Source organism: Tinamus guttatus, unplaced genomic scaffold, assembly GCF_059628265.1.
Source record: "Tinamus guttatus ecotype Peru unplaced genomic scaffold, ASM5962826v1 Tinamus_guttatus_pri_ptg000052l, whole genome shotgun sequence".
NCBI lineage: Eukaryota > Metazoa > Chordata > Aves > Tinamiformes > Tinamidae > Tinamus > Tinamus guttatus.
This window is the reverse complement of record NW_028288586.1, coordinates 7,881,897-8,139,142: the sequence shown is the minus strand read 5'-3', so window position 1 is coordinate 8,139,142 and position 257,246 is coordinate 7,881,897. Positions and strand designations below refer to the sequence as shown.

Genomic DNA, 257,246 nt, shown 5'->3' with positions numbered 1-257,246 from the left:
GAGCAGCGAGGCCACCCACAATGCTGGCAATCAAAGATATACTTTCTCTAAAAAGAGAAGTACTGGCAGCTCTGGACCAGGATAACAAGAGGCACCAGCCCTGGAGCAGAACCGTCTATGTGTGACCTTGCCCACTTTCTTAGTGGTGACAGCTGGGAGAATTCAGAGCTAATTGAACTCAGCCTCTCTCATCATATCCCCCACCACACACACAGTTCTGCAGGCACAGAGCTGTGCACAGGGCCTCTTCTCCTCACATCTGATTGGGACCTGCAGCAGACTGCAGGTGTGCTGGGGCAGACAGGCCACACGGATCCATCCCAGGGGAGCATCTCTGCTGCAGGCAGCCCGGAGCTGCATGCATGGCCTCCAGCCACAGAGCAGCCCTGGGGTGCTGAGAGCTGAGCGAGGCTGCGATGGCCCAGGCTGCAAAGTCACCCTTGAGCTACTAGTGTCCTCCCTGCCCTGGGAACATTTCTTAATTTTGTGTGTCTCAAGATAGGAGCCTCCTGCCTGCAGTCACGCATGGGAAAAGCTGCCTGCTTGGCAGGAAGAACAGTGGGAGCGCACTGGGAGACATTCAGTGTTTTATTTCCCTTGTTGCAAGGGGAGGCAGTGCAAGTGGAATTCATGTTCCACCCCCAGGTGGAAACCAGCTAGTGAGAGGACCAAGGGAGCTGGGGGTCAGTCTGCCAGAGGGCAGAGGCCGGGCAGGGACAGCCACCATCTAGCCCTGAGGGCAGGATGGTTTCTCCTCCTGGTCAACTCCAGCTGTGTGTTTAGATGGGCAACCTGCAGTGTCAGCTGGCTCTGCTGCAACAGTTGTGTGTACCCCTCCGTATGACTGATTAATACACACACACATAACTGAGGTGCTGGGCATATGTACCTTGCTTCCAGCTAAAAGGTGATTATTAGTAACCTTCTCCTACTATTTTGTTTGCATTATGCTTTGGAAAATGCAAGTGCACGTACACGTGTTTTTCTGTCAATAGGATTGCCAAGAAATACCTGCCTCAAGACTCACTTCAGATGCTCAATACCACAACTCACTGTGCGCTTGAATCAAAATGAGTGTAGGTAATGCTACTGACTGTACAAAGTTATGTGAAAACTTCAAAAGGAGAAGCAAAGCTCAAGTCAGAGAGACACAGTGAAAACCACATTTTTTCATTGCTGAATACTCGTAACAGGAGGGCAGACCTCATCTTTTAAATGTGAAACTTGTCCTGCATAAGAAACTTGAGGAGTGGTAAGTAGCTTTCCCATAATAAAAGGAAATATTTAGGAATTTTATTTAGGAATAAAAGGGGAAAAAAAAAAAAAGCTACCTTAAAGTAAGGCAGACAATCTGATTTGGGTGTCTGGTTTCTAACCATTTCTGTTCCTCTTTAGGAAGTTGATAGACCAGTTTTAAAATCTGTTTACAAGTTGGTGAGTTGTGCCTAGGTTTTGCTGCATAGATTAGTAGTTTCTTAACTTAATCATTAAGTAGCAGTTTTTCTTTTCCTTAATAAGTACCTGCTAACTGTTCAAATTGCTTTAACCAGAAAGTTGTGATCACAGCCTCTATCCTCATAGGCACCTTATTAGCAAACACAACTCTTACACATGAATTAAGAACACAGTTAAAATGTTGAAATTTACTTTGCCTTTTTCAGTGGAAACAGAAAAGCCAGAAGTCAAGACTGGCACGTACTGGAAAGGGGCACATTTCTTTGTGTCGAAGGCTTAAGTTCTCCAAAAGCCCAGTAATATACAGAACCACAGTTCTCACACCCCTAATTCTTATTATCTTACATATATAAACAAAAAATCATCTCTATAATTAATAATAGCTATTTTACACACGTCAGACTAATTTGCGCTAGGAAAGAAAAGTGCGTCTAATGCACATGGATGACTTTTCCCCCCTTTTGGGCTTGGGCAAAACACAAGTAATAAACTCCTCGCATCCTTGCCTACCACAGGAGGCTGCTAGTCACTACAGAGTGGGCTCTTAAAATATCTGGAATTTCTATATGTGATTTTTTTTTTCCTATGCTTACAGAATGATGTACCAGTTCAGAGAACAGGCAGTACATTTTCATGCTACTTGGTGTGAAGAAAAAAATCATATAATTAATATTTACTTTATTTGCGCATCTTCTAAATTCTAAATCTGACTTTAGAGAAGTACAGCTGTACCTAATTTAGATGTGTCAATAGCTATATAATATCCTCCTCCTCAGTTAATTAATACTAATTCAAAAGAGAATTATCAGCATTGAGAAAGGGCACCTATCTTTGGAACTGTTTAAAATTCGGCATGTCTTCAAAACTGAGTAAGAAAATAACAAATGTAGAATTAATTGAGTAGCTAACAACAGCTTCCACATCCTGTCTCTCTTTCCAGTCCAGAAGATGGACTGTTTTGTAATATAAAATTGTAGGATACATCAGTAGGACAAAGTTATGTGCAGTGTTTGCCTGCAAGATTTAAGATAAGTCTAAGCAGCCTCTGCAAAAACAACTTGCCTGGGACTGCAATTGCTTGTGAAGTATTAATGATTTTGTGATTGATAGGAGTTAGAAAGGGAAGATTAGCCAAAGGTTTCAGTATTCTGAGCAAGACAGACAAGAAAATGGAGTGCTGGTCATCATATTGATGCTAATGAGTCAATGTGTCATCTTTTTCCCAACTAGAAAGAAAAAAAAAAGCACCAAAAGGGCTGGACATTAAAAGACTACATTTAAAGATTCTGAAGTCAAATTCACCTCTTTTCTTCTCAGATGCACACAAGGGCTGGAAATACCAAACATGGAGGGATAATGAGCTCATACATGCTGGTTTAAGAGCTTTCCATCTCCACTGAGAAGAAACATCCATCAAACTAAACTGTTCCCTCTCTCCCTGGGCTCTCCCACAGTTCCTAGCAAAACTGGAGATCTTGACCTATTTTTTCAAAAGCAACACAATTATTCATTTTAAGTTTTTCTTTACTACTATTGTTACTAACATCCCCCTTTTTTTTCCCTCAGAAAAGGAGGATCTAAAAATCTAAAATCTAAATGTAAAATCTAGAATTTAAAAATTTCAAAGTTCTCTTTATTAAACCTCAAAAAGAAACGTGTGCTGTGGATGGGAAACTGAGGTACCTGAATTAAGCCTTTTGTCTCATCCTACAGATAAACTATCTCTAAAGAAATAAATAGAACCAAACCTCTCCCTTTTTGCAACACTTTCTACTCAGACTTCCTTCAGTTTTCCCTTTCTGGAGATATGCGGCAACTTCCTCAAAATTCCTCACAATATGCCAGTAAATTGACATCCTTATGTAAAGAGTAAATGCTAAAAAGAGAACAATTTTTAACATCAGCTTTCTTTTTTTTCTCTGCTTTCTTCTGACAAACACATTAATAGAAGATAAACACATAACTGAGTACAAACAAAAATTAAAAAAAACCCAAAACTTCTGTATTTTCATTTCAGAGCCAGAAAGTGTTTATAAAGAGCATATGAATATTCTAAAAAAGGAGGATAAAACTAAGTTTGGCTTCCTGTTTGCAGTCACAAGGAGATCAGGTAAGCCAATTTATTCAAAGGTACCCTGCTGCCTTATAGTATCTCAGGTTGAAAGAAGAGATGGTTTAAAGTTTTCAACAAAACTATAAGCATCCTGCAGGCATCCTATTCTAAAGATAGATTTCCTGCAGGATTCAAGCACAACTCTGCAGTTTTGGAAGGTGAAGGTTTCTGGTCTACAGTTCAGGAACATCCAGAGCACCCGGGCTCCAGGAAGGGCATTTCCTGGTGCCTTCAGGTTCTTCCAAAATGCAGTCCCAAGTCAAGTTTGAGGGGTTCCCAATAGCTGCAGTGCAGTCAGGTGCCTCATTCTTCCAAAAGTTTCCCCTATCAAATGTGTTTTCATTCATATTTTTTTAAATTAAAGACTGATATGCAAAGACAAAAAGGATATAATGCACCACCAAAAGAACAGAGTTCATCAAAATAGTTGAGTATATCCAAAGTCCTGAACCCTTCTGACCACTAGGTAAAAAAAAGGTAGAAAGTCACACAAAAAGCAAGAGTAAAGAGTATCTCTAGCTCTCACAGCTACCAGAACTTGGCTTGATATACTCTAATTTTACTGCTACCTGGAAATAACATGAAGTTCAACTTCAGGTATCTCAAATGAGAAGGTTTAAAACATGAAAAATACAGTTCAGAAAAGAAAGCAACAAAATTGCTCACAATATCAAAGCACAATGAACAAATGCTGTATTCTATTTTAATTCAAGTTCATATTTTAATTCATTTGCAGAATACAAATCATTAAACATATTCTATTTCAGTTCCCACTGTAGATTTTTTTATGCACTATTTTCAGTTACTTTGGCTTGTCTGTTACTGGCACCATCACAATACCAGCCTTACAATATGGTGTTTGTCGTTCACACAAAAGCATGGCTAATAACTTAGCGTTATATGTGCAGCTATCATAACCAATTAGAACAAATAACATATTTTGAAAGGAATATTTTAATCAAAATGGAAACTAGAGAGCTCTTTTTGCAACTTTGCTGGGGTGTGAAATGGTGTTTCCTTTCAAAAAACAAAACAAAAATCACTATTATCTCACTAAATAGTGAAACAATGAATTCTGTACACAGATATTACTCATCACCAGGTACTGACAACATTACTATCACCTTTATCTAGAAAACACCAAATAAATATGAGGGATACAAGAGCTAATGCAGCCTATGAGATATCTGTTGTAAATCAGACCTGAAAATATGTATAGGCATGTGTGAATATTTAAAGTGCTTTTAACATCAAGCAAGTGAAGGAATCTAGTGTTGCACCACAGGCAAATAAAAAGTCCATTTCAGACAAGAGTGTCCATGCAAGTAATCAGCAGCAATCCTCTGCGTTCACTTACAGTAATATTGAACTAGTATACATCACTTCAGTCATTAGGTGTGTAAAGGCAGGATACAGTATGCACACTTACAGAACTCAACCAGTACTCCACATAAGCACGTATTTTGAGCATTGCTACAGCAGGACTTTTTTTTTTTTTTTCCTTTTCCCCTTTTAGAAGCCAAACCTTTGGTAGTGTAAATGCAGTGTACATTGAAGATGCTGCTGAACCAACATCAGAGCTCATTAGGCAGCTGACAGGAATGGGAAGAAGAAAAAATCAAAAGCAAATTTAATGGCTTTATGCACTGTGCTCCTCCAGTCATGCTCTATTTTCACATGCCTCCCTGCAGGTAAGAGTTTAGACATGCAATTCAAGCAAGTGATTGCTTTCAGTTCAAAGACAGGCCATTTACTGCCAAGACGGCCCTCCAGAATTGTGCTGAATTCAATTACACTTCCTTGCCTCAAGTTCAGCAACACTTTCTTAAACTCATTGCTTGCCTTCAGCACAATATCTTTGGTTATATCATCCTCCTCTACAGACTTAGTTCCATTTTTGCTGCTGAAAGGCATGCCCACGGTTATTTCAAATTTGTACCGATCAAACATTTTCATGTGGCACTTATGCTTCGTCAGATACTTGAGACGACACAATTCCTCCTCCTCCGCAGTAACATTTTTGGGGTCGCAAAGAGGGTAGGTCTCGCCATACAAGCATCTCATCCAGTCCCCGATGAAGAGGGGCAGCATATTTATTGCAGATTCTGCACTGTTGTCGATTTCCGTAACGCGCACGTATTTGAACCGCCCCGTCCAAGTCACTCGGTGTCCTTCCAGGTGGCTGCACAGAATCTGAGTACGCGCCATGTTGGTCTCCTTCCACGACCGGGGCCCGCAGAGGAACGCGTACTGATTCCACGTCAAGGTGGAGTTGTAAACCTTCATCCCCTCTGATCGGTAGACATAGAACCAACAGAACAACACTACGGCTGTAATCCACACCAAAATGAGTTTCACAATTGAGCTCCGAGTGAGGGATTTAACCATTTCAACTACAGAGAAGTTAGCCTTGGTCCACCATCGGAAGAGCAGAGGAACAGCACACAAAGCCAGAGTGACCACAATTTTCATGAGTTCCAGGGACACAAACCACTTAAAGAAATGGAAGAGACACATGAGGGCGATGCCTATGCCTAGCACGGGCAGCGCAAAGAGAAACAGGAAGTACCCAATGGAGGCGCGGATGAGCCCGATGCCGGAGGACTCCCGCAGAATGACCACAGAGAGCTCGCACCACATGAAGCACACCAGGTATGGGACCAGGTAGCAGTAAGTGCCTTTAAAATTCCGTAATTGGGCCATTCTGAAGAAAAGATAGAACAAGTACAGAAACAAAAGGCACGGGATGCTTACATTTATCACAAAGAAATGGCCTACGGGAAGGGTAAAGAAGGTTTTTCCTAAGAATTTCAAGTAGCTCAAATTCACAGGTAATACCTGCAATAGGGATAAGAAACCAGCTGCTATCTCAGTTATTAGTGCTCTTCGTGTGTAGGGTTCTGCACATGTGCTTAAACTCATGTAACTTGTCACTGTGAAGAAAACAGAGATGGTAGCTAGCTCTGAGCATGGTATGCAGTCTCTGCTTGCTATGGGAAAGGAAAAAATGACAAAGAACACTGAGAGCAAAAAATAAATGTATGGCTCCAGGTGATTCCATCCAAAGTTCACCTCAGCTTGCTCAACATCTAGGTTTGGCTCAAAACGAAGCAGTAAGTCAGTCAAAGTGCGGAAATTTTCCCAGGCCTTACTATCCTGAAAAACCTTCAGTGTGCAAATTACCATAGAAATGAAGGACAGATAGAATATGACTAATGGAATAATGAAGGCAAAAAAATCAATTGTCAGATTACTGATAATGAAGAAAAAGATGAGAGCATTGATATGGTGGGTTGGAACAATGGTAGACAGCCAGTGCATTCCTGCCTTCGATGCAATATCTATAAGGTACTCTTTAATTTCCATAATGGCATGAAGTGGATATTTTACAACCTGGAAAAGAGAAAGAGACATTTTATTTATGAGCAATCTTGTACCTGGTAAATCACAGATATTCTTAGTTGAAACAGTAGCAGTAAGTTGTCTAACCTCAGTTGACAGGAAAAGATTTTCATTTCAGAAGAATGTTGCCAATAAAATGAGATTACTTTGTCTGAGATTATTAGCTCTGTTTTGATTAATTCAGTCAGATGAAGCTCAGAGGCTATTCTGATTTTGGCAAAGAAGAGATTTCATTACCTTTGACACATATAATTAAATGGCTTCCTAGTCAAATATTCTGCTCTGCTAGCTTTGTACCGAAGATGAACTGCATGGCAGCAGTCCTGTACTATCTGAAGTCATTACTTGAGCTGTGAGTGCTATAGCTTAAAGCACTTAATTCTGCCACGGTTCTGCAAGGATTATGTTATACATTCTGCATCATTATATGCACTTACAGCAAGTCTTTACAGCTGTGGTTTACTTAAATAAAATCCTTCCCAAGTCCCTATGGAGGCAGCTGTCAAAAATCCCTGTATTTTCTGAATAGCAGAAGTACCTTTCCCTGAATATGTAGTAATTTAATTATAGTTATTATTTTAACCCTGTAACAGTACAGGACCTTAAAATTCTTGTGTTATTTGCCTATATAGGAACATGACAACAGTGGAACTGCTGGATCAAATCCTCCACCAGCCACGCTGCGCAGGATAAAGATAATAAATAATGACAATAAGAATACTAATAAAAGACATTCTAGGAGATAGGACTTTTTCAGACAGATAAATATTCAAATACTATCATCCATAAACTAGACACTGTGAATAACACTTCTTTCCTCAGAAAAAGACAGTTTTTACATTTCCCTAGAACTTATGCATTTGTATATTAAATACTCCAAGGGAGAGGTCCAGACTGCTCTATAGGGAAGATCTGTGCACAGTGAGGAACGGGGGAGGGATCCCTGTTCATCCTTCAAAACGCGTTGCTTTCAGAACAATTAGCTTTTCAAAATGCTAGCCAAAGATACTGTTCTTTTCCCCATCATATGACAATGCAGATCAATGACAATAAAATCTCTGATGGCAGCAGGCAGAAATTCCCTACTTTGCTTGAAATTTACACCAGCATTGAACATATGCATCTTAAATCTTCCCTTCTCCTTTCACTGCCCAAAGAAATGTCTCTATATGAAAACCATTGACAGCAAGTTCCACCCTTCTTAAATTCCTTCATAATAAAACCTTTTTACACCTCAAGACATGGATAACTTTCCCCACTTCTTATTTAATCCCCACTTACTCTTCTAATTTAGATAGGAATGGGCAAGAAGTATATAATAGCATCTGCAATAATGATTTGGCAGTTATTATAGAAACACTGAAACCTCACTGATATGTAACCAAGATAGGCTGCCCCTTTCCGAGGAAGGACATTATCCTTTTCTCTCAAATATATCCCTCCTACATGCAAAAAAAGTGAATTGCAACGCAGAGCTCCCAGCTGGAGCTTGTCACTGAGCTGGCAAACCCCACATCTGACTCTTTCACTCCACTCAGATTTAAAGAAAGGTATAACTCTCCTCACGTGATTCTTATGAGAAAGTGAAGAGCTCTCAAAAACATTTTGCCCTCTTTCTCTCACTCTCAGACTTATATCTTTACTCAGTCATCTTTACTCTAAGTTTCTTTAAAGGGTAATTATATCATGTTTCAGATTGTGGGAGATCCTTTTACCTATGGAAACATACATAAATTAATATATAGATATTTTATATACAATATATATAAATGAGGCCCAAAATAAATTATATCATTTTTTTTCTAGTGACATACAGAAGCTAAATATCAGCTGTGCAAGTCAAGTGCAAGTCACCCGTTTTATCCTAAATGCATGAGTTAAGATCCCTTCAACACAACATGTTAAATATTGGCTTTTTACCTTCAGTCGCAAAGGTAGCTCCTCAGGAGCCTTCCCTGCCAATTCATCGTCTTCCTCCTCCTGCATAATCAGGTTAGATGGGATGATTCCCTTTGCATACTTCTTGGTAATTTCAACAAAGTCATCCAAAGCAATGTATTTTTTAGCTAAAAGGAAATGCAGACTCTGAGTAAATAGTCTGAATCAGTACCACACTGTATGGATGAGTTGGAATATTAATTATTTTTTCTTGGAGTTAAACAAGTTTTACTCTGAGCTTCAGAAACTGAACTTCTGGTCATGCAGGTCTACCCTGCACCTTTCCCAGACACTGGTGCTGAAAACAAGCTGCTTGTGCTGGCAACACAGCTACTCAAAATCTTGTTAGATTAGTAGGAAACTGTATCACATTCACAAGCAGGAAAACAAAACAAGTAAATGTAGTTTATCTGTAAATATTCCTGGGAAAAGAGACTACTAGATTAGCTTACACAGTTTTCAGTAACAAACTATTACACTTCAGTAACAAACTATTACACTTAAAGACGCCTCTAAAAAAAATTACCCAGTAGCAGATCTTGAAAAGAAAGAACTGTGCAGGAAAAGTAATGAATTATCTACAGTGAGAAATTGACTTCTGACTTAACAAGCCGAACAGTCATTTTTGTAAGTTCATAAGCAGCAGATGAATTATAATTACAGGAAATGCCCAATTATTCATGCCTACAAGACTAAATATAATTATCACTCATGTATTAATTTTATGTGCTATATGGCTATACAATAAGTTTCTTCTGAATACAAGAACTACGATTTAAAGTAGTCAGCCTCAAAATACACTTTGCTCGGTTGTACACAGCAACAAAATTTATCATTCTGTCTATTTGAAAAGCCTCCAAATAGGAAGCACACAACTCAGTTACTGGTATAAAATACCTCTGCCATTGATATTTTGTCACCAACTTGATAATACATATGAAGTACAACTTATGTATGAAGTATGGCAAATGACACAGAAGATAATGGAGAAGAAAAGTTTTGGCAAAGGGCCCACAGACAAATCCCTCTGACTTCAGAAGCTTCAGACCAGAGTTGTTTAAAACCAAATGAGGTGCTGTCCTCAGAAGCCCGAGGGGATTTCAGATAGGAATCTCAATCAGAACTGTCAGTTTCAACCACTGATTTTTAACATCGTGCCTTTGCCACTCCCTGAATCTACCTGGGAAGTCCAAGGAGCAGGGCACTCCACCAGGTGATAACCCGGAATGCCAGGACATGGGCAGATGGCCAATGGCCCTGGAAGATCCCAACCTGCTTTTATGAAGAGGGAGGCACTGCCTCCAAAGCCTCCTGTTGCGAGACAGGAGACGATCCATCTGCTGCTTCCAGCTTTCTTCCACAGCCACCTCCTTGCATTAGCACGGATACTTAGTTTCTATGTTGGATAAGTTTGATGCCGTTTGTAAAGGAGGATAATTAACCGCAATTTTTTCCATACACTAAAGCAACTGACATTGCTGCAGATATGAAAGACTTTTGAATGACAAAAATCTGTAACACACCTCCTACACAGTAAGGTTTGCCAGTCAGCTGACACAAGGAGATGAAAGCCGGCTTGCCTAATACTAGTTTAAGCTTTTAAAGAGACAGAAAAATTGTACTGTTTAATTAAGTTTAAAGTCACTGGATTACTGGGTTTGAGCCTATAATTTTAAGCTTATAAAAACACTACATCTATATAAGCTACATATAAGTATATTAGAAATTTTGCCTTATTATTAAAAACTCCATAGAAACAGTAAGTAGTAAAGTACACATGTCAGGATACCTACTAGAGGAAAAGGCATGTTGAAGGGGTTAAACTGAAAGAGGAGTGTACAAAATATATTTTACTTAACTCTTAAGACTTGGATATTGACTTCTGCTTGAATCTTTAAATTTATATTTCCTTTTCCATTGCATTGCATGTACCCGTATGTCACACAAAACGCCATCTGGCATTTCTCCCAAGTGACAAGAAATGATTTAACCTTTTGGTAACTATTCTTATCATTCACAGACTGTGAGGCCACACTGTAAGGCACTCAGAAACCAGAGAATCCTTCGCTGTGTTTGGTGGGGGTTCAGATCAGGCCTAATACTGAATGTGCCATCTAAATCAACTGCCCTACTTGCACAAAAACACAGCAGCAAGATAGTTTTTTGCTATGGAATCAGCAAAGAGATAGGATTTCAACATGACAGCAATACTTTTATGGGACCATGGGATGTTTTGAGAAGGAAAGAGTTAACAGCTTAGTATGTGCAGATGGCCTGTCGGAGGCGATGACATCCACACTCTCAAGCAACTGCCCATTGACAATGTCACCTCTAATACTATTTGTGCCTCCATTAAATATACCCCAGATCAGACATTTGAAAATAAGTACCTAGCTTATAAATTACCTTCCAAGTATCGGTAATGTTTTTAAGCTGTGGAATCTCTCCCACTGACAAGATAAATGGAAAAACTCATTGGATCAAAGTAGTAAATGCTGGATAGTAACAGCTAGTCTGTTCCTCCACGAGCAGACAAAAGCTCCCTAGAGAAGAGGGAACAGCTTAACTCCTACTTTAAGTGTTTGATGCAAACTTTTCGTTTTTAAATGTTATTAGTATTTTGTCACCCAAGTGTCTCTTAAATTGATATAAAAAAGTATATATTGTGGATTTTACTTTATTATTCATAGATTTTTTTTCTTCAATTTGGTTATGACAAATTCCCCTGCCTCCCCCATCCACCGTAGAAAATATGCACATCAATTTCTGCCTACGCTTACATGTAGGTTCTTTTACTCTCCTGTTATTTCATCTGCCATTTAAGCCTCAAAGAAAAAAAAAAATATTAGCTCCTTTACTGACACTCTGAATTACTGAAGACTCCAGAACAAAATGTCTTGCTTTGCACTCTTGTTCCATCAGCATGTGCCAATTCAGCTAAGGGATGGAAAGAACTCCAGCGTCATCCACTAAGTGCCAAAGCAACTTAGCCCCAGTGAACTCAGTCACCTCTGCGTTAGGAGAGTGCTAAGACAAAAACACAACAATCTGATCTTACCCTTGCGGGACCGCTTCTAGCTTTCCAGAAGTGGCAAGTGAGTGACAAAAACAACTGATCTACAACCACAGAAATTCCAGCAGGAGTAGGAGCTTCATCTCCAAAACACACTTCTCCTTTTGCCCACACATGCATGCCTTTTCTATGGCTAGGAAAGTTAAGATAAAGCTGCACAACTTCATTCAGAAGTTACCTGTCTAACAAATATGATCCTTGAAGCAAACTGATCTGATGAAATGTAAGTCTAATGTTTCAAGCAGTTTAGAACTGTTTACAGGTTTAAATTTAGGTTAGAAAACCAGGTATGACAATTTAGCTATCTGCACTCTAAACTGCAGATGTAATGTGCTTCAGGACACTTAAAAATGCTTTTCAAGAACTGGGCTGGATTTCAGCTGAATTACCGCATTTTAAGAAAATAAGATTTTTATCATAAGTGATAAATTGAACCTTATGTTAGATAATGTTCTTGAAAAAGTACATACGCTGCATCTTTTGTAATTCACTCTCTTCAAGCGTCTGTGTTTTCCAATTTTCATTTTTTCATTTATAAAAGGAGTCAACACTTGCAGTCTGAGCATCTTGGTATGCTATTAGTACAGAATTTCATAGTAAGACAGAGCAAAACTCTAGTCCTGTTTGACATTACTGCTCTAGAAGATGACATTTAACAGTAGTTATATGGCTTCTGGATGAAATCCTTAAAAACAAAACTGAACTCCTTTATAAGTGTGCTTGGCTTTTCATTTCCAGTGAGCACGATTTTTATTACCCACTTGAAACATTAATGATTCAGGCCTCGATAGTCTGATGAGAAGATGAATACTTGCTTAATACTTTGGGCAAAATAGAGATAAGACAGTCGTTCCTATTTTTCAAATCAAAATGGAATTTTCACCTCGTTCATATTCATATGCGCTTCTTGGGTTTGACACTGTCTGCTAAACAAGACAATAATCCTCAATTTAAGAACCAGTTGTGGGCCCAGCCACTCCCCCCAATCTTTTAGACTATTCATGGTTGCGATCACAGCTTCAAGCTTGTTCATTTTGTTTTCTGTGCTGCTATCACAAAGAGCAGGATTCTCATCTGCATTCTCACTCACAGGCGATACCACTCACATCTACAGGATCCTTCCCCTTTCCCCAAATGCAAAGGAGGCTGCACAAATCAAATGCAGAAACAATTATAATGATGTGGCCCAGCTGCATGGCAGCCTCTTAGACATGCAGCGCTGCAGAGAACTTTGTTCCAACTCCAGCAAAACTGTGTCTCATTAAACTCCCTACTGATGTGAGTCTAGGAATCTAAGCCTGTGTATGCTGAGTGGGTTAGTTCTTCTCCCTACAAGAACTGAGCTGTCCCTGCATCCCACCTCTGTCCAAGTGATGGAAAGGGAATCTCAGTATATCTTTCCTGTGTTAGTTCTTGGGCAAATATGAAAAGACAAATATTAACTGCAAACAGAATTGATAATTGCAAACAGAAGCAAGGCAAACTGAATGAGGGGCCTGTTTATTTTAAAAGGTTGCTGAAGTGATTACCTTCCTGGAATCAGAAAGCTTACTAAAATTACTTACTAAAACTTACTGCAAGTGCAAAATAAGTTTTGCTTTGTGAGTTTGGGTAAAGGAAGAAAATAAGTATGGCCAATGACATGCAAGCTCGTCTTTGCATACTAATCACTGACATGTTGAATGTGATGTTTACGTACTCTACAGCTTAATATGTAGGTCAGCTATTTACCTTGTTCATATAAATTGACACAACCCATTTTTGGCCCATAAACTTGCTCTACATCTTTACTCTGGCAGCACAGACTTGCTCAGCAGAACAAAACAGAAAAGCCAAAGCAGTATCAGGGATTGAGAGCAGCAGCACACACTTACATTCACAGCTCACCAGTCGCTCCAGCATTCTTCTCTGCTTCTGAACTGACTTTGGGACTGGGCCAGGCTGCTTCTCACCATCTGGTTCATAACAGACATTTATGGAGAGTTAAAGTAGTCAATTAAAGTAATCAAATAATAATTGGAATGCTAGTTAAGCTGCAATATCTTGAGAATGGTATTTCCTCAAACTTAGGAAGAGACAAACATATGCATAAGCAGGTTAGAAGTAGACAGATTTTTTTAGAGTTTTCTTGCTATACTAGAGAATAGCATTTATATAGCTCACATATATTGCTCTAATGGCAGAACAAGCCAGGTGTCTTGAAGACTGAGTTTCCAAACTGAAATATCTAGAAAAGTTATTAGGATAATAATTAAGGGGAGAAAAGGTCAAAGATACAAAATGACCTTTTATGGCTTTGCAAGGATATCAAATGTTGAATGAAGATACTTTTTATATTCGGTTACTTGTGTTAGTGCTTAACTGAATCACAACCTACAGCAAGAATCGGAAGGCCTTAAGAAGTACGCTGTGTTAGAGAACATAATATTTTGAATGGAGTTAAAGTCATTAAGAGTCACTTTTTCTTAATTAGATCATACATTTACTTTCATCACATGCTAGCTTATTTATAAAGAACTTCAGGACTCTAACTGCATTCTACCTCAAGCTATGTGTAACCGATACCATTAGACTGGAATACAAACCTTCATTGTCAACTTGCCCAACATTTTCCAGTAGTTCAGAAACTGCTAATTGCTTCTTCTTCTTTGGGTTTAATTTCCAATACATGACTAAGGCAGCTTTTCTCACAGCTCTCTCCAAGTCAGTCTCGGATGATAACTTTTTCACTTCCTGCTCATTCTCAGAAGTGATGCCTCAAGAAAAGAAAATATATTAGACACTATTAACCCACACCCAGGAACAAATGAAAGACTTGCCCATAATTTATTCTTCTCACTTTAACCTGAACCTTTAAGTTTCATTCAAGGACCTAAGCAAATTACTGAAATGCTCTTCCGTCAACAGCTTATCAAAATGAAGTTATGTTGATTAAATCGTAATTCCAACACTGTGCAAGATATGCAGATCCTTATGTCTTTTTCACCCTTTGAAGCACAACAGTTCACACAAAAGGCAGCACAGACATGTATGAGTGATATATAAAAAGTAGAAAGCATTTTCTGAAGGATTTTTTGGTATTATTTTTTGAGAAGAGTTCAGATACTTGGCAGACAGGAGGAGAATATTCCAAGCGTGGGAAGCAACGCGATGGAAAGTGTGAATCTTGAAGTGGGAAAAGACAGTGCAGAAGACCAATTAGGGAGAGGCTGGAGAGGGACAAAAGAATGAAAAAACAGCAGATACGTAGGTGGTGTGTGGTAATGTTTGATGTTAATGGTCAAAACATGGAAATTACAATGAAAGGTGGAAAAGACAGGGATGAACATTAATTCCAAGAAGAAACTGAAGTGATTAATGTTTTTTTCTGAGCAGTACCACTAGAATAATCCTTTTTAAAGGATCCTTTTAAAATTACTCATGTAATTTTGCCACGAACATTCCTACTGAATTTTAACCTCTCTTTTCGATGTTAGAATGGATAGTGTTTTCAAATTAAGCAGAAGCAAAATGTCTCACAGATCCCATACCTCTTCTGTCTGCCAAGCATCTCCGCAACAGTTTGACAGCCTCTCTTCGACCTTGCTTAGCAGCAAGGATGAGCCAATCGACTGCGCTACAATTGTTAAATTCTTCATCCTCCTCTTCTGCTAATCTTAAGAAGTGTTTTCCAACCTAGAATAAGCGGCAAACAGAATTCCTTCAATTACTGAAATGGATTCTAGCTGCCTTAGTCTCTCTCCCTCCCACTCCCTCCGTCTGCTAGAATAAATTCCCTCGGACAAAAGGTCAAAATATTTGTTCCCAGCACCAAGGAAAATGAGCTGCAAGCTGATCCTCTTGCCACCATTCTGCAGACAAGGATCAGCTTCCAGAACCGAAGACAAGACGGAATTGCAGCATATTTAACCAGATCAGTTAGACTAGTGAATTAGTTGTGTTTTAATGCATTAATAGTGTGTTAAATGCATTTTTAAAAGTAAACCTAGTCATACTGTCTGACTAGTGTTATGGGAGGAAAAGAATCCAAGGTAAGCTATTCTTTGTAGTGTTTTTAACACCTTGCCTTATCCTGATAGGTAAGGTATCCTTACCCAAAAGCATGTGCCCCAAAACTGCGTGCAATAACCTGGTGCCAGCGACGTTCAGAAATTCAGATGGAACATGCGATTGGTAAAGGACCCTGACATGGACGAAAGCTTCAGGCAGCTACATGATTTACTCATAACACTTTGCTTTGACCTACATTAGCTAAACTCATGATTAATTAGCGAATTGAACAAAACTGATACTACTTAAGCAATCTAAGTGGCGCAGATTGTAAGAATCCTTCTATTTAAGGTTATAGATATTATGGTGCAATTAGCTATAGCACTGTTTCATTAAAAAAAGTTATCTTTATTCTTCCTCCAATGAAATTGAAATATATGGTAAATATACTAATGCAATAGCATGAAGCACATCTGCTTGAAGTACTCCTGAACACGAAATATCAAATGGCAGAGAGCAGGCAAAACTACTGGATAGATGAATTTGTCTCTCTGGAGAATCTGGGCAGTGCTTTGGCTTTCCAGGTGCTTTCCCCCTCTCTGTCCTGTTGCTTCACTTACGTTTGAGGGGTGACTAACGCAACCCCTTAGAGCTTCACAACTCCACTGTGTGCTCCAAAAGCCCTAGCTGCCAGCGTCTCTAAAACTTTGCTTATGATACCACCAATAAAGGTGGCTAAAGCAATACTTCTGGAAGATCAACAATTGACAGTTCTTACCTGCAAACCAAATATTCTGATCTCAAAAGGATCTTTTACTTCCAGCAAAAGTTACATCTGCAGCCTTTCAAATGAATCCATACACCTAACATAGATGATTCAACAACTTCTGCATACATAGTTACTGGGTAGACATCAACAGGCATGTGTACTTAGAACATGTACTTACATGTACTTAGAACAACGTACTTAGAACATGTAGTAAAACTATTCAAAACATACAGAAATAAAAATAAAATTCAAACTATGTAAACCACAAGACAGAAATATACAACCACAGAATCGTTGCAGGCTTCAATAACGTTGAATCACACACTGATATAGTGGCAGATAACAAAGAGAGTAGATAAGAGGAAAAAAAAATCAGCCTTGATACTTCAGTTTCTCAGTGTTTGTTAGTCAACTGCAACCTTAAGATACTTATTTAAGCAAGGACTTGCTTGAAGCAGTTAAACAGCAAATAACATCCTCTGACAAGTACAGCAGCTTCTTCAGCATGTTTATATTTATAGCCATTGAAAATTTGAGCAAAGCTTAAAGTAGTAATATTGAATGATGCAGCTCTTCCAAGTTTACAAAAATAGTGTGACCTCTTGGTCACATTCATACTGCAATATAAACCAGCAGATTCTGGAATTGGCCCTATTGCAGAAGGCTACTAGATAAGGAAAAAACTCTCCAAACATGTCAGCTTTTCATGAAACACTGCTGAGAAGTCTATGAGCTCTGAACGAGCACCGTGCAACAGCAACCTGCACTGTCAGAGCAAGTCTCCTACAAGGATCAGCCAAACCAGAGATGGCTGCAGAGCTCCAGCACACAGTGACCAAGTGGGGATCTATCTGTGACAGAATGAAGACTATTATTCTCAGATATCCTTAAGGATAAATGAGAGACTTCTTTTTGGACTCCAGTGAGTTCATTTCCAAGTTTTAACTCGTACGTGATGCTGACTTTAGATCTGCACATTGTGCTTGGCAAAAGTTGTTCCCTCCCGCTCACCTTGGGCTCTGCTAAGTGAGGCAGTTCTCTCAAGCCCTTGCAGAGATGCTCTGGTTAACGACACGGAGCTGCCTTTTCTCCATTATAGATTTCCAGCTGTGGGTGTCTCATTTACATAATTGCTGTGCAGATATTTCTCAATAAAGAAACTATACAAAGCTACCGTAATACAGGTTGACAGCCACTCAGAGAGCATTTACTTCCATAGTCATTGCAAGGTTATTTCTGAATAACCTCCTAGTAATAACTGCAAGCCACTGAACTGAATGATTTCTTGTGTTTGATTTTATAATTTTTAACAAACTATGCAACAAGGCCATCCCAACTTCTCATTCTTACTCTCACAGAGGGTAAGAAATCAAACTATATGTTTTCTGACTGGATTCTAAAGGGAAGGATCCAACAATAGAAAAAGATTTTTAAAGCTTTTTTTTTTTTTAAAAAAAAAACTAAAGACAATTTTGGCCATTAAAAATTCGATTTCCTAAAACCAAATTGTATTGAGTTCCTTGTTCCTTTTCATGCGGTCTTTGTCCTGAATGAATGCTGAAGCAAAATTGTACGTTGGATCTTGTGGGAACAAGAATCCTGTCATTGTGTGGGAATGGAAAGTGTACACTGTAAAAGACCAAACAGGAAGTAAGGGGGGAATTAATTGAGGATAAAGATAAAAAATAATCATTTTTATACATGCGGACACATAAGTAATAGGCTTAGGTTACATGAAGTATTTCTTACAGGACTGGAACATTTACCCTGAAAGGATTTTTGTGGTTTTTGCTGTGTTTTGTGGAGGTAAAGGGCAAAAATGTGGATCTTCTGGTAGCAGTTCCCTCAAGGCCAAAGCTTCATTCTCCCCAAAGCTGCTGGCTGTTTCAGATGTGAGGAATTTACTACTGCCCCTCAAGCAGTATGAGGCACAATACACGGTGAACCTGGCACTGCTGTATTTTTACCAGCTTTAAAAGGGTTTCTCCCCCCCACACACTATTAATGTTTGTCTGAAAGTGGTGGTCTCTGGACATAAAAAAACCCCAACTAACAAAAAAAGCAGGAGACAACAACCACTTCTTTCTACTGGCAAAGCTGGAACAGGATGTTTAAGTGATTCACTAACCAAAGAAAAAGGGAATTAAAACTCCTTTAAACAATTTTAAGGTCTTAGTACAGATTTTGTTAGACCCACATACCAGCCTAGCGAGCTGGATGAGGAAAGAGTTACAATTTTTCCAAAATAGAAGGGAAACCTAAACACGCACAGGACTGGAACGGTCATTGCCACTTCAAACACATGTGCCCAGACACAGCCAACTAGCAGTAAGTTTCAATGAAGCAGAAGCAGCTTCATGTGCAAAACATGTTAATTTAACACAAACAGTATAACAGTAAAACATCAATCCTCTCCATCTTCATTATCTCTGCTAACGCACTTCATAATTGTATTTTTTCTTCCAGAGAGGCAAACTTAAGAACCTCGATACCTTTGTAAGCAGTGGAGCACTGAACCAAGCACTGGTTCATCTTTCATTTAGATCAGCAGTTAATTTTGTTCCAAAGGGAAAATTAAACCTGAGCAGTGTTCAGTGGTCACTGTACACACCTTCCCAAATGCAATGGTCTTTGATGCATCATTAGGAAAGCAAAGCACCCTGCCTTCTCCATGCTCTCACCTCAATCACTTTATTTATTTTTACCTAAGTTATGATCAAAAACATATGGTTCAAATAAGCACCTTTGAAAGAGATAACAATCCTACTGGAAGCAGGAAAGACTTTTTTTTTTTTTTAATTAGGAGTAAAATAAAACCAACACAGACCTCAGTTTGTGCTTTTGGTTCCCCAGCTTTGGCCCTCTCAAGCAGTTCCTCAAAGAGCACTTCAGGTTCTTCCTTCATGGCTTCTAAAAAGTAATTTTGATAGAGAAAATTGTTTACTCGCAACACTTAAAATTATTTTATAAATTGGTGAAATTTACAGATTTTGGCTGAAAAAATAAAGGACATATAAAAAGGCTGTATATAAAACATACAACATGAGTGTTTTTATTAGAACTGCTACGCATTAATTAATTGTAATATTTAGACTCAACCTTAATTTCCTATTTCAGTGTATTTCCTGCTACTTTTTACTTAGCACTTGCCATAGGACGTTATACACAGTTAGCATTTTCTCATTTATTTCCACAGGAAATAAAAACAGTAGAAAAAAAATCATTACAGTAAATATGAACACCCAGAGAACATGTGGGATCGTTCAATTGTGGTACTATTATTATTCTTATTCCTGGTAGGACCTCAAAAAGAGCACCTAATCCTTCCAGCAAGGAGCCTGTTTATTCACTGATGGAGCCTTTGAATAGAGAGTTTTGAATAACGAAAAAATCATTAAAACACTGACAGATAAGGCTCTCTAATTTCTGAAGTACACAGAAGTTAAATATGATTATACCTTTATAAAGCTCATATCCTGTATCCAGCTCAATGCTTCATTTTCTGCCCTTTTTATCTGCTCTTATACACACATAGATCTAAGCAATTTTATACCTCATAAGCATCATATTGCTCTCCTGGCCAGTCATAAAGAAAGGGTTTCAGACCTTTATTTGATAACCAGTGTTTGTAGATAAATTCATGCCGTGTACCGTTTACGAATGAGGAGCAAGGCTGATGGAATAGCTGATGGATGCCATAGCTGATACTTGTTATAAGAAGACTCTCAACACTTCAAAATGATTTGTGAATAACTTTAAAGAGTAAAACAATAAAAGCTATGCACTCTAAGTTGGCTAAAGTGCAAGAAAAAGATGATTTACCTCTGATTCATATCATCACTCCTAACCAGCCTAGAATTATGGCTAGAAGAGATGATCCAAACCCAAAGCACGCTCCAAAGCCCTTGTCACTTGGGAACGCAAGCAGAATGGGAGTTAGGAAGCGGAGTTTCCAGACATAAGAAAACAACCGAGAGAAGCATGCTGGCATCTGCTCAAAGTTACAGATTTTGCTCTCTACCTAATACAGGCAGCAATAATGCAAGAAACTTGGTGAGTAGCCAAGCTAGATGAGCTGCCATTTAATAGCAGTTACTTTTCAAAAGGTGGCAGGATGGAAAAGTGAGCCTGGTGCTAAGTAATCTCCCAAAGAGCAGCACTAGGTACATTCTTTAGTATCCCTGGGACCGTTTCCAACGAGAGCAGGCTACAGGCCAACGCTTTCATTAAAATGGGTGCATTTTAACGAGAGCAAAACACGAAGCCAATTTTTTCTTTTACCATGCCACAGTTTAGCCTGCCAAGCTGTGTTCGGGAAAGGACTAACACCAGACTGTAACATGTTGTCTGGCTAAACAGGGAACATAATGAAAAACGATTTCATTTAGGACTCCCTCGTTTCAGAAAGATGTAAAAACATTACTGCAAAACAGGATAAAGTGTTTTATAGTTAAACAGAATTGCATATTAAAAAAATGGAGAAAGTAGCTTGCTAAATCAATCCAGATTTAGCAAGGAGGAGCCCAGGTCTACGTTTCACCATAACCCTCATGGCAACAACCACCTGCAATGGTCGGCGAGGGGGCTGGCACAGGCGCTTCAGCACAGATCCACCCTCTCCTCAGCTACGGCACAGGCTGGTCCCACTTGTCCAGGGTGCTCCGGCCACAACACGTGTTGGTGAAGCTCCTTCCTCCCTCCTTCTCCGGTTCCATTTGCTGCCCACCGGAGCAGGGCATCGATCTGGCCCCTTCCACCTCTTGCTCATAAGTTCATTAGATCAGAACGTTTATTACAACAGAAAGCTCTACTTCATTCCCATTTTGTTTCTTCAACACTGCGATACAGCCACTTTACAGCAATTACGTCGCAGATCAACACAAAAGAATTTGCTTAGAGAAGATATTGGTTTTCTTTTTTAAGACAAAATTAGAAACCCTTCTGATGACCCTTCTGATCCAAGCATCACAAGCCCAGGAGGGTGCAGGCAGCCTTGTTAAAACGTTTGCTCTAGCGGAGCCGAGCGCCAGGGGAAAGACTTGCTTCCTGCTGTTACTTGCAGCCATTACCCACTCGTTCCCCCTCGTTTGTTACTTTTGACTGTCAATGTGCCTGCACGTGACCTCTAAATGTAAATGAAAGAGAGCTAATTAAAATTATGGCTGTGGGTTGGATCTGCAGTTGTAGGGAAAGGGTGAAAGAGCTGATCGTTGCATGTTTTGAAGATCAAATTTAGAACAGCTTCACTTCTTAGCGTTCCCGTCTTCTGCAGTACTTTCCTTTCACTTGCTTTGTAGACCTGCCTGAAACACTGGGCAAAAGGATAATGCCAAACCATGTGGCTAAGACATCAACTTAATTCTTCAAAATATTTAGAGGAACCTTAGAAGTCAAAAGCAGATTTTGGAACAAGGATGGACAACACAGACCCCTTCCGTCAATCCAAGTGAATACTAGGAGGAGAAGCACTTTGCAAGCATAAACAGGCTAAGGGGTGGTCTATAACTGATGACCCTTGTTCATGTATTTAGTTAGAATATCTCTTGATGTGTATTCCTCCCACATGAAACTACTGCAATTGGAAACGCTGTCAGCAGAAGCTTTTATTTTCTGTCTCTGCTAAAAAATGATGCTTTTTCATGTCAAGTGTTATTCTGTCTTGAATACAAAAAATTCCAGGGGAGAGTAACATTCATTTTACAATACTTCATGCGTCTTTTATGACAACTAAAATAGGCTTCAATAGCTGCTGTGTACAAGGGGCATACATATAAGCCAGGGACGTTTATTAGTCAAAGTTCACAAGCATGACAGTCATTCAAATCCAGGTGTGCAAGTGAAAGCACATGAAGTCTGCATGGTCCTTAGCATTCATATTAAAAACAAATTAAGACAGGATGGTGACGTACAAGGATAGCTAGGAAATAGGATTTGCTCTGCTACCAAGACCCTGCATAAGCCTCGTTAGGCATCAACCATATGATACAGTGCCTAGTTTACAAAACAAGCTAGATCTTCTCAGAGACAGGTCACCCAAAATAACAAACCATTCAAAGGTATTGAGGCAATGATATTGAGAAAACTCAAGAACTTAAGATATGAGCCAATGTGGTGCCCTTTAATTTCCTAAGTTCAACTCCAAAAATTTAAATATAAAAGTGACAGACACCAAGCTGGATCACTGCCAGTTTTTCTGCACATTACCCCCCACAAAAACTTGTTTTTCTGCAAGGCACATTGTCAACTGCAATGAGAAATTAATCGCATAAGCCCGTATAATGCTAGTTATCTACAGTATCCACCTCCACATATTTTGTGAATAAACTCCTTCTACACCTGCAAAAACTGCCTAACTCTTGCTCAATAACGTGTCTCTTCTCTAAAAACACAAGTTTTGCTTAAAACTTGAGTCCCTATCCACCTGTGCCTACCAGCACACGGTATCTTCCCTTACCTACCTGTGCATGTGCACAATTAGGGACATAAAAAAGTGGAAACAAATATATAAATGATTTCTCACCTACGAAGAAAACAGCAGACGCGTATTTTTCTGTCTGCTACTTTTAGGTCCTCATACTACAGAAAAGTATTTAGGTCTCTGAAGTGCTGCAGAAGCATCCAGAGTAGGTAGTTAGGCACTTCATTTAAATGTTAAAGCTATTACTTAAAATATATGTTATTAAAACATTACTATTTAAAAAGATTCAATGCAATGAAACCCATGAAAAACTATAAGCATTTCAGTCATATACAGTATTAAAAAAACCAGTAAGCTAAAGCTGCCTATTGTTAGGTGACAGATTTTTATAGGTGGTTTCAAAATATATTACTAGTGTAATTTTTATTTACTAGTGAAATGTATACTTTCCAATTCCAGAAAAGACTTAAGATATAGAAGTAAATCTGAACACAGCTCTTTAAATCATCAGGATATAGATAAGCTTATGAATACGAAAGACTACTATTCAGCTTTCAGCTTTTGAAACTCTACACATTAGTTTGATGCTGACTATACAAAGTAGGAGTCCAGTTTAGAGAAGAGCCTTGTGACCATAGGCTTGAACAGAAATTTCCTACATTTCAGCAGAGGCTGGCACTTTTTTGGTTTCTATTAGGCTTTTACAGGAAAGAGGAAATGCTGCAAAGGAAAGTATTTCAGTTTTGAAGAGAATGCTAAACAATATTGTCTTAGGATACAACTCTTCCCCATTAACTCTGAAATTTAACAATTAAATTGACAAAAAGGCAATTAATCCTTAATAGAAAATTAGTCCAGGAGAGAATTTTAAGCATAGATCTTACTTTGTTTGCACAGTTATATGGGCCAGCCACAGAAGACATGTATGTTCCAATGCACAACACACAATTTTTTACACATACATAGGCCAGACACTTCCAAGTCCTTGAGCAGTGGGAACTAATGAAGAACAGGATAAAAGAGAACTGCAAGCAGTTTCTCAGACAGAAAGCAATAATGAAGACAAAGTATTCATTTGAAATATATAAGTTTAAAAGAAATTACAGGTTTTACAAGTGAGTATTAAAGCTGCATGGAATTGCTACTGAACAAAAGATTACTGCATTAAGCAACACCCACACTAAGTGTACGAAGGAAGCATGTGTGGCAAACACACTGTACGTGATCACGACTACAGGCATTTGTCTGGGCTCAGAACACAAAGTGACAAGGACCTGCAGGAGGAGGAAGACAAAACCCATGTGTTTGCAGGAATAAAGGATTGCAGATGACAAGATACGAAACAAAGTTTCTGGATTCTCCTTCCCATTTCATTCTTAGAGTTCTGAAGTGACTGAAAATAGTCAGTAAGAATTGGGTTTATGCAAAATACATATGCTACATTCAGTCCTAACCAGGGCTAATGCTCTTCCACACTTACTGAATACACACCTAGAAAAGCATGCACATTTTTATCGCTTCACGTGGAAAAATGACAGTTGTCCAAGTTGGAAATTGCTACCGAGGTAACCTAGTAAAGTGGTCCAAGCAAGAGAAAGTAATGGGTCTCCTAAGATCTGATATCTGATTTTACAAGTTTTAGCTTTTTTTAATGTAAGATTTTTAAAGGCAGTTTCCTAAATCTTTTGTTTGAATAAATATGGCAAAGACAAGCTGTGAAATTCTGAGCAACAAGGCCAGAAAACAACAACAATGACCTCCACTAGCTCATGGACACAGGATGAGTGTCACAGTGAGGACTGATGTCAATATCAAATTTCCAGACAAAGTTAATAAATGTTTCATAATGCACCCAGTCAGGAAAGACAAAAAACACTCCCTAGTCCATGAAGGGGAAAAAAAAAAAAAATGGAGAAAGTCAACAAAACTTTCACATAAGTAGCCCTGGCCTTAGTTGTCTCCAAAGGAGTCAAAAGGTTTGAGGACAGGCAGATGAAGATATAAATACATCTCCAGCAGTACTGAGTAAGGATTCGCACAAAGGTCCTCTAAAGAAATTAGAGAAGGGTGTTACATGCATAAAGAGTAAAAATACACAGGTCACATTCTCCCTGGAAAAAGATTAGCAGTTTAGGGATATGCAATAAAGCTGTATTATTCAACATAAGTGATGTGGAAAAAGGGGTGAAGACTGACATGACAATCTGCTGAGGACTGCATGTTATTCAGAGGGAAGAAAAAAAAAAAAGCAAAGAGTGCAAAAAATCGCAGAAGGATTTCATGACTGATTAAATGATAAAAGGGCAGGTGAAATTCAGCGTTAGCAAACACAAACATCAAACAAAAGCCATCTATCACTGTGTTACACCCTGATAAGCTCTGAACTGACTACGACCACACAAGGAGTGAGGCCTTGGAGTCGTAACTGTGTTTTATGGGAAGAGCAGCTCAGAGCTAGTACGTGGCACTGCTGCTCAGGGCTTCTCAACCTGCAGAAGAAAGTTAGGGGCATTATGCCTATTAAACACACACACCTCACCTTGGGGCCAGTACATCCCTAAAGTTACAAAGGGTAGAAGAGGAACATTCTGATAAGAAAACAGCTATCTCATGCATCTTTCACATCTCAGTGAAACATGAATGTAATGAAACAAGGAGATAGACACTCTATTAAAGCAAAGCTCCCCTGCTCTAAGTCATGCTGTAAACAGTAGGGTAATGTATTCTCACAGGAAAGAGAACATTTGTGAGCATTTAGGGATTGTTCAGATTCCCCTACAGAAATAACACCAAGCACTGATATCAGCTCCTGCAATCCTTCACGTAGATTTTACAGGCAGTAACCAGAATATTATTTATTTGAGGTATGGGGCAGGAGAAAAACAAAACAGCACCTAGAGGAAGGATTAACTACACTTTTTTTTAATTTTTTTTATTTTTAACAGATTTATCCAATAATGCCTCTGCTTGCATAAGTGGGTTTCGTACTGATAAGAAATCACAGGATGGCTAGCCTTTCCCTCAGTCCCATGCTTTTAGCTGACACGAGTAATTAACATGCTTTATAAAGAGTAGTATGGAAGAAGCTTTCATCTGCAGATTTTTTCCAGCAGCTAAATCACTAAGAGGAGCAGGGAGTCTTCCTCGACATTAGATCTGCTCCCACATGTGAACAAGTCCTCCACGTACCATCAAGTGTACTGAGATCCAAACTGATCTATGGTACATATTGTGCCATTACTGTGCACGTTCTTGAAGCTTAAAGCTTGTGCCACTGACAGCTTTGGAAATCACTACCAAAAATGCCTTGTTTTAATAGAAAATGAAAGGAAACAAAGACTGGAATGTTACTGTACTTTGATGAGATATCCATATGAATAACCTATGCTCACTGCTAAGCTTCACCCCCCCCCCGACAATCATCCTTCATAAAAGGAAACTGCACAAGTAAATATGTATGGAGAAAGATATAGTGTTGAGAAGATATACTGAAGACTAGTTACTCTGTTTGAAAGAGCCTCTTCCATGACTTTCTCTCTGGCAAGCTTAAACCCGGATGTTTATTCCATATTTTGCATTTGGAGTGTTCTGTAATAATGCAGCTCAGAACTCCAACAGGTAAACCTATTCCTTACTTAAGATAATAAAGGCACCTCAATAATACTTAAAGACAGAGCCATATTGCTCTCCTATTACAGTAAGTCCTGTAGCTCAGAATAATAAACACACTTGTGACAGAAATTTCAACAGGGAATTTAGTTTTGTATAAATTGTAGCCTTCTCGCTCACCATTGGGTAAGCTTGAAAAAGAAACAGCCAGGAACAGCCCCCAAACACGTGGTAGGTTTGGTCTGACAGCAGCCAGGCGAGGTGCAGAAACACTGAGTGTCACCTTGATAATTTTCAGACATCCACATAGAGATAACCAGCCTCCTGGAAGCCAGTCTTCTTCCAACATTCATTTTTCTCGGAGAAGTTGTACTTATGGGCCCCTGGATATATCCTATCCTCTCAATTTAAGGGCTTCCAGCAGAATAAAGCTAACTGAACTGGCAACGTACTGTTTGACTTCTTAAATTCAGCACCCAGGAGCTAGAACGACCCACCCGCAAAAATGATGTATTTGCTCAATGCTCCTCTGGGCATTAACCAAAGTCACAGAAATTCTCAGGCCAGTGTTCACAGTAAATTCCATCTCCTGCCCCCCGCCAGGTCTCAGGCTTTTTCTCTGCTCCTCTGATTTTTGTCTTCACTTAAGCTACAGCCAAGAGAGAAGCTATTATGTTGACTTAAAAACAAACAAATAGCAACAGACACAATAGAGATTTTGCTCCCGAGCTCAAAATGATGATCTGTAGATAATGATCTAGTCTTTTGAGGCTATTAAAAACAAGGCATGACTCAAGGATGAAAAGTAACAGCATGACACTAAATTCAATCAATTTGTAATGGAAGACTGGATTGATTTGCTACAAGTTCACAGATTAAATCTATTAGTTATAGAATAAAGTTTTCTTGCAAACTCCCAGCAACAGTTCATTAACTATTTAAAAAGAAAATTTTACTATTTTGAAATCTGAAGATTTTACAGCATTAAATAGGCAGGAAGACTGCATACCCATACACAGTAAAATTGGCATTGTAATTGTTCAAGTAATAAAAATACTCAAGGAAAACCTAAGAAACTGAATGCCTATCAGGCACGGCCACACAGGAATACTGATCAAAACAGGTACTAAAGAAACTGGAAGTTATTTCTTTTGGAGTCACGTGCTCTTAATATACTTCCAAAGAAGGTGCAGAGATGGTAGTTATTTTAGAACAGCATCAAACAGATGTAGCATTTAGAAAAGCATTCATTCTATAAGCACAATTCTGATAGCTTTATTGCTTTAACAACAAATCCAAAAACTTCAGAGAACAGTAATCAGTTCTTTTAATAAAGTTTTATTTTAGGTACAAAACAAGTATTCTAGAATCTGGGTGACTTAAGAGGAAAGACATACATATTAATAACAAAAAAAAAATCCTTGTATTTGCTAGAAGATGCTATGTGAACACATCTTCAAAGGGGAGGGTGTTTTATATATTTTTCTTTGGCAATAGGATATTTAAAACTGTTCATCTGTGTGTAGATGTCTGTTATTAATGTGCTTTTAGAAGAAGCTGAGGCTGATCTGTACAATTTGTAACAAAAATTAATGTTCTAATAGCTTTTATGTGTCACTAAATTGGCTCTTCTCAACACTGAAAGCTCAACAGTGCAATCTGAGTCTCTAGAGAAATCCTCCTACTCGTTTTCCATAAGCTCCAGAAGTTCACTGGCATTGTGTGCAACATCTGTGTAGGAGTAAAGTTTCTAAAAGACTCATGTTCCACTTAAAAGCTTGCACCAGGCATCATGTCATGAACGTGATTTGTTCATATAGAGTACAAGGACACAAACGGAAGAGCTGACTGGAGAAGCAGGAATACTTTATAGGACAAATATCACCGTATTGTTAGGTATTCTTCCTAACTTCAGACCATTATTTACTCTTCTGGGAGGGTTAAATCCTCTCCTCCATCTAGAAACTTGCTAACTTATCTTACTACAAAATACATTACATGTTGTTCTCCTATAGCCCTCAACTTCTACATTATGAAGTTATGATGGTCCTGCTTGCCTCAAGAACAGTTAAAACCAAGTAATTTACAATAGCATATGTTGTCAGGAATTCTATTTTTAAAGGTGATAACAGAGAAGGAAAAGAAGGGAGTGACATTTGTTTAAAGTAGTGCTGAAGTCTAGGACTCAGCTCTGCTTTCTCCAAGAGCAAAAATGCTTTTGTAGATATGATAATAGTCTTAGTCACACCAGAATCACAAATCAAATAGCATTAAATTGAAAAGGGAGGAAATTCTGCACCCCCACAAAATGAAAGCAAATTATCAGAAGAGCAGTAGAAAAGCAGGTAGGTGGAAGACTAAGAGTGATATTATAGACACTATAAATTTTAAAAGTGGAAGGAAAACTATTCTTAAAAGCTATTTATTTCTAACAGAGCTATTATTGTAAAATGATTGTTTAAACTTATTTAAAATAATTCCACACGCACAACTAATGAGGCAGCCTTCTGCTTTTGCTGCACAGGATTCTTTATGGCAGGAGCTTCATCAATAAGCACCAAGATAGTTCCTTAATGGGCTTCAAATCCAGAAAGTTAAATAAGCTTCTTGTCATACTCAGTTGAATTCCATCATCATTAACCCTCCCTGCAAAACAAAAACTTCCCCAAACAAACAAAAAAATCTTAAAGAAAAACAATGCAAGTCAAAATCCTGTCAAACCTATCTATTTTCTTAAGTGAAGAACGAAAGTTATCGCAACATCCATACAATGTTCTGGGGAATTTCAATGCAATGAGGCTCTTTGACACACATACAGTTTATCAGTTCATAACTTACTGCATTAAAAAAGAAGTAAAAAGAAAAAAGTCCACAGTTCCTTATTATACTGCTTGGTGAACACTTTGATAGTTAACTGCCTTGGCAGAGAATTGGCATAATTTCCCCCTTTGCTTTTCCAGTCTCATCTTCTCCCTTCTGCAGTGAAGCAGGCCACCTGCTTTCACCAGGGGCCCTCTAACAGCATCAAGTTTCATATCTTTCCTGTGTACTGACTACTGTGGCATAATGGGGATTTGCTGCATAAATATACAGATACTAGGTGCTTCTAAATGTTCTTCTAAAAAAGCCACCGCAAAAATGTCTACAGATGCTAGTCAGCCTCCAGAAGTTTTAGCTGCTGAAGAATTCAGGTGTGTTACATTAGAAACTGGCTCCACATGAGAATCATGCTTTGAGCTTCTCCATTGTTCCCATTTATTGGGTTTGGTTTGCACAATAGCAGTGCACGAGTACTGGATTCCTTTTAAAAGGCAGTAAATTGAAAAATGGCATTCCAACCGCTAAGTTAAATTTAGAGCTGATTAAATTTAATATAAAGTAGACTTTACAGGATGTGTACAGTACAAAGTGTGGGTCGTTAGCACCAAGTACCCGATAGCTGTGCTCCTATTTCACTGCACTACCTAACACAGTGTTGTCCTGCTCCTACCCTTTTGCTGCTTATTTCTGCCCCCCTAGCATTTGGTACAGGGGTAGCACAAATATTTTGTGACCATGGACCAAGAAATATACCCACCTGAAAAGCAACAACGGTGGGAGAAGATTCAACTAGAGCACTTGCCTTACTTTGGTTCATCGTGAGACAGCAAAAGATTTTCTGCTGTCCCAGGCCATTGGGTAGGAATGAAGGTGAGGACAACTTCAACTAGCTACAGAGAAACAATTTTCATCCCTAAGAAACATATAGGCATGTGTCCGACACCAGAAGGTGCCCTCTGCAGCTTCAAACGTGCAAGACATTTCTGATAAAGGAAACACATTGTGCAAATCTTAGCTCTCAGCTAAAGGCGAAAAAAAAAAAGAAAAAAAAGAAAAAAAAAAAAAAAAAGCTTTGATTGGTGAAAAAGGTCATAACGGAGAAATATCTCCTCTCATAAGTGGGTGTCCAATTCCACGGGAGGTAAAAACACCAGCGTACTATTGGCCCAAATAGCAGCAGACCTGAACATGCTAATTCCCATGGCTCTAGAGTACGCCCCGAAACGTTACTCGAGAACACACAGCCATTGACTTTTGTTTGGATAGAATCTTTTTTTCCACGCTAATGAAATTTGCTTGAAAAAGCAAATAAGCTTTCAAAGAGCCTTCGTAATTACAGGCAGAGTTTGAAGGGACATTAATAAACTGACAGATAAATTGTTAAGCAATTAATACTTCAAGGCACATTCCTCCTCTTTTAACAATCAAAGATTTCTCTGTATTTTCCTCAAGCTCTGCCCAGCATTTCACTTTTCCTCAAGAATTAGTCTGCACAAGCAAGCTGTCAGAACCTGAAGACCAGCCTTAAAACGGAGCTGTGAAGCAAAGGGTCCTTGTAAACCTAACTGCAAGAGGCTAAGACTGAAAATATTTATAAGTTGGAGAATTCCCTATTCTTTAGCCTTCATTGAGCAATGTGCTGGAAACATGCAAGTTGTTTAGGAAATTTTTATACTATTTATAAATTCCAAGTCATACAATTTACAAAATAATTCTCTTCTGAAATTAAAAAAAAAACTCCCTAAATACAAAGCAAAACTCTGCACATCTATAAACAAAACGGAAGAAATTGACTCCTATGTACAAAACTCGCAGTAAAAATACCTTCCCCATAGGTTCTAGATTCCAGAGCAAGAGGTTTTTTGTGCACTATTTTCTCACAGCAAGTATGCAGGAAAGGTAAAAATAGTCCTCTGACAGGAAAACAAACTAACAAACAAAAAAATGCATCTTAAAGCACCACAACTTCCCAAACTCTCACTTTTGATTTCCTACCCAATTCGGCTTATCCAACCTTATTAGTCAACAAGTGCACAGGAAAGATAGGGTAAACCACCAAACCAACTTCTAAACTAGATGAATATTTCGATGATGGTGTCTTCTTTTCTAACTGTGCTTTATGCACACACAGGAAATGATTCCACCTGCAAGAATGAGGTTTTTAAGGCTATTTGGTGAATTCAGTGCTGTGGCCTCCGGGGGTCTCCTCTTAGCCATTTCTTTGTGCATTAGCTCTGTATGTCTGAGGGAAGAAACATGCACACCAGAGCTGATGAAATACAGATACCAAAAGGATGCAAATTTGGACAGGGCAGGTAGAAGATGCATGCAAGTTTTGAGGGACTTGTGCACTCTGGAGGCAGAAAAAGGTCTTTTTTTTTTTAAAAGGAGACTTGGATCTTAGTTTGCTTCAGTCTTCACCAGACTTCATCACTAGGCAGGCACTGGTCTTTGCTCTAGATAATGTTCCTGTTGCCCCAGACAACTAATGGCAAAACTTTTTTGTTTAAGCAACCGGCAATTCTCCTGTGATTTCCTTACATGAATGCCAATGACTCACTGGCTTTAAATTTCAGAAGTTGTAATTAGTAGGACTCTTTCATTAATAAACTTGCTGTCCATATCCACAAACATATCCACAAAAGAGTAATGAATCTGATTGATTGAAGTCAACAAATTGTTATTCATAACATTCCTAATACATACACAAAACCCCGTAACTTCCATAGGCAGAAGGTTTCTAGAAAAACATAGCAGTTTGGGTAGGAGTAAGAATAAACCCCTGCTTTAAAAATAAAATACACACACACACACACACACAACAGTACGATCTACAAATTATCCTAAGCTTAGCAGCTAAATATTGGTGCTTTCATCAATCTATATTTGATTTACATATGAAATTCTGAAAGTATTGTTCCTTTCCACTGTGAAAGGAGTTATATAAGGAATAACAATAACAACAGAAAAAAATTACCTCATGATAAATTAGTAGAAAGCGAACTCAAAAAGCGCTAATAAAAAAAATCTTTAGGATTGGCAGCTGACCCAAATAAAGTACATATCCAGCTATTAAGTGCTTAAGTACTTCACTGAATGAGAGCCAGAGCATTCATTCCTTTCCTGAATTATGCTGAAAGATATGGATGATGCTGTAGGACTAAGACATGGCTGCTTCCAGTAAGCAAATTATTAATGTTCATATGGATGCTATAGCTTTAAGCCCAGTAAATACGAGGAGAAACTGGGGGGACAAACTGGGGGGACAAAGGCACAGACCAGAAAGAAAAGAGCTAGGTAGACCTTGAGGTAAAACGATGTCACAACAGTGTTTTGTATCACAACATGAACACAATACATCTTATCCTCAAGAAATCATAGTTATTTACTTAAAAAATAAATTATTTCTAACAAATTTAATTTTTTGGATGTTGTACAAAACACAAGTCATCATAATAGAAGGCATTCTACATCCTTAATATCTATTGTAATATCTTTTGTTTTTCCCAGTCCCTTTCTGCCTCATTCCTTGTGCACTCCTCAGAGGACAGTAGTGACACATATTGCCTGCTCACAGTAGCCAATTCCTTAATTGTCTGAGGAAGGAGTCAGAACTAAGCCTTTCCCAGGGATTTTGTTGTACACAGTATATTTGTTCTTTCATAAAACCAGAAGCACGCACCATGGCTAAGAGATCAGATGCTGCATTCCTCCTGCCACTACCAGCAATTTAAACTTTATCTATGGATAAGGTTTCCAGTGATTCTTCTTTATCAGACTGAATATTTTGAAAATTGCCAAATTTTCAATCGTGAATTCTCCGATTGAGGGAATACTCTTTTATTATTTATACCTCTAGTGCTTCTTCTGGAGCATTACTAAAATCCTTAAGTTTTAATGTGCGAGGCTGTAGAGGATGGAAGAATTCTCTGCTGCCTTCTTTCAAATAAGATTTCAGTTCTAGAAACTGTTAGTATTATGGAAAATGACATAATTAAGAAAGTAACAATAGAGGAAAATATTGGATGAATAAACACTTTCTCATTATCATATTTGCTATCTAAATATACTAAAATCTTGGCTGTAAGACTCCAGCACAAAACAACAGCAACAGCAGATCACCGCAGCATTAAATACTTAAATATATTAAGAAAGGAATAAAAAGGGTGATTACAACAACATCAAACAGTGAAAAGATTCTAACAAAAAGAGATTTAAAGTAATCAGAAATGAGTGATGACTGAAATACAGAAATAGACCAGTGCTTAATATTCCTGTTTTATAAAAAGTAAAGGTAGCAACACAGGAATGCTCAATCATTCACAGGCCTGTAAAGAGACAGAATTTAGACAAAATCATGTTTTACAAAGTCAGATATTTATAAAGAATAAAGAAATGCCCAAATTAGCTGGAGAAGAATACTTGACAAGCTCTATTGATAATGTCACTAGATTGGTAGTTTGCATTCATTTCCATAATCTTGCTGGAATGTAGGTACTAACACAAGAAGTGTAGGCCTTCCTCTTTTAAATGATACTGTAACAAAACCCAAGACATTGCCCTGCTGTATTCCTAACATTGTTGCTATTTTCTTTTTGTTAAAGCGGACAGAGAAACTGGAGAATGAAAAAAGATAGAACACGTACCTGCTAGTTCTGATCATAAATTAAGATTTATATAATTAACAGCACAAGTGCCAATTCTTCAAAAGCTTTTAATTATTTTACTGGTGGGCGAGATGAGAAAGTTGGTAATGAAACTGTGTGGCATGTCAGAAATGCAGATATGCAGAAGATTTTCTTGGTTTGGAATGTGCCCTTTGGTGCCAAGAATCCATAAGGTCTGAAAATCAACTTTAAGCTAGATGCAAATAATTGATGTGATAACACAGTCACTCTGACCCATGCACAGAGCTCACCTGCATCTGATAACACCCCAGGTAGACATTTCTTGGATTTACGCATTTAATATTTTTAAACTCCTGGATAATCTTATTACCTTCAATAAAGCAACTTATATTTACAAATGCAAGAGCTTGCACAGATACTGCTTCAGAATAAAAAAAAAAAAAAAAAAAAAAAACACTCTTTTAAGTTTTAAAGCTTTAAAAGAAAACTTTAAGAGCAGCAATATTGTTAGACTTTGAATACAAGAGTTCTTGCACAAATTTTAGACTACAACTGATTTTAAAACTGTAACTCAGACAGGACATTTTTTCTACTTTGCTTTCTACCTAGCATGAGGCATTTCTCTTATCCCAACTCAAAAGCTTTCTGTCTGCCCCTCTGTCAGCCTATTGAATTTCAAAGTACCATTCCGACTTTGAAATTGTATCATGATTCTTAATCCAACTTCTCATTTGCCTGCTAATCTTAACCTTATTTCTGTTGCTCTGGTTTCACATATCAGTTTATTATTCTTTTATCCTACATGACAGTAGGATCTATTCATCTACATTAGAATTCATATTAAGGCTATAGTTAGCTTGTGGTCTAGCCAATTGAAGAAACTAAGTTGAAAACTTAATAGTCTGTACTAAATTACATTTGAGTTTTCCTGCCTGTTTTACAAACAAATCGCATCCCAGTTGCTCTGTGCACTCAGAAAAACAACAATGGTGGAAAAAGTGGAAAGCAGACACAAAAATGAAAAATCAGCATAAGCACAGCCTGTCTTCTACAATAACAGGTTAAGAAACATTAGAGAAATTTATTTTCTGCTTGACACTTTCTCTTTAGATGAGGGGTAAAACACCCTATATACAGATGTATACGTGAGTATACATTCTTGCACAGATACACACATATGTGCGTATCTGTCAATCCCCTAATGTTTAGCACGCATCTTGCATAAAAATTGCTTTCATGCTTACCATTTTTTTCAGCCCTCTCTCTACTATGGGAGTAGCCAGGAACTGCAGAAGAAGTTGCAGCATCTCCTGCAGCTGATCTGGGCGTCTGACTACTCTCACTGGGGTCCACAGCAGCAGCATTCAGTTGGGATCTTCCAAGATGCAGCTGTGAGTGAGAGGGACTTGAGGGGGGATCAGGATTGGAATTCATTTTAGCTGCAAAGGAAGAAAAGAATAACTATTAATGATTCCTTTGTAAGACCAGAGTAAAAAATTTAATGCCTGAATGTGTGTGTGTGTGTGTGTAGATATATATGTGTATATCTAATCAGCTGAACAAAAAGTCCAGAAAAGGATAAGAATGCTGGCAGCTTCTTCAAAATGCATTTATAGATTCCTGTAGAATTCCAAGCATGAACAGCTATCACAAAACAAGACTTATCATATGTAGAATTATTTAAGAATAGTGCCTTTTCTCACAGCTAAGCCAAGCTTTTCAAGCAGAAAGAAACCCTAAATCTCATGGATGAAACCTGTGGATAGTGCATAGTTCCTTTGAATCTAACTTTCTGCTTACGTGCAGAAGAGCAAAAGATGAGCACTTATTTTTTTAACAGAACAGCATCGACACGTCAATATTGACAGCAAGACTAACTCAGCATCAAGGGCCTGCTTTACAGCCACCACCTCACTTAAATGATGGGGAAAAAATGCACACAAGGAGGATGAGAAGGCAAAGGAGACGATGGGTTAATTCCATCACTGGAAACAAGTGAAAGAAAGATGGGACCCTGTGGGGGCAGCACCAGGTCTGCTATTGTGTAGATGTTTGCAATAGAAAGACAGCACACACCTAAAACAAGTTCTGTGACTTTATTCGGCATTCAAATATTGTCTGATTTAATGGAATACAATTTGCACAAAACCCACTAAGTGAGGGAGGGAGGGAAAGCTCAGGAGCTCTCCCTTTCAGAGGCAAAGTTCTAAAAGTTTCCTTACTGATTTAAGGAAAAAGTACAGATTGAAAGTTCCGCTTTCACACGCCAGGAAGCGCACACAAGGCAGGGAGGCAGGCACATCACACATGACACAGACCAACTCCAGCTGCTTAGCAGCAATTACCTTGAATTTACGCAGTTCCCCAGGAACACGATAGAAGACACCTGCCTAAAGACTTTGCTTTTTAATTCTGTACGTTCAGAACAGCACCCTAGAGATGTTCTCATTAAAAAAAAAAAATCAAAGTTAGACAAGAGTAAAACAGCCAAATACCCAATTCAGCTGAAACTTGAAGTCTGCTAAAAGAGAGCGCACTACAAATGATGACAGGGTGCTAAAAGCACCACGAGTGACACACAGACTTTGCAATCCACACAGGTCACTTGCTTGACTACAAAACAAAACAGAAGAAAAAAAGAACACAGATAACTTTGCCGGGAGAAGCAAACGCATTTCTGCATTGACATCCTATAAGAAGTTATAAATAAATTCACAGAGCTCAAATATGCAGCCTTGCAACAGGCCTAGGAAAAATGCAGCGATTAAAATACTTTCCCAGTAAAGCAGCAGGGTATTTTTAACCATTAGGCATCACAAAGCAAAACAAAAAAGTTGCTTTCCGGTGCTTTGAGACTCGACCTTGGTGCTCCCAGGGACGGGACGGGACCGCGGGGCTCCGGGAGGGCGCTAAATCCTCCGGGGCATTTTGTCCGTGGTTTAACAGAAGAGAGAGGAGGGAAAAAAAAAAAAAAAAAAAAAAAAGAAGAAGAAGAAGAAAAGAAACGAAGAGGAAGGGCAGGGACGCGGGGCTTTCCGCGCCTGACGCCCGCGGCCACGAGGCACTCACCGCTGCCCGGGCCGGCGCGGGGCTGCTCCGCGGGTGCGGGCCGGGGCTGCCGCGGCGACGGGCGGTGCTGCGGCCGCCCCTCCGCAGGCGGCGGCTCCCGACACTGCTGGAGGCGGCCGGGCGCGGAGTGCGGGCCCCGCCGCGCCGCTCGCCGCCCTTAGAGAGGCGGCCCCGGCCCGGCCCCCGCCGCCGCCTCCCGCCCCGCGGCGCCCGCGACGGGGCGGCGCGGCTGCCATGGCGCGGGGCGGGCGGCGCCAAGATGGCGGCGCCGGGCAGCGTCTGTGGCGAGGGGCTCCCTGCGCGCTCGCGCTTGGTCCCCGAGGCTGCCCCGTTTGGGCGCAGGAGGGGGGGTTTTGGGGCAGCTCTGAGCAGGGCAAATCCCCGGTGCCCCTAGTAGCCCGAGGGGGGCAAGCTGCTGCTTCCCACCGGGAGGCCTCAAGCAGGCTGGTAAACAGCTGCGTTGGGATGTAGAGAGGGGGCAAAAGGATGGGAAAGAAGCTAAACACTGATAAATACTGATAAATAAATACTGCTGCCAGTGCCGGGCCTCTGCGACGTGCAGGGGAAGTGCCTGGATGCGTGTGGGAGCCAAAGAGTTGCTACTGTTCCTGCGGCAATCTCCTTTCTCTCCAGAAATAATATAATGTTTTTCAGCCAGTTACAAAACAACCAAACAATATTTCAGTCTCTGCGTGGGTCCATGAATAGCTCCTAATTAAATAAAACTGCAAGCTCCAAAGAGGAGATTAAATTTGAACTTGGAGGTCACTCAGATGAGTGATTTAATCACTTGCTTTGGCTGATTTTTTCAGAAGTTCCAAGTCTGCAGCACATCAGGGGAGGCTGTAATACATGATTTTTACACTCTCAGATCTGACTTAACTGACTTCACTGTGTGTTTTTTGTAAGCTCTAAATAAAAACGTGATCCTCAGCATCCAGGCTTTCCTTAATGTTTCCTTTCCTTGGAATTCATAACATAAATAATACTTTAAATGAAATTAAAACATGGAATAAAACAATGTTGAAGAAGTTTTTGCAGTTTAAATCTAACAGTGTTTTACCAGGGACCTCAAAGACCTGTCTCATGTTAGTGTTTAGCTGTTTCTTTGGCCTGGCAGCATGATTTAGCTCAGATAGAACAATTTTTCCTGCAGCAGCCTGCTCACGGGTGTGCTTAGTAACGTGATTTGCACAGAGAACAAGTGGGAGCTGGAGAAGCGACCCACCATGATGGGTGATAAAGCTCCCTGTGCTGCTTCTGCCCGTCTATGTGCAGTCACCCATGGCATGGGCGCTTCCAAAGGAGCTCTGTTCAAGGTGAAAACTGCCTCCACTGAATACTGGTCTAAGTCATTATGAAAAACAGTGTGAAATATATTCTCTGGTTGCTTATGAGCAGTCTTATGCTGGACTAATGCTGTTGCTGAACTTAATCAGATCCTTGCTTTAGGAAAAGCCAGCAAAAGCACTACATTTAAGGGACTGCAACATTTTATGGATACCTATTCACATACAAATACATGCCATGTTACTGGCAATGGATCACTGATTTCACTTTGGCTCACCTTTCCCACAAACCATTAGTTTGCATTGGGCATTATCACAATCTTTTTATTTATTTTAGTTATGTACTATGACTTAAGGAAATCTAATAAGAACACGATAAAATAAGCCTGCAGTTCAGCCTGTTTTGTCTTTATTAAATAGTCAATAACAACTTTACAAACATTTTATAAGGTTACAGAATGGTGTTAGTTGACTTTAGCTGATTTCTGTAAACATTGTTTACTCAAGATATGATAAAATGTAGTATGAATGCTAGCCTGAATTTCTCATGGGCAGTACACAGATGTAAGATGAAATGAATTATTCTGTCATATACTCATCAGTGAATTCTAGAAATATAAGTGAGCAGCGATAGCTAATGAGCCACTAACTCACATAAAGCTTCTGTAATGCTGCAGTGACTGGCATGTGCTACACGGTCTGAAGTTTTCACTGAAGTTCCGTTGCAAAATATGTAGAAGACTTACAGCATTTACATACGCATGTAGTATGGAAATGCTCTGTCTGGAAAAGTATGGAAAAGGTCTGTCTCTTAGAAAATTAAATAACAGTAAGACAGGATCATGCTGAGCCACATCTTATTAAATCAATCAATGCAAACTGATTTCCCTGTCATATTGCTGAGATGAAATCACATTTGTAGCACTGCTTGCACACAAGCAGCTTCTCCGTGGACCAGAGAAGGAACTATGCAAAGAGCTCCTAAATGGAAGAGATAAAGCAGTGATAATCCAAGAGAACTGATCCGAGTGAATCACTCCAGTGATTAGCCTTGAACTCTGTATGCTTGTCACGATGCCTTTGAATAGGAATCCATTTCTTTATTTTACAGTCAGAAACAGGTCTGAGGTAATTAGCCTGGATGTTTCTGGAATATGATAATCCTAATAAAAAAGCGCCAGTACTACCCATAGAAGTGTCATGTGAATCTTCAGTAATTAGATATTATGAAAGGATGGCATAATTCCTTGGCAAAAGGAAGACAAAAGACAAAAAGGGAAGTAACTCTATATTTTGAAAACAGAAATAACTAAGTGATGTTAAATAACCTGTACTAAGAGTTGTCTTAAAACCATCTTTTTTGCCCCACCTTTCCAATTAAGAAAACAGCTGTCATTTCAAAATAATAGCCTTAGTTGTTTACTCTCTTACACTCATTTTAGCAGTATAATTTAATTGACTGAGGAATTACATCAGCATAAAATTAGTGCAGTAAAAGGCCTAGCATGCCTTATGAGCAGCTGGGAGGCTAAGGATCAGCTCAGTCCAGCTTTTTTTTTTTTTTTTTTTTTTCCCCTTTTTGTTCTCTCCAGACAGCAGGTAAGCCTCAAGCACTAAGCATTTCTGTTAGAAAAGCAGATAGGTTCAAGGAGGTTTGTGAAGATTGGGGATGAAGAATCTTCTTTGCAGGTCTACATGTTAAAGACCACTAGCACCCCAGGGTTGGGATAGGCTGTTCTTCCCTGCACAGGCCAAAGCACATAGGGTGATGTGAGTATCTTCCCTGCTTTCTTAACATCTCTGTTTCTTCCATTGCCCTTGCGGCAGACAGGTTTTGGATGGCAGCAGGCAGGCAATATTCACCATCGTGGTGTAGGTGTCCCTGCTTGAGCAGGGGCCTTGGAGCAGATCATCTCTAGAGGCCCCTTCCCACCTCAGCCATTCTGGGAGTCTGATTCTGCGATCTTTGCTTTATATAAAACAGCAACAGTGCTCACTTTTCTCTCTCCCTCTCCAGCTGTCTTTTCTAACCACAGGCATACACTGTGAAAACAGAAGGGTTTTAAAAGCAGGCACAGATATCAGCAAAAGCCACACAGGCTATAAATACCTGAGGCAGTGGACTTCTAGCACAGCAGCTGTTCAGAGATTACTCCTCAGGTGTATGCCAAAGGGAGCCAATTCCTTTCACTTCCTTGACTGTTCTGTGCTGTTCTTTTCACAGCTTTCCTATGAGACAGCTACTGATTTCACTGGTAAACCACAGTCTAAATGGGAGGTAGGCTCTATAGAGCCTAAAACTGTGCCTGAATCAAACTGCATTTACTCTGTTATGTTACAATCTAGAGAAATGAGGCTGCTTTTATCTAGAAGGAAGTAATATTAGCTCAGATGTTTATATGTTAAAAACCAGCAACATTGTACAAAGTCTGTAACTATACCTCGAATTAATTTGATGTTACCAGAGATGAAGTTTTGTCTAAAATTAAACTGGCTGTTTTTAAACACTGAGAATTTCTTAGTGTAGGTAATTTCTCATGTTAGGATTTGTAAACGATTTGTAAATAAATGAGGTTGCAGTAAGTATCGTGGCCAAACAGTATGTTTAGCACAAATGAGTTCACAGCAATCTTTCAATTGCAAAGTATGCCATGAATTTTGTCCTGTATGTTAGTATATTAGTGTTCTTTTCCTTCAAAAGTTGAGCATAATCTTTTGCATACAGTGACCTCTAGTGTAAATGAAGGAAATAATCTGGATACTGAGAGCTGAATTAATTTTATTAGAAGCAGACTTCCAGATCCAGTCCAATGTTATGATATAGGAACATATGATAACCAAGTCTCCTTGTTTGGAGATGCTCAAAACTTATCTGAGCACAATTGTGAGCAACTGCTCTAGGTGACCCTGCTTGTGCAGGGGGGGTTGGACTAGATGGTCTCCGAAGGTCCCTTCGAACCATCGTTATTCTGTGATTCTGTGTTGTACATATGGAACATTATAGGCAGGTAATAGTATCAATGCATAAGAGACATGCATGTACCACCCGCTTGACTATATCCCAAGTCATTTTATAGGTTAAACAAGAAAAGCTTGAATAAGAAACAAAACATTCCCTCATCTACACAAAATTAGTATATCCAAAGAACTTAAAAATCTAAGCAAAATTACATGGGAATCAGGGAAGATTTTTATGTAGCACTTGGAAAGAAAAAATAAATAAAAAAAACCACACACAAGTGTGGTTCAGGTATTTTCCAGTATTCCTGGGGTGTAGGAGATGGCTTTTACGTTCTGTACAACTCTGTATTAGATTTTGTTTCTGAGATACAAATTTTCCAATTTGGCAATGAGGCAACAATTTCTATAAGGACTACTATAAAATGTACAGATTCTCCAGACCATGGCCCCAGTATGCTTATAAGTTAACTCCAATACAATACAAATATATACATACTTTTTAACCCTGTATGTCCTGGTAACTGCCTTTGCCCTCGCCTCATTTTCTGTACAATTTGAATGGATTAAAAGTTTTAGCTTTAGAGTGCTTTTTGGTTGGTTTGTTTTTGTCAAATTCCTTCTAAATTACAAGATAAAAGAAGGTGAAGATCATTACAGAAAGTTAGCTGTCAATGAAAATTCCTGATAGTTGGCAGTTTAAAATCTGATTAAAGGGAATTTAGCTCTGGAATTAGGATAAATATTGAATTCTTGAATATTAAGAATTAGTATTATAGGCATCTCTACATTTTTCAGGAAGAAATAGTCTCTGGCTTGCTTTGGATAAACAGAAATTACCATCTCTTTGTTGAACAGACCAGTTCACATTACTTGAATTAAAAAGCATTAACAGTTTGCAAAGCATGCTACAAAAATTCTTCTGTAAACCATCTTCCCACCTTTGCATCTGGTGCACAGCTGCATAGACATGTTTTTTAGTATTTGAAAAGTTGAGTCACTATTTTTCAGTATCAGGTACTTTTACTATAAAGGATTCTGTAATAGAGATTTTTAATTACATTTTAAGTACAAAGCAAATTTCTGACAAAAATGCATGTTCTTAGTGACATATATGCTAGGTCATATTTATTATATTGTGGCTTTCCATGTTTTTAGTCCAGAAACCCTCTTAGTGCTATGTTAGTTGCAGCATTTCAAATCATTGATGTCTCCAAACCCTACTGCTTCCTCCCTAAGAGCTGGCCACCCATTTGTAAGTTCAGAATACAAGCACAATTACATATGTTTGAAAGTGTTAACGAGTTGCTAAAGAAGATCCAAATTGTTAACATCTATAAAAGTTCACGTTATTCATTGTCAGTGTCGTGGTAAAATAACCACGACAAAGATAATTTGAAATTCAAAGACTCAAAGGTTTGTTCTTTTTTCAGTCATCTCATATCTTCACAAAATCTTTTGGAAGCAACTTCTTTACTATATATTTATCACTATGCCTCTTCAGATTTCATTTACACCAGATTACAGGTTTAATCTACTCCAATCCTGTTCACTGCTTTTCAAGTTGGTTGAGTTTAGTGACTTTAGCGATAACTTTACCTGACTCTAAGAGAGGTGCAGGGGCAGGATTGAGCTCTTCAATAATGCTACTTTGCCATAGCAAAGGCAAGTGTCTGGTAATTCCCCTGGTGTCAGCTGTAGCCCATATTCCTTCAGGATGGTGTTGGCCTATTTGAGCTTTTTCAACACCTTTAAAATCCCATTGGTAATTATTCAGTTGATACGCACCAGTCTCCCACCAGGTGGCAATAGCACTCTTCATTCTTTACAGTTTTTGCTTTGTTTTAGATAGTAAAAACTTACATTGTGTACTAATTAGAGGAAATAAAGAGATTTATATTAAAATGATAGAAAATATGATTTTACTGAACTCACAGGTATTTATGAAAGTGGGAACAGGGTGCCATGTGCCAGGCAATATCCAGTATCAGGTTCTTAGAAGCTATTTCAATATAAACACAAGCAATATTCCACTTGGTTCCTGTGAAATTGAGATTAGATTTGCCTTTTGAGGAAATCACACAGAACAGACAGTGTGAAATGCTAATTTACTAATAGGACCTTAAATTACATGCAGGTCTCACAATTTTAGCCCCAGTTTAGACAAATTAAATGCTTGGACTTGCAGCACCCACTTCCCATATGCCAGGTCTCCAGGTGTACTGCAACCCAATTAGCTACTGGTCTGGCAGCATGCAAAAATCCTCAGCCAGTGAGAAAGATCTTCAGATTTCTTTTAGAAATTTTTCCAGGAAGAAAAAGAAGAAATATCTGAGAACAAAAGATACAAATAAAATAAAATAAAAGCCAAGGGAAAAAAAAAAGGAAAAAAAAAAAGGATACTTAGCAGTTACAGCACCTCAAAGTGACTTTCACAAGTTATCTAACTCTTGGCTTTCTTGTCATGTAGGAGACTGAGCTGCTTAGTTATTTGGTGATATGTGTGCTAACATTGATGACTTTTGTTGCCTCTGGGTTTGGTGCTCTTCAGAGCTCGCTGCTGGCCTCAGCAGCACCACTGTTGCGAGAGGGAAAACTCTCCTGCTCCTGGGGTTGTTCAGTAGGATTGACTTGACCTCAAGCAATTGAGGGGCCAAAGTAGCTGCGACGCTTGGCAGCTCGTGCTGGGCTCCTGTTCGTTTTCCCGAAATAACACAATCCGTGACTCCGCAAGGGAGAGCAGGCAGCACATTCTGGGGCCTCGCTGTCCTGGTCTGTCCCCCCATCCCCAATACTGGGCAAGGCGATGGGATGTGTCACTCGTCAAGCGAGGAAGCGACCCACGGCTCAGGGTCAGCCTGGGCACGGGACGCAGGGTCAGACACAGCACCCCGCGGGGCTTTTAAATGGCCTTAAAATTCTTTCCTTTCTGTGCTAAAAAGCAAAGTGTTAATTGATAGAAAGGCTCTCGGAAGATTTAAAAGGTCTCAAAACCTTTTATAAACCTAAATCTGTTTTGTAACTATACCTTTATTAATAATTAAAAAGAATTTTGCACAGAAAAATGACTTAGCATCATTCAGCACAGATGAAACTGAAACAGCTAGAATCAATTAGAATCATTTTTAAATTTTCAGACTTTTAAGAATAATTTCCAAATGCCTTCAGAACTGCAAAATCCGTTTCCAACTCAAAGCGTTTGTTCTAAAATATCATAAAAGCTGCTTTTCTTGAGAGTAGATGACATTTAGCAGTACAAGAAAATTAAAACCTTCATTTCATTTTCTGGACCTGGAAAACAACTTGTCCAGCTAATGCAAAAAAAAAATATTAAAAGTGTTATGTTGGTACCTGATACTTTTTTCAAACCGACTTCTCAATAATGCTAGCAGAAGATGGAGGAAAAGGAACTTCAAATTTTCAGCTTTTGAAAATCGCTTCAGTCATTACTGAAGTGTTTAAGCATTGAATCAACATGAAAAGTGAGACTGGCAATAGCAAAAATAAAAGGTTAAGAACAGCAAAGACTGAGATTTACAGAAATGATTTTGGTCCTGCTTTTGTAGACTGAAGCAGGAGAGCACAGGAGACACGTGGTTGTTTATAGCCCTGTCCTGCAGCGCTGAACACAATGAAGCGTGGGCTGCTGCCAGAATCAAAGGCAGTAGCTCTTTATAGCTCAGCAGCTCTGCTGCCCTGTTCTGGAGAGAATCAGGCCAGGAAGGTGGGAAAATCTTCCCTTTGATTCCTCAAGGCAGCAACAGTCTGCTCTCTAAACCTGTAGGGTTATAGGTCCTGGAGGTTCTGGATCACAATTGTCCTCTGTAGAGGAGGAACCAGGCTCATAGCATCAAAACACATGGAGATGAAAGGACAGAAGAAGAGACCTATTGCAAGTGAGCAACTATTGCTGTTTTAGTGGTTAATCTGACTGATCTCAAGTGAGTTGGAATAAGCCAGTTTTAAATCTAATGCTCGTCAAAGTCAAGCAAGTGTTGTACTTGGCCTAGGACTGTAAAACCTTGTTGCAGGTCCAGGTTTTTGCAAGGTGAAGAACTGACTGGCTATTCAACTGCTTCCAAAACTGTCTTTTAAGTTTTTGGCTCTACAGACAACAGAGAATGTATTGCTGAGGGACAAAAGTGATAAGGAAACATGGGATGTCCTTCACTAAAAGAACATGAAGACCTATCATTAATGTCAAATGCTATGCTGCTTTACTCTAAGCTGAACATTTGGCACAAGATACCTTTCCTTTTTCTTGCGGGGGGTGGCGGTGGTCGTACAGGGAACAGGGGTGGAAATCCAGAGAAAAGACCTGGGAAAATGCATAATGCATAAAGCCTGATGAAAAGCAGTGCAATAAATAAAACTCAATAAAACTGAGCATGCAGCAGGGAAAACACAAGTTAAGTATGCAGGGTAGAGAGGCAAAGAAAGAAACATCTGTATTCTTCCGTAGTTACTGGAAGATGAACTGTAGAGGGTGATGGATATTACTCAAGAACTTTTATTCAATATTATGTAAGTTATCCTTGTCCATTTACCCAGATGCTATTTTTATAACTCTTCATAAAAAAAAGAAAAAAGAAAAAAAAAGAAAAATCTTTTTATTCTTCATACTTGTATTCTTTAAAGGAATAAAATGTATATACCATATAATTATGGAATTTCTAGCTTTTAAAATATCCAGTTGCTTTTCTTTTTAATTCACTTTCTTATCCTAAATATGCCTTTTACAAGTTTTTTTTTTTTCAATTCAAAGTTCAAACTCCTTACCTGAAAAACTAAATCCAAAGTGTGTTGAACACTTTCTTTCATGTGTCCAAAAGAAAACCCTATGGACATCAGAACAAAAAGCACATTACTGAATTTAACTATAATTACCTATAGCTGAGGTTGACAGAATGGGAGGATGTTATTCAACATGAAAAGGGAACTGCACAACCACAGTACACTGGATACCTATCGTTAAAATAGATGTCAACATATTTACAGCTTAATTTTGTGTAGCAGTTTTCTATGAGGATCCAGGAAGAAATATTCCTGCATTTGCATGTGAAACAGCATCAGCAAGATAATTCTGCAGCCACAGGATATTCTTTAGATCTACTCCTGTGGGACAGAGGAAGCATTTTACTCTGAATCCTGACAAATTAATGAGTTTAGGTCTTCTTGAAACATGCGTTCATCTGAATAGTATTTTCCTGTTTTTTCATCCTCAAAGCTCTTTTTAAATAACTTCCATAAAGACTAAGTATGAAAGTAAGGCGCTTTTTTGTGTGTGTATGTGTACGTTTTTAAATTTTCCAGGATATAGATCCTTGTATGAGTGTTCCTGTTCTGACACAGATTTTCAAGATTTCAAATTGCCAGTGAAAACTCACAAAAAAGCTACTGCCCATGCTTCTAATCACCCTGTTCCCAGACAGATTCAGAACAGAGAGTTCATACAATAGCTCTAGTCGCCCATACTCCAAAGTTGTAGGAAGAAAAGTACTTAAAATCACACTCCAGAATGAACACTTAGGAAGCCTGGAAGGTAGGCTTTCATTCTCTTCAGTTTTATTAAAAAAAAATCCTTGCTTTAATCATTTCATTGTTTCTTTTCTACTCATAAAGCTACAATTTTCTGTAATTGAAGAGATAAGACCAACACTATTTTTTTTTTTTTTTATGTAGTCAGAAGAATCAAGGTTGTAGCTTATCAATTTGGGTGTTACAAAAGAGGACTGGCTGCCTGGCTGAGGTTTTCATAGAGGGAAATTTCCAGATTCCGCTTCTATTAAAAAAAAAAAAAAAGATCTGACAAATTTCCATTTCTAATTATACTACCAGTCATGCACAGGCACAAATATCTTCACCCTACACAAAATGTTCAACAAGAAACATATATTAAGCAGCCTGAGTTGGAGTTACTCAAATGCAGTGTGTGCACCAGGCTTTGTCATCTTTGTTGAATTTTCAAGAAATATTAGCATTAGTAAGGAATTAAGATAGTTACCTCTGCAGTGCAATATTGTTATTGTTTATCTGTACAAATAAGTATTAAGCACTAATAAATGTTACAAAATAAATATTCCCCTTTATCAGGGACAAAACGAAACATACATTTCTAACTAGGTATGCCAATATGGAATTTAGTCGGGATAATCCAATCAAGTCTTAGTTTTGGAGTTGTCCAGAAGTTTCTGCAACTGTACTCCCCATATAATTAGTGTTCTACAATTAGTCAGTGCTTTTGATAGAGGTATAAAGTTATGCCCTTGAGTGTCTGTAGCATCCAAATATTTAATTATTAAATATTTTTAAACCAAATGTTGTTAAACATATGATTAAAAGCAGCATACAGAAAACAAATGCAGAGAAAAGTCAATACTGTTTTTTTACATGGCATGCATCCAGTAGAAAGCTTTTTTTTTAAAAAAAGGTCTTTCAGTAAAAAGTTGATGCATCAAGACAGGAATGTGATTGAATGGCATCATGGATTTTATTCAAAATAAAATTTTAAGTTACCATAATGTTTATTCAAAAATGACTAATTTCATTTAAAATTTTTGGACAGCATGTGTTCCCATGAAATACTGTCTACTAGCAGAGCAAAAAAAAAGTCAGCATCCCAAAATGACAGCTCTGGTCATCAGAAACATTTCATTACTGATACATTTTACCTCTGACAGTAAACATCTAAAAATGCAATTGCATTAAAAAAAAAACCCAAAACTAAAGTACAGATGAAAATGTGGCTTTCTCTACAGATTCTGACATCAAATGTACCCTGTAATTTACATTTTTATTAATGCTGGGGAAGAAAAATAAAAAAGCAAGATCAGGCTTCCAAATTTAAGTGCTGAATCAACAGCCTTGCTAAAAACATCAAGCCACTTCCAGGCATAAACTTAAAGTCGTCTCTGCAAGTGCTTTAATGAACTTCTTCCATGGCATCACTAAAATTGTGGAACTGGGGACTACAGCGCCACAATACCAAAGCATCTGAGCATGTCCCCTTGCTCTCCCACTCACTTGTTGCCTTGTGTCAGGGATCACATTTATCATTTTCTACCGCTCTGCTTCTCTGCTGCAAGAGCTACTTAACTACATTTCTGAAGTACCCTATGAATCACTAAGCACAGCAATGTGTTGGGGAGAGATAATGGCTTTTGTCAGGCCGAGTGATGCAGCTGGAAAAAAGGCTGTGCGAGCTTGTGGACACACCAGCACTCATGGTATCATGAAACATTATTACATTTGTGAGAATTTCAACACAAACAAAAGCCCATCTCAAAATCGACCTATCAGTTTTCAGTAAACATTACCAGCACTTACATTTATCACCATTTAAATCCTCCATACTAAGAATACAGAAATTAACATTAAATGCTATAGCAGTAAGGTTTTTTTCCAATCCTCTCCGCCTCAAACCCAAACAACTATGCAGAGCATTGATGCCTTCAAAAAGACCCGAGTCAGAGAAAAGCCCCCCAAACAAGAGAAATCAAGTTGCAAATAAAAGCAAACAAACGAACAAACAAACAACAGGAACAAAATCTGCTTTTACCCAACAGGCGGAAGCAGCTGCAAAGTCAGGTATAAGTGTGGTCCCTTCTAACCATGGACCACTTGCCTTTATACTTTCCTTTAGGTCAGGTCCTTTAAGCAAATGCTGACAAGAATTGTCGACAAGAAAATACCAAAGTAAGAGCTGTTCTTTGGCCTTTAATGTATTATCTATTCCTCTCCAGTGCTAAAATGCAGTATTAATATACTTGCATGAATTACAGATAGAACGAATACTTCATTCTGAGATACACTTCCTAAAAATACTGTTCCCGATAAACAAATCATGTCATCCTGCCTTTGTAAAAAGCAGTATAGAAGCAGTAGCACATTTTCAACATGTGAGAGAATCTGCAGTTCTCTGTTTTCCTTTGTATATTAATCAGAACATACTCATTATATTTGCTATTGAATCCAAAATTCAGATGTACTTTTCATAGAGGAAAATTACCTACTTCCCTCAGTGGAACTGGAACTTATCCACATGGTTTAAAGACAAAAACAAAATACAGCAGCTGGCGGAGCTCGCTACTGGGGAACTGTCCGCAGTCGCTCTCCTGCTTGTTAACTGCAAAGAAAACAATAAGAAAAAACATTATATGAAAACACAGGCCTGGAAGGGATTCAAAACCCTCTGCTTCTTTGCTCCTTATCCTAATGCATGATCTGTTTCTCTGTTGGAATTCATCCAGGAAAGATTTAACAAAATGACTCTTCACTTTCAAAGACAATCTGCCACAGTTCTTACCGTTACAATGATTCAAAATAGACTGTAAAAAAAAAAGAAAGAAAGAAAAAAAAGAACAGGATGAAATTTAATGGGAGCACATACAGGATGCTGTATTTTTTGCCCAGCTGGTCTCTGCTTTAAGAGAGATCCGTAACAGGATGAATCAAAAAACCAACATAAGATAAAGGATGACTGGTGAGGCCGCAGTACATTAGGGATTACTTCGGATTACAAACTGATAAATGGAGAAGGTCACCGTGCTGCAGATAGAGGCAGGCCCCGTGGTGGTGCGTAAAGCGCAGGGAGGCAGCCCTGCCCCTGCGCACGCCGGCCCAGCTGGTGCTGCAACAGCCACGTTCCTGCTCGGAGAAAGGGGAGCATCGTGGGGACAGCCCAGAGAGCAGCGAGGGGTCAAAAACATAGGCAGGATTTAGGGACAATGATTGAAAACTTAGTCCCTGGGCCTCATCAAAGAAGACATTTCAAAATAAGTAAAACCTTCTGTGAAGAGAATGCTTTTAGTGTCCAAAGTAGACAGTAGAAGTATTAATAGATTAAATTGCAGGAAAGGACATTTAGATAAGACATTAGTTAAAACTTTACAATAAGATAAACATTGATCACATCACCTGCAAAACTTTTTTTTTGGGGGGGGGGGGTGGGGGGAAGAGGTGATGCAAGTATCTATAAGGATTCTCTAGGTATGAGGGAGGATACCTTGGAGAACAAGATAGTCCAGATAGCAAAATCAATCTAGCAAAATTTCATCCAGCTCTGATTTAAGAACATCCTTTCATTCTTCACATGTAAGCTTTGGTAAGCTCAGAAACAACTTTGTGAGCTCCCCTCCTTTAAAGAGCGTGCAATAAGCTTCAGAACTGTGATACGTATTCAATTCCATTTGGTTTCTAATAATATATCTCTTTATTTTTTTTTTAAAAAAGACATGATACTTCGAGTACTCCCTTTATGTTTGCTGCCTCTGTTAATCCCACAAAGCTATGCTAAAAAGGCATACTTTCATTTTTTCTGCTCAGCACAACTGAAACCACTGATGAGCCAGCATCTTGTATATTTTAATGAAAGCCAGCTCTATATGTCTGATAATCATAATGGTTTCTCACTCAAATTACTAAATACCTAATACAACAGTTGACAACGTATTCACAATTAACAACTTAAAATACAGTAATACATTTGCCTTTTATTTATTCATTGTGCTTTTATTTCACATACATATGTGAATCATTGCATTAATTGATCTTTATGAAGTAAGAGATTTGTTGTTTACACATGTTCAGAGTGACATACTGTTTTTCAAACTAAAATTTCTAGCAGAGTGGGGACAGGATCAAAGAACTAACTTAGCAGGGATCACCTTTAGTCATGGCAATCCTGCCTTGAACTTCTTTTGGAGTACTGATGGGGGCAAGGAAAAAGCACACGGAATCTGTTTTTTTCTTTTCTCTCTTTTCAAGCTAGTTGTCAAGACTTATAAAATGGTTTCATTAAAATGCACTTTAAGGATTTCCAAATTTTCTAGGCTATAAATTTTTAACTCACCTAGTCTTTCCTCTAGGCCATTCTCAAAGCCTTTAGAACATGGTAAGATTTCTTATAGCTAGGGCCACAGGCCCCTTGTTTCATTTAGCCCTCTGTGAGCAAGTTACCAAAATAATTCAGTACTGTCATCCCCCAGTAGCATAAGAGAAACTGAACATTCCTTTGGCGGCTTCATTTTCATTTTCCTTCAGGCCATCTACCATTCATTCCCTGAAGCTGTGAAATACTTTGCATCACACTGTCTCTCATGTGACACTGCAAAGCATTTTATACCCACGGTGCTGGAGTTGCTCCATTGAGCAAGAGGGGGTTCGCCAGGGAACACCAAATGTAGCTGCACAGGTGTTTCAAAATAAAAAAGCAGAGAATGATGCTGAAGTTCTGAGCATTGTATGGATGTCCTGTCTTTATCAAATTAAACCAGTTTTGTACAGTGAGCTCTGGGATATTGAGAAACGGTGCTTAATTGCCTTGTATTTTTGCAAGTCTCTTTTACCTGGGCTTTGGGAATCTGGCAAAACACTGCGGGGAGAGTGAATCAATTTGCATACAACACCTGCAACAGAAATGTAGCATCTCGGCAGCTCTCCCTTTCCACAAAGAGGGAATCTTATTTTTCTCATGTCTGTTTGTGCTGCTAATACAATATGCTGAAGTACCCAGCATAGCAGATTACTAGAACAGCTGTGAAATATCTGAGTGCTGGAAGGCATTTTTCTGCTACCACCTAAAGAAGAGAGAAAGGAGAGGTAAAAAAAAAAAAAAAAAAAAAAAAAAGACTGTTTGGATAAAAGTCTATTTATGCAATGTTATCCACTCAAAATTGTAACTAAGCTCTGGGCAGCATACTTTAAGATAGTAATTGATTCTGCATCTTTTCTTAAGGACACACATATTAAAAACAAGGTTGACATAATTGACTGTCTAATATTTCTTATTATATTGTGTTTCATAGAATATAAGTGAAATTGAACTGCAAGTGGTTAAAGGAAGGCCCAGCAATACAGACAATGCAGCAAGTCACACAAACAGTCTTTTATTCTTAATGTAATATTAATTATATCTGACACTGATACAATCAATTTTTAAACCTGATAAATATTTGTGTTATTTTCCTCTGTTGCACATTAATAAGACACTTAACAGAGATTAAATACGCTTTTATTAAGTACACAAGCATCCAAATCCTATACCCCCAAGAAATTTACCGACAGCTAGGGAATACTTGAGTTATTTCGCCTTCAAGCGTTCCAGAGAAGATTGATGATGAAGCAGGAGCAATTGTAATATCCTCAGTGATAAATATCATGCTGGTGTCTCACTGGGGTGAGCAACGAAATGGAGCAATGAAATCCATCCTCCACGGGGCATAACTGTGATTCAGCATCTTCTCCCCTGGATGGCAGCGGATCCTATTCAAGTTCAACTTCTAAGGACAGAGCACATTCAAGGTTCCCAGCCCTGCTCTGTCTTTAGAGAGCTGCGAGGAACAGCAGACTGTGCAGATCATCTGTGCTCGGCTACACCCTTGCTTCCAAAGGCCAGAAAACATTTGGATCCTCTCTCCTCTTTTAACAGGGAAAAGGGAAGGAATTTACCAGGCTACCTATTTGCGTCCCTATTCCCCTCCTCCTCTTCACAAACATGAATTTTATGCCAGCAACTATTCTCCGTTTCCTAAGAAAGCTTACATCCAGGGGAATCCATTAACAGTCCCCAAAACAAAGACTCTGCAATTATCCAAGAAGCAGCAGAAAAATACTCCTCCATTTTACATGCCGATTGAAGACTTACATCACTGTGCATAACAGAGGCTGCTGTATTTTTTAATCAAGGATTCCCACCAGCTGCTATCCTTTGAAGTGCTCTACATTTTGTATTATATACTGACTGTCTGCGTTTTTCAATATGCAGACCTCCAATTTACACATTTGATAAGATCACATGGTACATAAATACATACGGAAGGTGGCAGAGGGCCACAGAGACATCAGGTCCAAATCTTGCCTCATTAATCCCAGACAAATCCCATTGCTGCCTTCTGTTGAGTTTTATTGCTTTAACAAAGAAGATACTGACCCAGCAAGCTGCATTCAAATACCATTCTGTCAGGTGTTAGATAAATTCAATTTTCATTCAGCACCTCGAAGCTCACTCTAAAAATGGAGCCTGTGGCAATCACTGATGGTTAATAGTCAGGTGGCAAAAAATAGGGAACTCAGGATGAAAAATTAGCAAGTGCTTCAGACATAAGGAAAGTACATTTAAATACTTTCAAACTGCTTTAAGAGTACTACAGTCTTCAGTATAATTAATTCCTTTTATTAAATGGTCTATTATTAAGGCACATTTTCTTTTTGTTTCCCTTAGCACCTAAAGATTGTATTGGAAGACTACTGGAACTCAAGAGTTGTCAAACATACAGTAATTTATTACACAAAGATCTTGTATTTAAATAGTGAAGCTGGCCATTAAACAACGCATGCTTAATCAGAAAGAGAATCCTAAGGAAAAAGGGTTCTCTAAAGAGGGAAAAAAAAAAGACAAACAGAATCATATTTTAATTTTAGCAGAGTTTTTTCCCAAAGCTCTGAGTAACTCACAGTGCATTATGTACGAAAGCAAGTATGAGTGAAGCACAGACACACGTCCTCAGAGAATTCCTTCTTAAGAAGTATAATGACTGTTATTTTTACCTTTAAATCCCTAGTCTCTCTTTATTACAGCTAATCATCTCAACATATGCATTAAAAGAGCTATGCAGGTACCATTAGAAATCAATTGCCATCCAAAATTGAAGAACTTTCTGCAGTGGTACCAGTGACCAAACACATATTAATATACCGTAAAATTTAGCAGTTTTTCCTCCTTTAGCATGTGTCAAATGTTTTTCCATATTCCACATTATAGTCCGCATTGTATCATCATTATTGATTTACATGCAATTGCATGGCAAGGGATCTTTCAACCAGGTTAGCTGTATATAATGCTTATGATAAACCCCAAAGAAATTGCTTCAGTCACATGAGGTTGCAGGCAGCAAAAGCAGAGTGGTGCCTGGGACCAGACTGCAGTTCCACTTCATAAGCCACAGCCAACTGCACTAGTTGTTGTTTTTTTTTTTTTTTAATTAATAAGAAAATACTATTGTTTTACATGAAAGCTCACAGAAAGTTTAGGAATGCTGTAATAACTTACACAAATGAGCCTTACTCCATTTGGCTCCTCCAAACTTCTCAGGCTCTTTGAAAGAAATGCCTTGAATTCGGTATTCCTAGAAAAATCATTCCCATGCAAGCTCACAAACAAACACTTTAAAGCACACAATTACAGTCTACCTACTTGAATGTTCCTCTAAGAGTAGTTTATTTTTCCTTATTTGTCCTGCACAGTATTAACGTTAATAATACTCAGTGCCAAGCAGCGAGAAGTTTTAGATTTGGCCATATATCACACGCAGTTGTTGTAGTGTTGTTACACACTATTAAATAATTGCCTGCAGTGGCTGCATTTCAATGGAAGAAAATACTTCGTAAAACAAAATTCTGTCCCTAGATGTGTATTTCTGATTTCCAATAAAAAGAATGAATCAGTGCAATCATTTTAAATTTATGGTAGCAGATAATCTAGTCCCTTTTGTGTAAATCAGTTTTGAAATTCTCTAGCTTTTTTTTCATTAAAGAATATGACAGTTTAAAGCTTTACAGTTATGGAGACCTTCTCATACCTTAAAAAGTATAGTGGGAGGGCCACCACTGTTAACAAGGGTGTTTTATTACTATTAAGAAATTAGGGCTAATTTAGATCTAGATTTATTCGTATCTAGGATTCTAATATGCTTCTGCTAAGCCACAGGCTTAAAAGTCTTCAAGATGAATACTAAAAGTAGATTAACTTTCAATTATTACCAGGCCTTGAAATTTTGTTTTCCTTTATAATTAATGTATTAATTTCCTGCATAACTAATGTATTCCAGGAGCACAAGAAAGTCAAAATGCTTCTTATTCTAACTTGCATAGCTATAAAGCCAGCAAAAGGATTCATAATTAATTTTTAAAGTGTTGCTTTTAAGCCTCAGCACTATTCCCAATAAACTAATTGAAGAATTTGCACCGATATGGAGATATTCAAAGAGAGCCCAATATTTTCTCGTGTGGCCTTTTTCATAGCTGGTATTTCAATCTGCTTTGGTAATCACCAGGAGTGGAGCTAGACAGCAAGCAGCACAACAGCCCTATCAGCCGCCCACTGGCGAAAGCGTCTCTCTTCTTATGTCACCTTCTCTTGCATGTCACAGCAAGGGACACAGACACCAAGAGGCATCTGGGGTAGCTTTGGGCTCCCACCTCAGGCAGAAGCATCCTGTGAACCTGGGCAAGGCCTGCAGGACCTGGTGGTGCTCTTGAAGATGAGCTTCCCGCTGAGGCTAGAGCAGCGTCGCTGACATAATGGTAACATAAGAAAAAAATTAACATTAACACAACTAAACAAGGACGGATATTGAGAAACAACGCACTACCTAGGTTACTCATTTCATCTCCGTATTTGCTTTTATGCATTTTTCAGCAAAAATGATTTTATAAGGAAAGAAAAAGCAAAAAGGCAACTGAGTAATAACCACATGCATCACCCCATTACAAGCAAACTGCAGAGAACATCGGGCCTTGTTCAGAATCCAACCTTGCACAAACACAGCACAGAGCTAAGACTGCTTTATGCATATATTATTTAAGAGTTCAGGTCCCATCACAGAACATGGTTCTCTACCAGGGCCTTCCAGTTCCTTCTCTGTCTGCCTAGGACAAGAGCGAAGGGCCAACATCCCTATAAACAGCAGTTAACTGCAAAAGTATCACACGCTCTTACTCTTGTTTCATTCATGCAGACTTGGAACATAGCAACTAGTATATTCGTTGACATGTTTTAGAACATAAATATCAAGCACTGACACCTGAGGCTGTCTTGGTAAATGCAGCAAATAAACTGCACGTAATGGTTCAGACCAGCTAGGACCTTTAATTCTCATTGATTTTAAAATCAAAAAGTACCATTCGTCCCGATAGAGAGGCAACTTTTGTTATTCCAACTATGAGAACTCCTTTATCTTCTATTTGAAAAACATCCCCTTGAGACAGGTCAAAGGGGTTTGTCTAAACTTTGCTTAATGCTTCTCAGCAATGGACGTTCCCTTCTGGTCTTAATAGGTGACTCTGTTGTATTATCATTGCTGTTCAGCGCCACCCTCCATTTCAGCCTTGGGTTTGGCCACTCCAGCTGGCCATCTGTGGCTCTCAGTGGCTACTCGGAACTTCCACTGTCAGGTCGCAGGCTGGTCACTCCAGGGCACTTCTTTTGGATGAACGGCATCCACCAAGCTCCTTTGGTATATCTGAAGAGTAATGTGTGTTTTTTAGACTATTTGTCTAAAAATTACTCTAAATTTGTCTAAAACTTACTCCCATTCCACCAGCCCTTTTCCCATATCCATCTAAAACTAAGCATGGACCAAGCATTCCAGCCACACCAAGGGTGAAACCAGAGCTGATCCAGCCTGTTATCTCCTCGCTATCGGGGCAGCTCACACAGATAACGCACCTTTCACCACAGCTCCGAGCTGGACCCCATCATTGCCCCCAGGCCCGTTCGGATGGCCGGAGGGAATCGCTGCGCGCCCGCGGCGGAGGCCGCTCGGGCCGGGCTCCCGCACCTGCCTCCCCGCCCCGCTCCGCAGCCGCGGAGGCGGCGCTGCCCTCCCCGCGGGGCGGAGCTGCGCGGGGCTGCGCTGCGCTGCGCGGGGCTGGCAGCCGGGGCGGGAGCCGGGCGGCGGCTCCGAGGTGCGGCCGCCCGGCGCTGCGCGGCGGCGGAGCAGCAGCAGCAGCAGGAGCAGGAGCGCGGTTGGCGGAGCGGGGCTAGCGGAGCGGCCGGGCGCGCCCCGCCGCCGGGGCCGGGTGAGTAGCGGGGCACGGGGCGATGCGCGCGGGGGGCGCCCGTGCGGGCCGAGCCGCGCCGAGCCGCGCCGCGCCGAGGTGCGCCCCGCTCCGCGGCCCCGGCCGCACCTGCCCCCGGCCCCGGCCGCGCAGGGTGCCCTCCACCGCCAAGGGGTCCGCGGAGCCGCCGCCCGCGCTCTGGGGAGAGCGGCGCTTAGGAGCGGGTGCAGGATGCGGCCTTTATTTCATTTTAATTCAATTTATTTTTTTCTGTGCCGGGTGCTGGCTGTTATTTACATAATGTCCGTGCTTAAGTGTGACCTCGCCTCCCATTGGAGGCTTCCTTTCCGTTTTCTATGGCAACCCCGCAGAACAAGCCACTTGGGGGCCTGCATGATGGGAATATCTGGATGGAGTTTTTCATGTAATTTGGGGTTATTGGTTGTCTTTAATAACTGGCTGTGGGTTGGAGCGAAGTTCCTTCCCTCAGCTCTTAAAGCCACTGAGAGGCCTGCGGGTCACTGCGGATTATAGGAGTGCTGCTGAGGGAGAGGAGGGAGCAGACGCACGTTTAGCAAATGAGAGACCTATTTTTGTTGGGTATCTAGCACTTCTGAGTCAAATATTACCAGCCCGAGTGATGACTTGCATGCTGCTTGTGACTAAATTATAAAGAAAATCCTAAAAAGATTATGTTAGCTGGGAAAAATATATATATATATTTCTATTGAGAACACAGCATCATGAGAAGTAAATCCTGGTGAGTTTAATGGGGAAGCAAATGAGTCCCACTACATTCCAAGATCCCTTTTGCTCCCAAAGACCCTTGTAAGGTACTTGGGACCTATCATTTATGCGCATTAATTTATAGATATTGATGTCTTTTCTTACACGCTTGGTGTCCCTGATAGTGTGATGTGCTTGAGGATTTCTGCAGGAATGGGGTCACATCGTGCTTATTAGGGTCTGCTGTGTTTTGTGAGTGTAAGGTGCCTGTTTCTCTTTCAAGGTCTATATGGCTGGGGGGGATGTAGAAGCAGCTTTGTACTGCTTTTCCAAAGCCTGCTGAAAATAAATGTTTCCTGACAACAAGATGCACTAATTCATGGTGCAGTTAGGCAGGAGGGTTACAGATTCTGCTTTTGAGATGCTGTTTTTCTTCTACATGGAAAATCCAAAATATACACATACCTTACTATTTAAAATGCTAAAATTAACTATGGTAATACAGGAGTTCTGGCATAACCAAGCTCCTGTTCTCAGTTGCTAGATTTTTCAGTCTACTGGGCTAATTTTGTTACTCGCACTTAGTAATGAGATTATTATTATTTTGGGAGGTGGGTGCGGTTATTGAGGATGCTAGTGTGAAGTTAATAAAAATACTGGAGTTTTAAACAGAAGGACCAAGAATTTTGTGTGTGTGGGACATACTCTTACCTCTTGAAGAGGTGATCCCCCATAGTGGAGGAGAGACCAGGTGTTTGCAGAAATGCTCTACAACTAGTGCTTTTGCTGAGGTCTTGGTGCTTACCTGCACCATCTTTTGGCATTTGAGGACCGTGAGATATCATTGGTACAGAGATTTGCCCAGCGCATTCAGGTTTTCCTGCATGCAGATAAATCTTTTCTTCCTAGAAATGCCCTAATCGATGCCCACAATCCAATTAAATGCATGTTTCTTTGGTTTCTTAGGTTGTTTTGGGAAGAATATAAGAGGAGAAATAGTCTTAAGAGAGTCTGTGGGTTAAACTGAGGCAGAAATGAGCCTTGAATGGTAAGAGGTGTGCTCTGTTAAAATGTTAATCTTGGCACACAGGAATGGATTAGGGGTTCCTCATCATGCTTAGCTCATGGAGGTCCATCTTGCTTTTTTTTCTTTTATTTTTTTTCTTTATTTTTTTTTCCTCCCTTCCTCCCTCCCTATAGAAGATATATTTGTCTCCCTGCTAATGTGCATTCTGGTTTCCCTCCAACACCATCTTTGTGCAGTTTACCCCAGTTCTCTTGTTTGTTTCTGCTTTTAAATACTATTTATCAGCCTTTAAATGTCTATGGTGTTTTCAGGTAAAGGTACCCTCTTCTGTTCAACATTTTAAATAGAATATGTTAGGAGAATAGGATACAGAGGAGTAGGAAGTATATTGAAGAAATAAATGGAACTGCTTCATGTTTCTGGATAGTGTAAGGACAACTGCAGCTGGCCTAAATACATGATAGGGCACATATTAAAGATGGAGAGGTTACATAGGAATAGAGATTGCTACCATCTAAGAGGATATGTTTTGAACGTTTTTTTTTCCTTCTTGGGAAGGCTTCCCCCATATGTAAATTTTATGACCAATTTCTGTAAGTTTTAATAAGATTAAAAACAATTAAAACTTAATCAAAAACTAACATCAGTAATATGGAAAATATCTATAGTGGTTCAATAAAAAATGAAGAAAAGGATTCATTCTTAGTGTGGTAGAATGGAAGGGTAATATTTTGAACTCACTTTTAACTTGCTGTTTTCCAGGCATGCTTGTACATAATGCACACGTTGTATCTTATGATGAATTATAGAACATTTTTAGCATATGGAGTGCTTTGCAAGGGCTTTCCTTGACATCTCTCAAGTTTTAAGTTGGTTACCTCCTCACCTGCACCCATCTAGTAAGAAAGATGGTTTAAGAGAAACTTAAGGTATGTGCTAAAAAGGAAGCTTATGTTATGTGCTGCAGTATGTAACTTCTTCCCCTTTTTCCTTTACCTGTGTATTGTGCTCATGGATCTAGTATTTATTTCCACAGCTTCTTTGAATTTTATTTTTTTCCCTTTTTTTGAATATATACATACTTTCAAGCACATGCACAAATCTAAAAAAATAAATTTGAGATGTTATTTTAAATTAGACTAGGAGAAGGCAAGTTCTTAAACAAGAGCAAAGTACCAAAGATCACTTTTCCTGTTTTATTTATTTATTTATTTATTTTGGCACAAGACCTTGCAGTCTTTGTGGTGCATCTTGTTAACAGTTCACAATGCATCCAAAATTCTAGAAGTGACTGATAAAGAAAGACTATTTTATATGTCAATAAAAAGAAATGTACAGAGCTATTGGCACTGTCTTACTTATCTTTCCTTCTATCCTATGGCTTTATGATGCATCTAATGTATATTGTATATATCTATATATCTGTAAATATTTACATTTAGGCACACATATAGAATTGTTAATGTTCTGCTAAATAACATGGTGAATTTCCTGCCAAACTGAAAATAGTTCCTGAAAGTGAATTCTGAAAGTTGAGCAAAAATGTCACTTTTAAAAAATGATATTAATATATAAGATTTGTTCACTTTTTTCATAATATCACATTATTTAATAGCATAGTCCATAAAGGTTTATTTCACTTTAATTTTAGTGGAAGATGGTTGAAGAGCATGCACTGTCTTCGTTTTATTTTTGGTGTTGGCAAAAAAAACTTTCCTAGTAGTATTATTTGATTTTTTTTTTGAAGATGTTTTCAAAAAGCCTATGTTTTTAGTCTTTGAGCTGGTACTCAGTGCATAGTTGAAATGAGAGCTATCTGTACAATCAACTCAAGGTGCATTTCTTGTGCATTGCTCACTCGTTCCCTGTCTAACCCTGAACATAGCTAAAACCATGGAAGGATCAAGATGTCTCTCACAACTCTTGACTATCTCATTCTTTGAGGCTTTCTGCTCTATTTGTTTTTCTTGTTTTCAGTCTTACTTTCAAGGTAGTGTGCAAAAATAGGCAATACACTTTTAAGAAAGGAAAACGTGAGCTGTTTCAAAAAGTAAATGATTTTCGTATTTCTAAGTGCCATGTTACCTTGTCAGTAGTCTTCTTGGGTAAATGACAGTTGTCCTTCATCTTGGTTGTCTTGGACAAGACATTAGCTACTGAACATGTTGAGCTGCCCTTTGGGATCTGTTACCTTTTCATTTGGCACGGAAGTGTCATTAGTGTCACGCTGCTGTGTTCTGCAGTTTCACTTTTGGTTTAGTGTTCATGTAAAGCACAGGCTGCGGAAGAAATGCGTGGTTTCCCGAGAACATCCTCCATAAATGGTTCCTTTTTTTGTTAGAGTAAATACAGCCACTAACCTGCGTTTGGGGCACTGTCTGCTTGTCCGGCTACTTTGACTTCACTCTGCAGGTAATGAGATGCTTCCTTCTTTTTTTACTCATGAGTATAGTGTACTCAAGTTTAATCCTAGTGTTCTGTTATGTGTTTGTTTTAAAACAAAGTGAGCCAGGTGATGTGTTGGTGGACTTGAAGCTGAGGATTTTGTTGCCTTATTTCTTTTCTTCTGTGATCAGAGTGAAAAACACTTTTTCTACATCTCTTTTCATAAGACTTTCCAAAATGCTGGTGATCATGAGGCTATGGAATTGCTTTTCCATCTATTTTTTAATCTCATTTTCTCTTGCCAGTACCCAGTAAATGATAACTGTTTATGTACTGTACCCTAGAGCTTCTCTTAATGCTAAGAAAATGTTGATGAATATTTTTGCATCTCTTCTTGCTAAGCTGCCTCAACTCCTGCGTAAAGGTACTACTACTTGTACTACTTGAAGAATCTTGTTCCCCATCTTCATAAAGACTCGTGGCAATGCAATACACTTGCACCTTGAGTCTAGCCGGGCCACATTTTGGGGAGCACAGGTTTGACTTTGACTCCGTTTAAGAGCTTTGCATGATTCCATTGCCATTTCAGAGTCTGAGCTGTGACAAGTCCTGTGGTTTTAGAGCGCTTTCTTTCTTTCCTCTCTACTACCATATCTGGGTATAAACTCGCTGCAGCCCATATCAAGACGGAGAGAGTGGGCTATGGCATCTTTTCACTCTGAGCTCCTTGCTTGGAAATGGGGATAGAGACTCCAAGAATACACCTGTTTTTTTCCCTCTAGAGCTAAAAAGCACTGCTTCAAAGTACCTTCAGGTTATTTTGATCTGGTTTGAGTTATTTCTTGGCCTTTCCCTTAGAACACATCCTTAATCTGTCTTAGTGTCTTAATCTTTCATTACCCTCTGTATGGAACTGGTTAGATAAAGGCATTAATATAAGTGTGTTCTGGTTAATTTAGTGTAGCAGATCTTTACTCCTTAAAGAAGAATCCTGTCATTTTTATTCCCCTCATCTCTCTATTGGCTAAACCAGAAGAGTGACCTGTACATGATTTCTATCCAGGCTTCCTCGACAACCATTGTGTGAGCTTGCTCGTGGTAAGAAAGATCAGAGTGAGAAGCTAATTGCACTATGGTAACAGAAAATAACTCGGTTCACCTATGATTGACTTAATTCTCCCCAAGACAGCCAGCAGCTTCTCTGTGCAGTGTAATCCTCCTAGAAGCTGATCAGCCCGCTGGCTTTTGCATAAGGCCCCTGCCATGTAGTGTGGGGAAGGGGGGAAGGTGTTACTGTGTCCCACACATTTTATGTTACTTTTATGTGGTTTGGAGTTTTAATAAAGTGGGAAACTCTTACTAAAAGCTTCAATTGCATTTACTCTAGCCTGGCTTTCTGAAGAAATGAGGCTCAGAGGACTCTACTCTCTCTGGCTCTTATGACCGATTTTTGAATTTGCTGGCCAACTTCAACTTCACCTCTTAAGAAAGGTTGAAGTCTCAAATGTAATGAATTTTGCAGCAGAAACAAGATGTCTATACTGGTCTGGGAACATGAGATGAGTTGTTTCCCACTCCCTGGCCCCTGTCTCATTTTTGAATGGTATTTATTTACATTCTGTGCTGTGAGTTCCCTTGAAGAGTGAATATGTTTGAAAAGCTATTATTCATTTTTTTTCTAATACTTCATTAAGTTCTATTTTTTTTTAATAAATTGCCATCATATATTACCAAGTCTCAAGATATAATAGGTTCTGCATTCTAGGAACCAGGAGGTGGGGGCTGTTAGTACCTGTTGCAGTAAAATCCCATGATTTCCAATACTCAGCTGTATGTTATGTGCAAATATTTTTAGTCTCAAAAGACCTGAAACATTTTGTTATTTTTCTTTCATTGCTAGATATTCCTGTGTTTTTCAACTTTTCCTTTCCTAGATTGCTTCATGGTTGTTACCTCACCATCATGAGGAACGATGACTACAGCCATGGTTAGGTGCACCTGAGCTACATAATTAATTAGATAGCTATTAGCAATCTAGCTATTGGATAGCAAAGTAGTGGCTTTAAGGTGAGGGGCCGCAACTATAAATAGAGTTTTTGTGCATGTACCTGCAGTCAGAGAGTACTTCATAAATTAAGATACAGATGGATAATGTGGAGACAGTAGTAAGATACAAATAATTTAATAATAATGCCAGATTATGCCTTAAGAGGGGATATGTTGGAGGTATGTCTACTTTAAGGTCTAATTAGAGTACTTAATGCATATATTGCCATGGAACTGAGCAGTGTTAATCCCTAAAAGGCAGCAAAGCAGCATAAGAATCTAGATGTTTTCTCTTTTTAATTTAGAAAATAGTTTTATATCACTCAAGCCCGATGACTCTCTAAGAGGAAGCGTCCCAATTTCACTGTAAGGGAATAATAAATGTCATGCATGTGGGTTGTTTTTTTTTTTTTTTTTTAGCTACAGATTTAGATCTGTAAATCTAAAATCCTCTTCAATGTCAGTAAGGCACAGAACCTTAAATTTCACTTTTGTCAAGAAAAATAATACCCTAAGGTTGTTTTGCTTTATAGGGTCTACAGCTAAAGTATATCTTTATAACTTCAGTTATAAAAAATAAGAATAAATACAATTTGTACTCTTAAAAAACTTATTTAAAGGCATTTTGTGCTCTTACTTGTGTGTAACAATCACAGATAAAGAGATAATTGTCTGCTGCTCTTTATGCATTGGATTGATGGGATAAGTCATGGATTTAATAAGTTGAACTGTCACGATGGAAAGCAGGTCCAAAAGCCTCTCTTATCCTATTTTCTTGTTTTCTTTATGAGGGAGGAAAAATTCAAAGTCCAGTACTAAATATATGAAAGTCAAGTTGTTAGTACATTCCTGAATTATAAAAAAGGCTCTATGGGAAGTGTTTTTTTGAAGTCTTGCACATTCAAATTTTCTGTACTTACCTGAGGAAAAAAAAAAAGTCTAGATGAAACTATCTTTCTCTCCCTCAAGGATTTTTTTTTGTGTGTGTGTGTGTGAAATTAATTAGCACTAATATTTTATCCTTAAACTTTCAGCCTATCCTCCCCTAGTCTTAATTACTGGTGTCCTGTTTGTGAAATATTTCATTGAATTCCTTTTTGTAGAAATCAGCAAAATACAGTCTAGGTTTGCTCTTTTGCGTGCAGTCTAGCTAGCCTTTTTTGCATCTCATCAAAAATACATTAGTGGTCCAGCTGTTCCACTCACTTGTAACTGGCACATAGAGTCAGGGAGCTGGATAAAATCCCTTGGTCCTGCGGTGCAGGAATTGCCAACTCCTCCTTGAGGAGGTGGGACCAAATGTGTGAAACTTGGATCTGCAGAATCCTGCACTAGTTATCCCAGATTTCAGATACCCTGAGTGACCCAGAGCATTATGTGCATACAAGTCTCAAGGAAATTATTTTAGTTGTCATATGAATATGCTAGGTGAGAGGGGAAAAGTCAAAGGGGAATTTACTCTGAACTGGCTGTTGAAGAATAATTTTCTTGGTTATTTTTCATACATAAATAAGTCTGAAGAACCTCTGTGAAAATCAGGTAAGTCCATGAATGTGAGAGAAATGCAGAGGAGATGATTGGGCTAAAAGACTGTGCTACAGAGAAAATAGGAAAGTGTGGGTGTCTCTGTAGGAAGTTGTGTTGAAGGCAAAATGCTTCATGTTCTTATTTTGCTGTGCACTTTTCCATCATGGAGGAAAGACTGTTCTGTACAGTTTAAACCCTACCATTCTGTTTTCCTCTATACCCTGGGAGAGTATCATTAATTTAAATCTTTGATATGTTCTTTAGTAATGAAACTATGCAATGTGAAATTCATTTTTGAAAGTTCTGCAATTACACAACCCTTTTTTTTTCCTGACTTGTGCACATGAGATGCAGTCTGCAGATAATAAAAACGTTGTTATGGGTTCTCCCTTGCAAGAGCTGTGGCTTTTTAAATGGCGAAATAAGAACTCTTGTGATACTGTCTGGTTTAATTGTGACCTTGATTAGAGTTTGTGTAGTATGGACCCATTATCCGTACAGGCATCAGTTTTATCACGTGCATTCTGGATTTACATTGCATGTAAAGAAACTCTTGTCTAGACAGAAGTTGATTGCGATGGTACTTACACTCGTCACGAGTCTTGTGCATGTGCACAGAAGCAGCTACTGCAGCTTTGAGGGTTTCTGTATGAAAAATACCCTCCTTTGATCTCTGATGAAATCTTAATGTGGACAAAATCTAAAAATTGAACTTGTTTCCAACATTTATCATGACTTACGCTTGGAATAGTTTCTAATTGATGAAACCTGCCTTAAAAAGGGGAACTGTAAGTGGGCGCTCATATATGTTAAAGATTCTTTTAACAGGCAAATGCAACCTTGGGGCCGCAGTTCAAATCTCTCAAGATTGAAGAAGTGCTCTGGTATAAAATCAATGCAGTATTTTAGTGAGCTAGCATATGAGCAATTTTAAATCAGGGGGTTTGTGTATAGTACTTACACCCCTTAATCCAGCCTGTGAGCCTCCCTGTCCCCATGTGCCAGGTGAGCTGTGCCCATTCCTTGGTAGGGCTCAGTTTTTGGGAGCTGAGTCTTTCTAATCTGCGCTGCTCTAGAACTTCTTTCTCAGTGTTTCATGTATAAGCTTTGGGACTTTCTCAGAAGCAGTCTTCCTAATCCACTGATTCCTTGTACTTCCAGCTGCACGTGTTCTCTGCTCAAGTCTCATCTGTTTGGTGGCAGGCTCTAGGCCTGGTGCGTATGAAGCAGAAGAACCTGTTATGAGGAGCATGTTAGCAGCACAGAGTAACAATGATCTGTTCTGGAGGTCTTAGATCACCAGTGTTGTGTTCAAGAATATCAGTATGGAAGTCCTGATAAAATGCTGAAATGGGAGATATTCAAAACCCGCTTGGACACAATCCTTTGTAACATGCTGTAGGTGATCCTGTATGTGCAAGGGGTTTGGGCTAGATGATCTCTAAAGGTCACTTCCAACGTTAATGATTCTATGATTCTATGTTGCATTTTGGGTAGGAATGTTATGAGACGTTTGGCAGGTCGAAGGTGTCTAGATGAGATGAGCAGCGTGTTGGAGAAATGGCAAGGGGGCTCCTGAAGCCCAAAAACAATCTGTATTTCTTCTAGGCTATTTTCCACATTGAGAGCGCTATCAGCCCTTGGTTCTGTGGCCTGGGCTTCAAACTGGATTGGATAACCCCTATGGGGCTAGCAAGCTTGCATTTAAAGCCAGCTCTAGGTCCGAGATTTTCTTCTGAAGGCAACATTTCTGCTAATGAACAGCTAGGAATAAGTTTGCAGTGTAAGGAATATTACTCTTACTGGGACTGTCATGTTAAAATATTTTGTATTTAACAATTTACAGTTTCAAGCAAATGACTTAAAAATCAAAACTTCTTATTCAAAACTTCTTATCAAAACTTCTTATAATGTTGGGTTGCCTTCCTGGGGGCCTTAACCTGTGAGGCGCAGGCAGATATCTCTGCTTGTGTGAGCCCGTGTTAGGTGTGTGGGTGGGGAAGCTGTGTGGTGTGTGACCAGATTGCGGAATTAAGAAAATAGTCTGCATCTGGCTCGGCTTCTCTTTCTGACCCAATGTGAGGGGAATAACAGACTCTGAACAGAGATTTATTTCATTCTTTAATGTTGGAGGATGCGATTTGCTGCCTGTGTGCTCTGAGGACTCTGGGGAAGTGTGTCAAGGAGATGGAGCTGTTGTCCCTTTCCTGATATTGTGGAAAACGCAGCTCCCAACTGAGGGCTTGCTGAGCTTCCCTCCTGCCTCTCCACATGGCCTTGGGGACTGCGTTCTTAGTCTTCCTTCTCAGTGATGAAAATGCTGTGCTCACAACATACATTCCTAAATTGGGGTTCTTAGCTTTGCATTTTATAATTGAAGCTGCTAAAACTCATTCTGGTTTTCAGATTTTACTCAGTTGTTTCCTGTCTCCAAGCAGTAACCTGCATTTTATTTTTACTTAGTTGCTTTACTATCTCCTCCTCTTCCTCCCTACCATGATTTCTTAGCCATTTCAGTTTTCTTTTTTCATATTCATGGAGCACATAAGGCTTCTGATTAACTTGCATTTAAGCATTTTCTGATACCCATGCTTGCCAGGTTTCCTTTTTACATAATGGACATTGTAGCTTCTTCCACTGAGCTTATCCCTTTCTGTAGGACAGAGAATACAGAGAATATGTGCTAGCTGAATTGTATCTACACTTTTGTAATATACTTTTATTAATATTCATAAGATTTCAGTGCATTTTATCGATAATGTACTTTAAGATTCTTTATTATGCAATTTTAATAATAAATGTTCATATCAGATTCTACCAGCATGAAGCCAAAGAAATCTTTTTTTTTCATAAGTTAGCTGCTCCTGAACACTGCATTTCAGTATTGCATTTCTATTTGAAGGTCATGTCATGTTGGATTACTTTAACATTACAGAGAAAGTACTTTTTTTTTTTTTTTTAATAGAGCTTTTTCCAATTGCGTTTATATCGAGAAAAGGGACCAATAACACCATCTACTGTGTTTTATTTTCCTTCTTGTTAATAACAAGCTGCAGATTTTTCTGCTACTTTCTTAGCGTTAGGGCTCATTTCTCATTATATTTTAGTGTTTTTTTTTTAAGCGAGTGTTAGCCTTTTACATTTCCGTTTCAAAATGTATTATAAATCATTTGACCTTCTCTCCTCCATCTTTTGCTTCATTGTACAATATATTATATACGCAAGCCTTCAGTGAATGGTCCTTTCTGGAGCATTTGGCCCTTACCACATAATGGGTTCTAATGGTCAAGTCTGGGACAAAATTCAGGTCTCCCTCTCTCTTGTGCTGAGTTGCATTAAAATCAATTTTTTCTGTGAGCCACCAACCTAATACTGAAATAACTCATAGAGAAGATCTTCAAGATTTTATTTTTTTGAAACACTTAATTACTGTCTTATTAACTTTTATTTTTCCTATATTTAATTTGGATGATTGAAAATCAGTGAATTGTTGAATATAGAGGGCAATAAAAATGCATTAAAATTGATCTTTTTTTAAAAAAATTATTTTAGTGTTGCCTTTTTTCCTTTTCCCTAGGGCAGCTTTCCACATAAAGGAAAGGTAGTGATTTTAGCAAAATCAGTATTCAAAGGAAGATTGCACATTGGACAGGCTAAATAACAAGAGGGGTTTATGTTGCATTCTGGTAGTGTAGAAGCAGTGCATTAGTTTGTTAGCTGGGGTGGTAGAAAAAATAATTTCATCTTCTCATAAGATTTTTCTTCTTTTTTCTCTTTTGCTAAAAACAGGCCATTACTTGCTTTGTTTTCTTGTCACCATGATTTGTGATGAAAATACTAAAGTAAAATAGAAGTGAACCGTTGTCCTTTAAGGCACTTCTCCGTTTCCTTTGTGAAAAGTTAAATTAGTGGAAGAACTTTCTACTGGATGACAGCCTTAGCTTTGCAGGGAAGTAATGGCTGCTTGAAGCCAAGATAGCAGGTTTATTGTCACTTGGCTGTGTTTGGCTTTTAGATGCCATGTCCCTGCTTTGTTCTCTCACAACTGATGTTCTCTGAGTCTTGAAATCTGTTGACCTGCAATAGAGCCGGGCATCCGAGTGCCTGGGAGGAAATGTGCCGATTTGAAACTGCAGTGCTCTGAACTGCATTTTTAGTGCCTTTTTTGGTGCATTTGCAGTATTAGTAGACACAGAAGAGAGAAAACATCTGCTGATACTTAAAATCCAGACTGTTACCCATGTCACTTTTGCATTATGGTCACTTATTGAGACTATCTGAACACTAATAAGCCTTTAGCATGGCCAAGTGCGTAAACAACAGTGCTAAAATGCCACTGTGACTTGTCATCATATACAAATTCTTAATCTTTTTATAGCTGAGTCTCTTCTGTTTCCTGCCCTTATTTTTTAGGCTGCGGGTTTGCGTTTCATCTCAAACATTGTCATTGCATTTTCCAAGGTGTTCACTGCAGGTGTCTTGGGTCAAAAGAACATGTCCTGAACAGCCTCATCCTTTTCCCTGCTCCCTTTTCCCACCTATCCGCTTAACATGCTGCTTTTACATGCCCCTTCCGGGGCTGCAGCCGGCTGCTAGCGTGAAGGAGTGAAGGAAGGGCCTTCAAGCATTTCATTAGTGCCACGTTAGATCGGATGCTGCTGAATGAATGACCGTGGCTTGTCCTGGTCCTTGTGTGCCATGTGCATGTGGGCACCTGGGCGCACATTCTTATCTCTAGACTTTTCAAGAAAAGAGACACACACTGGGATTACAGCTGTCTGAAAATATAACTTGAGACCTAAAGCATTTCTCGGTGATTTCTGCATGTGGTCCGTTATCTTGCACATTTATCTGCTCTCAGTGTGAAGGCTTTGGTGTCAAAAAATCTACAATTTTCGTCACTTACCTAATTCCACTGAATAATGATTTCTTAGCCTCAGGAGTCTCTTCTCAGTAACACTGTAACTAACTGTATGGCAAATTTAAGCCAAATAAAAATAAACCTTTTGCATTATAAATATGATTTTTTTTAAGTTACTGATTTTATTGGTGATAAAAATGTTTAACAAGAGTGTTGTCTGTGCTGCACAGCAATTTTAACAGTGAAATTGGACTCTCTTCATAGACATGAAGAAGCAAGGAAATTGCTGGCAGGCATATCTGGGTTAGGCTGCAGTAACTCATTAGAAGCTTCTAAAGCGACATTGCATAAACGGGACCTTATCTTGTCAGGTTCAGTATTATTCTGCAGTTTAATATGTGGTTACCATAAAGTCACTCTATAGTGACCGACGATGGTGGTCTGATTTGTTTGCCTTCTCAGTGCTATGATTTCAAACAAAGAAAAATAGATGGACAGGTGAATATTTCATGACATTCACTGAGAGTTTCCTGCTGCTGTTCAGTTTCTTCTGTTGACTTTTTTGAATCAAATTATTAACCAGTCATGTTGGACTAAACCTATCATATATACACACCTATATAAATATGTATATATATAAACCTATAGATATGCCAATGTATGCCGTATATAAAAATACACATGCATACATACACATATATACACACATATTTTCATACATGTATGAAAAAATACACACATCTAAATGTATTTTTCCTGTAATGAAGTTAGGAAAACAACTATTCTTATGTTTTAGGCTATAATCTTGAAGAGTACAGGAGCAAGAGGATATGTAAGACTAGCTATACAGATTAAATATGATTTTTTCATTATACCATAATTAAAAAAAAAGAAATGCGTTCAAGATGAAGAAATGGCTAGATTCCCATTAAAACTAAGAAGTCAATCATGGATGTCTAGAAGCAGTGTTCCCTAGGTAAGGTATTGTAGATGTTTTAAGATGGACTTTTATACACAGGAGTCAGATAAATTCACAGGACTCGTGCCAGTGCCTTGACAAAGTTTTCTCTTCTTAGGAGACATGGTGGTGGCCACAAGTGGCGTCTTGTTTGGCGGTGCCAGCGTCGTCCCTGTCCCCAGAAACCTGTGAGGAGCTGGGGATCTCAGTGCCTCTCTTAGTACGTTGCACAGAGCTTTGCTGCCGTTTTCATAGGTAGTTTGGATCTAAACAGAGAGCACAGTTTACACGCCAAGTTTATGAGGACATAAAAAATAATCAGCTTCACAATCTTAAACTTACTAATGAAAAGGGAATTATCTGTTAACCCTAAAACTTTTTTTTTTTTTTTTATAGAGACTAGGAGCTGTGGAAATCCCATATGGTAGATGCAGAACAAAAACAATTCTCACTGGATTAGGAATACCCATTAGAAACACCCATCATTTTATGACAGCCTTTTCTGAGACAAAAGTAAAGCATTTCTTAGGTCGTGCATTAGAAATATAAAAAAGAAAAAGAAAGAGACGCAGATTCATGAGCAAGGGCTTTAGTTTTTGATAATTTGAGTAAAATGGTTAAAAGCCAAAGAGAAGTTAGAGCAAGACTTTCTTATTTCTAGAAGATGATTTTTTTTTCTCCAGTTGGGATTTTGTAAATGTTTTTTAACATGTAATTGCTAGTTTGACTGTTGAATTAGCAAGTCTTTCATTAACCTATCAATGAATGGCATATTGATAGCATGTGGATACCATGAATATTACCTTAAGCATAGGTTGTAAGTCAGTATTATGTTCCTTCTTTCCTTCTATTCCTCTTTCCACTGTTGTTGCAGTTGACTTGGAATATTACTTTTCTTTCTAAACTGTTATATATATTTTAAGGTATTTTCATTAGAGCTTTCCTACAGAGAGTATCCAAAATCAGAATGTTTATTTTAAAATTTCTAGAGGAAAATGCTGACATGCATAATTGCGAAGCATTCTATTTCCATTCACTTATAACTTTCTAAAGTTTGTTGTTGTACAGGTTAACAAAATGAACTTGTAAAGTGGAAAGGAGTTCTTTTTGGAATTTAAAGAAAAAACTACCTTTTATTCAAAATGTCTTTCCTTATTTGTTTTTTAAATATATTGTTAGGCAAACAGCATCATTGTGGAAGTGCTCATGAAAAATCTTCAATTTCCCTGGTTAACTAGTCAGTGTAGAAAAGTGTTGTCTTTGCTTTATGTCAATAAGACAAAGCTATTATCTAGTCCCATCTGAAAACACAGCTAATACTTCCTTTGCTTCCTCTTTAATTAAAGTTCTTTGGAGCAGGAGCTATCTGGTACTGCTCCTTCTAGCTTTGCTGTCAAGGCAATAAATGTGTTAATGTATCCAGTATGTTCTAGCATGTGTTAAAAGTACTGTAGACAGGCAGCATATGCCTTAACAAGATGTGGTTTTGCTAGTTTGAGTCTGTCTATCCTTGAGCTCTTTATCCCTTTTAGCTAAGGTGATCTTGAAGACTCCTTTTTTCCCCCCTCCCTTCACCTGGGCTAAGCTCTTACTGTGTTCTATCAGTATGGTATTTATCTCTAGATAAAGAGCAGTTCAATTTCAGCTAGGCTCTCCAAAGAATAATTGATATAGCTATTAACAAACTTCTTTGTTCCAGGTAACTTTGTAATTGCTTGCTTATCAGTTTATGTAATTATTATTGATACTCTCTGAAATGTGTTTAGATTTGTGTTTAATAGATATTCTAGAATAAGTACTTTAAGAACTGTAGTAATGAAGTTATTTTCACATAAAATTTTAATCTTGGGAACTTATGAATAGATTCAAATTGCCCTCTACAGTCTGTAAGGAAGTCAGCTTCTCTCCTCCTAATGACACTTTGCAAGTGCCACTGTAAAAATAACTTCTATCAGAAGTCACTTTATTGGTTTTATACTTTAAATTATTGGTAATGCAAGACTTGCCTGAAGTGTGATGACTTGCTTAATAATAGGCATATAAAGTCACAAGCTTCGTATTTAAGTCAGGAAATGTGAAGAGGAGCTGTAAAGGAGTGGTTTTTGCATCCAGCATTGACAAGGCAGCAGCTTGTTTCTGCCTACAATTTACTTGGTGGGTGAATGTGCAGATGTGGTGTATGGGGCAGTCACCGTGTGTGTTAATAAATGCATCAGGTTTTCTGCTCCTGGGCAGTAACTGAAGTTACTGTTCTGCAAGTCTTGGCAGGCTTTCTGAGTGTTGCAGGTGTCTACCGGGAGTGTCCTTTTTTGTTATATTCTTGGCAAATAGACCAATTCTTTCTAGGTGATAAAAATGCAAATTCATAGGTAAAGCCCAAATTAATAGTGCCTTGCATCATGTTTTAGTTTTGCATCGTGGCCTGAGTATCAATTTCTCTAGTATCCTGTGCCTCCCAACTGGCACCAAATGGGCAACTCGTGTTTTGAAGGCTCCTGATGACAGTGATAGTTTTGATGCAGAGGGAAGAAGTGCTTTGTACTGGTGCAGGATTCTGCAATCCTCATGTGGTGCCTGGGAGACCGGAGGCATCCGTAGATTTGGGGCATAGTTGTTACCCAAACCAACAGTTTAAATTAAAGAAATTAAAATGCAGATATTATAGAAAGGGAAGGAACAAGCTATGCTGAAATAGGACCTCTTCTGCTCTGCCTACCTGCAGGCCTCCCCCCCCGCCTTGTAATAACTAAATAAATTAGTATTGCCAAGTGACTGACACCCACACACAGTCTATACCACCCTTAAGTTATTTATCTGGGCTGGCATAAGCAGCTGGTTGCAGTTTTGCTGAATTACCCAGAACAACTGATAGGAATGAGAGCCTTGTGCTGTGACTTGAGAACAGCTGAACCGGAAGGCTTGCACTTTAGGTTTTTAAGCAAAGTTATAATTTTGCCTTCTCCCAACCTTGCATACAGTCTCATGTTACCCTCTAGAGCCCAGCTACTGGCATGTAATTTGGCTTTGCTTTATGTTTACTAAGCTATATTTTACCGTGAAATATTAGCTTAATTGGGAAGACTGAGGTATTTTTGCTACCTAGCAGAGTTTGCATCTGACATCTAGCTCTCTCAGCTTTATGGCTATAAATGCTGCTTGCTTCAGAATAAAACTTTCTGAAACTGCTTAAGGCCGAGTAAGTGCAAGTGGAAAATGATTTGTAAAAGATTCATACTAGTCCTTTACCTTTGAATGGCTCTAATTTAAGGAGATGAGCTTAATAGTGAATGTTGTATAGAAGCAATTATTTGATTAAAAATGTGTTTAACTTCCTGGTATGAATAGCAAGACAAACAACTACTGCATTATTTTCCTAACATGCTCTTGTTTGAAAAGCAATTGCTATTTTCATTAATTGTTGTAGCAACTGTGTATGTTTAAACTGATAAAAAGCCAGTGAGCTGCTGCTTGTTAGCCACTTGCTAGACAGGAGGGGATGAAAAAGCATCCGGTGGGCTCAGTGTAGGGTTCAGGCTGTGATTTTTGACGGCAGCGCTGCAGGGAGAGGGGGGTTCCCAGAAACTTCCAGGCTTTCCCAAGCTCCTAACCCAGGTTTGCCATGTGCCTCTCACCCAGCTTCCGAGTTTTTCCCAAGTTCAGCCAGGTTTTCATTGTGAAGGTAGCGTGTCTGTCTGTTTGACCTTAACTGTCCCCCGAGGGGACCAAGTGAGGTGTGCGTGTTGACACACCGATAAACTGGGGACTTTAAAGATATAGTTAATGGATTTTCAGAAACAGAATCACAGGATGAGCTAGGGTCCTCTGTAGATAGAGAAGTCTTGGATTTGAATTGGAAGAAATCATAATTATAAAAACATACATATATAAAAAGCATTATATAGAAAAGCATTTATATATTTATACACACACAAACGCACTGTGAGGTGCCAGTTTGCTGTTCAAACCAGGTCAATTTGTTGAAAATAATTAAAGATTTATTAGGCCTTAGGGAAGGACCTAGATCTTCAGGCTAAGGTTTGAGGCATTCGGTGGGAAATAATGAGTCACGCACGTCCTGGGCCAGTCACACGGCGGCTGTGCTTGTGTGAGGGGCTGTTCTAACACACTTCCCGTGGCATCTGGAAAATGTCTGCTTCGTTTTGGAAGAAACCAAACTCAAAGAAGGTTTTAGGGCTGTGTCAAGTGGAGGTGCATGTCTAGGGAAATCTTAATGTTGGAGATGTATCTTTTTGCCCAGGTGTCGCTTGAGGATTGTATAAGATGCTTAAACTTTCTTATTGGTTGAAGGGGAAGCTTAAGGGCCTCATACAAGGCCCTGTATTCTGCTCTCCTTGGTCAGCACTGGAGCTATATGCTTGATGCTGTTGTAGTAGCCAAAGCCCTCTGTGGACCCAGCCCCAAATCTTCAACCAAAATTAGTGTAATGCAATAGGTATTAACACATGGGCAGCTCCCTGCAGTTCAGTGCACTACGGTCTCTAATATTCAGAGTAACCTTGAAACTTAGTAGCCTTTCCTCCTCTCAGTGGCAGCTTTCCAGCAGAATTGGAAACATTTCTGTTTCTTCCCTGAAAGTAGCTTAAGTGATAGGGACTTGACTGCTGGGAATACTGATGACTGGAGCTGTTCATTCACTGCTAGCTGATTTCTAATGCTCTGGGCAACTGGATTAGCAGACTCACAATTACAGCAAAACAGCATGAATAATATCAAAGAACAGTGAGATATTTAAAGGCAGCTTCTTCATGAAGTGTGTGTAATTCATTCACTTATGCCTTGTTCCAAAAGGAAGTGTTTCCTATTGACTGTATTTAAAAGGAAGGTCTGCTAAATGACAGTATTTGGTGATAGCTCTTGGCTGCAGCAAAAAGGGACTTGGTGTTGGCTTGGGTCGGGCTGAAACATCACATGGGTAAAGCAAATCCAACAAAATGAACATACAAAACACTGTAGCATCTTCATACTGTCGATGGCATTGTGTATGGTGAAGTTTTATTACCCTTCGTTGTGAACAATTATCTGTTGTTGTAGTTTTGTACCTCATTTCAAATGAACACAGTATCAAATATTATCTATGCGCATGAGACAAAATGTATTGTAGCATTATTTTGGAAGGCTTTTTTTTTCTGTGGCTGGGAGCATCTGACTGTCTTGACCTGGAAAGCTGGTTGCTCTGGTTAATTTGAATGCTGATGTAACTTTCTGAAATGGTGGGTGAAGAAATATATAGCCTTTTCCAGCTCTCCAGAGCTGACTTCCAAATGCATTTGCTGTGGGAATCTTTCCTTTCTTTACTTTTGCCTTTTTCCTCTGCAAAGATTATAACTCACTAGAGGATTGGGAAGAGCAGAAGAGACTGACTTTTCATTTTCAGCTGTGTGTGCACAGCGGGATCTCTCTGTCTTGCCGAGGTTTACATGTGGCACCGACAATAACAGTTATGTTCTTGCTTCCAGTGAAGCAGTTTGACAAATACCAGTCAGAAATTCCACTTAAACTCTACTTTGTTACTAAAATAAAAGCAGATTAAAATGGAAATATCAGTCATAAATATATATCAATGCTAATATTTCACAGTCATCAGGTACCCTGAAAGTGATGGCAACATTAAACTCAGTCCTCTTTTGTAAGCAGGATCAGTATGAACGGATTCTTAAATAAGTGTTCTTGTTCTACAAGAACAGTACTGTTGTGCTTCTGAATTTGAACTTAAAAGTATTTTTATTTTGTGTCATCAAACATTATTTGCCATAATGTCAATCTCTTTCTCTGTTTTGAGTAATGTAAAACTAAATTCATTTTTTAGTGATGGTTATTACTATAGCTAGAATAGCTCTCCTGCTTTTCCCTCCTGAGCAAATCCTGCAGCCACAGGTGGCACACATAAGTGACACTGTGATGTGGTCTCCTCTAATCTGGTGCAGGTAACAGAGCATCTTGGGAGTATATTGGAAAACAAAGGCAAAAAATGCCAGTAAATGCATGCAGTTGGGAGCACTCTACCAAATCCAAGGCTCTCCTGATTTTGTGGTGGTGGTGGTGGTGGTGGTGTTGTCAGAAGGGTAAAAAACAAGTTGCTCTTGTCAATATACCATAGCACATCAAGCTTTCTGTGGGATGGTAAACAGTGTCCTTTTTAATACTATTTGACACAGTTGCATGAAGTCTGTTGCTCAAGGAGTAAAATTATTGTTTTCTTTGTTTTTTTTTAAAGCACATTAGCATGTAACAAAGCTTCACTTAGGCATGAAAGGTTAAATTGTGGAACTTCTTACATTATTTGTTCATTTGCTTGGAACATTACTATTTTGATTCAAAGCCTTTGCCAGAGGTGGCTTGATCATGAATATATTAATATTCATGCCATTGTAGTAAATTTTAGTATCTTTCAAGTCTAAGTATATGCAATACTAAGTATCTAAGTCTGCTGTTGTGACACTTTTTTTTTTAATAACTGAAGAATACCATACTCTGATTATCTTTTTTTTTTCTTTTAATTGAACACTAAAGTTTATAAGGAGAAAGTAGGAAGGCAGCGTCTTCTTTGATTTTGCAGTTTATTTCAGTCTGAAGGAAAGTTTGTATAGATATAGATTAATACAGGAACTTGCCATTACCCATTCCTTGCCTTTTTTTGGCAATGAAACATTTTAGATAGGTGTAGTACTTCTATTTTATAGCATCATAGAAGACGATGATTGAAGGCCAAATAAATCTTTTCCCCATCTTGTGATTATGGGAAAAAATGTATTTGGATTTCTTAGGTGGTTTCATTTCAGTGAATCCCTAATATTAGTCCTTCTTGCATACTCATGTCTGCATACCCAGCAGGAGTTGCAATAACCAAAAAAGAAAGAACAACATATTCTTGTTCCTGTGAATGCTTGTCTGCTCTTAACATTAAGTGTCTCAATCAACTTTCCAGCGTCATTTTACTTGATCTTTTAGACCTTTTCAGTTTTTAAAGAAATCAGCTCATTCTTACAATAAAAATTTTCCTTTTCACTGCTAAGTGGTCCAACATCTGCTTGCACAGAGGGCTCTGAGAGTTTCAGTTGCATTGGTGGGTTTATGCTACAGAGCCTTGACCATAAAGAAAGAAGAGAACAGGAAGGAATGATGTTTCAAGCAAAATTAAGTAGCCAGATTTGGCTGGGAATCAAAGGGTTAAAACCTCCCTAAATAAGTTGTTTAAATGTACTTTGCATGCAGGAAAAATAAGCCATAGAATTTTTTTTCAGTAATAGTACCAGTAACAAGTCTATGTATAAGTGGGTACTGGAAAAGTAAGAATAGGTCTACACAGTTAATAAAGGAGGTAATAATTATTCTAATTTATTTAAACAGAATCCACTTTTATAGACCAGAAGAGCTAATGTTTTATTGAAGATTGGCTTCTGGTGTAATGTGGAGCTCTTGCAGAGCTGTGAATGAAAGTGAACACAGTTTGCAAGAGACTACAAGAGAACGTCTTAAAAGTATGGGATGATTTTGCTGTGATTATATTAAATAAACCCTTAGAGCTAATTAAAACTGAATCTACCATGTAAGGGGCAGCCTGCCAATGCAAAAGCATTCTGCAAATTCTCATTAACCAAAATCACCAGCAACAGTTCTGCTACATTTTGAGAGATGATTTTATAGCAATGAGTTAACCCCTTTGGTTATGGTGGTTTCTTTTTCTTGTGGTTATCAGTGTCTCCTCAGTTAGGAAGATCCTTAGCTTCACCAGTGCTGTCTCAAATAAACCCAAACAAAATATCTCCCCCTTGCCAATAAATAGACAACCCCCCCAAGACAACTTTCTCCCTTCCAGCTTCATTTCCCAAGGGGAGCCCTATTGGGAGTGATGTGGAAATCCAAGAATCCGAGTCCATCTTGAAGAAAAAACACTTGCTCAGTCAGTAACATCCTCAGCATCATTAAATAACTTCTCAAACTGTGGGATGGATTTCCAAATACTGTTTGTATGTTTGAAGCAAAATGATTATGAGATGAAGATTAATAATGGCTGGCAGCAAGCTAAGGAGAGCAGGAGGCAAAGTTGTGTTGTATTTATAAGGGGAGATATATCAAAGAAAATACTCTGCAGAAAGGATTTTGTTACAGGTTTTGTTACAGGCATCTAATGGAGAGGGAATCTTTAGTACTCAGTAACAGTGAAACTTTCATGCTTCTATAGGAGCTTGGAGTTTAGGGGTTGGGGTAGGTATATAGGAATGTATTCTCTTGTGTATGGAGTCCAAGTGAAAGTACCAAATATTTTGTTCTCCAGAATAATTATGACCTGAATTATCCTTCATCCATGCAACCCTGGTGCTCCAAATTGAACATCCTACAGCAAAAACTCCCATCTTTTTGCACAGAACACTCACAGAGGTGCAGAAGTGCTTGCTACAGGGTTTCCATGTGCCTGGAGTCAAGAAGGAGGCTGCCTTGCCCCAGACTGTGGTCTGGGAAGTACCAGCAATAAGCCTGTAAGTTTGGGGATTGTTCCCTAGAGGACTGCTGTGCATTGAGGAGATTTTTAAATAGCGGGAGATAAGCCCTGCACAGTAATGTAGCCTGAACTTGTGCTTAAACAGAAAGTGGGGTTGCTGTGTATCTGTTTTGCTTTCAGGCTTAGTTATCTTAATGGAACTTGTGGAGAAATAACAATGGATTAGGATTTTTTTTATTTTTATTTTTATTTTTTTTAAGCACCACTACCAAAAAACAAACAAAGAAACAACAACAAAAAAAAAGTGATGACATTGTAGAGGTGGCTAGACTGTTTTACAAATATGTGATATGATCTAACCGTTTGCCAACAGGTGAACTGAAATTGCAACTGATTTGTTTTGTAGTATATATCTTACAGTAACTGCTCTGTAAGGAGAAAAAAACCTTTATTATTAATTTAAATCAAGAAGATGGATTGAACTATGCTTGAAAAGAGCTCTGAGGTTAGGATTATTTTGTTAAAAAAGTCATTTGTGACCAGTGGCACATGCATACCTCTGAGGAGAAGAAAATCACTTCATTCTTAACATGGAAAAATAGTTTGAATGCAATATACTGATTAAAAAAAAAAAAAAAAGGGTCAGCACAGTGTCTTCTGACAAAAATCCTGACTGCATTTGCACTCTTATGTGGTGTTTACTGCCAAATCTAATGGCGTATTGAGAGAAAAGTTGAGGTTGCGGAGGAATTGATGCCCTTTCTCAAATAAGACTCTCATAACAAGATTACTACCTGTTCTTAATGATAAGATTTAAAAGAATTGTCCTGGTTTATTTCTGTTCCAGATTGGATGCACGATGTTGGACAGGTCTTTAATATTCTTGTTTTGGTTCTCCACTTAGAGGATATGAAGTATTTCTTTTTTTTAAAATCTTTTTTTTTTTTTTTCCTATAGAACCTTTTGGAGGAGAAGATAGGGGGAAAACTTCCTCAGAGCTTTTTTTTTTTTTTTTTTTTCCTTTCCTTTTTTTTTTTTTTTTTCTCCTCTCCTTTCTTCTTCTAGGGAAGCTTTGAGCTGTTAGATCTCAGGATTTCAAGGGGAATAGAGGCACTGAACCTGTTAGGCAGTGATTTTCTGCAGGATTCTTTCTTTCATTTTTAAGGGTAAAACTTCTGCACAAATTACTCTTGGCCAAATTGCCTAAATACTTAAGTATCTTCCATTCTGTTTTGCAGCATTTGTGCATGTGCAACTGCTTGTTAGGGAGTTAAATGTGTGAGACTGTTTTGTAGAGAAGGTTGGGTCAGTCTTGCTCCTGGACTTGCTAAGGAGCAAAGTCAGAAGGGTCTGTGTGTGCGTGTGGTTTTTCATTTTTTTCCTTTACTTTTGTCTTTACCTTTGTTAGGGTGACTCCAGCTTTGACCTTTTCTGTTTTTACTCTTCCTGTGAACCTGTCATGCGCTGCTGTGTTACAGGCCCTTTCTTTGGTGGATAAAGGGTGTCAGCGCTCTCATATAGATCACAAGAATGCCAAATGGCCAATATCTGCTTAAATATGGATATGGTTTCCTTTTTGAGCACTCAGAATTGGTTTTTATGCAAAGATAACACACATAGAATAGAACCTATAGGCTTTTTAAATAACTGTAGTTTTGGTGTGACTAGTATCTATCCAGTAAGTTTGGAAGAAAATCCAGTGAGGCCTAGAACATCAGTTAACTGCTCTTTTAATAAATCTCTGTATGTGTTGTCAACTGGGGATCATGTTAAGGCTACAGACATTTTCCAGCAGCCAGAGTCAAGGTGAGAGACCAGCTGAGTGGGAAGGAAAGTCTGCAAGAAAGCAGCAGGGAGCAGTGGGCTAAGACAGTGTCACTGTGTCATGCAGGATGTATTTTGACATAATATTCTCCTAAAGCTTCTCCTTGGTGTTGAACGTTGAGCAACTGCAGGTCTTCCATTGCTTTGAATACTGCTAACCCACCCAGTGATGGAATGATGTGTTCTGTTTCATAAAGTTATTTTTTTACACTGAAGTATATCTTTAGTATTTTGATTGATGACATTATGTCGAAGGATATAGTGCATGAGGAAGGATATTCAGGCATATTTCTATTCAGTCTTTTTTTTTTCATTTTTTTTCCTTAAAGATGTCTCTATATGATTAGTATCTAAAACAGAGAGCTTTCTACATCTCGTATTTTATTTTGTTAGTCTAACAGCTTTGTTTATGTTTGCTGTTGTTAAAACAGAATTTCTGCTAATAGTTACTGCCATGAAGCAGTAGCATGATATTATTTGACAGACTGGAGTTACCTAGGCAGTTGATAATAGTACAAGAATACGAACTGGGATCATTTTTCATGTAGTCTTGTTAAGCTAATGGGAACTCTTGAGTGTGCATCTCATTCACAGATAATCTCCACGTCTTATAGTTCATTGTTGCCTCTTGAAAATAAGCAAAAGTGTTTATACTTTTTGCTATACAAAATACCAGTTGTGCATTTTCTGTTTCATTTGGTGCTGTGAGTTGTGACTTTGAGGGGGGCTGTGTGGCAGGTCTTTGTGTCATGTACTTGCTGCTGCAACCAGAGAGAAAAATGAGGCCTCTCCAGTATGCCTGAGTGGAAGTAAATGGAGTATTAGTGAAATGGGAGCCAAGATGCTGGTGAACGAACACGAAGGGTAGGCCCTTTCCCCTTTTGAAGGGGAAAAAGCTTGTGTAGGCTGGTGGGGAGTCAAAACTAGGGACCCATTTTAGTAGTTTGTAAGAAAGAATTGTTGATGAAAGTGTAATGTCTTTCTTATATTTTTTAAAAATATATTTTTAAACCAGCGTGCTTTTGTGAATTTGTGAATTTTGTGAATTTTACTGCTTCTGATTAACATATGAGAATAGGTGCTTATGGTTGGTTTGTTTGTTCTGTTTGTTTGTTTCTTCCTATTTTCAACTCTGTCAATATCAGTTTTAGACTTGAAAACGCTGAACAACAGCTCTTCAGAGAGCACAACTCACAATAAATGTCACGAACCTTGAGTAATTGTGCCATATCAGTTAAAGTTTCCTAAGCCTTCATTGAGAAATAGCTCCAGTGATGCTGAGGAAAAGCCCTCCAGTTATGAATGAGTAAAAAGAGGTGTATCAAACAGGACTTGTTTTCCTACAGCTTCAGGAAATCTGCTGTATAAATTACTGTCACCTTGCTTTTTTTTCTCTTTTGTTGTGTTTTATTATTTGCATTTCAACATGACAGATTGACATGATAATATAGGGTGAAGACTGTAACCAATCTTTAGGCAGTTATTTCTTCTCCCCTTCTTCCCAAACTGTGCTTTAATGTCCATCACTTGTTTCTGAAACTGGGAATAAGCTTGCTCTCCATTCTCACACAGTGAAAAACCTGAATACGGATTGTGCAGCATAACAGCATAATCTTTTTAAAGTAATATTCCCTTTTAAGACGATAATTATGACAACCTGGTAAAATATTTGTAAGAGATGTTCTTAAAAAGCAAACGTACATCCTGCAGCTAATGTTTGTGCGTCACTCAGTAATTTGCAGCTAATTCAAATGATCAGGGTTTGTGGAAAACATGACCTGAAAATAAAGCTTTTGTTTGTTTTTGAAAGCCAAACACTGAGGTGTCAGTAGCTAAACAACTAGTAGTCTCTTGTAATACGGGCTCTAACGTGTTGGTCCACAGCCCAATATTCCATCTTAGATAATGGTGAATACCATAATGGTTCACAGAGGGAGTGAAGAAACCTTTGGGTAGCAAATGTGGGATAAACTATATCTTAGGTACAGATCCCGTCCCAGGCTAGAGCTGACCAGTTTTTGTATATTATTGTGATGTTTAGAGGTGGCAGGCCAAATGAAAGTTTTATCTAGCATGATATTTAGTTTCCAAAAGCAAAAGTAAACAGAAGTCTGATCAGGAGTAAAACTGATATAGGAATATGTCATATGTGCCACTTGCTAAGTGATCTTTCATGCTGAATATAATTTCAGTATGCTTAGCAACTGTTACTGCTTTTTTTTTTTTTTTTTTTTTTTCTTCCCATAAACATCTCCCTCTTCCCCCATCAACCCATCGAAGTTTCTGGAGTCCGCAGGTTCTTTCAGTAAGGGTTTCCATTGCTTAGCTCCCTGTAGCTGGAAGGACTGTTGCCTTTTGTTCTAGACCTGCATCTGGCTATGCTGCAGTGCTAGAGGAGAGTGAAGAGTTGATTTTCGCTTCCATGGTCTTGATAATTTGTCATGTGGTAGCTCTTCTATCTCTTCTCTCATCTGAACGGAAGGGTTATACATGTCTTAATTTGCTCCTTCCCCAAGAGCTGTCCTATTCTTTTAATCACACCTTTCGCTTCTCTTCGGGAATGATTTAGAAAAGAAGAAAGATCTGATTCTCTCATCTACAGTAAAGCTTACTGAGGCTTATGTTTAATAAGAATTCTTCACATGCTCATTTAACGCTCGTATCTGGGCCAACAGTCTGGATTGACCAGATTTAGATGTTTTATTGTTTTGGCTAGTTTTATTTAGATAGTCTTAAGTAGACATGTCTTGATAAATGTCTTGAATTCATCTGTTAAGATTAATTTTCCCTAGAGAAATCCAAGGGCTATTGCTTATGTGTGTTTCCAGTGAATATAGGTCTTGTCTTTCTAACTTTATCTTCTGTTTACAGGTAAGACTAAGTAGCACGGTGAGACTTCCACTCAGCACTCGATGGGCTATATAGAAACAAGAAAGCATTACAGGTTGTTCCTGTTAGAAGAAGAAATAATTAACTGTGTATTGTTTATTTTTTATTTCTGCTATTTATTTTAGCCTTTGTGTTCACAGTGGAGATGTGTGTGTTTTTATTTTTTCTTCTGAGAAGCCGTGCCTCAGACAAGCTTGAATAATTGCAGAACAGTCAGTAGAATACTGATAAATTATTTATTGCATAATGAACTGAGGCTTAAAAGGAACCTGTCCGTATTGTGCTTGAGCACATGGAGAAAAATCACTGCAGATACTTGTGCAAATAGGTCTACCATTGTTTCCGATGTTAGTTGGTAAGACAGATTTTTGGGGATTGAAATGCATGTTGAGATGGAGCAGATTTGGAGCAGTCTTTTCAATTGTGTGTTTTTCTTCCCATTGCATTGTCTCTGTGTGCTGGTGTTCCCCGGTGTGCAATGTCCATGAGCTGTATTATGAGCACTAATCTGTTAAGGGTTTAAAAGAAACTGTCCCATTCCCTTTTTCTTACAGATGCCTTTCAGGTGCAGGGACCAAGTATTTCATTTCCTCCTGCATTTGTGTTTGGCTGTGTTCTGCTCGGATAGGGAATGAGGCAAACCTTGTCCCCATCTAAACAAAGACCAATAGCCAGGGCTTTTATGGCTGCAAAATTGTAGAAAATCTGCTACAGTAGTGTTTGAAAACATGTGGATGGAAAATGGGATCAAATATGATTATGAAAAATATTGCTGAGATAAAGTGATTTTTACTGGAATGTGGACAATTCAGATTAAGCTGTATATCCTTGAAAACTTCAGGTTGCAGTGTCTGGTAGATTAATAGAGCAAACACATAAGAAAAAATATGCTATGTTAATTGTCCTGGAAGGATATATGGTAGAAAAAGTATCTTGTAGGGTAATGGAGCTTTTGCAGGTCTTAGAAGGAAAGATTTGATACTGCAGGTTTTGAGGCAAAAGCATAATTCTCCCTTCAGAAGAGACTATGTTAATCTTGGCAGTAATTTCTGTATGCCAGAAATGGTGTTTCCTAATGAAGAATCATTGAGAAGCAGAAAATACCATGGGCAAGAATACACTGCGCAGAGCTGTGGATAGCAGCTATGAATTTTGAGCTGATTATCTGTCACGTTAGCAAGGCTGAGCCTTGCCAGGGTCCCTTCAGAAGAAGTGTCTGCACTAACCCTAGCACCTGCTGGGCCGCTGCATTAGAGCCAGGCAACCTGCCAGAGGAACTGGAGTTGGAAAATGTGTGGAAGTGACCTGGGGTTTGGGGCTTTGGCGACTTTATGCTGCAATTCCTTGAAAAGCCAAAGTGTCCTGTATCTATTTGCATATGATTTGGGTTTGGAGTGTCATACACAGCTGTTTTCAGAGCATACTGATTTTATTTCTCTTTTTTGATGCCTCTGTGTTCGCACTGCTAATCTCTTTATTTGCAGCTTCTCAAACCATAATTCTTGATTGCTCTAGAGTTCTGTCATTTCTACGTTAATATACTTTGCAAGAACAAAGGATAAGCTTCCCCTTGTCACCCCCTTGCTTACCTGTCTTCTATGGGGTTAAATACAAACTATGACTTTGAACTCATCGTCCATAATTCTGATAAACATAATCACCTTCATGTCCTTCATAATTCTTGATACATGTAAGGTTTTAATGAGGAATTTCTTTAAAAAAAGCCATTAGAAAATAAGTGGGTTTTTTTTTGTTTTTTGTTTGTTTTTTTTTTTTTTAGAAAGATTCTTAATGCTCAGAATTCAATACGTATCTTTTTGGATTTCTCATTTTACAGAGATTTTATTTCCTATATAAATGCATAAGCCTGAGTGATATTTTCCTCTATGAAAGCAAGTGATCAAAGGCATTCGTTTATAAACTAGTCTGTTGGAAACACTTGAGGAGACAGTGTGAGGAATCCTGGATGATTTCCCTTTTTAAATAGATGAAGCTTTTTTGGATGCTTCACAGACTGTATCACTGTAAAATACTGCCAGTCTGGTCATTGATAATGCAGGTGCAGTGACCATTAGATTATTGCCCTTTGAAAATGCCTCGAGAATCCTATAAACACTGAAGTTATCTTGGCTTGGTATTTAAATGACCCTTAAATTAGTGAAGAGGCATTTTTGAAAAGCTCTTCCCGACTGAAATGCAATGTAAAAATACATTTATCTATTCATGCACTGCTGTAGAAATCCAAAAGAGGAAATGTAGCAGAAAATAGATAAAGAAATAAAAGAAAATGTAGTCAAACCGTATTTAGCCCATCTTTCTCCTTGAGTGTAGCATGTTTATAGATAGTAATTCTGAAGTACATTTGTCCAGGTTTTTTTAAATGCTTGTTTGATGGAGATGACTTTGCAAAGATTGAGCAATAACCTCTTTTTTCCTTTTTTAAGGCTCTGTATATCAAGGCTTTGTCAGTCTTCCTGGATTCTTCCCCCACCCTGTCCCTAAGTTGTATTTCTTCTCATCTGTTTCCCAGTTAACCCAGTGAGGAGGTTATTCCTCTTCTTCTTGCAGATATAAAGACACTCTGCACTCCAGTGTCTTCCTTATTCAAGGCTGACAATGGCAGTTCCTTTTAGCTCTGTGCCTTAGGCTGTCTCCTTTGGTATCATCTAGTCTCTTTAAATGGCCTGTTTTTTTTGCAGAACTCTAGACTAAGGGGGGTGAAAGAGCCACATTGTGTATGATACTTCTAGTTGCATGCATGAGTCAAGGTGTAGTTGTTTGCAACAGTATGACTGTGTTGAAATGTAATTGTGAGGATAGTTAATGGTAATACCACAGATGACAATTTTGGAGAAAGGATCTTTTATCCAGCTTGGTTATTACCACTTAATTGTAATTCTACCTGTTACTGTTTGATAAATATTGGATGTATTTTGGATAGTAGTCTGCTTTTTGAGAGAGATGCGCAGTGTGTAAAAAGACATTTCTGAATATTTGCTACATGGGACTCTCTGCGTAGTCTGGTTAACAGGTTGCAAGTGAAATTAATGTTCTGTTTTCTTTATTATTTGTCCCTGTCATTTTTTTTCCTTAATTCTATATGTCATTTTTGCTATTAGTGGGATGATAATACAAAAATCCCTTCTTGGAGCTCAGGTAGTGAACTTTTGTACACATAACTCCAGGCTTTGAAGTTTCTAGGGCGTGTGTGTGTTTTGTTTTGTTTTTAATATCGACAATGTTTTGGGAACAAGAGCTCTGTTTTATTACACATCATAGACCATGTTTTGGGAGTGGAATAGCTTAGTTCACAGTACCTGATATCTTTTCTGTGTCCTCCTGGCAATTGGCTAGGGAATGTGGATTTGGATTTTGGATTTTGCTGACAGAATCCAGGAGTTTGTGCAGCTGGATGAGGTCTTTTTGGCTACTCACACTCACAAGCATATGTTTAAGGGAGAGCTGTCCTGCAGATGTCATTTACTGAGGGGCACTAATGATCCAGCAAAGCTGGCAAGCTGCTCTGCTGTAACACAGTCGTCATTTGTAGGGTAGATTGGGCTTTAATTAGATTTTCTAATTAGATGACAATCCAGTACAAATGGTAATTAGTAGGAGCCAGGTCAGCTGATGTGGCTCTCCTAATGTTTTAACTTGTTACCATGCCTTTGTAGTTCAGACAAGATATGATACTGTTTTTTATATAAATGAAATTCTAGGTTCAGGAGCCTGAACCTAGAATATCATTTATATATATAAAAAGAAAAACTATAAATAGAGTATGCTAAATATGTATTTTATGTGCTTTTTTTTCTTCTCTATTTGATTTAGCAACAGCTATTGTACTTACAACAAAGAAATTATCACAGCAAGAGAATATTCTGAAGAATCCTTGAAGGATTTTAAAAAGCTGTTCATCTGGCAGCATGAGGATGGGGAAATTCAGTGCAGGCACGTTCAGGTGGTGCATATGGGAAGGAATAACTGGGATGACTGCTAGGGTTTAAGTTATCACTGTTCAGGAAATGGATGCATGCAGCCCTGCAAACAGCTTACTGCAGAGATATTTGGGCAGTGCTGAACAATGGAAAAACATATTTGCTTGGTTTGGAGAGAAGACAGATAAGAACTGCAGTGTTGGGGGAAAAACACTTTTATTCTGTGTGTATGCAAGAAATGCAAAAAGTGACTAAACGTAAGGCAGCTGAAATGTATCTGAGGACTGTATCCCTTCTGCTTTGTGGCTTCTGAAATTACATTTTACTAGCAACATGTGCACTTGTGCTGACGGTTGCTCTTTCCTTGACTTTAGTGTTCCACTGGCCCTAATAAATATGGATACTCCAATGCAGTAGCACACTTGCATATGTTAGTATTTCTTTTCTTAATATATCTTTGCTGACTTGAGCAGCAGTCTTTCAGCTGAAAGTTTATTAGGTTATTAAACAAATATTCAGTAAAGAAAGTATAAAATGAAGTAATTTATCAAATGTTGGAAAATCAATGCAGTTTAAAAACAAAAACTAACAACTAAACAAAAGAATGAAATTCATGGCAATTATTTTTTGCCTTGCATTTAGGATAATGTTATAAAAAAGAGGAAAAATGAGCTGTTTTTAACTTCATCAGGAAGCGTCAGGTCAAGTTAACAGCACTACAGCACTAATTTTGTGTAAATTAAACCATCTTAACTGAGTTTGGAATAAATATGTGACGCACCATATCCAAATATGCTTTTATAAATAATTTGACATCATATTTCCTGACGTAATGTTAAAAGTATATTACTTTCCAAATTAACTAATTATGGAGTGAGTGAATTAAAAGCAGGTTTGCACTTCTCCTACAACTGGCTATACCATTTTCGGCAAGGATAATAGGGCAGCAGGACAAGTATCGAAAAAAAACGTTAGCGGCAAAGGCAGGGAAATGTTCACCCCACACAGGTGTGGGATTGAGAGGGCAGCAGTGAATCAAAGCTTAGGTTGCTGAGCTTCAACTTTATGACCTGGTAAGGTAAAATAAGCTGAGCTAGGGCACAGCTGGCAAGCCAGCAGGAATTTTGAGCTTGGCATATGTCCTTTGGTGAGGAACTTGTTTGGGGAAACACTGGAAGTGAGTTTGTGCGTGTGATGATCAAGCACAGACACAATGTTTGTCAAAGGTAGATATTTGGCGTGTTTGGATAAATGATTCTCTGAAATGCCAGAGGGAGCATAGCAAATCCTGAAGTCCCCCCTGGCATGGTTTGCATGCTGGGTGTCTCATGGGCTGATTGCTCCCATTGCCTTGCTTCCTTTTTCAGTGTGATATTGCATGTCCCGGCTGCAATTCCTCCTGCATTTGGGGAACACTGGCTGAATGCTTTGAAATAGTCATTGCTTCTGAGGTAAGAGGTCAGCACTCAGGGACTGAGAAAATGACTTCTTCCAGATCTGTAGCCACTTCTGAAAAGCATTTAGTGATAGCGTCCTACTTTCTTGTATAGCCTATATGTGTACAGCATAGTGTGTATTTGTATGCAGAGAGGGAAAAAAAATGTCTCAAACACCAGTCTGGGGAGGAACATTTCTGCTTTTAATCTCTGTCCTTAGTGGAACGTGATTAGTTTTTGAGATGGTAACCAGAGGAGGCTCTGACAGCTGCCGCTTTAGGACCTGGGTTTTTGCAGCTGCTAATGGCAGCCCCTGCCAAGAAGGCTAAAAGATGAACCTCCTTATGTGGCCTTTAAAGCAAAGCTCTGCTGAAACATTACTTGGTGGGTTCCTACCGCTCTGTTTTGTAACAACCAACACCTCTCCAAACCTTTATTTCTCTTCCCCCATATGCAGATATTTACCCTTCAGGAAGGGACAGTGACTCTTTAGACTGTCAAGGTGGGACTGTCTGCAGGTGTGAGCACTCCCCCAGCTTTTCTCAAACCCAGCTGATGTTGATAGAAGAATTAGACAATGACTTGGGCACATGGGCTGAAATAGAGATCTGAATGGGGTCTGAAATACAAGCAATGATCCTCAAAGCCTGAGAGAAGACTTCTTCAGACGTTTGGTGTGGATCCATTCTCTAGTACTCCTAGCATAGAAAGTATATTAATGTGGGGAGGAAGCTGGAAAGGGGTGATGAGGTCTTTCTCTCTGGGAAAGAGGATAAATGTGGGACAGTAAATTATAGCATAAAGTACTATAAATAAGCACCTGTATCAGATTTGTAATTTTGGTATCCATTCTTTTATGCCTGTGATGTGTGGATTTGCTGCTGTTGAATTAAAGAAGAAACAAAAATGTCAAAGACTTGACTCTTCTTGTCCGCAGTAGTAACTGAAACAGTTCACCCAGAGAGACTGAAAATTCCTGTGCATAAGTAGTTATTGACATATATTAACTGGGTATTTTAAGAAGTACGGCTAGCTCTTCACATCTCTTGATGTCTAGCTATTTTTTTACTATAGATGTGTTTTCACTAAAAATTATAGAATTTTATATTGTCTCTTGGGAAGTATGCCAGTCAGATGAAATCTCCACGGAAGGGACATCTGAAGCATTAGGTTCAGTAAATAACTAGGCTGGAAGTAACAGAGAACTTCATATCCCCTATGCCTGCACATTACTGCCTGTAATGCTTCCGTACTCTGCCCTTCGTGCAGTGGCTGGAGGAGGATGTGACGAGATCACTGGGTAATTGTTTGTGTAAATGCAAATATTTGCAGATCATTTGGATTGATTTCTTCTCCCATCCCCCTGTTACTATGGTTTTGATTGGAAGAAGCTCTTTGTTCTTATAAAACTAGCATTAAGTCCTTTATTAGAAGATAGTAATGTCTTTGTGTGGAACAGTGCCTGTTTCAGATTGTTACGCTTGTCATTGTTGACTGGACTGGGCAAGGCTTCTGAAAGGACGAAACCTCTTTCATATCCTACTGGGGATGGCTTTAGCATTGCTGTCTCTAATAGAAAAATAACTGATTTATGAGCAGCTGGAAAAATATGCTAATAGGATTCTTGTATTTATTGTGTTTTAAGTCTTTGTAGGAAACCCAGAAGAGGGCTTTGGCAAGCTCAAAATTTACATATGCACATATATGCGTTATTTTTATAATCACTGTAAAGTCTTTTGTGAGCATGCAGAATCCGCTTTATGTAACTGTAGGAAATGCAGAGATCTCTTTTTTTTTTTTTTTTTTTTTTTTTTGCTACAGAGTTGAAGCATTTAGTAATAAAATGTCATGTTATTAGCTAGGCATCACAAGTTGTTCAATTCAAAAGCAGTGTGTTTTAACACACAGCCAGCAGATGTGTTTAGGCCTAGAAAGTGCAGGTGTTTTTTCAGGGCAGGGATAAGTGCTAAGCTGCAGTTCCTAGTACATGAAATTCAGGTGCCCTGATTTCTCTTCACAGTTTTCCTGCTGTGTTGCATCACCTTGTGTAAATCTCTTCCCTTGGCTTACAGCATCTGCACGGAAGGAATACTTGTAAATACTGGTGGATGGTTACTTCTGTGCATCTGCAGATTTGCTGACAGCAATTGGTTTGGTTACATGTTTTGCTAGTCCTGCATCGTCAGGTACTATATCTCAGCAGTGAAGAGGAAGATGGAGAAGATGGGGACATGTTAAGTGATGGAAGAGAGACAACTAGACAAGGGCTGATAAACTGATGGGACGACTTTATCTTTGATGACTTTTTTTTAGATTACGTACTAGTTGGTCCTGAAGTATAAATTTGAAGAAGGGTGTGTTTAAAACATAGATAGATAAATAAAAAGGTAGGGGAGGGTCAGAAATATGATGGTCAAACTTATAGCAGTCAATTTTTCTCAATTTAATGTTATTTCTGACTTGACTGGATATGGCTTTTTTTATGGGTACGTGCTCATGTAAGAAGACATAATCAATGGCATTAGGTAGCATTATGGTGGACTGTTTCTGCAATGCATCTTTGACACCTTGTCTGCCTGCTGCTGACAGATACCTATACCCTGTGCAGATAGACAGGTCGCATCCTTCCCTTCCACGTTTGACACCTTTTTCAGATCACTTTGTGAATCGACCGTACAGCAAATTCTTGATTTACAAGAACTTGCAGTAAAAGCAGTGCATAAACCCAGGAATTTTAGTCCTGAACTATTGGAAAGGCTTAAGAGAACCACTGCATCATCCTTCAAGATCTTTGGATGATTGCAAAGCAGAAGTCTGTAATTGTCCAATTGCTCATGTGACACTGGCTCCAACTTGGCAAAAACTCTAGGTCTGGCACTCCACTTTTATTTTTGTTGGGATTTAAGTGGGTTGGTTCTCTTACAGAACACTACATTAGAAATCTTCCAGTACTTCTAAGGATCTATCTTTAAAAGAGAAAGATTGCTATAGAACTGCAAGAAAAGTTATGGAGCAGTTTGTCTGAAACTCTGTAAGATTTGTGCCGTGAAATGCCACCATTGAGGCATAGTGCAGATTTCTTATGAGTACACAGTGGAATTGCTTTAAAGCAAGTGCTATGATTAGTAGCATTAATCAAATGTGCCTGTTTCCAAACCCTTGCTAAATGCTTATTGATGTGAAAAAAAAATCTTACTTTTAGATTAACCAAATCAAAGTCAATTAAGGTAATTGTAAAGCTTAAATAAAGTAAACAGAGTAAATTCTAGCCTTTGCATAAGGAACTTTCAGCGTTAAGATAGTGGAACAGCCTTCAGGTTGTGCAGGCTTTTAGAAATTCAGCTGTTTCTGTTAAGGACAACCCGCACCTGTTTTTTTCATATCCATATAATGCTAAATCAAAATCAATGTCATACGTATTTAGGTACTGCATGAACTGTCAAGGGAAAATGGCAAATAAACAAGTCATATATGAGAGAACCCTAAAGGGCTAAAGAGCATAATAAATCTTGTATTTATGTTTAAGTTTAGTAAATGCTGGGCTTTGAGTGAAAAATGGAGTTTTTTTGCAAGCCCAAACCTTTGCTTGCAATCATGAGATTTCAGGCAAGCAAGCACGAATGCCTTGTTGGGGAACCTGAATGCTTGTTCAGGCTCTAAATCTGCAAATCTCTGTGATCTGAAGCGGTGAGCAGGCAAGGTAGTGCAGGCGAGATCTTCTGTTCCCTTTGTGGGCCACTCTAATCCGCAGTCTCCAGCTTTCCAAACGCGATGCTGAGCACTGTGCATGGGAGTGGGGAGGAAAAGTAGCCTAGTATTCCTTCCTTGTTCTGGATTCTGCCTTTGGCTACAAGCTGGGAAATAACAAATGGAATAGCTTGAACTGCTGGGTTGCTTCAGGACACACACAATCATATCTAGAAGCTTGAAACTTATCTGGAAACAAGTATCAAATAGAGGCCAATGATGCAATGTGTCCTTTGATTCCTGCCCCATCCAAGGGGATTGGGTTTTATGTTGAGAGAGGATGTCTTGGATGAAGACATCTGACATGAAGAAAATGCTTTAGGTTGAATGCTTTATTTGCGTTAGACTAACATTTAATGTGAATGAGATGATGTGGACTCCTGCTATGCTCGCTAAAAGCTCATTGAATCTGTCTTGGAAAAATAGAGAGGATGCAGTGTCTTTAAGATTTGTGCATTACAGAATTTGTGATTTCTGTATTAATTAGCATGGTGAATATTAGTTAGTTATTGTCAGGCTTTAATGAAAAAGTTGCACATGGGAAACTTCCTTTCCTCCCCAGCCCTAATAAATTGTTATCTTGTTGTCTTAATCCAGGTCATCTTAATTGCTGGGAAGACTTTTGTGTGTATTTGTTAGACATACGTACTATAAAACACATATCCAAAAATATGCCTGCTTGCTTTTGCACTGAAAAGCAATTGTATCTTGCAGTTTGCAAACCATGATGTTTGTCACAAGATCTAGTGAGTAGGAAGCGCTTATCTCTGTCACTGCTTCTAGTATCCAAATAAAGAATCTGTGCCTTCATCCTTCACAGACATATCTGCAACAAAAACAACAGATTAAAACAGAGCAGGGCTGTTTTCCTTGGTGTTCCTGGTAGAGTCACTGTAGAAGTATGGGAAAGGAAGGAGTCGCTTATTTGTCTTTGACTTCTGCTATGTCAGCTTCAAAGCTGGTATAAAAAGAAGTTTTCAACATCATTTCACCTTCTCCCCTCAAAATCTAAGTCAGATTGGTGACGGTGTGTTTTGAAAATATGTACAGGGCTGAGGATGTCTAGGGTGCCCTATAAATAGGGAGTCACGGTATTTCTGTGTTGTCAGGTTTTATGTTGAGAGGATGTGTTTGTGGCATGGCTGATCTTACGACCTGTGCTTTTTCTGCCTTGGGTTGCCACACATTCTGCATTGACACTTCCGCTTCATTTTCTTTTCTTTGTGGGGCCCCTTTTAAATATCACTTTTATATCTGCTTTTGCTGCAGCCAGAGCAGCATTTGCGTGTTCTGGTTGCAGCGTGGTGCGTTGGGTGAAGGAGAACGAATATGCAAGAATAGGAAGGTGCAATCTTCTCAAATATAATGTGGCTTGGCAAATACAAGTCTTGGTGACAAATTATAGCTCAAGGGAATATTAGAGATATAAGGCTCTAAACTATCAAACAAGCTCCTGCAGTAAAATATTAGGGGTTTTGGAGATGAGTGCACTTCACTAATACTGAAGCATTTGGTCATAGAAAGGAATACCCTTGCCTCCAGCTGTGGATGAGAGTGACTTCTCCTGCAACACGTTTCCCAAGCAAAATCTCTAGCAAGGGCTGCAGCAGAGGTCTGTTCAACATGATATTCCTTTTATTTGGGTCGTCCTTGTGCCTAAGGTGAAATGTGTGAAACTGCATGTGTTGCAGACTTGGAAGGGGAAAAAAAAAATGTGTCTTTGGTACTTTCTGCTTTTTGTTCTCTCTCTCTTTTTTTTTTTTTTTCTCTTCCCCCTAATTATTTGTGAAATTTTAATTAGTTTGCAAATTAGTGCCATGTAAATAGACACAAAAAAAACTTCATTATTGTAAACACCAAACTTTGAGAACCATTATGTAATGAAGCATATAACTTAATTAACTTTCTATATTAAGCCTGTGCTGCCATAGCTACAGGATGTGTTGGCAGTCACATTGGTGACTTTATTAAACTGCATGAAATTACTGATTTATCAAATATCAGCTCATCTGTATTACTTCTGTAACACATGATTTATTTTTCTAAGTGAAGTATGGTTTGTCTCCAGTTTATTTGTAGGTTAATAGATACATTTCTCCAGCAAAAACTTCTCTTTATCCTTATTTCTCCCCCACTGTTAGAAGTAGTTAGCATAGCAGTTACTAGAAATTGGAAATTAAGCATCTAATCATTTATTATTTTTATACGATTGTATCTTTTAAAAAGCTGAAGGAAGATTACTGAAGGATTATTGGGTTATAGGTTTCCAGTGGCTGCTGGTAATTTGTTATGAAATGTGTTCTGAGTAATCTCTAATGACTGGTATAATTAAATATGTTCAATTTTGTCATAGTTTCTGCAAGACTTATTCCTCTTAGTATTTCTTTTTTAATCTCACTTGTATGATATGCCACTGAAACATCCCCTTTAAGAACATTATCTTGTTCCATTGTTATACAATTTTTATTACATATGTTATTACAGCAGCCTGAAATTGCAGGATTTTCTGCTCAAGGTCCAAGTTTATCCTTCTGTTGACGTTTCTATAAACACTATTCTCTTTGTACAGGGAGGCTTCCTGGCCAGGAAGGTTATTAACATGTTCTTTATTGCCAAATTTAACTACACCTATTGTTAAAAATGAGCTCTCTAACATAGAAGAACTTGTCCTTTGAAATAATTGGTATTGTGGAATGAATAAATAGGCGAAAACTTAAATACATTTTTATATGTGGGGTACTTACCTGAATCTTTTTTTATCATTTTTATCATTTGTGGAAGGTTTTATTTTGTAAAATTCTCTACTACTATTATTAATATTTTTAAGATATTGAAAAATAATGTTTTAATAACTAGGAATTTTTACAGTGGCTAAAGCTATGTTCTGACTCCTTTCTTATTCTCTTCTGGCTGGCCTGATTGCAGACTTCTTACATCTGACAAGCAGCTCTAACTTTCTTTTAGATATTTCTGCATTTGCCTATTTACATTACAAAAACTCCTTGTTCCTCTTCATTTCAAAGTGCTTAAATTAATCTCTGAAAAGTTAGAAGCAAACAAGAAAATGTGAGAAACATGAATTTATGCCAAGTTTGTAACTAAATGCATTTTGCATTTTAAATGTTTTATGTGGAATAACAATAGGAATATTTCTAAATAGGACAACTGAGGGATAGTTAAACTATAGGGTGAAGCTGGGTGTATGTGATGTCCTAAAAATGCAGGTTCTTGGCCTTTCTTTCCCTAAGGTAGCTTGGTGCCATATGAACAAAGTTACTTCCTCTTTCCAGCCTTGTCTGCTATTTAAAGATGCTGATTAAGCTGTTTAAGTACTTTGATCTCTTGCATGATCTGACCTTAGTTGTACTTTCATCCTCTTCAAAAGTATTCTCTAGCAGCAGAGAATTTGGCCCTAAGGAACTGAGTATGGTGGCCTTGTTTTTTTTCCCTCTCCTTTAAATACTGTCTATATTATTGACTATATTGAACAAATAAGCTGCAAAGTTATTGCCCAAATTTGATTTTTAACCCACTTACAGAAGAACCAGCTACCTGTGTAACCTGTGAGTGCAAATACTTCTAAGCAAATCAAATCATTTAGGAGTTGTATTTTGAGGACCAATACCAGTGGATGCAGCCTGACATATTTTGTGTGTGAAATACGGCTTTTTGTGAAGGCTTGAACCATGCCCTTGGGAACACGTATTGCTGCTGTGGTTCAGTGCATTGCTCGTGTGTTTGCATTCTCTGGCTCACTTCTGCTTCATCACTGACCTATGCCTTAACACTAAAAGTATCATATGGGAAGAATTAGGAGGAAACTTTGTTCTCTTTTCCTTATTCCCCTGTTTACTTAAGGGTGCAATCATAGGTGTTTAGATGCTCCAAGAAGAAGCATAGCTCTCCTTGAGTAACTTGACCTTGTATCATTAAGCTTTGGGTGGTATTTTTTATGAAGTTGTCTCCATAAAGATAATTTTATCTCAGTCCAAATGAACATGTATTGTTATCAACACTAAGTTGAATGCTTCTGTTGCCTCTCTATATGATCAAAAAGTGTTGAAATACTGTCAAGAAATGTGAAGTGAAACATTATTGAGGTTTTATGTCCCCCTCTAGAAAGGAAAGTGTTATTGTCTTCCTTGTATGGGAGGAGAGATAGCTCCAGACAGGATAATTGAGGTTTTCTGAAACTCAGTCTAGTCTAGTCCTGTGTTCAGTAGGACTTATGATAACTTCCTTCAGGTTGCTTTTTGGTACTTATAAAGATCTATGACAGTGGCCAGTCTGTATACCTGGAAACCGAATGCTCTGAAGACTGCAGAAATACTTGTGATGACTTATAGACTGTTCCATGACAGCCTAAGTGTGTAGTTCTCAAACAAGTTATTGTGGTTAAACTGGAATACAAATTTGGGGTTACCTGCTCTGAGTGAGCAGTCAGCAGTGCTCTGCTCTGGGTGTGAAGTTGCTCAGACACTTTCAGCCTATTTCCACTGAGGATCATTAGATTTTACCAAGAATTAGTTTTTGTGCTTATGCTGCCCATCGAGAGAAGATGACATCCTATAATTTTGCTCACTCTTATTTTGCTTTTATTTTGTTAGCCGCTGTAAATAACTTTTTATTGCACTACTATCAGCAAAGCTGTTGATCAAATCTGATATGGATTAAACTTCTCTTTTGTTTAACAGACAATGTCACTAATATTGCTCAGAAATCCCTCCTTGCTGATGAAAAAGAGGATGTGCCAATAGGAGGAGGATTCACAGTGTAGAAAGTCCACTACAAACGTACATAGACTCAGCTACTGGTGCTGCTCAGTCTTCACGTCTTAAAATTGAACCCAACTGCCTTGGAAGCCAGTGGATGAGAGAAAGGTACTGTGCATTACCAGAGTACTGGTTGTGTGGGAAGAGAGTGAATTTAAATCACAGGTATGATGCAAGCAATTAACTACAGACAATATAACTTGAAAATTCAAATTTATACATATATGTGTATGTATGTATATATACATATGCTTATGTATATATATATATATGTATATATGTTTCTTCTGATGAGATAGACAGATTTTTTTCAGTCAATGTAACAAACTAAATCTAGCAAAGCTTTTATCTTTGCTTTAAGATAGTTTTTTTAGATGGGACATTTCTCTGTTCATTAAATAACCTTCTTCGGTGAAATGAATGTTTTCTCAGTCAGGATTTTTTTGTCATTTGTCCTTTTTATTTTATTCTGTTGTTTTAACCAGATACTTAATAAACTGTAGAGTGGTAGCTAAGAACATAGAAACCTAGTTTTTAAATGCCTGTGTATTTTATTTTATTTTTTTTTCTCAATTTCATGTGGCAGGGGGAAAAGTATGTAAGGTCTAAATTGTGCTGGACGGAATGTTGTCTGATACCTTGGCTGATCATCATTTGCTAACTTGACCATGCCGTTACTTCATCTAAGCCTGTCACCAGTAATGAAGGCAAAAGGCTTGTAGCCGTTTAGTCTCAGTCAGATGCTAAGCCTCTTTGTCAGACTTTCCCAACCTTCTGTTGACTTTTATGATTACGGTAGGCACAAGCACAGGCCATCAGAAAGGAGTCATATGTACTGTGTGTTTTTCAGAAGACAGGGTGTTCGGATGCTTTAAGGGAGCATCTACTTATATGGTAAAATGCAGCAGTTTTTCCCTACTGGATGGCTATGGTAAGGGTAACGGGATTGCACAGTACCTAATTTCTGCCTTTATTGTGCTGTTCCAACAGTAAGACTGCAAGGATAATAGACTTACTCGAATTAGACGTGTTAGGACTGTACAACCCCCTCTCCATGTAACTGTCCTTATTGCAGCAAAATGCCATTGGCAGAACAGTGAGTAGCCGCTCCTCGAAAGGACATTCTCCAAAAGAAGTAGAGGGAGGAAAGTGTCGGTGACATCCTGTCCTGGTGGACGCTTTACACTTCGCATATTGAAATTGCTTCGTCATGCTGAATTTAGTGCATGGTGGACAATGCTTCCCTCCCAGCCCTCATGGAAGGGTAAAGAATAATCCTAAGGAAGGGGGTGCAAAGGGAAATGACAGCTCCAAGATCCACGATTGTGACAGCCTCGTCCTCATGAAAATGAGTAAAGGAAAAAATGTGAAGTACAGAACATGCCTTAGGGCCCCTCTAGGTCCCATCTGATTGTCTTTTATGACACTCAAGTGCAGCTAATAGCTCATTAGTATCCTCTAATGCTTGAGAGAAATTTGTTATATATAAGTCATTATAAAACTATACATAAAAAGCGGGGAAAAAAGGTCTAAAGTTGGTGTAATCAGTTGTAACTAAACTTGTTTTGGGGGCAAGAAATAAACTGATATGGCTGTAAATTCTCTCTTTTTAATTGGAAGGGCAGTTCAAAATTTGTTTCTGGCCAAACTTAACTGTTTATGATATGTTGATGAAGAACAAGTTTCTGTGACAGAAGTATCTGAAAATGTTATCCTCATTGTTATCCAAATGTTATCCAAGGGGTAAAAAAAAAAAAAAAAAAAAATAAAAAAATCAACAACTCCCTATCTGTGGTTTTGCTGTTCACCTTATTTGATTAGTTATATTTCTTGTATATTGTTGTCTTACTTGATTAGACTGTTGCTGATATTTCCAAAAAATCTCCTCAGAATGGCTGTGTAAACCAAAGCGACTTTGTGCAGGGACAGTACTGATCTGCAGGGAGACTTCTCCTTCATGCAGCTCTGCACGGGCTTTTTGCTTTAGAGAAATGAAACATGGCTGTTTCTGTGGGGGAAGAAAAGCAGATTACTATTGCATACTGGATGAAAGGTCAGGTACCTTGTTTTAGTTGTGTCTCTGCTTAACTGATGGATCTTGAAATTTGCCACATTCTTTTTGTTATTCTGTTCTCTGGTTGTATCTTAAGAGGTTCTCGTTCTTGCTCTCTCTCGCTCTCTCTCTCTCTCTTTTTTTTTTTTTTCCTCCTCCTTTTTACCATTCTTCGAACAACCCATCTGGGCTGACTAATCCTCAATACAATTATCTGTTTTTCCCTACCGTGTGATTATAGATCTATTATTTGTCAAACAGTAAAGCGCTTGAATAATATCCTTGTATCTGGATAGTTTCTTACTTGCAAGTATTGAGGTTTGCTAAGAAGGCAGGGCATTTGGGTAGCTGATAGCAGGGCAGCTGCTGGCTGAGTTCCCATGTGTGTTTTACAGTTAGATAAGTATATGGCTGGTAATGCTCTTGCTGTGATAAGATAGGTAATGTTTTACTTGATCATTTAAAACTGCTCATCTGCATTTTGAATGTTCACATGGGATACTAAAAAGGAAACAAATCTGTTCCTAAGCCATGAAGAGGTCTTTTGCATCTTTAAGGTTGCTGTCTGGTGTTAAACATAACAGACCTTCAGTCTATTGTGAAGCTCCTTGTTTCTTAAGAAACAAGAGTGCATGGGCAAAAAAGAGGTATGGAACATTGGAAAATTTTAGCAGGGAGGGATCCTGAGGCTGGGAGATTTAATGTTGCTTTAAAGTAACTGTCTTTGTAAATCTGGTGCTTCTCTTGGTATGGCTTAGTAATGGTTGGTTTTCTAGTTCTCCGTCTGTTTTTCTTCACTCCTCCCTTCAACCCATCTATGGAAAAAGCCTGCAACTCTAAATGGTGCATTATGAATATTGAGCATCTGTGGTATGATCTGGCTATAGAAATATAATGTGATGTAGAAAATTGCCTGTGTTATACATAGCAATTATAAAGTGATGATTTCCGGGAGAATAGCTTTGAAGGACTTAATGATCTCACTACCTGAAGCTTGTCCTTTCTGAAGAAAATCCATCCTGAGAACATACTATATACATACTGTGTATATAACATTGTAACATATGTTAATGTCAATAGTTATATGTTTAGAAACAATACAAATGTTACAAGAATCTCTATATTGCAAATCATAAGTAAAAGCATATTATGAAATGTTCTGTTTACGTGTTTCTGTCTTATAATCAGCTTGGGCAGTAACAATCTAAGTTCATTTTCAGGTCATTAGCTCAATCCTGCAGTTTTGCAGTTAAATACTTAGGGTGATGTAATATACTGTTATGAGGAAGTTGCTTTGTATTAAGCTTCTGTTTACACTGTGAAGACCTTTCTGGTCACCTTTCCATGATGATTAACTTATAGTGTATTTTTTTTTTTCTGGGAATAGTAGTGTTCATACTTTAGGAAGAATTCTCTCTATTTAGGGCTTAGGAAAATGGATAATAAAAGCTGACAGTGCAAATCTGAAAGAGAATATGATGAAATAGTATTTCTTTTCATGTGGGCAGAATGATTGGTTTTGTAGGCGTGCTCTGAAGCTAGCACCCTCAAGGATACAAATTGTATTTAGTCTGGATGACTAACATTTTGAAAAAAAGTTGAGGGAGGGGTGGAAGAAATGAGAACTAAATCACTTAAATATGGAAAAAAAAAATAAATTTGATACACCCGGATTAGGTGATATAGCTCCTGGGCTGCTTGTTCACATCGGATCTATCTGCAACCCCCGGCCTGTGTGGGCTGTGGTGCTGTGTGGGCTTGATAAATTTGTTGCTGTTAAAACTATAGTAAAGGCTCTGGGGAGAGGAAATAAATTCTGATTTGGTCATGGTTTACCTAGTCAAAATTAGGATGTGCCAAGAAGAACTGGAGGAGGGAACACGCTGAGATAGAAATGACAAAAGCACCTGATCTGTAGTGGAGATACAGCTACTGCTTCCCTGGGGCACTTGTATTTCTTTTATTGAGGAAATACTTTATTAAAGGTTTATTTAGTTAATAGGAAGGTGGAAAGGTATATAAAAATATAGTGTTTTGCTGTGTTTTTGAGACTGATCAGTGTCACTTTGGCTTTGTGATCAGCTGTGCTTTATTCCATCTGTTCAACAGCCCCTGTTTAATATTTCAGTACTTAAAACTGTGGAAAGCTGATTGCTTACCCTCTTAAGTAAGGAACTTGTTTTAAACTGCTTAGAAGGGGGTGGTTGTAGCAATTTCCTGTACCAGCATCATGTTATAATTCTCTTGCCTTCACACTTAAAAAAGAAAAACCTAAACCTTATGTTTAAGTAAGTGAATGTCTGGTAGGAGAAGGTAAAGGGGGCTTGTGCAAGTTTTAGTTGCTGTGTTTAGTTATTCGCTTTAGGTAAAATACTGCCCTTTCTTTATGGTCTGCTTTCTGAGATATTATATTGAAATGAAAGGTTCACTTCCAAATAAAGGCAAATTTCCTAGTTAAAAGAGTTAAGAATGTTTTCTGTGGAGTTGAGCAGTAAAGCATTTTTTTACTCCTCTGCACACCCAGAAGAGCCTGACTCTGATGGCATTCAGCAGTGCTTGGGGTATGCTGTTAGCAATGTTACTGCATAACTTAAAAACAATCATCTTAACTGCCTTGCATAAAAACCTAAAATTACATGTGCAATAATCTGTTTTTAAGCACTCTTCCAAATCAATGAAGTTTACTTTGGTGCCCATATTTTTATGCACTGATTAAATTCAGCAGAACTCCCAAACACTTTGGGACTAACTTGGGCTGCAGTCTGTCCTGTATTCTGTGGTGGCTTTTTGCAGAGTAATTCTGGCTTTTTGTGTTTTTAAAGCTAATTGTGTATTTCTCTTTTGAGCCGTGTTAAACTGAACTTTGCTTGTTTCTTACCTTATGTTCTGAGGAGTGTTTTAGCATTATGATTTTAATGCACATGTTTTGGGATAAAGGTATTAAGAATATTCTGCAAGTGTTCAACCTTGGCTAACATGTTCAACCCTTTTCTGCTGGTGACCTACTTGCCAACATCGGTTCCAACAATCCTGGCACAGTTCAAATCAAATTTGTTGGCAGTTGCCAAAAAAGATGTTTTATTGGTATTCCTGCCGTGGTGGTGGTGTGTTTCCAGCTTGAGGGTGTTGAAGGAGGTTTATGCAAGGAAAGTCTTTAGTGTGTTTTGCTTTTTTTTTTTTAAATTATTTTTTTTCCTTTTGTGCTGCATCATGCCTGCTGCTGTTCTGTTTAAGCTGAGTAAGGAACGGGATTTAGCCTTTGGGCTGGTCCTCTGTGCCCTTCTTGCCTGCAGCTTTCCACTGCTGCACTGCTTCCAGGGGGAAATGATGGGAGGGAAAGGATAAGGAAGGACAGATGACTTCTGACAGAAACATCCAGTTTAAATGCTTTTGGCTTGGTGATGCAGTGTCACCATCTCTGCAGAACCAGACTATCATATTCACTCCAATGAGCACCCAAATAGCAGTGCTCGAAATGCCAGTGTTAGCTGCCAATTGCTAGAGCACTGTTGAAGGGAGGAAGTTGCCCAAATCAGCTCACTTGGCCCCTGCTAGCAGGTGCATGTGACTGATGGCAAAAACTCTTCCCTAGGGGAGAACATGCAAATCTCTGAAGTCTGTGCACGAGAAGAAAGCTCTAGCTCCCCAGGTGACATACAGGACACTGCTGTGTATCTGTAGTGCAAGATCTACAACAGTAGTGTGAGGAACCACAAATGAGAAAACATGAACAAGGCAGAGTCAAGTCTCCCCGTTTTTATATATACATATTCATATATATATTTTATATTATATATTAGATATCTGTAGGACTAAGGAGAGTTTTGGAGGATTAGATCTTGGACATTAAATATTCCTCTAGACCCCTATAGGGTGCCCAGGTCATCTTGTGAATCAGTATCCAATATACTTAGTTCTCTAGTTTATGGTCTTGTTTGTTCAATGAAGCAGCTTTTGGGGAAGAAGGTATATGAGAATTTCTAAATAGATCTTGCAAAGGAATTGCAGTTTTGTGGGACACTGAATCTGATGGCTCATGTTAACTAGCAGTTGTTGTAGACACTTGCTAGATTCTTGTAATCCCCCACTTCTGCGGTGGCTCAGTGCCTCGTAACTGTCCTTGTAATACCTTTGAGGTAGGCAAGCATAATCCCTGTTTTACTGAGAGATTAAGTGATTTGTTCAAGGTCACATAAGGAATTTGTGACAGAACTGTAGATGGAACCAAAGTCCATCAAGACTTGCCCTTTGCCTGTGAAATAATCTTTTTTTCGGGAAATATTCTGAGTTCTGGGGAATGAACGAGGTTTCTGTCTTCATGAACACTGTCATGTAGCAGAAATGCTTGATAATGATGGTCAACTGAAGTTTGTGAGGTCCTAAGTTCCTCAGGTACCCTTTGGGAATTTTGTGGCTTTTCAAAATTTAAATAATTGCCAGCTCTGCAGGATATATATTTATTTTTATATTGTGAATCAAGGAGTTTGCCTTTAAATGTGGAGCTTGATAGTCTCTTGGAGGAAAATAAAGCATGTTCTTCCATCAGTGGTCCTATAGGACTGGATCAATATATCAACATCTTTATTTTGGCTAAGACAGCTTGTTTTGAATGAGAAGACTTGTGGCAACAGAGCTCTCCCTTTGCATGTGAAGAAGTCTTGTCATGAAGCTGCCCGGAGCACAGCTGTGCAAGTCTCCTACAAGGGGAAGCAGTAGGACATGGACATGGACATGTACTCTGGCTGCACAATGAAAGTGGTTTGCATGTTTGGCAATCATGATCAACTGCACACGCAATAATTTCTGAAATCGGAGATGGTGAAAATGAATCATTCAAACCCCAGGTTGCTTCTCTGTTCAGCTGGTAACTAGATCACATCCAGATGTGGCTTTTCTCCACCTTATAATTACTTGACTTTCTTAAATGCTCAACCCTATCCTGATTTTGAAAATATTAAATAGTAAGAAAATAATAAACGTTTCACTGACTTTTTCTTCCCTTCCCATCCTGTCAGTGAATTGGGAATCTTATCCTTTTTCCCACTGCTGCTGATATGGCCTGCACATTTCCTACACAGTTGTCATTCTAGAGGCTCCTGCCTTTCCAGTTTCAGTTTTTAATGGTCAGTAATAAAAGAATGAAAAATCCAAAGGAACATTCCCGCAAAACTCAGGCAAATAATAAACAAACAGCAATTCAAAAGCTTCAAAAGCCTAAACTTTACAGGAGGTTAAGGTGTGGGGTTCTAGTGACAGCGAATCAATATTGGCATATGTCCCCGAACTTGCCATTTCTTGGCCCTACCTGGAAAGTGCTGCAGCTTGACTTTCCCACACCTGATTTTGCTCTTAAATACTGTGGCTTAAAGGGAAAGCTGCTGAGGAGTGAAAGCCCAGGGGGTCTCAATCATGCCTAGGGTACAGGCAGAGGGACAGAAAGCAGGTGTAGGTTGTTCTGAATGGCAGGGGTCCAGATACAAGCTGAATGGGAAAGGCTGTGCAGGGAGGGTTTCATCCTGTGAGTAGTTAATGTTTTTGCACCCAAAAGATTGCTTTTGGAGTGTTCCTTTGCAGTGGAATGGCAGTGACAGATGTCCATAGACTCACAGTAAATAGTTTGTTTTAAGTTACATTTCTGAACTAATTCTTCAATTGCCTTCTGAGTATTTTATAAACCAGAGGCTTGTTATTACTTTAAAAACTTTTTAAAACTTTAAAAATTTTTATATAAATATAATGTGGTTCCTGTTGCAAGGATAGATGATGATATTTTCTGTTCTGTAAATAGTTTTTTAAAACAGTTTTAAAAAACATACACATAACATTGAAATTAATCTGTGATTGAACACATTTGGGATTCCTTCCTTCTCCCTGCTCTGTCCCCCGCACTGTGTGCTCAAACCTTCCCCTTTACTCCGCATTTACTCGTGATGATTTGTATAAATTCACAGCTACCTTTTTTGGATGAGCTGTTTGTGTCTGTTGAATTAGTGTGAGGCCATTAATGTTTTGGTGCTATACATGTCCTGCAGTGCTACTGATCAAAATAATTATTACTTGTTGTGTGATACATTTTGAGTGCATGTGTAGGTTTTAAATGAATTTGATATACGTTGGACTTTCGTAGCATTCGGTGACCTAGAAGCATATTTTAGTTTCATGTCTTTTAGCAGATGCACATGTGACACAGGCAAGCAGTTAATGGAAGTGAAAATGAATATATTGATGAAATTCATTCTGAAATTTGTCAAAATCTCTAGTTCTGTTAGCTGCTCAATAGAAGGGTGTGGAAGGCAGTGATTTGTGATGAGATGTCAAAATGCAGATACTGAATCTTGGGGGCAGTAGGAGTTTTTTGAAAGACTGCAGATATGGAAACTCAGCAGATCCCTTTTGCTGAGAGGCCATTGAAAGTAATAATGGGAGCAATTAATTACTACTGCTGACAGAAGAGTTTACTGACTTGTAATTACTACGTTCATCTGCAGCGTACCATCTGTCAGGCAGCCTTCTGAGTGAGGTATCGCACAATGATACTGTGGAATCTCTTTAAAGCAATAAGCTACCTCCACATAATTATGTGGAACAGCACTATAACACTATGAGCACACTATGCACAATAATTAAAAATGCTTAGGGTTTCTTTATTATTACTTTCTATAAAATTTGAACCTAAAAATTTATTGTTATCAAAATAGGTGTTGCTCAGTATGGTAGACTGTGGAAGTGCAGTAACGTGTGGTTCTTAGTTAGCAATAATGATGTTCATATTTTTTTTGTGGGGGAAAAAATAATGTAAATGTACAAGTGGCACTTAGAAGTATTCTACTGTAAGGAAATTCTGCAATTCTCTAAGTGGGATAGAATTAAAAAAAAAAACTCAGAAAGCTCAGCTCTTAAAGAAATAGAACTGTCTCTGTAGATGGTTAACAAACGGCTATTAAAATATTATTAGTCTACAATGTATTTAGTAAATTATTTTAGTACCTTGATTTTTATTTGTTGGCTGGGAAAAATATTATTTTATATGATGTGGAATACTGATGGCTTTTGCTTTTACCAGTTCAGCCATGTTTTATTATACAGAACTGAGAAGTGAAGCAGGAATGTAGGTCATTTGAGCCTTTTGAGAAATTTGCCTTGGGCTTTATGAGCTAAGAATGTTGTCTTTTCCGTACAGTCTTCGTCTCATTATTACCCTTTTTTAAAAGCACAACATAGGTAGACTGGCCGTTACTTCTGAAGATAATATATTGCACCTGCATCTACTGAATTTAGTGCTGTTGGATAAAAGGATAATAAATTATTTAAAGTTCTTTGATATTCAGAATTGTGCTGTCTTAATGATCTTCAATCTCACATTCACAGGACTAGCAAGGGTTATTAGTGGCACAGGGATTCCTAGTGAGGTGTGTAGTTTTGCAAAGGAAACACTGAAGTAAATGAAGCAGCATCTTTTACTCATGGGGGCAAAGCATCTGGGCAAAGAAGTTTTTATCCCTTATGCAGTTGTATGAATGCCTGTTAGTCTTCTGGGAAGCTTTGGGAAGCTACCAGTAAGAAAATGAAAAATTGCATTAAGCTAAATGATTTTAGTCTGGGACATATATTGAAATATATTGAAAAAGTAATGGAGTCTTTGATATAGCTGCCCTAGAATATATGAACAGACCAATAAAATAAAAATTATAAGGTATGCTTACATGCAAGTAATTATGGTTCATTTTCACATATTCAGAGAGTGTTTTCCCCCCTTCAGCTTCCCCCAAAATTTTCAGTGCTCTTTGAAGTGACACTTTTCCAAAATTATGTAGTTCATGGAGAGTAGTGTGCACAGGGACTCCTCGAGCCTGAGAATAACTGTGGCACAAAAACTCCTGAGGTGGTGTTTCTGCTAACTCGCTATTGAGTGTGTAGTGTCTTTTTCCTGTGTCTTCTATTAGTAATCCTAATTCAGATTCCTGCAATTTCTGCTCTAGTACTTAACTTGATGTACAGAAAAAAAAAAAAAAAAAGAGTAATGATCAAATCACTGTTTGTATTGCATTTGGAGTTTTACAGGAATAATAAATGGAATGTGTATGACTGAGAATCCCTTATAGCATATGAATTCATTATTCTGAATTTCCCAGCTGATTTGATATATAGCACAATTATTGGCTTCAAATGTAGATGAAAGGGCTCAAGATGAAGAAAAAAAAAAAACTGTAGGATGGCAGAGTCTCAATTAGTTAATGAGCTATGTAAACCAGCTTTAGGTATTAGAGACAAATAACTTGGTAATATTTTTATATTTTCAGATCTATAGCATAGCTGTGGAAATGAAAAATAACTCATAAAATACAATGCGGGGGTTGTCTTCGAATACAATTGGCAAAATACAGGAGACAGTGTTATCTTCTTACAAGGTACTGGATAAAAATCTATGCTTTCTATCTACTTAAAACATTAAGAGCATACTAGGAAGGAAGCAAAAACACAAAGAGGAAAAAAATAATATTTCTCGTATTTTGCCTGAAGAGAGAAGTTTAGGATTGAGAAGAGGAAGAAGTGATACAGCAAAATCGCCAAAAGATGACTTATTTCAATTTTGCCTTAAAAACAGAGAGCAGCACAAGGGCACTGTTTAGGAAAGAGGGAGGGGAAAAAAAAAAAAGTGAGATGCCGTTCTGCCATACTGTTCACTGAATCACGGACATGTGTCTATAACCATGCCTAACTTTCAAAGAAGTTACTATAATATGTTAAAATACCTGAGGGGGGAATGTAGGGAGGATGGGGTCAAACTCTTCTTGGTGGTGACCAGTGACAGGACAGAGCCCTGGAACAGGCTGCCCAGAGAGGCTGTGGAGTCTCCTTCTCTGGAGATCTTCCAAAGCCGCCTGGATGCCACCCTGTGCCACGTGCTCTGGGTGTCCCTGCTGGAGCAGGGGGGTTGGACTACATAATCTCTAGAGGTCCCCTCCAACCTCAACCATTCTGTGATTCTGATTTTGTTTCCTTATCTCAAAGTGCCCTCATTCATATAGAACAATTATTTCTAAATAAAATCCTGTAGTAAAATCTCTTTTTTTTATCTACAGTATATTTCTAAATGAGGACAACAATGTAGTGAATAACATATTAGAAATTTTTGAAACATGGGATACTTAACGTTATGTAGTTGTATGATTTTAATGACAAATCTGAGGGCAGGTTTTTATTGCACTGTAACAAGGTAATTTTTTTGTAATCCATTTGAATCCATGGCATCCTGGATAGGTACACTGAAAAGTAGATATGCTAAAATGTACTAGCTATATATATATGTGTGTGTGTGTGTATATATATATATATACTTTTTTTTTTTTCTCTAAAAAGAGACAGGGAAGGGGGCACCGTGTTTACACAAAAGCTTATGCAGAAAACATTATATTTTGAAGGTTATATATTTTAAAGGGAAAAAATAAAAACAAACTAAAGACCTAACTGCTCTGGTTATTCTTTGATAAACAGAAATTTACTACTTTCTGTGTTCTTTCTAAAGTCCACTCAAAATGACATTTCACTCTGTAGAGATGGCAGGTATCACTCTTGATTGCTGTGACCTTGTCTCAGAGGAAACCAGCACTCACAACCTGGCAATATTCACACAAGTCATGTAGGAGAGCAAATGCTTGCACAGAAGATGCGGGGATATAGATTTTTCTTCTTTTTTTTCTCTCCATTGGTGTGCAATATTTCCTTTTCCCCTTTCTGCGTTTACTTGTTTACGGATTTGACGTTTCACTTGCAATGACTCGCTAACAACCTCATCTTGCAAAAATCCTGCTGAATCTGAATGTTGTTTACACCTGAATCAAGGCTGGAATGATGAATTTTGGATGATAACAATTTTTTTTTCTTATCATATTTCGTTTTATATTACTGTAAGAGACTTGAGTTCTCTAAAGATATAACTTTCTCCTTTTCCAAGTATTTATAGAATCATATTTAAAGACCTTTTTAAAGGGAATTGTTTTTCACCAGACATTATGAAGTTCCTCAATTTTTAACTCTTCTGGAATCAGAATCAAGACACTTTCTAGTGTGTGTGTATTTTTGTTTTGTTTTTTTTTGTTGTTGTTTTTTCAGAAAATTGATTTTTTTTTTCCTGTGTTACTGAAATGTTATATTAATATTAAACATCTGAAAACATCCTATAGCAATTCAGGATTTAATTCTGAAACACAAGGAAATGTGTTTTCCTGGAGTCTGTAAAATAAATAGAAAGAAGAGAAATTGAAGGTGGATCGTTGCATTGTTCAGGTGATTGGTTTTCCGGATATTTTTAGTAGACAATTAAAGGTACAATTTAATGAATTTCCTACAAGGTATAACAAAAATGGAATAACAGTCTGTTAACCACATTACAGTACTTAGATCTTTTGCACACCAACCCCCAAACCACAGAGCAGAAGATTCAAATCCTTTCAAGTTTTCTTCCTGCCAGTCTGTGTTCCTATAAGATTGACTTGGGACTTCAAATCCATTCATCTTTCTTCCCAATTGCTTGTGAAGTATAAAATTTAGCCAAATGTCGTGAAGGTTTGCAGTATGTTTGTATAGCTCAATGGAGAAAGTGGCTATTTTTCTTACTGAGTTACAAGATAACTATGTTTTACCATGACCTTTATCCAAACGGTTAAGTGTGGATACTCAAGTAGATCAGCATCCAGGCACTTGCTTGTGCTAACCTTTTAATATGGGAAAGAAGATATATATTTATACCCTATCTGGATTTTGTACCTGCTGAGAGTGGTAAGAGAGACTCTGTGTTGCCATAGTTCCAGTTTTTGAAATAGGCTGTAAGATGTATTTAGGGAAGAATAAAAATGGTAATGTTTCTGTGCTCAGAAACATTAAAAAAAAAAAAATTCTGGTAGGCTTTTTTTTTTCTCCCCCTCACCCCCAGGTCCTGAACCTCATGTTTAACTCTTGTCAGTTAAGGGGAAAAGATAAGCACCCAAATGTTAACAAACCACCACTGAACCAAGAGGGAGAATCTTGAGCCATTACTTTGACTCAGTAAGATACAACTCTCTCAGTATTTCTTGGGGCTTTATTTTGGATTTCTTATGTGCTTGAGGTAGGCAATACTTGACCTCCCAAAATGTCTTGGATGACTGAAGAATAAGTGTAGGTGTAGAATATGTGTGACTGAAGAATATGTGTGTGTTTTCATGGAAACAGGTGAAGAGAGAAGGTGATTTCTGCATCAGATGAAGGGCTGTTGTAAAGACTGGTTGTTTAGGCACTAAGTGACAGAATTCGTCCCATCTTAGATGCTTAAGTACTTCAAAGAGTAGCATTGACATCTTTTAATTTTTTAAGTCAATTTAAGAATTCAGTATAATTTGCACAGCCCCTAATGCATGTTATATGTAGATCCTCAAATTCCCAAAGATAGAAAGCGGTATTCGGGTGCTTTATGACAGGACCTTATTTGTTAGAGGGATGGACTGGAGTGATGGTGACTCCTCTACAAAATATGAATTTATAAAGTTACATAATCATAGAATCATAGAATGCTTAAGGTTGGAAGGGACCTTTAGAGCTCATCTAGTCCAACCCCCCTGCACATGCAGGGTCACCTATAGCACGTGGCACAGGACTGCAGGCAAAGTTTTGATTTTTCTTAAATAATCATCTACTGATTTAAATAATTTGGACAGAAAATCAAATAATTTTGACTGCAGCAGGAATTTTACCAATAAGGATTTCAAGAGGTGGACTTTGAGCTAAGGACCACTTAATTCCTCATAGACCATTCTGAATGATGTGAAATTATTAGATACTAGAACTGCACATCTGCATTATTTTTCCTTTTAGCTGTCCAGAGATATAGTAGAACTCACCAAGTAATATTTGCCTGCAGAAGCACAGAGCCTCATACTTAATAAATGTAAAAGTCAAAAGTAGGAACCTCTTTGCTTTTTCAGGAATTTAATGATTAAAGATAGTTAGATATTTAAAATGAGAAGAGGAAATGGATTTGGAAGCCATTTCAGCATTCAGCATTGGAAGAACAGTTTTTTCCTTTGGAGTTATTCTCAGAGGGGAGCAATGAGGAAGAAAAAAAACAGATTAAGCTTCTGTAAGTTGAAGCAAACTAATTTTCTGATTTCCTGATGATTGGAACTAAGGTTCTTTGCTATTGATATTCACTTTGAATATTAAATAAAGCTGATTTTAATAATTGAATACATTTTAAGTTTAGACAGCAACTGTGGAATGAAAATGAAGTTAAGTAACTTAATGTTTTGGTTAGAGTGTTTGAAACAAGATTAACCTTTAAGTTAAAAAAAGGAAAAAAAAATCAATGTTTTCTAAGACCATTTCTGCATTTCTTAATGTGCTTCTATGATAATTTTGGATAATATATCATAGGCAGTAGCTTTAGGTGAGAGGTGCTTACTCCTTAGTACCAGAATTAAAATATTCCCATCAAATCCCCACAAGTCTCAATCCAGGATTGTCTCAGTACCTCTTGGGAATCATAAGAATAGTCAGGTCCTGAATAAGATATGATTTATGCTAATGTATTTTATTCATCATGACAGCAAACCAGTTTGTTCCTGGGGGCATAGGATCCATTAGATATTTTTAGATGTTGATAAAATATTGTGAAATGTCTGATCATTTTCTTTTGAAGTCTACTACACTGTGCAATATAGTACCTACCACAAGGAAGTTTAAGGTGCTTTAAGACTGGATGAACTTAATTCTTGTTTTTGCAACTTTTTTATATTTTGTGATAATCCATTTTGCTTACTGGTGTAAATTCATACTTCTTTTCTGGCTATTTTTCTTCTTTCAGGATGTGAGGGACAGCAACCACGATGGCAGAGCTTTATGTGAAGAATATTGAGTACTATATGACTCTTAAATGCTAAAAGCAGGAGGCCCCTAGCTGATAGCTCAGCGTGGAGCAAAAACTTTTATTTTGAACTTCAAAAATAATTATGTCAAAGAAAAGTCGTGCCAAGGGGGAGAAGTGCGACATGGAGATTGAAGCACTACAAGCTGCTAATGAAGAGCTGCGGACTAAACTAACCAACATCCAGATAGAATTTCAACAAGAGAAAAGCAAGGTAAGTGCTGGGCATTTGGTGAGAGTTCTTCTAAATGGCAGCAGTGTTACAGGGCAACAGGCCTCACTGGTAAAATACAATAGAAGTGTATTTCTGAAGAAGTGAAATCATTTGAAGAAACATTGATAAACTGAAATCATAGTGTCAAACTAAAGGAATGTGTCATATGAAATATGAGAAGAACTTAGTGCTAAATTCAGTTTGCTTGATAATTATTTTAAATGCCCTGTGAAAGCAAGTAAATATCCCCAGACTTCCAGTTACTGAATTTTTCAGTGACAGCAATACAGATGACACTAGCTTACGGTGATTTAAAGGAAAAAAGGGAGTTTTGTATTAAATCTGAGCGCCGAAAACTGTATTTTGTAAAAACAAGTATATGCCAAGTCAAACAACAGCACACCATATTCAAAGCATGTCACTTAAATGCATACGGAGAATGTAAACTGACTAGAAGCCAACTGTATAGAAATTCTTATTTGATCTACGTAAGTTACAAGTGCTATTGCTCTGAGGTGTTGAATGATGTAGCTATTTGTATATGAAACACATCCATAACTGGCCTCTACCTAGCAAACGTTTGAATTAGCAGGTATTAGAATAACAAGGATACACCTAGGAGAAGTTGTTAATTCATACAATGTATATGTATTTATAAATGTCAGCCTTTATTTTTATATATCTCTGCATCATTTTAAAATGTGGACAGTTCAATAACGTTAGATATCTTCTATTAGTTTATTAATCTCAATCAGTGCATTTGACAGTCTGTGCACTGGAGAAGAATTAGTCTGTGTTTGCTTGATGTTGCTGCAGTTGAGCTTTAAGGGTTTATCAGTAGAGCAAGCATGCATAATAAATATGGATTCACTTTATATAAAATAATTTTGTTCCCTACTTGATTCTCTGTATCTGTGTAAAATTTCAGTTTGGAAGTGGTGGTGCTTCACAAGATCTTTGAAACACCTGGATAGTAATATTGCAGTATATTCTCATCTCAACAACCTTGTGTGATGCTCAACTTTTGGTGGTATTATTTTTATATTCTAATTAGGAAAAAAATCACCAGCCTTCAGGATTTATTTTCTTGTGGAGGAGGCCAGAAACAAAGCTTTAATTTTGCTTTGGCTAACATAATAGATACAGATATAAGGGATGGACAGTTATATTTGTGTTGGAAATTTTTCTTTATCCCATATTGGAGGAAGAGGCCATAAAATTCTCTATTTTGCACAACAGAAAAATCAAAATCCTGATGTTATTTTGTACTTCCTTAATGCTCATTACTGCAGTCCTTTTTAGACTGCAGGTGATATGATCTGTCTAAGCCTTTCTTCCTGCTTCCTGTGGATAAGCAGTAGTGAATAGGGAATAGTAGTGGATAGTTTTGTTGCTGTTGGCTTTCTCACCCAAATTCTCTTGTTTGATATAATCTATAACACAAGATCAGCCAAAAGTATTTCTGCTCCTTTAAACCACACACTGACCATACTAGTAGCTGAGACCCTCTAAAATTGAGTTTAACAGCTCCTAAATTGTGTAATAGACCTGTCCTCTTGTTTCCAGGGCCTTAGTGCTTCTGTTTGGGGTTCTGTATTTCTGTGTGAGAAAATATTCGTTACTTTTGAAATAGAATTTTACCAAAGAGATATCCAACACTTTGCGCATCTTTTCCAACATCGTTTTGTTTGTTGTTGAGGACATTTAAGAGCTTGCCCCTGTACAGTTGTTCCTGTTGGTGTTGGTGGATGTGCGTGCTGGTTTTGGGACACATGTTACTACAGGTCTTGCGGTTGGTGGTTTTGGCCTCTGGCATTTGAATGTTTGGACTCATTCATCTTGTGCTGGCTGATGTCCCAGACAGGTTTAATGAGAGTGGAGCAAAAGGTTGTGTGTCTCCCTCAGTTCTCCTTTCTGTAATTGGGAAAAATGTGATGATCATCTAGGAACTAAGTGGATGAAATATTGAAAGTAGATGAAAAACTATAGTTACTGCTATATATATTATTGTAGTTACTTACTGCAATTAGAAAGATGCCCTTGCCTTTGGGTAGGTTATTTTACAAAGGCAACTGAAGGGTTATCAGTTTAAATTCTCAATACATAGGCAAATCACTAAAAAGAAAAATTTAGGTCAAAAATTGGACAATAATTAACCAAGTTAGTAAGAGTAAATATTACAATGACAAATTCAAAATTGGTAAATGACTGAAAATGCTGGGTGTGATAATGTAACTTCTAGTCTGGGTAAAACAGCAGGGTGGAAGGAAACATCAGTGGACTGATATTACACTATGAGAAACCTACATTTGCAAGAATCGGCAAGAAATTATCTCAAACTTTTTAGCTGGTACTATGTTGGAAGATGTAGACAGAGCAAGGAGTGCTAAATAAAGTTGATGTTACAACGTGATTTTTAGGAAAACTCAGAACTCTAGTAGTGCCTTTGTAGTTAGACTCAAATTATCTACTAAGCTGTTCTTATGTGGAACAAGAGGAGAAGCACTGGAGGTTTCAGAAGTTTCTAGGAGATTTTGGTGTAGCATAAGGAAAAGATATACATTTCATATCTTCAGCTATTAGCAGAAATGCGTTTTCTGTGATCTTTTGATACTATCGCATAATCTTGACAGTTTCATTTAAAAGATTTTCAAGAGTGGAAATGCTTGAGGCGAGAAAAAATGCAATAGATTTGAGGACTTGGTTTCTTTTTCTTAGTAAGATTCATTTGTTGCTGGAAATGGACATATAAGAGGAGGATATTTATGAATGTGGACAGAATGAAGAGAGAATACAAGAGATTTGTTGCTATGAAGAAAATGATGAGGGGAAAAAAAATCAAGTAGATAAAAGAAGTAAGCAGGAAGGAAAAGTACCTGGCAAGAGTCAGCAGACTGCTGGTGAGCAAGCAAGCAGTGCACATTCCATCAAAGAAACCAATGGAGCCTGTCAACGGGGGGTCATCCCTGACTGCTGCTCTGCCTTGGGTAGGCTGTTATTAGAGATAGAGGTTTGGAGAAGCGGTTTGTGAAAAGCAGAATCAAGGCAGAATGACTTGGAGACTTAGGCAATTGGAAGTGATAAAAGCTGTTGCTTTCAGAAGATGAAATATGATAATGTAGTTGGGAAAGAAGCTGGGAGAATTCCTAGGCTATGAACTGAAGCAGCCAGCCTCCGAAAAAAGGTTAAGCCTCCAAATTGTCCAGAAAGCTGTCACCATTTTTCTCAGTCTTGAAAAATCTATGCTTAAAAGTTTGCTCCACACAAAGGTTCTCATGTGATAAATGTATGGATATTTAGAATGTCTTCCCTCAGAATAGTTTTAATTTTTGTGTGTTTTAACATAGAGTTCTTAAAATCCAGTTGATGGACAATTCAACAATCCTATGACATCCTAATCAGTTCAAATAGTTATTTATCTTCCTTGCTGAGGATTTTAATCTTCTTTTGTATTCTGGGAGCAGCCTGCTGAACAGTAATTTTCTCTTGCTTCTGCTACAAGATGAAGCATGTCATGTCACTTCCAAATAGGAAAGTCAGGTCCCCAGCACAGTAGCAGGCCTCAAGACTGAGGGCCTTATCCAGGCCCTCAAGACTGAGTGCTTTCTGATATAGAGACCAAGAGAGTTCATGCTTTAAAAAATAAAAAAGGGGAGTGAGGAGAAAATAAGAGGACTACTGCTGCTACTTCTCTTCAGCCTTCAGCTTCCCTGGGTGAGCAATGTTTAGTGCCTCTCAGAACCTTAGCTCTTGGGGCTGCTTGTCATTTGTCCTTGTTCTTGGGCTCCATCTCCATTCCAAATGATTGTCCTGGATGAATCTCTTAGGGTTCCTTCTAAAGTGGATCCCTAATGTGAATCCGCTTTTATGCAGAAATTGTGAAGATGATCCTTTCTTTCTCTCTTGCTCTCTCTCTTTTTTTTTTTTTTTTTCCCCTCCCCTCTAAAGTCACCCTCTTAGAAAAGGTCAGATGAACAAAGCTGCTTGAATGAAAGGTGATATCTATAGTTTCAATGTGTAGTAAAATACCTTTTTATAAAGACTTTTCTAAGTGGCCTAGCCTATTAGTGTTCAGATGCTCAGCTGAACATCTTGACCTCAGAAAGGTCCTTTCTAGGATGATGCCTAGAAAGGAAACAGTAGTTTCTTTCTCCAGTCAAAGTGGAAGGGGTCCTCCAAAAGCAGCTCCTCTTTCCTGCCCAGAAAAACTCAAGAGATGGAGAAAGGAAGAATTGTACGGGATAAGATATATGACAAGTCATCTTGGTACTTTCTGTTACAACCTGACAATACTTGTAAGGAGAAAGAAAAATCTTTCTTTATGTAAAAGAAGTATCTGGATCATCCTGGATTATGGTAGCAGTACCTGTGAAGTAAAATCTAGTTCTGAGCATGTCTGATTCAGAAAAAAATATATTTTCTGCAGCAGTAGGAGTACTGTCCACAGTATATCTAGAAGACTACCTTCATGAAAATGTTGGTATTTCCCTCTTCTCTTTACAGATGTTCAAATTATATTTTCATTGATCGATTCTCAAAGTTACTGTTAAAATATGTCATAAAACCTCCTACATGATGAAATTCTGTTCTTGCTTGAGGTGGAGTTGGAATGCTAGGAATCCTACAGTCAATGCTATGGGTTTGATGAATAACATGTTGATCTCATTTTAAGGTAACTCAAGTTCACTAGTAACCTTGGATTCACTTACAGCTTGTGTCAGAGGCTTTTTGGTTAAGATGCTCTGTCTTCCCAAAAACAAACATGCAAATGTCTATGTAAATTGAACCTCCTTTCAATAAACAAAGTAATAGTGTTTTCTGAGCCTTTTCTAAATGAGGATGATTGTTTTTAATCAACCCTTTGTGTCGACTCGTAGAATTCAGAACCATGGAAAAAAAATAGTCATTAATTATGCCTTCATCCTAAATGTTAGTTGAATATTAATGGAGCTCATTGTTGTGCTAAAATATTTGACAATCTGCAATTCTGGATATGTTTACCATAAATTAAATGCATCATGTGACTATATTTCCCAGCCTAAGTTAACTTAGTCTTTTAGGCATATGTGATAGTGGATAACAACCTGCTGCTCATTAACCTCAGCTAGCCATGAAGCACCCTATGTGCTGTGTAAGTCTGCGTTGCCAGTCAAGGTTAAAGCACAAGCCTTTGAAATCTCTGCTTGTCTATGACCGCTTTAGATCAGAGGATCATGTGCAGAGCCCATGTTTTGGTAGCCGCTGTGGTGGGGCATAGTATGAAAATGTTCCTGATATCAAGCATAATTAAATAAATTATAGCTTTGCCAATAAACTGTGACAGAGAAGCAAGCCTTTCTCTGGCTTTTTTTTTTTTTTTTTCCTGAATGAATGAATGTCTAATGCTACTTGAAAAAAGCATTGCTCCTCATGCAGCCTGCTGAGCGTTGCTTTATAATGAGGTTTCATCACAGTGGGTATCCCTATAATAGGCTATAAGAGCCTTCCTCTTCCCCTCCACCTTCATCACCCTTTGAATCACTGGCCAACCTTTTTTTTTTGAAAGTGTCTAGGGATTTTGAACACCAGTTTAGGATGTCCGGTATGTGGCCTCTTGAGTAACTTTGTTTTTGAGAAGGCCAATCCTGGTGCTTCTCCAGTAAATACTTTCACATTAAAGTAGCTAAGATATTAAAATCAATATCTTTGTTTTAATTTAGCTTTTGTCCCCTGTGTTGCTACTGATAAGGAGCCACATTTATTGAGGGGATTTTTTTCTCACCTGATTAGCAGGAAGCATCACAGGTGGAGGAGGGACTTGGCATGCAGGAATTCAAGACAGACCCCTGCTCGGGAAAAGGCAGCATGTGCTAATCAGGGAAGTCACTTGGTGCCTGCCCGAGCCTTCCAACTGCACAAGGATGTTGTAGGAATAAATCAGTAGGTGTGAAGATCTAAGACTCACAAGCATGCTTGAAGCAAGGTCCTTTAAATAAAATTTTCTAGCACTTCCTACTCAGGATAAACACAAATACCTTTCCTTCCCAGGTGATTCCTTTCTCCATTAACTTGCAGGGAACAGTGAGAGTAAGGTGGGAAGGAGGACACTTGGTAGGGAGAGGGGAAGTAGATTGGATACTGCACATTTTCCCTTTCCTTTTTTCTTTTTCCTCTAAAAATGAGCAGCTCTTGCCAATAGCTCATGTCCATAGGAGTCCCTCAAACACACACACAAGGCCTGTTTTCAGCATAAGATCTTTAGCTGCTTACTATTGAGTGTACTATTTTTGCTTTTGAGAAAGAGTTTTAAAAAATAATCTGGAAAAGGTGCCTATGTTGACCTTTTAAAGGCGTGGTGACAATGGTTAATGAGTTCTTTGTATTGATGTTGCAGGTAGGCAAACTGAGGGAGAAAATCCAGGAGGTGAAGCAGGAGCGGGAGCAGGAACAGCACAAACACACAGCCTACGTGTCCGAGCTGAAGGCCAAGCTCCACGAAGAGAAGATGAAGGAGCTCCAGGGTGTCCGAGAGCTCCTCATCCGGCAGCACGAGCAGGAGGTTGCACGGATGGCCAAAATCAAGGACGGTGAAATCCAGCGCTTGCAGTCAACAGTGAACGTCCTGCGGGACGGGGCAGCCGACAAGGTGAAAACGGCGCTGCTGAGTGAGGCCAAGGAGGAGGCTCGGAAAGCCTTCGATGGCGAGCGCCTCAAGCTGCAGCAGGAGGTCTTGGAGCTGAAGTCTGGCAAAAAGCAGCTCGAGGAAGCCTTGAACAACATTATGCAGGCAGATAAAATGAAGGCCGCTGACCTGCGCACTGCTTATCAGTCTCATCAGGAGGAGATTAACAGAATAAAGCGTGAATGTGAGAGGGAGTTCCGCAGGCTGGTAAGATTGTATTAAGCAATATGTATTTCACTTTACAGCAGCAGTCAAATTATTACTGTATTTGCCCACAAACAAGTGTCAGACCTGTTTTGCAGTAGCGTCTTGTAGCACTGCTGGTTGGTGCCATTGGTCACAGTTTCCTCTTCGTTATAGCACAGAACCGCAAATAGAGCAACAACCCAATCCATAGCTCTGCACCCCATCAAATAGAGTATGAATGAACCAAAATTTTCCAGCATGAGCATTTATTTTCTTAAATAAAAAATAAATTTGCCTTCCTTTTCCTTCTTGCTTGGCCTATATTTCCATATAAGGTTGCCTTGGTCAGAGAAGTCAGGTATTGGCTGTTTTGCAAGGAGATGCACATTTGTGAGATGGGGAAACTAAATTTTTTGAGAGATCTTATGTTTTTATTTGGGAAACCCATCTACTGATCCCAGTTCATGTCTCTGCACCTTCTGAAACCTTGTCCAGGTCATTCAGTTTTAAGGATCGTTGTCGTTTTTTTCTGTTTTTATGAAATTTCTCCAGTTGTGACTCTTTAGGCCTGAACTCTTCCACCCTTGGGTAGTAGGCTGCTCCATGGTTCATAGGACTTCAGTACAGATGACAAACTGCTTTGCTTGTACAGAATAGAAAAACAGGCAGTATTTCCTGTCAAGGGATGCCCTTAGTATTTTAAACTCTGCAACTTTGTAAAATATGAAGAATCTGTAAGATGGACTGTGCTTTGTAATACATTTACAGTAGTTTATCATCAAAGAACTGTTTGATACTATGATGCCTCCCATGTGTGTGCCAAGCTTTGGTTTTGCAAATACAGTCCAAAATTATTAAAGTATATAAAATATTTACCTCACATCAAGAAGGCTGGACTTTAAAATATCAACTTTCTTAAGCAAAAATATTTTACCAATTCGTATTCATAGACATATGTTGTTATTTTTTTTGTATCCCTTAGGAAAAATGATGGTGAGGGCAAGCTGCAAAAAAGATAATGACTGTTTTGTGGTGGTGATTTGTCTGAGGCAATGAAAGCTTTTATTGCAGTTAATATTTGTGCTTGAAATAAATTGGATATTGATCAGCTCTCAGGAGGCATCGTTTTCTTGATTAATTACAGACAACTGCAGAAATGAGGAATGAAAAATTTTTGTGAGCACATTTTTTTTTAAATACTTTGTTCCATATTATGAATTTATAATCTTAAAATCATGGCTATAAAGTAAAAGTTGTTTTAAAACTATTAAAAAGAAGAGATGGTTGCTACATTTTGGGCTTTTTTTTTCCTAGATAGTTTCTAGTTGCATTTAATTTTCCAAAGCCTGAGAAATAGTGAAGTGAAACACATAGCTCTGTGCCCTGAACTCTGTCATCATCAGCTTTGCAGTAAACACACCTGTGTTTTACTTCCAGTATTTATTGCCTTTCAGCTAATGAATTTCAATTTTGTCATGAAACTATACGCATTGTTTTTATGGAAAATAAGTATTGTTTCTTGGAATTCATTACAAACAAATCTCTAAACAATTGTTACCACATGGTTGTTACCATGTGCGGCAGCCTTTAATTTCGGGGAGAGGTAAAAAATAATGCAGAATTCCTAGATACCTGTATCTTCCTCTGGAAACTTGGGATAATGTAATTGGATCAAGTTATGGAATTAGTATGTGTCCATCCTCCCTCACTTTAATTGTGAAAAGGAAAGCTACCCTTAATTTGAAATTGAGGGCAATCAACTGCAGATTCGGGGTATTTGCTCAGTTTCTGCTCTTGTGCAAGCATTATTATTGATATTAGGACAGTTCTATACTGAAGCTGAACTTCAGTAAGTGCCCTTTTAAAGGAGGGGGCCAGCTGTACTTTATGGCAACATTAAGAGAAAAGCATATTTGGTCTTAATAGTCTAAAGTGGGCAGGCCATACTGTAACTGCAATTCAGTGAGTGTATTATGGGATTCAGTCTCTGATTGTCTTGCCAGGTTTGTCTTGTATTTTTAGGTCACAGATGATTCTTTCGGATTTTTTTTTTTTAATATAGGTTACATTGCAGCTTTTTTTAAAAAAAAAAAAAAAAAAAAAAGCTGATATTTTTTAATGTTGGTTTTAATACCCTTGACTGTTTGAGCCAAGTCTTGGTTTTGCCTGACTTTCAGTCAAAAAGAAAAGAAAAAGGGAAAAAAAAAAAAACACCTATTCCATGCCCTAAAAATGTTAGTTTCTAAACAATACAATCTGCTACTTTTTTCTTTAGTTTTGGATTGAGTTATGATAAATACCCAATGAGTCTTCTTCATACAAGATAAATGAGGACAATCTAGTAGTGTCTAGTAAGGTGAAGTAATATAATTTTTTTCCAGTGTATAAAAAAACTGTATATAGTATGAAAGTACATGGCAATTTGTAAATTTGTGAGACTTTCTGTAATAGTGCTATAAATTAAGTTAAATATATACGTGGGCACAATGTGCTGCCAACTAGGGAAAATGAAGGTAAAATTAACTAGTAACTGGAGGTTAAAATGAAATGAGACAATTTAAAAGTGAAGAGAGAACTTGAATTAGCAGTACAATTGCTTTTTCAATATTTTTTCCAGTGGTTTCCTGTTGTGTTGCTCTGTAAGCTTAGTAAAAGAATTGTGCTGATACAAGTTCAAACAATCAAAATTAAATATAAATAAATAAAAATAGAACAAAAAAAAACTGTGCTGGAATATATCCTTCTTGAAGGAAAAAAAAACCAAGTTCATTTCTCTGGCTCAGATTATGTGCTATCATAATTGTACTTTTTCATTCATGAAACCCTAATATGACCTGCCCTGAAGCAGGTGTTTTGCTGAGAGCTGCTAGGCAAGCAGATATGTATGGAAATCACTGCATCAAGGGACTTCTGTTTTAACGTGTGCTTCTAAGTAGTTCAGCCCATCCCCTGAGCTTAGGGCTGATACAAGATAAACTTAGTCCAACCTTTAATGGTATAGGGAAGTTTTGCTTATTAACTAGCTTAAAGAGCAGAACTGACCTGCTATAGAAGTATTTAATTTTGTATTTTTTTAAATTCTTTTTTTAAAATTTTACTCAATTTAAATGTTAAACCCCCCACCCACCCCAAATATTTTGGCCAACTTTTCTTGGACCTCAGTTAAAGTTTTTATTAAAATGCCTTAGCTTAGTAAAATCAGCATTCAAATCAAAAGTTCCCAGTGGAAGGTAAAGTTTGCCTCTCTTGCCTTAAATCAGCCAACATAGTGTATTCACATGGAAGACAGCACATCAACCTTATTCTGTTAGCAGCATAGCTGTGCAAGAGGGCACGGATGGTATATTCAACATAACGATAATAGTATTGTTAGAAGTTTCATTCATTACAGGGGTATGTGAATAGAGTTCTTAACAGGCTGCTGCTTGGCATTTTTTCTGCTTTTTTGCAGAAGAAGTATGAGCAATGGACTCTACAGGACTTTGGAAAATAATGCAAGAAAGAATCATTAAATGTATATTGAATTACATTGTCACTTTAGTCATTTACAATACAATTTAGGAAGCTGAGCATTTATTTTGTCAGCTACTAGTAATATAATGATATTTAAACTGTGGAACAAATTGAATAAATGAGTCACAATGGATTTTGCAATTTGTGCAGTGGAGTTTTAGTGAATAATATATTTTCTTTTTCCTGGAAAAATCTTTAACAAAAAGCCTTTCATTTGTCACAGATCCTATATGACCTTGTTAAAAACTTTCAACATATCCTCTTAAAGCTTCCTAGATGTCTTGAAGTGAATTGAAAGATGGTGTTAGTTTTCATGCTCCAAAAAAATCAGTGCAAAGGATTCCATTGCTCTCGGGTCTATTTCAATTGTATGCTCAAATAATCTTACAAGATTTACCAAAGACTGATAAGAATCTTTTCAGATTCATACTGTTAGGGAATCAATCTTCATGTTATTAATGGAATCAAAGTGAAAAATAACTCCCTTCCAGGAGCAATCCTGATCAGTTATCATTTGTGAAGTTAGCTAGACGATTTTAAATGTCTTTAGTTGTCTTAGTACAGATGAACTAGCTGCTTGATGTAAAAAGCCTTTCAAAATTTAGAACCCTTTCTCTGTTTTGTGTTTTCTAAATATACGTAATGGGGTACCTGAAGAAATGTAGTTCAACCTAATAAACTGCACGGGAAGGGGGGAAGAGAAAAAAGTGGGAAAAGATATTGGAGGAAAATGATGCATATGGATGGAAGAAAGCATATATAACCCTTATTCGCCACTGGATTGGCTGGCTTCTTTTACCCTTCCTCCTAAACTTTGGGTTAAATAAGCAGCAAACATTTAATTAAAGAGGTGAATCAGTCTCATGGAGTATGTATGTGTATCCCTGCTTTGGGTGGGCTTTCAGCATGGAATACTTGGTTAATATAAATATCTTGGTTCATATAAAACACAGTAATACCATTTAGCTCCTTTGTAACTGTTAAATTAGCCTTGTCTCTGTGCCTTTTTTTTTTTTCTCCTGTAGTAACTAGCAGTTCTCCTGTCAAAATATCGTTATTTTCACTAGCAACCATTTAGTATATCTTGGGATCAAGTCAGTTTCTTCTGGAGAAGAGCAGTGTAAAATTTTGTTCAGCAGTTGGCTAGGAGATAGGAATGGGTAAAGAGGAAGATCTTACGCTTGGCAGTGCAGCAGCTGGCTTTTTCCACTTGGAAAACTGAGTATGTCACTGCCTTCAGACATCTAGCTTCTAAATCCCTGGGAACTTCTCTTTCAACTTTGTGAGAGGCTAAAGTTCCCCCAAAGGTCTCTGACTTCCTTGTGTGATAGTTATTGAAGTGCGGGATAGTTGGCAGGGGATACTTGTTCTGATGGTTGGCTTGTGTTTCTTTTGTGTTTAATAAGTATTATTAAAACACTTATTTCTGCCTTTTTTTTTTTTTTCTTCTCATGACTGTTTGTTAGAAGGCTGTTAGATACGTGTTCTTAAACTGTAATTTTGGCACAGGCTGTAAACGTTAACTCTTTGCTGGTATAATGCAGGTAATTGCTGTGTTCAGCACCTAACATTTGATGGCACAAAATCGATTAATTAAGAACTGATGCTCCAGAAAGCTGTAATTTTAACCAAAAACACAAGAGTTACTCTTGCTATCCAAGGTGATTTGCCTCTGCAGCTGCTAGTGGATGACCTTATTTTCTTTACAATCCTCTTTTGGAGGATATTTACATTACATCTCTTCTAAAAGCATGCTTACTGAAAATGAATTTTAACCCTCCTTGAACTAAAGGTTCACCACCTTTAGTACAAACCATTTGTACTAAACTGTACCATGCTTGATTTTATAAGGAATTCTAAAATGCTTTAAATACAAGCAAAAATGAATGACAAAGAGTTCCCTTCACCCCTTTTGCACTGTGCAGCTGAAAAAGGGGACAAATTTGGTTTAAGCTGAAAAAAAGTTTGAGACCAAAATAGGCAGGTGGAAGGAATTTCTGGGCTAGATTTTAATGTAATATATGAGCGCAAAGCCTGGATTCATGGAATAAGATCTCACTGTATTAAGTATATTGGATGAAAAGATTGTCTCTCACTATTTGGACCTTGGTGAGAGGGAGCAAATGGTTAGTGGCATGTGGAGGAATGCAAGAAAGCTCTAGTGTAAGATCAGTGCAGTAACCACCTGTCGCTTATCTCGGTTGTGGATTAATTGTGCCACAGATGCAGAGCCCTCCTGTAGGCACCTGGTGTGGCAAGTCTTGCACCACGCTCCCCAGAGCACGAGGAGTTAAGGAGCACAGAGGAAAAGCACCTACTTGCTCAGTCAGGTTGTGAGTCAGGTGAGAGTTGATCCATCCAGGTGTATTAGCTTCAAGTACTGCCATTCTAATATCTGCATTGCTTGTAGTAAAGAGATTGCAAAGAGATGGCAATGTGCCTCTCCATGGCTTAGGTTCTGAGGGATGTTAACTTAGATACACTGCTAGACAACTGGAGAACAGACTGTGGTCTCAACAGCTCGTTACCATTAAAGATTGACAGTCTTTTTAATGGTTTCCTTTTGCATTTTAGAGGTGTCAAGTGAAGAGAGAGATTAAGAAGGTGATTGAGGAAGATTAGTCAGGTAACTAGGTGGGTATCTGTTTACAGTTCCTCCAAGCAAGAAGAGTGGCATGAGGTAAAACATGAAAATGCTTGACCAAAAATGCAATGAGTTGGCAATGAGGATTGGAAAAGGAACCCTGGTAAAAGATAAGGAATAGGCGGATGGTGGTTAGGCTGTAAATATCTTTGGAAGTGAGAATGAATTATTTGCTTAATTTAATGAAAGAAAATCAGTTTAGAGAATGAAGAAATAAGATTTTTGTGATTGAAGAGAACACCATTAAGAGTTTTCTGAATGGATGGAAACAGCCAGGACAGGCATATTGCTAAAGTTGGAAAGGAGAATGTAGCAATGACTGAGACATAAGAAATTGGATGAAAAGTCTAGCTGTATATTTGGCCCTTAAAGGTGATAGCAGAAAGCATTTTTATACATAATCAAATCAGACCTGGGAAGAGAACAAAATTAAAGGTGATAACCGTTTTGTGTCTGTGAACGATGAGCAGTCTGGGATGAATCTCGAGTGATGTAAAAAACCTCAGAGAAAAAAAAAAACAAGGACTGCTGTTCATTTTAATGTAGCGAATTCTACATCCCTCCTAGTGAATGAACACTGCAGTACTAGAATAAAGGGTTAAACAAAATTGAGAGGTCATGAGGGGAGCACTGATTGTTATTTCACTTCATACTAATTTGTAAATATATAATTAGACAAAGCAAGCTGGGAAAGCAAGCTTACTTGGATGGAAAAATTTGACAAACTTTTAAACGTATAGCTTCTTAATCTCCTGAAGGGCTTTTGTTACCTGAAAGCTTATTTATGTAAGTTATGTCACTTAGTCTAATGAGATATATTGCTTCTGTTTCAGACCATGCTTCTTTGAAATCCATAGATCATCGCTGCTATGCCACAGTTGCTACTAAAACCATGTATTTGATCAAAATAGTAACCAGCAGGGAATGAAGACTAATCCACTTTGGTTTCCATTTCCCTGATGGAAGATACTCCCAGATGGAAATGGAAATATTATAATACACAGCCTAATTGCATAAGGCTCTTCTGTTCTATAATGCCAACTTACGTGTTTTGTGTAACCAAATCTGGCAGGACATCTCCAAGGAAAGAGTAGTTCTGCAGGGGTGCCGAACTGGCACGGTGACAGTGTGTATACTTCTAACTGCAGTTAGTGCACCAAGTTAAGCTGAGTGACAAACCTTCCTTTGCTCTGTTTGCTTCAGTTTAAACCTATGTCATCTCCCTCCTTCCTTGTCTTGCACCTTCTCTCGCTTTGCCTCCCTGCCTCTTGATCTGACATCTGACCCATGTGGAACTGAGCGATGCTGCATCTCTGTTTACATTTTTCTCTTTGGAGTAGTTTGTAGTGTCTGTCAGGAAAGCAGATAGTCAAGACGAATATGTTTGCTTTATATTGTGCAAGTCAGAAAAAAAATAGTAAAGCTTTGGGTCAGGGACTGGAGGTAATTTTTTATTTTTATTTTTATTTTTTTTAAGTGAGGCAATGGCTGGGTTAATTTAGTTATGCTGGAGAAATCAAAGATGAAACGGTCGTCCTGAGGAAAGCGGAATTGTGTTTTCATTCTCAGCTTCTAAAGCAGAATTTCACTTAGATACATTATTGCTGCTGCTGTTCTATTCACGTTTATCAGTTTATATTAAATTAGTTGAACAAAATTGCTCTAGTAATTCCTTTTTCTGCTGCTTTATGCTAGTAATGAAACAAGTTCCTATTGCAATGCTCTGAGCATGTTTTTGTATGAGTAAGAGATTCTCTAGCATGTGCCTGTAATATAAAATATAAACCTTAAAACAAGAGTGCCCAGGCATTGATAATATATTGCTGTTTCAATTCTTGTCACTGTCCCAAAGATTTTCTTTTCTATTTGTCTGAAACATGGATTTTTTTTTCCCGAAATGTCACTGTATGTAGTCTGTAGAGTGGAAAGAAAAAGTAGTAAAAACCAAAAGGGAATTATGATTGAGGAGACATAGGCCTGGTTCCACTGATGATATCTATTTCAAAAGATGTATTTTGTTGGAGTTCTCCAAGCAGCATGCCAGCTGAAATTATTGCTTTCAACATGAAAAAATATGAAATTTAGTGCAAACTAAGTATCTAAGGTCAGGACCAGCTCTGTGACAGTACCTCTTCCTCGTTAAGCATTGCGTGGCCACAGCCCACTCTGTTACATGGGTGCTGTTCCACTTATTTCTGTCTGAACACCTGTGTAACTGAAAGCCAAACTTTGATCACAGTATTTAGTTACATGACCATATTTTTTCCCCAAAGGATCCCCGAGAGATCAGTGTGCATGACGGCATGCAGCGAATGAGACAGCTGCTTAATTTTTGTCATTGCTTTTCGGTCCTGCTGAAACACTGCGTGTTGGAGATTCTTCCATTGATAAAAGCCACATTCTTTCTCTGGAGTAATTTTTGGCATGCTTGAAAGTAGCACAGGTCTGAGTTAGTCTACTGGAAATTAATATACCAGTTTACTAGTTAAATGAGACCCAGAAAGCTACTTAAATTAGGCAAGAAATCTGCATTAGGACTAATAGTTGTAACTTAAAAGTAGTCCAGGCCAAGTTATTCCCTTCAGGTCTTCCTTTTTAACCTGGATCATGGCTTGACTTGGTTTTGTGAGACACCTGCTGCCATTCAGACTCTGCCCCCCAGCTAAATTCACAGGCTTTGTAACCTGTGGAAGGAGTCAGCTCAGGATGAAATGAGTTGTATCTAATCATGTAATTAAGCATGCTGTCAAATCTGACTGTTACACAGATTAACTGTAGATCAGAAGTAAATTTTTGACATTCCCTTCCTTAAGTTCTTAATGTAGAAAAGCAGGAATTTTACAGGAAAAGGGTTTTTTAAAATCTGCAGTATGCATATGATTTAATAACCTCATGATTTTTTTTCAAGACCGTGATTGCATGGGTTTATATTGGTTGAGAAAGTGATTCGGTAAACTGGAGGAGATACAGCACAGTTGCAATAAATATACTGTTAATGGTTAGCAGTCTTATTAAGAAATTGGTTTCTATAGTAACTACTGCAAATTGTCACTTCTTTTAGCACTTGCAGTAGTACCAGTGCTGTGAAGGACAAACCTTGGGAGGGCTGCGCTAGGTCCCTGCTAGCAGGCTGCTGTATGTGGTACTGGGCTGTCGGAACAGTACCGTTCGGTAGTTGTGGATGCTATGCCTTTGGACAACTTATTCTGAGTCTCCATGCATTTTCCTCCCTTTTTACTGTCGCACAAAGACTAGTCAGCATTTGAGTCTTATAACAAAAGCATAAAAAATATTTACATAGGTTTAATAGTTTAATTATGTCTCCATATGCATGGCATTAATTTAAAAATATCTGTGAAAGGTTTCACTGTGTGTGAAATTCCTTAAAGAAGAGGGAGTCGGCATGGGGCTGAGGTGTAGTGCTGAAGCCTCAAAATCAAAGCTTAGGTGGGTTTTAAAAGCTGTATCTGTCATGTCTTGTGTCCCTTCTCTGCAAAGTAGTGAAGGGAGATGCCTCTGCTGCTCGCAGGAGTGTTTGCATCCTCAGATAAGGGTGCAGCTCTGTATCCCATTTCAGTCTGTGTTCGGATCTATTTTTGTTTGTGTCTTGAGCTGAGATGTCACAGAGCAAGCCCTAATGGTCAGGTGAAGGCTGAAGCTTTTCCAAGGGGAGGGGAAAGGGCTTCAGGGGATTCTAACTGCTCTTTAGCCACCACAGCGTGGCTGCCTGTGTGCTTCCGAGAGAAACACAACTTTCCTCCTGCAGATTTCTGGCTATGCACACAGCAAACACTTGGGGATGTCGTGGCGACTTCTTTCTCGTGTTGTTTCTTTCCAGATGGATGAGATCAAAGGCAAAGACAGAGTAATTCTGGCTCTGGAAAAAGACCTTGGTGTCCAAGCAGGCCATACGCAAAAGCTGCTGCTCCAGAAAGAGGCCTTGGACGAGCAGCTGGTGCAGGTGAAGGAAGCAGAGCGGTACCACAGCAGCCCCAAGAGGGAGCTGCCCGCCGGCCTGGGGGACATTTCAGAGCTCATGGGCAGCCCGGTAAGAAAAACCACCTTTGCTTCAAGCGCTCAACCCGTGGCCATCGCTGCCCCTGTGGTCCCTTTGCTCTAGTGATTATGTTTCAAGTATTTACGTTGGACGATTCAGCCTTGAGCTTACTATTTTTTTTATGATTATAAAGGTCTTTTCCTTGTTTGTCGTTTGTAGAAGGATGGTAATTCTATTCATACAATTATTTATTTTATAACTTAGTATTTTAAAGAATGGCAAATAGAGATTGTACTTTTCAAGAAAAACAGTGCCATGTGGATTTAATCTAAGTGCTAGCTTCATTCTACTTGAGACTAAGATAGCTGGTGGAAAATTACTAGTAATAACTGAAATATTATTTATATATCAAGATTTCCTTCCCCCACTCCTCCCCACCAAAACTGTTAAATTTTCATGGATGTTTGGCAAGGAGAGAGTTTTTGTATAAGATATCATGTAGTTCTTTACAGGATATTTCTCTTTAACGTTTCAGTTGGTTAGAATAAGTTTTCCAGGAATTTATGTAAGAATCTATTTTAGATTCACACAATCCGCCTGCCCTGCCATGATTCTATTTCTCGATTATTGTTTTCTTTTTTAAATAACTTAATATACTTGTGTGTTTTTGATTTGAAGGAGCAGCATTTGGATGAAAGAGATATGCGGAGATTTCAGTTAAAAATCGCTGAACTGAACGCTGTAATAAGGAAGCTGGAAGACAGAAATACTCTTTTAGCAGATGAAAGAAATGAGCTGGTAAATTAATTAGCAATAAAGCAGATGGTGTCTGGAAGGGCATCTTTATGGTAAAAGATTTAATGTTGGAAAGTCGGTGTTATAAATAATTCACATGTTAATCCTGGTGGGCCACAATCAATTATTCCTAAAGATAAAGAATTTTGTGCAAGCTCTCTCACTCTCTCTTTCTTTTTATTATTTTTTTTCATGATATTAAGGAGCATAAGTGCAACCTCTGCTGTCCCAGAGAAATATAACTCTATAAACTTGTTTTGGAGTCATCAAAGGAGATATCACATTAACTAGTACCTGGCCTGTAGCACAATGTGATGATGTTGTATAAGACATGCATAATCTCAGCACACAATTTACTGTATTTATCTTTGAGATAGTGGAATTTGGCATTAGTTTTGAGACATGCTTTATGCTAACTAGGAGTTAAAAAGCTTTCTTGTGCTGAATATGAGAAATGTGCCACCCTGCATCTCAAGGGGAACCTCTTAAGTAGGTGAAATTGTCCTAAAAGTGTGATAGTAACTTACAAAAAGATGGTTATGAGAAGAATTTTAAGAATGATTTTTATTAGCATACATAGCTACTTAATTGCTTCTACTGAGGTCAGCGGTAAAATTCCCATTGACTCTCAATGGGAGGTGAGTTGTAGCAGTGAGAATTTTGGTAACCATTATTGTATTACACTGTATTATTTGTACTCTTATAGTGTCCTACTTCTGAAAGGCTTATTCGTTCTAATTAGATGAAACTCTTTCATCATGCAACCTATATATTTGATTCTAATGTAATGCTATTAGATCTGCTGAAGGCAGAAGGAGAAGGCACAGATGCAATATTTCAGTTGTATGGTTTGAGTCAAGCATTCACACCTTCCTTCTTGCTTTGTCAGACCTAGCCATCCATTCTGAGGTTGGAATACCTTTGTACAGTGTGACACAAAGACTTAATTTACTTGTGGCATCTTGAGCTGATCATCAAAGGAGATGATTTTTGAAGTTTCTTGTCCAAAACTTGTCTTAATCTACATTAGTGAAATTAATTGGACAGTACTAGAGTGAAATTAAGTGATTTGAGAACAAAATCGTGTCTTTTTGTCTTTAAAATTTTTCTCTTTAATTTTCTGTGGTATTAACTGGTCTTTTATAAGATGATACTGATTCCTCATTAAGTTTATTGGGATAAGAGGAGCATGCTTTATAGCCTGGATACAGTTAGCTACTACTTCACAGTACTTCACAGTTGCTGAGTGTCTCTTTCCACTTTTACTTGGGCTGCTGCTTTTCTTTGCTTTCTACTCGAGAACATCTTCCTTGTTTTCAAGATTCCTTTGTGTGAAGAATTTCAGTATCCTAATCCTTTATGTGGTTATGACCAGTCAATATATCCCTGAAGAATGCTTAAGCGTTGAATGCTGAAGTATTGCAACGTCAATCCTTCAGCATCACTGTAGATGGAGGGCAGTCAAACTCTTCTGTATGCTTGATTTGAAGACCCTAGAAATATATTTTGGAAAAGATATGAAGGAGGTTTTGTCATTTGGGGAGACAGGTAGATAAACCCAATAATATCAATACATTTCTGTGATGAAACACTATGAAAAATGATTTTTTTAGAATGAAACAGACAGCCAACTACACAATGAAAATAGGAAAAAGATAATCTCTTTACCAGCTAAAACTCAGTATATTATAAAATCTTTCATTTTGAAAAAAATTGCCCCCCCCTCTTTTTTTTTTCTTCATTCAAAACAGCTCAAAGATTAATGAGATGGAGTGAAATGTTGAATACGCACAAATGGGAGAAAGGGCAATGATTTTCTTCCCAAAATTGTCTGCCATCATAAAACCACAGGAACAAAATTGAGCAGCTTGAAAATGTCATCAGAATGCTGAGATTCAATCTGTGCCCTCTGGCTAACTCTAATTACACACAAGGTTTAAGGATTTTAAGTAATGGAAGAACAGTGTTCTACAAGGGGATAGCTAAGAGGAAGAAAGGTGACTGTCTTGTACCCAGGAGGCCTATCTACAACAAGATTAATTTATCAAGGAAATGCTTTCAGAGATATCATTATAAGTCTTTTCAAGAGCAAAATCCAGTGACCAGATCGAGTAATTTTGGAGTCTTTCCAAAAACACTGTTTTGGACTCCTGTAGTTCTTAGTTCAGCACTTGTCTATATCAGATGCCATTTAATGGAAGTAGTAAATTTTCTAAATGAAGGGAAAGGCAAGGGAAATCCCACATATTTCTTCTTTCAGCACAGCTGAAGTTTATTCAGCTAAGCAAAGCACAGCTAAGTTTGTTTCTTGCATTTGCAGCTGAAACGTTCACGGGAGACAGAAAGTCAGCTGAAGCCTTTGGTAGAAAAAAATAAGAGGATGAGCAAAAAAAATGATGATATGTTGCAATGTATCCAGAGAATGGAAGAAAAAATAAAAAATCTGACAAGGGAAAATGTAGAATTGGTAAGTAACTGTCTCTGAGGTCTCTTCATCTTGCCCACAGTAGCACTGAGCTTGTGAGGCCCTTGTATACATACATTTCAATATACGCAATACCGACTTTTCAGAGTGTGAGCCATGGGATGTTATCACTGTTAAATTCAGCCAAACACAGCTGTTTCATATTCTAAATTCAAAGTGGCTTAACTTCTATGTGCTTGGTGTTGTATCAGTTCACACTGATTAAGGGAAAAGATCACAGATAGGTAAAATGTGTTTGGAAGTTATAAGAATGTAGCACTCAAACTCAGCCTTAGCAAATGCTGCTTTTCTGAATAAAAGTCAAAACTGGATTTGAATACATTTTGAATACATGTGCCAAAGGCCCTGCTGTGTTAGATCACTTGTCCATCAGGTTAGTGTTGTTCCAGACCACACTCTCAAATTCTGTTTTAAAACATCTTCTGAGATAATGGCACAAATGCATATGGATGGTGTAATGTCAGACTGGGGGAAAAGAGGCCCAATGTGGTGGTAGCGCTGATGAATCTGAAGAATTCTTGATTAACATATTGCATTGATGAGTGCTAGTGTTATGTCAAGATACTTTAAAATATTATTTGTATTTTAAGAATGGATTTTATTTTTTGTAGAAAGAGAAGTTATCTGCACAGCCAGTGTTGAAGAGGCACACGTCTCTGAATGATCTTAGCAGCACACGGGAAGAGCAAGAAATTGAGTTCCTCAGACTGCAAGTCAAAGAACAGCAGCATGTTATTGACGATCTCACAGTGGTAATATTTCTCATGCCTAGGAGCATGTGCAGCCACATGCATCTATAGGCAAATTAACGATTTTAGAGGAACATTTCATTCAAGTTGTGGTAGTGATATAGAAATAACTCTTCAGCATTGAAAAGTTCTTGCTATTTCACTAGTAGTGAATGAGTTTGGCATCTGTGTGCATTATAAAATACTTCCCTATTAAATGCTGCTTCTGAGAAGAGATGTATCAGTCTATCCACATCCAGAATTGCCTGTCCACAGCTGAAGAAGTTAGAGGAAAGGACACATTCCCCATCTTAACAACTGAAACATGTCTGATGTAGCCTGTGATGTAGACCCAGCCACTCCCCTGATTAGAAATTCTCCTCTAAGAAAAAGATAAGCAGGTTGGAATTAATTTCACCTAACTGTAAGCATCTCTGAGCCTGCTACGCTACCTCTTTATAGCAAATGGAGAGAAATATGCACTTTATTTATTTTTGTTTCATCTTTCATCCAGTATTCTGAGCAAATACATTGTGTCCTAACTTAGGTCAACTCATACATATTCATGTTTAGCCTGCAAGTAAAAGAAACAGGCTTTTTAAAGTGTTTTTATTTTGTTGGAGTGTTTTTGGTTTTTTTTTTTTTGCTGTTTCTTATTTAAAGATAACACCTCATAGGTAGAAAAGAAGTTGAAATGTTAAATGCTTGGCCTTTGATGAGATTGCAGTGGGATCCTTTGTACTTCCATGGTATTTGTTAACTGTCTTCTCTGGCTCAAATCACATCTCCAGAGAATAAAAATGTATCATAAATAAATAATGACCCACATGTCACGTACCTTATTAATAGAGAAGTTGCCAGCTTACCTACAGCTAAGACTAATGTGATGCACAGAAATAAGAATCAGGGAGTTAGGCAATAGGGTTGTCTGAATTTTAGGTTTTGGTTTTTGTGTTTTTGTTTGTTTGTAGGATATCTTTGATGCTGTTGAGACTGTATCAACTTGAGTTCACCCATAACAGTAAAATCCTGGTCAGTTCTTGAAAGGAAAAATTGTCCAGATACACTCAGCTGCTTGAAAAAGATGCTAGTGATTCAACAAATTTTATTTTATTTTTTATTTTTACTTGGCATTAATATTGTCCCAGTAGCTTAATGTTTTGTTGAGGCAGGTAATAAATTAAGACGTCGTCTTAGAAGGAAGATTAGAAAAAAGGAAGGAATGGGAGGTTCTGAAAGCATAGTTCATTCTGCATTGGATGAAGCAAGTGATGAAGCAAGACTGGCCATTTTCCTTAATCATTTGGACACTTGCTTAGGATGCAAGAGACATAGGTTAAAGGAGAAACTGTATCTTAACTAGGATCCTGAGGAGTGATTTTGCTCTACTGTCTACAAGTCTAGAAGTTTTGCTTCACCTTTAGTTTATTCTATTTTTGTGCAACATGAAATAACCTGTTCCATTCTAGCTTGGTAGTCAGTACCTTACTTTGAAAACCACACGCAAATTATTGTGCCTTTCTGAATGATTTTGTATTTTCAGACAATTTCTTTTCAGGAGTAATGTGCCAATAGAGATGAATTGCTTTATTGTGATTTCCATGGAGAGCTTCTGATTTACTGAGTTTCTGAACTGAATGTACAGCGAATAGCTCTGAGCTGCCAATTCCAGCAGCATAAAGAATCACACCAGGCAGCGAGAAACTGCCAGAGAAGCAAAGAAAGTTTCTAACATTCTTTTTAAAACAGATGTGTTGCGAACAAGCATGCAGAGCTAAGGAAAGAATCGAGAAAAAAGCAGGGAAACAGCTGACCTTGCCTTTCATTTCTTAGCATTTGTAATCTTTTGAAATTGAAGGCACTGTTCTTGCGCTGGTTGTGTACAAACCCTGCTTTTTCCAGTTATAACGCTCTGATATTATGATATAATTAATTGTGATCTTGCACTTGACCTGCTAGCTTAAACATAGACCCAAGTTCCTTAGATGCGAAAGTGACTTTGGATTTGCGAATCACCCAGTAGATACCGTGTAGCACCATGTGTGCATATGCACGGCCCAGTCGTGCATCATGACATGAGCTGGACACGGTTTTGCCTACCTGCCTGCTGCTTCAGACAAGACAGCCACTGGCATGAGGACATTACCTGGGTTTCCATAGTGAGCTTCTCAGTAAAAGGATTGAAAGGACTGGCAGAAATCCGTGCCCGATATTTAGCAGAGCCTTTCCTTGCTGCTGTCCAGCAAGGTGGTGAAGTACCTGTCTGATGATGTGTTTGCTGTAGGGATGCAGTGCAGTGTGGCGGGCCGGTACGCCTGCATGCTGCTATCTCAATGGATAAAGATGCTCTACGGGTGTTAGTTTTACCTCAGGCTTTAAGAAAACTTCAATGAGATTCCTTTGTGCTACATATATCTAAATATACCTTTTAAAAGAAACCCAAACCAAAATGTTCCCTTCCCTTCTAGGAAAGGGAACGGTTGATACGGTCTAAAAAGCAGAGGAGGAAAAGTCTCAAACCTCCAAAGGTGAGTCATTGGTTTTTGTGCATTTGGATTGCTGTGAAAAGGGCATTTGCAAACATTGCCTGAAATTAGAGGTCTACATACATAAATGGTAAAACCTCTATTAGCCTGCTCCTGTGTCTGCTGAGTGTTTATTAACATTTAGGACCTACAGTTTTGTGCAACACACAAAAAGTTTTTTACTATTATTGTTTTTTTTTTAGATCTAATGATATTTTTGGTCATCATGGCTTAAATATTCAAATGATTTGAGGCCTAGGTGGTATAATGACTTGAAACAACTGATGTTTCAAAGGACCAAAAGGCCTTAAGAGGAGAGGGAAGAATAAATAAATAAATTAAAAGTCCTTTAAAGTAATTTTAAGTATGAGAGAAAATTTAAAAGTCAGAAAAGGAAAAGTTTTGTTTCAGTGTGGAGAGAATATTCAAGTATATGGTAGCTTAAACTACATTGTGTCCTAAATGGAAATGACACTTGCTTGTGTGTCTTGCCTCCTATACTACTGGTGACCTCCAGGTGGTGCTTTTTTATTACTTTGTATTTCACAATATTGTATCCTGAAATATTTGTACTTTTTGGTCCTCTTATTCAGCGGTAATGTCTTCAACTGGTTCTTCTGATACATGTCTTTGCCATTTTTATGTCTTCGTACTACAATGTTTTCTTTTGCATAGTGAAAGACTGTTGGAGGTCAAATCTGTTTGCAGTAAATATGAACCATTCTCTGCTATAGTATGCTTCTGTATCATGGGCAGAATTAAAAACAGGACTAAAAAAAAAAATGTGTGTATGTATATGTATTTGATCCTATGCCCTAATTTTTATAGAAATTGCCTCTAATTACTAGTTCTCATCCTATTCGAAATTAATTGTGTAAGATCTTTTTATGAATTAGAGATTTTGATGAAAAATCCAATTAATCTTCTTTTTCATAGGAGATTATAACTAGTGATGCTAACTTTTATAAGTTAAAAAAAAATCCAGATTTACTCATTTCTGCCTTAAATTTTCTGTATTAGGCCTTCAGTTGGATCAGATTCCATTCCTTTCCCCATTGCCTAGTTTATCTTGAGAGAAATGCTGCTTTCATAATACCTCTTTCTTACTTCCTCCATTCCTTGTTGACCAAAAGAAGAATGGAACAACATGAGGGCTTTAGCAAATGCCTGTGATTCCACTGAAAAATCTATGATAGTCCATTTTCCACACGATAAAAGTGCTGCAGTTGGGGCACTTTTGCAAAATTATTGCAAGAATTGTGCTTATGAGCCACTGAAGTGTTCAGGATTTCCTTCTTATGGTACATAGATGTGTGTCAAAAAGAAACAAATATTGAGTAACAAACATAACTCCTGCTACTTGTTGCCTCTCATGACACCTAGACTATTAGTGACAATTGGCCATTGTCTTGCACCTGTGCAGCCTTTAATTAATGCAATCGGTGTGGCATTAATGTGCCGTTGTAGCTTTTCCTGAACAGGTATGTTTACTTTCCTACTTCCTTAATTTTAGTGCACTGTGTTTGCTCATTCTTCATTGTTTTCCTGTCAATATTTTCCTGACAGAGATTCCTGTTAGCTAGAGTAGAAACGACAGCATACTCCTGCTGTGGCAACAGCATGTAGTTCAGCTGAAAGGCTTTTGAAAATACCCAGAGTTTAATTATTGTTTGCAATCAGGTATCTCTGTTATTTCTATAGCAATGCAAGTGTGCTAGGTTACTGTTGCTAGTGCAGTGTTTAACAGAGCACGCTTAAATACCAGGGGACGTATTGGTCCTTAGGAGATGCTGGCAACCAGCTCAGCTTTCTCGGAGGGAAGGAGCCCCATAGCTGTGAATATGAGGTGTTTAGGGCAGTGAGGGACTCACTGGGTGCATTCAAGACTGTTGGATTTTCCTTTGAGCTGCCTCAGCCAGCAGAGAGTTCATTTCTCTGATAAGGTGGCACTGGATTTGTTGGATGAAGGATGTACCGGAGGTGCATGTTTTGCTCCTCACAGCACGCTTGCTCAGCTGCTTAGAAATTTTGATAGTGAGATGATCGAAGAACTCTGGACTTTTTTTTCCTCACATCCATAGAATGGAATTACATAATTGCCCATTTTGTTTAGAAATTGCAGGACTCTGAAGATTTACTTCTTTATGTGAAATTTAATAAACAAGCTGTATTTGTGATAGTGGCAAGTCTGCACAGTGGTGTGATGGAGTTCATATTTCTTGGTTTATGTTTTTCTTTTTTTATCTGTCTCTGTGTATTGGTGTGCCTGTATTTTTCTGGCTGCCAAGAAATGACATATAAGCACAAAGGTAAGAAGTTGCAGGTTAGTTAATATAATGGCATTACAGGGAAATTCTGTTGAATTCCCTGTTGTAATTCACTGAACATGTTGGTTCAGTTTCATCATGTTTGATTAATTATTTGAAAATAAGACAAATCTGATTTAAACATATTAAAAATAGGAGTGTTTATCACTATTTGTTTATAATATTCTCAATCTATATTTATTAGGACTTCAATAGAAGTCTTAATACCTTAGTTGTAAAAACTGAACACATATTTTTACTTTGAAACTATGTGAAAGAATTGATGTAAGTTTTAATTGATGTAAGTTTTATTTTTGAAAAAAAATTTGCTATTGACTATATGGCAATAATCAGTGCAAGTTATATTTAAATCAGTGGTTTTTTTCCAGCAACTGACATTACTATTCTTTTAGTCATCATTTAAAAGTAACGATAATAGTATTGAATGGTTTGTTTTTTTTACTTTTGACACTCCTTGAAGCTTTTGATTTTTTCAGTGTTACGGGAAACACTACTTTTCTTACATAATTCCCTGCATAATTGCATGTGTTATGTATTAAATTAGGTACGTTAATTTTCCTTAGGCTTTGTTGCAGGTGAAATATTTAAATATAGCTAATATCATTTGTCAAAATGACAGCATTGTGAAATATTTTTCAAAACCTCTATACATTTATATAAAATCAAAAACACTTCTGTAATGTTGTGTTTCACTCCTTGAAACAGCGTATTGCCTCCTAGTCATTTTTTTAGTGCCCAAGCCAATATTTTACTGCAAGTTGTGGTTGAGCTTTGCTCAAACGTGATTGTCATCCTTGGGAGGCCAAGTAGCCTTGAAATGAAAGGAATAAGCAGGATCAACCATTTCATAGCTCTCTAAGCTGCTGTTAATACTTCCTGATGAGACGACCCAGCAAAAGGGATTGCAGGTTTGTTAGTCTTGCAGCCTTTCTTGAGAGTAGCAGTTTGCTTAGCCCTAGTTTCAAATCCCAATATACTTGGCATTTTGCTGTTGGATACAAGGAGTACTCAGTTTGCAGGACAGAGTGGTGCAGAACGTGAATGCCAGAAGAAATCCCCAGATTGCAAGCAGGCTATTTTGAAAAATGTAAGTAATTCACTGAGATTTGGAGAATAAGGTTGCATAAAGAAACCTTCTTTTTCTTTCGCAACCCCATTCTATGAAGGGTTGACTTGCCAGCCTCCCTCACTGTGGGATAATGAACAAATCTCACAGTTCTTACGTGAATGAGCACAGTGAGGTAATTGGAGTTATGAAAGTGTCTCAGATGGAGCTCCTATATCCCTGTGGTTATGAACTCAGATATTGTAGAAATAAAACTAAAGCAATGATCAGAGAGGCCCCAATTGTTAACCAGGTTGCTGAGTTTTTCTGTTTTCCTAGTAACTAAGAAAAACTGACTTTTCAGAGGCATGTTGTGGAGACATTTTTTGGATTTGATGAAGAATCCATGGATTCAGAAACATCATCTGTAACATCATATAATACAGATAAAACAGACAGAACACCAGCAACACCAGAAGAAGATTTGGATGATGTAAGTACCAGCTCTTATCTTTTACAAAAAACAACATGGAATAAAAATGGAGCACAATTTTTCAGCTATTCTGCCACAGAAACTCAAAGAGACTTGTCAGAGTTGCTTGGTTTTGTTTCAAGCCCAAGAACAAATACACATTCATGGCAGTAGAATTAATGAATAGGCATTCAGCCTTACAAATTTGGCAGGATATTGGGTTGAGAAATAAAATTGTTTTTCTCCAGTCTTTTTTTAGGTAGTCAGAAGGAGAAAATAAATTGGCAGGTTGCTTTGCCAAGAGTAAATAGTTATTTACACAATAGTTTGTCTTAGAACCTTATAATTTATTTGACTATTTTGCTGCAGCCAGGATTTTCTCACTGTGCTGAACGATATCGAGAAAGGCTTTTGCAAATCATTAGGCTTAAATGATCATAGGTAGTAAATACCCAGTGACATGTTTTGTCTGGACTGTGCATTACAGAGTGCAGCTGGCCTACTTGCAGTGCTGAGGACAAGCATGAATTAGACCATTTTTTATCTTTCTTTTTTTGTTTGGTGACTTCTGCCTCTTACACTTCAGCTGGAACTTTTCATCCCTACTTTTGGCCAAAAGTATCCTTTGAAATCTTTTCTAATTATCTTGTTTATAAAGGCTTCCTCTTTTGCTAGGTTTAATATCTAACAGTATTATAATCTCTTTTTCCTTGGAGTTTGAGTTCCTGGAGCAAAAATTAATCAAAGGAGGAAAATTTCTTGCCCTCAGGATTGTAAGAAAGACCTTGAAACTGTGCATGGCAATTGTTCAAAAATCCGAAGCAAGCTAATATACCAAAATGACTTCAGAATTAAAAAAATAAAAATAAAAATAAAAGGCCATCTTATGACTTTTAAAATATAACCTCTGTCTTTGTGTGCTTGGTGCCGGTAAGATCATTTTATTGTGGCACAGTAAACACAAAGTGCAAGGAAGTCGTGTACTGTACGGCAAGCAGGACCCTTCTGAGCTGTAGCACCAGAGTTGCTGAGGGAAGCGATGCACAGAGCGATTCTCCCTCACCTTTCCCCTTACAGTTCTTTGCCCTTCCTATCCGTTGATGCCTTATATATTAACTTATAGTGTCTTGAAATTATAGATACAGTTATTAATCTCTGCATTTCTGTCTCAACTTGAAATAATCTTTCTGCTATTTGTGTGTTGCCATTTTTAAACCTTTATTGAACTTTGCAACTTGGTATGTTTTTTGTGTGTTGTGTGTGTACTATATCTGTACATAAATACACATTAAGTGTATTTTTTTCTTTGCACACACAAAACCACTTTTTTCCCCCCCTTCATTAAGAGCACACCTAAAGAAGAAGCTGAACTCAGGTTTTGCCAGCTAACGAGAGAGTATCAAGCTTTGCAAAGAGCATATGCGTTGCTTCAAGAACAAGTTGGTGGAACCCTGGATGCGGAGAGAGAAGCAAGGGTAATTTTTGATTGAAAATGATTTTTAGTTCTGAAATAGTTGAAAAAGCTGAAAAAAAAATCCCAATAGCAGGAAATGTCTTGGAAGGTCAGTAAAATCCAAAACACTAATCTCATTACAGTGTTTCTCCTCAGGATTAGAGACTGTTATCAGTAAGGCAACTACTTACATACAGCTGGTGTGATCAGAACAAAGATGATATGTTTCATTCTGATATGCACAATTGATTTGAGAAATAAGAAGCTCTTACAGAGAAAAACACCCCAGCAAAATTGCACTTTGGATAGTAACATGATGAATTTAACATGAACCAGGAAATAGGCTGTAAAAGGTGCTTTTGTTATAAGAGTGTATTAGAAATATGATCCATATCTGATGTGGGAAGAATTTATCTTTAAAAGTTTTGTACAGACTATGAAATCACAAGGTATTTGGAGTTGAGAGAGACCTCTGGACATCATCTGGTCCAAGCCCCTCTGCTCAAGCAGGATCACCTGTAAGAGTTGTCCAGGGCCACATGCGGTCATTTTTTGAGCATCTCCAGGGATGGAAACTCCACAACCTCTATGAGCAACCTGCTCCAAAATTCAGCCAGCCTCACAGTAAAGAAGTGTTTTCTTGTGTTCAAGTGGAGCTTCTTGTTTTTCAAATCATAATTTGTTTTTTGTTATCAAATGAACTTTTTTTTTCCCCTGTGTGTGGGCGTGGCTGTGATGCACTTCCTATGCAGTCTTACAAAAATCTGCTCATATTAAAGGCTGTCTTCCTAAGTGAGAAAGCTGAGTAAGCAGCAGGAGTAAGGGTTTGAGAATCACTTCTCAGCCTCGTTGCAGACCTGGGGATAGAAGTGGGCACTCTAATGGCACAGGTTGCAGCTTTCACCTGCTAGCTCTTTTCTTTCGTGATACTTGAATGTTTTTGTTTCACTCTGATGTTTGATAATGGATAGGAAGGCCGAAGAACATTTATGGCAGTCTTTTGGTTGAAGTAAGAGGAATTACTTTCCTCTTATCATTGCGGTGCTAATTTTTACTACTCTTTAGGCCTGTTATAAAGCTAACAATATCATATAATTATGACTGTTTCTCAGTTTCAAGGAGGGTATTTTTTTTAAGTGTGGGGAAAATAATTTCATTCACTATTAAAGTGAGATTTCACATCACTTATGTATTTTTCAGCTATATGAAACTTTCTTTTGTGCTTATGGGAAGAGAGGCACTAGTATGAATATTTTCAGTAATGTCATTTTTCTTTTTAATCTTGCAGGCAATTGCAGGACTTTTTCTCAGTAGATATTGGAATAGTTGTTTTTCTTTTTAATAGCATTTCTGCCCTTTTGTGTGTGTGTGTTACATTCGTACAAATCCATAATTTGACAAAGGTTTCCAGTAGGTAGATTTGTGGTGTTAGTTTTGTAGGGACAAATGGTCTGGTGGAATTAACATCTACTGCTACTACTGGATGAGATTTAGGGTAAAGCACAAAAGCCAAAGATGCAGAAGGAACTGTCTCGAGGAATTTCCGAACTGCCTGGATGAAAGAGCCCCTGAAGTAGGGGGCAGAAATCCTTGCCATAGCTCAGGCAGCCTCAACATTTGAGCATCCCCAGAGACTTCCTTGGGGTACTTATTTTGGTACCTTGTGTGATCCAGACCCTTTTAGCCTCTTCTGGCCCCAGGAGGCAATACCTACTTGATAGTTTAGGATTCAAATAAAATGAGGGGAAACTGAGTGATGTATGCTGTTTATGGGATAAATTAATTGTTTAGGATCAGTATCTATTATTTACACAAAGGCCTTTTTAAAAATCATAGTTTAAATAGTAAGAATTTATTCAGTGCTTACTATAAGTCTATTTTGCCCTTTTGTCCCCAATTACCTTGAGTTACAAAAGATTACAAATATCTTCCTCAGCCTCTTTGGCTTTCCTGACCTTTCCTTTTGCCCACCGGGAGAGCTTTGTCACTGAATGTGTGCTGGTGATAACGTTTTTAGTCTAGGAAGGAAAATGCTGCTAAACGGATGAGTATAAACATCCTGAGAGTTAAATGCAATAGCAGTTATTTTAATGAAAAGCATCAAAATGTGACTGAATGGCCCAGTAGTGGATGGGAAGTGTTCTTATTTTCATTTTGAGTGTGTTATATTTGTCTATCTAGATGTACATGCATATATGCACACTTTGTATCTTATTTTTTTTTCCAGACTCGTGAACAACTGCAAGCTGATCTCTTCAGGTGCCAGGCAAAAATTGAGGACCTGGAGAAAGCTCTAATAGAGAAAGGGCAGGTAACAGGCTCTCTTAATGTCCTCTGCCACATCATTTTCTCCCTTGCATGCAGTGGTGCCCTTGCTATCTTCATTGCTTGCTGGTGTGTTAGTGTGACTGATGGAGCTTAGTTACTACTGCAGCCATGGATTGCTCAAATAAAGGAATATATTAGGTTACGTAGGGAAAAAAAAAAGCCATTAAAGATTAATGTTCTAACACATAATACACTAGAGCATAATATGCTAATCACACATATGTGTTTTCTAAATACCACTCCCATTGTAATTAATTCCAGGCATTTCTCCTATTTTGTTTGTCTTTGCTATAAATTTCAACAAGATTAATACCCTACATTTCCCCTGGAGAATGTTTTTGGTACCAAGCCTAGAAAAATTGGAGGGGGTGAGGGGAACTTCCATACCCACTTTCAGCTAGAGAAATGAACTGCTGAATGTGCCTGGTTACTGGGAATCACGTGCAGTGCTACCCAGTGTTGCCCTCTGGAGCTCAAATTCTCTGAGGACTCAGCTGCTTTTCAATTTCCATGCTGTCACACAGAGTAAAATCAGGCCTTATGCATCAGTATAGCTGGTAAATGCTTAATAAAAATGTGGCCACTCATACATATTTAATAATATCTAGGATCTTCAGGAAGACTGCTGAAAGTGCATTTAAAAGATGTTCAGTTGCATAGTAACAAGAACATGCTCAGAAAATTGGGAGCTGTTTTATATTTTCTTTGCTGTTTGACATAACTCAAACACTGCAGCTAGCATATGGTAATAAAATAAGGTATATCTGTCTATAGATATAAATTAGAAAGACTAATGATCCTGAAACACCAAATAAATTAAATTATAGGAGTAATACCAGATCAATGATATTACTATTTTTATGGTTTGTTCTTTGTGTGATAAACTTGCTGTAAGATTCTGTATGGGTACAAAGTCTTCTGGACTTCATTCAAATTGAGGGTTTTGTTTTATGCTAGCTTCCACACAGATTTCAATTTGCTTAGTAAATTATTTGTAAATAAAATATTACTAGAAGTGGATATCTATGTTATCTTAGAATATATGTTGATATAGGCAATTGCTGTGCAGTTGAACATATTAGCAAAATAATTGACTGAAAGCATATAAAATGTGAATACTATGTAGATGAACAAGTGACCATGTATACACATATAAGAACTTGTTAAGATTTTAGTTTCCAGATGGTATGTCAAAGGTATCCTTGGAAATTAGATTTTAATTAGTTATTACTTTATGAGATTCTTAATCACATTTACCACCTTGTATCTCTTAGTAATCCTGAGAAGATAAACAGAGATGTGGCAGGGAACAATATAATTGTTTTTAAGGAGCTAGTTTGTACCCTGAGCCTTGGTCTTCCATGAAAATGGTGAAGGTGTCTGCGTGATAGCTCTAGCCCCCACTCATTTCCCCTATCCTCTTAGTACTTCCATTCAACAAAATAAATGGTTGTGATAATAAACTGACTTCTTTGTGCACTATGTGATTTATTTTTTAATTGCTATTTATTCTCTGCCATTTCAGTGGTGGTGGTGATGATTTAATAATGTTTGTGAAATGTTTATTCAGGGAGACAGTCCCAGAAATAATTCAAAGAAGGAAACAATGAGCCAAACAATTCTAATGCATTATCCCAGCATTTTTATTCACATTTTACAGCAAGGCAACATGAAGCAGCGAAAATCTTTACAGTTTCTTGAAGTCAAGCTCAGCAGGAGATTAGAATCTCACTCTTAAAAGACCATTTAAAGTCTGGCTCCTAAAATTAATGTCCAATTTCAAAATAAATGTCAGTGGCTCTCATTAATATCAGCTCTGTCAGAATTCCCCTAAATATAAAATAAGGTTAAGAATCAATTTTTGCAAGCTGTTTTATAGTTCCTGCATGATGAGCATTATATCAAGAAATTGTTATAAAATATGATAAAAGATAAATTTCTGAATATTTACATACAGTATTCCAGATAGATCTTTGGAAAGCCTCAGCAGTGTCTGTGAGATGCTAGACATATAAATATAATTCCACTGAATTGAGGAATTAGAAAGTTGACTTTCAGCCAAATTTGTCAGGAAAGGCATGAAAGGCAAATTAAGTCAATCTTTTTCCACTGGTGTGAACTGCAGTAGTTGAACCTGTGGTTCTACTATAACAATTGGACATGTCTCTTATGAGCAGGCATTGCAAAGTCCATGATGAGTCTTTACATTTAGTAAGATGCTAATTAATTTTGTTAAACCTAGATATTGTAATTTATTGTCATTGTTTCTGTGGTTTATTTCAAAAACTCCTGACAAATGTAATGTCGAAGTACTCAGTACATTATTTTTAATATTTTAATTTTATTCATAAGCCTGAAGAACTTGTTTGCTAGATGGAAGTTGAAATGCACTTCCCCATTCCTCTATGTGAATAGGAAAAGATGAAAGAAGAGTATCATGAGTATCATATGATAACGACAGTGGACAGTCAGTCAAAATTCCAACTTTGAACTTCTCAAAAAATGCTAAATAGAGTAAATATTAAAATGTTTTGGATTTTTTATTTTTGTTTGAGATTTGAAAGCCAATTAAGGGATTTTGATATCCAAATTTCATTAATTTCTGATAGGATATCAGTAGGCTGACATCCATTGCTGACAAAGAAAGCAAAATACTCTTCTGAAAACATTTGGATTTCAATATTTTTTTCTTCTAGTTTATCTATAAAATCATTTGGTCTAGTTATCTCATGTAACTGTTTTATACTATCTTAATAAACTTCTTAAAGCAAAATAAGTTTCTCTACAGACAAAAGAGAGTGACTTTTGGTAACACAATCCTTTAAATCTGATTGTCCAGCTATAGCTAACACTGAGTTTTCGTAAATTTGATCTTTAGGGAGATACTACAGGGATATGAGAGAGCTTATGAAACCATGGAAAGAGCTAAAAGCAAAAATCAGCTTTGCAGGAAGTGATCAAATGACAACACAGAGTTTTCAACTGGAATTGAATAAAATCTCATTTCAATTGGAATTCAAAAATCACTTTCCTTCCCCCATGGTCTTGAATTCCAAATCCACACCAAATGTGTGGACCAACTTGTCCTTTGAGCAGAGGGCAATAAAGTGCATATCACTGAGGCCCGTTCTCACTCCCTTTTGGTAATTGTTTCTTACCTTACCTCACAGAAAATCGAGTTATGTAGGTCAAGATGTGATGATGTGAAAAGTAGTGAACTCTTTGCACTGAAAAAAAATAGTTTGGAATAGTTATTAAGCTAACTTGAATAAACAAATGTTACAAAAGTGAAATAAAATATCATGGATGAACATTGTTATATTAACTTTTCTATACAACTGCTGTATGTACACATATTAAATTAGCGTACAGAATTAGGAATATGAGGCATTATTGCAGGGAAATAAATAACTTTTATTTTCTCCTTGGTTTCAAAGACTGTTTATCGTTGAAATATTTATGATGACTTTGATATGTGACACTTTTAATACTTGAATATGCAGTGATGTCTAAAATCTTCTAGTTGTTAGTTGGTGGTGGTAGTTCTTTGACAAAATATACAGAACTGAATACTTTTCAATCCTCTCCTCCTCCGGTAGGATTCGAAATGGGTAGAAGAAAAGCAACTGCTTATCAGAACAAATCAGGAGTTGCTAGAGAAGGTATGTATTCCGAGTCTGGGGAATCTTTTCACAATTGTGGCCCTTTATGACAAAAGGAATTGCAAGAAGAAATGGATGTGCTAAGTACTGGACCACCAATACCAGTTTCTGTCCAGAAACATAAGTTCTGATAGTCTCTGATTAAGTACAAATTTGCCTTTGTACTATTGGGCAGGGGGAACTGCTTTTTACTATGGCATTGTGTAATGTATAGCCCACTGTGGGACCCAAGCTAGCTGTTGTTTCTGCCAAAAAGCAATTTAAAATCCTTTACTGCAAAAACTTGGTATTTCGCCCATTACACAAAGCTAAATATTGTGAGGACCACTTCAGTTGACAAAATTGCCTATTCATTTCACCCTTCCATTTTTACAAAACTTTTACATCACATTAAGTAATTACTGATTGTTTTTTAAGACTATAAAGTCATTTATTGGCTGAGATGTTTGGTGATTTCACAGAGCTAAGTATGATTATTTTTCATTGAGGCTGGTGGGAGAGTTTGCAAGTACTCAGGATGTCATAGAGCTATGTTTGTTATTATTAGTAATTATTAATAATATATTTAATTGCTATTAGCTATTAATTCCATATTAATACAGGAGAAATAAAATAACCAAACAAAAATCCATGGCTTAAAACTATCTACAGCTTTACTTACTTTATTAGACATGTGCACAGGTTTTATAACACTAGAACAGCATGCCAAGTGCTACATATCTGTTTATTGTCATATAAATAAAGATCTCCCGGTTAACCTCATCGGTAGAGGAAAGCTGGCATAACAAAGAGCTGGTTTTGAACTTTTGTGTAGTCATTCTTAACTGAAAAGTTAAAAAGTAGAATTGAAGTTATAATGTTGCTTCATTTACCGCAAAAAGCGAATGCAGGGATATGGAACTGGCATCCTTTTGCAAGAATGCAGCAGACCCTAGGAAAGAAACATTACTTTTTGCTTTGTTCATTTTGTACTGAGCAAAATAGTTGCATATTGCACTGATGGCTCTGAGTTTGTTGTTTGGTTTTCAACAAGGTAGTTAGTCCCCTAAAACGAAAGGAGATGAAACTTCCTCAACAATCTGGAAGCAGTGGTGTACAGATTTGTCAGCACAGTGACACTTCTATGAACGTGTGCAATTTTAAGTTATTAAGAATAAATAAATAAGGAAGGGAGGGCAAGGATAAATGAAGAAAGTCGAACCAAATGTTGTTCTTGTCTAGTTTTGTTCATCTGATTTTTAAAAGAAAAATTATATTGCTTACTCTGTTTAAATGCATTCATATCTGTCTTCATACTGACTTCCAGATGATTATTCTAAGAAGTCATTGCCCATTTTCTGTTTAGCCAGTTTGCCAACTTGTGAAGCAAAAGTTATCTTCTGATAAATTCTATTTTTTTCCCCAAGGCAAGGTGAAATATCTGATAATAAACTGAAATAAATAGCAGCTTTCCTTAAAGCTCTGCCCCTAAACTCAATAGAAGGTATTTTTCATTGCTAACTGGCTGTTGTGACATTGCATTTGTCCCACAGATTTACAAAATGGAACAAGAAGAGAATCAGCTGAAGAACGAGATGCAGGATGCAAAAGACCAGAATGAGCTGTTAGAATTCAGAGTGCTAGAGCTTGAAGTAAGAGATTCTCTCTGTTGCAAACTCTCAAATGGAGCAGAAATTATGTTTGAACCCAAGCTGAAATTCCTGTAACGTTTACTGATGTTTCACACATGTTTAAGGGAAATCTATTAGCTGTCTATTTTTTAAATATTGTATTTTGGCATAATGAAATTGATACCACTGCCTTAATATGTTTTGGAGAGAGTGCTCACTAATGTTTATGAAGATGTAATATAGCTAATATATATTGCAAGTAGTTTGTTTTTCATCTAATAAAATATTTTGTTTTGCAATATTTTGCCTTTTTTATTTGTTTCATTTCCATAACTTCTTCTTCCCTGCATGTAAAATCACTCTTGGTATGCATAATACAGCCTTGGTTGGCATTGTTTCAATTAACACTTCTCATGTCTTGCATGCAGTGAAATCTAGAGGTCTGACACATCCATCACATCAACATATAATTGTTTTTAATTACATTGATTTAAGATTGACAGCATTAATATGAAATGCTCCAGAAAATACTCAATTTAATAGCAGTTTCTGCTATTCTTATCTGAAATCCATTTTCTGATGGTCTAAAATGGTAATGGATTGAAAATAACTTGGCCTACAACAAAAGAGAAAAATCCCTCTGAGAACTTAGAAGTTAAACTGATGAGGCACAAATATAGCTTGGGCAAGTGAAAGAAATGTGTTGCCCATAAGCTTATTTTATCAAATTCTGTCATTTGAGTAAGTGAATGAATTTATTTGTGAATAAGAATAAGAACATGTACCATAACAAGTGAAGTAGAAAGCAAAGGTCCTCTTTCTACATGGAGCCTGGGTAGAATCCAGCAACACTAAAAAACTTCTGCGTGACACAGTGTTGTGTTCTTGGTTTGCCTGGTATCGTATGGTTCAGGCTAAAAGATTACCAGTATTCTTAACACCACTTAGCATAAACTCCACAAAATCTCTAAATATCTCCCCTCCATAATTTTCATCATCCAGCACATTTCACCAAAACACTTGGCATGTGTAACTCTTATGGAAAGGTGAAGATGTCATGTCATCCTGTTATGTGGGCCTTCTGCTTTTTGTCTTTCACATTTCCTAATCTGTTTCTTTTTTTATTATTTATTTTATCAACCATATGTTTTGATGTCATAACACATCATAGTCAAAGTTATGGATTTGGGTTATTAAAATTTCAGTAGACATTCAGGAAATTAAGGAAGAATTTTAATATATATTATTTATGATTTATTAAGCAACTGTAGAGTAAAATACTGAATAATTTAGCAGTCAACCTAGCATCTGCTTCCAAAAACATAAGTATTCTTAGAAGTAAAACTGGATGGATTTTCTTTCTTTTTTTTTTTTTTTTAAAAAAAGTTCAAAACGTCCACCAATTCCGCTCTTTTTTTTTTTTTTTTTTTTAAGGACCTGTTTTAGAGAACAACGATGGTTCTATTTTAATGTGATTCCACTAAAAGAATTTTTTCTGCTTTGGTAGGCAATCGTAAAAACATAAATGTGACTGACAGTGTGAATGCATTAGTAAATTGTACAAGTTTCTAATAAATATGGAAGCATTCTTGTTCAGAACAGTTAAATTTTTTTTCAGATGAAAATTAGGTTGGAGTAATAAAGTAATCTGTGTATCCTTTAATAGAGACAAATGTAGGTGTTTTTAATAGAAAATGATTTTTTTCATCTAATATAGCCACTGAATTTGGACAAGAATTAGGCTTCTTGCTTTGTATTAGGTAGGTCATCACTTAAGTCTCTTTTAAAATGAGATTGTTCATGGGAATACCATTTAAGAGAGATACTATGAAGGGGAAAAAAAAAGAAGGAATTTTTAATTTTTATAGTTTCAGATTAGTTTTAGGCTAGTTAACAAACACCAGTTACCCTGTACCTCATTTTGCACCTCATTTTCTGGCTTAGAAAACGAGACAGTAAGTGGATGGACTTAAGCCCTAAGCTATTTGCTCTTTCCCTGTGCTGCCAGAAACTGAAGCTCTTGTTTGCCCTCTTGCTAGATGGAGAGGAAATCTTCATTTGCTCACTTGTGTTCCCAAGTGCCTTAGTTTTCAGAGCCTCCTATCCAGTCATTTTGATGAGCACAATGAAATTTAATTTATGCAGTATCTCTCACCTTTTTTTTTTTTTTTTTTTTTACAGTATTCTTGGCTAGATTTTAGGAATACTGTAGTTTTAGATATAGGCCTTTTTTTTTTTTTTTTTTTTTTTTTTTTTTTTTTTTTACTTTTGACACAAAGAATACTGTACATCTTGGGTAATGCTGCCTTTCAAACATATTTCTAAATCCTGTGCTGTGCAATGAATAGGACTGGGGATTTCACATACTATAATATAAAGTTTAAGTGTAGAAAAATGAACAGGGAATAAATTCAAAGCTTCAATTTTAATAAGAAAGTAGTAATACCATTTTATTGTGGAGAGTGCATATTCTGGACCAAAAATATTATTTGATGGAGTATGAAATTTCTCTTGTGGCAGGAAAGAAAGAAATAGTTAAATAAGATTCTATTTCACAATAAAATGTTGTGAAGAAATTGCTAGAACTCTAGCCAGTTGCTTGGCCAAAATACAAAGATTCTGGGACCTGGAGGTGTCAGTTAAATCTGCAGAAGCTGCTTGTGCACAGAGTTAGTTGTGGAAGCCAGAATCATTTTTGTGCTTAACTACACCCCAAGTCCTTAAAGCATGCTTTTTTGTTCTAAAAGTATGAGATTTGTAAGAGAGGGAAATACATATTTATATGTAATCACCTGTATTGTTTTCAAACAAAATCTTTTCTCAGGAGAGAGAACGAAGGTCGCCAGCATTTAATCTTCATATAACCACCTTTCCTGAAAGCCATGGGAGTGCGCTGCAACTCTTCTGCCAGCAAGAAGGAATAAAGGTATATGTGGAGCCTTGGAGGTTAGGAGCTTTTTTTGGAATGACCAATAGCCAAGTGAACTCAGTGCCATTTTTACTATTTTTCTGCAGGTAGGAAAAAGGCTGAAAAATAAACACACCGAGAAAAGACACATGTAATGAGGGAAAGAGTTGCATAAGAGTACAGTCTGGTAGTCTCTCCAAGAGTTCATCCAATGCCAGTCAAGACTGGGTATTCAAGATAAGAAGCATTCAGTCTATGGCACTTCAGGTTTAAAAAAAAAAAAAAAAAAAAAAAAAAAGGCAGAGGTGGTTGAAGTGAGCACTGCCTTGCTTGTTCAAAAGTTTTCACCTAACTTTAGAAATATGACAGCCACCCATTATCAACTTGATCCTTACTTTATACGCTTTAGCAAAGCACCTGGGTGTTCTGTTTGTTGGCTTAATGCGCTTACCTTTGCCTTGGCCCCAGCCTTGAGGCATGAGAGGCCTGATGCAAACCCCAGTCACATAGGTGAGACCGACCCGTCATTTTAGATCAAGCACAAGATAAACATGAGCATCTCACTTGTTTTCCCTCCGTTATGAGTTAAAAAAAGGGTCGACCTTTTCAGTTCCGTACTGCCAGCCCATTCCAGGCAGTATGGAAGGATTCACACGCTGCTTTGCTTTATGACTGAATTCAGACTCACTTCAGCTGTGTATCGGGTCAGGATAACTTCTATGATTAACTGAAGTGGAATATAGAGCATTTTGTATTATGCTCTATAATGTTTGCTAGTAATTTGCTTCTGTTTGTCTTTACAAGCTCCATTTTAAAGGGCGTCTTTCATTTCAAGGCCTGAATAAGCACAGTACTATTGCTAATGGAAACAGGCTGAGCTTACAGGCAGTATATTGTTGAGTATTATAAAAATTAAAAATAAGTAATTAGAACCCATTCCCACCTGCAGATATGATTGGAAAGTCATTTCCCAAAGCAACACCAAGGGTCATCCATTAACGTATTACCTTTCAAGTGGAGTCTCCAAGGGATGTCAGATTTGCTTTTTAACTTGCTTGTTATTCTCATTTGCATGTTGGCTGCAGCAGATAGAGCTTCCCAGGATCTGGAACTGCTTTCCTCCCTCCCTCTCCCCTTCCTAAGGGAAATAGAGATATTTTGAATCTGTCTTTCAGTTTATTTCCCTGGAAGCAGTAACAGTAACTCCTCACCTGGGTATTCTGAAATTTAACTGTGGCTAGGGCTGGCTTCTGTATCTTTTGAGAGCCTTTGAAAATGGATAGGCATTGGTAGCAAATGAAATATAACAATGCAAAATCTTACCTGGTTTTGAAATGTTCTTTATAATTCATGAGGTAAATAAATTAACTAAAATTAATATTTCTGGCTTAATAGGTTAAATGCCTTGTGTTGCTGACTGAATTCCATATTGCATTAGTGTAACTAATTAGTTAAAGGAAATTTCCTTTCACTGTTGTCACTGATGGTTAAAAACAGTATTTTTGTGTTTAATACTAATCAAACATAGGCATATTTTAAGATCACATGGTTCTGAAATTAGTATTATGTACTCTGTAAGTAACATTTGGAAACACTGCTCAAGTCTTTGAGGAAAGGAGGAAGAGAGCAAGGTAATTTGCCAAAATGGACCAACTTGAACACAACGTGCTATTCTGGTTTTGGAGCCACAAGTGACTAATTTGTAAAGAATAGTGGTTAATTTTCACTTACATTTGTTTACGTTCCTTGCCATAATGTAATTTATAAAGATAGATAATTTAGCTTTAAAAATATGAGAGAAAGGTCATGGTCACTACCATATAATGCTTTTGGACCGTGTTTAGATGCAAACCTCCATGTTACGTACTGTGAGTAATGAAATAGTGGCCCAAGGCAGCCTTGTGAGTTGTTGGCTCTTCTAAGGAATGCAGAGGGTGTCACCATTTAACAAATCTGCTTTTTTCAGATATGGCTTTTTTAGCTCCTTGCTGTTTGGGACCTTAAAGCCTGTGTCAGTTAATGTTCTTGGACTGCTTACTAGCACTGAAGTAAGGCCTGGTCTTTGCCTGTGCTGTTAAGACTTCCTATTGTCCACAACAGGGTGGCTGCAAGCAAGCTGTCAGTGACCATAATCCCGGGTCCCTATGACCCTGAGGACTGTACTTGGGAAGAGTTTGGAAGTGTCTTACTAGCCCAGGCTAAACACTTCCACACACCACTCTAATGACTTTTTAACTTAGAAAATACTGTTCTGATGCCTCGGAATGTGCCCTGGGACTGTTCAATTTAAAATACAGGCAGTCTGTGGATTTATTCCTCCCTTCTTGTTGTATGAGAGGAGGGTTTCTCTCAGAGAGGGTATAACTGGGCCTTGAAAAGGCGCAATCTTTCTGCTCACAAGGTCGTGAGCTGATAGAGTTTGGAGGTCAGCACATCATGCACCTTTCCTACTGCCACTGGTTGATTTGGATCTCTACTGTTAAGCTTAAAAGAAGAAAGGAAAAATAAAAGGGACCTTCTTAGCAAATATTTTGTGCTTCAGCTCGTGGTGTTTGTGCCATCAAACTCTACAACACTGCTCCAAACAGTAAGAAACCTGTCCTTTTAGATTTTTCATTCGCTACAGCAGCAGGTTGGTAGATGCTAACATTGCTGTCTTCATACTCTGGTGTCCAGGTTGCTTGCAATAACCAACAGTGTCATCCAGCTTTGGCTCTCAAAGTACTGATAGCACTTTTGCAATTACAATGCAAAACTAATGTTTAACTGATATATATTTCAAGACTTTTTGCATGCATAAGGGAATAAAGGATACATAAAATGTAGTGTGTAAAACTATCTCATCTTCTTTACATATATATAAAAAAACAAAACAAAATGAGTGTTAAACATCTTTTGCAGGATGTGAATATATCTGAACTTATGAAGAAGCTAGATATTCTTGGAGATAATGGGGTAACAATTTTTAAATTTCAAATATCACTCTAACATTGTGGTTATATTTTAAGCAGATTTTGTTCTCATACCATTGAATGCTCAAAGTTATTTTTGTATGCCTCCCTTTTCCTGAACAATATCAATGGTTAGATACTGCCTCTACAAACATAGAAGTTTTCAGCTAAACTGATGTTAGTAAAAAGTATTTGTTTAAGATAGGATTTGATCTTGGCTCAGTGACACTTCAGTAGGCATAGGAATAAGAAATAAAACAGCTTAGGGGAGAAAAACAAAGACAGTCCAAATTTTTCCTGATTTTTTTTTTTCTCTTAGAAAGTGACAATAGTGAAGGATGCCCCTACCCCCTGGTACCCCATGGATTTACTGGGAGAGAGGGCAAAGATAAATAGTTGCCTTTATTTCCTTCACTGTTAAAAGTCACCAGATGTAGCATAAACTCTTGGTCATGTGGTTGGAGCACATCAATTTATAGGTAGCTTTATACTAGTTCTAAGCTTCAGATTTATTTTTCATGCTGCAAGATCTGTGGAGATTTCTACAGTAATTGCTATTTCTTTGCTTTATATTGATTAAGTCTAGCTCTGGACAGCCTTCTAGGTACCAGTGGGAGACTTGTTTACTGCAGGGCTATAGTCCAGTGAAATGGATTTTGTTTTCTGTCCAGAAAAGAAAAAAAAAAAACCAAAATCCCTCACAGAACCTTACTAAATTACAACTCCTTGCGAAGGCATTGTGGGAGTGGTGTACTGAACTAGAGTAGAGACGAAGTACTCTTATTTTAGCTTTTTCTCTTTTCAGTTATGGGATCCTTTCTGGTCTTGTTTATAAAATGCTAATTGTTACAGCATGTTACTTTGATGCTTTTTGTTATATCTGATTTACTTTGATGCTTTTAAAGTTCTTTTAAAGTACTGTTAAAATTTGTAATGTGTTTTGAAGAATGGATTTCCAATCCAATGTAAAATGCAACTGCAACTTTTTATATTTTAGAATTTGAGAAACGAAGAACAGGTTGCAATAATCCAAGCTGGGACTGTACTTTCTCTCTGTGAAAAGGTAGAATTCAGTAAAGGCTTTTTTTTTTTTTTTTTGGCCTAAAGACTGACTACGTCTTCTAAGATAACTCATGACTTTGCTAGGAAAGCGTGTATTTTTCTGTTAAGTTCATCCGGATTGGAGCATGTATTCATCCTCACTTACATGGCATTGCTGGGAATGTGATGTCTTTAGACACAATCAATCATTTAAAATAAATTTCCATTTAAAAATAAAAACTTATTTTGGAGATATTCCTGTAGAACAAAGTAATAGGAAGCTACTGAATCAAAAAAATCACACTCAGTATTTATTTAGGTCAAACCTATTTTATTCAGCCGTTGAAACTGATCTTTTGGAAATCAAGCTGCCAGGCAAATAAAGTTTCTGGGTATTGTTGGCATAATTCCTCCAGCTCATTTTCAATGCTACCACTGATTATGAATCATAAATACATGCTTTTCTCTTCTCTGCCTCTCAATCTCAAAAAGGCTTCCAGGCACAGGAAGGTCAGAATCAGCGTTTGGATTTATATATTATTTGTCCCTTCAAAAATATAGACATCCAATTTTTGCAAATATCCATTCATTTGAAAATGCTAAGGCTGACTGTGAGGATTTCCCATTTCTATTGATTCCAAGGGTTCAGAGCGCTCACTGTCTTGCAGAATCCTTTTTCAGCAGTGAGGCTTTCATTAGGAATAGCTTCAGTCTATCACCTTCAAAATGATGAAAAAAATTTTACGATGAGAGCATAATTCTCTGGGGAATAAGATGTTCATGTTCACTTCTTTCAACTGAATATTCAAAGCTAAACTTCCTAAGCAGATAAAATAAATTTCTATGTTTATCCATCAGTCTCTTCAATAGAGGAAAGCCAGGATGATTTCACATTTGGCATATTCTGTAACCTCATGTTCGACAATTTTATTCCTAAATCTTTGGGGGAAAAAATGAGTATATGTCATGAATTCTTTTGGGTCTGAACATTGATGAACTTGACAAAACCCTGAATTAAAAAAGTTGTTGTGTAACACTTACCAGAAGAATTAATGTGAATAGCCACAGTCTAGTATTAGAAGGCCTTAATAATGGTAAAGCACTGTAGAAAGCAATAATTACTTATTAATAAGTGGCAAAGATCCAGCTGATTTAGATCCAATTGAGTTGACTGTCCCTAGGAAAAGAAGCGGTAGTAAAAACTATACTCTGTGTAAACTAGTCATGTGCCTTTGTTGTAGGCCAACAAAAAGATAAAAGAACTCAGACAAGAGCTATGCCATCCATCCTGATAAATTTAAATGCAGAACATTGATATACCTGGTCACAGTTAGCAATCAATTAAGCAAGAACCTTCAATCCATGCTCTTAGCTTTTACAATATATGGTTTTACATTCGGAATGCAATGACCATTCTTCTCATTCTGATTGCTGTGGTTATCTCCAGAACAGTGAGGAATTCATGGTAGCATCTGCATGAACTTCCTGACTGCACATTTTATTATTCTATCTACTTTGCTGGTATTCTAGAAGTGAGCTGCTTCTCAGGAAAGGCACAGTAAATTGTGCAAAATAAAGGCACTTTTCTACCTTGTTTTTTGATTAAATTGCTTCCTGCAAGAATGGAGGGCCTCTGCCCTGAAATTATATGATGCTTTTGCAGTTCAGGACAAGTACTGAATCTATCAAGATGGAAACAATCGAGTTGATTTTTGCATTCCTGACCTAAGTCTGCTTTGTATCTTGATCTTCATGAAGGGAAAATACTTTATTATAGAAAAAGAACCTTCACTTGTTCATTCTTATTGCTTCCTAGGATCTTCCATTCTGCCTATATTTTTACTGCTTGCTTACCTCTAATTTCAATGTAAATAGAAAATAAGGGGGAAATATATGTCTGGGAATAATGGCAATAAACTTGCAACATGTTCATCCTCAGCTCTGTTTCTTTATTTTTTATTTTTTCTTCTTCCTACTGCTGTGTTCCTGTAGTGGTTAAAACAGATAGAGGGGACAGAAGCTGCACTGACACAGAAGATGTTAGACCTAGAGAATGAAAAGGTAAGGAATGAAAATTAAAATATAATTCATTTAGCTAAATGCTATTTCAAGGGAAAATGTATGAATTTGCTGCCTTTCTTTGCTTAACAGAGGTTGCTTTACCACAAAAGTGGCAAGAGGTTTCTAGAGGTTTACTGCTTCTGCTCTTGAAATTGGAGTGGGAGACAACTGTCCTATACAATGGATGACCATACAAAATAGCATGTAAAGGCACAGCTTTACAGAGCATATTAGCCAAACAGTGTGAAATTGTCTTTGTGCTTTCTCTATGTATTAATTGCCAGGCAACTGCATTAACTTTTTAATTTTGGGGTCATGTTGGTAGAATTGAACAAAGATGGCACTTTGCTTTCTGTTACTCACTTCCTGGACAAGTTGTAAAAACCTATTTTTAGTCCAGATGACCTTTCTTGCCTCAAGGTCTTCCTGCTCCAATACGGAGCTTTTCTCCTGCTCCAAGACGGCTTTTCTCAAAGCCAGTCTTTCTCACATAAAAGACTCAGTGCTGTGCTGACCTGATTTTTCCATATGTGAACAGAGAGCTTTAGAATGAGTGTTGTTTTATTGGCTTGCCATGCATGCTGCGCTTCTCATCTGCAAACAGCTTTAAAAACACCAATTAATCCTCGCCACACCTTTTCCAGGTAGATAAATAAGCAACATTAAACTCATCTTGGAGAATGGGCAACAGAGGCAGAGAGGTTAAGTGATTTGTCCGGGGCCACTGACAAAGTGTGTATGTGGGCCACAATCAAACAAATCAGTGTACCTAGTGCTCAGAATATGTTCTCAGCTGTTGAGTAGAGCCTATCATACTGGTTGTACTCAAGTACATATGATCATGCTTGAACATATGATCATTTCCATATTTAGCATTTCTTTATTTTTAACTCTTGTTACAGAAAGTGTAAAAGTAATGGAGAGTCCAGAAATGCTAGGTTCTTTTATAAAAGAAATCACAAAACAAAAGCTGCTTTCGATCTTACTTTATTATCTCCCAACTTCTTGTCAGTGATGTTTTCAACTCTTACTCCGGATAGTCCTTTATTTGTTTAGCGTAGCAATTGGACAGTCTTCCCTGACAATTATTGTGTCTCCCCAAAATCAATCATGAATTTAGAAGTAATACTCTAGCATGACACTTTCAGAAGAGCTGAGCACTGCTTTAATTGTCCTTGGAACCCAGAAGTGTTTGAGATCCTACTCTTCTGTCTCCTCCTCTTATGCTTTTTGTGGTCACTCCACAGTAGATTTTGAAGAGGTAATTTGATCAGGCCAGCTACGCTGCCATTCCAGGATCTCTTGGTAGCTCTGCACCTCACTGCTCTGTAGTCCTGGATAGGTCGCCCTATTTCTCTGGGGTAAGCCACATGGAAACATGTTAAGGGCAGGCCTGTCCCTTGTGTGTTATATGGTGCAGAGCAGAATTGCATCTGGCACAAAAAATGTGGCTGTCACTGTAATCCACGTAAGAAAATGGCTTTTTAATGCCATATGTGTCATCTTCTACAAGGGATTGGGACCTGCTGGAGATCCCTGCCCTACTGGAACAGCAGCTAGAGTAGCCTAAAATTGCTAGAATTACTGGAATAGCACTAGACAGCTGCATGCCAGAATCTCAGCCCCAAGATAAAGGCCTTACATTGCCTCTACTTTGAATTTTGAAACATAGATAACTCAAGAACTTCAGAAAAAAAAGTTTAAAAAAGAAATAGCGAATAATAATAATTGTAGTCCTGATACAGAAAACCCATAGCAACTTATTTAGTCTCCTAATAATGGTCTTATTTGTGTCTGATGCCTCAAATTATAACTGTTTTTTAGCATGTGGGATGTCATCAGCTGTAGGCATAAATGTGCTTGCAATCATTTTATGCTCACAGCACCTCTCCCCCTCTAACTGATGAGCTCAGCAGATACTTTTTTTTTAATCAGACTTTTGCAGTGAGAATTCATGCCAATGCTACTTATATAACTAACTGAAAAGCTATCAGAGTTGCATGTATATATTTGAAGGCAAAATTTGGTCAAATAAATGATTTGAGGCCAACCCTAAATATCTCTACCGTATTGTTGATATAGCTGATACAGTTTGCAGGTAACACCATTTCTTGTTATATTTGAGAATGGCTGTGGTGCTAGAATAAGCCATTAAAATTAGAGAGCAATAACATTTGCTTTTTATACTAGTAAATATATATATAAAAATATATACATACAATCTACAAACAGACATCTTAGGGTTTACTCTGCATGTTTAGGAAAAGTTTGTTTATAAGCAAGAAAAATGTGAAATATTCAATTCAATCACAAGACCTTTCTGCTTTCTGAACTACTTATTTTTGAGCATAACAACATTCTTGAAAGAAAAGCTAACAAACCAAATAGCTAATGTTCTCCTTATGATCAAGATCATCACTGCAGGCATATTTTGTAAGACCAGGGTCACTAGTCAGTTCTAACTCGACTATTCAGACAACCTTCATATGCCCCCAATCTTCCCTCAACATCCTGCTTTTGAATACTAGACTCCATTGAAATTCCAGCTAGTGTTTTAACTATACCCTGTAAAGTGCTACTTCTTTAAAAGTTAGTGAACTTGATTTTAAACTGTCCATATAAAATCTGGGTATATTGAAAGCTTCTTCAGCTTCTTAGCTAGTCACTTAACCTCTCTGGGCATCATGTTACCCATTGCAAATTGGCTTCCTATCTTTTAAAACTTGGAATGAATTTTTACTTCCACTTTGCAAATGCCTCAGGGAAGTGGATCTAGAACCCAGCTGGAATCACCCTTTGGTGTGGCGATGTCCTGCCCAGAAGAATAGGGTGTCCAACACAGATAAAAGTTTGCAGCATGACTCTCTTTAAGGGCACATATAGATTTCAATAAAAAGCAGTGCCCTCTGAGCTGTGAACCTTTTCCCACCCTTGGCCTGCCCCATGCAAGGCATGGCCCTGGGATTGCATGCATGCATGTTCACCTTGCAGGTCTGCACGCTGCTTTAGAGGTTTATATTTTCTGGGTGCAACTGGTTACTACAATAGATATAATTTTAAGTGCTAATAGAGTAAATGTTAAGTGTTAATAGTGTAAATTTAATATTCCAAACAGCCATCTGATGAATATGATCATTGGCTATGGATTTTCTTTTGCTTTCAAGTGGAAAGCTCATGTTCAAATGATGACATTTATGACTCTTCATGAATTAGGATAAAGAACAAACCGTCCCTTGTTTTTATTATTGCTCAGGACCTGTTCAGTAAACAGAAGGGTTATTTAGAGGAAGAACTCGACTACAGGAAGCAAGCTCTGGACCAGGCTTACATGGTAGGAAAAGAACAGTCATTAAATTTTCATGCTTGAAGAGGTTTGATAAAATGCATTTTTAAAAATTTTGGTTATAAATAGGGTTCTTTTAAAATTGATTTATTGTTCTACCAGACTAGTAAATCAAATATTACTTAAATGTAGACGTGTTGACTTAGGAAATGCTTTATAGTAATTGGAAGCGTCACAATTTTGCACTGCGATTTTCATTCTAAATTAAGTGAACATTCTGTTAGTACACCTAGAGTGAGAAGAGCTGGTTTATGCATGCACAAAACTAAACCTGGTAAAATTAAAGCAACAGTGACCTCAGAGCTCTCCCTACATTGCTTTTCCCTAAGTGTTTGTAAATATTCACTGCCGCTAACTTTTCTCAGGTCAGGAATCCCTATTCTCCCTATGTTATTCCTTCCTGTGCCGTCCTGTCCAATCTTACCTTTCCGAATTTTGAAAAGGAAAGCTGCAAGCTTGCTTCTTCTCAGGCTAAGCAACGGAACAAAGGAAGCCTTAGAAATTATTGCGGAATTATTAAAACAACACACTCCATTTCGTTAATAATACTACTTCGGGAAATCAAAATATGAAGAATTGTATATACACTCATGTATTACTCATATATTTTGTATGTGGAAAATTATTTCAGAGAAGAAGCACAGCTCAGAGCAGATAAATGAAGCAAAGCAAGCAGGCTCCCTGCTAGCACTGTGACCTTGGGCAAGCCATTTAACCTCTCTGTGCTACTGCTTTCGCATTGCTAATACGGACAGGAAGAACTACCTACCTCACAAAGGTGTTATGAGGGCTAAGGGGATGTTATCAGCTGGCATTGATCCAAATATCATCAGTCCTGATGGTGGTTTTTAATAAGAGCATGCTAATCCCGGTAGTAAAAGAAATACTGCCACGTTTTCTTGCTTCCTCTCTTTGTTTTTGTGAGTAGAGGTCTCTGTATGACTATAAAGTTCTGCTTTGTGCTCTCTGCTTTGCAAATTACTGCAGAATTTGACAGCAAGAGACTGACAAGTGATTAATGTGGCCTTGAGTATACAAGCGTTCCTCCCTCAATTTGCTTGGAGCAATGCAAGGAAAGTTGACTTTGAGTAATGGCTGGCAAGATAGGAGGGCCAGAGAGAGAGGGAGAAAGCACAGTATGATTTTTGTTTGTTTGTTTATAGTTCTTTCTGGGTATGCTCTGGGCTTCGTATTTTATGGAATGACTTAACAACTCTGTTGCTGTTGAAGGGAATCTTTTAGTTTGCATTCCACTTGTAACTCAGCAAGCAGAGGTTGGAGGTTTGGCTTATTATGGATGCAGATCTGAATTTGAATCTTTTTCTTTTCCCCTCTTGTTTTGCTCAACGTCCTTGTGAGCTCTGGTTAAATAAAAGAAATTAATTATTTGGTAGAAGCACAGCGTTGCCCAGTGGGGCCCACGGCCCCATGCACTTGGAATGCTCCTCACGCTCGCACGGCTGCTGCTTGCTCTCAAGCTGTGTCCTCCCTTCCCTCCTTCCCAAGGCTTCTCCTGCTCGCCTGCTCCCGTAGCTGTCATTGGGTTGTTTGCTCACTGTATTCCAATGGTAGCCTGTCTGTGTGTGATTTGGGTTGCACCAGAAAATCCAGGAGCTGGAAGCCACGCTGTACAACGCGCTGCAGCAGGACCCGGGCCGGCGGGTGAGCGAGTCGCTGACCGAGGCGCAGCGGGAGGATCTGCGGGCCGCCGTGGACAAGCTGCGGCGGCAGATCCTCAGGCAGAGCCGCGAGTTCGACAGCCAGATCCTGCACGAGCGAATGGAGCTGCTGCAGCAGGCCCAGCAGGTAAGGGACCCCCCTTTTATCCCTGTGCCCATCTCTGTCTCCACTGTGGTTGCAGCCACTGCCCCTATGACAGCACTGCCTCACCCCTCACCGTGTCGTTAGGCCTCATGGATCCTCTGCATTGCCCCTGTGGCTAGGAGGTCGGTGGTGTTGTGCTGGGCACGGTGTGTGCACAGAACGAGTCACTCTCCCACTGTGTGGTCCAGAGCCACAACCTCTGTTGTATGTGCAGAACTGCACTGTCCTCTGGGCACCTCCGTGACGGGCATGTTGCAAGATTAAGGCTTGAATTGGGAGTAAACGGGAGCAGAAAGTTGTAAGTGTATAGTACTGTGGAAGGGAAAAGGGCAAAAAAAGGAGTTACAGGAGCCCAAAGTTTTTGTTTGCTTTTCTTCCCTCTTTTTTCTTTTAGCTAAGTATGAAGTTCTTAAAATTAAAATAAAAGAAGTCATAGTAAGTCTCCTAACTGGCTGTTCACGTACTTTTATTAGTTAGTTTTATTAGCAGGAAGCCTCTGCATGTCCAAAGTGCTTTTTGAAGGACAAATATTGGCATCCTAGATTCAGGCATCATCTTGGCCTGTGGAAGCATGGTCATTTTCTGGAGAATCATTTGGTTGGATTTTTAGTTTTTCTGTGCAGATACTCAGGGAAAGAAGAGAGCTCTGGGTCTTAGGGTGTTAGTTGTTTTCCAGCAGAAGCCTTAGGAATGTGGTTTCTCCTTAGGAATGTGGTTACCAATAGGTAACCTTGAAGGTGCAGCCAGATGTCATAGATCTTGGAGACTGCCCTCCAGATGTTGTAGCTGTTTTCTGTGCAGGTCTGGAATCACATATTCTAATTATCTGATTGCTTTTTTTTCAGGTGTATTCAAGGTTATTTTGCAGTCTCTGATGCTGGTTCCTGGAATTGGAACTGCATTTACTTTAGTTCATGCTGCTCTCTGTTCAGATTTGCCTTGCGGATCAATGCTAAGACATGGGTCTGTTAATAGAAAGCAGGACCTGGCACTGCTGTGTTCATCGGCTCTCACTCTGTGGTGTTACAGGATGCTTATGGTGTCAGTGTTAAGAGCTCTGCTCTGACTCGCTGTAACTAGGTAGGTCTGCTGGGTTTCCTGAGAAGTGAACCGCTTTGTGCACACACCTTGGGATGCAGCTCGTGAGAGCTGCTGGTTTTACAGAGCAGGCAAATTTTCCATCCAGGGAATATGTTGCCTGAATAGGATAGGGACATGCATGAGAAAGTGATTTAATAGGTGTCCAAATGTGAGCCTTTGCAGCTTTCCGTGTGCTTCTCTGTGCGCTTCTCTGTGCAGATACAAAGCCTTAGTTCTTAGTCACTGGGTATTGAGTTTGTTCTAGTGCAGTAAACATATTTTAGGCTATTAAGCCTTGTTTTTCATTGGTAGATCTGTTCATCTTTTGCATGTGTAGCCCCACATTAGTATTGTTCATTAGTATGTAAATGGAATCATTCATGTATATCCACTGTGTATTAAAGAAGCTCCACCCTGTGGAGCCAAATTAGAGATGCTGTGATTGGATCTACTTGGTAAGAAATATAAAAAGCATGTTTTATGTGCAGATCTGGAGGACAGATCCTCGGTTGAAGCACAGTGACAATACCTCCTTGAATTCAGAGCAAGTGCTTTGATTTACACCAGCCTTTCTGTTGGTGGGAGGCAATATATGTTAATTAAAAAGCTGTCATGAGCAGCTTGTGATCTTTGCTTCTAGCCATAGGGTATGTGCAGTTCAACTACCTTTTATGCATATATTACCAGAGAAGATGTTTCTCATTGTGTTACAGTCTTTTTATAAGCTTTTCATAAGCCAGTGTCTGGTTTAATTTTGGCAGGACTTCGTTTGAGAGTAACATTTGTGCCTTAGAACATCGTTTCTGTGGATTTAACAAGATGGAGCATAAATGCTGTTCTGTTAAAAGGGTAATTTTATATATAAAACAGGCTTCACAGTAAGCCATTGCTAGAGATGGTAACTATAAAGATTGTCTTCTAGAAAAGATATTTCAAGCAGATCTATGAAATATGTTTCTGAAGTAGTGGTTTCAAAGATTTACTTAAGCAAACAATAATAAAGAAAGAAATAGAGAAAAATCAGAGCATCATGGCAAGATCTTCTGAGACAAATTGTGTTGTCTCAGCTGAAGTTAATATGTTTTTAAAGGTCAAGCGATGCCTTATGTGTATCGGATGAGACCTAACTGGATATATGCTTATATTGACTTGACTGTTGTTGCTCCTGGAGTGAAGAACTGTGGAAAGCGAGCAGAAGCTGTCTTTAAATTAGGATAGATTATTCAAATTTCAGTTAGCTGTATTCAAACACAAGAAAAATGTGTAATAAAAATAGAACTTACTCTGGTTTCATTTCAATTTACTTTAAATACAAAGAGAAGCCAGAAGATCTTTGAAAGACAGCAGATTGATACACATTGTCTTCCAAAAATGATTGCTGCCAATCAGAATGTATATGAGAGACAGATTTTATAATTTTATCCAATAATTTCCCAAAGCACTTCTGTTTCTTTTTCTTGCAAATTTATGTAAACATAAAAGCTGTGTTGGTTTATTGTGTCATTACCAAAGTGTTTTTTTTTTTTTTTCCCAACCGAATTGCACTGTAGCTACTGTACCAAGATGGGAGTGATTTATTCTCAAGCAACTATTCTTGGGTGGAACTTGGTAAAACAAGCCAACACCTCAATTCTAGGCTGGACCTGAAAGCATCCAAATTTCGACTTTGAATAGCCAGAATATAGCAGTAAATATTTTAAGTATGTTTTCATGAAACGATGGCCTTTACTCCTACAAGCATGTTGGATTATTCATCAGAAATAAAAGCAGAAACTACCTCTCTCTCTCAACACATTTTACTAGAAGAATGTAAAGGAGAGTCCCTTAGAATAAATAGAAATAACTCCAAACTGAGCTGTATATCACTGGCACAGAGAAAGATTGATTGCAAAATGTGATTTCTTAGGCAGTTGTTTTAATGGGAGATGATGAAGAGGCAAAAGCAAAAGTTACTTTTTAAATCCAAAATTATCAGAATATAAGACTGTAGCTTCAAACTGAGAAATACTGAATTCATTTGCTTTGCTTGCTTGCTTCCCTTTTTTTTTTTTTTTGGCTTGAAGGGCCTGCGTCCCTACAATGGAAGGGATAAACAAAGCTCCAGTGGACATGTTTTCTCAGTGAATTTTTCTGTTTGCTCATAGATAGGGCACTTCTTTTATCATACTGTCTATGTGGTGGAGTTTTTTGTTAAGAAAAGCATAGGATCAGATGTCCCAATAAGTGTAAGATCCTAACAGTTCAGCCCTTCAAGGTTTTGGAAGGTTTTCTGCTTATTGGTGAAGCATTAATTGCCAGCCTGAATAAGGAACCTTAGATTTACCACTTGATATACATGCTAACATTTGGGTAGAGCATGGATAAATTCAGAGATGGTCCTGTTGCCTTTTAGTGTATGATCTAGTACAGTTGACAGGCCATTTATTTTTCACAGAAGGTAAATTATTAAGGTTTAATGTTTGAATGTCTCTCTGAAGAGAGAGATGAATGCTTGCCTGTAGTGTATGAAAAGGTGCTGTGCTCAGTGTACCTCTTTGGTGAGGGAGGATATTGTCTTCAGTTTGTCCTCTCTGACACATGTCTTGTAAACCAGAAAATAGTTGAAAATTTGGCTGGTAAGATTACTTACCCAGCAGTAATTGGGAAAAGTCTCTGATAATTTTACATCTAAACCCATAAAGAGATCAGCTGTTTCTAACACTTTTATTTAAAATCTGAAGTGTTAAGATGCTAGCAATGTTCCCTTCTAATTATTTGTGTAGATAAAGAGGAATTCACAGGGCAGGCAGTGATTGCAATCAGTAAGGCTTTCACCTCAGAAGTGTTCTGTGCTTTGCTCCTCAGTATATAGTTGATACATATTGTTGATACATTTTGGGTGTTCATGAGTTTCTCTTAAAGGAATTTGGTATCATAGCTATCTGATTATGACTTATATCCACCAAGCATGTCATAATTAGGTTAATTGATTTGTACATCAATTTGTCCTGCAGGAGTGAAAGTTGAGTCTTACAAGCCTCATTGTTCCCAGCAGTATCACAGTAAACTCCTCTAATTTCATACTGATGACATGCATGGCAGATGAGAATTAATGTTAATCATTTCTATATGTTTATTCTGCAATATTTCCCTATGCATATATGTTTAGCCTTCAGATCAAGTCATGCCTGCTTTGGTAACTGCCTTAGTAAAGCTATTCATCTGCACAAGAGATGATAGGACTGGTAAAGCACCTACAAAGTATATCTGAAAAGTCTGTTCCTCTTCTCCTAGATGAGGTGTGATGCAGACTATAGTCCAGATAAGTTAAGATCAACTCTATGCCTGAAAAGTAACACTAGAATCCAGAAAAACTCTCATCTGAAATTCAGCAAATACTCAGTGTCCTGTTTTCTGGCATTCAGTGGGAGCTGCAGAAGAAAGGCAGTTGAACGAAGGAAGCAGATTGTGGAGATTGTTACAAAAGTGAAGATTAAATGCATTTTCATATGCACAGATCATGTATCATAAGAACTGAATGAAAATTTGCCATTTAAAACAAGAACATAAAAGATTCTAAATGTAATGCTACATAAATATTTTGTGATGCCTTTTGCCATGGTGAATGAATGCTGTCAATGAGTCAGTTTTCAGATGTTGAACTTGTTCTATTTGTTATAGCCTACCTCGATTTAGAATAGCCATTCATTCTGTATAAATTGTATGATTTTAATTATGGTTTCCTCCTAAGGAAAAAAAATAGGACTGATGATAATCTGGTGTTATATCAATGTATAATCTATTTTTCTACATCATAAAATTAGCAGTAAAAATACCCAAGTTTACTAGTGAATATCTTCATATGCAGCTGCTCATGCAGTATCAGTTTCTAACAAATAGTTATTTTAAGCTAAATATATTTTTAAAAAATCACTGTTTTACTACCAAGATTACTGTGGTTGAATACCTATTAACTTTTGTGCCAGGAGGTGTCTCAGTGGAGCTACTAAAAGATTCATCCTCCTCAGGAGGACAAAGAAAGAAACTGCAAATGAATGATAAAGACCAATGAGCAATTTTCCTACTTTAGTAACAGTTAAATTAACTGATTATCACCATAGGACTGCAGAACACAATAAGAGTGGAATTGTGGCATGTGTATAAAGACCTTGATGAGATTTGGAGGGATACAGTGTTTCAGAATGGTGTCATTTTCATATCTGAACAGCTGAGATTTATACTAAGGTTTAGTTGATTAAACAAAACAAAAAGGAAAAAAAATAACTTAAGCTAATGCTGTTACAATGCTTGCCTGTTTCCTTATGTTCATTGTGAAAAAGCAGATTCTAGGAATATGCAACTAACGGAAACATTTGAATGCTTGAATCTGGACCCTTTTTAATAGCAGGACTAAGAGCTTGAGCAAATGCATATGGGAATTATCCACGAAAGGGAAGAGGCAGTGCAATACACCAAGTACAAAACACACTAGTCAAATACACTCAGAGTATAGATTTACTGGTTATCTTCTAAAATTTCATTGCAATCAAATAATGCTTTGATATAAATCCCTGGATTTCTTTAAGGATCCAAGGAAATGTTTTGATTTGCTACTTATATTTATTTTCTTCATTTGTATATACTATTTATTTCCATTAAGGAATTTTATTTATTGGCTTAGCCATTTGAATAACAGCTAAGGCAGGTCATGTTACAACTATTTTTACTGAAATTTGTGCATATAAATGGTTATGCTAGTCACATTATTAAATGTCTTACATACCTCTGTCTTAATTTTGTTGAGAAGCTGCTAAAAAGTCTGATATAGTGAAAGAATATTGATCCTTCCTTTTGCAGGATTGATAAAACACTTCTCTTGCTAGATGCTGATGCAGAACCAGATAGATTCTCGATCATATGCTGGCTTCAAAAAATCAAAATAAGCTCATGTTTTATATCGTCCATCCATACTGTGTATCCTGTAAACGTACATCGACCTCAACCTCTCCAACATTTCAGAGCCAAGTCTCTAAGCAGCTTAGCAAATCCTTCTTTGTCTGCTTTGTGCTAAAATTATCAAACTGTTTTCTTGGATTTGCCGATGAATGTAAATCCAATACAAGCGAATCACAGGAACTGTTGAGGTGATTTCTAAAGCCCCTGATTAGCACATTCTTGTGTTGTCACAACTATATTAGCAGTGCAAAAAGAATATTTTGCAATGAGAAATTAATCTTCTTGATGATGCTGTTGGTAAAACAAAGCTTTTGTTCAGCTGGGTTCTTTCTGTAGACACCTACCTAGGAAACAAGCACCTCACTACTTGGCACCTGCATAAGGGGTGTAGTGGTCATCCTTCTCCGGCAGATGAAATTTATCGTAGAAATTCTTCTCCTGGCACAGTTTCCCGTCTGGTGCAGATCTGTGAGGGCATGAAGCCCCCTGAGGTGTTGGTTCAGCTCTGTGAATGACTGGCTAATGCCATGAGTGAATTTGAGAGGACAAACAGCCTGACTGAAGAAGCAAATTTCTTCCAACTAGTGTGCACGTGCCGCATGCCACAGGCCTTCTCTCACTGCCTAACCAACAGAAAACCCCAGGATTCTCCCAAGCTGTGTTTCTTACCAAAAAGGTAGTAGAGAGGTACAGAAAAAAAAACATAATGTTTGTAATTGAAGAGAAAGATATGGTCTATTTGTCATCAGAATTTGAAGCATTGTAGAGAGAGAACTTTTAAAAGAAATTAAAAAAAAAAAAAGGAGAACCCATATGGGCTGGTGGGAGAATTTTGGACCTAGCTTCATAGAGTAACATGCACTTATTTACATGTCAAATCAATTTTCTTTCTTTGTAATGTGAAAGTTCCTCATGTTCCAAACATCACGATGATGATAAATCATTGCTGCACTGATGTATTGCCTCCTGTTGAAAAGCGATGGCTCTGTGACTGCAATTCATTGCTCACCGAGTTAAGGGGAAGGATTTTCATTTGTTTCAGTGCTCCTTGGGATTGGCACTATATTCATGGAAAAAGTATTCAGTGCAGATTGATTGTTATTCTAACATATGGTGAGCACATGCGCTTCATGTATAGCTCATGGGAAAGCAATCAACTCTTTTTCTTTTAAATTGCTCAAATTTTTAATTTTGATTAAACCATTCAAAGGTGGTAACAGAAGTGCAATATGGTGCAAGAAGTGCAAGTTTCTACTGCTGACTTCAGTGCTTGCCATCCTGTGCGTCTTAATGCAAATTGAGTTGTCTAAGCCTATGTTACCAAAAGTAGAATAATATCCCTAGACAAGCATCTGTCTAAATGCTGAATGCCTTTCTTATAAATCTTGATTACTCAGGTGTTCCAGAGATGTGTATCTCCTTGGAGTTGTGTTAAAGTCATGATTTTTAACGTCTTTTTAGCATTTACCATGCTAAAAGTTACAGAAGCTTGCATTTTCAATTAGTATCTAGCACATACAATATATGATGTATATATACTATATACGATACCATTAACTCTAGGAAAATTATCTGTCTGCTGCGGAGACTGAACTGTGGATGCAGGGTCCCCTGAAACTGGCCTACAGAGGCCATTCCCCATCTTTCTTAGTTCTCTGTTACCTGAGGAAATAGAATTGACTGTCTTAGATTCTCTGCTAGCACTAGATGATAGAGACTAAAGGCTTGCTGTCCAAGTGTTCTAAACTAAAGTAATTGCTCAAGTGATTTATGGCATTTCAAGGGGTGTATTTTCTTTCACCAGAAAACATACTTCCCATTGTGAAGTGAGCAGAAATGGTGGTCATGAGCCCACAGGAAGAATCTTCTGCTGAGAGAAAAATACTTAATATCCTGCTTTTGGGCAATTTGTCAGGCATTTTATGTTTGCCAAACAAACATGAGATTGGAGAGAAGGAGCAATATGTGGTCATTACAGTCAGTGAGCTGTCTTCATAAAATTGGAAATAACCGATGCTAGTTTTCCCTCTTATGGCTCTGCTCACTGAAGTAATGTCATAATACTGCAGTGTTAGGTGTGCTTTAACAGGCACCTGTATGCCTCTCTTTACATTATAGATATCTGAAGAAGCTTTATGCTTTAACTGTCTTAAGTTTCAAGGTCTCATCACCCTTTTAGCTAGTTGATAGCATTTCTGGACTGTCCAAGAGGACTGAGGCTAAGTACCATGTACCTTTGCTGATGTGTATGTATCTAAAAAGGAGCCTGCATTGCCAGTGGAAAAAATGATTTATCAAGTGGGCACTTTTCATGCTAAAGTGGATTTTTCAGCCAGCCAGCCTTCCAAAATTCAGGAAAGCCCCGTGTGGGTGTTGGGCCGCTGCTTGTCAACAGTGAGAAATGGGCAGGTATTTACAAACCTATCAGTCTGTCAAACTTAAGTTTTGGGAGCTTTGGTTTGCTAGTGCAGTAAAATCAACTGCTAGGTCAGCATTTGTTTTTGCAGGTCCTTTTTGAATGCAAACAGCGTGGGCGGCAGCGCTAGGAAGCCGTGTTGCCAGGGCCGCCCGCAATGTCCGCGGGCTTCTCTTCCACAGTGACATTGTCGATGGGCCATTTTTGCCTAACTGTGCCCCTTTCCTTGTAGCTCCTATGTATGAGCGTGTGACTTGACAGCCCAGCGTTGTTCCCGTGAATCCTTTCAGTCCCCAAATCTGCACTCATGCCTAATGGGCAGCTATGAGCTGTGGGAATGTGGGAATTGCTAGAACGGAGCAGAACGCTGCTCCCCTTGGCCTGTAGCCGTCTCGGGCTGACCAGTGCCAGGGCTTTTAAAGGAAATCACCACTGCGCTGAAGCGTTTTAATTGTGCACCCTGCCTTGTGTCTCTCCCAGCTTAAAATACAAACAAATAAAAGAACTGCCCTGAGTTTTACTTTTTGTAGGGGTGTCTAAGCCCTGATTTCTCAGTGTTTTGGTAGGAGGATATTGGGGGTTTTGTTGCTTCCTTACATGACCTTGTGTTCAGTGCATGACTGAATCCATCTACTGAATTTACTGTCATTTAGTCTCAGGTGCAGACCTGAATGTATCTTTTGTAGTAAAGATGTTATATCTCTGTATTGTATAGCTGGAAAAACTTGACTTACTGATCATCAGTTTATACTCTTAATCATGAGGGTAGATAACATTAGAATAGTTCTGTCTGGCTTATTGCCACAGTTAGGCTTTTGCAAATGCAAACAAACCAGAGTTTGTTGAAAGCCTCTAATCAACTGCTAAGAATGGAGAATGAGTGCACAGTTTCTTCATAGCTAATTCTTGCAAGTAAAGGAACAGTAGCTAGAGTTGCAAATGCTTATATTAAATGTCAAGCAGTCCTGCTTTTGGTCTTAATTAGGATGTGTAATTTTTATGTAATTTCCTTCTTGGTAATTTAATATAAACTCTTGCATCTCTTGCTGCTTCTGGAAGCTATTTTTGTTTGAAAGCTAGAGTTATTGCATTTAGCTTATATCTGTTTTTAAAAATCATATTCTAGATTTTTTTTTACCATATGATCAAGTTAATGCTGTAATGCATATAGACACAGTAGGCAAATTATATTTATGTGTTAGTTGCTCTGCACTGGTAGATTTTTTTCCTTTTATTTTTGTCAATATATTGCAAATATATGCATATACATCACTTATCTGGTTAAACAGAGCTGGATCATGAGTTAACTCAGATTTTTCAGGGTATATAAATAGCTGACCCAGCCTGGTTATCTTCCAGTGCCGACCTGCGCGGTCACAGGGTATTGACTGCACTAGTGACGCCCACTTCAGCCTCCCAGATTATCATCGTGCAGAGCTCCAGGGAAAGCAAGCAAACACCTAGGTATAAATGTGCTCGAGCTATTATACCTGGCGGAAATCACCAGCCTGCTGTTGCATTTTAGAGCAAACTCTGTCCTCTGTAGGTTTGTCCTCTAAATCTTGTAGGGAAAAGGTGGTTACAAAATCTCACCTACTTGCAATGTAAGAGTTCTGCCACTCTAGTGGACCCACTGGTTAGCAGTGTTTTCCATCCCGGCAAGAGGAGATCTAGTTATTCAAGTATCAATTGTGTGATGTCAACATGTTATCCTAAGGTGGCAAATCATTTGAGCTGCGATGGAACATGCCTTTATATATGTATGTGTTTGTGTGCAGTATATAGCTTCACTACTGACTATATCTGCCTTACTGACACAAATTTAGTCATTTTGCTAATTCTGTGTGAATTTTTACTGCTATGAAATTCAAGTCTGTGTATTCCCTTTTAACTCCTAGGTTGTCCTTGTATTCAAACTGATTACTTGAAAAACATAAATTTTATCACCTTTAAACTGTTTTGTCTCTTTAGCCTTTACAACACTTGGGGGAGGGGGGGAAGAAGTGTGTGTGGGAGGGTGGTTCTTGTTTTATACCCTAAATTTTATTACAGAATCACTCAGGGTACATATTATTTATCCTGCTTTCCATCAGTGTCAGATACCTGATCCTCTTACTTGATCAAGATGTGCCACTATCCTCATCATAGTGAATAAATATTAGTAAATTAGTGCATGATATCTACAGGCAATGATGAGTATAATGATGAGGAAGCTGGAAAAAAATCTGATCTGGTATTTGCTAGACAGATCTTCAGGCAATATGCGTTTAGTTAATTGCTGTTTTTAAAAAGCTACCTTTTGTGTACAAAAGGAATATATGCCCATATCAGCTTATGTGGATGGGCTCCATCAGCTTAAGGTTAGACTATTTGCAAAGTTGCTGCTGTGTTACTCTCTTTCTACAGGGAAACAGCACTGCATAGAGCTGGCATCTGCTAACAAAAAGTCTTACCCTAAATTCTGTGGTTCACTTATTGCATAACTTTCAGAAGCTACTGATTACACTGGATGCTTGTTTCCTATGCTGTGAAAAGTTTTTTTTTTTTTTCTTTTCTGAAAATGATATTCTGGAAAATTGATCAAATTCATGGCTCTGCTCATGACCATCATGACCATGGACTTGGAGCAATCTGCCAAGAACATCTGGTATAAGTGTAAAGGAAGTGATTCATTTATAATGAATTAGTATTATTTTTATTATTTTATATTAATTTTATAATAAAATATTCTCTTCATTTTTAATCTATTATCTTTTCAGGTATATATTCTTTTCAAAAAATATATTTCAAATTCTTTTTTTTTTCTTTCTTTCTTTTTTTCTCCAGCGGATTCGAGAACTAGAAGATAAAATAGAACTTCAAAAGCGGCAACTCAAAGAACTTGAGGAAAAGGTAAATAAAAGTCCTGGGCAATGCTAAGGAATTTTTTTCCACAGTAACTTATTTCTCACTGAAGTTAATAGTACATATTTTAATATCTAGAGATCTATTTCAATACAAGAAAGATCAAATATAATTTCAAATGATTTCTGCATTAAACAGCTGTCTCTAATATGCTTAAATTATTTGCTAGCTGGATTTCCCTCCAAATTTTGAAAAGAAGCAAAGGATTTGGAAAAATACTGGACTTGAAGGGGAGGAATTGCTGTGACTCAGGAAACCATAAAAATACTTGTCTGTATTGGACAGAAGTGGTTACTTCAACCTTGTTCTTCAGATCATGAGCCTTTGATAAATTCTCTATCTCTCAAAAAAAGAAAAGTTAATGTGGCACGTGGTGAATGCTGCAAATTGAAAATGTCAGAAACAAGCTTCAAGCTAGCATCCTGAATACAAATTTTCTCTAGTTTTGAAGAAGTGCACATTGAGCCTCAAGACAACAAAAATGTTTAGGTGAGCGGGCCCTAGTGCAGAGATGTCACCAAGTTCCCTGGCTGTGGCCCCACGTTTCCCAGGCCTGGAGAGGTTAGACTGTCTTGCACCGCACAAGCTGCCAGCAGGGTGTTCTCCATGCCCCAGGGGTGTTTTAGTCACATTGCTTTCTCTAAACTAGGGACTAGATGGGGTGTTTTAGTCACGTTGCTTTCTCTAAACTAGGGACTAGATTCTGAGGTCAGTCCTGTAATCTTCAGGTAAAATGTAGGTGCCAGCTCCCAGGGCGAACCTGTGGAGATGCCACTCAGCCAAATAGGAAGCGGGTGTTGTTGGAAGACCGGTGAATGGCACAGTTCTCCTTTGTGGTTCTTTTGAAAGTTTCGTATGTCTATGGCTGCAGACATGCTGGTGATATTGAGCAGAATGAGCTGCTTGAGGAAGAAAGATTTACACTTTTGAAGGACTGGAATTTTTTAGAGCTGGGCCCTGCTCTTGGGCGTAGCTAAGGACAACGCATCACTCTTACAGTAACTGTGGCATGATTGCAGCTTTGTATATTCCTTTATGGATGAATTCAAGTTGTACATTTTGTGTGAAATTCTGTCAAGCCAGAAAAGAGGAATGGCAGTGTTTTGCCCATTTCTAGATTCTTCAGCCAACAATCCTACTTCCAAAGGCTATATGCAACAATAGTGTAAAGTGGCAGTTTTGTTCTACTAGCTAATATATGAGGAACAAGTGCCATTTCAGCTCATGTCATACTTTTCTTATAATTGATTTTCTACACTTCAAGTTCCATTTAGTTTGTGCCCTTGGCTTGGTAAGTCTTGGTTCAGGAAAGCATTTAGGCATGTAATTACAAGTGCATGCTTAACTAAGTCACATAACTAGGCCTATTGTTTCTGGAATTTACATAATCCTCAAATGCTGCACTTTGCATTGTGTGCCTTCTTTTTAGAAAAAGATGAGTATACTCTATCTCTCTTCTGCATCAACACAATTAATATTGATGTAAGACTAACTGCTGTAAAATAATGTAATCAAATTTCATATTACATATCTTACATCTTTTTTCTTTTCTTCTTTCCTCATTTTCTTTTGATCTTATTTTATAGTTTTTGTTCCTTTTTTTGTTTTTTTCACTAGCATTCATTCTGTGGCCTTGATGACGCAACTGAGCCAAGAAGTGTGGTTGGTATTCTTTATATTCCTTTGTGCTCAATTTTTAACTCTCATTTTTTTGTACTGCTTTGAGAATAACCTTCATTAAGACCCTGGTAAGATGGGGAAGGGTACAGTGCTTTTGCTAACATTGAGATGAAGACCAACTATAAAGTTCAGTCTGGATATTTAAGGTACCTTTTTAGGCTTCTGCCAAAGGTTATCAAGCTCCCAACTAGAAATCACTTTGCGTTCTTGGACACTGACTGCCTTGAATGCTGTGAGTGCCTCTCGGATTCTGCAGAGCAGGTACATTTGATCTGAAAATTTGGGTACTGCTGTATGACCCTACCTTCAAATTTACATGATGCATGGGTAGCTAGCAGGTTTTCATATATAAATATATATTTTTTTCCCAAAAGTCCTCCAAGTACCACAAACCAACACAAAATGGCTACTCAATTCTGACGTTTTCAGGAATGCACATATATCGAGGTGCTAGAATGAGGGCAAGTTCCCTTAATTTGTATTGCTTCATGAGGTAAATCTGTCCTTGATCAATATAACATAGTAAAGCCTATGTTAAAAGACTTAAATATAGTTACTTATTATTTGAAATCCTGCACATTGTTGGTTATTAAAGGGCAAATAGGGTGTTCAGTGATGGTAACCTTGATCTTGTAATTTTGAAGACACTTATTTCTAAGTAAATGTTATCAGTCAAAACTGAGGAGATTTTTTTTTTTTTGGTTCTGCAGGATATTAAAAGAGCCTATGGAGTGAACAGCTGAGTCCACGTGCAAAAAATAGAAAATATTTATTTGAGCAGCTTTAAATTGGTGCATTTTTTCTTAAAATGGTTTGCCTAACACTTCAAGCTGAAAGATGTTTTAATTTAAAATTTGAGATTTTTTAAAAAATGTAGCTTAAAGCTGGAATGATTCGATAATCAAATAAGGACCAGCACCTCATAAACACTGAAAAAAATCAAAATGGAATTTACACTCGTACACCAATCAAACACTGGAAAAAAAATCAAGTGCAATTACTAGCTGCTATGTGAACTATTATCTACCGAATGGTTTTATTACAGTACTGAGATCTCTGTCTTCATACTGCATGCTTTCAACAAGTGTGGTTTGCATTTCACCCAGGAAACACAGAACCTCCTTTTTAATATCTCTTTAAAAAGCTAGGTGTTTGACAGTAAATTCTCTATAGTAAATAACTGACAAGAAAAAAAAATGTTCAAAGTTGGAAAAATAGAAATTTAGAATCCCACAGTGATAAATTTCATATTAAATATATAAGTTGGAAATCCACAGACAAAGAGAGAGGTTTTGGCTAAGTACCAAGGGAGGATGATAGATTGGATTAAGCAAGCTTTGAAGCGAGTAGGAGCTGCCCTGGAGAATGGCATTCAGAAGTCTTTTGAAAATTTAGGCAGTAACTTGTAAAGGTGTCGCTGGGAGAATGAAAGATCTTGAGGTGAAGCGAAAGGTCAGGAAAACAGAATACATGCGGTCAGTCGTCTCTTCAAGAAGAAAGAGAGGCTTGAAGATACAGGAATTGCTGTGTAGAAAATATGTGATGAGCAGAGATATATTTGAAAAGAAATACTGAGGAAAAGGTGGTATCCTCTCAAGAGTAACATATGAATGTTGGCATCTTGAAGTAAACCTGACAAGACCTCGTCAAGCAGAGATAGATAAGCACAGTCATGGACATTGACCACTTGCGCCACAAACCAAATGTGGGGCGAAGCACAGACTGAACAACTTAAAGTTGAAAAGATTTGTTTAAGTTGGAGAACGGTTAGTAAAGTCAACAAAATGAGGCTTTTTTTCTTCTTGAGAGGAAAAAGTAAGTTATTCTTTCAGAGTTGAAAAGACAATTGAAGAAATTGATATTTGTTATCCTTTCTAGCATACAGGGGAATTATGAAGATAACTATAGCACAGTATTTAAAGATAAATTTCTCTTCCCTAGAATTTTCTTGAAAATGATTTTTGTATTAAAAGGGCTATGTAGAGTACTATAGAGACACAAATCTGATCCTTTGGAAACACTGAACTCCAACTTGAGTAAGACAGGATATTACAACAGAGAAAGTGGAAAATACAGTTGAAAAAATAGTATACGCCAGGATCAATCAAGACAGAACAAGACAAGAAAGATTTTTCATAGCAACTGGCTATCTCACTGTTGGAGGTGAGCCTCAAAAGAAGCTGGTTCTCTCAAATAATTTTTTAGGCTGTGAGGTATGTTCTTCGTGAAGAATTGCCAGGCAAGGTCATTTATCTGCTGAAGGAGCTGGAGCAGACAGACCACAAGATTAATTCAGTCCTATGCAGCAAACTGGCTCACGTGAGTGTTTGAGTAAACCTGTTTCCTGACACAAAGCACAATTTAAATTAGAAAGTATCAAGCAAATCATGAGGATCATGCAGAAGTTTGGAAACTGTATCCCGAAAAGAATGTGTGGCTCACAATATGTTGTTCCAAAGGAATGAACATTTGGAGAATGTGTTCTTAAACAGGGATTGTTCATGTTTCAGTTGAAGCTTTTAGCAGCTTGATGACAGAATGCAGAGAAAAGGAGGTCTTCATTGCAAAAAGAACTTGACATTTTTCTGAAAAGAAAGAGTTTAGAGTTTTGGATAGCCAAACCAGGTGCTGATGAAGGAACAAACATTGGAAAATGTGTTTTGCGTGGCAAAGAAAGAGACATTCCATATTTTCATAGACTTATCATTGAAAATGAATCTCTAAGCACAAACACAGTGATCATTCAGCAAGTAGCTGCCATGGTAAGCGCTGTGCAAAGACATGAGCCGGTCTCGTTACAAAGGTATGAATAATTTTCTTCTCTTATTTTTTCATATTTTTTTCTTATATTGTAGTTCACAAGTGATGGTTTTCTTAAAGACACAGGCTGATTCTCCTGATTTTTTTTCTAGGAGATCCAAATTTTTTTTTATTCAAGATTTGCAGTTTTTGAAAATAGAGTATTTCACTCTAATCTTACTAACCATCACATGCTGGTATTTGTTATAGAATTGAGAACACTTATCACATGTTAACTGACTATATTCAATCTGTGCAGAATGTTGAACTTGATTTTCACTTTCTGTGACACAGCTCTATAAGCAAAGATGGAAAACAATAAGATTCTGATTTCTGAGATCAATTGTAACAGTTACCTACCAGACATTTTTTTTTCTTGTTTCAAGGGTGAAGATTGAATGCTCTAGTTTCTATTGCACCAACCCAGTAATGAGCACAAGAGCCTTTTTTTTTTTTTTTTTTTTTTAAATAACATCCATGTACATGTAAATTGCTTCCTTGTAAATACATTAATTGTGGCAATGGACCAGGACCTGTTTAACCAATAATTTTAGAATACTATTTTAGATTAATCTTCCTTATCTAAGTGCCCTCATCTAAGGGAAGCCTTTTATCTGTCAGATATTTCTATAAAGTTTGTAATACTTAAACAAAAAACAAACAAACAGAAAGAAACAAAAACCCTGGCTATTATATCTGAATTATTTTTTCCAATTTTATTATTGCTTTTTCTTTGTGATCAGTGTCTCATAGGCTAGCTGTATGTCAGAATTCTGATTTTAAACTAGCTTATTTTACTAAGTATATTACATATTACAGATTCGATTCTTCCAAACAGCCAACAAAATATATAGCCTGATTTAATTGAGCTTCATGTATTTAAAATGTTGTGTAAATACTTTCCTGCTTTTATGCTGAAGTATTCAGTACTTCTCAGGATGAAGCCTCAGAAACCTATATGCTTATTGGGTCACAGCGTTTGAGATCTTCAGCTGCTTCATTAACATGTGTGCTGAAGTAGAAATCACTTTTATCATAACATTCTGTTTTTAAAAATTCCTTTTGGGCATGACTTAATGGTGAAATAGACCTTTACATAAAATATTTAATTGAGAATTACAGTGTATCAGTTAAATATACTGAATATGTGAGATAGTCATAGATCGTCTTCTGAACTAAGGAGTAACCCTTTTTATTTTTATGTTTCAGAACTAAAAATGTGATAAAATTTATCCAAAAGAAATAGATTATTTTTGGTGATAAAACTACAGTTTTCATTAATTCCTCTATTTAGTAGAAAGTTACCTCACTTTTCAAAACTTTCAAGCCTAATTTGTTCGTGAACTTGTATAACTGTATTCTTTATGGGAATCTCAGGTTGTAAACTGAGAATCCTTTCACGTATGGTAAACTACTTTTTGGCTAATGAAATGAGACTCTTTCATGAATAATAAATATGTTGGGTATCACAAAACGTTCATTTGATCATCGCTAAGGCTAAGATAACATGCTTGGACTGCAATACCCAGAGAATTTGCTTTTGTTTTATCATAATGGATCCTTCATCTGAGAGAGAAAGAAAAATTTGCTACTCTATTAAAATGTCCAGTAATGAAGAATTTGATATTCTGAATTTTAATGTTAAAATAGATGCTTCTTGGGTGTTCCAGGAATTAGAAGATGCAAATGTACCTGACAGAGATGTAAACAGTGCTGAAGTAGAGAAGCTGAGCCTCAGAATAAGAGAGCTGGAAGAATCAGAGCAGAAACTGAAAAATATTTTAGAAGAATACACGGAATCAGATTCTGCGTTAAGAAATAGGTAAGTGTAGTTCATCGTATGTTCCAAATTTCTGTGACGTGGCAAATGTATACTTCCATTTGTCTCTATACTGGATGTCAAAACATCGAGTGACCCACACAGACCTAGCAAAAGGAAGAAGACTTAATGGGTTTTTAGAGTGACCTATAAGTTAACTTTTAAATGTTCTGTGTAGATGTTGGAATAGAAATACAATAATCTTTGTTTTTATTATTTAAGTGAAATTTACAGCATTGTCTAAAATCTAGTAGAAAATAGCCAGAAAGGCATCTCGGAATGTTTCATAAATATTCATAACGTGTAAATTCTGCTTGTAAAATAGATCACTTTTAAATGTTATTTTGGGAATAAGATACAATTCTCTTTAAATTTGGAATTTTGTATTGCAAAGGAAGTCTTGGTTTCAGAAAGCTGCATACAGTTTAGTATGTTAATCCTAAACAAAAGCTGGAAGTACCATTAGGCATTAGTTATGCAGATGAACAGAATAACAGGATCAGGTTTTTGATGCCTAGGGGTAGCACTAGTCTAAATAAAGTTAAATAGATAAAAGGATATGGAATTTAAGTGTCTTCGGCAAAGTCTCTTGAGATTTGGAATGAACAGAGTGCTGCTTTGCTGGGAGCTGGGACGGAAGTAGCTGAAGAGTTTGGCAGGTAGGGGTGCTGAGGCAAAGCTAGAAGATGGAACTGAGGAGAGAACGGGGAGATTATTGAAGGTTGAACAAAGAAATCCAAGGAACGAGATATGGTAGAGCACAGCTTTGGCATGCAGAATTGGGGATGAGCTAATCTCTCAGATGAGAGAAGACAAGGCTGTAGTAGTTTCAATAGGAAGTAAAAGGACTGGAAAACAATTTTCCCTAACAGAAAGAGGATGTTTGTGAGTTCAGAACTGTTTAAACCATTGAGAAGTTTTTCATGTGCGGGGTGAAAAGAGAAGGAGATTGAGATACACACATATGTGTATGTGTGATGTGTTGCTTCATCTCATGTGCCAAGCTTCAGTGAACCCTAATCTTATCATTTTCATATTAAGCCCTCCCTCTATGTTCAGCTCTACATCAGTGAGAGAATGGTCATAGAGATTGTCTCTAAAGGACTCCAATGTAATTTGCAAAACCCTGTAGACTCTTACTAATAATATCTTCATTATCAGAGATCTATGATTTGTCACTATTTTATTGTTGGGAGAAAAATGAAAAAACAAAATTAGATCAGTGCATCTCTGATGACTACTTATCCATCTGGAACCATGCTGTGCAGTTTTAACTCAGCAAAGATCTTCATTTTCAATATCATAGAGTTAAAGAGCTGGAACTGTCAAACAAAACACTTCTGGCAACAACTGACCAACTAAACATGAAGGTGCACCAGGCCGAAAATGAAAACGTGCGGGTCAAAGGGAGGATGCGTGACATTCAGGAGGAGCTGATGCACTTGGTAAGAATGCCACTGCTGTAAATGACCTAGTTTGACTTTTAAGTTGTTACCATAAAGAGTATCTAATCTCATCTCCTTTAACTGGTCTGTTTTTAGGCTCAGGCTTTATGTTTTTGTAGGACCAGGAGAATCAGAAAAACTTCTTGTCTTTTTTACCCCAATTTCTGTAATGATCATGATAGTATTTCTAATATACCCCTTTTTCAGGTCTTTGAAGTTTGAGATTGTACGCACACACTTCCTTCTTCTCCCTATATTCAAGCCGGTGTGTTGCTTCTCCCAAGTCAGAGTTCACCTTTCTAGCTCCCCCATAAAGCAGTTGTTTGGTTCCCTACTACATTTAACACAACAACAAAACACAACTGTTGCAGCCTGTTTTCTATACAAAATGCAGCTGTTCAACCTGTCACCTGATTCTTGAGTTGCTCACATGTTTTCAAGCTGGCCCCCACCAGCTGTTGCATCAGGTTTAAGCTTTCTACTTAGCTTTGAAAAGCCAGTTTGTAAAGCTCAGTGGATGGGCCCCTAAAATGGTAAGGAATTAAAGTTCTTCAGGTATAGGTTTTTTACCCATCAGTCTACAATTAAATAATGTTTTTTGATTCTGTTCATCATAAGATACACTTTGATTTTTTCAGGGTTGTATGCCAAAATTGAATAATCTGACAGGGTGCTATAGTCCCGTGCAGTATGATTCATGACTCCAAGTAATAGGCTTTGTTTTCATAATAAAAAAATAGAATGTGTTTTTTCAATAAGAGAAGCTTGGTAATTCATATATTTCAATTAGCAGTGGTTAAACCATCCAAACTATTAACTCCTGAATACCTGATACGGTGCTACATTTAAGCCTCGTTTTCTTTTTTCCTTGCTGGTGAACACTTCTGTTAGGAAAATACTGGAGGTCAAAAGGATTGAATTGTGCTGCAGAAATAAGTGTTAAGGATGTGTTACTGTCTGGCTGGGAGCTGATTTGTGTGGATTTCAGCCCAAATTTTTTTTTGTTTGTTTTAATAAGCACTATAAAACATAATAAAAGGAAGCATTTTGAAACTTTCTGTATTTTGGGTAGTAGCAGATATGCTTTAATTTTTTTTTCTTTTCTACTGAGATGTTTCTGTTGTGCCTGAAATGCCAAAAAAAAAGCAGGTTAGTTTTTCTCTGAATGTTGGATTTTACTAGCTTATAAAAATTTCTACTTATGCTAGCTAAATTAAGCAAAATTAAGAAAGATGAAGAAATTTGGACTGATAATTTAATGAAGTAACCATAAAAATCACTGAAATTATAGGTTGAAATCCAAGAAAAGGCAGAGAAGAAGCAAAAGGAAAAAATGTTTTGGCTTCAGGAGCAGCTGAAGACAAAAGAAAGTGAAGTGAAAAGCCAGTCAGACTATTTTGAGCACTACAAACAGAGGCAGAAGCAACAGACGGCAGTGCTGAGAGAAAGGGAACGTTACCTCCGGGGTAATGTATCTAGTCTAGAAAAGCAAGTCCTAGATCTCACCAACCGTGTTGCTCTTCTGACATCCAACTTAGAAGAAGGAATGGTCCAGTATCTCCAGCAGAAACTGGAATCAGCCTTTGCTGGGATTTGCTCTGACCAGGAGGTCATGAAATTGAAAACTTTAATTGAAATTGTGGAGCATGACATGAAAAACCACCATGAGATATTGCAGCATGACCTGAAGCTCTTAAGGGAAAAGGAGGAAGACAGGAGAAGAGAAGAGGCAAACTTGCTGACTAAATTACAATGCTCCGAGGACTCTGAAGACTTTCTCAGAAGGAAATTGGAGGAATCTTGCCAACATGTTTATGATCTGAAATTATCTGAAATCAAACTACAGGAACAAGTCAAAGAGCTTTTGGATGAAAATAGGGCTTTAAGAGACCAAGGGGTCATGAAGTTAAAGGAAGGTGAAAAAGACTCATGCCTTACGGGGCTGGAGAATGGAGAAAACATTGCAGTCAGTGTAGACCTGGTAAGTGAAAGTTAGGGTAAAGTATAGTTAACTTTTATCTTTGTATCATCGCAGATTAGACTTGTTGCTATGTATGCAATGGAAATGAGTGTGTGTGTGTTTATTACCCTATTATTATAGGAAACAAATAGTATTTGTTTCCTATATTCCTCTTGATGTACTACAACGCAGTAGAGTCCAATTCACTAAAAAAAAAATCACTAAAATAGGCGGTAGGCTTTCATTTACATCAGGACTTTTGAGCAGGGCCACATTTGAGGCACTTCAGAGATCTTGGATTTGAAATAAATTGCCCCAGGCCACAAATCTGGATTACCACCAGAAGTGGAACCCACAACTTTTGAGACATCTGCCTCAAGGATACTGTTCAGTGCAGGAGTGCACATTTGGTTGGGTGAAGTTTTAACGTCTTGTTCATACATAGATGCTAAAGAAAAAATGATAAGTTACATTAAATTTTGTCTATGTGATTTTCTGGGTGATGGAAGAGAAGAGAAAATGGGTATGGTATTCATGACTGGCAGCGTTTTGAGATATCTAGTGGTTCGTGGCTCTACAACATTGTGATGTGCTCTGAATGTGATGAATAGAACTTGTTTGCTTCAAATACTTTGCTTCAACATGGCATGGGAAAACTCTGTGTAGGCTCTAACATGACATTCAGCTTCTGCCAATGCATTTTGTTGACAAAGAACAATTTTTTTCACGGAGTGGACTCAAACAAAGTTTTATTCTTTATGCTCTAGGGTGAGAGGTTATTTTTCTTCTAAAGATTTGTTAAATAAAAGAAAATCAGCTGGGCATCGTTCTTAGCTACCCTACTCTAACTGTGACCTGGTGTCCCCAGGTCTCTACATGTTAGGCAGCTAACTGGGAGAAAATGAGCATGTGTAAAAAACATTTGGTACCCTCAGTCACACTGAGTTCTCCCACAGCACTGGGAGTGCATCCTTTGATTGCAAAAGCCTAGACGAAATCAAGACCTCTCACTTAAATCTTTTAATCTTTTAACCTCTCACTTGAAGTCGGCTTTGTGGGCAAAGTGATTCCGTAAAATTTGTGGTTCTGAATTCTAGTGCTAATGAGCGAGCACTGTGCGGTTGTCTTTCCGTGTAAGAAGCAGCCCAGTAAGATCCTCCTGCAGCAGCCTGTAGCACATCTGCATCGTGGACTTTCAGTGAAATCTCAGGAAGTTGGTCTCACCATGTGTTTCTCCATAACTGCTCTGCGATGGCAGAGGGACCAAATGCTGTTGCTACTTTTAAAACTTAGCCCAGGCCAATGCTGTGATTAACTTACCCAGTGAGTTTGCTTTTTTCTTGGGTATGAAAAAACAAAATGGTTTGAAAATAGCACAAGCTCATCTTAAATTGGACATGGGAGCAGTGACCAACTGTACTATGAGGGAACTGCTCAACTAAGAGAGGAGTGGGAGGGCTTCCAGACTCAGAGAAGAAGAGTAGATAGTGGAGAATTACTATAAGTTTGGGGGAATTGAGAGGAGTAAGAAATGAATTATCTGAAAGTGAGAAAACAAGGTACACCACATGACATTGCTGAAAACACCTAGAAAGTCTTCAGGAAACGGAAGGAATGGAGGCCAAATGTGTTTCATTCTATCCTGAACCGTAATGAAAAGTTATTTTTTCCATCTTCCCAAAGTTTTAAAATCATTTATTTGTTCAAGTATTAATCTACAAATCTATCGCCATAAAGGGCTCTGAATCAGAAATACCCAGTTTTTGGTGTAAGTGAGCATGCTATATTTCTTGTTAAACCAGTATGTTTTGTTCTGATGCATAGTTTTGCACTTCATAAGATACCAGCAGCAGGTCTTGTTGATTTCTTCATTGCTTTTGCTACTGCTATGATTCACTTCTCACTTATTCTAGCAAAACGCAGTGATACGAGAGCATAAGAAAAAAAATCCATATTCACGGTAAAAGGAGAAGGGAGACCCCTGGTGTTGTGTGGTAAAACTGAAGAGGTTTTTCCCCCTTGTCCTGTGTTTTAGTATCACCTACAATCTCATTACATGGGTCTTGCAGTATTCAAGCCAAAACATTTACAAGAAATATCCTATTTAAGCTCACCATACTCCACCAGCAGCTATAAAAATGAGGACTAGTGTGAAGTCTAAGGGGGATTTTCATGCTGATACTTTTCTGGGTAGATACCATTTTTCACTAAAAGAGTGAGTGGGAACATTTGTCTGTTCTACAGCCAGGAAGTAGCTTGTGAATGCAGGATTATTAGACCCCTGTGAATACACATGGTATGAAATTCCTCAGAAGATACCATGTCATTCAAATGACAGGCACATCAGTTGTTTCTGGAAGCAGCCTTACTCATAAGTGTGTTTTCGTGAATTATTACTAGATATGATTAGATGTCATGCTCTGTCCTGCAGAGGTGAACTGCATCTCATGGAGGGATTTAATTATATAAATCTTGTTGGAAATTAGTTTCCAAAATTGACAGCAGGGCCAGATCTGCAGTATGCCATTTGCAGTCTATGTCTGAGTGAAAAATACAAGCAAAAAGGAACTGGTAGCACTTGTCTGTGTCTGTCTTAATTTATCAGGCACTTAATTTACCAGTTTCTAAATGTATCTAAATTCAAACAGTGAGCAAATAAAAATGTCAAGAAATACAATGTGAAATTTATAGTGAAGTTATGGATCAGAAAATCTTACTCTGAAGGATTTTTTTACATTTTGCATAGCGGTTTCCCTCTGTAGGTGCAGTCATCCTTTTGCCTTCACAGTGCTGAACACTAAACAGTGAAAGTCTTGCTCCCTACTTGATCTTCCCTACATGTTTGTGAATGTGAAAATTCTATGACCTAATGGCATTTATAACAAATGAATGCATGTTTTCAATGTATAATAGCAAAGGATATTTATATGCCTGTACACTTATACACAATATGCTTATAATCTGTTTTTTCTTTTCCTCCTTTTCCTGTTAAGAATGGAGAGCTAGTGCAGGATGACCTTCGAAACCTGAACCAGGAGCCAGGCTTGGATCCATTCAGAAGCAAAGCAACACAAACCCCAACTGTGCTACTACATGCTCAAGAGTCTGGTATGAAAACAAGCTGGAATTCTGATGTATTTGCTGTGCGTTAAAAGTGGTGATATTTTTATTCCTGTGGTGCACCTTAGTAGGAAGGTAAATGACCTTCCAAAAACCTTCTAATGTGGAACCTAGATCTTGAGAATGTGAAAAATTTACTATTCACTCATATGATGCTAGCATTTAGAGACGCTGTATGCATAAGCAGGGGAGGTACCTTAAGTGTCTTGACTGAAACAATGCTGTATTACAGTGTTTGGGACTACCATGCACCTTGGGTCTTTTAGACTAAATGTAACACAGAAAATCTGATGTCAACACATTCCATCCATCTAATTCTTCCTGATGAAATTAATAGAAATTTTATAACGGATTTCAGTGGTTGTAAATGCAGACCATCACTGAACAGTTTTTAAGCCTGTAAATTTAACCCATAAGTTTTCCTCTCCACTCCATAATGAGATCTATTTTCCATCTGTAAAGTGCTTTGATAAGTGTGGTTAAAACCAAAAAACAAGTATAACTTATATTTAGAGTTTGTTTTTTTATACATTGTGTTGTCATCTTTAGTCTTATAGTGCTTATCTTTATATCTGTTGTAATACTAGAGAAAGTATTTTTTTTTCTGCTGCTAGAAGTGGTAGTTGTGGGCTTAGTGTGATGAAAAGATGTCTTGTTCTAAGATTTCAGGCCAGATGGTTTTGTTTTTATTTTTCGTGTAACTTTGTCCGTGGCATTTCAGTTGTTTAGTGCTTTACTGTAACAGAAACGTCAGGATGTGGCTGTGATTGGCTTGAGCACATGCAGCAGCTATCGAAAGAACTTCAGCCACTTTTGGAGCACAGTTTTCGTTCCTCTGCAGCAATTGCTAAGGAACTGAGCCTAACTGGGACTGAGCAGGTGAGAAGAAAAGTTACTAGCATTCTTGTTATCTTTGTGAGCATGGCAAATCCATGGATTGTGAGATAAAATGCAGAGCTGATAGACATACATTCATATATGAAAATAGCTTGACATCATATCTACTAAAGGTGTTATTCAAGAGGAAGATAGGTGTACACTAAAAAAAAGATTTACATGTACCTTGTGTTTTACTCTTGTTATAAATCTTTGTAACAAACTTGCTTGGCAAGTATTTGAATTATTTGAAAGTTACGTATATGAAATTTTTTTCTTCATTAAATAAAACCTTTGTGTAATCAAATATATCATGGATGATGTAAAAAAAAAATATGATTAACGTTATAGAAAGAACAGTATTTGTTGGGTCATGTTTCTCATTCTGAGACCTTTCTCTCCTGTTGTAACCAGATCAGTCTTGAGGATATAAGGAAAGGTGCTCTGGAAGATACTTTCATTCTGTTTAGACATAAACCAAACTGTTCTGCATCCATACTGCTTCCTCCCTGCTCTGAGAAACTAACTAATAATGAGATAAATAAGGACACCACAGCTGAAGAAAACTCCTCTCTGTTTAAGGAGCAAGCTATAAAGCTACCAGCAAAGGCTTTGCCTGTTTCCCTAGTGGAACCTTTGATGAGGAACAAGCCCCAGCTTGCTTTTTTAGAACCTGGAAGCCACCAGATACCAACTGCCACAACACTGAAGAAAGTGATGAGTTTGGATTTCAATGAGGCAAATAACATCTTTTGCCCTGATGACATTTTCCATGTTTCAGAGAAAGACTTTTCAGATGAGGCTTCTACAGTTCATGGAAAGATGCCCTGCGCTGCTTTCACATTCCTGCTAAAAAAACATGATGTGGAAAAGCATCAGCAAGACAAGCAAATTCTGCCAAAAGACAAAAATAAAAACAAAAATTTGGGTAAAGATGTTAATGATGGAAAGTATCAACAAAAAAACATTAGAGGGAGAGCCAAAGGAGAAGAAATGAAGAATGAGCAAGCCCGAACACAAAAGGTGGCCGGTGCCCTTGAGGATATACACAAAGCTTTGAATGAAACTGAAATGCTCGAGCCTGGAAAACAAGGAAGGGATTCCAAAGGCAATCAAGGAATGCATGCTAAAATATGTGGTTTTAAAGCACTAAAGAGGCATTTTGAGGGGAGTTCTGAATTAACGGAGGAACAAGGAGACCTCTCAGCCATCTGCATCCCTGATGAAGTGAACAGGGTACACAGTGGAAGAGATATCACCAGAACAGAAGAGAAAGGAGATCAACCTCAGAAACCAACTGTACCAATAAATCCCTCCAAAAATGGGCTAGAAGCGAAGAAGGAAGGGGCCTTGAAGCTGTGCGATCCAAAAGAGGAGAATTCCTCCTGCCAAATAATGGCTGCTAAAAGACTGCAACATGCATACCCTCAGAAAGCTTTTTGCTGGGAGGAAGAAAAATATCCAGTAAACATTTCCTCCTTGATGCAAGACAGGAGCATGCACTTAAGGAAATTGTTATTGCTAGAAAGAAATTCTTATGAATATTTCTACCATGTATTGTCACTAAAAGCTGATAATGAATGTAATGTGAAAATATGTGACTTACAGAAAGCGGTGGCCATATGTTCTCAGAGGATATTTCTCCTGATGCAAGAGAATGAAAAATATTCCATAAAAGTCTGTATGTTACAAGAGGAGAATGAGAGATATGCTCAGAAGATATGTGCACTGGCAGAGGAAATGGACGCATATTTTCAATACATTTTAGCAGTAGATGAAGCTAATATTTCTTTCCAAGACTTACTGAATGAGAAAGAAATTGCTGGTGAATGTTTTAATACTATTTCAGAAGAAAACACCACGAACCTAGGAATGATTTATGTTGAAACCTTTCCTGAAAACCTTTCATGGGTTGAAGAAAAAAGTAGGAATTGTGGAGTGGAGTTGTTTCAGATGGAATCAAATAACCTTTCCAAGAGTGTTTTATCCCTGTATGAAAGGAAAAGGAGATATTTCCAACTGCTTTCTGACCTGAAAGAGGAAAGAAATAGATGTTTCAAAGACATAGCCAAACTATTGCAAGACAAGGAGAACTATGTAGCAAAAAATAATGAATTAGCACAAGAGAGAGTGAAAAATTTGCAAAGAATCTCTCTTCTAGAAGGTGAAAAAGAAGCTTTATTGGGAAGTTTGGCAGAAATAAAGGGTGAGCAAGACAAATGCAAGACCTTGATTTCAGAGCTTCAGGAGTATAAAACCAACTTTTATCAAACAATTTCTGAATTACAAGAGGAAAAATGTGCACTGAAGAGAGATACAGACAAAATCAATAGAGAAACTTCAGAACAGCTTCTAGAACTTCAGAAAGCAAATGCAAATTTAATTTTAGAAAATAATAACTTGAAAGAATTAATGTCATCATTGGGTTTCACCTATGAAGTTCTGAGAAAAAATAAAAACATGGGAGCAAATGAAAAGACAGTAGAACTAAAAGAAGAAAATACAAGTCAACAACATGATATTAAGCTGAAGAAAGTTGAAATTGCATGTAGTGGAACTCAGACTGAAGAAAAAAGAATTCCAGTTGTAGATCCTTCAAACTATTTCACCAGAAAAGAGGTAAATAGTAACAATAAGGAATATTATCAAGGATCTTTTAAAGAAATGGAGAGATTTAAATGCCATTGGGGGGACAAAGTTAAATTAACTTTGGAATACAAAAAAAATGCTGTAACCTCCTGTGTTCTGGGGATCTAACTTGCTTAAGTTAGCTTTGAAAGACTAGGCAAATTACCAAGGAATAATTGTCCAAGATATTTCCAGATAAGCACTAATCCATATGTATAATATTCTGTAAAAAATCTGTGTGCTTTTTCGTGTGCCTGAGAAGAGTCACGGTGTTTTCTGTGATGTAACCAGAGTAGCACATTTCCAAGCTACAATGTGATGAAAGAGGAACTGGAAAGAGTGAAAGAGGAACTAAAAAAGCAGCAAAAGGAATTGGAAATATCAAGAAAGGAGGTAACCTTCTACTCTTCTATATTTCTGAGAAGCAAATTTGCTTTTTTCCCTTGTTTTCTTACATGGCCATTCTTGTTGCCGGCATTCAAAGCTGTTACTACAGATCTCTGATCTGCAGGCCCAAAGTGTATCTCTTTAATGTCTCAGGTGAGGAATTACATAGTCCATCATTGCTGGCCTGAATTTTAGGTGAAGTTGCATTCCTTCAGCGTGCTTGTAGCGTACTTGAAGGGAAATGCTTAATAAAGACACACTGCTTGAAGGATTTATCGTAGTCATCCCTGGGCAGACTGCTTCCTTTCCCTTCATTAGGAATGATTTGCTTGAATTTCTCAGAAGAGTGATAGCACTGAGGGTCATGGCAAACTTGAATTGGAAGGAGTTTTTGAATGAGAGGCAAAATGATGTAAAATCTGAGACTATCAAAAGATTTTGCAATATCCAATGATAGCTCACAGCATGCTTCTGGCCCCTTCTTCTCTTGAAAGTTGTGCAGTAAAGATGAAGTCTCACACACTATCTATTTGGAAACTGCTTTTTGGATGGCTAGTTATTTGCCTGTGAAAGGCAAATTTGCAGTTTTAATACCAGTCATGGAAGCTTTCTGGGTTTTCTTTTCCTAACTTCTTGGCTTTCACATCCAGCTTTTATCTGCTCTTATCTCTATCTGCTTATCTGAGCGGAATACTGAGCAGAACTACTCTTATAGCAAGATTATATGTGTGCGGATGCCTCAAGTAATAATGGGCATGGATCCAACTGTTGTTCAGCTTCCTCAGTTTGCCTTGAAGAATGTTTCAGAAGGGGGAAGGAGTGATATATTAATAATAATATAATAGGAGGAGCTTACTGTTGAGCAAGTAGCTGATCTACTGACTTTTAAAAATTCAAAACCACAACTAAAGTGCATAAAAAGCAGGGATAATGCATTTAGAAGTATAATGAAAACAATGTATGTGTGCTTCTTTTCTCCACTCTATTTCTAGCCTTTAATATTTTGCAGGATGCACTTTTCTATCCTACATGATAAAATCTTCTTTGCTTTTTCTCCGATTGCTTTCAAAGCCTTGATCTTTGTAACTGAGAGTGCATTCACCTTCAGTTACTTAGCTTTACTTGGAGTACTCAAGATACCTTCAAATTTAGAAACCAGTTTAAAAACCAATATACTTGCTGCGTAGCTGTGGTTAGATATGTTTCTGTAGCAGTTACTTTAAGTATCTTGCTCATTTCTTATAAGATGATTGTGTAAGGTATAATTCCGTTTTCTTGAAACAATTTGCAATAATTTAAAATTTATGACGTTGAAGTCAGGCTCAATCCCAAGGGTATAAACTGGTATTTAGAAATGACACTGTTGCAAGACTAACTACTTTCAGTAATTTATTTATTTATTTTATTCCTCCTATTAGACTCAGAGGTGGTACATAGAGCTTGGCTTTGCAGAAACAAGATATGAAGAAATAAAAACACATTTGACACAGGTTCTTTCAGAATTAGACTATCTTAAACAAGAAACTGGGGACAAAATGCTTGGAAAGCATCACTGCACATTAATGGTATGTATTGTGAATGGCATGGAAGAAAGCCTTCCTTTGGAGAAGATATTTTGGTTCCAGAGGTCCATGTTGTTTCCAAGAACTGGGTTTGTCTTTCAGTTGCAATACTGATGCTACAGTTAAGTATTGGGCATGATATAAGACCATGATATCTTTACCAAAGGCAGTTGATTTGATTGGCAAAATTAAGCAAATTGCATTGCAGGTAGGAAATAGAGTGGGAATACTGGAGCAAAGAGTGTGACTTTGTTTCAATATTTGTTTTTTAAAATAATCCTGTTAATAAACATCAAACTGTCAGTTGCGGGTTGGTGTGAAATCCTTAAGATGTGACCTAAATTTTTCTAGATAAAAAATAAATAATTTTTGACACAATAGCAACCATGAACTACTTTGCCAGCATAGTTTTTCTGCTTAGGGCAGTTGGGTGGATTAAACCTTTCTCCTGTTCTAAACTCCATTTCACAGACATCTTCTGTTCCAGTGCTTGAAAGAAGTGAGGGTGTATTTTTTTTAGATCCAGAAACCTTGGTTGGGATGTCTTTGAGACAGGTTCCAGGTCTCTTAGGACTTCGAACATATTTTATGTTCTACAGCTCCTGACACCAAGGAATCTTAGTTCTTGTCTGGAACTCCAAAGTGCTGATATTACACATTGTAAATAAAGGAGAATTGAGATAGTATACTGCAGATTTACTGCTACAACTCTGTTTCATTGGTGTTGCTCACAGAGGAAGCATCATTTAGCATAGGAGTACTTGGAGAAATTTTCTGGGCTACTTGGTTGGCTTTTTGTATTTCAGTTTTCTGGTGGGAGTTGAGAAATATATGTGGATGAGCAGGGACGAAGCAGTTATTGTTCTTCAGCTTTGAAAATCAATCCGAGAATTTTGGGTCAAATGTGCGCAGTAAATGAGTCGCTAGGCCCAGCAAAACCCTGACTCCTCACCCGACCTGTAGCCACAAAATCAGATTCAGTCTCATTTTGTATTTTGAAATGGATTTTGAATGCACACGAAAGCGATAATGATTTTAGTCATCATTGATGATTAACCATGGTGATTTTAATCATCATTTTAACTTTGAAGACTAGATATCATTTTAATTAGAACTCAGTGTATTAAGTTTTGGGTTTAGTTATCCTTTAATGTATTTACTAAATGAAGCTTCTGCCCTTCACTCTTCTGGAGCTTGGCTCTACAGCCAATGACTTCTGTTCACTAAGACATCTGGCAGAGTGTTCATAAATCAACATTAATTGCTTCTTTTTTGCCCGATTTTTTTTTTTGAGCTACCAAATATGTTGGCAGATCAGCAAAATCCAAAAGAGAATAGAGAGTCTGTCTTTAAACTTCAAGCAATCTTTTTTTTTCTACATCTTTTTTTTTTTTTAATTAGACTCATCAGTCAGGGAATGTTTTCTTTTTTAATTTTTCCCCCTTTTATTTTGTGTAGGGATGAAAAGGACAGGGAAAATACTTTGTCTCAGACTGTCAGTGCCACCTTGATCTAGTCAATCCTAATGTGTCCAACACTTATTATTGTTCTTTTCTGTTAACACAAGAGGGAGCCAAAATTTTGATAGAAAGCATGCTCTGGCTTCTAAAACTAGAAGGTGCAGAGGATTTGTTTCACTAAGAAATGCAGTATGAAAATCTGTGTTAGAACCAGTGTGATATCACTTCAGTTTGCTGTTTCCTATGAAACTGGATATTGATACCTTTAGTATATTGTAGTCACCAAGGGTATGAAACTTGGAAAGATTTTTCCAAAAATAGATTAAAATGAACAGTTGCTGTGCATCATGCTGGAACAGTAGCTCTTCTCCCAGATCTGTCAGTGTTAATATCCATTCAGATCAAAGCATCTTCCTGCATCATTTTACAGAAGGTTACATGATTTTACCGCAATAGATCTGACTAGATTTATTTTTTAGCTTAGTCGTTAAAATGCAATAATCTCTTTAGATTTATGAATATAATGTGTTATAGCAAAGCTTGAGCAGCTGTGTCTTTCAGGGTTTTTTGTTTGTTTGTTTGTTTTTTAATATAAGGGCAAAACAACAGAAATTGTTTTTGCAAGACTTTCTTTTTCCTTAGATTTTCCTCATTCTTAGGCAACATTTAACCTGATAGTGTCACTTCCAGGAGCTGTCCTAATGACACTGGCCATAAATCTAGAGCTCTCACTAATCCTTTCAATCTAAGGGTTTGAAAAAAAAAAAAAAAAAAAAGTGGGAAAAAAAGGGAGTTAGGGAGCAGGAGTTAAATGCAGAAGATCCTTCATCCTCTTGTTCTCTACCTTTAATACTGCTTTTCATGTAATTAATATTTTCTTTCTTTGTATTAAATATGAAATTTGTCTCTAAAATCTGATTAATATTAGTAGTGTTTGAAAACAAAAAATTAACTTTGGGAGTGGGATTTGCTCTCTGAGATAAATATACGTGGAAAACCAAGGGAAATATTATATAGAAGCTGGAGCAGGAGACTAGGGACTTTTGAATTCTATTCTTGCTCACTGTGTGACCTTAGGTTAGTCAGTTAATCTGTCTGTGCCCCAGTTTCCCCAGGTATGAAATGATTATAATACAATACTTACCTTGAAGGGGCACTGTGAAATGCCAGTCCTATACCTACTCTTGCAGAGGATCAAGAACTCCTTGCTCAAAAACGGGTTTAAGATTAGTATGAGACATCAGTGCTAATATGTTTGTGCATCTTTGAAATCATACAGTTTCTACCAGATTAAAAAATTTATGACATTCAAGGTTGGTATGCATGCTGACAAATTTTAGCACCCAAAACCACAATTGAAAATATTTTTATTTTCTATATCTAATTTGAAAACCTATGTGTTTGCTCTTTAGCCTGTGTACACTGTGAAAGAAGCCCAAGAAATGGAGGCAAATCAAATAGCCAGTAAGCAATTAGAGCAACAAGTGCTGACTTTGAAAGCCCAGCTCAGGGACCAGGCTGCATTACAAAATCACTTCCAAGATTTGCAGAATGAAGTGGAACTCCTTCAGGCTCAGCTATGTGAAAAGGTACAATAAAGCAGTTTTCTGTGTGCTTAGCTGTGTAGATGAATGTGAGTTTAAACTTCAGATTCTACTTTGTTCTCAAATGAGAGCCCCAAAATATTCTCTTTTCCTGGGAATTTTTTTTTTTTTGGATAATTAAGTGCTATGCAGGCCTATAAATTCAGAGGAAAAAAACTTCAGAGAACTAACGGCAAAATATAAAATGCTCGGGTGGTCAACGTGCTGGAGAAATGATAGGCTCTCTATAAAGGAAGTCAGGGCCTGGTCTGCTATCATCCCCATAGCCTAATGCTAGCAATGTGGTGCCAAAGTTCTTAGCTGAGCAGTCTCCTTCACTTAGTTGTCAGGAGTTTTCACATTCCCAGTGCTCTCGGCATGCTACATAGGATTAAGTGAGTGCGCTAGTGATAGAATTTTTGGCAACCTATTTTTTGATCTAGGTGTTACTGTAACATGTTAAGAATTCTTTAACATTTTCAGTTAGGTGTGTGGTTATTATATGTATGTGTATGTGTATATGTTTTTAATGGCACAGTTGTTCTGGGGAGTCGTGGATGCACAAACATACTTAGCCAAGCAGTTTCTACGCTCGTGCCTCGTATTTTGCCTGCTAAACAAGAGCAGATGCACTCATGAACATACACAGAGTTGCTGTCTTAACTGTCAGTGAAACTACAGCTAACAGTTCATGTCAGATGGAGGCAAATTCCTCCTGGGACTTTGTTCCTTTACGAGAGTATTATTTTTACACAATTTTATTTCTTTGGAAACTATTTTGGGGAAATGGATGATTGTCACCAAGTGAGACAAATGAGAACTGAGGGTTATGCTCTGAAACTACTTCAAACTAAGTAGTTTTCTAAGTTATTTTCATCATCTTGTGATACAACGTAAACAACATGCTCCTCTGACTCTTCTCAAGTACAAGAGATACAGGCTTCTTCTACCTGTTGAACACAAGTTTCATCCTACAGTCTCTACAATAAATCAGGTTTTTTATTTCTATAGCTCTGCATTTTTTCATTTTCAGCCTTGTCATGTACAGTGATTTACTTCTAGGCAGTCTTGTACAGAGGGTTGGTGGCTCCTCTCAGGAGTTGATTAGGATGCCTCTGAAGAGAGTGGTGGCAGTAAAATGGGAGTGTGTTGCAGTGCCTGGTGTCGCTGCTGATGGATGGTGCATGTCAGGTGGCAGGTGAATAAAGGGTGAAATGTGCTATCCACATAAATAGGCGACTCCTAATTGCATCAGGCAAGTGTTTTACTCCATGCTTTGTCAAGACTGTAATGTCTCCAGTGAAGGGACCTATGCCCAGCTTTGCTTTGTTTTCTCAGTGCTAGCACAAGGTAAAGATGCCTCTCTCCTCCCCTATCTTCTGTGTTCCTTCCCAAGGCCATGATTTATTAGCTAAGGGCCAGGAGACCTCTTTCAGTAGAGCTGGTTTCTTATCAAGGGAATCTTATGTTTGAGGCATGTAATATATTTACCTAAAGCTTTGTGAAAGTACAAATGGACAAATAAAATGAATATAAATGAATCTATACTTTATTACAAAATATTACTGTGTTGAATCATAACTCAAATAGGTTTTATCTAGCAGATTGCTGTTTTTTTCCTGCGTAATTGGAAAGTAGGTTGCTCATGAGCAGTAAACAATTTAATTTAAGGTACAGTTGGGGCCAGCTGGCTCATTTCATAGTAGAGGACATACACTGACTGTGGCAGAGGTTTAGGAAACTGTCAGTGTGCTCTTTTCAAAGCTTGACATGGAATATATAGGTCTTGCGTTCTACAACATAATATAGATGAGAAAATGGAAAACTGCTACCCAAAGGAGTAGTCTGGAGGATTTGCAGAAATGATGAGAATATGAATGCATAATGAAGGACAGCAGATCTTTAATGTGCTGCTTGCTTTGGTGAAATAACATCAGTGGTGTAAATCTCTGTGTAAAAATATCCCAAAGCATTTGGAAATACATAATGTCAATGTTAATGCTAGGGCACTGTTTTTAATGTAAGGGCCTAATGGTATACAAACAGTGTCTTAGGCTCCTTTATGCTATGCTCTTTGATACAGGCTCACACAAACATGCAAACTGTATACCTTGAAAGTCAGGTCTAAAATAAATATGAAAGAGCTACGGTAGTACCTTAAAGTGATTCTTGAATAAATTAAAACAGTATATTTAACACTGTTTCAGGTGAAAGAGCTTCAGAAGACAAAAAGTGAAGCAAAGCTGACACTAGCTCCTCTGAAGGTAGTGTATTTTGCTGAAAACTTTCTGGTTTATCCCTTTGGTTACAGAATTTATGCAAGCGTATCATAGCCATTCTGTGTGGCATATGTGCCTGCTTTCTAAAAATGCCACTGATTTAAACTGCTTGCTACTGGGCTTTAAGCACGAGTGGGATGACAAGCATTCTTTATCCATGAGTACTCCTCAGCTTGTCAGTGGAGGACCTCAGACATGCAAAAGTGAAAATCCCTTTCCAGGTTATCATGTAGAAAGGTGCAGAGCTGCTGAATGGCCTAGAAACATAGGAGTGTAATGTTTAGCTTTGAGTCAAAATGTGCAGGAATATATCAGACAAGGAATGAAATTCTACCTCTGTGTGTTTGTGCTGTGTAGGCTAAGCTGGCTTGCCTCACCCGAAAATGCCAGGAAAGGAACAACTTAATTATCAGGATGCATGATGAATTTTGCAGGCAAGGAATTGTTAACTCAACTTTCCATGAAGAGTTGAAGAAGTTGGTGAATGATGTGACACTGGCAGAGTACGCAATCACTTTTACACCAGGGTGTAATCAAGAGGTAAACACTTATATTCTTTGTAGGATCCTCCAGTTTCCAGTATTGCATTTTGCCAGTGGGCTTGTTTTGTGTTTGTGCGTGCGTGTGTGTGTGTGTGCTTGTTTTAAGTATTTAGTGGGACTCATTTGTATAGTAACATAAAATGTAACTGGGTGTCCGTGCCATTGTCCATTTACAATTTTGTCAGGTTAAATCTGGAGCCTCTCACAACGTCAGTCTGTTCTTTGTGCTGAGAACACATATCCAGTAGTTTGACCAGGTTAGCTAGCCTGGTGGAGGGGCAAAGAGCTTATTTGATACAAATTTGTATCTTTTGGAAGTCAGCTCAATGGATATTCATGCTCAAAAGGGAGTTATTCCTATATCACTGGCACGATACAGAGGTGGTTCAGTAAGATACAACAGTGCTCCTTGCAAGTAGCTCTTTTCAACCTTATCATTAGTACCTTGGGTGATGGGAATATATTTTCATATTTTTGTGTAGAAAATACCTGCAGGTGCATCCTTCTTCAGGATGTGAATTTAAACTTGGCAGTGTAGAGAAAGAGGAATTACCTTCTGGTACTCTGGCAACCTTTGAGTAAGCTCTACCTTTTCTTTCATTTTCTCTCTGTGCATTTAGACAATGCCCATAGAAAAACATAAATAATTTTCAGCAAAATTTTGATCAAATATACTTATGCCTAGTTCTGTTGCTGGAAGAAGAAAAATATTTATTTTTTGCCTTACAAATTTGCAGAATATTGAGAAGGTGGGCACTTGTGTTCTTTTCATTTTTTGGTGCTTCAGCTATTGTTAATGAGCTGCAAAATGGGTTCTTGCAAAATAATTTATTTTTAAAATACATTGACATCTGGTTGCTTTTCAGGAGCAGAAGTAGAGATGGCTCAGAATGGACATATAATACAGTAAAACACAGGATTATTTTGCTGATTTTAGACACAAGCCACCATATTTTCTATCACTCTGAAGGAGCTTATTCTTCTAATGTTATTACATGTTGTAAACTATCAGTTATACTTGCTTTATTGGGCTGTGATCAGTGATTGTATTGGGGGAACCTCTCCAGCCAAAATGGATCTGTATGTTCCCAGGAAAATTTTAGGTATGCAGTGGAAAATGTGTTAGAAAATTTCCAAATGACATTATTCCTAATTTAGCAAAAATACTACATTCTACTCAGAGAGTATGTTTTGTATTCATATGCTAAATTCTTTTGGTTTTCCAAATCGTGTGCTGTATTCTGTAGACATATGGTAAATTGAACTGACCTCTCAGCTTTGAGGCTTCTTTTCATGCATTTCAACTACTATTCTCACTGGAGTTCACATCTAAGATTCCCCAGCTATGCTCAGCTCTTACTTACATAAAAGGTCTTGGAAAAACTCATTCCCTTCTCTCCGCTCAGATTTTACTTCCAGATCATTCCTAACATTTTAATGCTCCTAGAGAAAACATGGAGGACGTGTATTCCTTCTCCTTAAAATAAAGATTGGTTTATTCATTTCTGGACCCAGTGACAAAGTGAAGCCTGTTACACTTTGGCAGGACTTTGAAAAGAAATGGACACTCTTAAATTCAGTCCCTGGCCTTCTGTAGTTCAGTGAAAAACAGTGTACTTTCTCTCTCTCTCTCTATGTATATATATAAAAATATATGTACTTTAAAACTCTTTTAAAAACTGTATTTTAATTTCTGCTGTGTGGGAATTATATGTAGCTTGGATAGATCTGCTCTAGCAGCATGCTAGGAAGGAAGCTCGGAGGAAGGCTTGTGAACATTAACAAGTTATTGATGCTTAAAGGAAAAAGTGAACTTCCATTCTTTTCTCATTCAGGGCAGAACAGATGGTCATTCTTTCTAGAGATTATGCTCAATGTAGAAGGAGTTTATTAAACCTGTGTGCCAGAAGTATTTTCTTCCTAATGGCCATCGCAATTAACATACTCAAGCAATTGGGCAAAGTGATATAAATCCGGGCATCCCGAAATATTGTTCTTTTCATTTTCTGTTCTTTTCATTCCGGACTATATTCTGGGTAGTAGTAAATCGCTGTTATATTTTGCTTAATTTGCTTACTTTTGCTGTCTGCACTAACTGAAAAATTCGAATCAGGTCAGTTGAGCAGCACTCATTTGGAGTGGTGTTCTTGTTTTCTTAGTCTAGTGTTGCACTCAAATGTTTTTGAGGGATAAAGCAATTGGCTTGGATCATAAAATACTATAGTCATAAGAATGACAGTGTATGTCTAATATGGACTTGAGAATTTAGCAAAAACAAGAACAGGGTATGTGGCCAAACTAAATTTTAGTGTGCTTGTACCTCATGTCACATTTTCCTGGCTATGTGTGTTTTTTATTTTTCTTTTTTTTTATTTTAAACACTGATGTTTTTCATTTGTAAAGACCTTGGCCCCATCTATTCTTGCTATGCTTTGCAGTTGTTGAACTAATTCATGACCATTACTAACAGTTATTGTTTCTCTGCCTGCCCCATTGAAAGGGCACAGCACAGCATTCATAAACTCGTTATATTCATTAAGCAGCTGCCAGAAGAACTGGGCTTGGGGTTTGCAACAGCCGGTTCATTTGGGGTAGGAGGAGTGGAAAGGAAAAGATAACTTCACATAACTAACAGGAAATGTGAAAGGGGAGATTCACTATTTTCTTGAATTTAGAGGTTTACTTGCAGTTTGAGAAACAAGCTGTACCCAGATTTAATAGCTGGGGTGTGAATGCATCCATGCCACTTTTGATAAATTAGAGAACCACACAAAGGAGGAGCAAGAGAGCTTGACTTGTCCTTCACAGCAGCTCATCCTGGACTATGCAGCCTCACAACATCTGTTTAAGTCTTTTCTCCCTCTTCTGAGCCAGTGATGACTGTTGACTGATACCTGGTAATATTCATCTACAGTGAAAGCCTTTGAGTTTACAATAAATTTTTTATATTATTTGCAGAGTGGACCTGAGACTGTTGTGGCTGTTTGCTGCCATTTCTCAGGGCCGAGGGCGAATTGTGTACACAGAGTATGTACATATATATATATATGGTAGTGCATTTGATAGCTTTTCACAGTCCTCTAAAATGTGATGGATAGAAGGCTCCAGGCAAAAACTCTCTCTGAGTAGTGAATTCTTTGTTTTATAGAGTAGGGGATAAATGTACAGAGCAACAAAGGCTAATCCTTCTTCAGGCAATTTCTTCCAAGACACTTTCAGGTAGAACAATTATGTTTTTCTATTTCTACACTTCTTTTTTTTTTCCAAGAACAGCTTTCTGCTTTTTCTGTGACTCATATTTGAAAAAAAAAAAAAAAAAAAAAGGCCTTGGATAGCATTCTTTGATGCTCTCCTTTAAAAATTTTCTGCGTGACTGATGAGATTAAAAGCTTTTCTGATATTGAGGGTGAGTTGCAGTCCATGTGTCTGTACTTCAAATACGTGTCTGTACTTCAGGCAGTTGCATCTGGGGTATTTTTCATATTTATTTTCATAATTTATCAAAACAGAGAGATATTTACTATGGGTTTTTCTGCCCATTTACATATATCCTTTAGGGAAGACAAGAAGTGCCCAAGAAGTCACTGATTGTAAAGAGACCCTTGGAGGAGATACACTTCTTTTTTTTTTTTTTTTTTTTTTTTTTTTTGTAATGAAGGAGATCCATGATGGAGAAATATGTTATTCTTGGCCTTCGGAAAGATTATTGAACAAATATGGAAGAATAGAAAATATTTGTAATGATTAAGAAGATGGTAGGTTACTGTCATTTTAAAGTAAAATTGATTTTGACTGAGAAATATTTTAAAAGATTTTATGACAGCATATGTAAAATAGATATTTTAGCAGTTTTTGTATCAATACATGGGCAACAGGGGGAGTTGATCTAGAAGTATAAGAAACTAGAGCAAAAGCTGTGTTTAGAAAAAGACTTTAAAAGCTAACTCTTTTTTTCTAATAAATGTTAAATCTTAAATTAAAACAAAATATGCAATTAAAGTTCTCCAGAAGAATTGCAACTCTTTATTCATATCTATGAAACCAGTGTTTTTTATTTTTTAATTTAGTTTTTAATTAGTTTAAATTCAATTTATTGTTATGCACATACTTTCTTGAACTTCCTAGTGTGCAAATGTATACTTTTTCAGGTTCAATGTTATATTGCAATACTGCTATCTTCCTAGGTGAGGTAACCTTTGAAAACTTCAGAGGAAAACAAAAATTATAAAAGAAAATAGATGGTTATCGTAAAAGTAATGTGAAATAATTAACTAATGGAAGAAAATAAGATATGGTATTTTAAGGAAAAAGTATATATCATAAAACAAAAAGGATTGTTTTTACTTTCATGAGTTAAATGTTTAACTCTGTCCATAGTAGAAAATATTCTCTTTACTGTCTTACAGTGTCTTAAAGTATCCCGAAGCCTTTCATAGAGAATCAGACCATGTATCTAACAGAACCCAAAACATTTTGCAAAAACTTCTATCACTTTCTAGCCACTTCATTCATGAGGGCATTTTTGTTTGTTTTTCTTGTTTGTTTGTTCTCTCCTGGTGCTGCTGTGATTTGCTTTGGTGCAGGTCATTTGACTCTAAAATTTAAACTATTCCTGCTGACTTTCATCTGTTACTAGGAATGCCTCTAACTCTGCTTCCTGTAGTGAGCAAATTTTCATCAAATTGTTTTAGATCCATTTTTTTTTTATGCCTCAAAAAGATTCAGACCTCTCCTTTGCCGTCTCCCATCCCCTTCAACCAGCCAGCATTCTTTGTGAAGCTGGGAGAAGATATCATGCTCATAACCACGGTTAGAAAACAAGGATTTCTGAAGCCTTCCTTAGTGTTACTGTCCAGATAGTGTGCTAGACTCCCTCTACAGTCAGTGTAGAGGAAAAAACACGTTTAGCAAAAAGTAACAGTCTCAATTATGTGTAAGGTTAGGCGATGCGAGTGATCCTTCAGTTATTGGATGTCATTATCTTGTTCCCCAGCCTGAAACAAATGAGACAGGTGGTAACTACTCCTGAGGAGTGGTAGGTGCCTCAGGTGACTTGTTGGCTACTTAAATGGAAGTAATGGCCAGATTTCAGCAACCTTGGTTCCCTCTTCTCATGGTGGAGAGCCAAGAGGAGAAGTGAAATGGGATCCAAGTCAGTGTTCATTGCCATGTTTGTTGTTCGCCTTCTCCCACACAATCCACCCTCGGGGAAGTTGTTATGCAGGGCCTAGTGATCAGCAAGGATGGTCCTGATCCTGGCCATACCTGGGTGTGTTTGTGTAGTTAAAAGTTGTACTGGGTGTGTTTGTGTAGTTAAAAGTTGTAAGGCATAATCCAGCACTCTGGAGGTCACTTTGCAAGCAGGGTATGACGGTGGTGTTTGGTTCTCAGTTTTACATGGAAAATGGATAGGATGTGCAGCAAAAATGGTTAGCATGAACACAGCAACATCTGGATATCAGGATCCTCACCAAGGTTATGAGTGGCCAGTCAGTGCTGCTGATATCTATGTGATGTAAGCTTGGCGTTGGAGCTGCTCTTGAACTTCATACAAGCCATACATTTCTCATAAAGCTCCAGGCTGATTGCTTCTGCAAGTGATCAAGACTCAGTGCAATAGAGTCAAACTTCTTTTTATTGGCAATGGCAAGAGCATCATACAGTCTCTCTCATGCCATGACAGCATTAGATTTTGATGCATGAGCTTGTCATGACATGCTATTTCATTGTTGATGTCATTTAAGAGCAATTTTATGTCACTGTGATAATTCAGAATCTGCTGACTGTGTGAATGGGCAGAACTGATGTAGCTAATGCTTCTTAAAGATATACAAAAGAAAAAATGTGTGTTTTTATTTAAAATGCATTTTATCTTAAATAATCATTACTGACCTGGAATATTACAAATGTTTATGTTTCTTGAGCTTTTGCAAGATAACTAATTAGTTAAATTTTGTAAATGATTAAAACTAAAAACTTCAACTTAATTAAAAAAATGGTTGTGGACAATCTTAAGGATACTTTAAAAAGTATCATTAATTCTGTTGCCTTAGTGCATATGTTTGGATCATGAAATGCTCTTGCCTGGTCGTTTACTTTTGGGGAGATCTTTTGGGGAGATTCCTCCTTGCAGCTGCTCTAAAAAGCTGCATCTGACACATTTCTCTACACAAATGACTTCATTTCAATGAAGAGGATATTTAGGGAAAATTATGTGAAAGCTTTGTTTTGACATTAAAGGTGATTTGGATACAAAATAATACAAATTGAGCTAAGGTAATTTTAATTCAGAGTAAGAGTTCAGCTGCATAGGAGTTTATGCAGCGGAACGGTTATACCTCTGCAGTCTATTCAGCTTAACTACTTTGTGCATTCATGGGTAGACAAGCCTGAATTTGTTATTTAGTGTGGGATGAGAGAAAGTGTGAGCAAAACATGTTAGATATTTTGAGATTCTGCAAGAGAAGACTCAATATTGTGTAATCCTTAAAATTAGTAATTTTTCTACTTGTTTCCAGTTTTTTCTTAGTATCTAGATCTAAATTTTGGATATAGTTAAGTGTTAAAGGATTTTGTTTTGTTTTGTGGATATGTTGATGAGTGTTTGCTTCCATTTTAGACAGATGTGGGAATATTTCCAGGGGGTTAAGAAATACCCTTAATATAATTGGCAGATTATCCTTTTAAAAAATTCTGCAAATCTTGTTTAGAGGGGATTCAAAATAAACTTTATCTACCTTGAATTCCTTAAAAATGGTATTTTGTCTTGCAGATGTTGCCTTCTTCTGCAGGTATTTCACAGGCCAATGGAGAGACAAACAATCATGAGAAACATGTTAAAGTGAACGGGATGACTGGGCCGTTGCCTAAAGATGCTCTACAAAGCAGGGGTGACCTCCACAGTTCTTGCTTCTCTCCAAGTTCTGCTATAAGATTAAGTAGTCCAGAGAAGATCATAGCCTTGCATCAGGAATTAAGACAAAACCATCACAGTACTTACCAGGTCAGTAGAAATGTTTTGTCACAGTTTTTAGTTTTGTGAAATCTATTAATCTAGGCAGTCATTTTATAGATCATATAAATATTTAAATCATCATTTCCAGAAATGCACCCTTTTTTTCTACTTTAAACAATCTGAGGACAATGGACATTTAGTGTTTTTCATTACGCCTCATTTCTCAAGAATGGCTTGAGGTGTGTAAAAACAGGTTTTTTTTTTTTTTTTTTTTTTTCATCGTGGTATATTCTAGTAAGACCATCTTTGAAAAAGGTTTGATGTTTAAAGAAAAAAATTATCAAGGAATGGATCCTGTCCTACCTTTTTAAACTCCTATTCCATTTTTCCCTATTTTTTAGTGATCTAATTATTCCTCTACCCTGCAGCTCTTTATAGTAATTTCCATTAACTGCAGGAATCCTGTTAAGAGCAGAGCTGATCAATTGCAATTGCATTTGTGACAGTCTACTGCTAAACTAGACACGCAAAGGTTTCATCCTCTTTAAAACCATATAACCTCTCCTTAATTGTTCAGAAACAAAATTCAAATATCCAATTATTGGAGCCACTTAGCTAGAGTGCTTATAAGCATAAACTGTAATTTTCTGTATAACCTTGATTGAAATGAATGGAATAAAATAAGTGAAAGCAATGTTTTAGTTTTTCATGTTAATTGACAGAGATGCAAGATGCAAATGTCTCTCTCTAAGCAAGAAATCTATTATATAGTGAAATGATAACACAAATAGAATTCTGATAACGTACGAAAACTTCAAGATATTTAATCCAGAGGATACTTGTTCAGCTCCAATTTCCTAGTCATTGTCATACTCATGTATAAAGATGATCAATGAAAATATTGTCATTATAAAGAATTATTAGGAAGGGCAGGGCAAGTATCTCTTTGATTGATCTAATCTTTGCAAGCTCAGGGATTTTTTAATAATGCACCATGTGTGCTTTAATTAAATTCCAGTGAGAGCATGACACAGATCTATTGTACAATTAAATGGAAAGCTACAGCTCGAATTAGCCACAGTGCAAAGAATGACATGTTTTCATGCCTCAAGAAGGATACTGGGACACCCAAAGTTACATATTCTTCTGTTCTTTCCTGCTCAGATACCTCTGGTTGTCCCCTCCAATTCAAATCTGAAGTCTGGCTGCAGGGTCCGAGGTGAAGCCTCCTGGTCTGTACCCTCAGAGACGAAGGATACGCTGAAACTTTCCAAGAGTAGCGCTTTCTGTGCCGGAAAGGGGAGGGATCACTTGTCGAAATATGATGGTGTATTTTTGGGTCAAATGGGAAATCAGCTTGCAGGGGCTATTCCCCAGGGAATGAAACAGAAAAATGTCATTAGGAGTAACACATGGATCTCTAGAGAAAAACCAGATGGCTCAACCTCAGCTACCACAGCAAAATGCTATTTGTCAGACGTGTTGTCAGCAAGTAATAAAGGTCAGAATCTTGTGGGGAGAAATCAGCTGCACTGGAAAGACTAGAAACCTGAGAAATAAAACAAGGTAAAACATCTTAGCAAAGCGATTTCCCTATTACTATAAAAGTACTATTCTTTTTTTAAAACAAAAAGATATTATTAGTTGACGTGACCTAGCAATTATTCTCATAAGCATTTGAGATGACTGAAAATATTATATGAGAAAAATGTGTGGCACTTTTCCTGATCATTTTTTTTCTAGAGCATTTAAGAGCACTGAAACCAATGGATATTCCAGTAGACAGACTGCCTTCCAGTGTGTGTGTGTTTTTTTTTTTTTTTTTAAACCATTTGTTTATTGTTTGTTTTTTCTTTAACTGAGGCTGGAATATCTATTAAATCACTCTTACATATAATTTCAGTGTACAATGACAACTTTGAAAGAACATCTGACTTTAGTCACTGATTCCTCTGGAGATTAAGGAAATGTAAAATCATGGGCTTCCTAAAAACTTAGTTTTACAGAAATCTGGTGCTAGTTTTGCTATTTTTAACATACCTTCAGTGCCTTGGGGCTTTTTTGTGTGTTTGTCATAAGCTGACCTACAACAGGCTACTCAAAGTATTCCTGTAGGTGATTGCCTCTATAAAATATCATCTTCAACTGTGACTTGTAAGCCCCTTTTTCATATAGCAGTTGCCCTTGAGTGGTCTTACTGGACTTTTTTCAGACCACTTTCTTTAGGTGACTTGTTGGGTGTGATGAGTAGAGGAACATCTGAGCTAAGAGGTGAGTAACGCAGACACATCCCATCCTGTGTGGCCACCCCTAGACCTGCATTAAAGAGAAATGAGTGATGTGTCAGGTTGCCCGCAATAGGGCAGCTTTGGCAGTATTTCCTCCCCCGTCTGACCCCCAAATGGATGTGCTTCTGGCCTACAAAAACCTTTGATGGATCCTGGTTATCAGAGTGGAGAGGGAAAAGTTTGTGTGTGTGTGTGGTGTATACTGGAATGCCAGCTGAGTCTTTTTGGAAAGTTTAACAACTGAGCATGATTGTAAAGTGCCAAAAGGACTGAAATGGTTTTTTTTCAGTTGTTTGTTTTTATATTGGGATCCCTCGAGAGTTAACACTTTTGGAGGTCCTCTGTTATTCAAATCTTATATGTGTGTGTGTGGTGGGTGGTGTGTGTGTGTATATACACACACATACGGAAGATACATATATAGTTAATCTTTTTTTATCAAAAAGGTCAATTTTTACTTACAGTAGTATGTAGCACTGTTTGCGTGCTCTTTTATGCCTTTACCTACCCATGGCATGTTACTACTTACTTTTAAAGCTGCTCTTCAGAAGGCAGAGACAAAATGGGTACTGACTAGATTTAGTTACATTAACACACACATTTCCAGAGGCTCCACTTTACTGTGGGAAACAGATCTTCATTTATTCAGTTAAGACAGCAGTGCAAATGCTTACAGGAGTACCTCAACTGGTCTTCATCCAAGAACACTTTAGAAAATACACACCAGATGCCGAGGGGACTAGCCTCAAGGTTTGGGAGCCCAGTCTAAGCAGAAAAGATACCTGTGAGGTCCCAAGCGTCAGGCTTTTGCTGCTTCTTGGGAAAGAGTGCTAATGAATTTCTTTCTGCTCTTAATGCCCAGCAAGCAGTTTTGAAGATGAATATACCTAATATCCAGCTGTCTTGTTTAATGCTAAGAAATTCCGATGTGGGAAAAGCACTAGTAAATATTTAACATAGTAACTTTTACACTGGTGAATTAATTATGCTCTATGAATCAGTACTTATGAAAACTTTTATTGGAGGTTTGTCCTCCTGCCAATAAATTAGAAGGCCTGATAGCTCATGCTAGAGGTCAGATTGTAATATATCTAATGCATTGATGTGATAATCACATAGTCCTTGTTCTGATAACATAATTATCCATTTTGTGATTTGGACCATAGTAATTTACTATGTTAAGACTTCCTCAGTCCTGTTTCTTTCTATCAGACACATGTGACTTTTATAATATTATAAGCTGTCAAGCATCATCTTAAAGCTAATTAGCTTGTTTGGCCCCATTCTTCCTGATGGAATTAATAATTCCCTGAATAAAGGCTGCACACACAGGTGTATGTAGAGGAACAAGCATTTCACCTGAATGTAGCCACCATAATGCAAGAAAAATTCAAACATTTCCTCAGGCAAATGGATTCTTGCTGACCCTTCATAGCATTGCTTTACAAGTAGATTTCAATTAAAATCCCCTTATGTATTTAATTCCTTAAGAAATCCTTTCTTCCCACTGCAAAGTATTGTTTAAATATGTGCAGATACCACAGTTGTTATTTGGTCCTTTGTGTTATTATTTTTTTTCCTCGGAAGTAAAAATGCCAGATCTTAGAGAGTACAATGGAAGGCTGGTGTTTTAATAGCAATCAGTTTAGAGTGTTGCATGCAGCGGTGTTGGAAAAGGTGAGTCAGCTCAAGGTTTTCTGTCTTAAACTGTCATACTCCATTTTTAGCCTTTTACTGAATGCGGAAATGAGAAGTGATAGTTGGATTGTGCTAAATAATTATTAAGTGAAGTCCAATAAGTTTAGATGATGCATTACAGCAGCAAACAAAGGCCCTCACATTCTTTAAATGTGGTCCTTCATGAAAGCCAGCTCCAAGATGTGCAGCAGCAAGACAGATGGTTTGTATATTGGTGTCCCACCAAGCTGATATCCTTTGGGAGTCTGAGATTGCTGAATGTCTCATGGAAAATAATGAATGTTCCCTCTTATTCTGTGAATGATTTGGTTTTTTTTTTTTTTTTTTTTAAATTGAGAGTGATCTGTAGCACTGTGCATATAGAACACATTTGAGCAGTAGATTTGTGTTCAGTCATCTGCTCTCTTCATGTTTGCTCTCCATGGGCCATTCCAGTCAAATGGCATTATATGTGTTCTTGACTAAATGATCAGGGCACATAGAAGCAAGTTAGAGGTCAGTAAGTTTCCTATTGGCAGACACTCACAAAACCTTTGCTTCCTATACAAAGTCCTCAAATTACAAAGATCTTGTTAGAAGCAGCACTGAGCAGAAATAGCTATGGTCAATAGTCTGCATCAGTAAACATCTACTAATGTATCTGGCAATATTTGACCAGTCTTTTCTACACTTGAATTCTGTAGTACTAAAGCCACTAAAGTTCTCTGTGGTGGGGAAGCCTTTTTTTTTGCTCCTCTCTTTCTAGTTTAAAAACATCATTATTTAAAAATAGAATGGTGCATATTAAGTAATGCTTTTTAGAGGTCCTGTGAAATGAAAAAAAAAATTAATAATGGTGTACGTGAGCTAAAGCACTACAGAATGGTTTGTGCCTCCACTGGGGGGAAAATTGCAATCCGAAAAAAGCACGCACACACACACACACACACACACACACACACACACACAAAACAAAACAAACGAACAAAAAAAACAAACAAAACCCCACTGGTAGTACAAGGCATTCTCTTAAAGTAGTGGTAAGTAACAAAAACCACAAAACTCTTCCGACATTGAGTGAGAAGTTTTAGATTATCACATAAAGCTAACTGTTCCTCTGAAGTTACAGCCATGCCTTTGTTTTGTTTTGCTCTTTCCTGGTAGGAAAGGACTTAAATAAGAAATATTAAGCCTTTTTTTTGAGGTCAGACACAAAGGTGCAGTAGCTAACCATGACAGGTCATCTATATGTTAAGGAAATTCTCTCAACTAAAAGTTGATACAATTCTTGAGTGAGACAAATAGAAAATAATTCCATTCCTTGTATTTTTTCAGAAAAAAAACCCACAATATTTTAAAAATAAATTGCTCTGAATTTTGTCTGTTTTCACCTGTGCCTCTGGTCTCCCATCAAAAGCTAAAGCTAATTGCCAATAATATTTTAGAAATCTCTAAAACAGACACAGTTTGCCCATGTTTTAAACTTTCTGCGTTCCTTGAATAGATTGTGCCTTGTATCTTTTGGGTAGCAAATCTGATGTGGAAAAGCACTATATATTTTGTTGTTAGAAACGGCCTCTTCATTTAGTCCTTAAGCTGATGAATATCAAAGCCACTTACTAAAACCTGATAAGTCATGAAAGACTTTTGCAGTGCAGACCTTTCTCTTAAGAGCTGATTAAACCAAGAAATTCCCACATCTGTTTATACAGCTAAATTTTCAGCAGGCCAGGCAGTTGGGAGCTTTGACTTAAGTCCATCTTGTGGCAGCTTTTTCTTGGGTAGGGCGGGGGAGAGAAGAGGGGGAAAAACCAGTAGGGCCTGGTATAGAAAATTAAATATTTCAGAAATCTTGGCCCAGAGCACTTTGCAAGGAAATCGTCTTTCCCAGTCTACGACACTGATCCTATCCATGAGATAGGATCAGATAGAGTCGTAGGATAACGTGTACAAAATGTATGTCTATCAGAGGGCTGGTATAAATGAAGGTAGTGTAAAATAATAGGCAGAAGTTGCTTTCAGAAGGTCTTTGTCCCTTTTTTACATCTCTCCTTGAGAGTTGTTAGTAGGAGTGGAAGCAAGATCTTCGTTTTTATCTTTCAAAGACTTAAGTTGCACAGTGAAAATTCTGGCTGTTCCTTGACTCTACTGCAGGTTGAAATCCAGGTATCTGTCAGCCTTTATTCTCTTCTGTTTCCATGGGAAAAAAAAAAAAAAACCAATTTGCATGCTCGAACATGTTAGCTGAAGTCTAGAAGATTATGAGACCAAGCCATAGTAGTTTATACTCTGTTCCCTATTCTGTCTTTTGGCCTCATGGCTGCTGTAAGAGGGGAAAAATCAGTGATTGTATAAAATGTTCTCAGCATTTTTTGCCTTGATCATAAAAATAAGCATAAGCTATTGAACCTACACAGAGTAGGAGTGGCACCACTAGGGAAAATGCCAAGCTCCAGCACTGGAAGCTAGACTGACTTGCACCCTTGTTACAGCTCTTCTGAACTCTAGTCACTGTCATATTTCATGCAAATGAAATGCTCAGAGTAGCATAGCAAGTTCTTGAGAGAAGTTGAAATCTGTGAAGTAAGCAGCTCTAAAAAGAGCTTGCTAGAGGGATGGCTTCGCAGATGATGGGGTCAGGTTCATCCACGTGCCTCGTGGGCTCTGGTTCACTCTAGTGACCTGGAGCAGCTGCATGCCCGGCTTCTCAAGCAGCGAAATTGTGTTTCTGTTCAAGTCATTAGTGAATCAGGTCAATCATCTAAAGATGGAAAGAGTTCTTTTTTTTTTTTTTTTTTTTTTTGGGGGGGGGGGGTGGTTACTGGGAGCACAGAACTAATGAGAAATTAAGATATCTGTTCACCAAACTCCTTTCTTGGGACAGTGAGCTCCCACTTGGGCAGCTCAGGACTGGGAATGCATGTTAAGGTGCTTTACAATTCCTTGTTCTCAAGAAATGGAAATAGCCATCTAGTTACTACCGTACTGGTCCTGGCATGAGTATATGGATCAGAAGAAAAGGGAAATTTGATACAGAATTCCTTAGGTCCACCTGAGTCGTGCTTGCATTGGTTGTATTTGGACAAGACGGAGGTGTCAAGAATGCTGAAGTCTCTCAAGTTATGGCTGCCTGGGAAGTTTGATGGTAATCTGCTTGAGCACGTTGTCATTTTTTTGCGATGCAGTTCCAAACCTGAAAGCCATGAGCAATTCTCTCTCCCTTTTCATGACAGAAGCAGCTAGGATGGAACAACGTGGCCATCTTTTGTGACTCTCTGTGGCCCTTGCCATCTGGTGTATGCCGCCTCCCTGCTTACCGTCTCCCTCCATGCCATGATGGAAGTAATTAATAAACCTACTTTATATGGTTCCTACAGAGTCTGAATATTTCATCTTTTTGTAGGACAGAAGTATGCTGCTTCCTGTGACCTAGAACTGGTGGACAGAGGTTTAGAGAAGTAAGGCTCAATCGAAAATATTTAGTTAAAATCATGCTGAGCATGATGACCCCTAAGTTTAGCACTGCCTCAGGGAGAACAATTCCTAAACCTGAGTTTGGAGGTTGAGATCTTGCTCACATGTTTTTTATGATACTACAGAGGTTTTCATCCCCAATGTAGACAGTTCATTGCTGCCCCAGTGTGTCCTGTCCATCAATAAATTTTTCCCCTTATCAAGCTTGTCTGCCTTGGGTGCTCAAGTGATAAATCTCTAAAACCATTCCATTAAAATGGACGAAATTAAGAACCACTGACCACAAAGGAGCTCTGCTCTGTGGGGATGGTAACATCTGGCAGGGGAGTGGCCCTGGTGGGTCTTGCAGAGGGTGGAGGAAACAATAATCTCAGTTTTCTGAAACTTAAGAAATAAAGCTGTAACTGGCTAGAGCAAGTATCCCAGTGTGTTAGGTGTGCTGAGTTTGGTTTGAAATAAGCGTCATGTAGTCTGTGAGCCTTTTTTTTTTTTTTTTTTTTTTAATGAAATGATTCATTTGAGTCCCAGGATACGTGATCACAGGGTCTCAATGTGAAATGTGAATCCCAAACCAATTTAGCACAGCTCAGCCAAGGCTGTGGGCCTTCATGGCAGCTGAACCTTAGACGAGTGTTCCCTAGACAAGAAATTTGTTGATCACTTGCCAAGAACTAAGCTTGATTTCTGCTTATTTCCCTCTTGGGGAGTTGGATTTTGTGGACCAAATATGTGTCTTAGGGTCCCTGATGGTCATTAAAAGAAATCAGTACTTTATCTGCAGGGCAGGATTCATCTCCTCATAACATAGACTTCTAAAGCAGGTCAGATGCCCCCCCCTTGAGCGGGGCATCTTTGTCTTACTGGCTATAAATATAAACCAAGAGGACCTAGCTTGGGTATCAAGCCTCTTGCTTTAGTAGTTAGTGTGAGTATAGTCCTGTGTGTCTTGACTGTTGCTAATCCTGGTAGTGCTTAGCAGGACAAGGAGTTGAAATCTTCCTCCACTTGCATCCTAGGCAACTCCTCAAAACACTGACTTGGCCTTCCTGTTAAGATATAAGTGACAATGATAGTCAGGAACCCTCTTTTCTGTATTGTTCTGTCTTTTTTGAAAATTCTGCCTGCGGACATTTCTCTTTGTACTTCTAGTTTGGATTAGCTATGTAGTTTTATCTTTAAGTATTTTCAGCATCTCTGCTAGATTGACTGTGAGGTATTTAGGTACCAGTTTATGAATGCATTAAACAGGGAATATTAAATTTGCATGAAGATCTGAAGCCTTGTTGGCCTGAAATAAGTTTGCTTGAGGCCATGGGAGATCAGAGACTGGCATTCATCAAGTGAGGCATTGAGCATATGTCAGGTCTAGTGCTAATACTTAGGAGTTTTTGCATATAAATAAGCTGAAGTCACTGTTCTTCAACTGTGAACTGCACACTGCTCTTTACTTGTGTGTTCTTCACCTTAACTAGTGTACAATAGGGAACAATAGTATAAAATAGGGAGAAAATATAATAATAGCATATTCAGTTGCATGGACTAAGTTTGACCTGTGGTGAAGTTGCTTCAGTGGATTAATACCTGCATCACTGTTGTTCTGGGAGGCAACAAAAGGCCGGTGTTTCCCTTCCTTAAGTCCTGTGTCCTTGATAAGATGATATACTAAGGCCATTTCTTGTTGGTATACCTCCTTGGGAACTTTATAGATAGCAGAAGAGGGAAGCAGTCTCTGCTTTTCTAAAATTGCTTGAATTGCCACAAACCTCCAGAAGATGCCATACCTGCTAACAATGAGAGCTGCTCTTTGCAGTGGGGGGCAGGCTGCTGTGGAAGGAGTATTGCCATTGGCAAGACATCTCCTTCAGCTTCATAAACCATCTGGAGTAGCTTAAAAACAGTACTTGAAATTGACTTCTAAACCCTAGTGAGAAATAAACATACTTTTATTTTTTCTGCAGTACTGGAGTGCATTGTAAACTAAGTAGTTCATAAGCAAATGGCATATGAATAAGACAATTTTTCTAGTAGTATGATTAAGAGTAATAATTGTGTTGTGGGTAAATCTGACCCTTTTTGTATAAGTATTCATGTTTTCTTTCCTGAAGTAGCTTCTTTCCTCAAAGGAGGTTGTCTTGTGCATAAGACTTACTTGCTCTCAGGTTATAGCAATACATTGTTTATTTTGTGTCTCGCCCAGATATGCTGGAAACTTAATGTTTCCTGTCTCTTTTCTGCTACAAAATGATTGTTATTGGACTGACTAACAAGTCATGGCATTGTACAAATTGTCTGAATCTGTTCGTCAATCCGTTCCTTGACTACCGCTTTTCCATTTGTGTGCTTTACATTGGGTCCCCTGTGCACGTTAGTCTCCCCTCTGTCTCTTAGGAGAGAGTTTATACTACAGTTGCAGTCAGGATACCTTGTGTTTCTTTTCTCTTGGCAGTGGTGTCTCTCTGTTCCTCGTTCTTGCATAGCTGACATTCATCCATTGACACTAAGAGTAAAACATTACTCACAGACCTCAGACCCTTGTAGGTGCCATTTTACTTGCATCTTCCTGTCCTTGTCCTCCTGGTTTCTGGAGCAATGGAATCCTTGATATTTTTGGATTGCTGCAGCTGAACTCAGTGTTATCTGGTGATGACCATACCCAAAGTTTCTAATGTATTGATCTATGAAGGAACAAGGCAGATGCATGTTCATGGCTTAATGGGATAAAAAATAGCTAGATTAGATGCACTAGATCTAATCCTGTCATGCAGCCCCAGCTGTACACATAAGATGCTGTAGAATGTTTCCAGGTTGAAGAATATCATGGTATAACAAAATTGTTATGTAGCTAATGTATATATACCTCAATATGATGAGAGATAAGCATCCAAAAAATTAATTAGAAATTTATAGGCGAATGTTTAAAGAAATGTGATTCTAACAAGTAAAATGTTATGGAGACTTTTCAAGGATGTAAGACTTCCATACAAAGATTTCAGTGGTTTTCAGTTTTAGTTGAAAACTAACTTAAACCTGTGAAAATTTCCCCTAGATCATTGGATGCTATAATGTTCTTATATAATCATGTTCAGCCAAACATGAGGATTCTTTTTTTTTTTTTAAAGTTTTGTTTTTATTCAATCTTCCAATTAAAAAACTTAACCATTGGTAAGTGTAAAATAAAAGTAGATGAAGAACCTCAGAATTGCTTCACTGGAACTTAGTAGAATTCTTCTTTGTAAAATTCAACAAGTAATAGGATTGTTGAAAAGGCTTTAGTCACACTGGCCATCAGGAAGAGGACTGCTGCATCACAAAATCAGTGTAATCCTCCATCAAATGTGGGATTTGGAAGCAGCAGAATCCAGGGATCTTGAATGTTCTCATTAGGAAGGATTTTTTTTTTCTCACTCTTTCTGTGTGACAAGATCAGTCATTGGGGAGCCCTTTCGATATAGAATATTTTGAATAAGCCTATGAAAAACAGTATGCTCTTGCCTACACTTGGGATATAGGTAAAAGTTTTCCTGGTATAATGAGTGATAAGTAAAACAAAGGTCATTGGGGAATAAAATGCATGTGTTTGATCCATTTGACAACTTCCATCTGGATGGCGTTTACTTCCCTCACTGAAGAGAAGGGGAGATGCCTATTTCTAGGCAATCTGTTCAGTTTCTTTTGCATGGAGGGACGGTTTAGCAAATCCTTCCATATGGACATTCTATCTAACAAACGCGTTGTCCATCTTTCATTTTATTCAGACCCTGTAAGTAGTCTTGATTCCTTGGTGAGTTGGAATGGGTCTTGAATATCTTTTTTTTTCCTCCGAGAAATCAAAAAGGGGAGGGGAAAAGCCTGTGTTATTTTGTATATACAGGTAATAGTTAATTTTGTAACACAAGAGCAACTTAAAGGGAAAAAATTACTTTAAAGATAGCAGTATAATGATTGTTTCTCTGGGCCTGGCGATACTGTAAGAATATAGGTCTTTGTGTGTAGCTCCCTGCCATCACTGGGATTCAAGTCCTACAATCTCTGTCATGAATTCAGCAAACTCTCCCTCCAGCAACACTTTGCTGCAGAGCAAAGAAATATTCTGAATAAGTGAATCATTCTTATTGTAACATCATCTTGGCTGACCAAAGGGAAACCTTTATCATCTTAATGCAATGAGATGACATTGGTTAATACTGCCTTTTTTTTTTTCCAGCCCAAATGGGACTAGTGGTACTCTTGTACATTTTCATCAGTCTTTTCCTATTTTTTTCTATTTCGTCTGAGGCAGCAGGAGTCCTTTGATTCACTTGTTTTAAGAAGACTTGAGGATCAGAGGAGAAAGATCAGAGCTGCTCCTCTCTGGTGCTCTGGGTAGACAGTAGAGTCTGCAGTCAGCACTGAACAAAATAGCATGACAACCAGCCCTTAGGCTCCCATGTTTTATGCTTGGAATAGTTTTGTTTGGAGAGGTATTCTATTCTCTGTATCAGAATGGTTTAGAAACTATTGCTGGTGGCTAAACCTGTTGTATTCAGGCCTCTACCTAATATTCCTGGGTGAAGGAGCAGGAAGGAGCAGTAGGGATTGCTGTTCTTCAGGTTCTGAGAGGACTGGCCTGTTTACTCAGAGATGGAAAAGCAAGCTGGAAAATTGCTTCTGCTGTTCTAGAGGTGCCCAGGATGCCCATGAGGAGGTTCATCCACAGAACACTTGTAAAATAGCGTTTTGCTGTGTCAGCAAAAGTTCCCATCCTAGCATAAGATCCATGAGAGCTTGGATGGCTTTTAAGAATGCTAATTAGCACCTCAACTGTGGTTTTAGTGGCAACCGCTCCATATCATTTTGCATCTGGAATTGGTATTAATTTTAATCTTTATAAAATTAGTTAAACCTCTATCTTGCAAACACATCCTCTAAAGAAGTATTTGAAAAATGATTGCAATCCAGTTTATGTGGGGGCTTACATAGATTCAGATAAAATTCAGGGTCAAGGCCTGGTTCTCAGGGGATCCCAGTGCACTTAAATTCACCTACCTCACAGATGAGGCATGAACTTTTAGGATAATTCCCTTAGATTCCAATGCCTGTATTTTATTTTTATTATATCTGCTGCTTGTTGGCAGTGGTCAGGTGGGACACTAGCGATGTGAGAGGGATCAAGTCCTACCTTGATGGGTTTAAAGGGAGTACAGGCTATAGTAATCCTGTTTAGGATATGCAATCAAAAAGACTCCACAGGCAAAGTTTTTAACTTCCAGAAAGGCCTTTTCAGGTTGTTCTTGTCATTCTGACCTTCATCAATCTGCACCAAGAAGCAGAGCCGTGTCCCAGGCAGGCAGTAGAAACCCTCAGCCCTTTCTTAGCTGCCTCTTGAGACACGTTGTACACAGGAATCAGGGCTCCCACCAGAGCCTGTCTCCAGGCCTCCACAGACAAGATTTGCTAGTACAGTGAAACCAGATCTGCCTCTCCACTGAGAAGTTTTGGGCTTCCTTGTGGATGGAAATAAAGGATTTAGGCTAAAATCGATTCTGTCTTATCTGGCCATCTCCTGCAGGTGTGCTCCCAAGCTCTCATGGTGGCAGAAGGGTGACTGAGTACAGTCTGATGGGTGCTGGTGATGTGAAATTTTGCTGTTCTTGAGGCTCTCAAGCCACAGCGAGAATTCAGCAGGCTGAGGTGACTGTATTTCTTTCATCCTCACTTGAATCCTAGTTTCTTGGTTCTGATGATAATATTTTATGAGTCTATTAATTCTCTTAGCCTATTCTTAATTCTTGACCCTTTATTTAATTCCTTAATGAAGCATAGTCAATACCAAAAGTATTGTGATTTGTGGTGAGGATTTGAAAGCCTCTTTCAGCAAGGAAGGGCATTTTATACTTTGGGAGCAAATACTGTAAGTACTGTAACTGCTTGTCTGTCTTGGTGTTACCATTTCCAAGGAATGCTTTCAGTTTGTTGAAAGACCACAGGACTTTACTACCAGAAATGCTGTGGATCACCCTGTGTATGCTGCTCACGTAGTGATTTTAAAGGCGCCGGGGAGACATATTTCATTAGGTGTCTTTTGAGTGCAGTTCAGAAAGGCAATGTCATCAGATGCATTAGGCTATGTTTCATGAGATGGAAAGGGGAGGATGTGCAGTGTTGCTCACTGTTCCCCAGAGCTTGAAGAATTCATTGTTGAGCCAGTTAATGCACACATTTTTCACAGGAAATTCCATCTTGTGGAGGCCTCTGTCCCTCCACAGCCATGATTAAAAAAAAAAAAAAAAAATAGTAGTCCTCAGGTAGGTAGACTCAGAGCCCAGGTAATGATGGGTATCACGGGGAGGCACAGAGGAAGCGGGCCAAAATGCAGGAGCAGATGTTATCTAGGCAGGAATTTGCTTTCATTTTGTTTACTCACCTAGCTATCAAGGAAACCCTTTGAAAAATAACATATGTTTTCTGCTGACAGTCTTTTTATAAGGTTTAGCTATGACAAATATTTTTCTTAGTTTTCCATGGAGAGGGCTGATGTTTGTTAGTGCTGTGTCACTTCAGTTGCGGCTGGGAATTTTCTTCTTCTCTTTCTCTGATAGTAGCTTTCAATGAGTCAGAAATAATATCTGACTGGTTAACATATATTAAACAGCCCTTAGAGCTCTTTCCATGCTCTCCAAGATTTTATCCAGGCAGATCTGGGCTGTTGCAATCCCAGTTGCGTGTGACAGTTTCATCTGGTTAATATCAGACCTCTTAATGGGTTATTAAAGTGAACATTGTAATTAAGAACTTATTTCATGTCTTTAAGGCCTCTTTTGCTTTGAGACAGCAGAGGCTGCTGCTGCCAAACAGGGTTTGGTGCCAACAGCTGCAGCAGCTCCTGGGTTGGTGGCTGGTGTGGGCAGGAGCAATGGCATGAGGGACAGCAACTCAGCACAGACTAAACTTACCCATGGAACAGCCAACATCACTGCTAAGTGGTTCAGACATGATTTGGAGCAGTTTTGTTGACTGTTTCTTCCATATGGGTTCAGAACTGTAACAGTTTTATCAACACACAGGTTGGTACAAAGGAGGGAATGGAGTAAGAGGGACAAATAACCTGGTCTTAGACCTTCGGATGCCATTGGACTAACCAAAAAATTGATCAGTCAGTAGCTCATTTTTGGGAGGTTCTAGCTTCTAGTACCTTTGTCCCTGTGCAAGAATCATTTAAAAAGTCCTAAAATCTTTCCTATTCAAAATTATTGGTTTTAATGCAAATGGGCACTCATTACTTTTCCTTTCTTCTTTCTTTTTTCTTTTTTTTTTTTTTCACCTGCTTTTTAGATAAGAAATTACACGGTGGACCTATTCCAGAGCACAGCAAAAACTTCTGGAGGTAGGACTAATATTACAAGCTGTGTCACTTAACAGTGCTTGTCAGATAAATCAGGCAATGCAAGGTAGTGCGGAAGGTGGACTAACACAGGAAATGAGGGGGCACAGCTTGTTTTCTATTCCAGACAAATTTTCCGTTTGAAATTTATCATGTCTTCATCTGCTTTGTACAACTTTGGAGGACTCTTGTGCTCTGGAAATTCTCAGCCTCACAAGTTATTGTTTCATACTAATACAAACCAGGAACAAAGTGAATTTGGAGGTTATGGGAAAAACAGATTGAGAATCTCACCAGGTCACCTCACTAAAGTTCTGTGTGCACAGTTAGTATCTTGCATGATTCCTCACGCCTTTCCAGTTGTTACCAGTCCTGCAGTGAACTTTTAAGCCAAAGACATTAGGTCTTTAAGTCCTATTTAACTCCTATACAGGGAAATCATAGTTCAGCTACTGAATGGTAAGGCAGATGGTCAGACTTTTCTGGTTGAAGTGTTGTTTTTCCTTAAATTACTGCCTTGTGAATTTAGCAGCTTTTTTTTTTCCCAAACTTTTTTTTTTTTTTTTGCTATTATACTTGTTTCTTTTCATTCGCAATTTTGTCTGTTAAAGAAAAGTCCCCTTTCACTGAAGGAATCTACCAGATATGACTCAAGTTTTGATAAAAAATGATTTACATCCTGTATAGTTAATGTAGAAGAGAGTTACTAAGATGAGTAACTTTCAAAGATTTGTTGTTTCCCCAAATATAGAAGAAATAGGGAAATTCACAGTATTAATAAGAAAAATATGTCCCCGTTCAATCAAAGCATTTCAGCATATGCTGAAATTGCATTGTAACTTGTATTGGCCAGCGGCTTAACAATCGACTTAAATGTAAAAATTCATTTGAAATGTTGGACTGAATTGGGGACACAATGTTAAATCGACTCCTCACTAAATGGCAGAAAAGCTCCAGCATCTGCATTTATGCTGTGTCAGTGATTTGAAAAGATAATGAATACAGCATTCTTGCTATGTGTATTTTGTTTTCTCTTCAGGGACTACTTTGCCAGTTGGTTTGTTCTACATTATTAACACGGTGGGGAAGGACAGCCTGATAGTTGGTTCAGAGAGACCTGATGCCGAATTAGGACATTATTCTGTAACAAATGTTACCTTGCTAAGGGTGGGTTTAAAAGAAATGAAAATGTAATGTCTTATCTCAAAAGATATTAAGTGATTTTTTTATAACATTGCCATGTTGCTTTTACTTATATGGATATTTTCATTTAGATGGAAAAAAAAAGCTATGTGTTAAGTTTTAGATATGCTAATTTTCAAATACAGCGCATCGATCTTGAAACACTCGATAAAGTCAATATAACCATTTCTGATGACAAAGTCACGTCTGACATTTTTTGCACAGTGTTCACTGACATATAATCTATTGTGTTGCCTTACCCCCCCATATATCTGGCCAACTAAGTAGGAAATAAATGTCATCAGGATAGTTTTTAAAACAGCTACTTAAGTATTGCCTTAATAATATTATGTTTTCAATTGAAATACCAAATTTAATTGTTTTTCCCATTCACACTGTAAGAGTAGATGTCTAATTTTCTTTGGCTGTGGTCCAAAATTTGGGCTTAGAATAGGTAATGAAATCATTAGAGAGACCCTGAATCTCTTATTTTAGGCTGTGCACTTTGTTGCTGAGTCACCCAGCTTATTTCAGGCATTCGTTCTGCCGCTTAGGAACCAAGCAGTATGCACTTTGGTCACGTCTACAGTCTTCACACTCTTAATGGTAATTTACCGTGCTTTTTACACACAGCAGGTTCATCTTTCGCTAAGGTACAAAGAGATTAAATAAATAGAATCAGGTCTTGCCTAGTTCGTAGCAAAGAGGAGGATCATTCTGGTCTCCTAAGTCCAGTGCCAGTTCACTAAACACTCTCTTATTTCAGGGAAAATTGGCTGAGAAGTGAAGTGTTATCAATTGCAAAAAATATATTGAAAGCTGACATGTAGTATTAATGTAAAATTGGTGTATTTATTAAACAGATTAAATTCTTGTGATTGATTTCCCTGAAGATAAAGAAATCATATACTGATAAATATAATAGATGTGATAATTCACATTTGGTCTGAGTGCTGGCATTGCTATTGCTGTGAGACTATTGCACGTGCTATTCCATTCACTATCAGAGAAGAAAGGTTGTGAGTATTTCTGCCCTACTTGCTGCTTCGCTTTTCCCTTTGCCCCTCTCCCCATCTTGCCACTCTCCCCATTTTGATTCCTCCAGGGACCCTGCAAACTTCTTAATCTTCCCACCTATCCCCCAACAATTGGCTTGGCAAGAGACAGCCCCTGCTGCAGCTCATTTGAGTCTAGATCTTATTTAATCAGCACATGTGTGCTGCCTGGCTGGCTAAAAATCAGACAGTAACTGCTGGAATTGTGTGGCTGCGTTTTAATTTATGGGTACACGTGTCTGAGTTGCGCTTTTCTGCCCTGTTATCATGGCTCTGCATTTATTGGAAAAGGCAGACAAATAGCTCAATACCACCGGTTTCGTTTCCTAAATAAACCAGGTATAAAAAAAAAAAAGATTAACAGTGAGGCATATGTTGCTCATCGATCACCAGTAAATTGCAATTTATATTGTTAGCAAATAAGTTTGTAAAGATCTTTTAAAAAATATTTTACTTCACGATTTATGTCACATAATTTAGAATAAGAGGAAGCTATAAGTTTGCAAAGAAAATTTATTTATGATTGTTTAATAGTAGTTCTGAGCTGTTACTTGCTTGAATAAATAACTGATAATCAAAGTGTTTACTCAAATAGGGTTGTTTGCCTATTTTTTTTTTCCTGTGGAAAAATGAAATCCTCTGCCAATTAATTATTGAAAACTTTTTCTATCATCTGTATATAGTGTCCGTACATTAATTATACTTCTTTATACTAATTTGAAAGAGGCAATATTAAGGACATAATCTATTGTGTTACTCCTATCTGGAGGTTTTTAATTGCACTAATAAATGTGCCCATAAAGAACTGCAGTTCTTCCATGTCTTCCTATACGTAATTAATTTTACAGATACACCGTCGCTTCCTTTCCCAGTTCTCTCCAAATGAGTGTAACATCACTACTTCTAGTCGTTTTGTTGTTTGTATTTATGCATGTATTATCTGAACTGACTTACAAACTTTTAAAGGAATATTGCATCTATTTTCTTATCAGAGGCTTGATCTTGGCTCATTTTTGTTCTTTGTGTTTATTTGTACCAAGATAGTAGTTTAAGAATTATTGTTGCTCATTGTTACTCTATGCTTTTATCTCCTCTTTAAGGTCAGTGTTTACACTGTGATACTTGGGAGATTTTTTTTGCAAGCAGACATTACAGTTTCATAGCCAAAGCCACCCTTGCTCAGCATTACCCCAGGGCTGATTCTTTAAGCAGTCCCCTTGAAATGCATTGCTTCTGAAGGATCACATTGCAGCTTGTCAAAAAAGGTGTAATTGAATCCAAATAGAATGAACTGAATTGACTAGACAATAGATGTAGCTACCAACTTAAAAGAGAATTTGGATGTATCTGCATGGCCCTAAGCAGAGGGAAACCATCAGGACCATGCACCACTTCATTTACGCAGGAAGCATTAGCTCAAGTCGGAGATGTTCTTGCGGCTTTCTGTAATGCAGGGCACAGGCAGACCAAGCTCACACTTTCCTTTGAAAACCTGGGAATGAACCTTTTGCTTAAGCATAGAATGGAAGCTGCCTGAATGTCAAGGGCGTTTAATTATTTAAAGGTGCTTAATGTAGTTGGTTACCCAAGTGTGGATGGGGAAAGGATGATAGAGAAAGCCTGGACTTTGAATTTTGAGATACAAGTTACTGTCTGTGGTTGCCTTTCTGCACTCATTGCTGGGTCTCAATCTGAAGACAGGTTTGGAACTAGGTGTTAGGAATCTTTAATAGTGAATTTCTAGTCACCATGTAAATACCATAGTTATGTTCGGGTCAGAGTGGTTCCTTTCTAAGTCTGTCAGAAAATCTCCTTGTCTTTTGAGTCTGTTCAATGAAGTCATGATAAATAAGATGGTATGAAACATAGATCAGCCTTTAATAAGCACCTAAGACTTCACTGCTGCAAAAGGCAAATCTTTTTCCTATATTAAATCATTTAGGCAAGTAGTGTTTCTTGCATCAACATTTTGTCTCTTTTTCTATCATGCCACAGTTATACCCAGACAAGGAATTGCATGTTTGCTGCGAGTTCAGCAGATGCTGAGGTAATCCAAGTCTTTGTTAGAGACATTATTTATTCTATAAATATTTAATGTGGAGGAACTGTTGAACTGCATAATTTGGTAGAGATGGGTGTGCTGTTCCCTGAATATTTCCAATGCTGCTGTGTTTTCTAGTGTGCAATGTCCCTTATCGGACACACTATATCTTTTCCTGGGATTGGTGTGTCTTCCTCCAACAAGCCCTTCCAAAACTACTAGCAGGCACCAAAGCAGTCCTCCAAGCTGGTGGGGTGAGACTGGATCAGGTTGCTCATGATGGAATTATTCCTGGTTAGCTTTTTCCAGGATCCTTGTTTGATCTGAATGCTGTGGGTGCTTTCAATCTACTGTGGCAGTTCTTTAATAGCATCATTTCCAGTTAGCATTACAAGTACTTCAAGATTGTATTTGTTTCTCTGACGTAACGAGAATATGTTTCAAAGCAAATTATGTGAAAGTCCTCTATGTATCTTGCCCTATATGTCCTTTTTTTCCAGATGCTTTAAATGTTTCTCATTGTTTGATTCAAGTATTTGATCTCAAACTGTGTTAGCTCATTTGACCTAGTGCTTCTTCCTTTGATGCCTTGTATTTGCCCTTAAAATTCAGCAGTGTAATTCTGCCGCTGGAGATGTTAGTTCCTTCCTCTGTCTTCCAGCAGATATGTCTAGCATGTGAGTAGGGGATAGGAACATGACAAAGAATGTGGAAATGCCCTAGGTCATATAGTGATATAATCATTCAGTTTGCACTTTCTGGCCACTCCAGCTGATCTCTTCTTGTTGTTTTTTTTCCAGCACTCCACTGAGCAAAGACCTGCCATTAAAAATACAACATATAAGATAAATGTTTTCTTATTTCATGTGAAATTCTCCTCACAGATACAAATTGATCCTTCACAGGCCCTATAAAGAGGGCAAGATTCTCTCAAGAACCATTAAATATAAGTGTTTTTATGTCTAGGATAATCGTTAAAGTCCAGAAGATTATTGCATTCTCTCCCGCAGGAAAGGGAGATTTTTTTCAGTGTGATTTAACACTTTCAGTTTCCTAGAAGATGGAGATCATAAACTTGAAACCGTATTTTTAGCATGAAATAACTAGTTGAAGTTTTAAAGAAATCCATAAATTTGTGAGTCAGCTGAAGACCAGGTGCAAATACTTGAACAGAGAAGCTGTGAAGTGCTTTGGCAAAATATATGTGAAAACTTCTAAAAACTGACAAATAGAGAATAACGGATTAAATTGGTAAAAATTTAGGAAATACTCACAAGTGGTCTGATGCTCATGAATAACATAACTATTCCAAAATCAATGGTTAAATCCTTACACCATTTCTCCTCTACCTCCCATTTCACTGCCTACACTATACACTGAGTATCGCATCCTCTGCTGCTGCAAACAGACTTCCAAGTCAAAGGGGGTGTATACATTTATTCCAGCAGAAAGCTTGGCCTACTGTTGTATCAGAAACTGCTGCACAGTGGTTACTGTGTAGTTAAAAAGGTTGTATGAAATTTTGAATAATTTTGTAACAAGTGTCTCCTCTCTTTACAGACTTAGAAAATCTTCATCTCTCTATACCATTTCAAATCCATGTTTCTGGCCTGGACTCTCAGAAGATGGGTGTTCAGTTTAGTTGTTGGAAGGAAGTGTCACTGTTTGCGATTCTCTTGCTCTGAAAAGGAATGACCTGTTGCCAGCTCCTGTAAAGTGGTAGCACCCGGACATGTTGCCTTCTTCATTTGAAAGCTGGTATTGGTATTTATCCTCTGAATGCCTCTGTGTGAATCCATGCTATTGTTGCGAAAATGTTGTTAACTTAAATATGTGCATGTTCTAAAAGGGACACTCTTACACCGAAGAACCTGCAAAGGGTCAGTAGGACATTAAAGTGACTCTGCGGAAATGCAGATGTGTTACTGATATCTTTTCTCCTGAAGCATCTGTTTGTGATTCGTGACTAGATATCATATATCTAGGAGAACAGAGTTTCAGTATCTGCTTAAAGGCAAGTTTCACTCAACAGCAGATGGAGTTGGATCTAGGATTAACTGTGAGGAAAGTGAGAGTTGCGTGGTGTTTGGTCTCAATATTAAGGATCAAACCTCCTGCCCTGGTTAACGCTGAGATATTTGGGGATTTGATAGAGATTGATAATGAGATTACCAGAGTGGGGAGATAAAGAACTACCTCAAATCACCTGATTAGGCCCTCGTTTTATTCAATCTAATGTGGAAAGACTATCAGCAGAGACACAGTAGAAGTGTGCTCAGATATGGAAAAATTCAGTGTGAGAAATTAATAAAACTGATATCTGAAGACTTGTGGGTTGGAAGTAGAAGAAATGCAGAGTTTTGATATTCTTCTGAAACTTAGTTAAGAAAGTGCAATCTCCATTAGTGAGAAAAGTAAGAGGCAGAACATTATGTATTAGTGAAGACTGGAGAGAAATATGGGCTTGGTAGAAAATGTCTATCAAATACAGATTTGAGTCAGGACTTTCCACACTAATTCCAGAGTCTGGAAAAGTCATCAGGTTCCTGAAGGGCATGAAAGAAGAGAGTTAAAAGGTGGGATTTTCTCACCAAGGAAGTCTGGTCTGTAAGATACAGAGATAAGATTTGAGAGGCTGAGGGAGCTGGGCCTGTTCAGTCTGGAGAAGAGAAGGCTGAGAAGGGATCTAATCAGTGTCTATAAGTACCTTAAGGGAGGCAGTGAGGAGGATGGTGCTGGCCTCTTTTCAGTGGTGGCCACCGACAGAACTAGAGGTAATGGCCACAAACTGAAGCACCAAAAGTTCCACAGGAAATTAAGGAAAGATTTCTTAACAGTGAGGGTGACAGAGCACCATGAGAGGTTGTGGAGTCTCCTTCTCTGGAGATCTTCAAAACCCGCTTGGACGCAGTCCTGTGCCATGTGCTCTAGGTGTCCCTGCGTGTGCAGGGGGGTTGGACTAGATGACCTCTAGAGGTCCCTTCCAACCTTAAGAAAAAAAAAAAAAAAAGATACGATGTCCGAGTTTGACTGTGGGCTTTGCTGCAGTGCTGGCCACACAGAGACATCCCCCTTATCAGAAAATTTTGCATTATAGACGTCCTGGAATGCAAATGGAAGCAGTAAGTGCACAGGGAAAAAAAAAAAAAGTACGCTAATGTCACTTTATAAATAAATATTGAGGTCTAAAGGTGATTTTTATCCAGATTAGAATGATTAAGTGTTCAGCTGTGAATATCCTTTGTACTGTTCCCTTCCAGCTGTTACTCCTTCTGTAAAAAAGGAGATGCTTTAATTTATCACTCCCAGACATGCATCCCCATGTGAAGCATCTCTGTAAAGTCTGGGTCCAGGGTGCCGAGTCCAGGGGCTGGACTCTTAAGTCTCTGCATAAATGAAATCAATCATGCTTTTCGATGAAAAACTAACACTTATTTGCTGCTTTGGAATACAGCTTGTTTTGGATTTGTTTTTAACTTTGGAAATCAGAACAGGGGAAAAAATCATTTTGAACAGTTCGTTTAGTGACAAATCTGACAAAATAGAAGGAGATGGCCTTGATTGAAATGAATAATAGAGATGTTTTCCTTGCTTATGCTTATACTGTCAAAGCAAGATAGCCTAAACTGTGCTAACTGCAAGCACGTAAAATGATTCCTGGGCATTTATTTCCATATAGCGGATTCCAAGTTTGTTAGGTTTAATTTTATCTTTAATCAAAACACAAGAAATTTGAAGTCTCTGATTATACTGAATAGTTTTAAGACTTAAAAAAAAAAATAATAGTTTGAGACTCTCTTTTAGCAGAGGTCTCATCTGAGCTATATCAGATAATACTGATCACTGTCTTAAAAAGAGAAGTTAAGAAATACATTTTTATATTGATTGAATTATCCTAGGTTTTGCTATTAGCTATAGAAGATGGAATATTTTTCAGGTTGAAATGTAATTTTTTTCTTCGTGAGGGTGTGGGTTCCTTTTAGAAGAATCTAAACTGGAAAATGGTCTCCAAGCGCTAATGGCTGTCAGTCCATGGGACCAGACCTTTGAAAGTATTCTGAAGTTGAAACCCCAGACCCGTACAGTATGGGTACTGGCTCTTCAACACCAGCTCGCGTGTTCTATTAACTGGCTCCTCTTGCATTTCATCACTTGCTAATGTAAACCTAGTCCTTACATTCCCATGTGTGGGAGTCCGGTGCTTTAACTGACTTTCAAGAGTTTCTGTGAATCTCCGAAGGGACCTTTGAACCCAATAGGTCAGGCTCAGAGACAACAAACTCATTTTCAGTGCTCTTTACCAAAATATAAAAAATATTAAATAAATATATTTTTCTTTGCTTCTATATATATTTTACAAAATAGAAAATTACTTTATAAACAGGTATTTGCTAAAAACTATTAAAATAATAAACTGTGCAATCAGATACTTTTCAGATAGTTGCAAATACATGGTCTTAGTTCTCCTAAACATACAATCTAGAAAAACTGTGGTGACTTAGGACCGAAATATTATTTTCTGTTAATGGTGTTTTAAATACTTACTTGCATGCTGTTAATAGCAATAAAATAGCTCCTGCTAAAGTCAATTGTCAGCTATAGTTCTCCTCAGTTTGGCAGAATAAAGCTTTAAATGAAAATATACACAATTTCCTCCTTGCTTGAGGTGCTATTCATAAAACATTCAACTTTTATCCTTTGCACGTAAGAAGAGACTCCTGAAAGACCTGAGCTTTAGCAGCAGGAGCACGGTGCAACATCTCTGGTTGAAAAACCACTTTAATCTGGAGGCAACAAACAGGAGAGATTAATGGCTTCAGTTTGGACACATTCAGCCAAGTGCCACCTTCATTGTTTAGCAAAGCTAGAAAGGACACGATTACTTGGGAGTTAAGAAAGAAAATATTGACTTGGTTCATAATCTTAAAATGCATTCTTATTTACCTGAATATCACATAGAAGTAGGAATATTCTACTACACTATAGTAAAATAGTCCCATACCAGCAAAACTGCTTAAATATATGATTAAGCATCAGATGAAATTTCATGAACTGCAATAGCAAAAGATGTATGCACATAATTAAAATTGTAGGTAATGTTATAGGACTTAAACAGGTGCTTAACTATTAGTTTTTGCACCTGTTTAATGTTATTTTTCTGATGGACTTTGTCTACTATCTCTCTTACGCTAAAGGAGATTTGGAATTTGCCATGGTACAAAATAAAAGTAAAGTTAAAAACTTTGAGGGAGAACGCTTTCATTGGACATTTTTAAATAGGTATACCTTAAACTTTATGTTCCTCTGGACTAGTTGCGTCAACTGAATCCTTGGGCACATCTGGTTGAATCCTTTGGCACAAAAATAGTTTATAAAAGGTTAGGCTGAACTTTGATGCATCAACTGTGTTTTTTTTTTTTCCTATTGTAGTTTAAGGACAATTTGCTTATTTTCTGCTGTGAGTGAAACAGTCGAAAATTTCAATTAATATTACCTTTCAAAGGTATGATGAAACACAGTGATAGTGGGCCCAGAAAACTTCATTTTTCTGTTTCTCTAGGAATGAAGGATTTTTTTTTTTCTGTGGTAGTTTGTATGGGTGTTGCAAAAGTGAGACCTAAGACTTTTCCAAAGGTTTAACTCTCGGCATATGATAACGCAACAAGGAAAAAAAGAGCACCATCCTGTCCTTTGCGACAATGTGTTGTACTTAACACTTTTTAAACAAGGCCATTTAAATATAGCTGATAGGCTGAGGAAGGCAAGTTTTACCAATTGTCCTATAAGCCTTAAAATATCAAACAGAAATAAGTCTCAATGTTGCAAGTGTGAAGTTAGGCACATGGCACGATGGTGTTTGCATTGGTGTCAGTTATGCAAGTTGAGGCAATCAGGTAGAACGCTATGAAGTTCCCAGATCTTCCCTTCCCAGCCTTACCTAAATATCTTTGAAACTGGTGTTTTTTGTTTGTTTGTTCGTTTTTCTAGAAAATTACTGGACTAATAAAATTAAATTTATTACTAAGCTTTCAAGGGCCTATAGAAGCAGTGAAACTAAAATGGTCAAGTGCAGAATATATAGAAGCTTAGTTAATAGATCACCCACAGTAAGAAATCTAATAAAGCTAAAAGCCAAAACAAAACAGCTCCGCCACCTCCAGCCCTGAAAATACCTCAGCTGTCCATTGGATGACAGAGCTATTCAGTCCAAGAATCCTTTAAGCCCATGTCTGCCTTATGAGACTCCAAGTGCAAAAAGCTTCTGTGTTTTTGTCAAGACTGCAGTGATAGAATATTCTTGCAGTGGATTTAATTCATCCCTGGCAGTTACTCCATTGATATTGGGGGCTATTTTTATAGTATATTGCTTCGAGGCACTGTGCTTTGAAGCTTAATTTCTCTCCTTCTTGCAAAGGAAAAAGAATCCTACTGCCTTGGGAAAAGGAGTTAGCTCAGAGAAGAATTATATCGCCATTCCATATATAAGAAAAAAGAACTTGTGTGAGAGAGGGCAATGAATATCTGATTTCTTGTCTCATGAAGACAGAACCTCTTGTCTGTATGGAAAGTCATCGTGTGATTCATGCTACTTCACTTGTGCATTGACCCCACTCTTGCCTCTGTTTTTCTTGTGTGGTTACTATGAATAAGAATTTCTTGCCTGTCCTGGCACTGACACAGTTAAATAATAGTTAGAGAGCTAGCCATGCCTTTCTGATCTAAGATCATGTGTGTGCAATCAAGCACTTTGTGTAGTAGTAATGAAGGAAAGGCAGACAAAAGCTGTGCATGCAGCCTGTCATTCTTGTAATAGTTGAATGTGTTCTGTTATAACATTCCAGCAAAAGAAAGAAAAAACAATGATGATTTCAGTTCCCTACTACCTCCCTCCAAGATGCATTTCCTTCAAGTCACCACCTTGGCTAATCAAGTAGCATTCATCCAGTCCTGGGTCCAGGAGTTGTGTCATCTGTTTGTGTGCTAAACAACTGTCAAGCAAACTTAAATTTTATTTTGATGTGTTATGAACTTGTAGTAAATTGCTGGCAGGAAAGTCATTAATTGAATGCATGTTAGTGACTTAAAAAGAAAAATAAATGGCTAAATAGATTAAAATAAAATGTAGATTAAAGGAGAAAAATGGTCTCTGTGCTTAATATTCCATGAGCTAGATAACTAGTTCTGATTTTTCTTATTTCAAGCATTGTGAAAATGTACAAAATCTCCTAGCCAGATGCTAGTAATCAATCCTACTGTAAAATATACATTAGATTATTAACTTTGTGGAGTAGTTTAACTGCATGCTAACCTGAAAGTAGAGAAGAAACAGCATATTTGAATAAGGCCATCTTAATATTTTGTATCTCACTGACTGGAGAGTAACATTTCAAAATAAACGTATTTCGAAGAAGGAATGAAATGGTATAAATGTAACACCATGAGTGTAGTAGATATGAATTCCATAGACCATTAGTCTTTAAAATGGCCTGTTTGAGGCTATAAACGCATACATTCAGCTCCTGGCTCCTCACAGCTATCACTGCTCTTATGCAGGGCACTGAGAGGTTGCTATAGTAACCTTGCTTCAATGACAGTGAGGAGTCCGGCTGTCTGTGTAAATAAAATATTCCAGGGCTGTGGACGACCAATGACTTGATTAATGTAGCACTTAGGTCCACTGAAGGGTTACTTGGTCCCATGTGGATTAGACCCCTGACTCGTGAAGTATGAGCAAAAGCCAACTTGGGAAGCCAATTTCACGTTGAACGGGTTAGTTGCTACAAAGGTGCTGTTCATCCCCAAAGCCTTCACACTGCACCCTGTTATCCTTTGCTGTTGCAGGCTCATGAGAAGACAGCACCAGCATTGACCTCACCTGTGAACTTGCCCTCGGGGAAGAAGATCTGGTTTGAGGAAAGAGATTTGGAAAACCAAGGAGGAACAGTTTCTGTGAAGCTGAAGTAAGTCAAAATGTTATATACAACTGTTAAATCCACAGTCCGATACCAATGGAGACGGGACAATTCCTTTCAGAGAGAAGACCAGATTTCACTGTGGTTAGATAACAGGAATAATTCAATGGTAGTCTGTGCTGATCTAGCACAGGGATATGATGGTGAAAGGATGAGAATTTTTAGGTCAGAATAAGAAGGAAATAGATTTTGGAATCAGATTGCATTTGAATCCTGCTGAGGGTTTCTGGCAGTTACTCCAGGGGTAGGAACTCCAGTAAAGCTTTATAGTGGGGGGCTACATAGAGGACCTGGTGAAGTCTTGACAGGAAAAGCTGTAATTTGTGTTGTAGTTTCCCCATAGTGGGGAAGCTCTCATAGGAGTGAATTTCTTTTACCAGGCCTCCTATTTCTGTGATATTTGTAGGATCTTTGAAGCTTTCCTCCAAAGCTGGTTTTAGTTAAATGTGTCCACTAGATACCAAATAGAACGGAGGGGGCAGGTACAGACAGACCCAGTAATTATGAATGCTCTGTTACCATTGGAAACCAAGCCTAAAAATACTCATGTAGCCACAGCTCAGCTGTGCTACCAATTGAAGTTGCAGGGTAAGCCTGTGAAACAACACTCGAGTCTAAGCCAGAAAAAAAAAAAAAGAAAGAAAAAAAAGGGGGGGAAAAAGTGTTAAAGTTGTAGTCCCTTGTGAGCCTTCTTTCAGTCTTCTGTTCTACAAAGAAAACCTCTCATTCCCTTAGAAGAGTCCCCACTCTTTTCCTTTTTGTCTTGTCCTGAAAAGCCAGATCAGTTCTGTGACTTGCTTTGTTGGGGCTGTCAGCCCTTTCTCCAAGCGAGCCTAGCGCGATAGCGACGGCTCTCCACGGGAAAAGGGACAAACCAATTCTGCATCAGCAATTCAATGTGTGCTGCTGTCCTTCCCTCCGCCTCGGCACAAAGGTGGTTTTGTTCGTGCTCAGGAACCTGCTAAGAAAGTTTGGATGTGAAATGAGCCCTTCCCTGGAAAAGAGGGAAGGGGTAGAACACACGGCTAGCGGCTGCTGGAGACAAACTTCCAGCCACCCCCTCGGCCGGTTCTCACACTAAGAATGGCTATAGCCTCAGCTGGTTGTTTTGCTGTGTCACAGGCAGCAGATGTTTTTCTAAATCCTCAACAGAAAGAATTTTGAGATATATTTAGATAGGGGAGAACTTAAAGAAGAGAAAAGGTACTTTCCTCTCATTCACAGGATATATGAAATTTTGTTTATATTGATATTTGCTTCAGTTCAAAATTGTAGGAGCTGTCAGAAGGGTGCGAGAGAGATAAAATAGTTAATCCTATGGAGAGGTGACCTTTACTTGAGCAGATTAACAGTAGATGTATTTAAAATAAATATTCCCTAATGGTCCCATTGGTGTGTAATCTCTGATAAAATAGGTTCTGATCCTGAAAAACCTTGTGCTGGTCTAATTTTAACTGCTTGTTCCTTGGGCAATCAAGAATTTGTGGGACCAGAGATGGCCACTTCTTTCTTCTTCTTCCTCTCAGATATGAGGCGGGTGTCTTGAGTACAGGGGAGTCTTGTGTGTGTATTAATCTTGTGAAAAGATAGCCCTTGAGCACATTTCAATGTTTAGTTTACAGTGTACCCAGCGGGGCTCAGGCACCCAAATTAACGCGTACTTGATTTTGAAGGCCAAGTTAAACCCTCCGTGCAATAGCAGAGGAGGTTAAGAAGGAATCGTTTGTTTCCTTTCCTTTTGCTGCCACAAAAGATGGTTTACATATCTTGAGGCAAAGAAAGAAAACTTAATGCCTCTATGAGAAATCTTAAAGAATTGACTGTACCTGGCAAGCTGTCCCATTTCTTTCTTTCTAAGTTCTGTGTCTGTTCTCAAGTTCAAGGCTATGAATTTTCAGCATAGAGAAATATAGTCCCCAGCAATTTTATATGTTATGATAAGGTATAGGAAAGAGAAAGTCTTAGCAAACTTCTTCCTGCTTTTTTGGCTAAAATGATTGGCTATGGCTAAAATTGACCTTTGTTTCTGCCATCTGGCACTTCAAGTTCAAATGTTGGCCATGGATTTGAAAGGAAAAAATGCCTAGTCATCTTCCTCAACATCACTGCCAGCGTGGAGACATGAGTTGTGGAGGAGGCAACAGCTCCTGGACCTCTCCTCCATCAGAGGAGCAGGCCAGCTCAGCTGGTTGCATTGCAGCCCTGTTGGCGAGGCCTGTGAAGGCATTACATGAGGTTCTATTTATACATAGGACAAAGGAAGGGTGGAAGGAAATAAAGGTGAATGAACCGTTTTATTGAAAATTAGTTCATGCTTTCAGTGAAGGTCTATTTCTCCTGGTGAAATTGCCAACATCCCTTAATTCACATCACTTTAGAATGAAGTGACTTCTATGTATAAGAAAGATAGAATTGTCTTCTCTGCATTGTTAAATAACGTTTACCTAAGGATATACAACATGTAAATTTGAAATGGGTACTGTAGACCTGGTGGTATCTGTATTATCATCTCTAGTCTGAGGCCTTTAGTCAAAAGAGAAAGTCCTATTATTAAAGAGCACTGTCTCATTTCATTTTTCTTTTTATTTTCTGAGTTGGATTTTCTCCACATCATCCTTACAATGCTTTTCTGAGAAGATATGTGCTATGATTTCATGTTACTTCATGCAACTTTTTAAGTTGCACTTTCTTCTGTTAAAATTTGTTTTATGAGTCGAGAAAGGAAAGATTCTGTATTTCCTTGCTGAATGATCTTCACCAATTCTATGGAGTCTTATGATTTTTCCTTTTACTTTCTTTTCTCCTCTTTGTGCAATTACTATGTGAAAAGCGCAGACCACACTTACATTAAACCACACGCCATAATCTATGTTTTTTGTGGTAGAATTTTTTTTTCTTTTGTGCTGAAACATATCTTATGTTAAGCTGAGTCATCCAACACTAGAAGAGGTATTAGTTTGTCCCACGAAGTATCCATTTTGTTTTGCTGAGTTACAATGGGCATGTTTCTTAAACTCTGCACCTCATTTTCCATACTGAGTATTATTGACCATAGTAGTCTAGAATGTAGTGGGGCAAGATTGTACTGGAGGGGAGAATGACCTGCCTCAAATTCCTCCCCGTATGTTTCCCCAATTAAAGTAAATCGAAAAGAAACAGCCTCATCCTGCTTGCTGTACCGAAGGTGGACTGGTTGTGAGGAGGAAATGGGCCTCTGGATTTATCTTCCCATGGAAGAGGAGATGACCTTTGAGGTCTGGTAGTTAAGTACTGCTTAAGACTGGGCTTAATAGCACAAACCACCCATCAGTAAAGTGCATAAGGAAACAGGTATTGCGGGTGACCTGCTAACGTGCTAATTGCTTGACCAATTGTTAGTTGTTAATTATATTATTCTTTTTATGATTTTTAATATTGGAGCTGTATCATTAGACCAAATGTTTGTGCTACATGCTGTGATTTTGAGCAATTCATAGTATTGTATATAGTATATAGTATATAGAAATAGTATAATATGTAATAGTATATTATGTCATTGGGGGCTGTTGTGGCACCTTTTTTTTTTTTTTTTTTTTTGGGGTGGGGAGAGAAAACCAAAGCTTGCTTTGCTCTTTTCGTGTCTTTCAAGGTGAATGGAAGGCAAGTTTTGGCTTCTATAGTCTTTTATCAAGAAGCTAATTTTGAATCATACCACAAAATTAAAGAAGGCTTAGTGAAGGTGCAGTATTCACAATGTCTGCTTAAAATATTTTTATGAAATAGCTTGCTAAGATAGAAAGTAACCTTGGTAAATCAATCAAGAACCTCTGCAAACAATGTTTTGTACTTCCATTTAATTGTTTCTACACATGTAGTCAATGGCAGCATTTTGTTTATCCTCTGTCACTGTTATTGCAACTCTCAGTTTCATTTGATTTTTCTTTCCTTTTCTTCATGGATGAATTAACTAAATATAATTATTTTATTGTATTTTATTTAGAATTTTCTTATATGAGTTTTGTGAGTTTCCCTGGAAACAAGAAAACATTGAAATAAGGTCAGAAAAATGGCATCATACCAAACATTGTTTCTGGTTTCTTAGTCGCAGCTTAATATTGGATAGAAGTTGCTGAAGAGTCCAACTGTTAGCTGATATTGGCAGGTAACTTATGTATGAAGATAAGTATGGTATGTTTGTTTTAATCAGAAGAAAGTCAACAGGAATACTTTGCAACAAAGAGTCACTGTGTCATTAAAAACATAAAACGAATAGTTCTTTTCTCCTTCCTGGCATGCATTCTGGAGTAGCTTTATTCTGCCACCATCTGATTGTGCTTTGTCACCGTCTCAAGATTGCATTGGTTCCATTTTACACAGTCTGTGTCAGCCAAGATCTTTCAGATGGTAAGGCTGAAAACTCCTCTCTGGCTCTCTTCACACACATATTTATGGAGTATTTTCTGATTTTTAATAGATGAAAATGTTAGTCCTTCGAACGCGAATCGGACAGGTTTTAATGTTAATACAAAGGTCATTCCTAAAGGTTAAGTGCTTTATAAATAGCCAGATTGTTCCCTCCACTCACTACAAGTCTGCAATCTGCTTACTATATGCAGAGTCAGGGAAAGGCTGTAAATATAATGCTGAAGGCAGACGCTTGGAACTATTGCTCTTGCTTCTCTCTAGCTTATGCAACTGTTTGCAGTAGTTTATTGCCAACAGAACTGCTGTTTCTTATTACTTTGTAAAGCTACAAGCCTTCTGCACACACTTCCATTCCAATACTCCTGAACAGATCATCTGTGTGAGGACAGTTTGCAAGACCAAGCCCATAAACAGAAAGCCACAAATATGTTATCACCTGCTTAGGTGGTTTAGACCTGAGCTAGCTCATGAAGTTAGCCACCTGAAGTTGTGGCTGGGAGCAGCTACTAGTCAAAATTTTGGCCAGGGAAACATATTACTCAAATCCTATCCAAACAGATTGTTCTACCCACTTCTCTCCTACATCTTCTTTGCTTTGGAAATGGCTCAGATTCCTACTATCTCTTATCTCTTGTGTGTCTCTTATCTCTTGTCTATAGAGATATAAATATCTGTTGACTTTTTCATCCAGCTATTCAAAGCAGAGCCTAAAAATGTAGAGATTATCTGCATCTGTAGCCTTCTCTCTGCAGGCAGACCTAGGGAATCTCTGATGATAGATAGCATCCTTGCTCCACAGGAGTTTAATTCCATTGAAGGAGACTAGGGCACTAGGGAATGTGCTGCCCTTACAAATTCCTGCATCAAAGCAGTGTCATCTGTAATACCTGTCTGACACTGGTGATCTCTGAGAACTCCCTATAATTTATAGTCTAATCTGTTAACAAGATGTAGGAAGGAAGGATGAATTTTATGTAAATGTGGTCAGAAAACTTCTGGAACTAATTGCTTAAAATGGGTGGAGAAAGCTGATGGAGCATGACAGACACAGAGACATTTTTTCCTGCTGTCAGCAGAGATAGTGTTGATTAACTGGGCTTAGTATAGCACTGCATATATTACTTTAGGAGGATATTGCTAGTCCTGGGAAATTGCATGAAGTGTTGATGGACTTAACAGGCCATACTATATTAGTGCAGGTGCAAATTAAGGAAGCCTTAGAGCTATATCTCTGCAGATAAAGCCACTATTATTTGGTGAAGTTTGGCATCAAGTTATTGTCCTGTTCTATTGTTAATATTTTAATTGATAATGAAAAGGGGAAAGAAATGCAAAAATGAGGTATTGAAGCTGTATTTGTAGAATGACATGATATCTTCAGCATGGACCCTCATAAAACCTCAAATTCAGGAGTAATGCCAGGCAAATCCTCCCCACTTCACAGTGGAGAGATGTTGTCGACAACATCCAGGTCCAAATAGAATCTCCTTAGTGCTGGCTCCTCCTCAGACATATAAAATCAGTGACCATGACCTTTTCGCAGGGATAGCTGGTGGTTGGGGAGCAAAATTCAAGAAAAACATAGTTCAAAGAGCAGTAATTAGAAAATAAGATGGGGTGAGCTTGCAAATTACCAATTGAATGTAAGAGTATGCTAAGATGCAGCTAACATGAAATAACTCAAAATCTAATCTCTGTCTAGAAACAGCTGTAGCTGGACTGATGGGCAGTAGTGACAAAAAAAAAAGTCATCTAAAGGAAATAATTAATTGTCTCTGTTTGTAAACAAAGGGGTGAGAACATGAAATGGCTACAGGGGTCTGAAAAATTGAAGGTTGAGATTTTAGTGGGTCTCCTTTAACAGAGCAAAAAAAATACAAATGAGCCTCTGAGCAGAGCACAAGGTTATGTAGCAGTCACGCCATATTCTGCCTTACTTATCTGGGACAGAGTGCCAGATCTGCATCACTGTTACATAAGCCTGCTGACCTGTATATAGAGCTCTGTGCTGATCACAGAATCGTGGAATCATAGAATGGTTAAGGTTGGAAGGGACTTCTGGACATCATCTAGTCTAAGCCCCCGGAACATGCAGGGTCACCTAGAGCATGTGGCACAGGACTGCGTCCAAGCGGGCCTTGAAGATCTCCAGATAGGAATTTAAGAAGAATAAATCATTTTCAGCTCTGTCAATGTACAGATGTGAAAATAGTGTCTTTTTAAGTTTTAAGTGTCTTTTTGTTTTCTGTTTGCCTTTTCTGGAATTGTATGGCTATACAAGATATGCTTAAGGGAAAAAAACACACAACACTTGTTATTCCCTGAAGGGGGTTGCTTTTGAAAATGGAACTGGGAGAGGATGAATACTTGGGATGCGGAGGAAGGGCAGGGAGGTTATGAAGGCTGTGAAAGTGCAGTCTGCTGAGTGATGGGTCAAACGATAGGTATATGGGTCGGAACCACAGGATGTGCTGCATACCATCCAGAATTGCATTGTCTAAGAGGAGCAGCATGGTAAAAAGATCATTACATTTTGCAGAGGATTTTGATAGATTTGTTTATTTTGGATTTATTCTGATTAGAGGTTTTTTGGTTTTGTTTTTTTAATTAAGTTAATGGTACCTGGAACAGGAGGCATTTGAAGCCTTGGGTCCCCAGCTCAAGGCAGTCTGTGTAGATACTCTAGCTGCCTGGACTGCCAAGGAGTTGTACCTTGACAGAGCTTCCAGATTTGCTTCTTGTCTGTACTGGTGGGCTAACAGGGAGCTGGCAGTCTCGGAGTTTATGAGCAGGGATCCTCTGCTCTGAGTTTCTTGGCAACTTGCCTAATGAGATCTGTAGCAGAGCCAGCAGCTTAGAAACTCAGATCTCTGAGACATTCCTGGAGCAATAACTTCTTTCAAACTCCCACTCTCTGTCAATCTGCCAGGAGTACTGTTGAAGAACAGGGTTAGGGACCTGGCAGGAATTCAGACACGGTTCCTGCAGCCTCATCAAAATTAAATGTTCTGTGTAAAATGTTTATGATTGCTTTTAGTTATCCCGTACTGCAACCCTAGCATTTTAGGGCCTGATTCTGGAGCTCCTGCAACCTCTTGCTTTAGATGTAATGGGTACAAAGCCCATTGAGGAGGAAGAGATCTCTGCACCAACCTAGCAGTTCTGCCAGCTCTGAATCATTTTTGCTGTGGTCTAGGATTTATTGTCATGTTCATAAATGCCTCTGGCTGGGTCAGGCTAGAAACCAGCTCATCTCTTGCATACAGCTCTAAAGCAGGGATGCAAATCAGCTGCAGCTCTTCATGTGGCACTAGGTTGGCTTGTAATCAAATGACCTCCAAATCCCAACTGTCCTCATGGCATATGAAGACGTGGTTGTTCAGAAAATCTTTTGGCTACCCCATCTGGCTGAGATGATGGTGCTGCAATGACAGATGAAATACGTATTGGTACTCTGAAATTTTCCTTTGCCTGCCTTGGGGCTGACCTTACTCAGGTCAGCTGAGTAAGAGCTGAGAAACTCTGAGTAGAGATATTGGTCCAGTGCAGTCAGAAAACTTGCCTGGGCGTATGTGTGTCCCACTTAAAATTTAATGCACTTAAAATTTAATGCAGACATTTCCCATGTAAGTTACGGCACCTTGAAGGCTATTGTAATTTATACTTATAATCCATGACTATGGAGTGATGCTACAGAGCAGGCTGGGGTCACTGGTAGTGAGCATGCTCTCACTTTTCTAGCCATGGGTCAGGAAGATGATGGTACCACAGGCTGAGTGGATCACAGCTGTGGCCCCTCTAAGGTGAGCTAGGGTTACAGATGCAATGCAGAGCTGCCCAAATGAAGGAGAGAATCTGCACTGCTGCATTTATCTTGTCCGATTTCCAAATTTGTCAGTGCTCAGGGGGACAGGATTGTAGCAAAGTTGACTTCCTGCTATGTAGGTCATTCGCTGGACGCTGAATCCTTCACTACAGGGCATAAAACTTGACCATGGAAGCTTGCTGTTCCTCCGTAAATATTGATGAAAATAGCAGATGTTTCTTTTTTATTAACTGTTTTTAAATAGTTAGATTTGGGATGCGATTGCTTAGATTTTTACTGTTAGTGAGGCATTAAAATATGTTGTAGTGACATTGTGTTGCAATCACTACTTAACAGTAGTTTTTAGATTGCTGCATCTGAATGCAATTCACAGTTGATATGGAGGTTTTCCAGATGATACTTGGGCTACCAGCAGATCTCTCATGCTAGTCTACCCCATAGCACCCCAGAAATTGTGGCCATGTATCCTTTGTGGCTGCCAGACCTACAGCAGCAAAACCTGCTGTAGATTGGTCTGGCAACAGAGTGAGGAAGGAAACAAAACAATCCATTTGCTATCAGCCAGCTCCCAGACATCTAGTGATATTGTTCTGACTGCCACTTGAAAAAAAAAAATATCCAAGGTACTCTAGCAGTTATTCTGGCATTTGTAAAGATCAAGTGAAAGGAGAGGAAAAAAAAAAAACCTCAGAAACCCTAAAATCTTGTGTTCCTGTCTTCCCGTGCTTTTGCTGTGCAGTGCATCTAGAGATCCTCTACCTCATCTGTTCAGATGCTACCTCATCTGTTCTGGGTGACTATACATCATTTCTCCCTGCATGGCCGGAGTGGGCTACGGAAATGCTTTGCTGAAATGCAATTTTACCTGAACATATTTCTTAAGTTGACAGCAGCAAGGCAAAGCTGCTGATGAGTTATTTATATGACTGTGCATTTAAGGAGAAGATATTTCTTTGAAACTGCTGCAGCTCCGTTACAGCAATTAAAAAAAAATGTGTCTTAGGAGGTGGCAATAAATCTGAAACTGTCTTTGGTGACTAAACATTATACTCCAAATATGCGGTGTTGCTGATGACTTTTTCCAGTCTGCTGTGAGTCATAAAAATCTTGTCTCATACTGAGCAAGCCATTCTTAGTAACCTTGACTTTTAAAGACAATGCCTGTGAACAGACTCCCCTAAATCAAATCTAATCACTTATATCAGTGGTTTTCTGTTGGACATTTATAGTGCTTTTCAGATTATCAAAGGCCTGAAGGACAGATAGCCCACCCTGGCAAGATGTTGTTGCTCTCTTCAGGACAAAGCTAACCCACCTTGCTGTGGGTTAAATGAATGCAACCCTTGCTCTTCTGGGCAGCCTTTCCCCATGCAAGTGTGGATATGACTGGCTGGGAAGATCATCTGGTAAAAAAAACTAGCATGTTCCAGGGACTGAAAGGCTGAAATGACCTCTACTTCCAAAGACCTTATTATGTCCTGTTTGCAATTTGTACTTTTTCTGTCCTGGTAGATCTTTCAGATTTTCGTGGTTGCACTTAACCTCCTCTGCTTCCCAGGTGTCACCCTCCGGCCAGTGTGTTATTCTGATGCACAGGTTTTTTTTCCTCATAGTCTGTCAGTCCAGTTTGCAATGCATTGCTGTAGGGATCTTAATCAAGTTCAGCAAATGAAGCACATTTTTACAAGCTTCATAGCTATTACGTGTTGCAAATATATCTGTTCCTTTGGTGATTTACAACTGGTCTGTGAAACTATATTAAACATTGCCAACAGAACCTTAGATTACAGGGTTAAAGAAATCTTAATGCAAGGGAAAATAGTGGTTCACTGGTCTGAAAGATTTGGAGGTGACTGAGCTGGACTCCCTTCTACTGCAAAATATTTTGAGGCTGTTCTGTGTCAACCTGAGTGTTGCATTTTCAGCAATGGAAGCAACACTATATGCTCCTGTTGCAACTGGATGTATCATGGTGCTAAAACACACAGTGGCTTTGCATTGAAGTGTTAAACATGAAGTATTTGTTGCAGCTGTTGCTACTGTTTCGATAAATCTTCATATTTTTCTTCATATTTTTGATAATGCCCACTTCCTCCATAAACCTCAGTGAAATATGCATGTGATGGTGATTGTCCCCATATGATGGGGATCATCTCCATGTTTGATGTTAAAAGATGACCCTTTTGCTGTTTCATTGTGCTGAGATATGTATTGAGATCATTTTGAGATGTTTCTCAAAACCAGTTTGCCTGCAATATAGAAGGCAACATACTAATATCTTATTTAGAGATACTGTGCTGTTTTTGTCTCTACAGTGTGAGGTTAACTCTTTTGTATTAGCCCTTAAGTCTATTTTAGCTATCTTAGAGGGAGAGATGTAAATAACACCAGGTTCATGTCCTCAATTTACCTTAACACAAAAGAGTCCATACTTAATAAGTGCGACTAGATTTCAAACTAGGAAAGGCTCTAGAGTATAAAAATGAAGGGACGACTGTACGTGAAAATTAAAACCATAAAGAGGGTTCCATGAAAGATACTTTGAATACAAGGGTGCTTTAATTGTTTCCTATTTTAAATTGGAATAGGGCCATTCTTTAATTAGGAATAGCACTGGGTGAACTCTTTATCATTAAAAAATGAAGTTGATTCCGGCTGGGATTTTTATTTTTTCATATGTTCTGAACAATCTGTGACCAGAAATTGAGGTGTTCCTCTTCATCATTTTAAAGTATTGAACTGCTTTATACCAGGGTGTTTCACCCTAAGCTTATCAACAAGCTGGTTTACCTTGTCTGCATTTTCACGATTTTGGGCTGGTGACTGAGCTCTTAAGTATTATATGTTGTCACTAGCTACCTGCTAGTGGTTTGGAGTATTGGAATATAAATTTGGATTTGATGAGCAAGAGGATAGACATCAGGATTCCTCTGTAAGCATTTGCATCCCAAAGCTGGATGTCTTGTACAAGAACAAGTATTTGCGAGGATATTACATTAGAACATATTTTTGAAAGCAAATATATAACCACACAATTTGGTTAAAATGCTTCATTACACCTACTTGAATTCAGTTTACCAGAATCACTGTATTAATTTCATAAGAAACTAGCATAAAGCTGGAGCAACAATGTTCAGTCAGATCTGTACATGCAATAATACTTACTATGTACTATATGTGTACTACTTACTATTTACTATATAGTATCATTCTAGGTATAAAAATGTAGAATAATCTAACTTCTTTTTCTATCTATCTAAAAGATAAAATACTTTTTTTTTCATGTTTTTTTAACAGACAGTGTTGGTTAACTGTTTTTTTTTTTCCTCTGGGAATGCAGTTTCCTGAAGTGCAGCTGACATAGCTTTTGCTTTGCTGTGAGATATAGGGAAGCTCTCTCGGCCTTTGGTTGTAATTGGGATCAATTCATCTTCATTCAGAGTTTAATGAGATTCTCACATCTCACAACATGAATCTATCAATTAAATATGAACTTTATGAATAGCAAGTGGTTTGTAAGAAGAGTACACTGCTATTTGATTTATTTTTCAAATGTGAAAATCTGGAAATTAAGTGTTTTAATCAGGATCAGTATGCTCTTTGTTTTAATCAGGATCAGTATGTTCTTTGCAGAAATGCTGAGGGATCCCATGTGCATTATGAAAAATGTAGCTTTGCAATACTTCCTTTCTTGCAATCATTTTCTTTTTTTCTTTTCCATTTTTTTCTATATGCAGGCCATCATAGTTTTCTCTAAAGAAGTTTATATTAGGAAACGAAAGTGTGCTATAAAATATGTGCAAAATAACATAGATAATTTTCTATTAAGATATATGCCACTCACGCGTTTGACTTTAATTAATATAAATGGTAGGATTACTGAATGTTAATGAATGTGCTGCTTAGACTAAGCAAAGTATGTGTTTCCCCACTATTAAATATTGAAGAATAGCATAAATCTTAATGCCTGACATCTTCCTCTTATTTGCTCTGCTCAGGAATAGTTGTAGGAGCCAGCTGAGCTTCAGTGATAGCAAAGAGAGGGTAATATGCAGTGCTTGGTAGGGCTGGGATAGAGCCCTATTCTCTTATGTTTTGCAGTAAGATCTCTTTTCAGGTATTGTATAGCATCTTCTTCAAATATTTTCTCACAATAGCAAAATATGTATGTCCTTGTTGGGTATAAAGAGATTATTTATTAATAGGTTAACTTCTATACTTTCTTCCCTTTACATATCTCTAACGATACAAAGCAATGGTCATGAAGTGTAACTATCTTGTAGAGCAGCGAGAAGGCATAAAGCACTTGCTTCAGATCTTCAATGTCACCATCCATGTGCTGTGGTCAGAAAATATTCCCAGGATGTTTTGACTGAGAATAGTGAGAAGCAAGAGTGAAGCAATTGGTTCACTGACTAAATCCATTGCAAATACTTGGAAAATTTAGCAGACATCATTTTGTTCAGCTTTTTTAGAAATATCACCATATTTCATGTCCTCTTTTAGAGAGTCAGAAGAAAAGAATGTCTCGCTTTTTCCATGCTTATCTTCCTGGTGGAAAGATCTATTTAGCTGACAATCTTGAGTGTATTTATTAATTTGAAAAAAGAGTAATAAAAATAAAAATAAAAAAGAAGCAAACAAACAAACTAAACCTCCTAAACAGCAATTCTTTGAGTCTGCTGTGGAGACTCTAGGAATGGTTGCTTTTCTGCTGCAGATTTTGCAGACAGATATGTGTGCAAGTCCTGCTGGTGCTTTTTCTTCTTCTAGCCCTGCTGTTCATCTTGCACATGTCTCTAGCTCTGTTTCGTTCTGACCTTGATGCACAATCTGAAACATTATTTGCAAAGCTTTTACTGTTGTAACTACTTGAATAAAAGAGCAGAGTGGGTGGCTTATGCTACGAGCCTTGTAAGAGGTAGTCATCTTAGACTATGGCAGGGAAAATTGTCTTCTGATTCCTGCATGACTGAAAGGGATTGGGAGAGTTAAAAAGGAGAAATGTACTTAGAAGAAGATGGTGAGCACTATCTCTGTCTCATCCTTATGAATGGAGATGGACATGCTAGATGGGTTGATGGATCCTATTTCTATCATTGTGTTCTTTAGATCGTCTGTCTCTAATCATGCTGAATTGGCCAGGTGATAACAGCACCCTCAGCTGGCAGTACTGGTGTTCTCTGGGCTTCCTTAAAAATGCTGCTTTAGATACAGACTTGATAGCACTATCCTGCTGCAAAATTAGTGGCTTCTAATCTGCTTCATTCCTCTCATCACCTTATCTAAATGCACAAAAAAAAAAAAAAAAGGAAAGATGGTGAATCTTCCTTTACCAGTCAACCCTTGAGGCAAACTTGTCTTGTTTGAGATTTTTTTTAAAAAAAAAAAAAAACAGTTTGAAATATAAGGGGGAAACAAAATATCAAAATGATACTAATTTTTTCCATAGTGTTCTGGGCAACTGAACAGGAACACAGACACATCAACAGAAGTGATTATCTGTCTCTACTCAGCATTCATTAGCCCACACCTAGAAGAATAAGCAAAGCTATTGATAAGCTGGACTGAGTTCAATGAAGAGCCACATTGGCTCCAGCCAAGGGGGCTGGAGCACATGTCTGTGTGAGGAGGGGTGGAGGGGCCTGGGTTTGTTCAACCTGACAGAGAAGCTGTTGGGGACCTAACAGTGGCCTGCCAGTGCCTAGGAAGAGCTCTTTAAGAAGTCAGAGGTAGACTCTTCACATGATACATGGTGAGAAGCTGAGACACAACAGGTGTAAGCTGGAAAAAGCGAAGTTCAGAGTAGATATAAGAAAACCTTTTTATTTCTGAAGACAGTCAGACAATGGAACAGGCTGCTCAAAGATGTTGTGTCCTTGCTCTGTCCTTGCAGCTTCTTGAGACTTGACCGGATAAAGCCCTGAGCCCTGGTTTGACCACATAACTGACCCTGCTTTGAGTAGGAGGTCGGACTTAATGACCTTCTATAGTCCCTTCCAATGATCCTATGATCTCCTGAGACTTAGCCTGCAATGAACAGGAATAGATGAGAAAGGCTGGGAACAGTCAGAACAAATAAATGCAGGTGTTTCACAGAGGTCATAGAAGATTTGGAGAATGTCAAGTTAGTATGTGGAAATGGATCACTGATTTCTGTTCTGTTGGGAATGACTCAATCCTTGCTAGTATTATGGACTATATTCCTTTGAAAAATTGCCACAGCTTACAAAGGTAAAACTTCCCTACAAGGGTTGTTTCCCTTTAGCATCAGCTATCCTTATCTTACTTTTACATATGTGAGGTAAGCAGTTTTACTGTGGCCAATGTGGCAGTTCCCACTGTTTATTTAACTTCCCTTGCATCTGCCTTGCAACATCCCAAGATGCTCATAAAGTTCAAGGATTACATGGCACAACCTTATCATTTTTATTTTCTAAGGTTTCCTTTAAGACTTCAATGTCATGGAGAAGCCACTTTGTTTAATGACCTTCTGCATTACCAGTTCGTTGAGTTAGTGGCTGAAATTGATTTTCCTCATCTTGTGATGTGAGGGAGCCTGAGCCCAGTCTCTGCACCATCGCTCAAGCATGTGCTTTAACAAAGAAAAGGAAGCCAGCAGATTCCTGAGCACCAGAAATACACGTACTAGAGGTCTTGCATAGCAGGGCTATTGATAAAGACTCATCTGACTTTCAGTGATGCACAGTTGGAAGCTGTGCCTTGTGCTTAAGCACTATAAATTTTTAGTTGGTATTTTTCTCTAGTAAAATGAAATAGTGAAAATGCTTTTTTTTTTTTTGTTATTTTATTTGCCTCAGGCATTTCATAAAATAGACTTCCTTCCTGACAAAAGGAGAGAGATTATGGGTAATTACAAAACAGTTCAATAGTGGCTAATGTTGCCATGTTACTTAAGAGTTAGAAAAGTGATATGAAGAAAAAGAATGAGAGAAGGATGAATGATATAGATGTCAGCAAAATAGGTCTGTAAGGAGCAAAAGGATTCATAAAGATCTGGAGAGCAGAATAAAGGGAAGGATAAATAATGTCACATGGGAGGGGAGCAAGGACAGACATAGATGGAAAGAGTGTGCGAGGGAAGACAAAGAGATTTTAAAAAAAAGAGAGAAGAAATATAATTGATGAATATTTCAAGAAAAAGCATAAAAATAGAAGGAAAAAGATATACAGAAGAATGGCTTTTAAATTTTTGAATTCTCTTTTGTTTTACAGTGTATTTAGCAAATATCCTTTATCCCTGATTTTGGAGAAAAAAAAATAATTGTGTTGTTGGGAAGCTGGTTTAAATTTAAATTTGGTGGATGAGAAAAAGATGTAGTCACTATAGTGCGAAAGATGATGTGATCCTTGACAGAACAAAGTTGGAACCTGGCTCCGCTGTTTTGTCCACACCAACTTTCTCAATAGCTTTAGGGACTGTTTTCTGTTTGAAGAAGTCAGTAAATACTGGCAACAACAGATGGCTTCATTGTGAGCAACCAGAGGATGAGAAATTAAAATTTTTCTGTCTTCTAAAGTAATGCTAAATTTTAGGAGGTCTTAGAGAGAAAGAGATCTCATCCCTTTCTCATAACAGTGATGAGATCTCAGCAGGGGGAATTTGTGTATGAGTGAAAGGATGGAGTCAAGAATGTATTTCAGATAATCCCAAAAAACAAGACCGGCTGTACTGTTACCACATGATATTTCTCTTTGCAATATTAATTATAAAGGGGAAGGTGCCTGGTATCCTGCAATTGTGGATAGCAAGTTGTGCTGTTTGTGTATTGTTGGCTTTAGTTCCAATTGCCATTAGCCTAGCAGGACTGTACTAAAACAGGAGGATAGACCAGGGAAAGTTTGTTTTCACAGGGGCACGTCAGTAGCCCTCACTTTATTGCCTGGGGACAAGGCATGAATTTTTCTTGGCCAGGGCCCTGTTTGACTTTGAAGAGAAAAGGGATTTCCAAGCCTGTTTTGTTTGGATCCACCTCCAAAGGATGCAGAGAAGGCTTAAGAAGGCTGCTGCAAAGCTCCTGGTGTTGTGTCGAATCAGAAGCAAGTGTGAACTTTTGCCAACTTTTGATCAAACTGGAAATCTAGATGAGAGTGTGTGGAAGGGCTCCAAATGCCTCTCATCCCTTGGCTCCTAAACATGCTCTTGCACAACTGGCAGTCTCCTGGCCACGTTACTGGCTCTTGAACACCTCACTGGTTTTGTTTCCTGCAATATCCTGCCTAGCTGCTTCTCCAAAAAGTAGTAGTCTCCTCTTTATTACTCTGCTTTGTTCTGCAGGATATTATTAGGTTCTGTTCTTCATGCTTGGAAAAAGTTTCACACCTGAAAATACAAGCCATAAAAGCTGTCATCTTCCGAATTTTTTATTTTTTCTCTTTTTGGAGGGAATATCAGTGAATATCAGTTATTACTATTACCAGATTGTTATTCTAACAATAAGTAAGATATAGTAACTACTATATTATCCTTATCTTATCCTTATATTGTTAGCATTTTCTATAGTCCTGAAGTACTAAAATGCATATTTCTCCAATAGACATCAAGCTTTAGCCAGGATTAAGTATGTAGGCAGTGAATCACTTGGTAATATTTAACAACAACAACAACAATGACAGTCAGTGGAAATTCCAAAGCCAAATATAATGTTTTGCAGGCTTTGAAACTTAAAGAGGAAACTTGAAGAAGAGTTAAAAAGATGAATATTGCTCTAGAGAGAGGTATGGAAATAGGAGATACTTGGAAGGCTGGATTTGTGATGGCTGTCATCCTTGGAACGAACTTTATTCGAGATTCATCAAAATACGAGTCTACTTGTGTGGACCCTGTAAAGGGGATTATGAAGTGGTGTTAGGAAAATGCAGTAATTATTCATTCTCGTATTGATTAGCTTGATGAGAGGAAATGTTTCACAAGTAGGAAAGTGGAAAAATATAGGATGTGTTCTTCATCTTAAGATTAGTAAATCACAGGAGAATGTCCCAGTCACAGGATAACAGTTCAGTTTTCATGCTGTATGCTCTTAATATGATCACTCTGTTAGTGTTTGAAAGGGAACACTGAGGTATTATTTTGACCTTGGGTGAATAGAAATTCTTTACATTGTGGAAATCCAGATGCTTATTGTATATTTTGGTCATTTTGTATTTTTCCCATCCTCTTTTCCAGAGAAGAATGTATGAGGCACACAGAAGAAGTGATACTACCCTGAGGAACACGGAAAGGTGCCTTTGACCTGGTAGTTACCACAGCCGCTTCATTATGGGAAAACCTGAAAAGCTGCACTAACTTATCAACGACAATGACTTAGCCACATCTTGTCATGGAAGCTGGTGACAAGAGCCAAGTCAGTGTGTGGTTTCAGGGTTTTTCCTGTTTTTTTTTTTTTTTTTCCTTTCTTTTTTTTTCCCTGGTTTGCTTCCTTTGAATCTCCGCATTTGTGTTTTGAAAGGAATTGACATGTTTAACACAAATCTCAGTCTTTGTCTAGATGGGTATGTAATAGCTATAGCCTTATATGTCTTTGAGCACTCCTGAACGAGGTGCTGGCTTTGATCTGTGTTCAGATGTTGGGTTTCTCTGAGGATGTAGCTCTTGAGGGAACAAACCAATCCAAGGAATGTGACAGAACTGCACTTTACAAGAGTGAGTGGGAGTTGAGGATACACAGAGAGGCCCTTGGAACTTCAAAGGACTGTGTCCTAATGCTCTAGAATGTTTACTTCAACCATGTGAGTAGTCCACACTGAATTTAACTTTCAGGTTAGGTATTCACGTGCACATGTGCTTTTCCTGATAGAGATTCTACATGATGGTAACAGTTCATGTGCTACACACACATATGCAACACAATATGCACTACAGATTTATAAACCCGTAACGCCTGCTGTTTGTACCTGAGTACCTATCTGTGATCACAGGGAGATGTGAACATAGGCACAAGCCTTGTGCATGAAAGGTCATACAGATATGCACAGTCTTCTTTAACTAAAAGATTGCACACAGTCCTGCTGAAGTCGTTGGCATTACTCCTGCAGTGCTGAATGGGAAGAGCTGCTTTCCCAAACTATCCCGTTCAGAATAATGGACTTCCAGTTTTGACAGAGTAAATGCCAGTTGCAAAATGGAAACCCTACCCCTCCTTTTTTTTTTTTTTTTTTCTAAATTAGCTAATTGGCAGAATGTGATGTTCTTTGCAATTCTTATTCTCCCATTAATTCCAGATATCCTTTGAAAGGAGACAGAAGGATAATAAATTGTGGAATCCCAAGTCAGATTAATGTAAAGTACATTTCTAGATTATGATTAGTAACAAGTTGACATGTTGGCATGGTAACACTTGAAGCTAATCTGCAAGTTCTTAAAATAAAGCAATGGCATATGTGTAGATTTCTCTCATTTGCATACTCTCCACCTGAAAACATATTGTCTCTACAACACACATGCAATTAAACCCCACTATTTTCAAGTTAAGTGTTCAGTGAAAATATCATGCCTCTTTCCTAGTATTTATGCATAATCTTCTGCCATGAATTATAAATGTTGGTAATGAAGTTGTCCTTTTTTGACATCTTAGGCTTTCTGCCATTCTGATTCCATTTTAAAATGATTAACATAAGGAATATAAAGCATGCCTCATTCTCTTTGTCGTTCATACAATGTCCATCTCCCTTAAATTTAGCCACCTCCTGGTATGAAAATTGTTATACCAGTGTTGGAAATTTCTGTTTCTTAATTAAATTCATAGACCAATGGATACATTTCATTGTGGCTGAGGATGGGGAATTAAAATCCTAGCTTTACCTCAAATCACTGTAATAAAGCAGTAAAGCTTTTAATGTGAGATTGTTCTTACCTGAGAGAGGGAGCGTAGCTATTATTTTCTAGTTGCCTTATGGTTAAGAAAAAAGTCTTGCCTAGTAGTTATTTGGTCTGTTCGATTTTCTTTCATTAAGCAGAGTCAACCTGCTTCGATATGTTATTTATGTGTGGTAAAGGTGCTGGTTTTCAGGGACTGTTTTACTTGTATCATTTGTTCATGTTAAACTGTGTCTCAGAATGCAGAATTGGGCACTTTGTTTCAATTGCTTTATATGCACAGTATTGCTTTGACCAAATCCTTTGCAGTCAACATTAAGATGCTGCTATAAATTCCACTTGTGTAAATACCACCTTCTTCTGTCACCCTGGATGAACAAAATGGACAGTGTTACATGTGAAATAATGATTTCTTTCTCAGTTCACTTATAGTCATATTCTCTACCGTATAAGGCAGGATATGGAAAATAGAGCTTACAGTGTTTCCACAACTCCTTGCACAACCTGGAAAGCCCAAATTCCCTTGTTTGCTCCACTGTGTATGGCAGATGCTGGAAGTAGGGAGATTGACTCACTGCATGATAATCATGTTACATTTGCAGTAATGCAACTGGCTGGGAAACATTTATCCCACGTGCTAGAGTTCCCAAGTTAAGCCTCCTGCTGAGGCACAGTTGATGTTTGTCCTTGTGGCCTTTTAAAAAATGGAAACCCTGATCTGTATTTCATAAATCTGCCTGTATTTATTACTTGTAGATGAAGGATTTTAGTGTTTGAATTTACCATGGTTGTGGGGTGGAGGGAGGAGGGACATGTGCATGCTGGGTTTTGCCACTAATCCTTTGGAAATCCTTTAGTGCCTTAAGGAGGCAGAGGAGGAACAGACCTTAGGATTACAGAAACTTGCTCGAACCTCTTTCCTGCTTCAGCAGAATTCCTTTAAGACATATTGTGCCTTTGGCTCCAAACATATTTGCATTAGAAATCAGTAGTCATGGGATTATGGACAGGAATTTTTGTCCCTGCACTAATCTTAGGAAAGAGAGTATAAGATTTCTTATACAGAACATGAATTAAAAATATCAATAGCTGAAGTTCTACCATTAGACTCCATATGGAAATCATTATTTGACAACTAGAAATGTTGCAAGTTTTAAGTTTAAATGTTCTGGATAAAGTACTTGTACCACTGAAATGACTGGCAAATTCCCACTGGCCCTTCCCTGGGACCAAGATTTCATTCCTTCTCCTGCCTGTCTCACAAAATACTCACATATGGTACCTGAGCATTGTGCTTTCTCTAAAGTTTTCTATGCACATAAGAGAGAGGAAAACAGAGATTAGTGTGGAAGCCTGCTTTGATTTGGAGGTGTTGGGATCTGTGGTATAAATCTCTATTCACTGTTGCTTCTCTGTGTAACGTAGGCTCTTGCCATGGGGATATGAATATGAAATGTAAACTCTAGTGTGAGAGGTTATTGTGCAGTGCAGACACCCACATTTCTCTGCTCACTCCATTGTGGGTTGGTCTTTAAAAAAAAAAAAAAAAAAAAAGAAGAAGAAGAAGAAGAAAGAAAGAAAGAAAAAAAAGAAAGTAAATGAAGTTAACAGGTGAAAAACACTCCTGTGCAAAAAGACTATGTGAGGCAATTTGTGAACTCATTTGGGCCCCTAATCAAATCTTAAGCTGAATAGGCCCTTGGCTCACAGATGAATTTTATCTTTTAGTAATTTAGAGCAAATTGTTGCTACAGAACTGGAAAAGAAAAAGGAAAAAAAAAGAAGAAAATAGGAAGTTAGGGTTTGAAAGTGAATATAGTGGTAGTGGTGGTCTTCTATCTTGCTCCCTGTGATAAAAAAAAAAAAAAAAACAGTTTTAAAGAACATGTAAATAATCAAAAGAAAATGATTCCATGACCATGGCTCACAATATGCAAGACAAGACTCAACATGGAAGAGATTTTTATGACTTGTTTGTAAATTAAGCTTCTGTCTTTTTTTGGAACTTAGAAAAAAATGATAATGTAAATATGACTGCACACATTTGTTTCACTGGAGGGAGAAAAAAAAAAAAAAAGAAGCTATTTCCCTGCCTCCTTTGGTATTAATGAAAAATCTGGGATTCATAATACATGCAGCTTTTGGCTTTTGAGCTCTAGGGCCATGCAGCTATTTAATACTTTTGCACAGCCAAGAGTGATGATAGCCAGGAGTCATGGAAAACAGTTTTTAGGGACACAAACTTGGGTCCACTTGAAGAAGTGCCAAAGAATGCACGAAAAGCTTGGGTTTATGGTTTGATACTTAATGACCAGATGAACCAGATACAGTTTTCTGGTTTGTTTCATTGTTTTTTTAATTACTTTTTATTTTTTGTAAATAAGTGCAAGAAGTTTAAACTCTTACCCATGACTGCCCTGAAACCAGGTGTCAAGGTAGAGAACTGATAATGTTTCAGTAATACAAAAGATGCCATTCTTGTTTTGAACAATTCCATTAAAATCTTATGATTAACTTTTCAGCAATTACTTTCACTTTAAGAAGTTTATCACAGATATCAAATGTATATATGTATTAATTTTCAGTGTAACTAGGGAGAATACAGAACTGTAATGCAGTCACTAAAATCGACTTGATTACCACTGATTTGTAAGTCTCACTTAAATTATGTAAGATAAGTTGACATTTTATCTTGTTAACAAGATGTATTTTTCTATGTTAGTTAAATGTATAATTTGTATAATTTTGTATATTAAATGTATGCATATTTTAAATTAAAAACTTTATAATTTTAATTAGTTTTAATACTAAAATGGTGGTGGATATTCTAAGGTATGATTATAAGCACAATTCAAAGAAAGTGGGGAATTATATGGAAAGTGGCACATTTATACATTTGGGAACAAATGCAGAGCATGAGGTGTACCTGTCCTTATGTAGTGATGCAAAGTGAAACATGGGTGAAATCACAGGAAACATCACAAGAGTTTGCAAAAATTAGCAAAATGAATATGAAGTAGCAGAATACCGTAGGCTGGCTTACTCGCACTTAGCTCAGGAAGGTGGAACCCTGAGTCTTGTCGGCTGGTACGGTTTTGGACCCTGGTACGGTTTTGGACCCATGCTTCCTACATGTCAGGAGATAGCCCAAGCCATCCAGCTGTCAGATGACATTTTGCAAGGAGGAAGAGGACACTGCAGCCAGTACAACGGTCCTTTAGAACAGAGAGAGGGAATCTGACCTTGGGATTTGGCAACTTGGGTTACTCATCTGTGAGAACGTCAGCTTGGGCCCAAGTTGCTGTCTCATTCTCACTCCCTCTAGAATTTTGCATATTTTTGTCTGATGATTCTGTTGTAAAATGCTCCATACAACTTAGCAAAAATAGGTGCCAAATGTGTGCCTGTGAGCACCATAGGACAGGATTTGCTCCTCTCCAAGGGAAGCTCAGTTGTAGCTCGTGGTGTTCATGCAGTCACAAGAAGAATTGCGGCTACAACTGGCAATCTGGTAAGTGTTGTATTTCTTGATACTCCTGTTGAAGGTTTTGTGTGGAGTAAGCAAACATGTCTCCAGGTTTCCACTGCCTCTCATCTAACCTATGCCAAACATAACTCATTTATCATTGATGCTCTACAGGTATAAAGATTAAAGGTCCCACAGGAAAAGAGGGCACTTTCAATCAAGTTCTGTTCTTTTTATGATATGTTATGCCAAGTCAAGATGAGAAGCAGCGTCTGTAGAGAGTGTACCAAGACAGTATATTTCTCTGGAGTCACACATATGTTTTAGAAAAACTTCCAGGGTTGCAGGATGACAGGATATAAGGCTGTTAGCTATGTCTGCCTCTGTGGTAGCTAAAAACTGAAATTCCGTCTTAGTGAGCAGAGCAGTATGCATCTGTCCAACTGGAACACAGTTCCTAATGAACTGCGGTCTTTAATCTGAAGAATTTCAATTCAAAAACCAGAATCTTCCTTTGCAAGATTTTATGGTGTTATTTCTCATTTCAAAGTTTAATGCTGTTTTCTAAAGCAATGACTTGATACTTTGTGAGTTATGCGGGCTCTGTGTCTAGGAAAAACACTAGGAAACTTATGCTAGCCAAGGCCAAAGGCAACAACAGAACTACTTTTCTCTGTTACTTCAAAAAAGTGAGTAGTTCTGTAAAACCAGAACATTATCTAAACAGATCTGAGTGTAAATAGACTTCATCTTTCTTGGCTCTATGATTGTTAAATAAAAGATGCTATTCAGCTCTGAATTCTTCATCAGACACATGCACCATATACTATGGGACCTATTATAGGGTCATCAGATTTTTTTTTCCTAGAGGTTCTGATTTATCTCTTGAAAGAAAATCCAGTAAAATAATTTCCCCAATATTTGAGAAGACATACAGGTCATTCATGAAATTACATGTACTGCCTTTATATTTTACTATCAGGGGTTGTTTAGCTATAGAAGAACAAAATGATGAAAGGAACTGCCCCCCGCCCCCATCATGAACAGTAAATCTCAATATTACTATCAAGAGAAAGAAATCAGTATTTGCCTATATGCAATAGAAGTACTTTTAAAAGTGGTGTCCTAAGAGCTCTACTTATTTTTTTGTACACCAATAAGTTTTTCATGTGATTATATGTTCACATGTTATGTGTTAGCATTGTTAACATATATTAATAGAGTTACAAGGTTTACTAAATAAGCTGCGAAAACATATATATGTTAGGAAATGGCAATGATGATGCTGAGACAATTAAAATCAGTACGTTAACAGTCTGTGAACTGACTAATTCTCTAACTTCCCTAATGGAAACAACATACTCCATGTACCAGGACATTCAAGACAGGAAATATCACTGTGTTATAGAAATCTCAGGAGAAAAAGATGTGTTACTGCTGCACTCAGGTATGTTAATCACTGCTTATTACTTGCTTTCAGTACGTGGGTAACAGTAAATGAGAAGGATGCTTTCGGACTTGCTTCTCATGAAATCCTGGTGACCTGGGCCTTCAACCTCCTTGTCCATTTCTAACTTGCTGTATTTCTGCTGATGGGACCCCCA

General features: G+C 37.9%; 4 protein-coding genes across 4 annotated transcripts; 3 read left to right on the top strand and 1 right to left on the bottom strand.

Moving 5' to 3' along the window:
• Positions 1 to 5,144: 5,144 nt before the first annotated feature.
• On the bottom strand, positions 5,145 to 35,670 carry WFS1 (wolframin ER transmembrane glycoprotein). Its single transcript, XM_088540000.1, has 7 exons — positions 35,460 to 35,670; positions 19,568 to 19,650; positions 15,512 to 15,656; positions 14,567 to 14,737; positions 13,856 to 13,936; positions 8,891 to 9,036; positions 5,145 to 6,961 (listed from the first exon to the last, which is right to left on the bottom strand). The coding sequence occupies exons 1-7, from the start codon at positions 35,647 to 35,649 to the stop codon at positions 5,153 to 5,155; spliced, it is 2,625 nt and encodes an 874-aa protein (XP_088396126.1). The 5' UTR covers positions 35,650 to 35,670; the 3' UTR covers positions 5,145 to 5,152.
• A 64,857-nt stretch (positions 35,671 to 100,527) lies between these two features.
• Positions 100,528 to 176,676, top strand: JAKMIP1 (janus kinase and microtubule interacting protein 1). The gene is made up of 21 exons (XM_088540001.1): positions 100,528 to 100,605; positions 112,797 to 113,070; positions 119,444 to 119,938; positions 129,913 to 130,122; positions 130,750 to 130,869; positions 133,187 to 133,333; positions 133,963 to 134,103; positions 136,548 to 136,607; positions 140,341 to 140,469; positions 141,795 to 141,923; positions 144,129 to 144,212; positions 147,829 to 147,891; positions 149,424 to 149,522; positions 152,326 to 152,427; positions 155,311 to 155,364; positions 156,358 to 156,423; positions 158,394 to 158,462; positions 161,716 to 161,793; positions 163,408 to 163,611; positions 174,887 to 174,952; positions 176,551 to 176,676. The coding sequence occupies exons 2-21, from the start codon at positions 112,942 to 112,944 to the stop codon at positions 176,599 to 176,601; spliced, it is 2,496 nt and encodes an 831-aa protein (XP_088396127.1). The 5' UTR covers positions 100,528 to 100,605; positions 112,797 to 112,941; the 3' UTR covers positions 176,602 to 176,676.
• On the top strand, positions 138,671 to 138,978 carry LOC148595869 (uncharacterized). Its single transcript, XM_088540024.1, has one exon. The coding sequence runs from the start codon at positions 138,808 to 138,810 to the stop codon at positions 138,934 to 138,936; it is 129 nt and encodes a 42-aa protein (XP_088396150.1). The 5' UTR covers positions 138,671 to 138,807; the 3' UTR covers positions 138,937 to 138,978.
• Positions 176,677 to 178,700: 2,024 nt separating the features above from the next.
• Positions 178,701 to 233,101, top strand: CUNH4orf50 (chromosome unknown C4orf50 homolog). Its single transcript, XM_088540070.1, has 15 exons — positions 178,701 to 179,447; positions 181,114 to 181,265; positions 182,547 to 182,707; positions 183,999 to 184,688; positions 187,661 to 187,775; positions 188,533 to 188,666; positions 189,078 to 191,282; positions 191,583 to 191,684; positions 193,097 to 193,243; positions 196,113 to 196,289; positions 198,491 to 198,547; positions 198,920 to 199,102; positions 220,810 to 220,861; positions 221,898 to 222,025; positions 232,979 to 233,101. The coding sequence occupies exons 3-15, from the start codon at positions 182,627 to 182,629 to the stop codon at positions 233,099 to 233,101; spliced, it is 4,194 nt and encodes a 1,397-aa protein (XP_088396196.1). The 5' UTR covers positions 178,701 to 179,447; positions 181,114 to 181,265; positions 182,547 to 182,626.
• The last annotated feature ends 24,145 nt before the right edge of the window (positions 233,102 to 257,246 follow it).

Bases quoted from the DNA above. Each gene is read 5' to 3' on its own strand.
- JAKMIP1 (XM_088540001.1), top strand. From the start codon at position 112,942: ATGTCAAAGAAAAGTCGTGCCAAGGGGGAGAAGTGCGACATGGAGATT. The intron at 141,924-144,128 runs GTAATTTTTGAT...TTTTTTTTCCAG, and splicing joins ATGCGGAGAGAGAAGCAAGG to ACTCGTGAACAACTGCAAGC. The intron at 147,892-149,423 runs GTATGTATTCCG...TTTGTCCCACAG, and splicing joins ATCAGGAGTTGCTAGAGAAG to ATTTACAAAATGGAACAAGA.
- CUNH4orf50 (XM_088540070.1), top strand. From the start codon at position 182,627: ATGAAGGTGCACCAGGCCGAAAATGAAAACGTGCGGGTCAAAGGGAGG. The intron at 191,685-193,096 runs GTAACCTTCTAC...TCCTCCTATTAG, and splicing joins TGGAAATATCAAGAAAGGAG to ACTCAGAGGTGGTACATAGA. The intron at 198,548-198,919 runs GTAGTGTATTTT...TGTGCTGTGTAG, and splicing joins TGACACTAGCTCCTCTGAAG to GCTAAGCTGGCTTGCCTCAC.
- LOC148595869 (XM_088540024.1), top strand. From the start codon at position 138,808: ATGGAGTTCATATTTCTTGGTTTATGTTTTTCTTTTTTTATCTGTCTC.
- WFS1 (XM_088540000.1), bottom strand. From the start codon at position 35,649: ATGAATTCCAATCCTGATCCCCCCTCAAGTCCCTCTCACTCACAGCTG. The intron at 14,738-15,511 runs GTATGGGATCTG...TCTTTTCTTGAG, and splicing joins ATGCTTGGCAGACAGAAGAG to GCATCACTTCTGAGAATGAG. The intron at 6,962-8,890 runs GTAAAAAGCCAA...TCTCTTTTCCAG, and splicing joins AGCTACCTTTGCGACTGAAG to GTTGTAAAATATCCACTTCA.